Source organism: Leptidea sinapis, chromosome 9 (genome assembly GCF_905404315.1).
Source record: "Leptidea sinapis chromosome 9, ilLepSina1.1, whole genome shotgun sequence".
Classification (NCBI taxonomy): Eukaryota; Metazoa; Arthropoda; class Insecta; order Lepidoptera; family Pieridae; genus Leptidea; species Leptidea sinapis.
Window position 1 is genome coordinate 4,230,560 of NC_066273.1, and position 288,358 is coordinate 4,518,917.

Genomic DNA, 288,358 nt, shown 5'->3' on the forward strand with positions numbered 1-288,358 from the left:
AAAACGCTGCCTAATACCCTTGATATACTTATAATAAATGAATGTATGGTGGGATTGTTTGTCATTTATAGATCTACAGAAAGATCTTTTTTTTTATGGAATAGGAGGACAAACGAGCGTACGGGTCACCTGGTGTTAAGTGATCTCCGCCACCCACATTCTCTTTCAACACCAGAGGAATCACAAGAGCGTTGCCGGCCTTTAAGGAAGGTGTACGCGCTTTTTTTGAAGGTACCCATGTCGTATCGTCCCGGAAACACCGCACAAGGAAGCTCATTTCACAGCGTAGTAGTACGAGGAAGAAAGCTCCTTGAAAACCGCATTGTGGAGGACCGCCACACATCCAGATGGTGGGGATGATATCCTAACTTGTGGCGTGTCGTGCGAAGGTGGAATTCGGCGGCAGCAATCAGGTTAAGCAGCTCTTCGGAACACTCCCCGTGATAAATGCGGTAGAAGACACACAATGAAGCGACGTCTCTACGCAACGACAAGTGATCCAGCCATTCGCAGAGCACGCGGTCCCCGATGTTATCTATCTAATACGGAAATAAAAATAATTTAGGCGACGTGCACAGGACCGCTGTATGGACTTCAACTGAGCTATGTAAATTACATATGATGTGGACCAGATCGGTTAGGCATAAGTACTCTAGAGTGCTACGGACATAAACAAAATAATTTATTGAACAGTATCTCTTTTACCTATTCTGTCGTGTACACAACGTCAGCCCGCCATAAAAGGCATTTATATTCTCATTGTTCCTTTAGAATTCTTTTTGATGTCATTTCTAATATACTATATACTCTTACCGTTTCGGAAACAATGGGCCTGAGAGCCCCCATGCATGCATTTAGTTATTACGAAAATGTTAAGCATGTAAAATAATAATGAAAACTTTATTTTTGAAGGATCGTTGGCATAGAATTGGTCCAAATTCTTAGTGCACCAAGTCTGCGTGGTGCAGCGCTGACGTTTAAGCTATGTATACATTTTTTATGAAAATAAGGGACGAGACGAGCAGACGTTCAGTTGATGGTAATTGATACGTCCTACCCATTACAATTCAGTACCGTTCAATATTGAATGGAATGAAGTCGTATGTACAAATATCAAACAAGATTTGCATAAAAATGGAATAATTTTTGTTCAATGCTGTGAAGAATTGATTCTATTAGAAGCATAAGGGAAAATCAACGGAGATTTAGTCCGCGATTCATTCAAACGAATTTCTGTTGGAATTAGCATGTAGAACCTCGACCAATACCTTGATGGCCAACCTTAAAGGTAATACATTAAAACACAAGAATATGTCCGAAGATATTTATTATGCAATTTATGAACAATATAATGTCAAGCGATATTCTGATTAAATAATTATAGAACAACAATAACGTGTACAGGATTAATTTCATTGAATGAGACTCGACAACATACAACACGGAACAAATCGATTATTATTATTTATTGTACATTGAAAATATTCAACACTAGATACAAACACATACAAATATTACTATTCAAACTTATGTCGGCTTCATATTACGTACTCTAAGGTGAGAGGCAGAGTAGGTACGAAACACGCCGCGTGGTGGCGCTGCTGTCGCGTGGTGGCGCTACTGTCGCGTGGAACAAATACCAAGTGACAACTGACAACCATTTTGCATTTCAGTCTGACGTTAATATTAGTACATATTATGTGACCCATAATCTGCGTTATAGCCTTATTTCCTAGATAATTTATACATCTAGATAGAGCCTCTTGCTGCTAGATTACTGATGAAAACAGACCAGATTTATTACTTTAGTGTGCATGGCAAGGTACGTCGTTCTTCGGTATGTCACTATCCAGTGTTAGTGTGTGCGCATTGCTCAAAACAGAACTCAACTGTCAACCTCAATTTTTTTGACGTTTTCACAGCCGCCACAGTCTTTCTAGACGTATAAATGATCTCAGCCTTAGATAGTAATTATGAAACCGACACATTAAAATCATAAATCAAAATAAATAATTTCATTACACATTATGCCTAATAAACAATTAATTTAATATGTCGCAGAATAAAATTTTTATAATTTCCAAAACAATACATTTATAAAATCATAAATAAAAATTAGGTAAACTTTCATGGTAGGTCATCATATAATCGAATTTACGAACTGAATCCTGCCAACCCTCTGTTATATATATTTTCAGTACTAAACTAAAAAGAATATTCTACTAAAACTTTCAAAAGTTTATATTTAAATAAAAACAGTACGACTACAGTTTGGCTGAGAAATATTTAATAAAAAATAAGAATGTCTCAAAAATATATATGGAAATCTAGAAGCGATTAATATTATGTTCAGTAAACAATTTGTTTTTTTTTTAAGTGATAACCATCACTTCTGGGATTTATTACACAAATTAAATTCAAAAACAAACGGACCCGAACCCGCGATTGTTTGTTTAGATTTGAAAGAGCGACGTCGCAAGTCCATTTCCTAATATGCAAATATTGGGGTTGAACAGTAAAGTAGGTCCTGTAGATGAAGCCACAACCTGAAAGTTGAACAAGACATACCAAGATTTATGAACGTTACGTCACTCGAACGGTTGGCTGAGTGAAAGAGGTCACGGGTTCGAGTCCCACATCGTTCGTAAATCTTGTTTTTAAATTTAATTTGTATGATGTTCAGTAGAAAACAGAATGGCTTCAATATAATGATAATTAAGTCTCATCCAATAGAGTATTCAAATATTTGAGATGAATAAAGTGAATATTCTTCAACTGTACCAGTAGCTCGGTTTGGACTTGGTTCAGCGTTTTGTATAAGCCGTATATTCCGTACCAATGGGAGGCTCCTTTGCACAGGATGCCGGCTAGATTACGGGTACCACAATGGCGCCTATTTCTGCCGTGAAGCAGTATGTTTAAACATTATTGTTTCGGTATGAAGGGCACCGTAGCTAGTGAAATTACTGGGCAAATTAGAATCTTATGTCTTAAGGTGACGAGCGCAATTGTAGTGTCGTTAAAAATTTTTGATATTTATCAAGAATCCCAATATTTTTTTGACATTAGCAAAATCGAAGTCACCGAAAATAGCAAAATACAAAATAATACATCAAAATACTCATCTTGAGTCGAGTAGACGCACCTATTTACAATTTTTGAGCTAGTATTACTTAGTTTGACTTATTTAGATCATAATTTCTCAACCTTATTTTGTTCACCGCCCACTTTGAGAATATGGTTTTTTCTAGAGTATTTTTTTGCCTTTTTAGACTATATTTTTTAATCTACCCACGCCCCATCTGGGCCATCTCAATGCCCCCTAATTTTCTCTGGGTCTTCTACTGCCCCACCGAAAGTCTCAAACGCCCACAAGGGGGCGTTATCGCCCACGTTGAGAACCTATGATTTAGAGCATTGGTTACAAGACCATCAGCTTAAACCAAAACACAATAAAAAAAGAATCTTGAAATAATTTCTCAATAAACTCGATTAAGTACATGAAAAACCAACGACAGGTTTTGTGCGCAAATTCTTGATGTAAGTAAGACCATTTTACATTTGTTTGTTAAGTAATCATGTTATGTTACTTGCTGCTAACGGAACCCTTCAGGGGCGAGTCCGACTCTGCTTACACCGAACTACTGGCACAGGAGCACATAATATTATGTAATATACAATGTCATTAACCTCTACAACTATGAATACAACACATTATCCTATTATTGTTCTTAACTAATACTTGTTACATTGTACGGAAGATATTGTCACACAAACTCGCGGCGAAGCACATGCCAAGATGGCCGCAACCGAGTTTAAACAAAGCGCTTCTATTGTACCGGAGTGATAAAGAATTACTTGTAGTCATAGACCCACGACATACTAATGTCAAACGTTCTGTGCTCGCGGCACCAGAAATCTCCGATGCAAATGTGACAGGAGATCAGCGCGCTATGTTCTTTATTCTTTAATCAATTAATATAAGGTAATGAGCATACAACTCATAGTTTTATGAATTACTATAACTTACACAAAAGTCCACCGGATAACCAATGTAAAGAGGGAATTTTGCTAAGAGACCCAAAGAATAACTATTGGATTCGAAATAGACAAAATCAATAACTGTCATAGCGAAGGGGTCAAGGCACTGACATATAGGTACCACTGGACTGGCAGCTGTCAAAGTACTTTTGTGCCTGTTTGATATTCGCCATTTTGGCGCTGTTGGCCATATAGCGAGAGTGCGGTACTAAAACTAGTGATGACAACCTCAGCAAACATCGATAGGAAAACTATTTACAAAAAAAAATGTGTACTTTATTACGTTGATTCTTGAAGTATAAATAACACGGAAAACAATCGAAATTAATTCGAAATGCAAAATATTCCAGAGTGTTGTACGTTTCTTAGCAGCCGTTTGTATTATACGTCAAAATTAGTGCTCTGGACGCTCGCGGGTGGCGCTTCAAATAGGCACAAAAAATTTAATGACAAACATAAGGAACATCCTGACCAGTGGTATTTATACAGGTTGGTGGGTTAAGGCTTTCATTGGAGGAGTCGTTTCACCTCCAGCCACTAGAGGGTGCTAATGGAGAACACAGGTTTGTCATGGTGGAAGAGCAATAAAGATATTTAAACGGTATATATAAGCACACCTCTCACCGAAGTACACCGATGATCTATGGCGCCGCAGGCAGCGATAAATATAGCGTGATTGTAATAAGTATATAAGTTTCACTAAGCACTAACACTTATCATACATTTGATTATGTAATTTTGATTATGTTATTAAACGTGATACGTACAGAAACGCAACTCAAAATTACAGTTATATAAACATACTATGATGTAAAATTATCAAAGTCAAAGTTCTTTACTTGCCAGAAACATTCACAAGTATAGTTGTTAAAAATTTAAGAATAGGCACATGTTTAATCTTGACAGACATGCAAATATTTTTGCGGTTTCTATTCACAATATTATAAATCTAATACAATAATTAATTGAATATTAAGAGATAATGTAGTAAAACAGTTACCACTTCGTTTGATAATATTGGTGTATTGAGTAAAAACAATATTTGTTAATAGTGTTAATAATTTAAATTAAATTAATTATTTTTACTATTTATTAGATGGTTGAGACACACCTTTTCATACATATTCCAGACATATGATGTCCCATTCGACAAGTGATAGATATAGGTTTGTTACTAAGATATATAATTTAATATTGGTTGTGATGTAACTGCTATTTTTTAAATAGTTATTTAATACTGTTTTTTTTCTCAATCTATGTTAAACGTGATTCTATCTTTTTATGACAAATAGGACTTTATATTCGTAATATAAGTTTTCAAAAATAAAAAAGTAGTTAAGTAAATTAAGAGTCAGACAAAATCTAAAAACGCACACAAGATGTGTCAAAAGCAAAAGTGAAAATGGGCTGGATACATTCTTAGAGAAAAGAAAGAGAAATGGATAAAAACCGCTACAGAATGTTATCCAAAAGAGGGGAATCGAAGGAAAGGTAGACAGTAAGAAGGTGGGAGGATGATTTTAAAAGGATAGCAGGACCGGACTGGATGAGAGTAGCTAGACACCGAATAAGGTGGAAGTTCTTAGAGGAGGCCTTTGCCAAGAGACAAATTACTAGTTAAGTTAATGAAACTTTTTATTCATAAGAAAAATTACTAATAAAGGCTATTTTATTTTTATTCATTTATAATATATGTTTACTTAAGAAACAAAAATTTAAGTTGCGTTTCCGTACCACCAAATTACATTCTGAAAATAGTTTTAATCAGTATTATTTATTACAATATACACCGAAAGTTGGTACCAAATAAAGCATAAAACACCATTTTAATTACAATTCACATAGTTACACAAAAATCAAAATATCACTTTAAAATTCCTTAGCAGCATATATATATATCATAACAGCCAAATTATCAACAACATAATGTAAATGTACACCGCGCTAATCACAGCTTCGTACACACAAGCAAAATTATAACTATACATTTGACTAAAACGTTGGCAGTACAAAAATAACTATGCACCATGTAAAATTAAAAAAGAAAACTAAAAAAATCATTATTTGGGATGTCGTTCACTGAGATACCTTTGTTGAATCTAAAAGTGCCTCACAAATATATTCTCACTGTTGATTTAGAATCTAAACTACGCGTCATAACTAAAGCGCGTTATTAGCTGTAACATAGAGTTTAGAATTGAAGAGCCATCTAGTGGTCAGTAATGAAAAAGACAATGCACGGACTAGTTATGTAGCTCATTGTGTTCGAATTAATAATGAACAAAGAGGATATGTTCTTTGATACAAAATATATAGCAAAGAGTAGCGTAACTCCCAAAGACTTTTTGTACACCAAACATATTGTCATATTTACGTAAACCAGAGAATCATTGTAATTTTCACGAGGCACTATCTACGATCCTAAACTACACATAACATTAATATCACATGACCCCTGTCCGGTCTAATACAAATATTTAATAATTCATTTAAAAAAAACATACATTAATAACCATCATTGCGTCAACCCCACGGACCTAATTTCAAAACCAAATCGGCGAAACCATTAAAAAAAGCTTTAAAATATATAAAGCTAGAAAAGGATCGCGATATAATTTAACAAACATCTTATTCAACAAACTAATTTTGTAATTCTCTCTCCGAATACGAAAAAACGAAATTCGTAACGATAAAGAATAAAATGAATTTAACATTCAATACCGAATCTAATGTCCTAAAAAGCAGATTTTATCATAAACCCATAATTATTACAGTATATTTCTGGTAGTTATTAGTTTCCGCTAAAATATACAATTAGGACATTCCGAAACAGTGACATATTTTGCCTAAAAATGGGGTAGTAACATATTTTATGACGTACCAGCGTATTTCAAAGTTAAATTCATTAATATATATTCATATCACTCTCGCACACTAAAGTGCCATATTGAAGAAGAGATCAGAAGATTATAACAAAAATTGTTTAAGCACAAACCTGTTCTTTGGATTTAAATATACAATACACAACAATGATTATAAGTTACAATAATTCCGCCATAGATTAAAATTAATTATATAGATACGAAATAATATATTTTACCTATTATAGATAATGTTTGACCGCTGAATTCAACGAACACATTACAAAATAAAATTAAAAATAAATATCTTATTAATCATCATAAATCGAATAATATGAACAGGACAGTATAAAACATAACATAATATCCATATGCTGCCCTAATTCGACTGTAGAACCATATCACAATAAAGGTTTTACATCTATTATCTCATTTACTATTCGCACTTGTGTTTCGATACTTACTGAGATAAGGTTCCACAAAGTTCAAGCATTCTGACTATGTATAGAAAAAAATGATTAAACTTTATTCGTCGAGAGTTGATATAAAAAAAATCAAGTTCTGAAGACGTTACAAATTGGGCCCCACTAATTACTTATATCGATATCGATAAAGATTTCGACTGCACTTCACAACAGCTGCCCGCCCTACATGCAGACCACCACAATACTGGTTTACGATAATTACGCGACACTCACTATTCCAACACGCTTCATAATATTTATCAACTCTCGGCGAATAGACTGTAGCAACTGAAATTACGTCACTACTATCACTAATATACTGATAAGCATACAATTATTTACACTAAATTGTGCTTGAAAACCTTATAAATAGGACCTAAATTTGTCCTTATTCGGTTTAGATCATGCTTACTAAATACTACATTAAATTTTGAGTATTTCATTGCAACAAATATAAAATTAACAAGTATTTATATCTGGGTAGTATATTTATTATGTGTCCCTTTAAATTTTCAATCTAGTATAATTAATATGTCAGTATAGAGAAATCTAAATCTGCTGTCGCTGTAGTATTAACCAGATTCACAGCAGTCTGTGATTATAATATTTACATAATCACAATGCAAGCATTATATCTTTTAGTTTTAACACCACTGATAACCTACTACTACGTAAGGAGTATCTAAAGGCGTTAACACACAGAATGCATGACCGTCGCGACTTTAAGTGGCGTTCTTGTGAAAACACAAATTGTGTATGTTAAACTAATAATCCAAAAACAAATAAGAATAAGTAATAATGTAATGCCTTTATACAGAACTTAATGGTTGTAGATCGTAGATATTCCGCCAAAATCAAATTAGACTCTGCTACAACAGTACAATGAACAGTTCTTTGTTTATGAACTACTATGTATTATTGTAATGAAATAGGACATAAACATAGAAAAAAACAAAAAATCCTTCAGACCTCACAAGATTATCGGCTTTTAAGGTTTTATAAATTACGCTATTTTTGAAAGTACTAATTGGTTAATAAACAGAGCATCGGACGCCACGTATCTCACGCGTTCTGTGTGATACACCCTTAAAGTAGCATTATACGTGTTAAAGTCTACTGTCTCTTAAAGTAATATAATACATGTTAGGGTCTACCCAGACGGTCTACTGTTGCGCGGGCAGCATGTGCGCCCAGGCCGCTTCATACTTTGCGTGTGCGGTGCTGCACGCTGACTTGGATGCCTCTACTACGCTCAGGGGGAAAGGTTCGCTCTGTTAAAAGATAAAATTATAAAAATAATATTAGTTATAACCTATTACTGCCAGAATAAACATGAATATGTTAGGAATTTTGGGAAACTTGACCTGTGATTTCTCCGTGACATAAAAAGAATAGAGAACTCCCAGGCCAGGTGTCGTAAGAGGCGACTAAGGGCATTATTACCAGTGGCTTCTTTGCACAGGATGCCGGTTAGATTATGGGTACCACAACGGCTCCTTTTTTTGCCGTGAAGCAGAATGTGTAAGCATTTATTATGTTTCGGTCTGTAGGGCACTGTAGCTTGTGAAATTACTGGGCAAATGAGACTTAACATCTTATGTCAGAATGTTTGAGTTTTTCAAGAATCCTGAGCGGCAGTGCATTGTAATGGGCAGGGCTAAGCAATAACCATCAGCTGAACGTCCTGTTCGTCTCGTCCCTTATTGATACAAAAAAAAAGTTATATTGGTAGAAGTAATATTCGTGCGTTCGTCTGAAGCAGTGCTAACACCGTCAGTCTTCAGTCTTCTCCGCATACAAAGAACGTATTTTTTTATGTTTTATTCCCAACTGTTCCAACATATCAAAGCGGTGTCCTTCTTCTCAATGCAACAACATAAACCAAAAATATATTCTTGTCTCCGAGTGAAGGTCCGGTTTCAAATTAAACCATAAAAAACATAACTTAAAATACCAAGTCTTGCAACTTAGATCTTCTACCATACACAGTCGTGAGATCCATGTCGATACCGTAAAAAATTGTCCAAGTCGGTCAATTTCCTTAGTGGGACTTATGTGTTCTTCTATCCTAACTTATTACCTATTTTAGCTAACATAACAACATCTTACAGTGACCATGTAATATTAAAATCTTTTATGTTTTAAATAAGTAGATTAACTTGGCCATCGTACTTACTTTGAAGTATCTATGTCTGCTAGAAGTGTCTTAAATTTCTGATGATTGATTGGTCAGTCAGTGAGTCAGTGAGTTTAAAAATTAAGAAACTGACTAGTTATAATTCTGAAACTACTTATTCAAATTGAATGAAATTTGAAATATACCGCTTTTATACAATGTCTGCTTACTTATTGAAAATTACATATTGAAAAAAAAAAGGTTACTAATTTTATCCACCGCGAAGTAATAGGGGGTTGAAAATATCCAGAACTTCGAAAAGGCTGGTACGTTTGGCGGTGGGTATTGGTATTCTTGGCAATATATTCTTTATTTACACCCATGCTTTAAATCCTCTATTAAAGATTCTAAAACAGTTAGCTTATTGCCAACATTAAAACACCCAATGTTCTAATAACCAATACATCATCCAAATGAGTGTTGTAATGAAATTCAGTACAACATTACAACACTCGTTTTGATGATGCAATGGTTACTATGACTGGCTTTTTTAATGTTAGCAGTAAGCTAACTGTTTCAGAATCTTTTATAGAGGATTCATATTATGGGTATAGATAAAGTCTTGTATGCAACTGTTGATAATTAGGTATTAAAACACTCATGTGGTACAATTAAAAACCCACATTCGTGTTTTAATACCCCTTATTACACAACAGTTGCATAAATATTATATGTTCCTCATATGTATCAGTACATAATGTAGTCACCGTGAGCGCCCGGTAGGCTCCCTCCAGAGCCGCTATCAGTCTCTCAAGCTCCGCCCCACTGGGCAGCACCAGCGCTAGCCCCGCCCCTCGCTCGCGCGCCTCGCACACGCTCCACTCCTACAGACACACCACCATTTCAAATTATAATATTTTTATACAAAACAAGATTTAAAATCACATAATGAACGTTAAAAACAACCACCCATTCGAAAAGAGTGCCTCAGACCTGAGAAGAACGAGCGCGGATCTCTTTTTTTTTATAAATAAAATTTCGTTACACTTTAATATTGTACAATAACAGTTTATTATTAAATAGACTGAGGTCGCTCCAGTCTGTGGCATCATGAAGTCATTTATGTTATTTTATATTATCACACGTTTGTTTTGTACATTTTCTGGGGTTGTGTTGTAAAAGCCCTCATTTATTAAGGAATCACTAGTTTCTCACCTTCCCCCCCCAATTCAATCCCGCTCCCCCACTCAATTCCCGGCGCCGGTATATTCCTACATTTAATGTGTTATTCTGTTATTTTCTCCAACTTTAGACGAACTTTTTTTGGTAATTTAACTGTAAAATAAGCACAAGAGCTAATTTTCCCAATAAATTATGATCATAATATTTACACCAGAAAAAGCTTTTCGGAAAGAATTCAAAAAATATAATTTTATTTCTAAATTTAAAACATTTCCTAATTATCAGTTGTATAGTAGAGCATACTACTATACCATAAATGACTTGAAAAGGATTTCCTGCATCCGTTCTTCACAGATCTGAGGAAAGGCAGTTTCTAAAATTGGGATCCACAAACAAACACACAAACCAACAAAAATTCTACAATTTTTTTGCCTCGCTTACATAAGCACAGCGTATATAAACTAAATTATTAAAAATTTCGTGGGACCTTGTAACGTTATTTATTAGCATGGCTGACACACTGACTAGTTTCGGACCATTCGGAGGTCCTTCATCAGGGTGAGTGTGGTGGGTTCGCGATAACGTCCCATCAATTTATATATTTTTTTTAAAGTACAGTATTTTTTAAATGTAAGTATAAAAAACCAAACAAAAAAAGGGACACTAATAAAAGAATACACATTTATCTCTTGATTACCGGAAAGAGTCACTCACCAGGCAACACCAGTTCTCATCGGTGTCGGGGATCTTGAAGGCGGTCAGGTTCCTGATGGAGCCGCAGGCCAGAATCTCGATGTCAGCGCGCATCTCCTCGATATACTCTGGACACAAGACCGAAATGTATCACACTCATGTACCCCTGGTAGTCTGTTATCAAATATATCTTATACCTAACATAACTCTACCATAGGAACCTTTCGACATAGTTCCTTTTCACCAATTCTAGGAGCCAATAATTTGTCCCAACCAACTTCCATCGTAATTTTGTAAATTTTTACGCGGTAAAAATATTTCTTCTCAAGAGCAATATAAAATGCTTCCAAAAAGTTTGTAGAATCTTCAAAAGTTCTCAGAGTTCTACCCCAACTTCATAAAGGTCCGTCCCGTGAGATGGCAAAAACGAATAGATTAACGGCCATTTAGTCTATCTCCGGCTATGGCCTACTTGAGATAAAAAATCGTATCTATCGTTGACTTTTATGTCCCAATAAACTTATCGACGGTAACTCATTTTATCCGTACACGCTGCCTGTCAATGGGACGACGTATAGATTACCAGGGATAGAAGTTTGTATGGAAATTGCAACAGTGAACTGGCGATAAGAATGACTTATCGGGTATATTGGGACAGCTTCAGATTACTGAGAGCTAATTACTGACAGTAGAAGGTAGTAATTTATTTATTTGTAGATGAATGAACGAGGCGTTCCTCGTAAGGCGTTAATCAGGCCCAGGCTATATTTCACGGGGACTCTACAGCCGTAAGCTACCAAACTAGACACCAGAGTCATGACGTGTCCGAGCTGTTTGCGCCACCAATTTGGTTTTGCAGCCAAACGGACACCAGATGAGTCTAACTCCCTATAGAGCAGTGTATATTTTGTTAGTAGCGGCTACTGGTTGCGCCAACGTGGTGTCCCCGTGAAATATAGCCCTAAGAGGATAAATACTTTAACTAAATAAATAATATATTATTTTACCTTAATAATTTGTTATGTTTTTAAAGTGATAACCCTCACTTCTAGGATTAATACACAAATTAAATTCATAAAATTTTGTTTTCAAATTTAGTGTATTAATCCTAGAAGTGAGGGTATACTTTAAAAACATAACAAATTGTTTAGATTTGCAAGAGCGACATCTCAAGTCAATTTCCCTAATATGCAAATATTGGTCTTGGGCAGGTTATCAACTGTAAAGTAGATCCTGTAGATGAAGCCACAACCTGAGAGTTGAACAAGACATACAAGATTTTATGACGATACGTCACTCGAATGGTTAGCTCAGTTGGAAGAGAGAGGTCGTGGGTTCGAGTCCCGCATCGTTCATAAAATTTTGTTTTCATTATTTTACTTTACAAAAAAAATGTTTTACAAACGGCAATTTCCTACTTTGTTTTTCATATATTATGTAAAAGTATTTTATACCTTTAAGAAGTGCTTCGGAGCCCCTATCCTTCAGATAGGCGGCCGCGCCGACCACAAAGGCCAGGTCGAGGGTGTCTCGGAGGCTGATGACTTCGTACGGAGTGACCAGCACGGTGCAGGCGGGCGGAGGGCCAGCCTTCACGTTGGGCTTCTTAGCGCCGTCTTTCTCCTCCAGAGCCTGATTTGAATCCATAGTTTAGTCGAGTACATAATATTGTGTTATACATTTTTAATAATTTTGTTCTTTTACTTGATTGAGTTATCACTGCGAGTAGTGGGGAGATTGCTGAAGTCTGATAAGTGTGACTTCTTATCAAGCAATGGATTGTGGGTTCGGTACCTGCTCAGAACGCGCTATCGCACTGGAAATAATGCGACAATCCGTTTACAGTGATATGATTCGCAAAAAACTTCAAACCCTCTGTTCTATTATATTTACTACAGTTTTCCCCGTACTGAGACGACTTGGCAGGGGTATGTATTCCATATAGGCAATTAGGCAATGGCTACCTAAAAAAATTACCTAAATTAATACATTCCACAAATATTGAAGTTATTTTAGTTCCGTTATATGGGAGATGGTGCTGTTTGCGTCCGTAGGTCTTATCCTCGATACCGCACGACCTGCGTCTGCGAATTTCGAGTGATTTGGTTTCCACCATGGATAAGGATAAATTGATCAGTCTCGTGGACGAGAACAGGTGTTTGTGGGATATGAGAGACAAAAATCTCAGCAAAAGTGGGAGTTAGTTGCTACAGAACTCAACACTCTACATTTTGGACTATCCTTTGTCGTCTCTTATAGAAAATAACTCGTTGACATGCTCTGCCTTTCAACCATTTAACAATAATAATTTAAATAATGGACTTTCAAGAAAATCAAATTCATCAAATTCGTCCATCTTCGCTGGACGGCAGAAACGAACTGACTATCAGAATAACAGAAAACGCGCACAGTGTAAACGCCTTGTTCTGACGAGGATTTCGGACGTTCTCGTCAGAACAAATTTTCGTCAGAACTCGCATCCATAGTAACCCTAGCCTTACAAGTAGACAGCATAGTAATCTCAGTCCAGCTTATATTGGAGATATCTTGCCTATCCATATTGATGTGCACTTGTTATCGAATGAGTCACTTGTCAAAGTCAAAGTCAAATAAACTTTATTCAATTAGGCTTAAACTAAGCGCTTTTGAATCGTCACTACAAATATTTCTTTAAAATTACAATTTTTTTTTTAATGAAAATATGGGACAAGACGAGCAGGACGTTCAGCTGATGGTAATTGATACGCCCTGTCCATTACAATGCAGTGCCGCTCAGGATTCTTGAAACCCCCAAAAATTCTGAGCGGCACTACAACTGCGCTCGTCACCTTGAGACAAGATGTTAAGTCTCATTTGCCCAGTAATTTCACAAGCTACGGCGCCGTTCAGACCGAAACACAGTAATGCTTACACATTACTGCTTCACGGCAGAAATAGGCGCCGTTTTGGTACCCATAATCTAGCCGGCATCCTGTGCAAAGGAGAATCCCACTGGTAATGTGGTGGTTTACATATGTTCGTAAAAACTTGAGATCAACATATAAGAAACTCAACGGCCACTTTATTTAATCAAATAGAGTATTTCAAATTAGTTTGTAAGGTGCTACATCCAATATATGAGTTGTGTTTAAATAATATCAACTATTTCATAATAAGTAATAAAGAATTAACTATTTAAATATAAATTATCGTATATTCGATGCATCAACCTTAAGATCTTGAATTCATTGTAAGGATGCTTCGTGAAGATTATGGTCGAGATTACTGTCACAATTATGAATTTTTTATATGGAAAAGGAGGAAACGAGCGTACGGGTCAACTGGTGTTAAGTGATCATTGCCGCCCACATTCTCTTGCAACACCAGGGGAATCACAGGAGCGTTTCCGGTCTCTAAGGAAGGTGTCCGCGCTTTTTTTGAAAGTACCCATGTCGTATCGTCCCGGAAACACCACACAAGGAATCTCATTCCACAGTAATTGCATCCAACGTAGGAAAATTTAATTCCAAAAGTGTGTAGTATGAACACGTGGTTACGTCAATGGATTTATTATATGACTAGCTGACCCGAAGTACAATGATTTATTAACTATATCAGGTCGACCTGGCACCACAAGCAGCACCCGTTCAAGAATTGACGAATGGACCGGCCATCGCTCCCCTCGCATGTATTTGAGGCTCCTTCCCTCGTTGAAGTTGTTGGGACTCACCTGGGCGGCGTGCAGCAGCAGCGACTGCAGCCAGGAGGAGGCGGTTGGGTCATCAGGCGCTGCCAGAAGCAGGCGGGTTCCGTCGCTGAGCGCGATCTCGAAGCAGTGCGGGCGACGGGAGGAGTCCAGGTGTCTCCGAACTCCCACCACGTGCCGTAGCGCGATGTTGTGTGGCAGCGGGGAACCATCAGGTGAGTGCGGGCCCCAGTGAAGCACCCCACCGCTGTTCATCGTTACTTATTTAGCATTTACAATTGGACGTAATTCCAGAAAATCAAGTCGAAATTGAGTTAATAATACAAAACTGGTCACGTGATTCATATTAACGGACTGACAAAAAATACCGGCAGCCCTACTGTCACTCTTTAAATGATATCATGACTTAGTAGCCTGACCCACATTTATGGAATACAATAATATTAATTAAACTTTAAACATAAATTCCTTAAAATGTGATGTTTGTGGCTTGGAACGTTTTTCAGGAACTACGTCCAATTTATCCAAATTATTTTGTGTATTCTTGAGCGTTAATTCCGACGACAATACTGGCACGAATCTATTAGTCTTATCTCCTGAGGATGCCTCGTGTAGAGGCGAAACATCTGTCGAATTGTTTGAAGACGAGTGTTACAAATTAACACTCAAGAATACTCAAAAAAGTATCCGAAATCCATAATTATCCAAAAGATAATTATGGATTTCGGTTACTTCAATAAATTTTCACCAGCAATTTATTATTTTTTAAATTAATATAACTCACTTCTGGGATTAATTATACAAAAATTACATTAGTTACCAAAATTTATGAACGATGCGGGACTCGAACCTCGAGGTCGTGACCTCTCGGGGTCCGTCCGAGCGCGCTTACTAACTGAGCCAACCGTTCGAGCGACGCATGATTCGTTAATCTTGATATGTCTTATTTAATTCTCAGGTTGTGGCTTCATCTACAGGATCTACTTTACAGTTGATAACCTGCTCAACCCCAATATTTGCATATCAGGACTTTGGATATTGACTTGAGAGATGTCGCTCTTGCATCATTGCTTTGCTTACAAATTTAATTTGTATTATTCAACATTTTCTCAAATTAACACATTAAATATTATCTTTGTTATATATTATATTATATATTGGATGCGACATTACATTACATCAGTCAGCCATCGCATGAGCCAATGGCGCTAAGGTTCTTTTAAGGGAGTCCCTTTTAGAGAAGAGGAAGAAATATGAGGAGAAAAAGCAGTTTACAACGTTTTTAATACAAAAGCAGAGGACAAGTGAATTGTAATTTTTTTTTTACTCACCTAGAAAACATAAATTTGGTGTTTTTTTTGGCTAAAATGGCGTTTGTTCTAAGCAGGTTGCGAAAAATTTAAATTCCCAGTTTATTTCTATGTAATGTAAGATTTAATAATCTATATATATAAAAATGAATTGCTGTTCGTTAGTCTCGCTAAAGTCGAGAACGGCTGGACCGATTTGGCTAATTTTGGTCTTGAATTATTTGTGGAAGTGCAGGGAAGCTTTAAAAGGAATAAATAGGAAAATGCTCGGAATTAAATAAAAATAACAAATTTGTTTTTCTTTTGATGTGTCATTACATAATTTCTATGAGAGAATTTATTGACGCACGGTTTGAAAGTTCTGCTCTGAAACAATTTCATTACGACAGCAGGGTGCATATTTTACGAAGTAATTCTTAATTTTATGTTATATTATCGACAAATTCATAAAAAACATTATTTTATTTATTATATACAGAACAACGTCTGTCGGGTCAGCTAGTAATGAATAAAATTCTTACCCTGGTTACTTGACTGAATCAAATAACTTACCGAAGTAAAAAGTAGCAGGGTTCGAATCTCTTGCTCTTGTCAGTTCTACACATGAGGTATCCCTCGAGAGGCGGGGCGAAGGCCCCGGGCGCCTCTACGAGCCTGTCTTCGGCGTCGCCGGAACACGCCCGGCCGTAGAATAATATCGGCGGTACCTACAACATTAAGTTTATCACGACCTACCAATAAAAACCACACATATTAAAATTTCTAATAAAAAATTCTTAGCGACCTTGACCACTATATCTTTATATTATCAAAATGTTACAAGATGTTCATCTAATAGTCTGGTTTCATTGCTAAAGTAGTTAAAGACTAAAGGGAACATTAAAGCTCTGTTCAAACTGAGACGAATAACGCACGGGACGCGATAGAGTAATTCGCTCGCTCGCTTAGCCTCTCACACTGACGCGACTTCCCGCGTGTCATTTTTGGTTCTTCAGTGGAGAAACATCATACATTGTGAGATTAAACAATCCCGCCGGGCGTCCCACCCTTGTTTCGCTTCAACTTGAGCGACTACTCGCGTCAATTTGAACACGTCCATTCAAGTCAGCTGACACAATCGGACTTCCGTCACGCATCCCGCGCGATAGTAGCCTCAGTTTGAACAGAGATTAAAAGAATCTATATAACGCCCAACCTTGGTAAGGTTTAGATTAGAGCAATTCTATTTTTTTTACATGAATGATGTATTATTTATATAAAAAAAATTAGAAGCCGCTTAGTTAAGGAAAGAAAATCCTCCCTTAAAAGACGAAAATCTGCACCGCTCCACTAGCTGCCTGGGCGCCATTAAACATCAGTTCGCCGAGAAAAGAAGCATGTCTTGCACGCATAGTTAGGCGCACTATAGGCTATGCTTATTTAAGATATTGAATTAAGAAAATATATTAAATTAGGCGTTACAATGCGGAAATCCCATAATTATACAAATAATTTAAGTTTTCTTTAGTTAATATTTGTTTTTAAAACAATTCGACACGTGTTTCGCCTCTATACGAGGCATCCTCATGCCAGATTTTGGCGAGACAACACGTCCTGAGGATGCCTCGTGTAGAGGCGAAACACGTGTCGAATTGTTTTAAAAACAAATATTGGCGGAATTAACACTAAAGAAAACTTAAATCATTTGTATATTGAATTAATACTGAAAGTTCACATAAATCATTTTGATAATATTCTTACCCGTCGCTCTCGCCTCTGCTTGGTGACAGCGGACGCCAAATGACAATAGCTTAGAGGAATTATAGCTGGTGGCCGCGCAACTCGGAGCGGCGAAGTCCTGGCACTCCATTCCAAAGACGTGGCAAGTCGGGCGCCCAACGATGACTCCCCGGTGACGACGGAGCACGCTATGTTCCCGGATACATCGATGACTTGGATGTATTGTGCTTCGGGGCCCACCTGAAGAATAAAGTGGTTTCTTTATTGATTTGACGAACTTGATTATTAGATGTCCAGTACCACGCTGCTCGTCATAATTAGAGTATGTCTTCTCATTGTTATCTGCACCAACTCACATAGAAGAGAGTGAGTGAGAATGTCTGTAAATTATGTGGCTCTCCGGCAATGATATCTTTGTGATGAATACCAAATAAAAATAGTTGATCATAACGCTGCTAATAGACCTAATAGAGATATCAGCGAATTGTCAAGTAATCTACAAGGGTACAAATACTTACACGAATAGGACTTGCGAAGAAGAAATAAAGAGGTGTGCCACGACGAGATGCGCAGTGGACAAGCTCAGGAAGTTTTAGAATGTTCACCGAATAACCAAAAAAGTGGTACGTATAATAAGGCGTTTGACTTATACAATATTAATAAACCTACGACAGCGAAACATAGACCAGCGGCCAAAAAGACCGCTAGAAATTACATGCCCTTAACACGCGGTGCTGGAGTACAAACAATAAACTTTAAAACAGCTTTGCATCAAACATAAGACTATTTTCGACTGTGCAATTAAGAGTACTTGGACATCATTGACAAGGTTTGGATATCACTAAAAGTGCCGTCGTCTAGTTCTCTCGCAATGTAACTAACCGACAGAAATGGAAAGAAATCTCTATAAGAGCAGCTATCAGAAAGGACTACGACATGGCCACTATTTTCTGCCAAAAGTGAATGAAGGACGAGGATCTTTATGATAGTTATGATGAACGTTGCGGGACTCGAACCCACGACCTCTCGCGTTCTGTGCGAGTGCTCTTCCAACTGAGTTAACCGTTCGAGTGACGTATCGTCATAAAATCATGTGTTCAACTCTCAGATTGTGGTCGAGGTCGAGTCCCGCATCGTTAATAAAATTTGGTTTTCAAATTTTATGTGTGTATTAATCCTAGAAGTGCAGGTTATCACTTTAAAAACATAAGAAAGTGCTACATGAGTTAAATAATTAACAACCTCTCCATAAGCCGTCTTCAAAGTCAAAGTCAAATAAACTGAATTTAATAATAGGCTTTTGCCTAAAACTAATCGCTTTTGAATCGACACTATAAATTTTTCTTTTAAATAACTGATGTTACCATAATATGTTCGGAAAAAGTAGAGCTCGAGAGAAGAACATACAAGAAACTCAACGGCCTTTCAATCAAATAGAGTATTTTACAATGGCAATGTAACATAGATAAGAAATTAGTTTGTAAGGTTTATATATAAATCGTGTTTAAATAATATAAATTATTTCATAAAAAGCAATAAAGAATAAACTGTAAAAATATAAATTATCGTACATTGAATGTATCAACCTTTAGAGCTTGAATATGACCATTAAATTGTATTTTATTCACAACTTCATGAGTTTTATTAGTTTTGTTCGGAACATCTGCCAGCAAAGTCCCAATTGTAAATTACATAGAGAAACTTAAATTTTCTTTTTTTTAAATATTAATAAGGGACGTGACGAGCAAGACGTTCAGCTGATGGTAATTGATACGCCCTACCCATTACAGCTTTTACATGCAGTACCGCTCAGGATTCTTGAAAAACCCAAAAATTCTCAGCGGCTCTACAACTGCGCTCGTCACCTTGAGACATAAGATGTTAAGTCTCAATAATTTCACTAGTTACGGCGCCCTTCAGACCGAAACAGTAATGCTTACAAATTATTGCTTCACGGCAGAAATAGGCGCCGTTGTGGTACCCATAATCTAGCCGGCATCCTGTGCAAAGATGCCTCCGCCTGGTCCACCAAAAGTCCAGCAATGTTCTTGAAACTCCTATGTTGTTGTAACAGAGCATGGGTGGTGATGAAAACATAACATCAGACGACCCACAAGGCGTGATGATGAATAAAGTAACGTTATTTACTTAAATCAGCATTACTCGTGATTCATCGGTCATTGGGTCAGATAGTCACGTCACCGCGAACCCACTACACTCTTCCTGTTGAAAGTCTCCGAATGGTCTGAAACTAGTCGGTACCAACACCGATGCATCCTGACTTATAGCTGATTTAAATAAAGCTAATCATTTCTCAACGAAAGTTTTAATAATTTAATGTAATGCTATGAATATGTAAGCAATTAAGTCTCACTTTCACTCAACATTAATGCTGTATTTCTATTCTGCCTAGAAATGAACAAATTTGGAAGTCAGCCATGTATGTCGACAAATATTAAAGTTGAGAATTAAACAGTTTTTTTTTTATTTATAAATGAGTAGGTTACATAGTTATACACAGTTACATTAATTTTCATATTACAACATTATTAAAGATTGCCAATGTTGGTGCAAATGGTCTTGCGGAATTTAGCTAAGGAATCAGCAAATATGGCAATATCAGCTACTGGGGAATTGGTACCTAGGATCCTTCGATGAAGTGGAGTACAAAGTGGAGTAATAGGCTTACGTGGAATTCTTACTGATACTCTTAGACTAAATTTATTAAGCAGTTCGGGTCAGTTGATTAAGCCGTTCAACAGTTTATGAGTAAACAGAAGATCCCGAAGTTCTCTACGTTCATCCAATTCTTTGTAAGAAGAAATTTTCTTGGCTTTACCAGCACTAAAAGGACCTCAGAAAGGTAAAAACCTTCATCATTAATAATGTTTATCTACAACACATACCATCAATTAAGTGCTATTTATATTTTTCAATTAAAATGCATAAAGGCATAAAAGGCATTTATTTTCTCAAAATTGATTCCTTAAGAATTCTTTTTGATGTCATTTCTAATATACTAGATACTACTACCGCTTCGGAAACAAATGGCGCTCTAAGAGAGAAGAAGGGGCGCAAGAAACTCTCCCAGCATTCTTTTTTTGCGCTCTTTTCAATAAAATTATACAATATTGTACAGTCATTTCTATCGCTATAAAATAATCACAATCTAGTCCCAGGCTGTTCGATCATTTAGATATTTAGCTTTGGAGTAATAGGATTTACGACAGAGCCATTTTTTTATGAAACATTTAAATTTATTCATAATACCTTAACAGTGGCTGGGGCTTTATTATAGAAGTGTATACATTTAGCCTTACAGCTATTATGTATCTTATGAAGCTTGCTAGAATTAGATGCAAGCAATCCCTTATTTCTAGTGTTACAATAATGAAAATCACTATTAAGAGCAAAAAGGTGACGATTTTGTTTAAGGTGACACTAAATGCCAGCGACCTTGAGCGATATGAGTTCTCGGCTGCCGGCCCGCCATCTATGTAACAAAGCCAATATTTTCAAAATTCTTGGTAGGAAAACAGTTTTTATTCTTACAATCCTCGTTATTCACTACTAATCTGAATAAACGAACCTACACAAAAAAGTACAAGCTATAAGAATAACTTTTCTGAGAGAAGTACCAAAAAATGCGTCAAGCCATGCCAAAAAACTTGTTAACTTCAAAGAAAAGTCGTAGTTCAAAAAGGCTCGGCAGTGTTAACTATAACAAACAGCAAGCATTAGCAACCTACAAATAAGATAAAAGGATATGTGTAACAGGATTAATTAGTGTTCATAGCTCGAAATGCTATACTTTCACCACAAAACTTGTCTAAAAACACCATGTTTGCGTGTTTTCTGCTTACTCTTCGCCTTAATAACTTCAATTAACCATCTAAAGAAACACTGCATTATTTGCAATGACACCTTATCCATGCCCAAATTTGTTGAAACATAATCGCACGCATGAATCAACACCTGATTACCACATGAAGTAATGCATATCAGATTGCCAATGAAGCGTGCATATATGGGTTAGTAAGTTGATCATATTCTAATCACATTGAACTTATAGTTACTAACTTTTACCCACGACTTCGTCCGCGTAGATAAAGGGTTTTAAAGCAAGTTTGGAATTGAAGATTATCTCATGTCGTATTCTAGTTCGGGTTCCCGTTTTCGCTCTCGTTCCCAACATATTATATAAATCATATTTCAAGGAAGATTTCTATGGCAAACTAAACCTACTATTGGTATAGTTGTAGCTAATCGACGTAGATTTCAGTTTTTCATAAAACCCAGGGGAAGCATGGATTTTTCCGGGATAAAATGTAGCCTATATATCCTTAGCAAAACTCTAGTCTATCGCTGTACTAAATGTCATCAAAATCGGTTAAGTAACTGCGGCGTAAAAGCATAACAAACAAACTTACATTCACACTTATTATATTAGTATTGATTTACTTAATATGCAGTGTCGGTACTCATCTGTTTTGCGTCTTTGTTGTAAATGAAAACAAAAAAAAAGCGAAAATAAATTTATATTGTAAGAAAAACTTCACCACGTATCAAACAAAATAAGTAAATGAAAACAAATATAAGCTTTATCTACAATACAAAAGAAAAAGAAAAAAACAGTCAAAATGATCTGTGTGGCACTGGTCTTCCAAAACTGGAGTCTACTCAGTTTATCCATACTTAAACACAACCCTGTTTTTCGGTGAGCCCCAATGTGTGACGTTTGGAGATGAACTGACATTAATTATTTCTTCACATACATTTAATCTATATGTATAAAAATGAATTGCTGTCGTTAGTCTCGCTAAAACTCGAGAACGGCTTGACCGATTTGGCTAATTTTGGTCTTGAATTATTTGTGGAAGTCCAGAGAAGGTTTAAAAGGTGAATAAATAGGAAAATACTGCTAAATTAAACGAAAACAACAAATTTGTTTTTCCTTTGATGTGTCCATACATAATTTCTATGAGAGAATTTATTGACGCACGGTTTGACAGTTCTGCTGTGAAATAATTTCATTACGACAGCAGGGTGCATATTTTACGAAGTAATTTTTGATGTTATGATATATTATTGACAAATTCATATAAATAAATTATTTTATTTATTATATACAAAACAACGTCTGTCGGGTCAGCTAGTTTTAAAATAAAAAATTACTAATATTTTCTTGACAATGTTAATGTAGTAAGTACTAAGGAATTAGTAACTGTCTATTCGCACCCAAGAATATATTATCAAAATCTTTACTAACAGCCGCCTAATCAATATGATGTATGGCTTAAAAAAAAAGAATTAAAAAAAACACTTATTACTGTGACAGTTTAACTGAATAGCAGCTCCATGGAATCAAAGACTCTTAATTTTGAAGTTGGACGAAATAAAATTTATATTTTAAAAGATCAGTATTCGGAAGTTTGCTTTCTTTAAACTTTAAAGGGTAAACTTTCGGATTGAATATTTAAACTGTTTTCATGATTAGTTTCAGCTAAACTTGAACTTGCCAAGAAGTCAGACAATCTCGCGGTCAAAATTGCCCCGATAATACTCCCGTGGTATTGGATACTGGTATTTACCATCAGTCATTAAATGAATTCCGTGATGCAGCAACTTAATGTAGCGTGCTTTTCAGAGTGAATTAGTGAACATGGCCTAGAGTAACCACAGATAGAAAAAGGCATTTGGTAATTAAGGACAAACAGATGCAATTGCTAATTTAACATAAGATATTATTTATATAATATGCGTTTTTAATATAGGTAGGTATCCTTTGCCAAACTTCTAGTTCTTTTTTTATGGAATAGGTGGACAGACGAGCGTACAGGTCACCTGGTGTTAAGTGATCACCACCGCCCACAATCTCTTGCAACACCAGAGGAATCACAGGAGCGTTGCCAGCCTTTAAGGAAGGTGTACGTGCTTATTTTGTAGTAAGTGGAAGAAAGCTCCTTGAAAACCGCACTGTGGACGAGCGCCACACATCCAGATGGTGGGGATGATAACCTAACTTGTGGCGAGTCGTGCGAAGGTGGAATTCGGCGGCAATAACCAGGTTAAACAACTCTTCGGAACACTCCCCGTGATAAATGCGGTAGAAGACTTCTAGTTCATTATAAAGTTTCCCCGTGCACCTGTTTGCGCAGTTACATTATCCATTCGCCCCTCCGAGATCGTATTTTTACTACTGCGCAACTTTTCGCAGCAACGTCGGATCGATTTGAAGTTTGGTGAGGAGTATGGTATACCAACTGTATATACCATATGTTCTAAAGAAATTGAGTTCATACGTGGGTGACACTGAAAGTTTTTAGAACTGGCCAGTTAGAAACATTGCTAATAAAAACTTTTTTTGGATTTCAATTTTAGAACTCTTTGGTAATCTAATGCAGAATAATGCATTAATTTGTCATTTGTTTTTGTGAATTGGCGGCAAATCTAAAACTCTTGTTACACGTGAAAATGAACCTAACGCGAGAAAATTTTCGTGCCTTTCGTTGTGGGCTTACTCAACAACAAAGCTATGATAGGCTGCGATTAGCCTTTCCTAATGAAGCCCCATCTCGTGCCAATATTTACAATTGGTTTAACGAGTTTAAGCGTGGACGTAGCAATCTCAATGATGATCCGCGTGAGGGACGTTCTTCGGGACGTTCGGACTTAGCGACTACTGAAGATAACATCATTGCTGTGCGACGCATGATAGAAGAAGATAAGAGAGTGACCTATCAGCAGATACGGGCAAGCCTAGGCATTGGTATGAGTCAAGTTCAAAAAATATTACACGAACATCTAGGCGTCAGGAAACTTTGTACCAGATGGATTTCCCATACTTTAACCGACGACCAGAAACACCTTCGCATGGACTGGAGTCGCCAAATGTTAGATAAGTTCAACGGCGGTGACTCGAGTGCTGTATTTGACATCGTCACAGGTGATGAAAGCTGGATATATTGCTACGAACCCGAAATCAAAAGTCTCCTTTCGAGGATCGGCCAACGAAGGTAAAGTAAGGAAAAAGTCAAGGAAAAAAGATGTTTGCCTCATTCTTTGGTCAGAAAGGTCATTTCGCGACAGTTGTGCTAGAAGATGGAAGGACAGTCACTGCAGACTGGTATGTCAATCGCTGTTTGCCTGTTGTATTGGAAAAAATTCGACAGCAGCGCCCTCGAAACAGGATCCTCCATCACCACGACAATGCTTTAGCGCACTCCGCAAAACGGACTGTTGAATATTTGACTATGGCAGGTGTCGAGATAATGAGTCATCCGCCATACAGTCCCTGACCTAGCACACTGCGTGTTTTATTTATTCCCGAGAACTAAAGATAAAATTCGAGGTATTCGCTTTACGAGCCCTGAAGATGTGGTGAAAGCGTACGAAAATGCCATAGAAGAGAACCCTAAGGAATAATGGGCCCACTGCTTTTCTCAGTGGTTCCATCGAATGCGACGATGAGAGGAACGGAGATTACTTCGAAAAACAATAAAAGTATTGGCACCTTTCTACAGTGTTACCTAGGTATATGCTTATTATATTGTCCTCGAATTGCGACCACGTACCGGAAGACGCAGTCTTGGTAAGACCTCCACAAAATGGACCGACGATCTGGTCAAGATCGACGGAATACGTTGGATGAGGGCAGCGACCGATCGTCGTGGAGATCTTTAAGGGAGGCCCTTATCCAGCAGTGGACGTCTTGGAGCTGATGATGATGACGCTTATTATATTTTGTTATGTAATAAGCTGCTAAGCAATAACCAAGACCATAACAAAAGCTAAAGATAGTGTATTTTTATACATTAACTGCAATAAATAAAAGTGACCTTAATTATTAACACTATCAGTTCACCTTTTGCTCTTTGGATTTTTTTATAAACAATTATTGTTTATTATATTCTCTTTGTCATAAAATAGCAACTGAAACTTTATAGAAAAATAAAAAAAAATAAAAATATTAAGCTGGTACACCCTTCATGTCATACACAAGTTTGTCCTGGTTCTCATCAATGCTATCCTGAGAGATGCGGGCTAGTTGTGAAAGATAAGAGTTACGAGTGTTTAAGCAAATGGTGGTAACAACTTGGTCAAGATTGCCGGAATAGGTTGGATGAGGGCAGCACAGGGCCAATCATCATGACGATCTTTGGGGGAGGCCTTTGTCCAGCAATGGATGTCTTCCGGCTGAAATGATAATGAGGAAGCAATTGGTGAAGAGTTTCACACAATGGCTTTTTTCCTTTGTTTTGCTCAATGGTACACCAAAAACATGACTGTTTTTTTTTTTAAATTAAATAAGTACTCACTGCAATAGCATCTAGTTGATCATGTGGAAGTTTGCATATGATGTCATATTCAGTTCCACCTGGCTTCACACTGGCAACATACAGGGCATAGTCTGTTATGAAGACAAGGAGAGGGGTCCATGAACCATCTTCCATGGTGTACGGGGATTGAACTTTCATCATCTAAAAATTAAATGAAAATAATTAGTTTAAACTTCTACTGAACCACATCTGCATGAATGCATACATAAGGTCACATGGGAATAGATAATTTTGCATTACAAGCACCTGCCTGTGAATTTCCTTGCATAGATTTTGTTTAATAAATTTCATAATTAATCACAATTCATAGTTTTAAATTTTATGTGCCCTTAGTACTTTTGAAAATTTCTACACTCAAATAACAAATCTTATGTGTGTTAATATTATTTTAGATATAAAATAAATATCAACTGGGTGTTCAGACATTTCATTTGGACACAAGGCACTAGTGTGCTTTGAATAAAATTGAAATTGTAAAATTCTATTGATTCTCAGATAAGATCATTTCTAAGACAGCCATTTAAAACTGTAGAAACATATTGTTGTGAATTTCTATGCAATGAGTATAACACAAGCAGTGAGGCGGCACCATAAAATGACACCCCAGTATCAGGCACTCTTAAGTGCTGTTTGCTCTGGTACCAAATGAACCCTGTAACCTCACAAACAAACCATGAAATGATAAGATGACCTGTATTATACAGGTATTATACGGCTATAATAGCCGAGTGGTCAGAGATCCTACCTACTAAGCTAGAGGTCCCGGGTTCGAATCCCGGTAGCTGCAAGCATTTATATGATGAATATGGATGTTTGTTTCCGAGTCATGGATGTTTAAATGTATTTATGTATGTTTATATGTATGTATATATGAATTTATGTATGTTTAAGTAAGTATATTGTATTAAATATATCATTGTCTTGTAACCCATAACACAGGCTATATATGCTTAACTTGGGGCAAGATAATTTGTGTAAAAAGTGTGTCAATATTATTATTATTACGATTATGAGAAGTTTGTCTAAGATTAATACTTAAGATGAAATTTTGGCTAGAAATTATTTTCTTTACAATTTTTTTTATAAGTACCATATTTGTGTGATAGTGTGGCAAAACTTTAAAGACTTAAAGCGGAAAAATATACTAAGTTGTGATATTGATTGCATTAATGGTGGAACACATTGGAAGTACACAAAATATAAATATAACTACTTCCATAATATAATAAAATCTAGATGCAAGTAGAGAAAAGATGATACATGAAAAAAAAAAGGTTTGTGCTAATATCTAGTAAAATAAACAATTTGCATACCCTATTTAATGTTTCATTTGGATGTGAGAAAATTTGAAGCCTCAATTTCTCATTGCATTCAATCGCAACATTATCTTCAAAACTATCAAAGTATGAAGGTTCATCAGCAGTTAGAAGTCGCACGGAAAGCCTTTTGTTCTCATTTACCTCTTTGTTTATAAGACGAGACATTCTTTCCGCGGATACACGGAATGTCTCCGAGACATCTTTAAATGGGTATATGATGCTCGGAAAACGTTTTTCTAATCTCACTTTTGTTTGGTAAAATTTATTGTTTCTTATTTTCAACTCAAGGTCTTTTCGTTGGCAAACATTTTTTAGATATCTATTAAGTAGCGCGGATTTATTAGATTGTGTCTTTTGACTGGACGGGCTGTCGAAAAATTCGTCATTGAAATCATCCGCGCCCTTCAAGGTTGAATTGTCAGTGTTGGAGCAATTATCACTAATTGGTTGCTGTGTTTCATCATTTTTTTGCACAGTAGATGCAGATTTACGGCTATATCTATTAACATTTTGTTTTTTTGGTGATGACAAATGTTTCGGCACTCCGGATTTCATTTCTGCTTCATCTTGAATACTTTTATTAAATTGTCTCTTTGGTGTTGAACCTTTACTGGAATTATCATCTTGTTTGAGGTCCATTTTACTTGAACTAGTCATTAGTTCTTTAACAGGTGTTGTTTCTGGGATGGGAATAAATGTTTCTTTTGGGGCTTCAAAGGCAGTTTGGAATGTATCATGAACATAGCTGTATGAAACCCCTTTATGCTCATAGACAGTGCTTTCACAATTAACAACATATTTACTTAAAGGTGGCAAATTTTCTGAATTACTATGAGATTTCTTATCATTTTGTGTTTGCATATTCAGTGTCAATTTATGCCTTGGAGACCCCTCAGGGGTAGCGCCATTTTTTACTTGGTTTTTAGGGGGAATAACTGTTTGTTTTGGTTTGTTTAACTCAGACAATTGTGAGCTCAGATTAATCTCCACAAAGTCATCTTCATCATCATTTTGAAACCCAGAATCTAAGCTTTTAGATAGCTGCTTATTTTGATTAACATCACACGGCAATGCTTCGATTACATTATTTAGCTCAATATTTATTTCAGGCAAGCCTTTTTCTGTTGCAAAGTTAAAATTAAAATTATTGTAGAAATTTTTTAAGGAATCAATGATATTGTTAGCATCTAATATATTGAGAACTTTTTTATTTTGCATTCTTTCTTCTACAATGTTTGTTGTGATATATCTTTTCTTTTTTAAAACAGACTTAACAGTGACAGGACTTTGAGTGACCTCGAGAGGTTTCTTCATTCTTTCATGAGACTGATCAATATCAGCCTCTGAGAAATATGTTTTTCTCATATATGTAACATGTCCATTATCATCAAATTCGTCACATGAGTATGACTTTTGAGTTGTTTCACATTTCCTGTGTACTATTGCCTCTGTTTTGTTAGAATTTGATGATGATGATTCACTACTAGATGACTCGGAGTCACAACTGAAGTTAGAATCAGAACTGTTAGAGTCACATCCGTATAGCTTTCTGTTGGGTCTACTTTCATTATTATTGTCTTTATCACTTTTATTGTTTACTTTAAAATTCTTGCAGTACTCAAATATACCACTCTGATCCTCTTTGCCATCTCCATAAGCCAGGATATCAGACATTGTTTGCTGAGCCACATCTGCAGCATACTTAGGTGATCTATCACCTGATGCACACCATGAGAACCTCTCTGTAACATTATTTTTCTTTCTAAATCTATCACAGTATGACCCACCTTGATCATATGATACAAAACCATGTTCTATATGTATATTGTCTGTTCTAGTATTGTTGAGTATATCTTCATGAAACGATACACGCTTTTTTTGTGAGCTTGACCCACTTTGCGATTTTTTTCTACATCTTCTTCTGTACACAATATCTTCTGAATGGGATTTTTTCGGTTCACTTGTTCTTAACGCAGACTTTTTCACTTCTTCTATGGAGATTTTTTCACTTTCTAAAGCTTTCAGAACAACATCAGGTAAATTGTCATATGTTGATTTAGTGTGAGTTTCAACTAATAGCTCAGGTACTATGTCTTCAGAAGCACCAATGTTTTGATTGTCTATATCACTACGAGACATAATACTACTGTTAGTGCTCTTAATCATATCTTGTGAGCCTGATGGAGCGGCATCGTATAAGCTATCACTTATTAATTCCTCAGCACCAATTAGACTATGGGACATTAGAGCTTGGCTGGTACCTTCGGAAGCTTCACTGTCCAAACACAGTACACCAGAATCTCCAGGAGTATCCGCTAAGCTACTCGTCGTACTTGATATTAAGTGAGAGTTACCTTGAAGGTATAACTCCGTTGGCTTTCCTGCACTGTCGGGGTGATTTTCCATTTTAACAAATCGGACACCGTCTTCACTATTTAATACAGCAGTGTCGTCAATCCTAAGACGACGTTTCATTTTATCGATCTCTTTGCTTTTTGAATCGAATGGCTTTTCCGTCATTTTTAAATATTGCTAGATTTTTTATAGCACTTCAGGAGATATTACGTCGCTAGAAATACAAAATCTCTAGCAAACATTTTGTTTTACACCAGATTCGTATTACCTTTGCTGTAATAACAAACTAATCTATAGACACGGGCTACAGCCATTTTCATAATTTTCAATTTTGAAATTTGACATAACTTTGTGTTGACTTTGACTACTGACTTTTGTGTTTGACATAAAATATATAATTAGAGTTTTGTAAACTATTGCTAGCTTCTCAAACCGAAACATGCATCAAAAAATAATATTATTTAATTAACAGATACAAATTTTCAAATTGACATGTGATTACAGCATCCCCACAAAAAACTATTACTCTGCTTGTTTGCTTGAGGATTTTGATCAAAACAAATTTGACTATGACTCTTTACTTTTGAATGTTGATCAATATACAAATAGAATTCAAATTCAAATATTTTTATTCAAAATAGGAATCAAAATCACTTTTTGAACGTCAAAAATTACCACCCATTCAAAATAGACTGCCTTAGACCTGAGAAGAACGGGTGCAAGAAACTCAGCGGACTATTTTTTATATAAAAATATGGATTACAATGCAATATCGTACAATAAACAGTTATAATTTAAGAGCCGGAGGGTGTTCGCTTCATTCCCAGTCTGTGGTGTCATTAAGAAAATTATTTAACCTTTCCCACACAAACGTTTTTTAACAATTCCTTAAAATTTCGTAACACATTAATTGTTTTGTACATTTTCTGGGATAATATTGTAGAAGTATATACATCGCCCAATAAAAGACTTACTAACTCAACCGAGTAGTAGGCATAACATATTTATGTTTGTTCCTCGTGTTAACATTATGAATGTCATAGTTTCTATCAAATGCTTCAATGTGCCTATGAACACATAGAACATTATCAAGAATATATTGAGAAGCAACAGTCAAAATGTTCATTTCTTTAAATTTTTCTGATTCTTCAGGACCTTGGTTGATGGTATTAATATCGGCTCCAAAAATTACAATAATCGTAACAAGAATTAGATTAATTAATTAAAAACACTCAGGGCTATACGGAAGTAAAAAACTCCTATTACATATTGCTTTTTTAGCAAAGTTTACAGCTTACTTTTTATTTATATTATATTATTTTGGCTAAGCGATTCCAGTGACATCAAAAAGTGAAATGTGAAATGACACCAAAAATAATTCTAAAGGAATCAATTTTGAGAAAATAAATGCCTTTTATGCCTTTTCTATTCTATTCTATTCTTTCTAGTGGCTTCTGTGGAAGGGGCACTACAACTCGCCAATGTCACGTTTCAGTAGACCAACAAGCTTAGAGTGTGTCATTTGATCGGTGTAAACGAATTTATAAGTGATTATAGTAATGACCGGTGCCCAGAATCAATACAGATTTATTTTCTTATTATACCTGAAACAAATATACATGCTGTTAGATTATAATGGACAAACACTGATAATATTACTTATATAAAACATTTATTGTGTTAGTTAAAACTTAATATTATTCTGTTTAATATATTTACATAAAGTATTTACAAAAGAAGTGAAAACAAAGGTGAGGAGGCATTTCATGGAGGTGGGGCGGGGGATTTCAGGAGGTATAAAGTTGTACAAGGAAGACTTCATTAAAGGGCAATTAAAGAATAAATGGTCTACATTTCCCTCATCAAGTCCACATTCACATAGAGAATGGTCTCTAATTCTTAATTTGGCTAGGAATACTGGAGTGCAAGAGTGGTTTAAGCGTAACCGGCAAACTGTTGATATTATTGATTTATTGGGGAATCTAAATTTCGAGAACCACGGTTTTAAAGGGATTACAGGTTGTATATCACCATAAAAGACGCCTTTAGCAGTTTTGGTAACCTGCCAGATGTTTGACCACCTCTCAAACATATTTATTTTCAAAGTGGAGCACAAGTCATGAGAGAAGATTTGAGAATGTTGTTGGGAGCCTGTATGAGCAGCTGACCTGGCACAAGCATCAGCATTTTCATTGCCGATTATACCTGCATGGCCTGGTATCCATGCTAGAACTATGTTGATGTTGAGATCATAGCACTCTTTCAAGTTTTCTCTTATCTTAAGTATAATTGGAAACCTACTTTTTGAGCGAAATGGATTTGAGAGGATGGATTGAAGGCAGCTTTTGGAGTCTGATAATATAATAGAATTGTTTAGGCCATGGGACTTAATAAATAAAATAGCTTCAAGTATAGCAATTGCTTCCCCTGTGAATACCGAAGTGACAGTTGGGCAGCTATAACTTAATACAATTCTTGTGGAGGGGATCCATACTGCAACACCAACTGGGCTCATGTGTATTTTAGAAGCATCAGTGAAAATCTTATGCCAATTTTGGAAATCTGAATGCATAACATGAGAAAATGTTTTGTTAGCTTCTATGGTGAACTTATTAATGCCCAGATCTAAAATTATTAAGGGTTGGAAGGTGAGTGCATTGAAAGGCATTGAGAATAGCGGTAATTTCGAAAGTTGAAAAAAGGGGTTAGGGAGTTGAGAGTACAATAGGTAACTATGGGCAAGACATGATCTCTTATCTTGAGAAATTTGGTTATTGTTGTATAGGCCAACTAATTGATCTAATTTATGCAGCAAAGGGTGATCCCGGAATTCCGCAAATTTAAAAAACAGTTTATTAGCGAGGAACTGTCGACGAAGCGAGAGGGGAGGTTCTACACACTCGACCTGCATAGCATTAATAGGACTAGATTTCATAGCTCCTAATATAATGCGCAAACATTTTGTCTGTAATTTGTCTAACTTATCTAAACCTGCCTTATTGCCTGGAACCAAAAGTAACGTGCCATAATCCATGTGGCTACGAATTATGGCATTGTATAGCAATCTTTGGGTGAAGGGGTGAGCCCCCCACCAAACGCCAGATAATGAGCGAAGGATATTAATATTTTTTTCACACTTTTGGGAGATGTAGTTAAAGTGCTTTACACCTGTCAATTTTTGATCCAACCATACACCCAAGAACTTAACATTATCGACAAAAGGAACTTCAATATTGTAAATTTTGACTTTGATTACAGGGAGACGTCTTTTGTTGGTGAATAAAACTACCCTACTTTTGGAAGGTGATAGTGTTAGCCCATGTTGCAAGAGGTATGATGAGAGATATTCTAGAGCATGACACAAACGATTAGAAGAAGCCTGTATAGACTTATCAGAAGTATATAGAACAATATCATCTGCATATTGCAAGATTTGGCAAAAGGGGGAAACTGTGCTAGAAATATCAGAGGTATACAGGTTGTATAGTAAAGGACTGAGAACAGAACCTTGAGGTAAACCTTTCCAAACTGTTTTAGGAGGTAGGTATGAGGATGGGCCTTTAATGGTAATTGTTCGCTCCATTAGCATATTGCATATGAATCGAGTTAACTTCGCTGGAATACTCAGCTGAATGAGTTTGCTCCTGAGCAGAGGAAGAGACACGTTATCATATGCGGATTCTATATCTAGAAAAACTGCCAAAAGAGGTTCTTTTTGGAAAAGGGCTAATCTTATATCAGTGGTAAGGATACCCAAGCTATCTAATGAGCTCTTCCCCTTTCTGAATCCAAACTGGGAATCGGAAATGAGGTTATTGTATTCAACAAACCACTCAAGTCGATGTTTGATCATATGTTCACATATTTTTGCAAGAGCAGATGATAGGGCAATAGGTCTATAACTGGTGGCTTTAGATGGACTCTGACCTGGCTTGAGTATAGGAATGATCACTTGATTTTTCCAAGATGGAGGTATGGCACCGACATCAAATAGGTTATTGATAATTTTGAGATAATATTCTTGGGATCTGATTGAAGATTGTTTAAGGAAAGAATAGGGGATGCCATCGGCCCCGGGAGAAGTGTCAACTAAGCCATCCAATGCCAGAAGGAGTTCTGAAAAAGAGAAAGGGGAGTCTAAACTATGAGTTGATGAGAGAGGGGTTGGAGGTGAAGGGAGATAGTCTTCATTAGGAACTGAAGGGGGAGACAACCTATCTGCAAAGGATTCAAGCCATACAGATGGATCTACACTTGAGTCATGCTCCGAAGGATTGTAAGAACCCCTAAATTTTTTAACTTGTTTCCATACAATTGTAGATGGAGTACAGGGAGATAAGCTCTGGCAAAAATTGATCCAACCTTGTTTTTTCTTTTTGGCAAATAAATTAGTGGCCTTGGCAGCAGCTTTTTTATAATTAATGAAGTTGGTCAAAGTCATGCTCCTATTATATGTTTTTTCGGCTAATTTTCTATCCTTAGCAGCCTTGGTGCAATCTGAATCCCACCAAGGAGTTGAAATTTTACTATTGGATGGTTTTTTTATGGGAAAATTTTGGTCAGCACTATATATCATGGCCTCTGCTAATTTATTATAATTTTCAACAGCATTTGAATGGTTAGGATTGGGAAAGCTTAAAATTTTTTCATCAAGGCAAGTGGAAAATTGCTGCCAATTAGCATTTGTTAATCTGTATTTGAGAGAAGGGGAAAAATTTTGAGCAGGGATTACTTTATCAGGTAATGAAATGATAATAGGATAGTGATCACTGCCATTAGAATTTTGAAGGATGTTCCAAGAAATAAGAGAAGCAAGACAAGGAGAACATAGGGTCAGGTCAACTGCACTTTTTGGATTTTGAGAAGGAGCAACCCTGCGGGTTGGAGAGCCATCATTTATTATGCAAAGATTACATTCATCAAAAATATCAAGAAGGGAAAGAGAAAAATAATCAGTAGTGCTAGAGCCCCAAGACATGTGATGTGCATTAAAATCTCCCATTAGAATCATAGGAGAGGGAATAGACGAGATTAAATGGAGGATGTCTGCAATCATAGTTGAATGAGGTTGAGGGATGTATATAGAGACCATGGAGATGTTCAAAACTTTTGCAGCAACAATATTTATACCAGGATGTTGGTTTGGAAGGATTATTGGGGAAAAGGGAAGGGTGCGTCTTATAAATAAGGCACAGCCTGCACCAACACCATCTGCTCGATCATCCCTGAGGCATGCATAGCCCGGGACCCTGAAGTGTGATCCAGGGGCCAGCCATGTCTCAGATATGGCGATGGCAGAGGGAAGGTATTTATTTATAAGATGAATAAGGCTTGGTTTCCTAGGACGTAGGCTTCTGGTGTTCCATTGAAGGATGGTCACTGGGGCCATGATTGTTACAAAGGGATAAGATGTGAGATAGTTTATGGGCAACGTTGGACGGTATGTTAAGAGTGTTACTTGATATGAGACTTAGAATGAGTGAAAGGAGAACCTCCAGGAGGTTTTCATTCTGTACTGTAGAGGAGGGAATAGACTGATGCATTAATGCTGAGCCATTGGGGAACACTGAAGGTACCTCAGCAATAATGGCCTGATGAGCAGCTTTATCATAGGACTTGCTTAATGGGGCTCTAGAGTGTGGAAGAGAAGTAACAGTTTTCCTATATGAGGTAGTTGGAGCAGAAGGAATACTAGTCTGGCTCGTGTGGGTTGTAGGGGCATTATGGGATGAGGAAGGATTACTTAGAATTTCTGTGAATGGCCTTGTAGATTTTGGGCAACGCTTTGCTGCCTCTACATAAGAGATGTTCTCTTGTGACATTATTATTTTAATTGTTCTTTGCCTACCATGTTCAGGACAACCTTTATTGGTGGAAAAATGTTGTCCAGAACAATTAATACAATTTGCATCTTTTTCTAGTATATTACATGAGTCACCAGAGTGGGATTGGGCACATTTATAACACCTTGAGTTGGATCTGCATGTAGTTTTAATGTGTCCAAATCTGCTGCAGTTCTGACATTGAATGGTGGGGAAGAGGTAAGTTTCTACTGGAAGGGAGTTATGGAATAGGAATATTCTGGTAGGGAGTGATTGGCCTTGGAAAGTTATAACTATAGTTTGGGTTGGGATCCAAGAAACTTTATTATCCTCAATAACTTTTCTATTGAGTCTGCGAGCTTTTAAAATCTTTCCACAACCTGTGGGAAGATCAACTGACTCGACAAACTCATTCATGGATAAGTCCACCGGAACCTGGCGGACAATACCCATCTTTGTAATATTATAATTAGGTATATTTGCTTCATATTTGTTTGCAGTTAAAAGTGGGTTATCTAAAAATTTGTTGGCATCTGAAGCTGATTTGAAGGTTACTGCTATTTTATTCCTACCAACTTTTTGAATACCATCCGGGCATATATTGGCAACTTTATGTCTGTATAAAAGTTGACCAAATTTTATAGGTCTTATTGTTAAACCTGAAGAGGGATCTTCTTCAGTGCGGGAAACATGAATAATAAATGGACCTTTATCTAATGAGGTGTATTCTTTAATCCCCACAACTAAAGTTGGGTGATTATATATATTCTGTATGGATGCAGAAGCCATATCGGTATCAATAATTGTCTTTTTAGAGACTGCATTTGCGTTATGTGTTGCGCTGTCCTGTAAACGACGTTTCGATCCAGGTAATGGAACATCCGGAGGATCCGGAGGTTCTGGGGGGGTTATATCCATAATGGATAAGTTGGTAGTAAGTCTAAGTTAGTAAGCACGCAATTAGATATCTATGTTAAATTGTTAATAAATACTTACTAGTAAAAATACTCCACCACCAATAAGATAATAAAAACTGCTATACACAAGTTATTAATAGGCACTGTGAGAAAATGTAATTATAAACTGTAATAACACTCGACTCACGCGTGTTAGCTACCGAAAAAAAGCTTATGCGTTTTAGTAATAGCAATAAATGCAAAAAGAAAGAGTGTTATAAATATGACACTGACAGTAGCATGAGTATGACAATGTGTCAGTCATGGTTCAGATTTCAGACTTCAGTTGATTGATATTTATTATTTCATGATTTCGTTTTTGGACTTTCGGTCAATGGTAATGTTTGTTGACAGTAAGTTTTGAGGTTGTTTCGAAATATATTAAAGTTGCTATTATAAGTGTATTATAGTATAAATGTCTTAAAAATTTGAATTGGCTATGGCATCCACCGGGGGTTATTTCTTGTGTGTATTTCTTACATTTATATTTCTGTGCGATGGGGCTAAAATTAATACACCTCGAGTCTTACTACCGTGGTTTGAGAACCGAAATGTAAATTTTACGTTTGAAATTATAGAAGGAGGGTGCTATACATGGTGAGTAAACTGATATATCGCAAATATATTTATTAAAATGCTAAATATAATACTCAGCATGGATATAATCAAATTTCAATTTCAGGAGCTTGTCTCGCGATGACATCATTGATTTGGAGCCTATTTATGATGATACATGGGGTCACTGTTCCCGTAGTGCCCGAGTTTCTGTCTCCAAATCATGTGTACCTCCGGGTTCAGTCATAATTTTAGCTGAGGAACTAAATTCTAATGAGGTACACAAATTAAATTTTTTGGCGGGAATTTCAGTTCAATTCAGATAATTACGATATTTCATTCTAAAGTCCCTATCTATGTTGGCCTGTTGGTTCTTTGACTTATAATTGTTTATGTATGTATTTTCATATAAACAAACAACTATCCCTCAAATCTCATCTAAGGCTTTGACATTAATAATAATTATGCACAATTAATTTAAAATTCATTAGGTAGTGTAAGAACTGGTAGTTGGTATTGGACACATTAAGGAATAAAAAAAATATGTCAAAAAGGATCCCACAAAACTCCATACCTATATTTTTTTAAATTTTATTCATAAATTGGTAGTTCCTCACCCCTCTCCAATACTAGTAAAATTCTTACCAATGTAAGAATGTAATTATACACTTTAAAATAAAGGTATTATGTCCATCATTTTAGGCAGTGTTTTTGTAATGTTTAATATGTAATACTTCCATGATTTTCCAATAAATATGACTGCTTATTTACAATCTCTTAACTATTCTACATATCCTGATCTTTTTCGGTAATTATGTACTAGTTATGTATAATGTTGTATACTTCTTCTATGTATTAGATGAGATGCATGTTATGGTCAGTGTTTTTACTGACATACTAATCCAATAAAGGGTTAATATGATATTGGTGTCTGACAAAATAGAAACCATATAAATGTTTCCACCTACATTGACATGTACTTATTTAAGTTAGGTGAACACCTTTTTTATCCACAGATCATAAGAGGTGATGTTGATATCGATAAAATCAGCTTTCTGAAAATAATAAGTACAACTTGGAAGTTGTATTTGGAAGAAGCACCTGAAGCATTTGAAGTTATTGCTTATGATGAACAAGGTACTACTATGTTCACTTACTCCTATTAAAAAAAAAAAACTAAAAAACAAACAAAAAAAAAACAGCGTACTTATAAATTACAGAGACCAGAGATTACAACTACGGTCTTCTTGGGTATCACATTAGATAAAAAGCTTAAGTGGGGTCCACATACTGCCCAACTAGCAGATAGAATCAGCTCTGTGGCATATGCTGTTAGAAAGATAAGAGAGTACACAAATGTTGCGACCGCTAGATTAGTGTACTTCAGTTACTTTCATTTACAATCCAAGGCTAGAGAAATCATTATAGTTTTTAGAATTTTAGTTTTGTGTACCCACTTATTTGAGGGTACCCTTAGCAAAAAAAGGTATTGAACTATGCTTACTACCAGGGTGAGGCTTCTTTGCACAGGATGCCAGCTAGTTGGGAACCACAGTGGCACCTATCTCTGCAGGAATGTGCAAGCATTATTGTGTTTTGGTTTGAAGGGTGCCATAGCTAGTGAAATTAGTGGGCTAATAAGACTTAACATTTTTGTATCAATAATCACCATTGTCGAATCCTGAGCAGCACTGCACTGTAATGGTCATGGTGTATCATTTAACATCTTGACTTGACTGTCTTGGTTGCCTTATCCCTTTTTTTCATAAAAAAAACTTTCTGGTACTTGTTGCTAATTAAATTTATGAATTTTAAAATGATATGCTTTGCATTTTACATATAATAGGATCATTTGGCAAATCAAAATTCTATTGCCAGATAATATACAGCCTAGGTGTACCCAAAAAGTCTATACTTAATATTGGACAATACAATAATTGGTATATTTCTAGACTATAGTTCTAGTTTGGGGCTTAATAATTTGGTTGAATTTAGTCAATTATGTATAAACTGAAATACATTGACTAAATTATCATATTTTTTAATAGGTAACAAGTTTTCTACATTGGAAGGCATAGATTTCGATTGGAGGATTGAAAATACTGGGAGCACACTCAATGATGATCCTATAGTAGAGTAAGTTGTATTAAAAATATTTAAGTAATTAATAATAATAATAATAATTATTATTACAGAACAAGATTATATTTTAATTTTATTAAATTTCTATACTGTGTTAAGTGCTACTCATTTACACTTAGATTAAGTAATTAGTAAAACAACAAAAAACAATACCAACAAATATGTATTATGTCGCGCCAAACACCTTGTCCTACCTAGTATTAGAACCAACTATGGTAAAAATAATATAACATTTGCAGGAGCATAGCTATATAATAAGCTTCCGAAAACTGTTAGAGAAGCGACTTCGCTCATCATTTTCAAACAAAGGCTGCTATATCATTTACAAAGCAATGAATAAAAACATCTTATCATAATAACAATAAACTATATCTTGTAACTTGGACCACCCGCTTAAAAACCGGAAAGCAGCATGAGTAAATTTGCCTCTCACTCACTGATTTTATGTTCTCATGTAAGTGACGACAGTCTTAATGAGAAATTAAAGTTCTTTAAACCGAATTTTGAGAAAAAATAAGAAATTGCGATTAATATATTCATATTGGTGAATTGTATAAGTCTTTTTTGATGTATTTTCACATTAATTAACCCCATATGTAAAATAATTAATTTGGATTTTATTATTATAACAGTTTGGTTCCGTGGACCAAAACAGACTATGAAGCACCCAAAGGCATATCTGAGCTGGAAGCCAGAGGACTTCACGCCCATTCAGTGCTTTTGTATGGCAAGGCTATGGGAGATTCAAAGGTGACAGTGTGCCTACAGAGTATATGCACAGACTTCACCTTACAAGTGATTGCAAGTGTGGTTTTAAATCCAGCTACAGCCTATATTGCTCCAGGTGATGCTCTTCAATACAAGTAAGTAATTTATTTTTAATCTCACTTATAATAGGAATAACAGTTAATATATCATGTTATTTTATATTTTATGTTATTTATATTATTTATATGTAAAAAATACATATTTTTTTTATGAACAAATTTACATGATATACAATTTTTTTCTATCAGTACAAACTAAATTAATTTTCTTAGGCATTTAAGCAATTTGAATCACCTCACCAGCATTAACAGCTTTAGTATTTAAAGAACTATAAGTTGTGTGTATAGAATTTTAATTCTAAATAAAAATATTAATTCAACAGTAATTACAAATAACAAAAATATCATTATATATTTTTTGACAGTACAGTCACAATTCGGATTTCTTCGCCTACACTTATTGAAAAAGCTTTTCTCTGTAGAACAAAAACTATAACAAACAAATATTTTTTATTTAAATTTCGAAATAATTTGCCACTTATCAAATTGTATTCTGAACATGCAATACTTTTTGCACCTGATGAAAGAAAATTTACCAAAGCTCCTTTGCACAGGATGCCGGCTAGATTATGGGTACCACAACGGCAACTATTCCTGCCATGAAGCATTACTGTGTTTCGGTCTGAAGGGCGCCGTAGCTAGTGAAATAAGACTTAACATCTTCTGTCTCAAGGTAACGAGCGTAATTGTAGTGCCACTCAGAATTTTTGGGCTTTTCATTTACCCGTAGCGGCACTGAATTGTAATGGGCAGGGTGTATCAATTACCATCAGCTGAACATCCTGATTGTCTCGTCCCGTATTTTCATTAAAAAAAAAAAAGAAAATAAAGTAAAAAAGTCAGTCTTTAAGGTGTAGGTTTGCTCTATATCGAAATAGTTTCGAGCCACTATTCATTGTGGTTAAATGTAAGGAGCTGTTACTAGGGAGCCCCATACAGAAATCCATTTTTATTTTACAGTTAATAAATATTATGTTATTTGCAGGGTCATAAGAGCTAAAGCAGGCCGTTTGACAGTACAAAATGTTGCAGACACCATGTATAATATAAAAGTAGACAAATCACCAATTGCAATTCTTGAAGATGCTCTGAGTATTGTCAGAGGCAAAGAGCTTGGTACAACAGCTGTGCACTTAATGTCTGGATCTACAGAAGTGGCTACCGGGATTTTAAATGTTGTTCAACCGTACTCCATCAGAGTAAATATACGACCACCTGGCTTGCTTATAGAAGGAGAAGAATTTACAATATATTGTTTATTGTTAGATGGAGACGGGCATGCATTAACAGCAGGTCCAGATGTTTTAATTAGACTTTCAGTTGAAGGAGATGCAAATGTGGAATTGTTGAGATCCACAGAAAATGGAACGTTGACGAATGCAGTGGCACAAAATTCAGGAAAATTTACTGTTGTGGCTCGATTGTATTCTATAGCTGGAAGAACTATTACAGAGAAGGTAGTGATTATTATTCCAAAAATTTTTTTTTATGTGTCATATACATACAGGATGTTAAGAAAATCTTGTACTATATCTTAAGGCGTATATTGGTATCAAGTAGTGAGAACATATAAATATTGATTTTCTGAAAATAAGCACATTAAAAAAAAGTGAAAAAAAAAGGTAATAACGTACCTAATTATAAAAGTTTGGACACCTCATGTTCATTTTACCCCGCCCACACACCCATTTCATTCATGTAGCGGGGGGCGGGCGGGCGGCGACAAACACCGAAAATTTTGTAATTATAATATAATATAATATACTAATTAACTAACAGTATAAGACCAAAAATCACGCAATTGACGCGATAGCAAAATTTGCACATCCTATCTCGATGCGCGTTGACAGATGACTGAGTGAGTGTAATGACACACTTTTTACACAAATTATCTTGCCCCAAGTTAAGCATATATAGCCTGTGTTATGGGTTACAAGACAACGATATATTTAATACAATGTACTTACTTAAACATACATAAATTCATATAAACATACATAAATACATCTAAACATCCATGACTCGGAAACAAACATCCATATTCATCATATAAATGCTTGCACCTACCGGGATTCGAACCCGGGATACCCCCTAGTGGTATAACCCTAGCCCATTATGATGCTGTGCCACTCAGGATTATTCAGAACCCATAATCCAATGCTGCACTGTACTTGATCTCATCACCTTGAGATTTAAGTCTCAGTTGCTTAGTCACCCTACAGGCTAAAACACAAAATGTAGTGCTTGATAGCATATATCCACTATTATGCAAAGGAAACACCCCTGTTATATTACTCAAATACAACAAAGTAGGTGCTAGACCTAAAAAGAAAATAAATTCTATCTTTTAGTTGAATTTTATATAAAGCGTGCTTTTTAGTTTTTTTTAACTATTATTTTTTAATCTGTAGTTGGCTTTGTAAGCCTTTAGGTATATGATGTGTTGAAATTGGCATGTAGAATTCCATAGGGTGATATCTATTTATTTGTTTTTGTAAAAAGAAATATTTGTATATATTTAATAATTTATATTGTAGGTACAAGGTCAAACATCTGGATTTGCTATTAGCCCATTGCAAATTGTGCCTCCTGAGATGTATGTCGCATGGACAGATAGTAAACAGTAAGTATATAGATAGTAACTAATTAATCTACTAATTATTATATGTCTTGTAATACGATTAATTCGTCTAAATATTTTTCGTATCATCAACATACATCAACCTTAGAACCCTGTAGACTTATACCTACATATCTGCAATGTAAACAGTTTAGTCAACCAACTGAAGTGAGCGGGAGAACAACATATCGTAATTGGTCGGGTAGTAATAATATTTTAAGAGTCGTAAACAATTGCTACTGGCTAATGTGGATTTATGTAAGATCTGTATCCCCAGTGTCGTGTGTAAAGTACTCGTTATTTATAAGGCGTCTACGGAGTTATACTGACGAATTATAAATAACAATTGATATGTCCATACATTATAAAGAACTACGGCGATACAAAGCTATTACACGAAAGAGAAAGTGTATCTAGCTTTCACGCTTTTGTTCACAGTTCCTTTTATGTGACACGGCCTTAAAATAAACACAAGTATCAGACAAAAGTGGAGCAACATATAAAACGCGAAAATGGCTAAACCGATTTAATTTTTTTTTGTCATTCATTTACATCGATATTTTGTTCGATTCCGAAATACATATAAAAAAGCAAATAACTACCTGCTTCTTTAGAAAAAGCCGGAAAAAAAATCGTAATTGGTAATTTTGTTTAGAAGTTTTTTGAGATTGAGACGATTCGGCTACCACATGTCTTCATCACAACATCCTATAGATAAAAAAAATTGAGTAAAATAAATAATTTGGAATCTATATAATTTTTTCAGAGAGATTCAGCTGAAGCATAGTGGTGGAGGTGACCAACCCGTTTTGTGGTCCGAGGGAGATAATTACCACAGTGCACTGAAATTGTCACCGAGTGGGTTACTCACAGTACGAGGTGTGGGTCAACTTGATGTCAATGTCTATCTAGAAAATTATCATCATATTAATGCAGTTGGAAGGTAAGCAATTATATAATTAGTTTTAGTCATTGACGTGCAATAAACATCTAGACTCCTAATCGCCTATTAAAAAAATCATTCTATTTATATTATTATATTATTTATAAGTATACATTAACATAAACGGATAACAAAATTTTCATTCAAATTAAGGCCTTATTTCGTGGCAGTAATGTTCAAAGTCCGTTGTATACGCTCATTAGAAGTAGTAACCCTATGTCATACGAGGAGGAGGACAATTTGTTTTAGTAATCCAAATGTAATTATTTAGCAAAATTATTAAAAACGTCAAGTTCGTTACTCAATTTAGTCCTTTTTAAGTTTGGATATGCTGCTATTTGGACAGTTTTCACTGAACTGTGTCACTGCGTGGTGTTGCATTCAAAGCGCGGTCACAACTAAACTAAAACTCTGCCAAATAGACGCGTAGGCAGAGATTTGCTTCAGATCTTTGATTGTGAGTTTAGTTTTTATTGTATGTTTCTGTAGTATTTTTAATTGGTGTAATTATTTGCCGCAATTGTATTGTCGCTTAGAATGTTTGGGTTTTTTTAAAAACCCTGAGTGGCACTGTTTTGTAATGTACAGGGCGGATCAATTACGACCAGCTGAACATTCTACTAGTTGCGTCCGTTATTGTCATAAAAAAACTGAATCTTTTAATTCATGCACAAATTCGTACACTACGCCCCCGACCGCAAGCAGTGACTACGTACCTAAAACAGCGCTAATTTTTTGGATGAATATTTGATGGGTAATGCAGCTTAAGCAGTATGTCGGGACCGTGACAAAATGTCACTCCATTTAGTCTCTGTCTTCTTCCAAACACACGTGTGATTATGTGTATTTACCTATTCCAGGATACTTTCGGCAATCCCAGAGCTCGTGCAGGTATCCAGCTCGGGGCACGCGCGCGTCTCTCGTCCTCATCACCTGCACATCGCGCTTTCAGCTACTCACCCCGCTACTGGAGAGCTGTTCAACTTTCACAGGTACTATTTGTCACAGAATGTTTTTATAACACAGTCACAATCCGATAGTTGAACTACTTTAATACTAAGATTTAAGGATCACCCGGAAGCAGGGCTTAGTTGGAAAGAGTGCTGGGACTTAACACGAGAGGAGTGGGTTCTAACCCCGTATCGTCATAAATTTTGTCACAAATTAAATTAGTATTCTTTATCCCAGAGGTGAGGGTTGAATATAATAACATTATCAAATGACTCAAGTAACTATTGTTATAAGTACTTACAGAAAATTGACTGCATTTTTACATGTGGTTGTCAAATGTATGTCAGATGTAATATTTGTGACATTCAAAGCGTGGTCTTGGAGAATATTCTTCCACATACAACTCGAAATGAACATTGATACCAGCCTAACGAAACTTTCTAAAAATAAAGTGATTCACTCGATTGTATGAAACGTGCAGTCATTATTAGATTGACAGATGACGGCTATAATCTTGTAAAATAACGGAGATAGCCGAAATCCACTACCTTTTTCAGCAACTGATCGATTTCAAAGTTAGCCGGATTATACTTCGTCACCCAATTGAAATAAATATTTCAAACATATGTCAAAGCTCACTGCACGTTTCAACTAAACTAAATTAATTTTTTTACTTAGACAGTACCGCCTCTTATTACGTAGTATTTACATTCTCTTTGATGGATACCTTCAAAGAGTGCATGCACCTGAAAGGAAAGAGATACTTCGGTATGATCACTCATCAACAATTCAATCAAAGATCCGTTTCTTCTACAATTCCAATAGAAAATATTTTAATTATTTCCAGATGTGACTGCAATTCATTTGCTGTTTCATTACTTGATGGCCCGGAGCCCTTCAACGTCACTGCTGTGCCCTGGATAGAACCACTTGGTAAGTATTTACACTAGCAATTTTAATTTAATTGTTAAAACGGATTATTGTATTATGATATTATGTGATTGGTATTTTGGAAAAACTTACGAACAATTTGTTATGTTTTTAAAGTGATAACCTTCACTTCTGGGATTAATACACAAATAAAATTTAAAAATAAAATTTTATGAACGATGCAGTAAAGTAGATCGTGTAGATGGAGCCACAACCTGAAAGTTGAACAAAGCATACAACATTTTATCAACGATACGTCACTCGAACGGTACGCTCAGTTGGAAGAGCCCTCGCATGGTACGCGAGAGGTCGCGGGTTCTAGTCCCGCATCGTTCATAATTATTTTTTTCATTCTTTAACATTTTCACGAAGAAGTAACTCAGCAACATCATAAAAATAAGAACTACACTGCATGTTAAAATATTCATGATAACCTGGCAACGGTGTGGTACCAGAAATACGTGAATGTACGATAGATAATAGTAAAAATTGGCTTTATCCCTTTGACACCATTTTGGTATCATCTCGTATCATCGTCCATATTCTGACTCTGAGTTACGAATGACGCCAATAATGACATAAACAAAAGAGTGTGAGTGTGTTTGTATGGGTATCCAATGGCAAGTAAGAAACAATGGAGATTTCGTTGGCTTTACTTTGGTATTTGTACCAAACATTTATCGCAGTAAACCTTTAATAATTTTCTCTAGGCATATACATAGGACGTACCATGCTCAAGCTCCTATGTTGCCCATACTGGTAATTGGTGCACGCTTTGATTTATAAAAGTAAGGGCCGATACGAGCAGGACGTTCAGCTGATGGTAATTGATACACTCTGCCCGTTACAATGCAGTGCTGCTGATAAACAATCCTGTTCAGCCTCACTACAATTGCGCTCGTCACTTTGAGACAAAAGATGTTGAGTCTCATTTGCCCAGGAATTTTACTACCTTCAGACCGAAACACAATAATGTTTAGATATCAAAACAAAAAATCTAGGAAGTTCATGATATCAGTGTTAGGAATATACGTCCTAACGTTTGCTGAGAACTTTCCTTTTTGCGAATCGTGCTGCTGCCTCGTTTGTTATCATTCTAGTTATTAAATAATCCTTTCATGTTTTAAAGCATTAATATCTCTATATTTATTTTTTCTTTATTTATATAATGTTAATTGTTCATATCTATTGTACTTGTACAAAAATTTGGTGGCAGTTTTCGCAAATAAAGCTTATTATTATATTAATGCTTCATGGCAGAAAAAGGCGCTGTTATTGTTGGTATTCATAATCTAGCCGGCATCTTGTGCAAAGGCGCCTCCTAATGGTAAATTAATAATATTTTAAACAATATTTTATGTTTTTAACGTGATAACCCTCACTTCTAGAATTAATACACAAATAAAATTTGAAAAACAAAATTTTGTGAACGATGCGGGTCTCGAACCCACGACCACCGGCGTTCCGTGCAACTGCTCTAACCAACTGAGCCAACCGTTCGAGTAACGTATCGTTATAAAATCCCGTTTGCTTTGTTCAACTCTCAGGCTGTGGCTTCATCTACAGGATCTACTTTACAGTTGACAACCTGCTCAACCCCAATATTTGCATATTAGGAAATTGATTTGAGATGTCGCTCTTGTAAATCTAAACAATATTTTATGTTTTTAAAGTGATAACCCTCACTTCTAGCTAATACACAAATAAAATTTTGATGTAGATGGAGCCTGTTGCGTGATGGAGTGCTGGTGGGAGTCGCGTGGGGTTTCCACAGTGAGAGTGTCCCGGGGACGTGCGGGAGAGGTTGCTCGAATCACCGTCACGGCCGCCCCCGCGCTGGTGTGGCCTGCTGCCGCCGCACTTCTGACAGGAGCCACTGTCCCAGTACGTATTAACCAGACAATATAAGGCTGGGCGCAAACGTTCGGATACCGGACGACCTGTATAGCCGAGTGGTTAGCGATCCCACCTACTAAGCTAGAGGTCCCGGGTTCGAATCCCTCTAGGTGCAAGCATTTATATGATGAATATGGATGTTTGTTTCCGAGTCATGGATGTTTAAATGTATTTATGTATGTTTATATAAATTTATGTATGTTTAAGTAAGTATATTGTATTAAATATATCATTGTCTTGTAACCCATAACACAGTCTATATATGCTTAACTTGGGGCAAGATAATTTGTGTGAAAAGTGTGTCAATATTATTATTATTATTACCGGATTATGTTTCCTGATCAGGAATTCAGATTCGGAATTCCGTGAGACTAGCGCAAACGTCCGGTTTTTTTGTTCGGATTTTTTTACAACCAGTACGAATAGAGACACTTATTGTGAAAGCACACGTAAGTGTTAATAAAAATTTAAGAGTTATTAAAAACCATTTTGCATATGTTATGTTCCCAAGCCAAGTCCTTTACGTCTCCATTGTGGTAGTTCTTTAAGGAATAGGAGGACAAACGAGCGTACGGGTCACCTGGTGTTAAGTGATCACCGCCGCCTACACTCTCTTGCAACACCAGAGGAATCACAAGAGCGTTGCCGGCCTTTAAGGAAGGTGTACGCGCTTATTTGAAGGTACCCATATCGTATCGTCCCGGAAACACCGCACAAGGAAGCTCATTCCACAGCTTTGTAGTACGTGGAAGTCTGCATTATTGATCCCATATGCATGAATATTGTTCGACGGCAATTATTAAATTTTTAGCTTCACACAGTTACCTACAATGAATCTATAGACGTCCACTCGCTACAAAGCTCGCGCGGATCTGAATTGAAATTTCCGTGCGTGTGCGGCGGCTGAGCCGAAATGTACGCGAGAGCTGCGTTCGGGATGACGTCATTGAGTTTTTTCCGTTCTTACGAACCGAACGTTAGGTTTTTTCCCGTTCGGAAATAATAAGAATAATGTGCGCCTTGTTCAATATTTTTTATGTAATATGAGCATTCAGGTTTCCTAATCTGAATTCCTGATCAGGAAACTTACTCCGGTTTCCGAACGTTTGTGCCTAGCCTAAATGGCCTATATTGGTTTATATAGAATCCACTGTAATTGCATTGTATAGAATCATTTGTGGGCTTGCTTTGTGAGCATTAATTTTGTAATTTTTAGTTATCATGCGTTGGTATGCTATAACATGGTTCATCATGCTCACTCAATGGCATTGATTGCGGCGGCGTCGTGTGCCGGGTCGTCTCCTTCCCTCGAATATGTGCGAAGGGAACCATGGCTGGTCCATGCTTCAACTTTGACTTTATTATCTTTTAGTGTCGAGAATGCATATGGCCAAAGTAAAGTGTAAAGTGCATAGACGGTAGAATTATTTAAGGACACTTTGACTGGTTAACACTATCACTGCTAGCCACAGAAAGGTTATATATAGCTGTGAGGCCACACTAAAAGGGGTTTAGACACATTTTAACCACACATGGCTTGTTTAAACAGCACAGTGGTATTAAGTCTACAATATCTTGTGTTTTAACAGTAAAAGTACATCTACACCCATGCTTTAAATCCTCTATTAAAGATTCTGAAACAGTTAGCTTATTGCCAACATTAAAACACCCAATGTTCTAATAACCATTACATCATCCAAAAGAGTGTTGTAATGTTGTACTGAATTTCATAATAACACTCTTATGTTTTTTTTATCCCATCATGTTCAAAGAGTTTTAACAGACAGCCACATTCTTATTGCTCGATGCGTGGTATCTGTATGAATTTCAAAAAAAGAACATTTTCGTTTACGGGCGTTCCACACTACCAGAACGTCGCGCGCCGTAAAAAAAAGTAGGTTATTCGAATCCCCGCCATTTTTCTTCGATATTTTTATTGTTTTGTTTACAAAAAATGAGCGATTCATTTTAAACGCTGCAAAAGAACATTATATTCGAGTGAATTTTAATTATTGCACTATACAAAATGTAAATTACTACTAAAATAAATAACTGTTTCACTGTGTACTTACTTTATTTGTATATATATAGCAATTAATGATATTAGGTTACTACTAGGACTGGTGTTTTAATGTTAGCAGTAAGTTCTGTTCCAGAATCTTTTAGATGATTCATTTTCTGGGTGTAGATAAAGTCTTGTATGCAACTGTTGATGATTAGGCATTAAAACACTCATGTGATACTATTATCACACTCGGCTTTGCACAATCCACATTCATTTTTTAGTACCCCTTATTACACAACAGTTGCATAAATAACTATAATTGATCGCGCATATATTTTACCACTAAGTGCAGTCCGTCTAGGCTTTTGGTTATGTAAGAACAGGACAAACGAGCAACCACGGGTGACGTAATAGTATGTAATTACCGCAGCCATTACTCTTTTGTAACACCAGAGGAATCACAAGAGTGTTGCCGACCTTATGAAAGTGAATCTGAATTCGAAAACACATCCAGAGGGCGGGTGAGGATAGAACCGGAGGCTCTGAAGTGAGAGTCGATATTTCAACAATATTAAATCGCCCCCGACGCTTAAAAAAGTTGTAAATGCGTAGCTTTGCTTGTTAACTTATAAGTTAATAACAATTGTATCATTTTTACTTGTTACGTTCATACTCCCGATCTCGCCAGTGCAGGAATAAGTGCACGCGACGACAGCATTATTTCCTTAAAATACTTGGCGTGGATATATCGAGCAACGCTCAGTTCCGTGGTCACTTGGAAGAGCAGGCCTCTAAAAAGCTTGGTATACTCAGTAAGGCGATACAGTACTTCACTATAAGCCACCGCCTGCAACTATATAAGGCGCAAATTCGGCCTCACATGTAATACTGTTCTCACCTCTGGCGGGCACTTAACATTATCACCTTGTACCATTTAACCGCATACAACGAAGAGTTTCTCGAATCATCGATGTCATACCCGATCGGCGAAACTCTTTGGAGTTGCGTAGAGATGTGGGATCTCTGCATCTTCTACCGCATTTATCATGGGGAGTGCTCAGAAGAGCTGTTTGGTTTGATTCCAGCGGCCGAATTCCACCACCGGAAAGTCTACATGCAAAATACCACCCGTCAAGTTGACGTCTGGTATTCCACAACCGTGCGATTTCAACTAAAAAATTTCTTGCCTCGCACAGCCAGTTTGTGGAATCAAGTACCGGATGCTGTTTCCCGAACCGTTACGACTTAGGGACCTTAAAGAAAAGAGTATACTCCGACCTTAAAGGCCGGCAACGCATTTATTGACACCTGTGGTTGCGGATGTCCATGGGCGGTTGCCTCACCTCTCCCCATCCCGTGAGCCTCTTGCTCGTTTGCCCCCTTTTATATAAATAAATCTATCTATCATAAATTATTTTTATTGTTATTTTTTTACCAAAACTTGTAGACACAGCTCAAAAGGATTCAAACCCCGCTCTTCCGGGTAAAGTAAACATCTTTATGAGGCATAAAGATGTTAACTTATAAATGTTAGTATTTTTGTTCAAGTCTGCAGTTGTAATTTCATTGTACCAGATCTAGTTTAGAAAATTGAAGACATCTCTCTTTCAAGCCTAAATAATTTCATTGTGGTTTTCCCAGAATAGAGTTAAATCACATGAAGGTAGAAAAGTTTTATTTATTACTTTTTGTACGCAGGTACTGGCAGAAGGTGAAGCATTAAAGCCGCATTCTTTGGAACCCAGAGTGTCAAGTATAGAAGTAAGAGGTGGACCGGCTCCATACCGGTATCCTGACATGCAACTCTTTACCATGAAATGCAATCGGGTGAGTTTTTATACAGGAATAAATAAAAGAAAATTGTGGTTTGAATTCATACAATTCATGTAGAAAGATGATATTGTATGTGCTTTTAATAATTTAGCTAGAGTTAAGAGTTCCTTCATAGGTATTGAATTTAACAATAAAATACCAGACAGTGTACAATGACTCACTGAGGATAAAGTCAAGATATATATAGCTTATTTGACAAAGGAGGCTTACTATAGTATCGTAGATTTTATCGAGGATAATGATGCTTGGTTATTGTCTGGCTCTGCAAAGGCCACCTAAAAATGTATGATAAGCTGTAATATGATTTAAAAAATGGCCTGGGAGTTTCTTATCACACAAATAAAATTTGAAAAACAAAACTTTATGAACGATGCGGGATTCGAACCCATGACCTCCGGCGTTCCGTGGCGCTGCTCTACCCAACTGAGCTAACTGTACGAGTACCGCCACGTTATAAAATTCTGTTCAGGTTTTTGTCAATTTCCTAATATGCAAATATTGGGGTTGAGCAGGTTATCAACTGTAAAGTAGATCCTGTAGATGAAGCCACAACCTGAAAGTTGAACAGAGCAAACAGAATTTTATAACGAGGCGGTACTCGAACGGTTAGCTCAGTTGTTTAGAGCACCGGCACGGAACGCCGGAGGTCGTGGGTTCGAATCCCGAATCGTTCATAAAGTTTTGTTTTTCAAATTTTATTTGTGTATTAATCCTAGAAGTGAGGGGTTATCACTTTAAAAACATAACATATTGTTTAGTTTCTTATCAGTTCTTATCTGCCACGTGATAGCCCCTTTACGAACTGATGTAACTTCATGACGTTTACCAAGTGTTATTGCAATATATTAAGTTATTGTCACTCCCTATGGTAAATTAATATACTTCTAATTCTTTTACATTAGAGACTGATATATTTGATAAACTGTATGTCGGTTATTTACACCCACTAAAAAGCGAATAATACTTCATCACGGCTTATTCAATAATGCGAAATACATTTTATAATTATTACTTTTTTTTTGTGTGTAAATTATGGTGTATAATTATTGTGCTCTGACTGATCCCGCGGATTAGAAACTTACAATAGTCGACTCTAGCAGAATTTAACCAACTTTAGCAGAATGAAAACTGCATACTCGTGCGAGACAGCTCAGTGTCATGCAATACTTAGACATAGAAACTACTAGCCGTAGAATATACTAGCCGTAGATAGAAGATGGACACTTAATTCGCTGTCAGTGTATGTAAATGAGATAGCAATAGTCTGTGACTTGTGTCATGTTTTCGTTATGGAAGGTTCTGGATGATTTGTGCAATGCAATAGACAACAACGTCCCATATTTTAATAATAACTGAATTCACAAATTCACAACAAATTCTTCTATTACGTATTAACAATCAGAATTTATTTAGTAGTAAATTAAATGGTATTGCACTGAAATACGGTGGATGAGGGCAGCGCAGGACCGATAGGCGTGGAAATCTTTGGGTGAGGCCTTTGTCCAGCTGTGGACGTCTTCCGGCTGATGATGATGATGTAGATAATGAGTATTGCACCATGGCAGGCATTGTTTGTTGGGAGCCGATGAACGGGGTCCAAACAAAAAAATCGCATACGTGAAAGGGATAGCAGATACTGTAGTATATCGCTTACTCTCAATACCAAGCTATCTTATGTGACAGAGATCTATTGTTAATCTTCTATCTACGATACGAGCGTATAAACTACCTGATAGCCCGATGATGCGTGAACAATTTTGATTTGTCAATAATATATTATGCGCGTTAAGTAGTTGGAAAGTATTCAAAATATTAAGGAGCTAATTGCAAGTATGACTGACTGTTTACGACTTGTCAATTAAAATCAGTTGCAGTAACAAGAGATACGCTTCGTTTCCTATCTTGCTAGTATCTCCGTTAGAGATGTTTGTTTCTATATGCGCTAGTATGTTGTATGTCTTTGGTATATATAGTGCTCGGGCGCCATATGAAGAATTTAACGAAAGAAAGAGAAATTTAAGGAAACAAATATTATGAGTTGTCAGTACATTTTTGCTCTTAATAGTGATTTTCATTATTATTATAACACTAGAAATAAGGGATTGCTTGTATATCATTCTAGTAGGCTTCATAAGATACATAATAGCTTTAAGGGTAAATGTATACACTTCTAAATAAAAGCCCCATCCACTGTTCAGGCATTATCTATAAATAAATTTAAATGTTTTATTAAAAAGAGCGCAAAAGAAGATGCTGGAAGAGTTTCATGCGCCATTTTTTTCCGAAGCGGTAGTAGTATCTAGTATATTAGAAATGACATCAAAAAGAATTCTAAAGGAATCAATTTTGAGAAAATAAATGCCTTTTATGAAGTTCTTCAGCAATCTACAAAATAAGGAAAGTCTGTTTATGTGCACAGAAAGGCGACACACAGCTACAGTTGAGTTCTGAAATGGAAGGAGAGGTTGAGTCGGCCGAACTAGGCGTGTCGTGCGCGTCCTACGTCAGCAAGATTCGCTTGGAACCGAGCGAAACGCCCGGAAACTGTTCTATGGCCGCCAGGTATTACCTAATATGTTGCAGTAAAAGATTTATTGTTTTAGTACAAAAAAAATAAACATGTGTTGAATACGTATTTAAAAAAAGGTTCTATTAGAAATCTGTGTCTTTCTGTTGTTTAGCGTTCAACAATCTTTAGTTTAATAACGCAGTAAATGATTTATAAGCGATCATTCATATTAAGGTTCATAAATCACTACACAAACTGCTTTACGTTACTCTGCCTTTTTTATATATTTTTTTAAACTAGTGGTGTGTTTAGTAACACCTCACCTCCACCAAAGATAGTAGCAGAAAAAAAATCCGCTTTTTCATGTTATGTTTATATTTTTTAAATGTTTTACGGTTATACTTTTAGTACAAGTTCCAAAAATAAATTGTTTTTATAAATGTGTGAGTAATAAAAAATATATATACCCGCATTAAAAGTATGTATTGAAACGTCTTGTTAATCAAGAATATGAGTTTATCTACACCCATGCTTTAAATCCTCTATTAAAGATTCTGAAAGAGTTAGCTTATTGCCAACATTAAAACACCCAATGTTCTAATAACCATTACATCATCCAAACGAGTGTTGTAATGTTGTACTGAATTTCATAACAACACTCCTATTTTTTTCAATCCCTTCATGCTCAAAGAGTTTTAACAATGAGCCACATTCTTATTGCTCGATGCGTGGTATCTGTATGAATTTCAAAAAAAGAACATTTTCGTTTACGCGCGTTCCACGCTACCAGAACGCCGCGCGCCGTAAAGAAAAAAGTAGATTATTCGAATGCCCGCCATTTTTCTTCGATATTTTTATTGTTTTGTTTACAAAAAATGAGCGATTCATTTTAAACTGTGAATATTCGAGTGAATTTTAATTATTGCACTATACAAAATGTAAATTACTACTAAAATAAATAATTGTTTCATTAATACTTATTTTATTTGTATATAATCAGTAATGAATGATATTAGGTTACTACTAGGACTGGTGTTATAATGTTAGCAGTAAGCTAACTGTTTCAGAATCTTTTAGAAGATTCATATTCTGGGTGTAGATATAGTCTTGTATGCAACTGTTGATAATTAGGTATTAAAACACTCATGTGATACTATTATCACTTTCCAATCCACTTTCGTGTTTTAATACCCCTTATTACACAACAGTTGCATAAATAACTATTACAGTTCAGCCAGTTTTTCATTACCTACTTAGTTACAATTTAGTATAGACATATTCCAAGATAATCCTAAAACTTTTGAACGCGCAACCAGAACTTTTAACCGCGATTCTCCACATCTATACAGCATCCTAAATAAAAATATTATGAATTTTTTTAAGAGTAAATATTTATAATTTTATTAAACTTTACAGAATTTGGTTACGACCCGGACAAGATGTATCGCTCAAAGTAACGTTATTAGATTCCGCCAGTAGAGAACTGTTAGATGAACAAGGTCCGCAGATGTCATGGGAAGTTCAACCTAATCACATTGGAATAGAGTTTAAATCGGCCGATAGACTGTTTGTTGAAACGAACCCGGAATATGATCCTGTGCCGGTTCCAATGAGCTATTATCAGGTAAATGACTTGATTTATGAGCTTATTGATTATTTCGTACCTATCATTTTATGTTTATAAGAAATACATGGAGTATGAGAGTACAGGTGATGCTTACGAATTCAATAACGGTCCACAAATTATAATAACTTACATAAAAGATATCTTAATCTAAAGAATAAGTTTATTTTGTCAATGCCATCCGCTTATTAAATTTAACACTGCATAAAGAAGACATTTATAGACCCCACACCATCAACTTTCCTCTACTCGCCTCAACTTCACACCGCTACACTAGCGCCTCCTCTCCGACAACCGCTTCTCACTTCACTGAACTCGTTAATATATGTTCAAATTGTTTATCTACACCCATGCTTTCAATCCTCTATTAACGATTATAAAACAGTTAGCTTATTGCCAACATTAAAACACCTATTACATCATCCAACTAGTGTTGTAATTTTCATTACAACACTCGTTTGGATGATGTAATCAGTACAATGTAATTCAGTTTAACATTGTATCATCCGTTTTCATAGTAACACTCCTTTGGATGATAGTATGGTTACTAGGACTGGCTTTGTTAAAGTTAGCAGTCAGCTAACTGTTTTAAAATCTTTTAAAGAGGATTCATTGGTTGGGTGTACATATATAGGTACGACAATTAGGTATTAAAACACTCATGTGATACTATTATCACTAAAATTCATAATACATGATAAACCCACATTCGTGTTTTAATAGCCCTTATTACTAGAGACCGGATTATATGCTACAAAAATGCCCAAAATATGCATGCAAATATGCAAGTCAAATATACACGAAAATCCATAAAAAGAGCCAAAATATGCATACAATTAAACAGAAAAAAATAAAGTCATATTTTTAAATATTTTATTTTATAACGGCTTGTACTGACAATCGTATTTATGAAAAAAACTATTACAAGATATACCTACTTAGGTAACAAATAAATTTAAGATTTACCTTTAAAAATATGTACTACTAAGTACTGTTCTAAATGTTCTGCAGACAAATCGTGTCTACAATCGCTGAATAAATTTTTGTAAGCGGAATACGATCGTTCTACGTCTACTGAGATAACTGGGCAGAATTTAAATTTGGGTGCAATGTTTGGGCTTACTATGAAAAGCATCGAACGATTTGCGAGATCGAGCATAAATATGCATATTTTTTTTTTCTAAAATATGCAACTACCGCTGAAAAGGTACTAAATATGCAAAAGCATATTATTATTACTTTAAGCATTGAATGAATATGTGGTGCCAGTCATATACAACGAGATAGCGTGGCTGAGGAGTGTTCCCAAACTAAATAAAAATGCAGTTAATTTAAGATGAAAAATGCGGTGTTGAATAGCATTGAATAACTCTCACTGAATGTTGTTCAATGTTATTCAACAATGCTATATGCTAATTTAGAATATAGATTTAGTAAATGTTTTCTTTTCTCTAATATTAATAATTCTAATAATGTTTAGTTGTAAGTCCTAATAGTTTAGATTAAAGTAAGTAGTAGTTAAGTATGTACACATTATTAAATGTTTTTTAAGCGCAATAACTTGCCAACAAACTGTTAGAGTTTGGCAAGATATATTATTAAGTTAAAAGTCTACTTATTTAATTTAAAATTAAATAAAAAAAAAGTATGCGATATGCATTTGTATATAATCCGGTCTCTACCTATTACAAAACATTTGCAATAAATAACTATTCTTGTTATTTTTTGGTATTTCAAGGGAGTATGTGGGGTGATAATAATTTATCATTGAGTTCCTCAGGCACTTTATTTTGCTAATATTCTGTTAAGTTGAAGACTGTGTTATAATTATTTTCTTGTTTCTTTAAAGGTGTTGAGTGCAGGAGAGAATGCCATCGGTTGGTCAGGCATGTTGAAGGCGAGCATCCCAGATGCAACAGCCACCATCCAAGCTAAAGTTGTTGCGCCACTCAGCTGCCAACCCACAAAGGTAACTTTGTTATTTAAAAAGATTATATCAGGAATTATGTAATGGTGGCGAATGAGTGAAGAAAGAATGACTTATCTATACACATAAATAAAATTTGAGTCTCTGTTTGTAATATTGTAATAACCGTTTTTTACTACAAGTATATGAATACATACGGTACTTACAACAAAATAACATTTTTTACAATTTTTGTCTGTCTGTCTCTGAAATGGCTGGACCGATTTTGACGGGACTTTTATTGGCAGGAAGCTGATGTAATAAGGAGTAACTTGGGCTGCGTTAATTTTAGAATAATTCTTTTATTTTAGAAAAATTAAGTAATGTTGCAATGTCCAAGGATTAAGGAACGGTCTAACTCTAAAAATAATTTATATGGCAAAACAAAGTTTGCCAGGCTGACTAGCTGACTAGTCAAATATAAAAGGCAAGTGTGTGGGCAAGTCGGTCGCGGGAGACCTCGTGGGACATTTGTCGACCAAATTGGGGACGTATTGAAAAAAGGATAGAAGGAAGACGTTTGTAAGGATACAAGCAAGTCGCGTTCTGTTGTCTGTAAATATGTATAATTATTGTATATAAATATCTAGTAAATATGAAGGCTTTTCTTACTTAATATTTTATTTTCACTACTGTAGTTATTTATTTGACCGATGTTAATATCTTCTCAATTTTGGAGAATTATAAAAAAATGTTTAGATATTTAAATAAAACAAACGAAAATATTGCACCCCATTACTTTATTACGCAAAGTTGGTAAGTAGTTTTTTCTTCTGCCATTGTGGGATTACAATTAGAAAGAAAACCAAAGCAAAAGACGGAGCCTTATCTGTTCTACGTTTAAAATGGAAATTGGGTCATATACAAAGAACAAAAGACGAAAGATGGTCCAAAGTAGTAATGTACTGGGTATCCTATAAATAGGAAACTAAATCGAGGCAGGCCTAATATGGAGCGATGACATAGTAGAAAAACAACAGGAAAGTTGTGGACAAGAATTGCAAGAGATAGGAACTAGTGGAAATTAATGGAGGAAGCTTTAACCGCTACAGAAAACCGCTTCCTTATATAGAAAACTAGCTGACCCGGCAATTGTTGTTTCCATATAAATTATATTTATTGTTCGACCGTTTTTTATCAGACTTACTTTTTAAAGCCGACAACCACGACCACGAAATCTTTTCATATTTCGGGTTAATATTACATAGCAACAATATTTTTTATAAATTATAGCCTATGTGTTGTTCTGGTGTGTAAACTATATTAATGTAATGTTTCATCAAAATCTATTCAGTAGTTTTTCCGTTAAAGAAGTACAAATATACATCCAGACATACAAACTTTCACATTTATAATATTAGTAGGATAATGACTAACAATACAGACAAAATACTTTTATTTAAAACAAAGAAACATTAAAACATAGTACTAAATACAATTCATAAGTAAATACCTTAATGTATAGATATAAGGAAATAAAGCTATATATAAATGAAATAAATAATCGTGGGATTTGTAAGGTAGCGTTGACTTTGTCACATTGGTCCTCGGTCTTATTAGAGCCACAAGTAAACAACTAATTATAGGCCGACCGTTTATCTGAGTCCTCGCCTGCGGGGTACAGGGGCGCGGGGGCCCCTACGCCCATACCCCCGCGCCCCTGTACCCCGCAGGCGAGGACTCAGATAAACGGTCGTCCTATAGATTAAAAATGTCACCTTCTATCTTGTTCGCACGCTTCACCCCTGCGTAGATACCCGATATGTAAGTACGATTATATCGCAGTGTAGGTAAATTAATTTTTCCTATTTGTAGTGAGTCCACCGTAGATGCGAACTAAGCACAACTTAAAATGAGTCTTATTAGCGGGTAGCTAAAGCAGTTATTTCTGTATAATATGTTGACTCCGTGAAACTTCTGTAGTACTTCATTTCTTTATTGCTTTCACTTGTATTTATTTATTTATTCCGAAACCCAACATTTGTAACTAATACATAAACTATACTTACAATAAAAGGGAAAATTATATCTAAGTGTACAGATAACTCACAAGGTTACACATCATTGATTTGGGTTACAGTAAATGTTAGTAAAATATGAGTGTATATAAATATGTTAAATTTAAAATTATGCTTTACTATTTTAGTGCATCTTATATATAAAATTCTCGTGTCCCGGTGTTTTTTACCGAACTCCTCCGATACGGCTAAACCAATTTGTTCGAAAATTTATGTGTATATCTGGTAGATTTCAGGATCGAATAACATCTATTTTTCATACTCCTAAATGATAAGGGTCACCCAACCCAAAATATTTTTTTTCACGTTTTTTTTTATTTTTATTATGATTCAGCATTAAAAAATACATACAACTTTAATTTTCAACCGTCAACGATCAACACCTATTTTTGTATCGCGATTTTAATATTATTCTATTCCATCCACAGACACGCAATAGAGTTGCAAGATGGCAACCGAATATAATGATTATTGTAGTACGATAAATTTCTGTATGATATATTGGGTATGTCTGAGAATCGGTTGTCATCTATTTTTTATACCCCAAAAATTTTAATTATTGTATTTTATATATTACTTTATATGGCAATACAACGTTTGATGGGGCAGCTAGTTTATTTAAAAACTAGTTGACTCGACAGACGTTGTTCTGTATATTATAATAAATAAAATAATGTTTTTTATTAATTTGTGAATAATATATCATACCAACAAGAATTATTTCGTAAAATATGCTCCCTGTTGTTGTAATGTCAAACCGTGAGTCAATAAATTCTTTCATACAAAATATGTCCATACAAAACAAATATCGGACGACGGGGGACACATCAAACGAAAAACAAAATTGTTGTTTTTATTTAATTCCGAACACTTTCATATTTATTCAACTTTTAAACCTTCCTGGACTTCCACAAATAATTCAAGACCAAAATTAGCCAAATCGGTCCAGCCGTTCTCGAGTTTTAGCGAGACTAACGAACAGCAATTCATTTTTATATATATAGATGTTTTTAGCCCATCAGCACCAATGTCCAAGTCTGGTATTTTATTTAGATACTCATAAAATTCGTTTGCAATTCGCTCGATTAGAGAATTTTTACTTTTATTAGAACAAAAAATGGACATTGGCTTAGAGGGGCTAGTATTCGAAAAACCCTGTCCTGTTTTTGGACGCATAACAGTAAGCTTGATAAAACTCCACAGGTTAACATAGCATGGGAAAATGAATCTCCGCTAAACATCAGTGTCGTGATGGGAGGTAGCGGCCGATACGCGGTGGAGACTCCCAAGGGCGTGTCGGCGAGGATTGAGAACAACGCGCTCTCTGCTATACTACCAGCACCGGGCTGTTACGAACTGGTAGTGAGTGACATGTGCGTGCACGGAGAGAGAATTACTGTCGAGGTAATATTTTTTGTTTTATCTAGGTGGCAATAATAATCATAAAATTAAAAAGTTTGTGTACTTATGTAAAATCCTTTATCTACACCCATGCTTTAAATCCTCTATTAAAAATTCTGAAAGAGTTAGCTTATTGCCAACATTAAAACACCCAATGTTCTAATAACCATTACATCATCCAAACGAGTGTTGTAATGTTGTACTGAATTTCATAACAACACTCCTCTATGTTTTTTTTATCCCTTCATGCGCAAAGAGTTTCAACATACAGGCACATTCTTATTGCTCGTTGCGTGGTATCTGTATGAATTTCAAAAAAAGAACATTTTCGTTTACGCGTGCTCCACACTCCCAGAACGTTGCGCGCCGTAAAAAAAAAGTAGGTTATTCGAATCCTCGCCATTTTTCTTCGATATTTTTATTGTTTTGTTTAATAAATGAGCGTTCATTTTAAACGCTGCAAAAGAACATTATATTCGAGTCAATTTTAATTATTGCACTATACAAAATGTAAATTACTACTAAAATAAATAATCAGTAATGAATGATATTAGGTTACTGGACTGTTGTTTTGATGTTAGCAGTAAGCTAAATGTTCCAGAATTATTTTTATACTTTTTAGTGCACATTATATCTATTGTTTTGGAATAATGTTTTTGAAGTCGGTTATTTTTTTCTTAAAAATTTTTAACACTGTAGGGTACGGTAGCTAAATTACCAACTTTATAATTACTATATTTAATCATATCTGTCATAATTAAGACATAGATGTCATATTCGCTTAAAAATGTTATAATTTTTTATCACGGGTAACGACGAACGATTTCAACTTTTCAGTGCCAGAGAACGCTGTATCCAAATTACTCTAATTTAACATTTGTAATAGATACGTATACAACTTTTATCTATTTATGTTAATGGACTGATAGTAGAGGTTTTACGAGGATCAAATCTGTGGAGAAATTGTGATCAATATCTTTTTAGTATATAAATTTGTTTATTAAAATATATTTGTTGATGGCAAATAATTATTTAAAAAATTTATGGACGAAATATAAATATAAACAAACAATATATTCATATCAATTTATATTCGAAATTTAAGTGTTCGAGATAGATACATACAAATTACTATAAAATTAAAAAACTATACTATATATAAACCTTTCAAACAAAAAAAAAATATTTTCTTTTAGTTCTACTATAATTTTTAGTTCACATGAAATTCGTTTGTAAATTTAGTTTAATAGTAATTTGTATGTCTGTATTTTGAACAAAAGAAAAGGCGTCTGGTATTTCAAATGGGTCTCTGGTGCGCATAGGTTTATTTATTTCAAGTAATAGTTAGTTTTGTTATTATAATTCCACTCCAAGATTGTTTATTTGTATGTTTTAACTATCACTAAATTCGTCCTGTCTTGTTGCGTTTACTAATACTTTACATTCAAGTTAGAGTTAAAGAAACAAATATTATGACTGTTCATTGTCAGTACATTTATGAAAATTTAATATACGTTCACAAAAATTGTTACCTTTTTGCTCTTAACAGCGATTTTCATTATTATAACACTAGAAATAAGGGATTGCTTGTAACTAATTCTAGTAGGCTTCATAAAATATATATAGCTTTAAGGGTAAATGTATACACTTTTATTATTAAGTCCCAGTCATTGTTCAGGCATTTTCTATAAATAAATTTTTAAAGGTTTTATTAAAACATGACTCTTTCGTAAATCCTACTATTCCACAGCTGAATATCTAAGTAATCCGACAGCCTGGGACTAGATTATGATTATTTTATTATTTTATTGAAAAGAGCGCAAAAAACAATGCTAGGAGAGTTTTTTGAGCCTCTTCTGCTCTCTCAGAGAGCCATTTGTTTCCGAAGCGGTAGTCATATCTAGTATATTTGAAATGAGATCAAAAAGAATTCTAAAGGAGCGGCTTCCGGCTCATTTGATTCAGTCTCGTGCCAGATTTTGGCGAGACAACACGTCCTGAGGATGCCTCGTGTAGAGGCGAAACACGTGTCGAATTGTTTTAAAGACAAATATTAGCGGAATTAACACTAAAGAAAACTTAAATAATTTGTATAATTATGGATTTCCGCAAAGTAACGCCTAATTCAATAAATTTTGAGTATATATATAAATAATTTATGCCTTTTACAATATATTTGTATGAAATAAGTAATAATTAGATTGTTTTTGAATTATATCTATTGTTTGTAGGTGAACATAGAGGAAGTGATGAGCGTGGAAGTTACGAGCGCTCGAGCGGTGAGCGTGGGCGGCTGCGTGGCCGTGAGCGCGCTCGCTCGCTCGTCGGCGGGGCGCCCCCTGGCGGCGCGGCGCGGCGACTGGCGGGCCAGCCCCAACGTGGCCGTGAGGGGCGAAGCGCTGTGTGGCTTGAGCGAGGGCGCTGCCACCGTGAGGGCAGGCATCGCCGGCATGTGGAGTCCGGAACTTGAGGTAAGTATTTATTTTTTCAAATTCAAATATTTTAATTCCAAATTCTTCTTATTCCACTTATTGAAGTCCACCTACTACCACCAAAACAACCGACCATTCCAAAACGAATACCTCAGACCTGAGAAAAATGGGCACAACAAACACAGCGGGCTTTTTTTTTTTCATCAAAAAATATGTTTACAAAGTAGTATTGTAGAATGAAACTTATTATTTAATAGCATGAGGGTGGTCGCTCCATTCTAATCTGTGGTATCAATAAGAAAGTCATTTATTATATACGATTTCGCTATCTGTATTACGTTCCTTATTGCATCTGCATTTTACTTTGAGTCACTATTATATTATTAGCCAAGGATTTCTAAGGTCGTCCAATTTAATCACAGAAATCCAAATTATTTTATTCAAAATACGATTTAAAATCATTTATAAAACGTCAAAAACTACCACCAATTCGAAATAGTGTGCCGCAGACCTGAGAAGAACAGACGCAAGAAACTTAGCGGACTTTTTTGTTTTAAAAGTATGGATTACATTGTAATATCGTACATAAAAAATATATAATTGAATAGCCTGAGAGTATTTGCTCCATTCCCAGCCTATAGTATCATTAAGAAAATCATTTATGTTATAATAACCTTTACCGCACAAACGTTTCTCAACAATTCATTTAATTTACATTTGTGTTAAAAGGCAAAGGTTGTTTAGTTATAAAGTCAAAGTCAAAATATTTATTGACATAAAATCAAAAGACTGCTTGTCAACGTCAATCACAAAAAATACAATTCAGATACATACATATTAATTACAAAAAAGTTTAAACATATTTTCAAAACAATGGAAACCAGTGAAACAACACAAGGCTGAACCATATAATCTATAAAAAACCAACTATAATGCTATTTAATTCCATATTGTAATATCATTTACGTAATCTTCAATACTATAATAAGCCTTCGACATAAGTCTGCGTTTAATAAAAGATTTAAATTTATTTATTGATAATTCAGATACACTTTTTGGTAATTTATTGTTAAATTTAATACTATCGTATTCAAAAGAATAGTTTATTTTACAGAGCCTAGTAAGGGGCACTATAACCTTGTAGTTATTTCTAGTGTTCAAATTATGTTTGTCGCTTATTTTACTGTATAAATTATAATGTTTATGTACATTGCATGAATATTGATTGAAAGAGTAATGAATGTGACTAATGACAAGGTATGGGATGTGCAAGCGGGATTTCGGAAGGGAATGGGATGTACGGATCAAGTCTTTTCCTTACGCTGCATCACTGAAAAATGTCTGGAAAAAAACCAGAAAGTATATTGCGCGTTCATAGACTTGGAAAAGGCATATGATAGGGTGAATAGAAAGGAATTATGGAAGGTCTTATCTATGTATGGGGTGGACAATTTTCTGATAAGGGCTCTGAAATCTCTGTACAGGGATTCTCAAGCCTGTGTTCGTGTTAATGGTGCCTATACGGGCTGGTTTGATATCTCCAAAGGTGTCAGACAGGGTTGTGTAGCGTCGCCTTGGTTGTTCAACCTATTCATGGATAGATGCATGAATGATGTGAGAGAAATGCAATGTGGAATCAATATGGAAGGGTTGTGTGTTAAGTGCCTCTTGTACGCCGATGATCAAGTCATTTTTTCATCATCGGTAAATGAGTTGCAACAAATGATTGACTGTTTGAACGGGAGCTTTAAAGAGAGAGGTTTGAAAGTAAATGCAAGAAAGACGAAAGTGATGGTATTTGAGAAGGATGAAAGGTTGACTGAGTGTACTATCACGATTGAAGATGAAAGGGTAGAACAAGTTACAGAATTCGTATATTTGGGTAGCATGTTTACAAGAGACGGAAGATATGAAGGTGATATTGAAAGGAGAGTGACTGCGGGAAATTGTGTGAATGGAGCGCTGCATGCCTTTATAAACGGTAAGACTGCCAATAGAAGCGCGAATGGCTGTACATAATGGAGTGCTTGTCGCCACGTTAATGTATGGAAGTGAGAGTTGGGTATGGCAGAAGAAGCATAAAAGCAGAATTAACGCAGTTGAGATGCAATCACTGCGTAGTATGTGTGGGGTAAGACTGACTGATAGAATTCCGAATGCGGTAATACGAGCGCGCTGTGGTTTGAAAGAGGATGTTGTGACAAGGACTGAAAAAGGAATGCTTAAATGGTTTGGACACGTGGAGCGAATGAGTGAAGAAAGAATGACGCATCAAATATATAAGGCAAGTGTGTGTGGGCAAGCCGGTCGCGGGAGACCTCGTAGAACATTCGTCGATCAAATTGGGGACGTTTTGAGAAAAGGAGAGGTCCGAAGCACCCACAACCGGCGAGCATGTATGAAAAGAGTAATGAATGTAGAGGAAGCGCGTGAGGTTTGTAAGGATAGAAGCAAATGGCATTCTATTGTCTCTGCCTACCCCGACGGGAACAAGGCGTGAGTATGTGTGTGTGTGTGTGTGTGTTTATGTACGTGCAGGAGATTGCTATAAATACATATATTGGCCGTCATAATATGAATATCTTTGAACTTTTCCCTTAGAGATTCTAATGTTAAAATCTAATGTTATACCTAAAAATACTGCATTATCATTAATTTTCGATTCTGTGTCAATATTTACTTTTGTATGCACTTGCCTTACATTAGGCAACGTAAATTTCAAACATTTTGTTTTAATTTTATTCAATAATAAATTATTCATATTGAACCAGTTTGATACTCCTAACAAAGCATTATTTACTTTTTCACACTGATCTTGCTGACGTTTGATTTTAAATAACAAGGATGTATCATCGGCAACATAGACTACATGATACTTGTTATTTATAAAAAATGCCAGATCGTTAATATACACCAGAAACAGGAAAGGTCCCAGTATTGTGCCCTGAGGCACGCCCATTGAGACCAAGGAACCAAAGGATTGTTTTCCATTTACATTAACCAATTGGATTCTTCCTAGTAAATATGATTTTAATAGTTTCAGAAGACTCCTCGTACTCTGTTATAGTATAGTTAAATATTATAAATATCCGGACGACCCAGCCTTGCTCGGATTTTTTAGAATGTGCAAAACTTGAACAAAAAAAAACTTCTAGGACATCTGGATTCGAACCGGGGTCTTCTGCTTTCCGGATCACCCAATCTGAGCTATTATAGTCTTGTATATAGTGCCGAAATTTTACCGATGTATTCTAATTTTATTGTAGCTGTTGCTCATTAAAACACGAATAAAACTACATTTTTTTAAATTGAAACCTAGCTATATCGATTTATCGCCCCCGAAATCCACTGTACACTAAATTTTATGGAGCCGTTTCCGAGATTCAGATTATATAATATATATACAAGAATTGCTCTTTTAAAGATATGAGATATATTGATTACAGGTGACAGTTTTCCCAAGTCTGCGCGTAGTTCCAGAACGGTCGCGGCTGCCGCCCGGCGCCAAACTCCACTTGAGACATACAGGTGGTCCACCTCATCACCTAGCCACCTTCACCTATAAACTTGTGAAAGGAAACTCTTACGTTGAGGTAATTAACCCTTATGCAATGTTTTAAGTGATACAAGCATTTCGATGATTCTGTTTAAATTCAAATAATTTATTATGAAATATTGTGAGTGAAAACTTGAAAGCGTCAAATGTGTTCGCGGAAGCGCTATATAAATATTTTCAATTTGTGTAAATACATAGTAGTAAGTAGTAATAATAATAGTTTTTTGTACAACATAATTTAAGTTTTCTAGTATATATTTAAAACTTAGAACATTTCGTAATTTACTAGTGGTCAGATTTAATAAGTTAAGTTTTCATTTGTGTAGATCTTTTAGCTTGCTAGTCGATTAGAGATGGCGCTAATTGTATTTTAAATCTCACAAACAATATTTGCATTAATTTTGTATTCAAATTCAAATATTTTTATTCAAAATAGGATGTGACATCAATTATTGAAAGTCAAAAAACTACCACCCATTTCAAAATGAATGCCTCAGACCTGAGATGAATGGGCGCAACAAACTTGGCGGGCTTTCTTTTTTCATCGAATTAATATGTTTAAAAAGTAATATTGTACAATTAAAATAAAATAAATATATAAAATAAAATAAAAATTTTGAAAATGTTCTGGGATCTTGTTGTAAAAGCATATACATCGCCCCACAAAAGACTTACTAACTCGCCGAGAAGTAGGCATCATAAGTTTTTGTCTGTTGTTCTGTGGTGTTAACATTATGGTTATGACAGTTTCTGGCGAATTCACTTATGTGCCTATGAACATACATTACATTATCAAGAATATATTGAGAAGCAACAGTCAAGATATTAATTTCTTTGAATTTTGCTCTCAATGATTATTTAGGACCAAAGTTATAAATAGCGCGAATAGCCCTCTTCTGCAGCACAAATATTGTATTAATATAGACAGCGTTGCCCCATAGCAATATACCATAGGACATAATACTATGGAAATAACTCAAGTATACTAGTCGCGCCGTATCTATGTCAGTTAATTATCTAATTTTTTTAACCGCGTCTGCTGCAGAACTATGTCTGTTCGCCAATCTTTCAATATGGGGGCCCCATTGTAATTTGGAATCTAGAGTTATGCCAAGATATAAATATAGCAGATTCCACCGGTTCTATCACCTCTCCGTTTAACAAAACATTTGCATTTATTTATTTTATTTATTTTTAACATTTGGTACGGTAAATTTAATGTATTTAGTTTTCTTGCTATTTAACAATAGGTTAGTAGCGCTACTGGTTGTACACGGTGTCAGATAAAGTATCGTTCACTTCGTACATACATAGCTTGGTTTCTTTTCACTTTGAAAATCAGTGAAGTGTCGTCCGCAAACAATACTACCTTATGTTTTTTCTCTAAAAGATTAGGATTTTTTCTCATTTATATAGATAAGGAAGAGGAACGGTCCAAGAATAGACCCTTGTGGTACCCCCATACTGAGAGGAGTCCCAGGAGATCTCTTGCCATTCACGTCGACCCTCTGAATTCTATTGTTTAGATATGAAGTCAGAAGTGCAGATCGAGTGCAGTTCCTTTTGTGCAATAGTGGTATAGCTTCCTGACCATCGTTGAATGTTGAACTCAATCAAAAGCCTTACATAAATCACAGAGTGAATCGTCACTCTAACAAATGAAATGGTCTTGTAGCAATATCTTTCAAGGTGCCCTCACAGCAACTTTAGGGGTTCCGAAAAGGGATTTTGACGACATATCTTCCGGAGTCGTCTCTAGTTGTGGTAGTAGAGAAGATTTCTTCATAACGTTGCTCTTCTTCGGTAGGAAGTGATTTTGTACTACCAAGCGAGTGCTCTGATTCCAGCTCCCAAAACTGTTTTAACATCTCGTCATTTTGAGCAGTATGCAAATTAATAACACTAACTGTATGACAAGAATTATTTGAAATGTTATCAGAGGTAACGTAACCCGACAAAATCCAACCCAATTTGGAATTTTGCGCAACTGGACACCCAGGTGGACCTCTGTAAAAACCATCCAATAAAATCTGAGCATAGACTGTGGCACCTAATAGTAAGTCAACCTTATTAGGTTGATTGAATGCTGGGTCAGCTAATTTAAATTTAGGGAAATTGGCCAAAGACTTGAAATCAATTTTCTCACCAGGTAGAAACCTAGTAATTTTACTTAAAACATGAGCCCTAACATTTACACAAAAACTGGGATCTTGGAGCGATTGAATTCTCAAATTTACCACCCACCGTGAGGACATTGCAGTGCCTCCGTCGATTCCAAGTCCTGAGATAAGTCTCTTACTTGGTATTCTTTGCAGTGAGAGCAATTGAATCGCTAACTCCGTAATAAACGAAGCCTGTGATCCTTGATCCAGCAAAGATGTCACCTGTTTTGTGCGACTGCACCTTAACTAGAGCCGTAGCCAGCAACACTGTGCTATGGCTGGTCGCAAAACAGGAGGTACTACATTTATCGTCTCGTCCTGTGACGTTGTTGCAACATTAACAACGTTGTTATCAGTTGGTTGAGATAAAACCGGTGAAGAGCCAACCGATTGAGCTTTATTGGGATGTAGTAAGGAATGATTTTTTCTTTCCGCAAATACGACATTTTTATTTTGGCGACATGTGTCGACTGAATGATTTGTATCGAGGCAATTGTAACAAATACACTCGGTTTAATTTAGGTCCTTTACGTTAAGGTCTACTATGTTAAAAAAAAGTGTGTGTGTACTTATGTATGCACGCAAGAAGTTGTACTTCTTTGGTGTAACAAAGCAAAAATCTTTAAAATTATTTATTCCCCCTGCTATTCTATGTTTGTAGAAAGAACAATATTGTAAATATCTTACAAAGATGGCATTGACAATTAATTATTAAATAACGAATACGGCTGTATGGGCTTGAACCCTTTGCCTGTCCTAATAATGTCCGAAGGAACCAAAAAAAATAACGAATGTCGCAAACGTCAGAGAATTTTAGGAACCAACTGTAGCACAAAACTTACTTTTGTGCTACAGTGTTGCGCGCCCATCTTAAAATTTCACTCTCATCATTTTTCATAACGAAAGAAGTATAACTTCAAAAAGTGTTTTTTTAAAGAGTCTTAAGTTTAAGTTTAACCACAGTGAAGTGGTGATCAACTGTGTAACTTTTAAAACTTGACTAAATCTTTGATTGTTGTATTCTAGGTGTCGCCATCTGGTGTCGTCCACGGCGTGTCACTGGGTACCTCACGTATTAAATTGATAGCTTTGGACAACACCGACGTGGAGCTAGCGACTGCTGAAGCAGTGGTTGAGGTATTACTTGTACTAACTGACAGGCGTGTAAATAGCCTACACCTTTACAATTGTTCTTAAAAACAAATTAAGTACCAAAAAATTTATATGGCATAGAAATGGCGGCTCAAGTATTATATTATGTTCCTAATGATGAATCCTCGAAAACCACCAATATCATAGAATTATCCACAGCAATATAAGTTCAGGTATCTTGGCTGATGGTGCTGTAATCCCTCAGACAGGGAGATATCTCGCTTTCACGTGGTTCTTCTAGTGGCTGCCGGCCGGCGAACCTTAGATTCTATTAAATCCACCGGTGGTGTGATTGAATCACCAAACATTAACACTGCACTATAGGGTCCCACTGAAGCACAGATGCAGTTGTATTTATTTCACGGGATTCTTTAAGTTTTCATCAAATAGGAATAAATTTAAGGTATTCAATGTAATTAGGATGGCGGTCAGTGAGCAAGAAGAGTCTCAACTGCCATCTACTGTGTTTCGAGACAATCCTCATTAAGCCTCCATCCAGGCGCAAGAATTTTGATTTTTTTTATGGAATTGGAAGACAAACGAGCGTATGGTTCACCTGGTGTTAAGTGATCACCGCCGCCCACACTCTCTTGCAACACCAGAGGAATCACAAGAGCGTTGCCGGCCTTTAAGGAAGGTGTACGCGCTTTTCTTGAAGGTACCCATGTCGTATCGTGCCGGAAACACCGCACAAGGAAGCTCATTCCACAGCTTCGCACTGTGGAGGACCGCCACATATCCAGATGGTGAGGATCATATCGTAACTTGTGGCGTGTCATGCGAAGGTGAAATTCGGCGGCAGGAATCAGGTTGAACAGCTCTTCGGAACACTCCCCGTGATAAATGCGGTAGAAGACACACAATGAAGCAACGTCTCTATGCAACGTCAAGTGATCCAGCCGTTCACAGAGCGCTAGGTCCCCGACAATTCGAGCTGCTCTGCGTTGCACGCTGTCAAATGGATCGAGCTGATACTGGGGTGCGCCAGACCAGAGATGACACCAATACTCCATGTGAGGCCGGACCTGCGCTTTGTAGAGCGCTAGAATGTGGGCCGGCTTGAAGTATTGCCGTGCTCTATTTATGACGCCCAGTTTCTTTGAAGCCAATTTGGCTTTGCCCTCGAGATGGCCACGGAATTGGCAATCGCTCGAGATTTCGAGACCCAGTATTCCGATACTAGGCGAGGCTTTAAGGGAAGTGTTCTCGAAGAGCGGTGATATGGCAAATGGGGTTGTTTTTAGTGGTAAACGCGCAAACTTGAGTCTTCTGGGGGTTAAATTGGACAAGGTTCAACTTACCCCATTCCGCGACCTTCTCGAGGGAGGACTCGAGAGAAGACACAAGTTTCTCCCGGCACTGGTCGACGTTTTCTCGAGAGAGACTTGCATGGGCCGTGTATACGGCATCACCAGTGCTGTCGTCTGCATAGCAATGTACATTGGCGGTGTCCAACATATCATTGATATGCAAAAGAAACAGCGTGGGAGATAGCACACAGCCTTGGGGCACTCCAGCGTTCACGGGCTTAGGATTCGAGCAATAACCGTCGACAACGACCTGTATTCGCCCAGTGAGGAAGCTGGAGGTCCACTTGCATAAGCTCTCGGGAAGCCCAAATGATGGAAGTTTTGCGAGGAGCGCCTTGTGCCACACCCGATCAAAGGCCTTCGCTATATCCAGGCTAACTGCCAGGCCTTCCCCCTTGCTTTTAATAGCCGCCGCCTATCTATGTGTTAGGTATACCAGAAGATCGCCAGTCGACCGACCATGGCGAAAGCCGTACTGCCGGTCGTTGATCAAGTGGTGACCCTCAAGTTATACCAAGAGCTGGCGGCTTTATATTTTGCCGTATGGGCCAGGGTGTCATTCCTCATGTGCAACGGCGGCATGGACGGCTGGTTGAAGTAACCAAGAGCAGCTTTCGATAACGATCAGAACTTGCGTGTTCCGGTCGGGTAACTGGAAAGCTGCTCGCCAATTTTGACGACGTGCTTCGATTTCGCACCGGCGATTTGTCGCTTAAAAAATCTGGAGGCACGGTTATATTTCCTCTTCAGAACTTTGCAGTTCGGATCCTTTGAGCCCAGCGCCGCAACCCAAGTTCGATACGCCTGTTTTTTGCAGACAGATGCTGCTTTAACTGACGCATCGAACCAGGGCTGTGATCTGCCACCGATCGGTACTACAGAGCTTGGTATAAAAATATCCATGCCCTGCAGTATCACATCGGCTACTGCAACGGCGCAGGCACTAGGATCATCTGAAAGGAAACAAACCCTGCCCCAAGGGTAGGATGCAAAAAAGGAACGCATCCTATCCCAATCTGCTGACTTGTAGTGCCAAACGCGGCGGGTCGCTGGTGGTCTGCGACGTTGGCGTCGGATAGGCACTACACTCCTGACCAGGCAATGGTCGGACGTTCTGAGAGGGGCGTCGACAGAGACCTGGTAACCATCGGGATGTGTAGTCAGAAGAAGATCTAATAAGGACAGCATGTGGCTATCCACATCCGGAAGCAGCGTTGGCGACTCAACCAATGCAAAATTATGCACAGATCGCCCTGCGTAGTCTGTAGTACGTGATCCAAGCCATTCGGCATTGTGCCCGTTGAAATCACCCAAGACTACGATTTCAGCGGAGGGGATCTGAGCAAGCACGTCATCAAATGCCGCTTGAACGCAGCCCATGAGGTGACCCGTTTCTGCGTTACCACTATGGGACCTGTAGACACACGCATAGATGCGGACGCGGTCCTCTAAATCTACGCGGAGCCAGAGAGTGGACAGGTCCCTACCCTCAAAATTGCCGAGATGGCGACAGCAGATATCCTCCCTAACGTACACACATACCCCGGCATGAGGCAAAAAATTGTGTTCAATTTTGTATCCGGGGTACGTTAAATATGACGTATCGCTAGGTCGAGATATCTGCGTCTCCGTAAGGAAACACAAGGCCGGCTGCACCGTCTCAAGGTGGTGGTGGACGGCGTTTAAACGGGTGTAGTCGCCTCTTACGACATCTTGGACCTGGGACTACCCTATTCTTTTTACGCCCCGGGGCAGCACAGGGCATAATTAAAAATATAAATTAAATTATCTTAACAATTAAATTTTTACTTAATACAAATAAAGTAATATTTATGAAAATTATTATTTATCAATTCTAATTAAAAATATTAATACTGAAAAAGGCGTTGACGCTCCATCACTAACATTATAAAGTTTAATGTTTGTTTGTTTTAACTCAACTCCACTCGAACAACCGGATTATAACAATATTTTTATTTAAGACAGGGATACTAAAACCGGAACAAAAAATGGTGTTAGCTGTGTTTCACTGTTTAGTTTCTTAAATATAAATCATTACGTAGATATGCATAACGTCATTCGTTCTAACTATAAAATTGTTGACAATTATTAGACAATAGATAAAAAAAAACTCCGCGATGATTAGATAAGATCTTTTGTAAATAAACTACAGAAATTTTTAAGTAATAACCCTTGACAGCCCAAACAAAATACTATCACTTCTATGAGAGTAACTGAGAGTTGAACGAAGCATACAAGATTTTATCAACGATACGTCACTCGAACGGTTGGCTAAGTTGGAAAGAGCGCTCGCACGGAACACGAGAGGTCGCGGGTTCGAGTCCCGCATCGTTAATAATGATAAATAATGAAAACGAAATTTTGTTTTCATATTTTAATTATGTAATTTATCCCAGAAGTGAGTGCTATCACTTTAAAACATAATAAATTGCTTAATCCAGTCTGGTATTTGCTAAGTAGCCGGGAAGTGCGGGAAATGGGAATACGGATTGGATCGGGGAAGCAGTGCTTTTTATTGGTCAATTTTGATTTGTCAGCCTAGACTTGGACATAATATAGATAGCGGCTTACTCTCTGAACTTGTAGATTATATAGTCACACCACTTGCAAGATTATCCCCACGATACAGTCTCCGACTAGTCATGACATGACAATTACAATTTAGTCATATAGGTATATAAGCTTGTAAAATATTTCAACTTAATGTAATTTAATGACGACGAATTTGTAGAAAGATCGATTTAAATAAATTATTCTTATACAACGAATATTTGCCGACTGGATATTGAAAGTACTAGTTAACTAAGTCTGTGTATAAAAACAAAACAAAATTAATTAATCCAAACAATAAAAATAATCTTTTGGAATTTGGCGCCATATTTAAACATGAGGAATTAGCACCTTATTTGGTCACATGAGGTTTTTTTTTAAATAAATATAAAAAGCGCGTGCTAATTTAGAATAATTTGTAAATCATGTTTGTTTTTAATTATATTAATTGAATTAAGTCGAAATTCAAAATTCAAATCCGAAAGCTTTCTATGATATGATTTTAAAATCGATCCAGAAAGGGCTGTGAAACAATTGAACACAGAAATCAATTGGAGTCACCCAGCGGGAGCTCCGCTCAGCTTCACTCAATAGTATATTTGTATTATAATTCAAATTCAAATATTTTTATTCAAAATAGGATTTAAAATCACTTATTGAACGTCAAAAACTACCACCCATTCAAAAGAGACTGCCTCAGACTTGAGAAGAATGGGCGCAAGAAACTCGGCGGGCTTTTTTTTTATATAAAATATGAATAACAATGTGATATCGTACAATAAACATTTATAATTAAAGAGCCTGAGGTGGTGTCATTAAGAAAATCGTTTATGCTATAATAACCTTGCCCACGCAATCGTTTTTTAACAATTATTTTAAATTTCGTAACACATTTGTTTTGTACATTTTCTGGGATCATATTGTAGAAGCATATACATCGCCCAACAAAAGACTTACTAACTCGACCCAACCGAGTAGTAGATATAACAAGTTTATGTTTGTTCCTCGTGTTCACATTATGAATGTCACAGTTTCTAGAAGATTCCTCAATGTGCTTATACATAACATTAATGTACGTACAAGGTGGTGTCGATATCGGAGGTGCGTGTCCGCGCGGCGACGCAGACGTTGCTAGTGGGTCGGCCGGGCCGCGTGTGGGTAGAAGCGGGCGGACTGAGTACACGTGCACTCGCGGCGTTGGTGCCCGCACCGCGAGCCACGTGGTCGCTGCGGGAAGCCGCACTGGCAACGCTACACTCTACACACGCCGCACATGCGACAGGTGACAAATACTAATTATTTTTACACAAATAAAATTTGAAAATAAAATTTTATGAACGATGCGGGACTCGTACCCACGACCTCTTAAACCTATAAAGGTTACTATAATATAAATGACTTTCTTGATGATTCCACAGATTGGGAATGGTACGACCGCCTTTAGGCTATTAAATAATATATTGTACAATATAAGTATGTTAACATATTTTTGATGAAAGAAAAGCCCGCTGAGTTAGTTGCGATGTTTCTTCTCAAGTCTGAGGCATTCTTTTTGGAATAGGTGGTAGTTTTTGACTTTCAATAAGTGATGTCATATAATACTTTGAATAAAATTATTTGAACAATTTGTAATGTTTTTAAAGTGATAACCCTCACTTCGTGGATTAATACACCAATAAAATTTGAAACAAAATTTTATGAACGATGCGGGACTCGAGCCCACGACCTCTCTCTTCCAATTGAGATAACCTGTGAATTCATAGAAGAATTCCTAGGAGTGAGGGTTATCACTTTAAAAACATAACAAATTGTCTAGATTTACAAGAGCGACATCTCAAGTCAATTAGCTAATATGCAAATATTGGGGTTGAGCAGGTTGTCAACTGTAAAGTAGATCCTGTGGATGAAGCCACAACCTGAGAGTTGAATAAAGCAGGCAAGATTCTATGACGATACGTCACTCGAACGGTTAGCTCAGTTGGAAGAGAGAGGTCGTGGGTTCGAGCCCCGAATCGTTCATGTTCAAATATTTTTATTCAAAATAAGATATGACATCACTTATTGAAAGTTAAAAACTACCACCTTTTCCAAAAAGAATGCCTCAGACTTGAGAAGAAACAACGCAACAAACTCAGCGGGCTTTTTTTTCATCAAAAATATGTTAACAATGTAATATTGTATAATTAAACTTATATTTATTAGCCTAAAGGCGGTCGTTCCGTTCCCAATCTGTTGAATCATCAAGAAAGTCATTTATGTTATAGTAACCTTTACCACACAGACGTTTTTTTAACAATTCTTTTGAATATCGTAGTACTTTTGTTTTGCACATTTTCTGGGATCTTGTTGTAAAAATATCGCCCCACAAAAGACTTACTAACCCGACTTAGCCGAGTAGTAGGCAGAACAAGTTTATGTTTGTTCCTCGTATTAACATTATGATTGTCACTGTTTCTAGCAAATTCTTCAATATGCTTATGAACATATAGAACATTATCAAGAATATATTGAAAGGCAACAGTCAAAATTTTTATTTCTTTAAATTTTTCTCTTAATAATTCTTCTCGACCTAGGTTATAAATAGCGCAAATAGCGCTCTTTTGCAACAAAGATGGTATTAATATCGGCTGCACTGCCCCAATCCTTAATAATAATAATATCTTTTATTTGACACACACACGATACATTACATTGCTAGAAAAATAAGAAAAAAAAATTATAACTAAACTCTTGTAACACATATGCCTACTGAACCACAACCAATTGACGGAATTCAATATATTTCAATATGTATAAAAATAATTTAATGATATTTAAATAAACGTTGTTTGTAAAATTGGTCTTTCTACAAACTCTTCAAATATTTATATACACATACCATACCTATAAGATATATCTAATTTTATATAAAATATACATACGCACATAAATACATATTGTAGGTATCATTTATTACGTGTACTAGTTAGACCCAGTATGGATAGCAAAAGTTTATTGTGTGATTTTAATTTGAATTCTTTAAATTTTGTGACTATTTTACTACTATTTTAATAACAATCTTTATAATAATGACAATAGTGTCAATGGGTATTGCAAGGCCTTGTGCAAAGGCTTGATCGGAATGTGTGTATTCATTTAAAGATGTAAACAGTCAATGGTCCTATAAGAGAAGAATGTACCTATAAGGTATATTATATTGTAATTTCAGCCGAAAGTCGCCTATGGCAGAACAACGGCCTCTCCCAATTATATTATATATTTGACCAAAATTTTATTTTTGGTTACAGACATAATGGAGAGAAGCACAGCAGAAGGATTGTCGATACGCGTGGTTCCGTTGAAGCCAGGCTTAATTACAATAGACGTTAAAATTCGTAATTTGGGACAGGTAAGTTCTCCAGCAATATTTTTTATTATTAAATATTTTGAGTATTACATACTGTGATTGAAGAGTCCTCGGGAGCCATCATTTTTGGTAATTTTGACACACTTGTCACAGGTGGACACACTTGTGAAACCCCACCACTGCTGTGACATCAATTTTTTTTTCAATTCTGTTTTTATACGTAAAAAAATGTAAAGCTATTTTCAAAATTTTACTATTTAAACCTACATAGCCCTTATAAAATAAGATCGAGTTAGAAATTCTTTATATTTTTTTGGTATTTTAGAATTTAGTATTTGACGTCACAATGCTTTTGATGCCAATGTCCCTTGACCAGAAATGTCACATTTCATTGGAAATCTGCTCCCTTAACGTGTGACGTAATATAAGGAGGACCCCTTACTAAAAGGTGGCCAATACTCTCATCGGTCCTCATAAGAATCACAGTGTCGAAATAATAATGAAGCAATTATCTTTCAGATGTCAGAAAGTCGTTCATGGGACAGTACAATAGAAATATTCGGCATCGCAGACATTGTACCGTCTGTGGAGGGACTGAAGACCGGATTCGTTAGCGATCGCTTGTCAGTAGCGGTGGGGGCGACTGTGAAGTTGAACTCGGTGCCCCGGAGTACCTGGGTGGCGTATGAAGATGGAGCCTTCGATATGAGGCCCAACGGAGAGCTGATCGCGTTGAAACCGGGACGGGGCGTCGCTCTGGCCAGACATAGGGACGAGAGGAACAATATTGATCGAGAAACTGTAAGTCTTAAAGGAATTGTTACCCGTGTAATAGGAAATATGCATGTAATAATTTACTAGACTTTTCTTCCCATAAATATTTATTGTGACGTCATACAAGGACGGCAAAATATGGCGGAGTTGAAACAGGTCAGATTTAATCGATGTTTCAAATATTATTTTAAAATTAATGAAAATCAACATATTATATTGTATTATAAGGAGGTAATAAAATTAAAAAAAAAAAACATAATATTTCCTGTTACGATATCTTAAATGTAATTATTGCAGTAACCAAACATTATTTAGTCATCCTGACGTTCGCGTTTACGCCATAGATTCAAGCAGGCTATGTGAAACACAACTTTTTCACTCTGAAAGAGAACAAATATGAAACAGTACTTCATTACACCTTCTCCTGGACTAGCACCAACTCTTGCATACATGCTCTCTAAATATTATTTCTTTCAATTTGGCCCCTTTTAATACATCCCCGGCCTGGTAATGGAATGTCCGCCTATTCATCAATCCACTGTAAACTGTAATTATGCACGCATTTTGTCAATATTAAACTTTATATCATCAAAAAAGCACAGTTTACGATGACGCAAGGGCCAGCCATCGCTATATACAAAGCAAGTTAACGATCCGCCCCACCACGTCGCAACTAAATTTTGGGACATATTCCAAGTAGGGGTTAAATCACTAAAAAATTCAAATAGTTTTTTTCACATATTTAATATCAACATGGATTTTAGGTTGTTCACGTGGAGGTGGCAATACCTCAGTACTGCACCGCCGAGCCGAGCAATGACGAGGATTCGTCCATTCGGGTCGTACTCCGGGACCACATAGGCCGAGAGCTCGTCGCGCCGCAAGCTAATGTATCAGTTCTCCCGCCGTACTCGGCACACATACGTCGCTCCAACAGGTAAAACATTTTCAAATGATTCTTCATTTAAAATTATATTGTGTAGATCTCCTATGAAATTCAGAAAGTCATTTGCTTTGTATGATGAAATACAGTCCTGTTAATGGGCTCATTAGGGCTGGCTTACTCGCCTAGATAGAAGTGCCTAAATGAACTCAAAGGAATTTATAAGCCATGCTTTTAAAACAAAATCACTTAATTCGTGTAGGTCGAGGAAATGAGACTTATGAATGTCAAAAGTTTTCTTTCTTCTTTTTTATATTTATCGCCACTTCGGAAAGGGTTGAGCTTTAATAAGAAGAAGTGGCATTTGAGTTTAGACGCCTGTTAATGGGCTGAATTTAACTCTAATTTATAGAGCATGCTTTGAGTCTGCGAAGCGTATGGGAATAACATTAGTTTTCATAAGTACCGGCATAATTTACTTGGCAAGCGGTTAACGGTTTGTTACTGAATTTAACACTGTACGGTCGGTGGCTCTTTCAGGGTTTTCGTGGCCTGGATTCACAATGATATATGGACCCGTGTTTTTTATATGCAACGGCCGCGATTTTTGGTGACCCAGTCGGAGAGTGTAGCACTAATATTGATAGTTGCATGTTATATGTTGATCTACAATAGTTTGGTTTTTTTAATTTATTGCTTTTATTTATGAAAATAAGGGACGACACGAGCGAGACGTCCAGCTGATGGTAATTGAAAAACCCCAAAAATTCAGAGCGGCACTACAAGTGCGCTCGTCACCTTGAGACATAAGATGTTAAGTCTCATTTGCCCAGTAATTTCACTGGCTTCGGCGCCCTTCAGACCGAAACACAGTAATGCTAACACATGACTGCTTCACGGTAGAAATAGGCGCTGTTGTGGTACCCATAATCTAGCCGGCATCCTGTGCAAAGGAGCCTCCCACTGGTAAAAATTGCTACATGATTTTTAAATTTCAGTGCGTATGGAAGCGAATTATTGGTATCTGGCGTAGAAGGTGCCGGTGCGTTCATAGGCTTCCAGAGTTCCGTATTCGGACACACAGTCACTGATGAAGTGTGGGTCGAGATGTCTGAAGCAGACGGCAATTCTATTGTTGGTATGTTGCTTGTGTTATTTAAAAAATATAAAAATTGCGTGCGTACAAAGTACACATGTCAGAAGTGAAACTTCTTTGGCAAACAAATTTTTAAATCTCTTTTATATTTATACTGATCTAAAGCATTAGATTTCCGAGACTTTGAGGGAGGGAAAAAGGAAGATATGAATTAAGAAAAAAATGTAGATTAACAAAAAGATAAGAAATATATTACTCTGAACAACTGACTTATATACAAATTTTTCACAATTTTTTTATTTAATTGAAAAGTTAAATTATATTATTATATAATTTAATTTTTCTATATTTATTATTTTATTTTACGCTCTCTCCCCACTCTCGCTCCATAGCTATGTGCCTTATTCTTCATGCGTTCACCCTTTGTCACTCTCCCTCAATCGGTCTCAATCTCTCCCTCTCTCAGACAAAATCGTACCACATTTTCTTGTCACTAATATTATTATTATTGCGTTTCATCTGTAAAAAAATACCCTCGTGCGCGGAAAGAAGTTTCAGTTCAAAATAATATTAATTATAGACTCGTAAGTGGTCACCATGATCAGGTTTATGTGATATAGATGAGGACAAAGGGAATTCAAAATACGTCTATGTATAATTACTTATGCTTCAAAACTTGAAATGTTTTGATGCAATGATATCATTCGCCGCCAGGCTTGGGAGCGATTGCTCAACATAAATTGAAGTTTGTAACCAAAATTTATGAACAATGCGGGACTCGAACTCGCGACCTCTCGGGTTCCGTCCGAGCTTGTATGTCTTGTTCAACTCTCAGGGTGTGGCTCCGTCATATAACAGGTTACAAATTGAATTTAATTTATCCCAGAAGTGAGTCTTTATTTTATAAATGAAGTGTTGTTATTTTCATACGATAATAAAATTGAATAACATAAACACGAAAACACTCAATTACCCACACCCTCACTCGCCTACACTTACACATACACACAGACACACACACACCTCTTAAATACTATTATTATTAACGTATGTAATAATACTAACATAAAAAAAACATTGCGTGCGTACAAAGTACACCTGTCAGAAGTGAAACCTGCATGGTGCATGAACCTCTAAACTGCATATGAATTCCTGGTACGTGTTGCTAGGATGACACATGATTTCAACCGCTATGAAAGACATACCTACCACCACTAATAATAATATGTTCTACTGGTGTCTATGTAGTAATACGTCGTGCGCTTGGAGTCAGAATATATTAAGGGAAGGTATACTCGCGCCATACTTAAGACAATCTCTTCTTTAACTATGATCGCCTGGTACCAAAACATTGTATTATGTTTCCTATCTCATTATCTCCCATGTTTAATATTATGAATTGATGTGACTGCTTAAAATCTTCAAATCACAACGATGATAAAGAAGTTTTCACTTCAATAGTATGCATATTTCTGTCTCATTCTTTGCTTCATCCTAAACATTTTTGTATTTGTGTCTCTTACCTGTCGTTATTTCCGTTGCATCCGGTTTGAAATCACAACGATTCTAAAGAAGTTTCACTTCAAAAACAGATGTATTCCTATTAATGTTTTGTTATTATTATTCTTAATCCTAAATTGGCATATTGGTAAACTTATTTGTAATGTCTATTGTAATCTATCTATATATATAAAAATGAATTGCTGTTCGTTAGTCTCGCTAAAACTCGAGAACGGCTGGACGGATTTGGCTAATTTTGGTCTTGATTTATTTGTGGAAGTCCAAAGAAGGTTTAAAAGGTGAATAAATAGGAAAATGCTGCTAAATAAAAACAACAAATTTGTTTTTTCTTTGATGTGTCCATTCATAATTTCTATGAGAGAATTTACTGACGCACGGTTTGACAGTTCTGCTGTGAAACAATGTCATTACGACAGCAGGGTGCATATTTTACGAAGTAATTTTTGATGTTATGATATATTATTGATAAAATCATATAAAAATATTATTTTATCTGGGTGCATACCTTTTAATAAAGATATTATTATTATTATTATATTATTATTTATTATATACAGAAGAACCAACGTCTGTCGGGTCAGCTAGTGTTATATAAAGCTGTTGGATCATTAGTAAATAAATAAATTGTTTTATTGTATTTTTTTTTATTCGAATAGCTGTGAGTGAGTTTGAAACTTGCAGGTGTGGGTAGTTTCGCAATTTGCTTGGAAGGTGTGGGTTGGCGACCGTCGTCTGCGGGGGTGCAAGTATTGGCGGGAGCGGGCGTGTCGCTCGCGCTTCTCACTCGGGACACGTCCGGGCGCCACGTGCTCAAGCTGGACAGACCTCCAATACAATTCACTATACACCAAGTGCCTGTGCAAAAGGTATCAATATACTCTCATCAAGTGTTGCCGGCTAGATTAAGGGTACCACAACGGCGTCTATTTCTGCCGTGAAGTAGTACAACATTAGGTCAGAAGGGCGCCGTAGCTAGTGAAATTACTGGGCAAACGAGACTTCTTTGTCTCGAGGAGATGAGCGCAACTGTAGTGACGCTGAAAATTTTTGTTTTTCCAGAATCCTGAGTGGCACTGCTTTGTTATGGGCTGGGCGTATCAATTACCATCAGATGAACGTCCTGCTCGTCTAGTCCCTTATTGTCATGTAAATGTTAAGAAGTATGGTATAATATCTCCCATCGTGCTAATAACCGCGAGTGCCTCTCACTGCGGTGCTGACTCTTTTATTCTGGCACTCATACCCAAAAGGCTATTTTTAAAAAAATTGGTGACAGCTAAAATACATTATTAACCAAAAAGGACTGTTAACGGCCAACTATATAGCTAGTGCCATACCTAGATGAACTAATACCGACAGTATGGCATTCGCCATGGTCGAACGGCTAGCGATGTTCTGGTATAACTTTTTTATGGAAAAAAAGACGAACGAGCGTACGGGCTACCTGGTGTTAAGTGATCACCGCCGCCCACATTCTTTTGCAACACCAGAGAAATCACAGGAGCGTCGCCGGCCTTTGAGGAAGGTATACGCGCTTTTTAAGAAGGTACCCATGTCGTATCGTCCCGGAAACACCGCACTAGAAAGCTCATTCCACAGCTGTGTGTGGAAAAAAGCTTGAAAACCGCACTGTAAAACTAATGTAGATGGGCGACAGCTATCGAAAACAAGGGGAAAGACCTTGCAGTTAGTTATAGCGAAGGCATCCGATCGTCTATATGTAGGCAGTATACTATGTCGGATCGGATCAGTTTCATCATATCCGATATTATATTGGATGCCGCCATGTTTTGTAACGCAGATAGATGACAGTACTGGAGATGAAGTAATTGGGTTATCGTCGAAGAGTGCCAGAAGAGAAGCGTATCTTCTATAGACTCCTCTTTTGCATGGAGTGAAATAAACCGTTTCAGTCTTTCGTTACCACTTCCCTTAATGCCTCGCCTAGCATCGGAATACATTGTCTCGGAATGTTGAGAGATTGCCAACTCCACGGTCACCTGAAACCCAACGCCGAATTGGATTCCCAGAAACTGGAGGTCATCAATGGAGCAAGACAATACTTCACATTATAAAGTTTATTGTACGATATTACACTACAATTAATATTTAAAAAAATAGCCCGCTGAGTTTTTTACCCCGTTCTTTTCAGGTCTGAGGCACCATATTTCGAATGGGTGTTAGTTTTTGACGTTCAATAACTGATTTTAAATACTATTTTGAATAATATATTTGAATTTATGATCCGTTACTCCACAGTCATTCTTTCAAGGAACTTTCTATCACGTACAAACAAACTTCGGAAGACTGGCAACGCTCTTGTAATTCTTCTGGTGATGCATGAGAGTAGCGGTGATCACTTTACCTCATGTGGCTTGTTTGTCCATGACTACTTATATCGCTTTTTGGAAGTCGGTGCAAGTTCAATTATTTGATGTTTATTCACTAAAAGTTGTGCCTCAGATTAGAATAGCGGGAGGAAAAAACTCAGTTGGTCTCTTTTAATCAAATTGCATTACAAATTAATTTATTAATTAGTTAGCCTGAGAGCGGTCGCTCCATTCCTTATTTATTTAAATTAAACATAACATGAATCTGGCGTGATTAGATTTCGAGGGCGAAATTTTTCAAGAGAAATCTCAAGGCATCTCACCTATGTGAGGGAGGGTCGAAAAATGGTTAAAATTTCCTCACGTAATTTATGGATGGATTGTAAGAATGGAAGAAGTAATGATAATAGTATGAAATAATGTGTAATACATTTTGTAGATGGAGTTTCTGCCCGGCGATTGGCCGTCCTCTTTCGTGCCGATAGCGATCGGGTCCGAGTTAACATCAAACCCACTGCTGTGTAGCGAGGATCAGAAATACGCGCTCCTCGGCTTGGAGGTCGAGTTGCCTTACATCTGCCGCACTAAGCCGCCACATACGGCTATGTCCACACTTGATATACCCGCTGGTGAGTCTATAAATGAATATAACGAATTTTACTGTAAACGCTCTTGTCATTACTGTGGTAACGTTGAGAAACATGAGCGGTTATAAAGGCAAAATTCGGAACTAACACCCATCCCCGCCCATTGTCACAAAATGTCACACTTCGTCGATCCCCTCCCTCCCCCTTAACGTGTGACGTAATTTATGGACTGCCCTTACTCTTGTAAACTGCTAATAGTTTTTCTAAACTAAAAGTTATATGAACTGGTAATATTGGTGGTAATATTATCAGCAAGCCAGTGGAGAAAAGAATATAGGTTTTGAATGGGAGAAAGTGCACCAACATTGCTTCTATGTTGAATGCCATGTGAAATAATTGTTTGAAGAATACGCTCGGCTCTAATAGATGTCATACGGAACATTTCAAAGGCACTATTTTCAAAGGTGAAATTTATTCGCCTTCTGTAAATTTGTCCCTGACGCCTTGTTTGTAGGAGCAATTCTTCTTGATTGATGAATTCCATAAACTCTACATTTTTGATCAACGAACGAAGCTCCTTCTAATAATTTGTATTTTCAGCTTCATTTTGCAACAGAAACTAGTAAAATTCGCTTACATTACAAATATTTCTCATTATAACAACCAAAACCACTAATAGCTCATTCAATAGTGCACAATAATATTAGCTTATAATTTGTTATGCCATAGGCCACTGGTCATAAAATACCATTACTTAGTTGAGTCCTAAATCACATCATCAAATTTATTGCCAAAAGTATAACTCTGATGTTAAATTAACTCTTTTACAGGTCAACTGGGTTGCTCAATAATCCAATCATCAGAAATAACCCAGCCGCAAGAAATCGACCTGTGCGCTGAATGGGGTGTGTTTAAAACATGTACCAAAGTACAACTTCTACCCAGAATTCAAATCTTGGACACCAAAATTTCACTCCTAAACCCACCAGCTACGTTTACTATACTCGGGCACCCACGGACCTTGAAGCAGATCAGAATCACAACATCTCCGGGATTGAGGGTTGAGCAAACTGTAAAAGATAGTGAAATGATAGTTTTAGTGCAAAGTGATAGCGCTTCGTGCGGCCACGGGTGGGTGAATGTTGCGTCGAGGCTGACTTCGCAGGAGATCAAAGTGGAGGTGGAAAAGGAGTGTGACATTGCCTGTGGGACACTCCTGGGAGCTCTGTTCTCATTACTGAAGCCATACTTGACAACTATTGTGACACTCACTCTTATTGCGGGTGGATATGTTTTTGGTTAGTATTACCTTATTGTCTTAGGTGTTTAAAACTTTTATTAGAGGATAACTTCATAGTCAAACTGTCTTACCACGCAGACATATGAATAAATCAAATTAAAATCACTTTATTCATTGAGATGAAAATGACACTTATGAATGTCGGAAATGGTTAGTATGGTAGCCGAAATATGATACAAATGGTCTAGTTGACCTCCTAACGTTAGGGTTTTCGAATTTGCGTGGCGGTGTGCGCGCATCCTAATAATTACTAATGATAATTTTTCCCTAACACGCTAGAAGTGTAACATCAAAAACTAGTATATTTTTGAAGTACATTTTATTTTTAAAATACATGCAGCCTTGTGAAAATGGTTTGTGGCACAGCGAGACTGTCGCCGGGATTCTCTTATCTGTTGAGATAGCATCTAAGAGAGATAAAATTAAATAATAGTGGTAAAATGTTGTTATTTATTTTCATGCTATCTAATATTTTGCAGTTCAATCAAAACTCCAGAAAAAGGTGCAAATGCGGTTACCAACGGAGCCAGCACATACAGTGTTGCCAGATACACCGCAAAATCGTACGAGGAGTTGGTCAAGAAGTCCTTATGCCTCGAATGGTCAGGCAGCACCAATTTATGGCGACACTAGTATCCCACCCGACTCGAGCTTCTCACCAACATCAAGAATGCATAGAATGTTTTAGTAGCTGTCGGTGAAAAGTGAACTTTATATAATTGTGATAAGTGTTGTTTTTGAAGTGATCTAGAGACAATCAAGACATATTTTTCAAATGGATGTGGTGTGTTAATTTAATGTTCATAATTATTGTGTTGACTATACAAGACCCGAAGGTCTTGAGTATTATAACGTAGAGTATAATGACACTTGAGTTGTCCCAATGTCAATAAATTATTAAAATAATAATAATAAAAAAAATAGTTGCCATAGTGATAATTATTCAATTATCACTTTCCATCAAAAGTACTTTAGATATGTCATGTTCTTGAATTAATTTACTTCAATCAATAGCAGACTTCAAACATACCTCTTATAATAGTTGAGTAGGTTGTGACTTGAAACGAATATATGCCTTTCATTATTTTTTTTGACATTAAGGAACGAGACAAGCAGGACGTTCAGATAATGGTAATTGCAGTGCCGCTCCGGATTCTTGACAAACCCAAAAACTGTAAACGGCACTACAATTGCGCTCGTCACCTTGAGAAATAAGTGTTAAGTCTCATTTGTCCAGTAATTTCACTAGCTTAACACATTACTGCTTCATGGCAGAAATAGGTGCCGTTGTGGCTGCTAGCCGACATCCTGTGCAAAGGAGCCTCCCACTGGTAGATCATTAATGATTCATTATTTATTGCTCAAATTGAAACTCTTAAATATATTAAATTCATAAAGGACCAGAATAAGAAGTATTCAATATGTAAAGTAAAAGTTTCATCAAATTAAAACTGTTTTTGTACTTGTAAGTTTCTTGCAAGTTTCAACCCGACGACTTTTTGTTTAGCAATAAAAACCTTATAGTAATGTTAATAAAACCTATATTTGTTTAAATAAACATACTTGTTTACTATAAAATCTACTAAACAATATTTAATTGATATCTGAATTATTGACAATTAGTTATAAACAATATTCATGAGCGCAGTTGGAATATAGAATATAACAAAATAGAAATAAAATTTAAATGCCAAACACATCAGTAAAGTTAATTAATATTTGACAGTTAGTTATCACACAATAATAATGTGAACATCTTTATTTTATTATTAATTTTTAAGAAAACTTACAGCTAGGTTTCAATTGAAAAATATTACAGATTGACAATTAAAAGTTTTCTCCGGTAAAGAGCTATTTTATGAGTAAACAAGATATACTATACACTTAATATGTAATATTCTATAGTTGTAAGGTCTAACTGTAGAATATTGTCGGGAAGAAATGCCTTTGTGCCTTTAATATGAAACACAAACATTCATGTATCTATAGTATTAGTGGTCAATGTTAGACATTTTATCTTATGAATAACTAGTAAGTGCGTTATAATAGTGACATTGAATCAACACAGGTAGTGCTATCTAACCTTATTCGTAAAAAAATAATTCTAAAATTTAAAGTAAATAATTGAAATTTTCAAACAAACAAATTTCAAGCTGAGCTAGAGGTCCCGGGTTCGAATCCCGGTAGGCGCAATCATTTATATGATGAATATGAATGTTTGTTTCCAAGTCACGTATTTATGTATGTTTAAGTCACAGACTAGTAAAAAATAAGGACTCCCGTGTCACCTTACATAACAGTGTAGCACCAAAACAAGCCGATTAATGTGTAAATACATAGCCGCACAGTTACACTACTACAGGCCGATAGGCGGCCATTATGAGAATTGTCATCGTCTGTAACAGATCAGTTTGCGTCTCAATAAATTTTTTAAAAATGCCATCGTGCGTTATGAAAAAGTGTAAAAACGATACTATATAAGTATTTGTGGCCATATATGATTATTTAAGGGAGAAAAAATTGTGTTACTAGTATCCCCCGTAACCGCACACACACTAGCATAACGGTGCTTCACTTGCTAATATCACGGTGCGGAGTCCTTGTTTTTAAGTATATTGTATTAAATATATTGTTGTCTTGTACCCATAGTAGAGGCTATGCCTAGTTTGGGGCAAGATAATTTGTGTCAAAGTGTGCCAATATTATATTATTGTGTCCAATATTATTATTATACATAATATTTAGGAAAATTAAATTTTAATCATCCTTACGTGGTCATTCATAAGGCAGCACGCACTGTGGAGGACCGCCACACATCCAGATGGTGAGGATGATATCCTAACTTGTGTCGTGTCGTGCGAAGGTGGAATTAGCATCCTGGTGCCAGCACGAAATAGGTGTCAGTGCCTACGTTAGCGCGCGGCTACTAGATTTCTCACAGCATGTTCCGAAATTATATATTTTGAATAATTGATTAATTTAGGTGAATTATGTATTTTATTTTTGAATATTTTCTTAGGATTACGGTTCAGTAGTTATAGCCGTGTGTTTATTTAATGTGTCCATTGAAACAACACGTTGGATATTTAATTTTTATTAATTATAGTTTATTGATATTAGATTGCTGTATTCAAAACATAATGAACACAATTATCATAGTCTTATCATTGTATGTCTAGGGGCTTAGTACTTAGTATTATAAAGTAATTAAATTGTATTTAAAGGTTTAGTTAGTTAGTTAGTTTAGCTGGGCTGCTTACACACTTAGCCTCTTGATTGGGCCATTGTGCGTTTTTTAAAAATGTCTTACTCCAACCAGCCCAGATGTTGGTGATTGGAGTATTTGTGCCCGTTGTTCGGCCACACTGGTGCACTCCATAAGAATGTATTTATTTAAAGGTTGTTTAAATACATATGAAAACAGTCATAAAGATAAACGGTTGTTAGTTAAAAGTGAATCTTCAACAGGCGTCATTATATTCTTGTAACATTGTTCAACATGAAGTGCTTCTTATAAAATATCTATGTTTGTCATCTTAAAAGAAAGGCAATGTCTTAATTATTGTCCATTGCTCATATAAAATTCATTGTACCACTTAAACATATTGATATCGAACTTAAACATATGATGTCGAAGTTATTAATTGGATCATAAATCCTGTGAGTGATGGTCAATTAAGACATATCTATTGAAATGTTTAATTTTGTGTTACTACCAACTGACTATTTTATTGAAGTATTTGAATAATTGTTTTAAACTAAACTTCTAAAGAATCAAGTGTTGATATTCTCAAGTTATGTTAGGCTATTAAAGTATGAACAAAATTGTATATAAATATTTGTATATATAATCAGTGAGTTGTTATCTTAGGCCTTATCCACATTCAAAGAACAATGGCAGTAGAAAGACAGCTAAAGGCTTGCCTTATTTTTACTTGTTTTCAGTGGACTAACTACTGTCTCCATTTGTAAGCATTCTTTTGCCGTTATTCATTTTATGTGGATCGGGGATTTGACTTTATCACAGCTTAACAATACCATTAGAGTAATAAGAATAAGGGACGAGATGAGCAGGACGTGTAGCTGATGGTAATTAATACGCCTTGCCTACTTCAATGCAGTGCCGCTCCGGATTCTTGAAAAACACAAAAATTCTGAGGGGCAATACAATTGTGCTCGTAACCTTGAGACATGATATTACGTCTCATTTGCCCAGTAATTTCACTAGCTACGGCGCCCTTTAATGCTTCTTCTATCTTCGCCTATGGTAACCTCTTGGTAAAATTCCTATAAAATTAACCTAAACTATTATTTGTAGTGAGAGGGAGTGTAATAATAATGAGGAATGTTGTAAAATATGTGTGTTTTGAATTTTAAGTATAAAAGCTCAACTGTGACCTTTTGGTGATAGTGATCACCTGCGAACAGGTGATGATGTTGGTGGGAAAAAATTTGCCATTGTGCCTTTGTATGGTTAACATAAGCTTACATAATATTATTGTATGATTACAATAGAGATTCGATTAACCGGACTAATAATTGTTACTATGAGCCGTTCGGATAATCGAATATCCGGATAAATGAATATTTAATTTAAAGCTATTTGTGTGTATACAAAAAAAAAACAAATTAAATATATATATACCAAAATACAATATGATAAACTATTCTCCAACCATTCCTAAATATGCAGCAATGCACAACATTAATGTTCAAGTTTTCACTTCTGCCGGCCCTCACAGAGTGCAACCCGTTTTTTTTTCTCTACATAATTATAAATATTTCCTTTCATTAATTAAATTTTGTTATAAAATTAGTATACCTCGCTGCGCCCATGGTCTAGTTGGCAGTCTGTATAATCCCGAATCAGTATAACTGAGGTCCGGATAAAAGTCTCTACTGTATGTGTGTTTTCTAAATGTGTTGTGTTTTATTTTTGATTGAATAATGTTATATATATTTTTTAATAACTTAAATATTAATATTATTTCATTACTTAGTAAAGATTTTTCTAATCTTTGGAAGATTTTGTTTTTCTAAGACTATCCAATTTCAGTAGATTCAAATTCAAAATTTTTTATTAAAAATAGGATGTGACATCACTTATTGAAAGTCAAAAAAAACTACCACCCATTCCAAAATGAATGCCTCAGGCTTGAGAAGAATGGGCGCAACAATCTCAGCGGGCTTTTTTTTTCATCAAAAATATGTTTTACAATTAAAGTAACATTTACAAAGTTACATTGTACAATTAAACTTATTATTTAATAGCCTGAGGATGGTCGCTCCATTTCCAATCTGTGGTGTCATTAAGAAAGTCATTTATGTTATAGTAACATTTACCACACAAACATGTTTTAACAATTCTTTCAAGACTTCGTATAAGTAGCTCTATATATTTATTTTTATATAAAGCCTGTACTTTATACTATAATAACTTTATTATAATATACTTACTTCATGTTATTATCTTGCTTTTGATAAGTGGCAGTCGCAAAGTAATCTCATATTTATGTTTTTGTAAAAATAACTAATTTTTTTAAATTTAAAATACAATGTTAAATGTAACGCTTCTAGTCTGATAATTCTTAACTGTGAGCATAGCTTTTTTAACTATAAGAACTTTAATAATTTACCTGTTGAAAGTTTGAGTAGCTTAATTATTCATTTCTACGATCACATCAATATTATAACGGACCATGTTTTTCTCTTAATTTCGTTTTTAATTGTCAAAATTTGGTCAATTTAAAATAATAGTAAACCACAGTAATGCCCCTCAAAAACTATAACGCGATTTCAATCCCCAGTATAACACGGGAATTCCCGCATATATATTTCTATACCGTGAAATTTATAATGATTTGTACAGTTCATAATTAGCTTACGTGTGTAAATTATGTTGTGCGAATTGTGATTAATTATTATTATTAAGAAATACGACGCCGTAAGAACGCGTTATAAGCAATACGTCTATAACCATAATAAGTTACTCTAACCCCTTATTCATAATAGTCTGTTAACTTAAAGCATTGCTAATTCTCACTCTGTCTTCTATTGACCTAAGTCAGACTGAGAAAAAACACTCCTAAGCGGCTGTTTAAAGTTAGCGGACCATTATGAATAAGGGGATGTCTATAACGCGGAACCACTACCGCGTTATGGGGGCATTACCTATACCTTCATTTATTAGCCTATCTATCTACTTAGCTAACTTTTGACAAACTTATCAATGTTTTGTAATTTATTGTGTAAAAGGAATTTTTTTTACCAACATAATAATAGGGTTGGACTTGGTCATAACATATATTATTTGTATTCGGGATAATTTACTACTAGGGTTGGTTTAGGTTGTATATTCTGAAATCAAAAAATGGTTGAAATTTAGCTGCACATAATTCGCCTATTGTTTGTCATAATGTGGTAACACTATTCTTGACCTTTTCTTTATTGAAGTTTTTTGTTACTAGAACTATAAGCTATTTATGACATGATCTTATTATATATTTTAACTTTATACCTATCACATTTTGTAATATTTAAACAAAGTATAAATATCGTGTTCACTGAGCGAATACCCCTTTTAAGGGGTATTTGGGTTATTGGATTATTTCAAGTATTTGGACGAGACGACTATTAGTCGTGACGGCTCAGTCTCATTAATTATCACAAAATCAAAATCTTTCAATTCAAGAAAATATTGTTTGGTGATAAGTATACGTCATAGTTACAGTGAAATATGTACATTTGTGTATTGTTCATGACAATTAAAGTGAACGGAAGTCTATGTTTGTAAATAAAAAACTTTTTCCACGAACAACGATTTTTATTTAATGATTACAGCTTAGTAGTAATGAAGTATGTCATAGTTCATACTTGTTAGGTGTGAACGCGAAAAGTGTCTTATCTACGGAGCTACTGTGAGTATATCTTAGAGAGATGGTAGACGCCAGGAGAATCATCTGTGTATATGACAAGTGTCCGTCAAAATGCGTAATATTAGGGCAGTAGCATCAGGGTAAATGTTTAAAAGCAACAAATATAAAATAAGTAATTTTGTAAGGTTATATTTACTACATTATTTTGTTAAGCGACTTCAAAAAGGAGGTTCCCAATTCGATCGGTATTTTTTATGTATGTACACCGATTATGCAGAGATTTATGATCCGTGATTCTTCGTTCGAATCAGATAGATCCATTTGGTCCCATAAAAGTTTTACAACTAAGTATGTATGTATGGCCCAGTACTTTTCGTTTTATGAAAATTTTTGTTTACGTGGATGATGTAATTGTAGTTTGTGTACGGTTGTTTTTTGGAGTTTTCCGACTTAAACCTTCCAATAGGTAGCAGATATAAATAGTACTATTTTATTAATAATAAAGGGAAAGTTTTGCATAAGATGTGTATTAAATTAAATTTTTTAATAAGTTATTTAATAGATACATTTTTTTTGTTTTTGATGTAAGTAGGTTTTTTTAAACGTAGTTTTTTATTTTTCAACGAAAATTGTTGATATTTTCAATAATTAACTACTTTTTCAATGACTGTCGACAATAATATAAAAAATTTAACTCGGCATACTTCACTTCATCTACAATTGCTACATTCCTACAATACCCTGTGCCCTACATCAGCGCCATTGTGGAAGCTTTTTGAACTGTTATTTACAGCATAATTAAGCGGGACACTCTTAAATTTTCTCTCTTAAGATTCTCCTTGCCTCTACCCTCCATAGTATATCTGCTTTATCTTAGGTTAAGACAGATTATCACAATAACATAAATGAGTAATGGTCAAATAATCAAGTACAATGGCAAATACAATTCGTAGGCATTTTAATTAATTTCTTTTAATATATCACCATCTAGCATTTGAAGTAAATCTTCTTTAGTAGTCTTCGGTATGTTAGCAATAAAATTTAGATCACCTTTTTCTTTTCTGCTTATTTGTATGTCCTCTATGATCGCTCCAGTCGATTCCATTTTTCGTATTCCATTAAGCGTAATGTTCTCAATAAAATTTAAACTTTCCTTCGAAGAAGACTGTTTGATAAGTCCCAGAAGACAATTTATTTCAATGCCATCAGAAGATTGTACATCGTAGTCGTCAATAGACTTCATTTTAGTGTCGTATGTGTAAATGTTATCTCCCAAGTTTTTCAATAACTTAGGATGTATTGCGGATGGTGTTCTAAATAAACCGTCTTTCAACTGAAGTCCTAATCTTAGGAGAACTGATATTTTAGTACGATATTCAGAAAACCATAAAACTAAAGTACCAAATAGAGATTTATAGTCATCTTCTGAAATATTTTTAGCAAGTGTTTCGAATTTGATTATTGTAGATTCAATTGCTTGTTTCGAGCAAATGTCCGGAACCAGCATGGCTACACTTTTTAAATGTCTTCGGGTAATGTCAAAAGCGTTTTGTTTTCTTGCTATCGAAATTTGCCATTTAAAAATCATCGTTATTAAATCCCATAGTCTGTTCATGGAATAATCATCCAGTCTCATTATTGACGAGACTGCTATATCTAAAAGCAGCTGTTTTATAACATTGTGAGCAGGTACCGGTTGCGGTAAAAATATCTCTTCCATTAATTTTGGATGAAGCAAAACTGTAACTAGATCTGTCAGTACTGAAAATAAGATTTTTAAACAATTATAATGTTATTCATCTTATTTTACTTTAATATACGTCTTATTGGAACTAGGTAGGCACCTTACTTAATATCAATATAATGAGATCCGGCTGCGAGATTAGGTACTACGTTCATCGAGTGTATGAACAAAATCTGTTTTTAATGAAATTTTGAATGAATAAACACACTTGGCCAGGTTGCATATCGAAATTTTGCTGCAGTCATGTTTAACTAGACAACGTTGAACTGGTCTTAAGACCGCGAATGGCTGTTGAGATGTCCTCATACAATATGGCCTCCAACTCCTCGTCTAAAAGTCGTCTGTGCAAAAGTCGGAGCGTAAATGTGAATGACGTTCAATGAATACCGTTCAGTAATTCTGAGTATTAGGTACGCTACTCTAGCTGACATGCGACTTGTGAACGAGGAACCCGTCACCACCCTGGGACAGTTGGCCGCCCTCCCGAAAGTAGAGCAGGTGTCCGGTATTTAGGATTATCGGGTCCTCACCCTGTCTTCGGACCTCAGATAACCCCACGACATCCCATCGTAATCTTCTCAAAGAGTCCTCCAGTTCCTCCAACTAATCGTCGGCCTGCAGACGTGTCTTAGCCAGGGCCAATGATCTTTGTTGGTGGTAGCGTTGCCGAACCCGGGGATTTATAGCACCTCCAGCCCCGCCGCATATGTGGCTGCTACCGTGGCCACCACGAGCGGGGCTGCCGGGGATAGGGGGCCGCGGCCTTACAGTGTCTGTCATGTTTTTTTCTGGGGAGGTTTATCCATAATCGCCTCGCTTGGCAGGCGGGTTGGCGATCACAGTAGATGGTGTTGCTCTCTTGAAAGGACGGTGCTGCCCATCATTCGTTCTTTATATCCCTTAGTCGCTTCATGCGTCACCCACAGGAGGAGATAGAATGGTGCTATTCTGGTGCGACACTACACGCAATAACTACTTGTTACTGAAATAAATTGTATGAAATTTATAATGCTCAAAATTTCGCAGCTAGGTGTAAACATGAATATTTTTCTTATACTAATACGTTCACGATGTACATATTTTGACTATTCACTATATAGGAATATAATTTGACTATTCACTATTAGGCATATCAAATTAAAGCTAATTTATTTTAGCATGGTAGAGTTCCTCTGGCATTGTAGAAATATCCGCACATAACTATCTTTTATCTGTCTTTGCCTGACGAGTTCCGTAAAGCGCTAACTCTCTTTCACTCTAATCTATCTTTACCTAACAGCTAGAAACCCTTATTTGTGGACATTAGTACTATACATTCTATTATGAATCTATGCTCCAAATAAAATTAACTTCAATTTAATGACTGTCAATGTATAATAGTCGAATATTAAGTACGTCATGATGAACGTATTAGTATAACAAAAATATACCTGATAACAAGGTACACCGGGCTGCGGAGAGCAATCAAAATTTTTAAGCTCTGAATCGTTTACTACGAACTGAAATTTATTTCAGTAACTAAATTATGAAAGTAGATTATTTTAGTTAGACATACGTGCACTGTGCAGCCAAATTTTGATAGGCAACAACAAAATGTTGTGTTCAGTTATTGATAATTTCATGAAAAAAAAAAATTGTTTCTTCTTCATACTTCATAATAACAATATATTTTTCTTGCCCTTTGGTTTATACAGATTCAAGAATCAATGAATACATTATTTACTCTGTCTGCTTTCTGCAAGATACAGTATTATTAGTACGTTACACTCGATGAACGTATTACCGAACGGTGAATACCGATTAGGTACGTAGTGTTTACTATTTAGCAAATACTATCTTCCTTGGATTAACGTAGGACCACAGCCGGTCGCTTCGCTCAAAGATAGAATAGATAGAAAGAAAGAACACATATTTTACTCTACTACTACAGTCTACCACAGAGTACTTTTAATATCACGATTCACGATTGCTTATCTGAATTATTATAAACCGGAAAAAAATTGGACCGGATTTTATATTAACTAGTTAACTACAATAGTATTGAAATTAATATAAGTTCGTATTGTTTATGATTAATTTAGGTACTTACTCACTATAATTTCGCTTTGCACATAATTAAATTGAATTATTGAAGTACCTATCAAGAAGAATTCGTAAAGCTTTTACTAACCTTTAACTGATTTATCCACAGGAATGTTTTGTGTTTTAAGTCTCTGATCAATTACGTATAACATTTCACATCCCAGATTTACTACAATTAAAGGAGTTGCAAAGTGAGACATCCTTCCAAGATGATAATTGATGAATTGTATGAAAATGTTATACAAAAACTCACATCAGATGGTAAAATAAACCAAATTTCTGAAGTACTAGCAACATGTGTCAATAATGAAGAGAGAGTATTACTGCTGTTTGAAATTATCACTGATTTAGACTATTTTCCACAAATGAAAGTGTTCCCAAAAACTGATGAAATGTCTAAGCACTACCGTCTCCAAGGCAACCATTACTATACAAAACGAGACAACCACAAAGCTTTACAATATTATAATGTATCACTGCTTACTGCTCCATTGAATTCAGAAAGTTTTGCCACTGCACTATCAAATAGATCAGCTGTACTTTTTGCATTAAAAAAATATAAAGACTGCATACAGGATATAAACTTATTTTTTACATTAAAGCATCCAGTTAATTTGAAAGATAAGTTGATTAAAAGAAAGGAACTTTGTGAAGAAGGCTTAAAAAGAGTTGAAGAGGAAAAAGAAAACCCTGAAATTTCAGATATTTTGACATTCACAAGTGATAAAAACGACAGATATTTATGTGCAAGTTCAAAGCTTGAAGTGGTATACAATAAAGAAATGGGTAGACATGTTGTTGCAAAGGAAAATATTAAGGTTGGTGAAATGGTTGCAGAAGAAGAACCATACTTTCCTTTATTATTAAAGTCACAAATTTTATTTAGCTGTAGTAACTGTCTATCACGACAATGTCATCTAATACCATGCAATACTTGTTGTTTTGCACTCTATTGCAATGAAGAATGTAGAGAAAGAGCATGGAAAGAATATCACAAAGTGGAATGCTGTCTTATGGCGACATTCATTAGCATGGCTTTTACTAAAATTGAACTGTTAGCTCTTAGGACTGTAATCAAAGCCCGTACTGACCATTCTGATTGGAATGGCTTATATCTGACCATTGAAGAAGCAGAGGCAAACATCAATACTAAAAATCATGGATGTGTCAAGATAGGGGATAAATGGATTTATGACTCTAAATATTATGCTTCAATACATACATTAGAAACAAATGTTGATAAGAGATCTGCATCAGATATTTTTCAGAAAGCTGTGACATCTGCAATCTTTTTAAACTTTCTTAGTGAAAACACGGACTTTTTGAATGCTGATACTGTAGAGGAAGAGGCAAAGGCTACTAAGTGTGTTGCTGGATTACTGCTGCTTCATGCAATGACGACTCCCACTAATATGCATGGGATTAGTGCTAATAGTGACACATATAGAACTGGCACATACACAGATGTTGTTAGCCTTGCAAGTGCTGCATACGCTTTTCATAGCTTGTTGAATCACTCATGTGCACCAAACATTGTACGATTTACCAAATTAGGAACAGCAACAATCACATCATTTGCACTCCGACCCATTGCAAAGGGAACACAGATATTTGATAACTATGGGTTAGTAATTATTTACACATTTCTCCTGATATTTTTTTTGAAAATGTATTTATTTGACTAATGTTGTTACATTATTTATGTTAACATATAACAAAAACAAAATATTATTGGTATTCTTCCTACTATAATATGATATTGTAATTTTTAAAGTGTAAAACATCAAAATTTTTGTGTATTTTGGTGGTTAATCTCTTACAGAGAATATATACAATATGTAAAGACAACCAACTAAGTGTAAGTGAGGTAATACTTCAAATTTTATCAGATAATCCCAATTGAAGTCCATTTAACAACATACAACACAGAGCTGTTCAAAATGCACTGTGATATGAATATGGCATGTCATTTAAAGCTTTAAAGAGTTTGAGCTGCCTGCAATTCCTTTCTTTATGACAAAAAGGGATGAGACAAGCAAGTTCAGCTGATGGTAATTGATACACCCTGCCCACTCCAATGTAGATCCACTGCTCAGGATTCTTGAAAAACCCAAAAATTCTGATGGCACTGCAATTGTCCTTGTCGCCTTGAGACATACAATGTGAAGTCTCATTTTCCCAGTAATTTCAATAGCATCGTTGCCCTTCAGACATAAACACAATAATGCTTACACAGCAGAAATAGGTGCCATTGTAGTAAACAAAATATAGCGGCCATCCTTTGAAAGGAGTCTCCCACTGGTGCCCGCCACATATGACATACAAAGCAAAAACAAGAAAAGTAATTTCTAGTTTACCAAAATGCCAAAAAACAAATTACACTCACATTCCTTTGATGTTGTATGGGAAATCGGGGACATGTGTGAGTACTAGAAACAACTAACCATTAGCGAAAGCAGGTCTGTCCTTTTTGTATGCTATGTAGTAGTAACTAGTATATTAGAAATGACATCAAAAAGAATTCTAAAGGAATAAATTTTGAGCTCAAATTCAATTTTCTAATGTTTCAGTTCACATCATGCTATAGCAGACAAAGTTGAGAGACAGTCATGCCTACGATATCAATACAAATTTGCCTGCATGTGTGAAGCTTGTGTTTACGGATGGCCAACATATATAAGCATGAGACCTTCAAAAAGATTGCCCACCAAAGTAACTAGAAGTAAGAGCAAGTATTTAAGTCATAATATTATTGAAAAATTACAATGTGGTGACAAGGAAACAGCGATAAAAGTATTTCGCAGGCTCTGTAGTTTGTGCATGGAATTGGAAAGCTATGCGCCTTGTATGGAGCTTTGCGATTGCCAAGAGGGCTTGAAACAATGTCTGAGTATCTTTGAGGGTCTCATACCATACGGTTTCAGTACATCAATTGAATGGCACACTTATCAATTCTGACATTATCAGAGATACATTCAATTTGTTCTTATCATTTCACTCACATTTTTTATATTATCATTATGTGAGATAGATTTAAGCGATGTGATTAGCTCTATAATGCTAAAACTACAAGAGGCAGGAAATTATTACGCCGATATATGCCTATATATTTTTGAATTAATATTTGAATAACGTAATAACGGTATTGGTGTAAGCTCTCATGTGGTAAATCTCGCTATTTGTTAAAATAATAGTCCTATATACCTTTTATTAAATGTAAGCATTTTAGATTTGTGTGCCAATATTTTTTTTGTATTATTGTTGCTTTATTTGTGAGTTCTGGTGAGTGTTATTTTAAATAAAAAATTGTAGTGATAAGATTTAATGTAAAAATCATTATATTGAAAATATTTTGACAAGAATATATTTAAAGAGCTTAGATAATCTATATCTCTAGATAGAGCTTGCTGTTAAGATGACAGCTACGTTTTACACTCATGATATGTAAGTCACATTGTTTTAGTGTGTGTGCGTTGCTGAAAATAGAGGTTTGTAGTTCGTCGCTATTTTATCGACGTGTTCACATCAGTCACAGTCTATCTAATCGTCGTCACTTTTTGTTATTAAAGCATAGAACATAGAGACATTGCGAGAACCGCATGAACTATCGCATTGGTCTTATTTATATAAGTAATTACAGCCATCTTAAAATACTCGAGCCTTTACGTCTGAACTCAAATACAACTTAACACAATGAGTGCTGAAATACAAGAGCTGTGGTTCATCGACTAACGCGGGTGTGGTGCGTTCATTACACAAGTGCTGCGTTTGAAAAATCATCGAGGCACTTGTGCGGCTTTACACGTAGAGTGTGTTGTTTGATATAGCATGTCGCAAATTGTTCAACGCGGTATTTTGCAGTTTGGATAACATTAACCGGTGGAAAATTTAGTCTATGCAGTCTCCATAGCTTAACACCACGTGTTTCCTACGTCACAGTAATATTTTTTATGTGTAACCACCGTGACCATAGTATGTCGACTTCCATTTTTAAAGTGATGTTATCCGTGAGTGCCAATCTCTTTGGCCGGTGATAGAGCTATATATATAGCTGAAGCCTTGCTATATAGTAGATTACAAGCCAGTTAACCGCTGCGGTCTACGGCATACCACTATAACCGGCCTAACTCTGTCTGCAATTTTGTAGTTCCAAAGTGCACGTTTTGTATTTCCGCGGTTCCTGCGTGTGTGAACTTGTCCTTAGTGCTGTAAAGTGTGTTATTCGGTCTATGTTTTTTGAATCTCTTCATTTACAAGGTATAAATTAAGTCTTAGTAATAACCTTCATACCTACTACCCTAAAATTGGTTGTATCTGAATGTTCTAAATATAGTTATACTACTAGAGCTAGAAATGTTTAATAAAACTATGCGGCGTTAGTCAGGCTATAAACATACAGCCGCTTTAAAACACGCATAACGTGTTTAACAGCACAGTTGTATATAAAACACATCGTAAGTGTCTTAGCAGTTAATGTTCTGTATAGTTATTTAAATGTAATATGAAAGTTAAAACGATTTTGAACTAGTAGGTATTATTTCCAATCTGAATTAACCTTAAGTGTTAACATAACATTGTAAATGTAATAATTAAACATTTATTTTATTTTCTTTAAACTTTTTTTTTATTAATATAGAATACATTGCCAGTTCACAATCGTTATAGGTATTATACACATAGACAGTATATATACAGTATTTCATAGGTATGAAACGACAAAATGATTAAAGTCAAAATTTTACTTTATAATTATTATTTTATAAAAACGTTATTGAGTTACAAATTATTTTCAGTGTTTATTACGAATATACAAAGTGTATTTCTAAGTATATTATGTTGTGTTTGGAGAAAATAAGTGCAGATTTTTATGTAGCTGTTAAAATACTTATAGTCCTCGGCACCTATTAGTTCCTATATTAACATACATTGACATTAGACTGTGTGGTGAGTTGTGGTACGCTCTGCATATGCTTAGCTGGGTGCCTGTGACACCAAATTTTTATTATTTAAAATGTATCTTAGTAGATACACCAACACATATATTCAGAGGTGGATTATCCATTAGGAAACCTAGGCAGTGGTCTTCGTGCTTTCACATGAAAAAGGAAAAATGTAATTTTTATTGTGTAAATATTTTAAACCTTCTATAAAACTGTAAAGCATAAAACCACTGAGTTGATTGTATGATAGTGATATGGTAGTGGTATATTATATAGCTGGAGATACAGGTTTATTATGCAATATTAGTTTCTGTATATGACCGCCAAAGGAGACCTGATAAGATGCTTGGTGATGTGTCTAGGCCACCCTTGACAACTCGATACCTCAGTTACAGAGTAACAATTCAGAAAAAGGTTCCAAAAGAAATCAACTCGAGTTGTTACTGTATGAACGGAAAGTTTGGATATCATCCCCACCATCTGGATGTGTGGCGTTCCTCCACAGTGCGGTTTTTAAGAAACTTTCTTTCAAATAGCTGTGAAATGAGCTCATTCTTGGAAGAAAAGACGCTTCCTTGTGCGGTGTTTCCAGAACTATACGACATGGGTTCGTACTGTTATACGCCGGTCGTGTAGGTATTAATGCTGACCTAATTGCTATTCCATCACATAACCAGCATTAGTCAGGGCAGCCAGTTTGTGCTTGCCCTTCATAAGTTACGGTTCTGCCCAAGGGTCTCTAAAAACGTTATTGTATAATCAAGTCTTCATATTCATTATTAGTTATTTATGCAACTGTAGTGTAATAAGGGGTATTAAAACACGAATGTGGACTTATCACACGATCGCACTAGGGGATGCCGAGTGTGATAATAGTATGAGTGTTTTAATACCTAATTATCAACAGTTGCATACAAGACTTTATCTACACCCAGAATATGAATCCTCTAAAAGATTCTGGAACAGTTAGCTTACTGCTAACATTAAAACACCTGTTCTAGTAGTTACCTAATATAATTCATTACCGATTATATACAAATAAACTAAGTATTAATGAAACAATTATTTATTTTAGTAGTAATTTACATTTTGTATAGTGCAATAATTAAAATTCACTCGAATATAATGTTCTTTTGCGGCGTTTAAAATGAATCGCTCATTTTTTGTAAACAAAACAATAAAAAAATCGAAGAAAAATGGCGGGGATTTCTAATAACCTACTTTTTTTACGGCGCGCGACGTTCTGGTAGTGTGGAACGCCCGTAGATGAAAATGTTCTTTTTTTGAAATTCATACAGATACCACGCATCGAGCAATAAGAATGTGGCTGTCTGTTGAAACTGCCCATGAGGGATCGGCAAAAAAAACAGGAGTGTTGTTATGAAATTCAGTACAACATTGCAACACTCGTTTGGATGATGTAATGGTTATTAGAACATTGGGTGTTTTAATGTTGACAATAAGCTAACTGTTTCAGAATCTTTAATAGAGGATTTAAAGCATGGGTGTAGATAAAATATATTATAATTCTGTCATAATGTGTGTAATAAAAAGCGAACTCAAAAGAGACCCATAACAGTACATTCAAAAAAAGGGCATACACTGCCGGCAACGCTCTTGTGATCTCCCTGGTATTGTAGCAGAATGTGGGCGGCGGTGATCACTTAACATCAGATGACCCGTACGCTCGTTTGTCCTCTCTTCAATTAAAATATTCTAGACTTAAAGAATTATCTGAAGTAACAACTATTGTAGTTGTAGGTATTGCATTCACTTAACAACTTGTTTCTCTGTGATGATGGGTTATCGTTTATGGAACATTTTCTCATACTTTTTTTTAAACTTACTGAATTTCAGACTTGTTACTCTATGGAACTGAGGTATTGATCCGCCTCTGCAGATACTCAAACATTTAAAAATATCCATCAAAAACATAAAGTACTACAACTATCACTGCACATTTATTACGCACACTGCTGAAGGTCGATGTTGAGGACTATATTTCTATTATATAACATAAATGAAAAATATATAAATAATTTTTATTATTTCTGTTTGATGATTTTTTGATGTGTTTAATGTTTTAGAGTTATTAAAATAATATAAAATGTACGTAATTGTGTTTTATTGATTATTATCCTCGGGCTAGAAACCAAAAGCAACAGTTATTTTAACAATATACTTTAATAATAATAAAGCCTCTATTTTTATCTTAACTTACATATAAAAACATCAGCTAACATAATATGAAATCAAATTAAAATCTTAATTTACACATTACATTAAAATTGCATATATTTTTAGAAAGTTGAATAGAAGGGGCCTTACCCCTAGTGGGTATAGGCCTCCTCTAACAGCTTCCAGGTTTTGCTCGTTTTTTTTTCATTGTCCCAATCCTTTCTAGCATTTTTTTTAATTTCGTCAACCCAGCTTTCTTTAGGACGGTACTAGCTTTCTTGCCACTTGGACCTGCTCAGTTTTCAGCCAAAAGCGTTTTATAATTACAAATATTTAAACTCATATTAAATAATATGTTATGTTGTTCATAACCCTCACTTCTAGGATTAATACACAAATTAAATATGAAAAACAAAATTTTATGAACGATGCGGGATTCGAACCCAAGTTCCGTGCCGGTGCTCTAACAAACTGAGCTAACCGTTCGAGTACCGCCTCGTTATAAAATTCTGTTTGCTTTGTTCAACTCTCAGGTTGTGGCTTCATCTACAGGATCTACTTTACAGTTGTTGGGGTTGAGCAGGTTATCAAAAAAATTAACAAAAATTTTGATTTTCAAATTTTATTTGTGTCATATTAAATACCAATTTACCAGTGGAAGGCTCCTTTGCACAGGAAGCCGGCTTATGATAGAGATTATGGGTACCACAACGGCGCCTATTTCTGCTGTGAAGCAGTAATTTGTAAACATTACTGTGTTTCGGTCTGAAGGGCGCCGTAGCTAGTGAAATTACTGGGCAAATGATACTTAACATCTTATGTCCTATCTATACCTATGCGATGGACCGACCAACTTAAGTCGGCTGTGGGCGATTCATTCAACGAGTGTGTGAACTGTCCGCCAGCAGGGAAAAGTGGCGAATGCTCGTGAGGCGAATCACATCTGTCCCAAAAGATGCCACAAAACGTGATAACTACGACCGCTTTGCTAAGAGTGTAAAGAAGAAGAAGAAGATATAAAGAGGTGGCGAACTATTTTTCAGTACACCTGTTCGGAGAACAAATAAGTTAATAACAAATAGTTACTCTTGTGTCAATAACAGACTATAATATACTCTATGGCGCTTGCAAGTTTGGCGCCATTGTATCGGACGTGCGGGGAACTGTCTTTTTTAGCCACATGGTACCTTGTAGGACGGACGAATCTTTAATATACAGTTTATCAGTATACACTCTTTTTTTACATAGCCCTTTAAATTGTGACAAGTTGGTTACTAATTATTATATAGAAGGCATTGAACAGCCCAAATAACACCAGTATATAATATTATAAAATAAATAAATATATTACACATCATTAGAACTGATTCCGACATACTTCGAAATAAGACACAAAATATTGAGTACAAGAGTGTCATTACGGCAGCATTTCATCCGGGAGGCGCTGCGGCCGGTTCGATTTTAGGTACTAATGTGTTTTTCAAATTCATACGTTCGTTTATTCGACGCTCTTACAGTGAAGGAAAACATCGTGAAGAAACTTTACATACACTGCGAACATATTATTTCTGTGTAAAATCGACTTACTAGGCTTAACACGAAATGAACCCTGGATGTTTTCACGCAAATTAGGCGCACAGTAGACATGGATTTGCGAAAAATAGCTCAGAATACCATACCATACCAAGGTTCATTTTTAGACGAGAGCGAACAGAGAACAGTTCACAGCTACGGTGGACAATACGATCTACCCTCACTTACATATTGGGTACAGCAGGCGCTATTTTCCCGCTACTTTAAGGTACTTTTGGCTGTTAAGGACCACAGCCAAGTACTTGGGTATGACCCTCGACTCCCAAGCTCGGCCTAGAAACGCCCTCACTGATACCCCTAACAAACTCTCGTTTGACCTGGATCGCCTCTTGGCATTCGGGAATAACCAGATACACGTAGACTCATCTCCCGTTTGTGATCATCCTTTTGATATCACTAGTTCCATCTTCTGTGCGGGATACTCCCAAGGGAGTGCCGCTCCCGCCTCTTTGTCCCCAAGAGAAGGTCGCCTACGATAAAGGCTTAGCGGGCACTTCCCCAAAGCTAACCTCAGGTGGTGTTTTAAGTGGGTAGGCTCAAAAAACGCTGTCAGATCTAGGGCCAATGTGACTAAGGATAAAACTTGTAAGATGACAAAAAATATTACCTAAGTAGTAAAACCGTTGGCTTTCACAACGGTGTACCCGTTCCAACTACCCGCTCCGTAGGTACCAACGTGTTTTCGACGATCCGCCGCTTTATAAAGCCGGCTCTTGTGGTTCTTCTGGCAATGCAATAGAGTATGGGCCGGTGTGATAATATATCAAGTGACTCGTATGTAATATGTGTGCTCGTTTATCCCGAATATTAGTAAGGCAAGCTTTTACGCGTGAATCTCTCTGTAAGACAATTAAATCACGCAGCACTCATTTTTCAAGCTTTTCTTATGTTACCAATTTGCTTTAAATGGATCAATATTCTGTTTTATTTGCTCATGTGTTGTGGGTATCCTAACTGTAATGTCTCGCGTTTGGCCACAGGTGAAACAACTGTTGTTCAGTAACGAGCACGGTGACGTACGCTCCGAACGACGTCACACGGTTAATGTCACTGTCGATGTCATGGCAGTGATTGATTGTTAACATATATTTAATTCAGACAAGATGTCAAGACACTACACTAACATCAAACCAAGACGCTTTTTCTGCGTATTTTAATGCGAGTCAGCTTCTACCATTGCATTAAATTCATCATAATTTACCTTAGTGGCTTCCTGATGAGTGAGTGATGACCTAGGGATTGATTCTTTCATTTATTTTAATTCGCACGGTATGTTCATTAGCCGCATGCCCTCCAAACACAGCATTGATATTGCAAGCTTCTCCTGCGTAATTTCCACGCCGGAACTAGTCTTTAAAATTACTCTAATTTTCAAAATATCCTTACTTTATATAATAAACAATCGAGAGTGACGAGACAAAAGTTTCACTTCGAAATCTCACACTAATGCGATTTTATTGTAATCCATATTATTAGCAAATATCTACGCCAAAACGGTAATTTCATGCATAACCTTTACTATTAATGCTATAATATGCTGGGTATTATTATTCTAAGCTGTACACTTGTGTTATTTAATAGAATTAGGTTAAATCCATTGCTATTTAAGAAGTATTTTTTTAGATTATTATAATATGTATAATGTTATGATGATCTTTAGTTTTAATTTCGTTCTTTCTAATTTTTTTAGCCTCAAAAAACTTTTTTCTCTAGTCTTCATTAAATAAGGAAGGTAGAGAAAGAAAAGCGAATTTTCAATTTATTTGGCATTTATTGTTTACCTTTCATAATAAGTAGAAAATAATTAAATCCAAATACCTATAGGTATAGGTAAGTTTATTACATACATATTACATATAGGTAAGTTTATTACATACTACATTTTTGTATACTCGTAGGTACAGTATCAAATATTGGTATTTCAATACCAATTTAAGTTTTATATTAAGTTAGGTACTTATATTTCGCATGTAGAATCTGTAAAATCACTTTTGTAGATAAACTATTAAATGTCTGTAGAATGCAATTTACCTACTATCCCAGAACTTAATTAAGATCATAAGGCACATAGTTACATGATAACCTTTAAAATTTCATTAGCAGGGGCTTAAAGAAAAAAATGAGGTAAAAGTATTTGTTTACGTATTTATTACTACATATAACTAATCTCGGGTCGTTGTGTGGCCTGAGATATCTATCTACCAGTCTGCTACATCCAACCCAAATTATGCTAAACGTTTTGAAAATACTATATAAAATGAGAAAGACAAAAAAGTCAAACACAGGATATCCACATAACCCAATGCTTTTCGAGAGCCTTCCATAAAATATTATAAAGCGTAGAAACTTTATTTGAAACATTAATCTGAACTGCCACAATCGGCTAAAATATGAGATTCATAGCTACCCATAGCTTTCACGATTCTGCTTAATTCTGCATTTTTGGGATTCTGCAACATTATTCGCTACGCCCAAAAAATAGGATCAATAATTGTGCAAAAATAGCTGAATTCTACAATTCACTAACTAATTTCACAATTTCATAATCACGTTCACTATTATCAACTATGTTATACATTACCTACCACAAAAATTGGAATCATAATATTGCTCATTATATGAAATATACCTAATTTTAAGATAAGTATAAATATAACTTATATAACACGTGCTATATAATCCCTTAAAAATAGATAATCATAAAAAAACATATCACCCTTTAATTTTCAATAAGTACCTAAGTTTAAATTAGGAATGCTAATCACTAGCAAAAAGATTCCTTTACGTACAAACAGACACAGAGCACGTAGGTACGTAATAAAAATATGACAGACTATCATGGACGTACAACAAACAACTATAATCACATGCTAAAAATTGTCTGAAGGTCACGCGTCTATTAGGTAGAGTTTTCCTTCTGTTGTGTTTCGACTGCGCTTTGAATACAATGCCACACAATGACAAAGTGTTCAGTGAAAAACTGTCCAAATAACAACAAAATATCCAAACTTAAAAACAAAGGGATGTCTAATTTGAGGTAAGTGTCTCTTGAAATAAAAAAAGTCTAGTTGTTTATTATACGTCTATGCAAACTATAAAAAATTATTGCATTTTCATCGGTGGTAGATAAAAGTATGCAGTTTTATAGTTCAATCCGTTGTTATTGAGAGAAAATTACATTAACTGATTCCGTTACATAAAAAAAATTACGTACTTACGCTACGTTACAAAAAATACATACCTACCAAGCTCAAAAAAGAGTGTACAAAAGCAATAATTGTCAATGAGTTGTCTTGGACAATCTTATAACACCTTAATATATAAACCTTATAAATTACTTACGTATTTCTTGGTAAAAACGTTTTTTACTTACTAGTACTACTATTTAGAATTTAACGCCTAATACTGTTAGTCCACTTTCGTTATTTTATGCTGAAGCCACTGTTATGCTATGTGACATAAGCATGATATGGATACTACGATACTTAATATTATTACTTCTAAAGTTGATTGAGATTTATCCGTACTCGACGGTAAGAATCTATCAGGCATCCCAACATTAACTGGTTCAATTATATAAATGTCATTTACTTTATCTTCATTTAAAACTTTTATACGTCCGTCAATATCCGGATCTATAGGACTATATTTACTAAGATAATCTAAAATACAAGTGATCTCGCCATAGGTAAGAACTTCTTTTTCTAGATTCTCAAATATTGAATAACCATCGCCACCCTCAGACAAAAACGTCGACATTATAACTTTATATTGTAAATCATCTCGAACGTCACTCACTTTATCACAATCAACGTACATGCTTTTAGCGCTTACCACGCGATTTCCTGGCAAATTAGCTAAATCATAAACAACTTCTAATCCAGAGGCTTGCAGAAACTGTCCTGGTGTATCAACCCTTCTCCACGAATCAACTGAGTGCTCCAACGCTTTCAGTAGAACGCTTCCGTTCATGCTAACTATGCAGAGTGTATCTGTAAATGGCATAACATTTATCCAGTCGCCTCTGGTCAAGAGAAATGGTTTTTCAGATCGATTTATTGAAGACCGTATTCTACCACCTTGTATCACTGCAATATTAACATCTGCAAATCCAGCGTGTCTTTTTGTGTAGTCTAACATTGCATCAGTCATAACATTACCTAAATTACATTCAAACAATCGACAGCTTTCACCATTCAATAGCACAGATGATGTTCCAACAATTTTATTATTGATCCGATTAACTTCTCCACGATATTTATTAACAATTTCTAGAACTTCTGGTTCCTTCGGTACTAAATCGTTTAAAAGAATTGGTTCACCATTGAAATCTATAATATCTCCAGCATCATTGAATAAAAGATGTAGTTTTCCCATATACTTAGTGTAGGCGTAAGCTTGCACAACTAAAGTTTTTCTACCTGACTTCTGTATGACTGTTGTAGGATACGCCCCTTGTCGAAATTCTGGAATTTCTGAAGTATTTTTATTAGTCAAGAAAGTGTTAGAATGTCCTCCAATAACTAAATCAATACCATCTACTTCAGCAGCTATTTCCAAGTCTTTTATAAAACCAGAATGTCCTAGTGCGATAACAATGTTTACATCATGACTTTTTAACTTATTTACTTCTCGTCTAAGTGCCGGTATCTCGTCTTCATATTTCACTTTGTTTTTTGGAGCAAGAAACTTTGTATCTGGTGTAACATATCCAATCACACCAATTTGAACACCATTTTTCTGTAAAATAATAGATTTATATAAATTTGTTTCTGCTTCTAGGAGTGGAACTTCGTCTAGTATAAGATTAGCTGCCAAAACGGGTGAAGTTAGGTTTCTAATGAAAGGTAGCAATCCATCCACTTGTTCGTCGAATTCGTGATTTCCAAGACACTGAAAAAAAAATATTTGAATACAGATATATTATTTCAATTTACATCTATATAGCCTAATAACTCAACAAAAATACGACTTAATTTAAAATTAAACAACTTCGTTACCATAATTTTTATTAAAACTCAACTCAATAGTATACAATTATGTACAGCTTAACTAAATACAATAAAAACGCCAAATCTTAACAATACTTAAGTACCTATACTGAGAAATAAGTATAATACTTTTAGGAATCCAAATTAGGAACAATCGTTGCCTTATTATATTTAATTGCTTTTTATGTAGCTATAAGTTAATGTTAAAATAAAATTGAAATTCTACTAAAGATTTATTATATAATTACATGCTATTAATACTAATATTAACAGTGTCGATGACACTAAATTGTTAGAAAGACTACACAGTTTATTTTTTTGCAAAAATGTAATTCTACCCTCTATTTCTGGATGAACTGGACTATATTTTCTGAAATAAGTAATTGTACTCGATAGTTCATTATAATCTAAAACACGAGTCGGCAAGCCTTTAAGCATCCAATAACCGTCCCCGCCATTTGCCACAAAATATGGCATTATGACATTATATGATTCCCTTACATCAACATCTGTGTATTTCGGTACAGTACAGTTCCAACATCTTGCTACCGCTTTAACAACTTTATGATTGTCAGGCTTCTTGAGATCATAGACAATTTTTAAGCCAGAGACTTGGAGAAATTCTCCCGGGTAATATATATCATTAAGATTGGCAACAGAGTGCTCTAACATTTGCATTAAAATAGATCCGTTCATAGTAACCACAACCAAAACGCCTTCAAAAGGTAAAGCTGTTATTAAATCACCCTTCGTTACTATTGCGGATTTTTGTGCCATTGATATTGATGATCTAATCCCTCCGCCTTGGATTATGGCTATTGGGGCATCGGTCCATTCTTTACCAGTATATTCGGAAGAGTACTTATATACCATTGCATCAGCAATTAAGTTACCCAAATTGCATTCTTTGTGCTGACATGTAACAAGACCATCTAATACAACTGTAGTGTTTCCAATAATCTCTTCAGTAAAGTTTAAAACTTTTTCCCTATATTTATCTATTATGCTTAGCACTTCTGGGTCTTGGGGTATAGAATTATCTAATAAGACGGGGTTTCCATCTGCTTTGATCAAATCTCCGTTTGTGTTAAAAACCATATGTAATTTACCTAGATACTTTGTATAAGCATATGCCTGGACTACAGGCACCTGTTTACCAGATGGTTGGGTTACGTATGTAGGGTAAGGTCCTATAATTTTTTCTGAATCAGGGCTTGTACCGTTCCACAGAAATGTGTTCGTATGACCACCTATAACTAAATTCAGACCTTCAACCTCCTTCGCGATTTGTAAATCTTTTAAATATCCGGAGTGTCCTAAAGCAATTATTATGTTCACACCTTCTTTCTTTAAGCGTTTCACTTCTTTTTTTAAAGCAACAATTTCATCAATGTATTCTACGTCGTTTTGTACTGCTAGCGTTTTCGTTTCTGGCGTTAGATATCCTATAACGCCAATATGCGTTTCGGATATGTTGAAAACGATAGACTTTCGTAAGTTAGTTTGATCTTCTAATTCGGGAACTTTTGTTAGTACAAGATTAGCAGCCAATACGGGTGATGTTAGGTTTTCAATGAAAGGTGTTAATCCGCTTACACCATGATCGAATTCGTGATTTCCAAGAGACTGAAACAAAATATGCGATATGATATATCAAATCTAAAAAAACTGGTTTCTTTTACAAGATATGTAGATGATAAAATAATGGTGGCGTGACAATATTATGTAGGTATCAATAATAAAATATTAGAGCAAACTTTAAAAACTTATTTATTTCGTAAATAAGATGTGGCTGAAATTTTAATATACGTACCTACGTAATTTTACAATCATTATAGTTATGAGAATACACGGCTAAATACTTAATCGAACCGAAGGTATACTTTATAATTTTTATATTTATATTTAAAAATAATCTTTATACTAGGCAACATAATAGAAAACCTTTAATTTAAAATAACAAACAAGAAACAAATATCCCAAGACAGTAAGTAAATCCGAGTTTGAAACATTCATTACAGAAACTGGATAGTCAAAGTTAAAGTCAAAAAATCTTTATTCACTGTAAAACTTTAAAAGTTATTTTGTGCAAGTCAGGATGATGTACAAAAATGACGACAGCATTCAAATGAGTATAACAATATTCATTAACAAAATTTAGAACATTAATTCCAACTATCTTTCTCATTCAAATAATGATTCACATTATAATAGGCCTTAGATGTTAATTTATTTTTTACGATAATTTAAATTTTTTAATAGGTAATATTTTAATATCATTTGGGAGTTTATTATAAAATATAACACAATCCACTTTAAAAGATTTAGCAATTTTACGGAGCCTAGTAGTTGGATGGATATGTAGCTACTACCTACGTCTGTGAAGTATAAACAGCAAAATTTTTCAATTAATATTATGTTTGATCATCTTTGTGAGAACCCTAAACAAGCTGCCCAAATTAATCGCATCATAGCATTAATATAGCATAAATAAAAAACCTTTAATTTTGGCAATTAATTTAATATATTATGAACTGGGAATTGGAAACAGCCTCTATAAAACGCTATCTTCAAACTACCAAAACACTGGTTTTCCATTTAATATCACTGAATATGAGAAGAAATAAAATGCAAAACGGAAATATAATATGATAGACAATATTCGTTTAATTCACAATTTTATATATAAGTAGCTAATTCCTCGTCCCGCGCTTGATACATTATTAATAAGTATGTCCTTAATTTTCCTTGAAGTAGATATCAAACAGCGTTCAACTGAAATAGTGTAGTAATAATAATAATAATAGCATTATCGCCTCCTCGACACGTATCGAGGCAAGGCAGCCAGGCTTAGGCCCGGCATCCACTAAAGTGGAGAGGAGAGGAGACGAGATGATGTTATTTCCACCAGAGCGGAGAGGAGATATGAGCTGTTTTATAGCAACGCTTTTGGGGTGTGCGAGGTGCTCCGCCGCGTCGCTTGATCGCTCGACGCGGCATAATATCCTATAGAGCCATAGTTTCTCAACCTTAATTTGCTCACCGCCCACTATGAGAATGTGTTTTTTTCTAGAGTATTTTCGTGTATTTTTTGCCTTTTTAGCCTATATTTTTTAATCTACCCATGCCCCATCTGCGCCATCTCAATGCCCCCTAATTTTCTCTGGATCTTCTACTGCCCCCCCCGACAGTCTCAAACGCCCACAAGGGGGCGTTATCGCCCACGTTGAGAACCTAATAGACAAATGTGACACCTCCTCTCCCCCCCGCTTGATCCATTTCCACCAAAGCTAAGCGGAGACGAGATGTGGAAACAACGAAATCTGATTGGTTACTAAAATATATCTCCTCTCCAGGCCGCTTTGGTGGATACCGGGCCTTATAGTCCAGGATAAAGAGGCATAAGACCGCTCGGCATGCAGTGCCGCATTAAACAAGCGCAGGGCCCGTAGTTTTTTTTTTCTAGCACTTAATCTTATTGGAAATAGTGTGTTACCGAGTGTCTGACGTGGATTGTCTTAACAGAAATAGTTGTAATGGTTTTGTGACATCAATTAAATTAAAAATACCAAATCTTAAATTAAATTTGTAACGAAAATTTATGAACGAAGCGCGACTCGAACCCGCGACCTCTCGCGTTCCGAGTGTTCTACCATTGAGCCAATCGTTCGAGTGACGCATCGTTCATAAATCTAGGTATGTCTTGTTCAACTATCAGATTGTGGCTTCATCTACGGGATCAACTTACAGTCGATAACCTGCCCAACCCCAATAATTGCATTTTAGGAAATTGACATGAGAAGTCGCTGTTCCAAATCTTAACAATTTCTTATTTTTAATTAATTCCAGAAGTGAACTTCTGGAATTAATTAAATTAAATTTTACTATACGTCCTCGAACGGCTGACTCAGCGGAAGAGCCACAGAGCGCTTGGGTTCGAGTTCCGCATCGTTCATAAATTTTGGTTACAAATTTTATTTAATTAATTACAGAAGTAAGGGATATTACTTTAAAATAACAAATTGTTTTGATACCACATCATAATAAGTTTCATTAAAAAAATTACTCTCAAGCAGAGATGAGTGGGTTTAAATATGAGGGGCCCCCTGTCGAACGGGGCCCGTAGCAATTATTCAGCTTCATTATATTATTATCAGCCAGACGTCCACTGCTGGACAAAGGCCTCCCCCAAAGAATTACCTACCTCATGTCTTAACGACAGCTAGGTACTGAAACTGTAAGCTACATTTTCTTCCGCCGCTTGCTGTTGCTGCTACATCGCCTGTTTTTTTGGTTTTATGATAATCTCTATTCAATACTAACAGCTGTAGAAATAAGTGTGCCTGAAGTGTTAGTGTGAGGTAGTAACCCGCTACACCATTGATATCTTGAAATAGATGTGTGTAAGAGATATAACAACTGCCAAAGGATCAGCTTAGCTATATGTACCCATCGCGGTAATGCTGTCAGTATTCTTGGTAAACTTCCCCGTAAGGAAAGGTACACGCACTTATTCAGCTCCATTCGCGTTTCGCTGAACGATTTTGGTCACACTTATACAGCTCAGCTTCTATCAGCCGCGTACGGAACTTTAAATCACGTCTGCACTCTTTAATCTTTGCGTGCATAATGATTACGTCAAATCAATGCAGGAACAATACAGGTCGCAACTTGTCTACAAGGAGTCGCGAACCATCCCTGTAAAGAGCTGTTCCGCCGCATTCGACGGCGAACAGCGCTGTACGCGGCGGAACAGCGCCGAACGCTCTCTATAGCATTCGCATAATAAAAACACATTTAACCTCATTTTATGCTGGTTTGCCGCTAAAGCAGAATGGACGCGGAATGTCTTTTAATGCCTTTTAACAGAAAGGTCCGTGACGGTATTCCGCCTTTTACCTATTGGTAGTACCGTTGACACTCACCATGGAGCACCCGGTTCGACGCTCGCCCGCCACGTACCAATGTGTTTTTGTATTCTTAAGTACGTTTATTCAACGATTGCCAATTCCGTGGCCATCTGGAGGGCAAAGCCAAATTGGCTTCGAAGAACCGGGGCATCATAAATAGAGCACAGCAATACTTCAAGCCGGCCCACATTCTAGCGCTCTACAAAGCGCAGGTCCAGCCTCACATGGAGTATTGCTGTCATCTCTGGTCTGGCACACCCCAGTATCAGCTCGATTTATTAGACCGCGTGCAACGCAGAGCAGCTCGAATTGTCGGGGACCTAGCGCTCTGTGAACGGCTGGATCACTTGGCGTTGCGTAGAGACGTCGCTTCACTGTGTGTCTTCTACCGCATCTATCACGGGGAGTGTTCCGAAGAGCTGTTCCACCTGATTCCTGCCGCCGAATTTCACCTTCGCACGACACGCCACAACTTACGATATCATCCCCACCATCTGGATGTGTGGCGGTCCTCTACAGTGCGGTTTTCAAGGAGCTTTCTTCCTCATACTACGAAGCTGTGGAATGAGCTTCCTTGTGCGGTGTTTCTAGGACGATACGACATGGGTACCTTCAAGAAAAGCGCGTACACCTTCCTTAAAGGCCGGCAACGCTCTTGTAATTCCTCTGGTGTTGCAAGAGAGTGTGGGCGGCGGTGATCACTTAACACCAGGTGACCCGTACGCTCGTCTGTCCTACTATTCCATAAAAAAAAGGTCCTCTGGACCTCAGGAGAGAGATTCCTCTGTTGTTATAGAGAGTACTGGAGTGATCATTTACCATCAGGTGACTGTGGATATGTATGCTGGTGTGTCCTTCTATCACATAAAAAGTGTTGTGGTTTGTCAGTCGTCGTGCTGGTGCAATTAATTACTCTTGACTCCATCCAAAGGAGTCAAATCTCACCGAGGTGAGCGCAGTAAGGTTCGATAGGTGTCGTATCGCGTTAAGGCGAAGAGTAAGCAGAAAACACGCAAACATGGTGTTTTTAGACAAGTTTTGTGGTGAAAGTATAGCATTTCGAGCTATGAACACTACTTAATCCTGTTACACATATCCTTAAGTCTTATTTGTAGGTTGCTAATGCTTGCTGTTGGTTATAGTTAATACTGCCGAGCCTTTTTGAACTATCGCTTTTGTTTGAAGTTAAACAAGTTTTTTGGCATGACGTGACGCATTTTTTTGGTACTTCTCTCAGAAAAGTTATACTTCTAGCTTGTACTTTTTTGTGTAGGTCCATTTATTCAGATTAGTAGTGAATAACGAGGATTGTAAACATAAAAACTGTTTTCCACCCAAGAATATTGAAAATATTGGCTTTGTTACATAGATGGTGGGCCGGCAGCCGTGAACTCATATCGCTCAAGGTCGCTGGCATTTAGTGTCGCCTTAACTGGGTCGTCCCGTATGCGTTTTAATGTTATTGTTACTATTAGGGCTAAGCATTCCCCTTAAAATCAGATGGATCAACTGCTTGTTCTTTCATTTCGAAAAAAAAAACAGTGTGTGTTTAAGACTATAAGATAGAAGTGAAAATTTTACTAAATCCTTAGAATGATTTTCTATCGTGTGGCCTTCAAATGGTCGTGCACACAAACCGTTTTTTCGCACCAATCATTGACTAAAGTGTTTTAAAAAAGGAAAAGGGTATTACCACCTTATCTCAAATGTGACCGATAGAGGATATAATAATGTAACAAGTAATCAAATTATATAAATATTCGTACAATTATGAAACAGCTCAACATTGTTAACGAAAATGTTTTTGTATATGCGGAACTAATAGCCATTTCGTTATGAATAATTATACGCCCTTCTATTGCAGGAAATATAGGGCTTGTCTTATTAATATATTCGATGGTAGCGGAAAGGTCATTAAAGTTTAAGTAATCTTGGGGTTTATCAACGAAAACCGAGAAACCGTCTCCTCCCATTGACAAGAAACCATTAATGAGAATGTTATATACCGCACTGTCATTCAACATAGAATATTCTGGTAATATACAATCTCCACACAAAATTTGTGCTCTTAAAACCCTTTCCCCAGATTTTTTCTGAAAATCGTATTCAACCTTCATTCCTGAGAATTGCAGAAATTGTCCTGGTGCACGAATGACATTATATTCAGCAACTGAATGTTCTAACATTTTACGAATGTCAGAACCACTCATAGCCACCTTCACAGCTCTATCATCGAACGGCATCACCGTTAGTAAGTCGCCCTGTGTTATATCTGACTCATCATTCACGTGGTTAATAGTCGCTCGGATTCCACCACCTTGCATAACGGCTATAGGAGCATCCGTCCAACCTACTCCTTGGTAGTCTGAGGCATACTTATAGACTAATGCATCAGTTATTAAATTTCCCATGTTACATTCGCGCAAACGACACGAACTCCCATCTAAGAGTACTGCAGTGCTACCAACTGAAATCTCTGAAACTTTCATCACATTCTCGCGATATTTTTCAACGATTTTGACTACGTCAGGGTCTCGAGGAAATGAATTGTTCAGTAAAATAGGACTGCCATTGAAACCAATAATTTCTCCATTTGAATCAAACACTATCTTCAGCTGCCCTAAATATTTTGTATATGCGTATGCTTGTACCACGGGCACTTCTCTTCCTGACGATTGTTTCACTAATTTGGGATATGGTCCTTGTGGAGTTTCACTATCAGGTGCTTTACCGTTCCATAAAAACGTATTTGTATGTCCACCAATAACAAGGTCAATGCTATTAACTTCTTGAGCAATTTTTAAATCAGTAAGGAAACCAGAATGACCTAATGCGATTAAAATATTCACACCTTCACCATTCAATTTCTTTACTTCGTCCTTGATAGCCGTTACTTCGTCAATATATTTAACATTATTTTTTGAAGATAAAACTTTTGTATCTGGTGTTAGATATCCTATTACGCCGATTTTGACTCCATTAATGTCAAACACGACTGAATTTCTTAATTTTTCTTGTGCTTTTAATTCAGGCTCGTCATCGAGGATGAGGTTGGCAGCGAGTGTTGGGCATGATAAATTTGCTATATATGGTATTAATCCTGAAATACCATTGTCGAACTCATGATTTCCCAGTGACTGAAACAAAACATGATCATACTGTATCAATAGATTACAAGAGACTAATTTCTAACTAGATTACCCAAAAGAAGAGAGGTTCTACAGATGGAAAATAACATGCAAGTTATATTTTTGAATAAAAAAGAAAATTAAATAAAGATTCATGAACATGCATACAATAATTTTATTTTATGAAGGCTTTATACGGAATAGAAATAAAAAGCAAAATAACATGAGAGTACAAGCAAACGAGAGAGTTATATTTCTGGCACTTACGTATGTGTAAAAATATTTCTATACTATAAATATTACAAATATTTCTTCAATATGAAATACTTTCGAGTAGACTACGTAAGATGTGATAAATAAAACAATTTTACATTTTATTGTTATATTAACCTAAAATAATACAAAGCGTATGGCAATAAGAAATAAAAGTAGCATCGATAAATTAAAACTAGGGGCAGAATCTGGAACTTGATCCACATTATTCATTGTAATACGCTCAGCCACTTCTGGGTATACGGGGTTTCTTGTTCTTATATATTCTGAAGTACTAGATACCTCATCAAAATCAAGGTTTTGTTTTTCTAGATCAGCTAACATAGTGTATCCATATTCTCCTCTCGCTAAAGGCGCTGGCATAATAATTTTATAGTTTCGTTCCTCTTCAAGATCATAGAATTCAGGAATATTACATTCCCAGCATCGTATTACTGCGTTTACGACTCTAGAACCAGGTTCCTTACTGAAATCATATACAACTCGTACTCCTGAGTACTGTAGAAATTCATCTGACCCTGCTTTTGTATAGCTAGAAACCGATTGTTCGAGAATTGCCTTAACTATGGTTCCATTAACTATAACTGCTACTAAATTTTCTGTTGATGAAATCACGGATAGAAGGTCATTTGTTGTGATATCACCGGGTCTCGGCTCTGGTGCTATTTTACCTTTAAGTCCAGCTCCATGTATTATAGAGACAGAAGCGTCAGTCCAAGTTACACCAACGTACTGTATAGCATAATGAAGTATCATGGAATCAGTTACTAAGTTACCGAGGTTACATTCTTCTTTCTTACAGGAATCCCCATCGAGTACTACTGATGTTTTACCTAAGACCGTCGTTTTAGATGTTGTCATATCAGGTTTTAATTTTTCTAATAGTGTTAATGCTTCTTTGTCCTGAGGAATTGAACTATCGAGAAGTATATAATCTATTTCACTATTGATGATATCTCCTTTTTGATTAAATTTTAACAAAACTTTGCCCAGATACTTTGTATATGCATAGGATTTAATAAGTGGAACAATTTTGCCAGATTTTTGCTTCACCATTAAATGATTTTCGTTATCATCTAAACCACTTTTTGAAGTTGTACCATTTGTGAAGAAGACATTTTGTGTACCAGCTATAACTGCATCAATACCTTCAACTTCTCTTGCAATTTCTATATTTTTTGATGGTGAATGGCCTAGTACAAGTATGATATTGACATTTTCAGCCTTGAGATTGTTTGCTTCTTGTTGCAGTGCTAGTACTTCATCGACGTATTCGATTTTCCCTTCGCTGTCTAATACTGATGAGTCAGGAGACAAGTAACCTAGGAGCCCAATCTTGGTTCCATCAATATCAAAGATCAAATATTTATATATTTTAACAGCTTCATCGCTCTTCACAATCACATTAGATGCTATAATGGTGGGGTCGATGCTTTCCAAAAATGGGGAGAGCTTTGATTCCTTATTTAAATCGTTATTTCCCAGAGACTGTAATCAGAAAATATATAAGAATAAACATTTGTAAATGTCTATGACTGGTTTCGGAATTGTATGAATAATATTGTTCGTATCAGTAGCTAAGGTAATAAACAATGTAATAGCATATAGAAAGCAAAGAAAACAAAAGAACAGACATGATTAATACACAGATTTATGACACCAATTAAAAAACAAACATACACAGCCACCACATAAACTTGAAGGTAATTTTTAAGTGTGTACATACACAATTTTAATTAGTATTTTATGTTACTTGTTGGGTTAATGTGAGAAGGAATCTACATTATAATTTTCTATAACTACGTTACTTGGTTAGTACAGTCTATAATTCTTTCATGCATTTTTGGTCAATATTGATAGCCTATAAAAATGAACACTGGAACTTACTTTCAAATATATTCTTGAACGTAGTATCTTCTTCTTCAATAAATTCCAAATCAAATATGTCAATCAAAATCGATCTATACTTATAACGAATGAAACATAAATATCTGCGCTGCTTTAAATTTGATTTTCGTTGAAATATTAAAGACATTTAGACATATTATGCAAACGACTGCAGTAAAATACATTACATTAATATTTTGTTTTAATTTGATTAAAAAAAGATTTCAAAAGATAAAGGAAAATTAATACTTATTTAGCATTATACCTAAGATATGATCCTTACCTAAAATTAGATAGAAATTAGGGATAGCTATGCTTCAATTATAGTTTGCATCGTCTATCAAGAATTCAAAACCTGAGAAAAAAAAAGAGAGTCCTGATAGCATACACGACCGTGGATTAACTGTATGGGCGTGTTCCCACTTTGTCGTGACGATAGATAATCGTGTAGTTTAAAGTGTCTTATATATTTAAATGGATTTGTTTTTTACACGATTTACTGTCGTCTACATAATTTTTTGCAGTAACAATAGCAATCGTAGCCACTACAAAAATATCGTCTCGTCCTTTACACGTGCTGTTTACCCTTCCCCTCGCAAATTCTTCTTTTCAAAAAGTAATACTTTATTATAATTTCGTCTTCGTCCATTAAACTCAGGAGGCTAAACGCACTACTGATCTCCAAGAAAACCACACTAGATTTGTAGCTTGCTTGTCGAAGGACAAACAGAAAGAGGACACAGACTGTTTAAAAGTTACTGCAAATGATTAAGTTAATAATATAGTTATGTAAGATAAGTTAATTAATTAAAATGTTTTATAGTATATGTATTAGTTAGTAAGTAAATTTTTATGTTTTGTTAACTGTAATAAAGGCTTTATTATTATTTAATTATTAATGATGTGTAAACGACAAAGCGGTTGCCGTGAAACGATAAAATGTCGTCGTGATCCAATGGGAACAGCTAGATACGATAGTCGCTAAACGAAAAAAAATTTGACGACAAACAATCGTATTAATGGGAACAGCTAGAGACGACAGTCGTCGAACGATATATTAATCGTTACGAAATAGTGGGAACGCGCCCTATGTGTTTGTTTATGTTGACGTGTTTCACGTAATGTAACTGAGTATGCAAAAAGACCGGTATTGATTTTCAGTTGTACATACCTTGTATGTATGGTTCGAATGTATTACACGAGTAATACTTATATATATACCGTATATGTGGTTCGTCCGAGCGCCGCGGATAGAAAATATCATCGCTATGAAAATGTCATTTCATTTTGGTGATTGATTTCCACGGGCTTTGTCCGTGTCGCTTGTGATATTATTTAAATGGAAAATAGATAAAAGTTTGTCCCAATTGATAGTCCAACGACCGCCTCGATAATATGCAATATGTTAGAATTTATTGTTAAAAACATGGCGGAAACGTACACTACACCGATTTATAAATTATTGTTATTCATTCAGATAACGAAAAATACTCTACATCACGTCTTAGTAATTCTATGGTAACGTCCTTGGACATAAGTTCTGAATTGTAATGACTAGGTTTTATGAAACCTTACTGCTACAATATTATTTTTTCCGTTAATTTTTAATGTTACCTAGATAGATCCTTTTGTTGTTAGACACCCGGTAAAAACAGGCCATGTTTCTAATTTTAGTGTAAGTACATTATTTGTATGTCTCGATGTATGTTTGTACTTCTTTAACGCAAAAACTACTGAATGGATTTTGATGAAACTTTACAATATTATAGCTTACACACCAGAATAACACATAGGCTATTATTTATAAAACTATCGCGTGAATTATACTTTATATGGCAAAACAACGTTTGCCGGGTCAGCAAGTAGATGTTAATTGTCAGCAATTTTTTTTGACGTTTACACAGCTGTCACAGTCTATCTTGACGTACAAATGATCTAAGATGTTACCTTATGCCTGTCACTTTGTTTATTTTATCTGTTTATATCCAGCGTGGCACTACAATACCGACATTAAATAAATACACGTGAAGTACTTAACGGTTATCGTAAAACAAATATTCAAAGATAAAACACATAATTCACCTAAATAAATAGATTTTCTATAACATCATTTCGGAACACCCTGTAAGTAATCTAGTAGTGATGACTCATTGAGTCTCGTGCCAGATTTTGGCGAGACAACACGTCCTGAGGATGCCTCGTGTAGAGGCGAAACACGTGTCGAATTGTTTAAAAACAAATATTGGCGGAATTAACACTAAAGAAAACTTAAATCATTTGTATAATTATGGATTTCCGCAAAGTAACGCCTACTTCAATAAATTTTAGTTTCTGCCAATCGCGCTCAATCGGGAAGTCTAAAATCTATATCATTTCGGGATTCGGGATTTACAAGCAAACGAATTATATATAAAATATTGGCGGAATTAACACTAAAGAAAACTTAAATCATTTGTAGAAACTAAAATATATAAAATGAAAATTAAATTTATTTCCAGCGAAAACATGCAAAAATTACTGAACGTATCGTTATGGCACTTTGACTATTTGATCAATATTCTATAATTTTGATTTATTTTTGTAAACATATTTTTCCTTATATTATATTGTTTGGATATTTTTTTATAATTCGGTATTTAATAACTGTCAACTTATTGAGCGAAGCTGAGCGGAGCTCCCACTGGGTGACTCCAATTGGTTTCTGTGTTAAACTGTTTCTCGGCCATTTCTGAACCGATTTTCAAAATTTTTGAACTCATAGAAAGCTTTTGAAAATCTCTAGGTTATTGTGTAGACAGAATTATGAATTTCGACTTGATTCAATTATTATAATTAAAAACAAACATGATTTACAAATTATTCCAAATTAGAACGCGCTATTTATATTTATTTAAAAATTGAGCCCATTGATCAAATCACGTAAAGTTTTAATTGTAACACTGCTATCAATCGAGAGTGATTCGACTGCCAGGTTCTTAATTATTGAATTTGAAAATCAGCACAAGTTTCTCATGTGACGAACAAGGCGCTAATTCCTCATGTTTAAATATGGCGCCAAATTACAAAAGATTATTTTTACTGTTTTTGTTTGGATTAATTTTGTTTTGTTTTTGTACACAGACTTAGTTTACCTCGCTACGCTCATATACGCCGCAGCGAAGCGGTACGACGAGCGATTGCGGCATCCTAGTAATCTTAATATATATAAATTACGTGACACGTTGTTTGTCCGCGATGGACTCCTAAACTAATGAACGGATTTTAATGGGGATTACTTCATGGAGTGCAGTTTGGTCCAACTTGAGAGATAGGATAGTTTTTATTTCGATTTGGGACCTATAATTATTTTTATTTTCAATATTTGTTTTGTATGGACATATTTTCTATGAAAGAATTTATTGACGCACGGTTTGACAGTACCGCTGTGAAACAATTTCACTATAACAACAGGGAGCATTTTTTACGAAATAATTCTTGCTGTTTTGAAATATTATTGGCAAATTCCTATAAAACAGTAGTTTTTTATTATCTACAGAACAACATCTGTCGGGGCAGCTGGTATATAGTATAATATAAAGCTTAATATAAATTGTATCACATCAAACATAGTACTTATATATTTTTCACAGCTCGGAAGCAACAAATAAACAAAAACATGAAGCTGAACGTCCTGCTCGTCTCGTCCCTTATTGTCATAAAAAAAAGTTTTTAAAACCGTTTACATCAGTTTTATGTTAGTTGCCGCAATATTTTGTGGCAAATAGTACTTGTTGAGGACGCCAACTTCAAAATGGTATATAAGCATTTAAAACAGACCTGCTCACCAAGCAATATTAATACCCTAAACACATGGTCGGATTTGGTACTGCCGGTCCATCGGAAGTCCGCACCAATTGGTCCGGCGTCGTACTCGGTACGGCCCAGATAGTAAAAATAATAATTTTGTGCGATGGACGATCCGACTTTAAATCGAGTATGGTCCGCTACCAGACCGCGTTCGATGGTTCGGCCGTTGGTACGGCCATAATCGGATTTGGTAATCCGATCATGTGTTTAGGGTATAACGTAAAAACTTCACAAGTGCTAGCTGCAAAACGTCGTGCTGTTTGATGACTGTGATGAAAAATGTAACTTATTAAGAGATTCGCTGTTTTTTAAGGGCAGTAACGTAAGACTGGCGGTTAGAAGATTATATTTATTGATTCATATACAAAATACAAACACAAAATAATTTTTGTATAAGACCATTTAAATTATTATTTCTTTATCTTCGAGTATTGCCCATTTGAAACTAAATGATAATCAGCGTTCCTTATAATAAACTTTATGGTTGGGCACAGACCATCAAATCAAATAAAATCAAATTCACTGTATTGATTTAGTTCAAGGAAATGACACTAATGAATGTTTAAAGTTTTCATTTCTCTTTCAAGAAGAAGAAGTTGCAAGAAACTCATTGCTATCAACATTTACAGCTTCATCGTTATACTAGATCTTTACAAATATTCAACATGAAATGACTTATGTGTATTTTGTTGGTTGAAGGAAAAGTGTAAACAATTCGATAGATTTGGATTCAAACCTCAGTGTTCTTGCATTATTTATCTTACATGTATTTATTTTTATACTATTGTCATTACGTGCCATCATTAATAAATATCAGCCTCTCTAACCTAACTTTAAGCTTTAAGGGTTAATGTATACACTTTAATAATAAAGTCCCAGCCACTGTTCAGGCATTATCTATAAATAAATTTATAAGAAAATGGCTCTGTCGTAAATCGGTCGGACAGCCTGGGACTAGATTACGATTATTTTATAGCGATAGAAATGACTGTACAATATTGTATATTTTTATTGGAAAAAGCGCAAAAAATAATGTTGGGAGAGTTTCCTGCGCCGCTTCTTCTCTCTCAGAGCGCCATTTGTTTCCGAAGCGGTTGTAGTATCTAGTATATTACAAATGACATCAAAAAAAATTGTAAAGGAATCAATTTTGAGAAAATAAATGCCTTTTATGCCTTTTTAATTAACAACAACATTTAATTCACTATTTTACCGTGTTCTAATATTTTGTTTCTACGTGTGACACACGAATACGACACCGACGCGACACTCACAACAAAATAATGATAACGCCACCACCTTAATGCAAATACAGCTTAATTGTAGACCAGATGTAATATACACAATGTAAAAGGGCTTTTATATTGTAATATGTTTTTTTTTGACTTTTAACATTGAGCTATTTAAGTTATAGCTTAGAGTAAGGATTGGTGTCCGCTGCGCTCCGACTGGATACCGCAGGCGTAGCTGCAAACTGCGGAAACTAATACTACGCTCAAGTGGGCGTACTCGAGCTAGTCTCCAACAATGCGTGAACACGTCAACACGTGCCACATGTTCTGTTAAACTATGCAAATAATTGAAACTAAAATGCCAAGTTGTGTAGTAAAACTTTGAAAAAATAATACTACAAGAAATAAGAAAGACACTGGGATCACATAGCATCAGTAAGTATTTTGTATTTTATTAATTTCAATTTAAAATAACACGAAGCGTATATAAGTTACAAAATACTAGATTTAAAGATGCCATTGAGTGTCAAGATGCCACGCACACAAGCATCTAATAGTTGCCGTAATAAAAAAGCTATTGTTCTTAGGTAGTGCGGTATCTAGTTTGAGCGCAGCGGAGACCAATCCTTAATCTAAGATTGTTTGTAAGCAAATTTCCTGCCTTGTCACCAAACATGTATTAAGTTTAATTAAAATTAAAATAATTTCCCTGATCTTTAACGACGTAAGAAACCTGGTTTAATTTATTTTTTATCAACTCTCGTTGAACAGACTTTGTACTATACATATTCAAATTTCAAACAAACGACTTTTTCATTTTTTTTGAGAGCTTTTATTAGATTGGCATTTGATTTTTGGAGCAATTAAGCCGTATTTGCGATGAGCTAATAAAATCTGTGTTACTCACGACGGCATCTGGTTCTAGAGCATTGAGGAACTCAGCAGCAATCTTCCATTTGTATATTGTGAACCAGGCGGTTCCTGTGTAGGTGTCTCCAGCATTAAGATATAACACAGGTGGTCCTTGACCTGAGGCAGCTGCTTTCCGAGCTTCCTTAACTCTGAAATGTGTAATATGAGTATGAGTTATATTTACATCACCATCTTCCTTTGACGCAGATGACGATTAGTTGTAATGATGAATTAATTACATTCAGTTTATTCTTTAGACATTCAAATTCATATATTTTTTATTCATAAAAAAACTACGTTTAAAAAACCGAAGGCGGTCGCTCCATTCCCAATCTGCGGTATCATTAAGAAAGTCATTTATGTTATAGTAACCTTTACCACACAAACGTTTCTTAACAACTCTTTTGAATAACGTAATACTTTTGTTTTAAACATTTTCTGGAATCTTGCTGTAAAAACTCACTAACTTGACTTAGTAGTAGGCATTATAAGTTTACATCTGTTCCTGGTGTTAACATTATGGTTATGACAGTTTCTAGCAAATTCACTTATGTGCCTATGCGCAAACTTTACATTGTCAAGAATATATTGAGAAGCAACAGTCAAGATGTTAAAAATATATCTAATATCTTTAAATGAGCAATTCTTGTATATATATATATATATATATATATTCTGAATCTCGGAAACGGCTCCAACGATTTTAATAAAATTTAGTATACAGGTAGTTTCGGGGGCGAGAATTCGACCTAGCTAGGTTTCAATATTAAAAAATGTAATTTATCCGTGTTTTATATATATATATTATATACACAAGACTATAATAGCTCAGATGGGACATTGGGTGATCTGGAAAGCAGAAGACCCTGGTTCGAATCCAGATGTCCTATAGTATTTTTTTTTTCAAGTTTTGTACATTCTTAAAAATCCGAGCAAGGCTCGGTCGTCCAGATATTTAATTTAATATGAGTACCTAGCCCACACGATCTTTAGTCAAATTAAATTTGATATAATATAAAAACTGCTTATCAACATAATCTGTGTATTTGATGCTGATCTACGAAGTTTTTCTGCTTTTTTCTTACTTTTGGCTAGAAACCAAAAGCAACAGTTATTTTAACATTATTAATAATAAAGCCTCTATTTTTATCTTAACTTACATATAAAAACATCAGCTAACATAATATGAAATCAAATTAAAATCTTAATTTACACATTACATTAAAATTGCATATATTTTTAGAAAGTTGAATAGAAGGGGCCTTACCCCTAGTGGGTATAGGCCTCCTCTAACAGCTTCCAGGTTTTGCTCGTTTTTTTTTCATTGTCCCAATCCTTTCTAGCATTTTTTTTAATTTCGTCAACCCAGCTTTCTTTAGGACGGTACTAGCTTTCTTGCCACTTGGACCTGCTCAGTTTTCAGCCAAAAGCGTTTTATAATTACAAATATTTAAACTCATATTAAATAATATGTTATGTTGTTCATAACCCTCACTTCTAGGATTAATACACAAATTAAATATGAAAAACAAAATTTTATGAACGATGCGGGATTCGAACCCAAGTTCCGTGCCGGTGCTCTAACAAACTGAGCTAACCGTTCGAGTACCGCCTCGTTATAAAATTCTGTTTGCTTTGTTCAACTCTCAGGTTGTGGCTTCATCTACAGGATCTACTTTACAGTTGTTGGGGTTCAGCAGGTTATCAAAAAAATTAACAAAAATTTTGATTTTCAAATTTTATTTGTGTCATATTAAATACCAATTTACCAGTGGAAGGCTCCTTTGCACAGGAAGCCGGCTAATGATAGAGATTATGGGTACCACAACGGCGCCTATTTCTGCTGTGAAGCAGTAATTTGTAAACATTACTGTGTTTCGGTCTGAAGGGCGCCGTAGCTAGTGAAATTACTGGGCAAATGATACTTAACATCTTATGTCCTATCTATACCTATGCGATGGACCGACCAACTTAAGTCGGCTGTGGGCGATTCATTCAACGAGTGTGTGAACTGTCCGCCAGCAGGGAAAAGTGGCGAATGCTCGTGAGGCGAATCACATCTGTCCCAAAAGATGCCACAAAACGTGATAACTACGACCGCTTTGCTAAGAGTGTAAAGAAGAAGAAGAAGATATAAAGTGGTGGCGAACTATTTTTCAGTACACCTGTTCGGAGAACAAATAAGTTAATAACAAATAGTTACTCTTGTGTCAATAACAGACTATAATATACTCTATGGCGCTTGCAAGTTTGGCGCCATTGTATCGGACGTGCGGGGAACTGTCTTTTTTAGCCACATGGTACCTTGTAGGACGGACGAATCTTTAATATACAGTTTATCAGTATACACTCTTTTTTTACATAGCCCTTTAAATTGTGACAAGTTGGTTACTAATTATTATATAGAAGGCATTGAACAGCCCAAACAACACCAGTATATAATATTATAAAATAAATAAATATATTACACATCATTAGAACTGATTCCGACATACTTCGAAATAAGACACAAAATATTGAGTACAAGAGTGTCATTACGGCAGCATTTCATCCGGGAGGCGCTGCGGCCGGTTCGATTTTAGGTACTAATGTGTTTTTCAAATTCATACGTTCGTTTATTCGACGCTCTTACAGTGAAGGAAAACATCGTGAAGAAACTTTACATACACTGCGAACATATTATTTCTGTGTAAAATCGACTTACTAGGCTTAACACGAAATGAACCCTGGGTGTTTTCACGCAAATTAGGCGCACAGTAGACATGGATTTGCGAAAAATAGCTCAGAATACCATACCATACCAAGGTTCATTTTTAGACGAGAGCGAACAGAGAACAGTTCACAGCTACGGTGGACAATACGATCTACCCTCACTTACATATTGGGTACAGCAGGCGCTATTTTCCCGCTACTTTAAGGTACTTTTGGCTGTTAAGGACCACAGCCAAGTACTTGGGTATGACCCTCGACTCCCAAGCTCGGCCTAGAAACGCCCTCACTGATACCCCTAACAAACTCTCGTTTGACCTGGATCGCCTCTTGGCATTCGGGAATAACCAGATACACGTAGACTCATCTCCCGTTTGTGATCATCCTTTTGATATCACTAGTTCCATCTTCTGTGCGGGATACTCCCAAGGGAGTGCCGCTCCCGCCTCTTTGTCCCCAAGAGAAGGTCGCCTACGATAAAGGCTTAGCGGGCACTTCCCCAAAGCTAACCTCAGGTGGTGTTTTAAGTGGGTAGGCTCAAAAAACGCTGTCAGATCTAGAGCCAATGTGACTAAGGATAAAACTTGTAAGATGACAAAACATATTACCTAAGTAGTAAAACCGTTGGCTTTCACAACGGTGTACCCGTTCCAACTACCCGCTCCGTAGGTACCAACGTGTTTTCGACGATCCGCCGCTTTATAAAGCCGGCTCTTGTGGTTCTTCTGGCAATGCAATAGAGTATGGGCCGGTGTGATAATATATCAAGTGACTCGTATGTAATATGTGTGCTCGTTTATCCCGAATATTAGTAAGGCAAGCTTTTACGCGTGAATCTCTCTGTAAGACAATTAAATCACGCAGCACTCATTTTTCAAGCTTTTCTTATGTTACCAATTTGCTTTAAATGGATCAATATTCTGTTTTATTTGCTCATGTGTTGTGGGTATCCTAACTGTAATGTCTCGCGTTTGGCCACAGGTGAAACAACTGTTGTTCAGTAACGAGCACGGTGACGTACGCTCCGAACGACGTCACACGGTTAATGTCACTGTCGATGTCATGGCAGTGATTGATTGTTAACATATATTTAATTCAGACAAGATGTCAAGACACTACACTAACATCAAACCAAGACGCTTTTTCTGCGTATTTTAATGCGAATCAGCTTCTACCATTGCATTAAATTCATCATAATTTACCTTAGTGGCTTCCTGATGAGTGAGTGGTGACCTCGGGATTGATTCTTCCATTTATTTTAATTCGCACGGTTTTTTCATTAGCCGCATGCCCTCCAAACACAGCATTGATATTGCAAGCTTCTCCTGCGTAAGTTCCACGCCGGGACTAGTCTTTAAAATTACTGTAATTTTCAAAATATCCTTACTTTATATAATAAACAATCGAGAGTGACGTGACAAAAGTTTCACTTCGAAATCTCACACTAATGCGATTTTATTGTAATTCATATTATTAGCCAATATCTACGCCAAAACGGTAATTTCATGCATAACCTTTACTATTAATGCTATAATATGCTGGGTATTATTATTCTAAGCTGTACACTTGTGTTATTTAATAGAATTAGGTTAAATCCATTGCTATTTAAGAAGTATTTTTTTAGATTATTATAATATGTATAATGTTATGATGATCTTTAGTTTTAATTTCGTTCTTTCTAATTTTTTTAGCCTCAAAAAACTTTTTTCTCTAGTCTTCATTAAATAAGGAAGGTAGAGAAAGAAAAGCGAATTTTCAATTTATTTGGCATTTATTGTTTACCTTTCATAATAAGTAGAAAATAATTAAATCCAACTACCTATAGGTATAGGTAAGTTTATTACATACATATTACATATAGGTAAGTTTATTACATACTACATTTTTGTATACTCGTAGGTACAGTATCAAATATTGGTATTTCAATACCAATTTAAGTTTTATATTAAGTTAGGTACTTATATTTCGCATGTAGAATCTGTAAAATCACTTTTGTAGATAAACTATTAAATGTCTGTAGAATGCAATTTACCTACTATCCCAGAACTTAATTAAGATCATAAGGCACATAGTTACATGATAACCTTTAAAATTTCATTAGCAGGGGCTTAAAGAAAAAAATGAGGTAAAAGTATTTGTTTACGTATTTATTACTACATATAACTAATCTCGGGTCGTTGTGTGGCCTGAGATATCTATCTACCAGTCTGCTACATCCAACCCAAATTATGCTAAACGTTTTGAAAATACTATATAAAATGAGAAAGACAAAAAAGTCAAACACAGGATATCCACATAACCCAATGCTTTTCGAGAGCCTTCCATAAAATATTATAAAGCGTAGAAACTTTATTTGAAACATTAATCTGAACTGCCACAATCGGCTAAAATATGAGATTCATAGCTACCCATAGCTTTCACGATTCTGCTTAATTCTGCATTTTTGGAATTCTGCAACATTATTCGCTACGCCCAAAAAATAGGATCAATAATTGTGCAAAAATAGCTGAATTCTACAATTCACTAACTAATTTCACAATTTCATAATCACGTTCACTATTATCAACTATGTTATACATTACCTACCACAAAAATTGGAATCATAATATTGCTCATTATATGAAATATACCTAATTTTAAGATAAGTATAAATATAACTTATATAACACGTGCTATATAATCCCTTAAAAAATAGATAATCATAAAAAAAAACATATCACCCTTTAATTTTCAATAAGTACCTAAGTTTAAATTAGGAATGCTAATCACTAGCAAAAAGATTCCTTTACGTACAAACAGACACAGAGCACGTAGGTACGTAATAAAAATATGACAGACTATCATGGACGTACAACAAACAACTATAATCACATGCTAAAAATTGTCTGAAGGTCACGCGTATTAGGTAGAGTTTTCCTTCTTTTGTGTTTCGACTGCGCTTTGAATACAATGCCACACAATGACAAAGTGTTCAGTGAAAAACTGTCCAAATAACAACAAAATATCCAAACTTAAAAACAAAGGGATGTCTAATTTGAGGTAAGTGTCTCTTGAAATAAAAAAAGTCTAGTTGTTTATTATACGTCTATGCAAACTATAAAAAATTATTGCATTTTCATCGGTGGTAGATAAAAGTATGCAGTTTTATAGTTCAATCCGTTGTTATTGAGAGAAAATTACATTAACTGATTCCGTTACATAAAAAAAATTACGTACTTACGCTACGTTACAAAAAATACATACCTACCAAGCTCAAAAAAGAGTGTACAAAAGCAATAATTGTCAATGAGTTGTCTTGGACAATCTTATAACACCTTAATATATAAACCTTATAAATTACTTACGTATTTCTTGGTAAAAACGTTTTTTACTTACTAGTACTACTATTTAGAATTTAACGCCTAATACTGTTAGTCCACTTTCGTTATTTTATGCTGAAGCCACTGTTATGCTATGTGACATAAGCATGATATGGATACTACGATACTTAATATTATTACTTCTAAAGTTGATTGAGATTTATCCGTACTCGACGGTAAGAATCTATCAGGCATCCCAACATTAACTGGTTCAATTATATAAATGTCATTTACTTTATCTTCATTTAAAACTTTTATACGTCCGTCAATATCCGGATCTATAGGACTATATTTACTAAGATAATCTAAAATACAAGTGATCTCGCCATAGGTAAGAACTTCTTTTTCTAGATTCTCAAATATTGAATAACCATCGCCACCCTCAGACAAAAACGTCGACATTATAACTTTATATTGTAAATCATCTCGAACGTCACTCACTTTATCACAATCAACGCACATGCTTTTAGCGCTTACCACGCGATTTCCTAGCAAATTAGCTAAATCATAAACAACTTCTAATCCAGAGGCTTGCAGAAACTGTCCTGGTGTATCAACCCTTCTCCACGAATCAACTGAGTGCTCCAACGCTTTCAGTAGAACGCTTCCGTTCATGCTAACTATGCAGAGTGTATCTGTAAATGGCATAACATTTATCCAGTCGCCTCTGGTCAAGAGAAATGGTTTTTCAGATCGATTTATTGAAGACCGTATTCTACCACCTTGTATCACTGCAATATTAACATCTGCAAATCCAGCGTGTCTTTTTGTGTAGTCTAACATTGCATCAGTCATAACATTACCTAAATTACATTCAAACAATCGACAGCTTTCACCATTCAATAGCACAGATGATGTTCCAACAATTTTATTATTGATCCGATTAACTTCTCCACGATATTTATTAACAATTTCTAGAACTTCTGGGTCCTTCGGTACTAAATCGTTTAAAAGAATTGGTTCACCATTGAAATCTATAATATCTCCAGCATCATTGAATAAAAGATGTAGTTTTCCCATATACTTAGTGTAGGCGTAAGCTTGCACAACTAAAGTTTTTCTACCTGACTTCTGAATGACTGTTACAGGATACGCCCCTTGTCGAAATTCTGGAATTTCTGAAGTATTTTTATTAGTCAAGAAAGTGTTAGAATGTCCTCCAATAACTAAATCAATACCATCTACTTCAGCAGCTATTTCCAAGTCTTTTATAAAACCAGAATGTCCTAGTGCGATAACAATGTTTACATCATGACTTTTTAACTTATTTACTTCTCGTCTAAGTGCCGGTATCTCGTCTTCATATTTCACTTTATTTTTTGGAGCAAGAAACTTTGTATCTGGTGTAACATATCCAATCACACCAATTTGAACACCATTTTTCTGTAAAACAACTGATTTATATAAATTTGTTTCTGCTTCTAGGAGTGGAACCTCGTCTAGTATAAGATTAGCTGCCAAAACGGGTGAAGTTAGGTTTCTAATAAAAGGTAGCAATCCATCCACTTGTTCGTCGAATTCGTGATTTCCAAGACACTGAAAAAAAATATTTGAAGACAGATATATTATTTCAATTCACATCTATATAGCCTAATAACTCAACAAAAATACGACTTAATTTAAAATTAAACAACTTCGTTATCATAATTTTTATTAAAACTCAACTCAATAGTATACAATTATATACAGCTTAACTAAATACAATAAAAACGCCAAATCTTAACAATACTTAAGTACTTATACTGAGAAATAAGTATAATACTTTTAGGAATCCAAATTAGGAACAATCGTTGCCTTATTAGTTAAATTGCTTTTTATGTATGTATAAGTTAATGTTAAAATAAAATTGAAATTCTACTAAAGATTTATTATATAATTACATGCTATTAATACTGATATTAACAGCGTCGATGAAACTAAATTGTTAGAAAGACTACACAGTTTATTTTTTTGTAAAAATGTAATTCGACCCTCTATTTCTGGATGAACTGGACTATATTTTCTGAAATAAGTAATTGTACTCGATAGTTCATTATAATCTAAAACACGAGTCGGCAAGCCTTTAAGCATCCAATAACCGTCCCCGCCATTTGCCACAAAATATGGCATTATGACATTATATGATTCCCTTACATCAACATCTGTGTATTTCGGTACAGTACAGTTCCAACATCTTGCTACCGCTTTAACAACTTTATGATTGTCAGGCTTCTTGAGATCATAGACAATTTTTAAGCCAGAGACTTGGAGAAATTCTCCCGGGTAATATATATCATTAAGATTGGCAACAGAGTGCTCTAACATTTGCATTAAAATAGATCCGTTCATAGTAACCACAACCAAAACGCCTTCAAAAGGTAAAGCTGTTATTAAATCACCCTTCGTTACTATTGCGGATTTTTGTGCCATTGATATTGATGATCTAATCCCTCCGCCTTGGATTATGGCTATTGGGGCATCGGTCCATTCTTTACCAGTATATTCGGAAGAGTACTTATATACCATTGCATCAGCAATTAAGTTACCCAAATTGCATTCTTTGTGCTGACATGTAACAAGACCATCTAATACAACTGTAGTGTTTCCAATAATCTCTTCAGTAAAGTTTAAAACTTTTTCCCTATATTTATCTATTATGCTTAGCACTTCTGGGTCTTGGGGTATAGAATTATCTAATAAGACGGGGTTTCCATCTGCTTTGATCAAATCTCCGTTTGTGTTAAAAACCATATGTAATTTACCTAGATACTTTGTATAAGCATATGCCTGGACTACAGGCACCTGTTTACCAGATGGTTGGGTTACGTATGTAGGGTAAGGTCCTATAATTTTTTCTGAATCAGGGCTTGTACCGTTCCACAGAAATGTGTTCGTATGACCACCTATAACTAAATTCAGACCTTCAACCTCCTTCGCGATTTGTAAATCTTTTAAATATCCGGAGTGTCCTAAAGCAATTATTATGTTCACACCTTCTTTCTTTAAGCGTTTCACTTCTTTTTTTAAAGCAACAATTTCATCAATGTATTCTACGTCGTTTTGTACTGCTAGCGTTTTCGTTTCTGGCGTTAGATATCCTATAACGCCAATATGCGTTTCGGATATGTTGAAAACGATAGACTTTCGTAAGTTAGTTTGATCTTCTAATTCGGGAACTTTTGTTAGTACAAGATTAGCAGCCAATACGGGTGATGTTAGGTTTTCAATGAAAGGTGTTAATCCGCTTACACCATGATCGAATTCGTGATTTCCAAGAGACTGAAACAAAATATGCGATATGATATATCAAATCTAAAAAAACTGGTTTCTTTTACAAGATATGTAGATGATAAAATAATGGTGGCGTGACAATATTATGTAGGTATCAATAATAAAATATTAGAGCAAACTTTAAAAACTTATTTATTTCGTAAATAAGATGTGGCTGAAATTTTAATATACGTACCTACGTAATTTTACAATCATTATAGTTATGAGAATACACGGCTAAATACTTAATCGAACCGAAGGTATACTTTATAATTTTTATATTTATATTTAAAAATAATCTTTATACTAGGCAACATAATAGAAAACCTTTAATTTAAAATAACAAACAAGAAATAAATATCCCAAGACAGTAAGTAAATCCGAGTTTGAAACATTCATTACAGAAACTGGATAGTCAAAGTTAAAGTCAAAAAATCTTTATTCACTGTAAAACTTTAAAAGTTATTTTGTGCAAGTCAGGATGATGTACAAAAATGACGACAGCATTCAAATGAGTATAACAATATTCATTAACAAAATTTAGAACATTAATTCCAACTATCTTTCTCATTCAAATAATCATTCACGTTATAATAGGCCTTAGATGTTAATTTATTTTTTACGATAATTTAAATTTTTTAATAGGTAATATTTTAATATCATTTGGGAGTTTATTATAAAATATAACACAATCCACTTTAAAAGATTTAGCAATTTTACGGAGCCTAGTAGTTGGATGGATATGTAGCTACTACCTACGTCTGCGAAATATTATAATATACCAATAAAGTATAAACAGCAAAATTTTTAAATTAATATTATGTTTGATCATCTTTGTGAGAACCCTAAACAAGCTGCCCAAATTAATCGCATCATTGCATTAATATAGCATAAATAAAAAACCTTTAATTTTGGCAATTAAATAATATATTATGAACTGGGAATTGGAAACAGCCTCTATAAAACGCTATCTTCAAACTACCAAAACACTGGTTTTCCATTTAATATCACTGAATATGAGAAGAAATAAATGCAAAACGGAAATATAAAATGATAGACAATATTCGTTTAATACACAATTTTATTTATAATTCGCTAATTCCTCGTCCCGCGCTTCTCACTTTCCGGCACCGGTACGATTACTACATTGATACACTATTAATAAGTATGTCCTTAATTTTCCTTGAAGTAGATATCAAACAGCGTTCAACTGAAATAGTGTAGTAATAATAATAATAATAGCATAATCGCCTCCTCGACACGTATCGAGGCAAGGCAGCCAGGCTTAGGCCCGGCATCCACTAAAGTGGAGAGGAAAGGAGACGAGATGATGTTATTTCCACCAGAGCGGAGAGGAGATATGAGCTGTTTTATAGCAACGCTTTCGGGTGTGCGAGGTGCTCCGCCGCGCCGCTTGATCGCTCGACGCGGCATAATATCCTATAGAGCCATAGTTTCTCAACCTTATTTTGCTCACCGCCCACTATGAGAATGTGTTTTTTTCTAGAGTATTTTCGTGTATTTTTTGCCTTTTTAGCCTATATTTTTTAATCTACCCATGCCCCATCTTCGCCATCTCAATGCTCCATAATTTTCTCTGGGTCTTCTACTGCCCCCCCGACAGTCTCAAACGCCCCGCGTTATCGCCCACGTTGAGAACCTAATAGACAAATGTGACACCTCCTCTCCCCCCTGCTTGATCCATTTCCACCAAAGCTAAGCGGAGAGGAGATGTGGAAATAACGAAATCTGATTGGTTACTAAAATATATCTCCTCTCCAGGCCGCTTTGGTGGATACCGGGCCTTATAGTCCAGGATAAAGAGGCATAAGACCGCTCGGCATGCAGTGCCGCATTAAACAAGCGCGGGGCCCGTAGTTTTTTTTTTCTAGCACTTAATCTTATTGGAAATAGTGTGTTACCGAGTGTCTGACGTGGATTGTCTTAACAGAAATAGTTGTAATGGTTTTGTGACATCAATTAAATTAAATATACCAAATCTTAAATTAAATTTGTAACGAAAATTTATGAACGATGCGGGACTCGAACCCGCGACCTCTCGCGTTCCGAGTGTTCTACCATTGAGCCAATCGTTTGAGTGACGCATGGTTCATAAATCTTGGTATGTCTTGTTCAACTATCAGATTGTAGCTTCATCTACGGGATCACCTTACAGTCGATAACCTGCCCAACCCCAATAATTGCATTTTAGGAAATTGACATGAGAAGTCGCTGTTCCAAATCTTAACAATTTCTTATTTTTAAAGGGAAATCCTTCACTTCTGGAATTAATTAAATTAAATTTTACTATACGTCCTCGAACGGCTGACTCAGCGGAAGAGCCACAGAGCGCTTGGGTTCGAGTTCCGCATCGTTCATAAATTTTGGTTACAAATTTTATTTAATTAATTACAGAAGTAAAGGATATTACTTTAAAAATAACAAATTCCTTTGATACCACATCATAATAAGTTTCATTAAAAAAAATACTCTCAAGCAGAGATGAGTGGGTTTAAATATGAGGGGCCCCCTGTCGAACGGGGCCCGTAGCAATTATTCAGCTTCATTATATTATTATCAGCCAGACGTCTACTGCTGGACAAAGGCCTCCCCCAAAGATTTACCTACCTCATGTCTTAACGACAGCTAGGTACTGAAACTGTAAGCTACATTTTCTTCCGCCGCTTGCTGTTGCTGCTATATCGCCTGTTTTTTTTGGTTTTATGATAATCTCTATTCAATACTAACAGCTGTAGAAATAAGTGTGCCTGAAGTGTTAGTGTGGGGAAGTAACCCGCTACACCATTGATATCTTGAAATAGTTGTGTGTAAGAGATATAACAACTGCCAAAGGATCAGCTTAGCTATATGTACCCATCGCGGTAATGCTGTCAGTATTCTTGGTAAACTTCCCCGTAAGGGAAGGTACACGCACTTATTCAGCTCCATTCGCGTTTTGCTGAACGTTTTTGGTCACACTTATACAGCTCAGCTTCTATCAGCCGCGTACGGCGTCGTAAGAACGAGAATAATAACTTTAAATCACGTCTGCTCTCTTTAATCTTTGCGTGCATAATGATTACGTCAAATCAATGCAGGAACAATACAGGTCGCAACTTGTCTACAAGGAGTCGCGAACCATCCCTGTAAAGAGCTGTTCCGCCGCATTCGACGGCGAACAGCGCTGTACGCGGCGGAACAGCGCCGAACGCTCTCTATAGCATTCGCATAATAAAAACACATTTAACCTCATTTTATGCTGGTTTGCCGCTAAAGCAGAATGGACGCGGAATGTCTTTTAATGCCTTTTAACAGAAAGGTCCGTGACGGTATTCCGCCTTTTACCTATTGGTAGTACCGTTGACACTCACCATGGAGCACCCGGTTCGACGCTCGCCCGCCACGTACCAATGTGTTTTTGTATTCTTAAGTACGTTTATTCGACGATTGCCAATTCCGTGGCCATCTGGAGGGCAAAGCCAAATTGGCTTCGAAGAACCGGGGCATCATAAATAGAGCACAGCAATACTTCAAGCCGGCCCACATTCTAGCGCTCTACAAAGCGCAGGTCCAGCCTCACATGGAGTATTGCTGTCATCTCTGGTCTGGCACACCCCAGTATCAGCTCGATTTATTAGACCGCGTGCAACGCAGAGCAGCTCGAATTGTCGGGGACCTAGCGCTCTGTGAACGGCTGGATCACTTGGCGTTGCGTAGAGACGTCGCTTCACTGTGTGTCTTCTACCGCATCTATCACGGGGAGTGTTCCGAAGAGCTGTTCCACCTGATTCCTGCCGCCGAATTTCACCTTCGCACGACACGCCACAACTTACGATATCATCCCCACCATCTGGATGTGTGGCGGTCCTCTACAGTGCGGTTTTCAAGGAGCTTTCTTCCTCATACTACGAAGCTGTGGAATGAGCTTCCTTGTGCGGTGTTTCTAGGACGATACGACATGGGTACCTTCAAGAAAAGCGCGTACACCTTCCTTAAAGGCCGGCAACGCTCTTGTAATTCCTCTGGTGTTGCAAGAGAGTGTGGGCGGCGGTGATCACTTAACACCAGGTGACCCGTACGCTCGTCTGTCCTACTATTCCATAAAAAAAAGGTCCTCTGGACCTCAGGAGAGAGATTCCTCTGTTGTTATAGAGAGTACTGGAGTGATCATTTACCATCAGGTGACTGTGGATATGTATGCTGGTGTATCCTTCTATCACATAAAAAGTGTTGTGGTTTGTCAGTCGTCGTGCTGGTGCAATTAATTACTCTTGACTCCATCCAAAGGAGTCAAATCTCACCGAGGTGAGCGCAGTAAGGTTCGATAGGTGTCGTATCGCGTTAAGGCGAAGAGTAAGCAGAAAACACGCAAACATGGTGTTTTTAGACAAGTTTTGTGGTGAAAGTATAGCATTTCGAGCTATGAACACTACTTAATCCTGTTACACATATCCTTAAGTCTTATTTGTAGGTTGCTAATGCTTGCTGTTGGTTATAGTTAATACTGCCGAGCCTTTTTGAACTATCGCTTTTGTTTGAAGTTAAACAAGTTTTTTGGCATGACGTGACGCATTTTTTTGGTACTTCTCTCAGAAAAGTTATACTTCTAGCTTGTACTTTTTTGTGTAGGTCCATTTATTCAGATTAGTAGTGAATAACGAGGATTGTAAACATAAAAACTGTTTTCCACCCAAGAATATTGAAAATATTGGCTTTGTTACATAGATGGTGGGCCGGCAGCCGTGAACTCATATCGCTCAAGGTCGCTGGCATTTAGTGTCGCCTTAACTGGGTCGTCCCGTATGCGTTTTAATGTTATTGTTACTATTAGGGCTAAGCATTCCCCTTAAAATCAGATGGATCAACTGCTTGTTCTTTCATTTCGAAAAAAAAAACAGTGTGTGTTTAAGACTATAAGATAGAAGTGAAAATTTTACTAAATCCTTAGAATGATTTTCTATCGTGTGGCCTTCAAATGGTCGTGCACACAAACCGTTTTTTCGCACCAATCATTGACTAAAGTGTTTTAAAAAAGGAAAAGGGTATTACCACCTTATCTCAAATGTGACCGATAGAGGATATAATAATGTAACAAGTAATCAAATTATATAAATATTCGTACAATTATGAAACAGCTCAACATTGTTAACGAAAATGTTTTTGTATATGCGGAACTAATAGCCATTTCGTTATGAATAATTATACGCCCTTCTATTGCAGGAAATATAGGGCTTGTCTTATTAATATATTCGATGGTAGCGGAAAGGTCATTAAAGTTTAAGTAATCTTGGGGTTTATCAACGAAAACCGAGAAACCGTCTCCTCCCATTGACAAGAAACCATTAATGAGAATGTTATATACCGCACTGTCATTCAACATAGAATATTCTGGTAATATACAATCTCCACACAAAATTTGTGCTCTTAAAACCCTTTCCCCAGATTTTTTCTGAAAATCGTATTCAACCTTCATTCCTGAGAATTGCAGAAATTGTCCTGGTGCACGAATGACATTATATTCAGCAACTGAATGTTCTAACATTTTACGAATGTCAGAACCACTCATAGCCACCTTCACAGCTCTATCATCGAACGGCATCACCGTTAGTAAGTCGCCCTGTGTTATATCTGACTCATCATTCACGTGGTTAATAGTCGCTCGGATTCCACCACCTTGCATAACGGCTATAGGAGCATCCGTCCAACCTACTCCTTGGTAGTCTGAGGCAAACTTATAGACTAATGCATCAGTTATTAAATTTCCCATGTTACATTCGCGTAAACGACACGAACTCCCATCTAAGAGTACTGCAGTGTTACCAACTGAAATCTCTGAAACTTTCATCACATTCTCGCGATATTTTTCAACGATTGTGACTACGTCAGGGTCTCGAGGAATTGAATTGTTCAGTAAAATAGGATTGCCATTGAAACCAATAATTTCTCCATTTGAATCAAACACTATCTTCAGCTGCCCTAAATATTTTGTATATGCGTATGCTTGTACCACGGGCACTTCTCTTCCTGACGATTGTTTCACTAATTTGGGATATGGTCCTTGTGGAGTTTCACTATCAGGTGCTTTACCATTCCATAAAAATGTATTTGTATGTCCACCAATAACAAGGTCAATGCTATTAACTTCTTGAGCAATTTTTAAATCAGTAAGGAAACCAGAATGACCTAATGCGATTAAAATATTCACACCTTCCCCATTCAATTTCTTTACTTCATCCTTGATAGCCGTTACTTCGTCAATATATTTAACATTATTTTTTGAAGATAAAACTTTTGTATCTGGTGTTAGATATCCTATTACGCCGATTTTGACTCCATTAATGTCAAAGACGACTGAATTTCTTAATTTTTCTTGTGCTTTTAATTCAGGCTCGTCATCGAGGATGAGGTTGGCAGCGAGTGTTGGGCATGATAAATTTGCTATATATGGTATTAATCCTGAAATACCATTGTCGAACTCATGATTTCCCAGTGACTGAAACAAAACATGATCATACTGTATCAATAGATTACAAGAGACTAATTTCTAACTAGATTACCCAAAAGAAGAGAGGTTCTACAGATGGAAAATAACATGCAAGTTATATTTTTGAATAAAAAAGAAAATTAAATAAAGATTCATGAACATGCATACAATAATTTTATTTTATGAAGGCTTTATACGGAATAGAAATAAAAAGCAAAATAACATGAGAGTACAAGCAAACGAGAGAGTTATATTTCTGGCACTTACGTATGTGTAAAAATATTTCTATACTATAAATATTACAAATATTTCTTCAATATGAAATACTTTCGAGTAGACTACGTAAGATGTGATAAATAAAACAATTTTACATTTTATTGTTATATTAACCTAAAATAATACAAAGCGTATGGCAATAAGAAATAAAAGTAGCATCGATAAATTAAAACTAGGGGCAGAATCTGGAACTTGATCCACATTATTCATTGTAATACGCTCAGCCACTTCTGGGTATACGGGGTTTCTTGTTCTTATATATTCTGAAGTACTAGATACCTCATCAAAATCAAGGTTTTGTTTTTCTAGATCAGCTAACATAGTGTATCCATATTCTCCTCTCGCTAAAGGCGCTGGCATAATAATTTTATAGTTTCGTTCCTCTTCAAGATCATAGAATTCAGGAATATTACATTCCCAGCATCGTATTACTGCGTTTACGACTCTAGAACCAGGTTCCTTACTGAAATCATATACAACTCGTACTCCTGAGTACTGTAGAAATTCATCTGACCCTGCTTTTGTATAGCTAGAAACCGATTGTTCGAGAATTGCCTTAACTATGGTTCCATTAACTATAACTGCTACTAAATTTTCTGTTGATGAAATCACGGATAGAAGGTCATTTGTTGTGATATCACCGGGTCTCGGCTCTGGTGCTATTTTACCTTTAAGTCCAGCTCCATGTATTATAGAGACAGAAGCGTCAGTCCAAGTTACACCAACGTACTGTATAGCATAATGAAGTATCATGGAATCAGTTACTAAGTTACCGAGGTTACATTCTTCTTTCTTACAGGAATCCCCATCGAGTACTACTGATGTTTTACCTAAGACCGTCGTTTTAGATGTTGTCATATCAGGTTTTAATTTTTCTAATAGTGTTAATGCTTCTTTGTCCTGAGGAATTGAACTATCGAGAAGTATATAATCTATTTCACTATTGATGATATCTCCTTTTTGATTAAATTTTAACAAAACTTTGCCCAGATACTTTGTATATGCATAGGATTTAATAAGTGGAACAATTTTGCCAGATTTTTGCTTCACCATTAAATGATTTTCGTTATCATCTAAACCACTTTTTGAAGTTGTACCATTTGTGAAGAAGACATTTTGTGTACCAGCTATAACTGCATCAATACCTTCAACTTCTCTTGCAATTTCTATATTTTTTGATGGTGAATGGCCTAGTACAAGTATGATATTGACATTTTCAGCCTTGAGATTGTTTGCTTCTTGTTGCAGTGCTAGTACTTCATCGACGTATTCGATTTTCCCTTCGCTGTCTAATACTGATGAGTCAGGAGACAAGTAACCTAGGAGCCCAATCTTGGTTCCATCAATATCAAAGATCAAATATTTATATATTTTAACAGCTTCATCGCTCTTCACAATCACATTAGATGCTATAATGGTGGGGTCGATGCTTTCCAAAAATGGGGAGAGCTTTGATTCCTTATTTAAATCGTTATTTCCCAGAGACTGTAATCAGAAAATATATAAGAATAAACATTTGTAAATGTCTATGACTGGTTTCGGAATTGTATGAATAATATTGTTCGTATCAGTAGCTAAGGTAATAAACAATATAATAGCATATAGAAAGCAAAGAAAACAAAAGAACAGACATGATTAATACACAGATTTATGACACCAAATAAAAAACAAACATACACAGCCACCACATAAACTTGAAGGTAATTTTTAAGTGTGTACATACACAATTTTAATTAGTATTTTATGTTACTTGTTGGGTTAATGTGAGAAGGAATCTACATTATAATTTTCTATAACTACGTTACTTGGTTAGTACAGTCTATAATTCTTTCATGCATTTTTGGTCATTATTGATAGCCTATAAAAATGAACACTGGAACTTACTTTCAAATATATTCTTGAACGTAGTATCTTCTTCTTCAATAAATTCCAAATCAAATATGTCAATCAAAATCGATCTATACTTATAACGAATGAAACATAAATATCTGCGCTGCTTTAAATTTGATTTTCGTTGAAATATTAAAGACATTTAGACATATTATGCAAACGACTGCAGTAAAATACATTACATTAATATTTTGTTTTAATTTGATTAAAAAAAGATTTCAAAAGATAAAGGAAAATTAATACTTATTTAGCATTATACCTAAGATATGATCCTTACCTAAAATTAGATAGAAATTAGGGATAGCTATGCTTCAATTATAGTTTGCATCGTCTATCAAGAATTCAAAACCTGAGAAAAAAAAGAGAGTCCTGATAGCATACACGACCGTGGATTAACTGTATGGGCGTGTTCCCACTTTGTCGTGACGATAGATAATCGTGTAGTTTAAAGTGTCTTATATATTTAAATGGATTTGTTTTTTACACGATTTACTGTCGTCTACATAATTTTTTGCAGTAACAATAGCAATCGTAGCCACTACAAAAATATCGTCTCGTCCTTTACACGTGCTGTTTACCCTTCCCCTCGCAAATTCTTCTTTTCAAAAAGTAATACTTTATTATAATTTCGTCTTCGTCCATTAAACTCAGGAGGCTAAACGCACTACTGATCTCCAAGAAAACCACACTAGATTTGTAGCTTGCTTGTCGAAGGACAAACAGAAAGAGGACACAGACTGTTTAAAAGTTACTGCAAATGATTAAGTTAATAATATAGTTATGTAAGATAAGTTAATTAATTAAAATGTTTTATAGTATATGTATTAGTTAGTAAGTAAATTTTTATGTTTTGTTAACTGTAATAAAGGCTTTATTATTATTTAATTATTAATGATGTGTAAACGACAAAGCGGCTGCCGTGAAACGATAAAATGTCGTCGTGATCCAATGGGAACAGCTAGATACGATAGTCGCTAAACGAAAAAAAATTTGACGACAAACAATCGTATTAATGGGAACAGCTAGAGACGACAGTCGTCGAACGATATATTAATCGTTACGAAATAGTGGGAACGCGCCCTATGTGTTTGTTTATGTTGACGTGTTTCACATAATGTAACTGAGTATGCAAAAAGACCGGTATTGATTTTCAGTTGTACATACCTTGTATGTATGGTTCGAATGTATTACACGAGTAATACTTATATATATACCGTATATGTGGTTCGTCCGAGCGCCGCGGATAGAAAATATCATCGCTATGAAAATGTCATTTCATTTTGGTGATTGATTTCCACGGGCTTTGTCCGTGTCGCGTGTGATATTATTTAAATGGAAAATAGATAAAAGTTTGTCCCAATTGATGGTCCAACGAACGCCTCGATAATATGCAATATGTTAGAATTTATTGTTAAAAACATGGCGGAAACGTACACTACACCGATTTATAAATTATTGTTATTCATTCAGATAACGAAAAATACTCTACATCACGTCTTAGTAATTCTATGGTAGCGTTCTTGGACATAAGATCTGAATTGTAATGACTAGGTTTTATGAAACCTTACTGCTACAATATTATTTTTTCCGTTAATTTTTAATGTTACCTAGATAGATACTTTTGTTGTTAGACACCCGGTAAAAACAGGCCATGTTTCTAATTTTAGTGTAAGTACATTATTTGTATGTCTCGATGTATATTTGTACTTCTTTAACGCAAAAACTACTGAATGGATTTTGATGAAACTTTACAATATTATAGCTTACACACCAGAATAACACATAGGCTATTATTTATAAAACTATCGCGTGAATTATACTTTATATGGCAAAACAACGTTTGCCGGGTCAGCTAGTAGATGTTAATTGTCAGCAATTGTTTTTGACGTTTACACAGCTGTCACAGTCTATATTGACGTACAAATGATCTAAGATGTTACCTGATGCATGTCATTTTGTTTATTTTATCTGTTTATATCCAGCGTGGCACTACAATACCGACATTAAATAAATACACGTGAAGTACTTAACGGTTATCGTAAAAAAATATTCAAAGATAAAACACATAATTCACCTAAATAAATAGATTTTCTATAACATCATTTCGGAACACCCTGTAAGTAATCTAGTAGCCGCGCGCTAGCGTAGGCACCGACACCTACTGGGTGCCGTCTTAAGCGAACGCGTTTAGGGTGATTAAAATCTTGTTTCCTTTTTATATATAATTCGTTTGCTTGTAAATCCCGAATCCCGAAATGATATAGATTTTAGACTTCCCGATTGAGCGCGATTGGCAGAAACTAAAATTTATTGAAGTAGGCGTTACTTTGCGGAAATCCATAATTATACAAATGATTTAAGTTTTCTTTAGTGTTAATTCCGCCAATATTTGTTTTTAAACAATTCGTCACGTGTGTGACGACTCATTGAGTCTCGTGCCAGATTTTGGCGAGACAACACGTCCTGAGGATGCCTCGTGTAGAGGCGAAACAAGAAAACTTAAATCATTTGTAGAAACTAAAATATATAAAATGAAAATTAAATTCATTTCCAGCGAAAACATGCAAAAATTACTGAACGTATCGTTATGGTACTTTGACTATTTGATCAATATTCTATAATTTTGATTTATTTTTGTAAACATATTTTTCCTTATATTATATTGTTTGGATATTGTTTTATAATTCGGTATTTAATAATTATTGTCAACTTATTGAGCGAAGCTGAGCGGAGCTCCCACTGGGTGACTCCAATTGGTTTCTGTGTTAAACTGTTTCTCGGCTATTTCCGGACCGATTTTCAAAATTTTTGAACTCATAGAAAGCTTTTGAAAATCTCTAGGTTATTGTGTAGACAGAATATTGAATTTTGACTTGATTCAATTATTATAATTAAAAACAAACATGATTTACAAATTATTCCAAATTAGAACGCGCTATTTATATTTATTTAAAAATTGAGCCCATTGATCAAATCACGTAAAGTTTTAATTGTAACACTGCTATCAATCGAGAGTGATTCGACTGCCAGGTTCTTAATTATTGAATTTGAAAATCAGCACAAGTTTCTCATGTGACGAAGAAGGCGCTAATTCCTCATGTTTAAATATGGCGCCAAATTACAAAAGATTATTTATACTGTTTTTGTTTGGATCAATTTTGTTTTGTTTTTGTACACAGACTTAGTTTACCTCGCTGCGCTCATATACGCCGCAGCGAAGCGGTACGACGAGCGATTGCGGCATCCTAGTAATCTTAATATATATAAATTACGTGACACGTTGTTTGTCCGCGATGGACTCCTAAACTAATGAACGGATTTTAATGGGGATTACTTCATGGAGTGCAGTTAAGTCCAACTTGAGAGATATGATAGTTTTTATTTCGATTTGGGACCCATAATTATTTTTATTTTCAATATTTGTTTTGTATGGACATATTTTCTATGAAAGAATTTATTGACAGTTCCGCTGTGAAACAATTTCACTATAACAACAGGGAGCATTTTTTACGAAATAATTCTTGCCGTTTTGAAATATTATTGGCAAATTCCTATAAAACAGTAGTTTTTTATTATCTACAGAACAACATCTGTCGGGGCAGCTGGTATATAGTATAATATAAAGCTTAATATAAATTGTATCACATCAAACATAGTACTTATATATTTTTCACAGCTCGGAAGCAACAAATAAACAAAAACAAGAAGCTGAAAGTCCTGCTCGTCTCGTCCCTTATTGTCATAAAAAAAAGTTCTTAAAACCGTGTACATCAGTTTAATGTTAGTTACCGCAATATTTTGTGGCAAATAGTACATGATGAGGACGCCACCTTCAAAATGGTATGATATATAAGCGTTCAAAACAGACCTGCTCACCAAGCAATATTAATACCCTAAACACATGGTCGGATTTGGTACTGCCGGTCCATCGGAAGTCCGCACCAATTGGTCCGGCGTCGTACTCGGTACGGCCCAGATAGTAAAAATAATAATTTTGTGCGATGGACGATCCGACTTTAAATCGAGTATGGTCCGCTACCAGACCGCGTTCGATGGTTCGGCCGTTGGTACGGCCATAATCGGATTTGGTAATCCGATCATGTGTTTAGGGTATAACGTAAAAACTTCACAAGTGCTAGCTGCAAAACGTCGTGCTGTTTGATGACTGTGATGAAAAATGTAACTTATTAAGAGATTCGCTGTTTTTTAAGGGCAGTAACGTAAGACTGGCGGTTAGAAGATTATATTTATTGATTCATATACAAAATACAAACACAAAATAATTTTTGTATAAGACCATTTAAATTATTATTTCTTTATCTTCGAGTATTGCCCATTTGAAACTAAATGATAATCAGCGTTCCTTATAATAAACTTTATGGTTGGGCACAGACCATCAAATCAAATAAAATCAAATTCACTGTATTGATTTAGTTCAAGGAAATGACACTAATGAATGTTTAAAGTTTTCATTTCTCTTTCAAGAAGAAGAAGTTGCAAGAAACTCATTGCTATCAACATTTACAGCTTCATCGTTATACTAGATCTTTACAAATATTCAACATGAAATGACTTATGTGTATTTTGTTGGTTGAAGGAAAAGTGTAAACAATTCGATAGATTTGGATTGAAACCTCAGTGTTCTTGCATTATTTATCTTACATGTATTTATTTTTATACTATTGTCATTACGTGCCATCATTAATAAATATCAGCCTCTCTAACCTAACTTTAAGCTTTAAGGGTTAATGTATACACTTTAATAATAAAGTCCCAGCCACTGTTCAGGCATTATCTATAGATAAATTTATAAGAAAATGGCTCTGTCGTAAATCGGTCGGACAGCCTGGGACTAGATTACGATTATTTTATAGCGATAGAAATTACTGTACAATATTGTATATTTTTATTGGAAAAAGCGCAAAAAATAATGTTAGGAGAGTTTCTTGCGCCGCTTCTTCTCTCTCAGAGCGCCATTTGTTTCCGAAGCGGTTGTAGTATCTAGTATATTACAAATGACATCAAAAAAAATTGTAAAGGAATCAATTTTGAGAAAATAAATGCCTTTTATGCCTTTTTAATTAACAACAACATTTAATTCACTATTTTACCGTGTTCTAATATTTTGTTTCTACGTGTGACACACGAATACGACACCGACGCGACACTCACAACAAAATAATGATAACGCCACCACCTTAATGCAAATACAGCTTAATTGTAGACCAGATGTAATATACACAATGTAAAAGGGCTTTTATATTGTAATATGTTTTTTTTTGACTTTTAACATTGAGCTATTTAAGTTATAGCTTAGAGTAAGGATTGGTGTCCGCTGCGCTCCGACTGGATACCGCAGGCGTAGCTGCAAACTGCGGAAACTAATACTACGCTCAAGTGGGCGTACTCGAGCTAGTCTCCAACAATGCGTGAACACGTCAACACGTGCCACATGTTCTGTTAAACTATGCAAATAATTGAAACTAAAATGCCAAGTTGTGTAGTAAAACTTTGAAAAAATAATACTACAAGAAATAAGAAAGACACTGGGATCACATAGCATCAGTAAGTATTTTGTATTTTATTAATTTCAATTTAATATAACACGAAGCGTATATAAGTTACAAAATACTAAATTTAAAGATGCCATTGAGTGTCAAGATGCCACGCACACAAGCTTCTAATAGTTGCCGTAATAAAAAAGCTATTGTTCTTAGGTAGTGCGGTATCTAGTTAGTGCGCAGCGGAGACCAATCCTTAGTCTAAGATTGTTTGTCAAATTTGCTGCTTTGTTACCAAACATGTATTAAGTTTAATTAAAATTAAAATAATTTCCCTAATCTTTAATGACGTTAGAAACCATGTTTTATTAATTTTTTATCAACTCTCGTTGAACAGACTTTGCATTCTACATATTCAAATTTCAAACGAACGACTTTTTAATTTTTTTTGGAAGCTTTTATTAGATTGGCATTTGATTTTTGGAGCAATTAAGCCGTATTTGCGATGAGCTAATAAAATCTGTGTTACTCACGACGGCATCTGGTTCTAGAGCATTGAGGAACTCAGCAGCAATCTTCCATTTGTATATTGTGAACCAGGCGGTTCCTGTGTAGGTGTCTCCAGCATTAAGATATAACACAGGTGGTCCTTGACCTGAGGCAGCTGCTTTCCGAGCTTCCTTAACTCTGAAATGTGTAATATGAGTATGAGTTATATTTACATCACCATCTTCCTTTGACGCAGAGGACGATTAGTTGTAATGATGAATTAATTACATTCAGTTTATTCTTTAGACATTCAAATTCATATATTTTTTATTCATAAAAAAACTACGTTTAAAAAACCGAAGGCGGTCGCTCCATTCCCAATCTGCGGTATCATTAAGAAAGTCATTTATGTTATAGTAACCTTTACCACACAAACGTTTCTTAACAACTCTTTTGAATAACGTAATACTTTTGTTTTAAACATTTTCTGGAATCTTGCTGTAAAAGCTCACTAACTTGACTTAGTAGTAGGCATTATAAGTTTACATCTGTTCCTGGTGTTAACATTATGGTTATGACAGTTTCTAGCAAATTCACTTATGTACCTATGCGCAAACTTTACATTGTCAAGAATATATTGAGAAGCAACAGTCAAGATGTTAAAAATATATCTAATATCTTTAAATGAGATTATACACTAGACTATAATAGCTCAGATGGGACATTGGGTGATCTGGAAAGCAGAAGACCCTGGTTCGAATCCAGATGTCCTATAGTATTTTTTTTTTCAAGTTTTGTACATTCTTAAAAATCCGAGCAAGGCTCGGTCGTCCAGATATTTAATTTAATATGAGTACCTAGCCCACACGATCTTTAGTCAAATTAAATTTGATATAATATAAAAACTGCTTATCAACATAATCTGTGTATTTGATGCTGATCTACGAAGTTTTTCTGCTTTTTTCTTACTTTTTTATTCAAACGGGATATAACACAACCCATTGCTACCGTGAATTGATATTATTTTGAATGGAATTAGCTAACAATCTAAATCTGTAGTATTTATATATTTTTTATAGTGAGATTTGATTAAATAAATCTAGGATAATGCATATAGTTCTTATCATATCAAATCTTCGCCTAGCAATTCTCAAGTTTTGTGTTAAGAGCTATTCTATATCAATAACACGACACAACATGTTGGTGCTACCTCACACCATTGTCGTTCCTCTTGTGCGTGTTATTGTTGTTTCATTCATAGTATGGGCGTTTTATTTGTTTTTTTTATGTAAAAGGAGAATCGAGTGTACAAATCACCTGGTGTTAAGTGATCACCGCAAACCCACATTTTCTTGCAACACCAGAAGAATCTCAGGAGCGTTACGCACTTTTTTTGAAGGTACCCATGTCGTATCGTCCCGGAAACACCGCATAAGGAAGTTCATTCAATAGCTTTGTAGTACATGGAAGAAAGCTCCTTGAAAACCGCACTGTGGAGGACCGCCACACATCCAGATTGTGGGGATGATATCCGAATTTGTGGCGTGTCGTGCGAAGGTGGAATTCTCTAATGTGATTGCTCATTTCGGGAACAAATGGCTTAATCATAGGGTTCTTGTGTTCAGTAAAAAAAGAGATGCTCTCTGATAAGCCTCTCACTGGTCACTTACGCTATTATCACTGTCCTAAGATTACGTATTAGAATTTAGATTGAGTCATCCTTCACACGATCCTTAATATATATTATAATCCAAATGTATATTGTAAAGAAAACGTTTAAGTGTCATATTCATAAAAAAACAATCAAAAAACAGAAATACGTCATCTCATAGATGCACTGATCTCAGATATGCCAAAAGTACAAAATGGATGACCTACTTCCAACGTAGACCGCCAAGTTACCAGGCTCCTTTATACCGGATACCGGCTAGATTATGGATATGTCGTGAAGCAGTAATGTGTTAGCATTATTGTGTTTCGGTCTGAAGGGCGCCGTAGCTAGTGAAATTACTGGGCAAATGAGACTTAACATCTTATGACTCAAGATGATGAGCGGAATTATAGTGCTACTTAGAATTTTTGGGTTTTTCGAGAATCCTGAGCGGCACTGCACTGTAATTGACAGGGTGTATCAATTACCATCAGCTCAATGCCCTGCTCGTCTCGTCCCTTATTGTCATAAAAAAGTAGCCCATAATCTTCGAAAAAATATACACATATTTCATACTTACACAGTAGCTACTCTCGGAAATCCACCGTAACATTTGCCGGCGTCTCTGTCAGCCGTGGTGCAGGCCCCGCTCAGCTGTGAGGTCTGTTCAAACCGGGCATGCATGTCATTATTATGAATTATTAACAGCTCGAAGGTCCCATCACTTCCCGGTGATGATACAATGCTGCACGAAGATAAGGACAGTGCCACCGCTATCACCGTTGTTAGTTGAGGTAATCGTGCCTGAAACAAAAAACAAAGTAATTAGATTTACACATCACTCAATTGCTAATGATTATGAGATCAATAAATTTAATAGAAGTGAAGACTTCTTTAGCATCGTTGTGATTTGAAAGTCGATGAAACGAAAAAGCGAGACAGATAAAGAGACAGACACATAAATTCATAAGATTTAACGTGGGAGAAAATGAGATAGAATGCTTCCTAACACTGTATTATGCTTTACACAGTGTTTTGGTACCAGGCGATCATCGTTGAAGAAGAGTTTGTCTTATGTATGACGCGAGTATATATTCTGACTTCATGCGCACGACCTAGTACTACATAGACACCAGGAGAACATAAATATGGTAGCGGTGATGTCTTTCATAGCGGTTGAAATGATTTGTTATTAAGCAACATGTACCAGGACTTCATAGGCAGTTTAGAGGTTCATGCACAGAGCAGATTTCAGTTCATTTCGTTCTTAAACAATCTTATAAATTTATATTTTGTTTTACTTCAGCTGTGTGGTCTAAAACAAACTGTTTTTTTAACATAAAAGAAATATCAAAGTATGTACCTACTATTTTAATTTATTAGATAAGAGTAAGAGTTTCGTAAAGTTTACTAAAATAAATCTAAGTTTGAGTAATTTTGAAACTGTAAATATAGATGGAAAAGAGTAGCAATGAGTTTCATGCCCTTTCTCATTAAAGCTCAAATTTTCGAAGTGGTAGTAAATCTTTGACATTTATAAGTGCCATTTTGACCTCATCGAAGAAATGATTTTTATTTATTTCTTTCAATAACAGGTAAAAAGGATAGTAACTGCGCAAAAGCGTCAGGAAGTAATTTAAGTAGCGCGTACACCTTCTTTAAAGGCCGGCAACGCTCCTGTGATATTTCTTGTGTTGCAAGATAATGTGGGCGGTGGTGATCACTTAGCACCAGGTGATCTGTACGCGCGTTTGTCATCCTTTTCCATAAGGGACGAGACGGAAGCTATTAGCGCAGAGAAGGACCAACAGGTGGTTATCTCTTGGCCAGAGTTATCAGGATGCTATCTGGGCACTGTCGACTAAACAGGCACATCAGTGTGGTCGGAATTAAAAGCGATAAAACTTGTAGATTTTGCTTCGAGGTTGATGAAACGGCACTTCATCTCCTCTGCGATTGCGACCCACTAATGCCCCTGCTCCCTGTGCTGTTTGTAATACTCGCGTCAAGAAGATACTGGGGTTCCTAAAGCCAGCAGGGCTTGACGACGAGCTATAAGTATGAGTGGGGTATAACGAACGGGCTGCGATCATTTACGAGTAGACGAGTAGATAAATGAAATGAAATGAAATTTTATTTGCAGGAAACATTGTAACTAAGATGTTAACATAATATTATTGATAATCCAATATGTTTCGTCAATTGACATGCAAAATATGTTACAAAATTGTCCAAACACCACTGTTATACCGAAACATGTCGGATTTCACAATGCCATCATTAATATTTATAAAATTAAAATTTTAAGATATTATAATATGAGGCGTAAATAACTTAATAATTCATTTAGTACTTATGTATAATATTAACAAATTCAATGCCATAAAATTATATTAATTTACATATATTATTATCAAATAGACTAATTCATTTTGTGTTGAAAAATTCATTTAAACTATAGAAGCACTTATTTGTTAACCACTGATGCAGTCTTCTTTTAAAAACTTTGAACGGTAAATCTTTCAATTCATTGGGCAATTCATTTCACAGACATGCTGTAACAATTTCTACTAAAAGATGCAGTTCTACAGAAGGGCATTATGAGTTTATTTGGATACCTTGTGTTTAAAACCTTCTGGCTTTTTTTGTATAGAAATCACACATTTGTTTTTGAACAAATAGTATTATCTCATAAATGTATAGGCATGGCAGCGATAGAATTTTCAATTATTTAAATAACGGTCGACAAGAATCTAGGGGGCCGGCTCCACAAACCGCCTATGACAGCTGTGAAAACGTGGAAAAAATTGACTTTAGAACTAACCTCTATTTTGAGCAATTCACGCACACTAACATAAAGTGTCATACAAATCGCAAGTGTCAGTCGTAGCTTGTCACGCATACTGAACTAATATTCCCGGCCTGTTTTTATCGGTTGTCTAACAGCAAGAGACTCTATTTAGACGTATAAACTAACGGGCTGTAGCACTTTTAAATGATTCGTCAACTTCAATCAAAAATTTTAATCAGGTAACTAAAGATAAAAAAATCTATTGAAAATCTCAACAATTGAAGGCAAGTAGTTTAACACAGCGCGAGATATTGCCATTACAATGTACACAAAGGAAATTTACAGACAGACAATTCAAACAAGCACAAATATTAACTTCACTAACAATACATTCGAAAAATCGAGTCTCTTTTTTGTGTAAAGTGTTCTGGAATACAAATAAAGATTTGAATAGCAACCTAGGTGATCACTTATTAAGCTTACTGCTTAATAATAATAACTTTATTTCCCAAACATTACAATAAATAAAAGTAATTTCAGTAAGCTCAATTTCACGGATATACCTAGACTTAAATATTTAAGTCTCGAAAGACTGAAATACAGTTGTATTCGTAACAAATAAAATAGTGTTTCCCAAACTTGGTTTCCGAGGAGATCTGTCTGTGGCAGCTTTCTCCCTCAAACGAATTAAACATTTTTTTAATTTTATATATCTTGTAAGTCGAATTTGTCATGAGTTCTTAAAGCCAATGGTTGGCAAAACTCTGCGCAGCCGTTAAATGTAAGGAGCTTGTCTAATCGATATGAATTGAGTATCCCGCTATCTCAATGTTTTACAAAATATGATTACATTTACCTTGGGACAGTTTTTAATTTAAGTTCTAGAAAAAATACTACCTACACAAATTACATTTCATGGTTTGAGTCAAAGAGGATGTAAATACTACGTAATGAGAGACGGGACTGCCTAATTAAAAATTGAAATTCAGTTTTGTATGAAACGAGCAATGATTTGACATAAGTTTGATATAGTAGTAATTACAGCATGGCGATTGGCGACGAAGTATAATCCGGATAAGTTTGAGAGTAAACATTTGCTAAAAGCGTAATGGATTTCGGCTATCTCCGTTTTTTATTAGATTACAGCCGTCATCTGTCAATCTATCAATGACTGCACGTTTAACAGAATCGAGTGAATTGCTTTTTCTTAGAGAGTTTCGGTAGGCTGTTTAATACGCGACTTGGGGTTGGGTTAATTAAGATTTTTTTCTGACCGAGGCAACGCTGAGTTCTTACTTCCGTTAGAAAAAAGTCAGTTAATTTTTTTTACCGTTAAAAATCAACGGTTTAAAAAAAGGTTTTAAAATGCTCAGAAATATTTTAGAAAATCTCCAAGTATATTTGTTTATTTATTAGTAATTTTGTAATAAATAATAAATAAAAGTTTTCAGAAATTTTCTGACGTTTGTGACATTCGTTATTTTTTTTGACAAAGGACAGGCAAAGGGTTCGAGCCGATACAGCCATATTCGTAAAATATATTCAAAAACAACTTTGAACTGACATGTACTAATAATGTAACCTTCAATTTCTTAATCTCAATGATTTTGTTTAATGAGTGTAAACTTTAAAATGTGTATAGTGTATTATTGAATTTTATATATTTATAATATAAAATGAAAATAATAATCAGTTAAATGAAATGGGGGAGACCTAGAAACATTTTATTTTTTCATAAATAAATAAGAATTAAGGAGAAAATCAAGAACCTGTCACGCACACACTAATTATAATCAAATAGGCTATGTATGTCATAGTTATATATTTTACCTTAAACTTTAGATCATTTATAAGTCTAGATAGACTATGACAGCTGTGAAAACGTCGAAAAAAAATAGACTTTAGAACTAAGCTCTATTTCGAGCAATTCACACACACTAACACAAAGTGTCATACAAATTGCGAGTGTAAGACGTAGCTTGTCACGCATACTTAACTAATATTCCTGGCCATTTTTTTATCGGTTGTCTAACAGCAATAGAATATCTAGACGTATAAATTATCTAGGCATTATAGCTTCTCCCACCACTGCGAAAACGGCCAGCTTAACTAATACAAGCGGAAAGTACCACAGAACAGTTTAAAGAGATTTTACCTATTCTGTGGAAAGTACCGCATTACTAATTATTTTATTATTCAGTTCATATTAAAAAATATTTTGGAAGCATCGATTAAGTTTTATGTGGTACCGTTGGCTCTCATTTTTTTTTATTCAATGAACAAAATTATTTTAATATATATAATAATAAAGACATACTCGCAAAACCTCTAAGGTTTATGTGCGAGCGGTAAGTTCGCATTACAATAATTGTTTTAATTACTTAAGACTTAATATAACATATAGTAGTATTATTAAAAAATATACATCATAGGTATTCCTGGTTATTAGCTTCTAGATAGTATTTTTTTAGCTTTACTTTGAAATTAAAATTACAGTGTTGATTCACGCCCGCCACGTTGCAACGTGTTTACGGTTATCGGGTCATCGAATTAATGTTAATTTAACGTTATTTTTTTTGATTGACAAATATCTAAATTTTCGCAATAAAAATAATTCAGTCTTAGATTTAGAACTGGTCCCTACTGCGCTCCAACTAGATACCGTACTTATAGCCTTTTTATTATGGCAACTATTAGACGCTTGTGTGCGTGGCATCTTGACACTCAATGGCTTTTCCAATTTTTAACATACGCTTCGTGTTACATTACATTGAAATAAATAAAATACAAAATACTTATGGTATGTGATCCCTGTGTCTTTCTTATTTCTTGTAGGCTTGCGGCTACGCCTGCGGTATCTAGTTGGAGCGCAGTAGGGACAAATCCTTAATCTAAGAATTCAGTCAGTGGCAATTTATTACATTTGACAATTCATACAACGAGCGGGCGCGGAGTACTTATTTCATATGGCAAAACAACGTTTGCCGGGTTAGCACTTGTAAGAAACCCCGCAAACTGCAGGCTTTTGATCGGCCGATAGTTTGGTTGGTTTCTTAATCAGTATAAAGATGTATGAGAGTGCGCACATTATAACGATTCGGTATTGGCCGACAAAAAAGTTTGATGGGCTACACGATTGCCTTCAAATTGAACCGTCAGCAAACTATCGGCTGACTGTTAAATCAGTACAGCGCTCTTCTAGGCGCGCACACCACCGATTGTTTAGTCGGCCAGACTTATCAATAGCCGATTTAAAACTAATAGCGAATCGTCCCTAAAACTGTCGGCCGATAGTTGTCTAGTGTGCGCACTCATCACAGACCCAACTGTTTAGTCGGGCCAGTGTGCGCACTTAATAGCCGAACTCAACCAAACTATCGGCCGATCGAAAGTCTGCAGTTTGCGGGGTCTCTTAGGAATATTTGCAAAGTTCGTCGACTTAAATTAGTAGCTAACATGAGTATGTACAATATTTACTTTTTAATAAGACGCGAACTAATTATTTGATGAATATTTCTTTTATCACACGTGTTTTAATAACATAAACTCAGATAGCAGATTAATTAGGTTATCTATATAACTTAAGATAATATGAGTTTTTTAAATGTAATAAACCAAGGTTAGTACAACTCAATCATTTTACTTACTGTCGTAAAATAGTCAAAATGCGAAACTTGGAAAAATCGTTATTTTACTGTTATTAACTGTTTACCCGTTACAATTTCTCCTAATTATTTTTTAATGAAAATAAGGGACGAGACGATCAAGACGTTCAGCTGATGGTAACTGATACGCCTTGCCATTACAATGCAGTACCGCTCAGGATTCTTGAAAAACCCAAAAATTCTGAGGGGCACTACAATTGGACGTAATTCTAGAAAAACGTTCCAAACCACAATCATCTCGAAATTGAGTTAAGAACACAAAACTGGTCACATGATTCACATTCACGGACTGACAAAAATGGCAGCCCCACTGTCACTCTTTAAATGACATCGTGAATAAGTAGCCCAACCCACAAGTACGGAATATACTAATATTTAGTAAACTTTAAACACGAATTCCTTAAAATGTGATGTTTGTGGCTTGGAACGTTTTTCAGGAACTACGTCCAATTGCGCTCGTCACCTTGAGACATACGATGTTAAGTCTCATTTGCCCAGTAATTACACTAGCTTCGGCGCTCTTCAGACCGAAACTCAGTAATGTTTACACATTACTGCTTAACGGCAGAAATAGGCACCGTTATGGTCGTGAACGGGCACTGCTTGTGGTGGCAGGATGATCCTGTTGCTGGAGACTCGGTTTCAGATTCTTCTTTCTCTTACATATATATAATCGCTTATAAAATACTCACAGAATACCTTTATTTATTTACGGTGTGTGTGGATGATGCAGCTACTGTACTCAATAACTTTTGATTTGTATTAATTTACATTTACTTTTTTGACTTTCTCGTGTAAGGCATTGACTATTTGACGTTTGAGTATGTTTGTTGCATCAGTTTACATATTATATTATTGTAATTGAAATGATTGTAAATCGATGGAAATGTAAATATTGATATAAAAGAGTGGCAATGAGTTTCTTGTTACTTCTTCTCGGTAGATTCAATAAGAAAAATATTTTTTTGACATTCATAAGTCTCATTTCCGTGACCTACATGAATAAAGTGATTTTGTCTTTGTCTCTTTCTCATATTCTGCTAAGTCTTACATGCTGTTGTATTCTCAATATTGCTTTTATAATAGGGATTTGTGATCGAATCAAATTTAAGCCTCTTTGCTTCCGCTTGCAGTGTATCGAAGGAAATGGGCCATAAAACGGATGTAAGCTGTTATATCGGTGCACCATCAGCACTGATTTAACAACTTAACTAGGGTTGACACACTTTTTAACGATAATAATATTAGATATATCAAGCTTAGATTGTTAAATTAAACGAGGGAGGCTTCTTTGCACAGGAAGCCGGCAATCATTACTGTGTTTCGGTCGCCGCAGCTAGTGAAATTACTGGCCAAATGAGCGTTTACATCTTATGTCTCAAGGTGACGAGCGCAATTATTGTAGTGCCGCTCAGAGTTTTAAGGTTTTCAAGAATACTGAGCGGCACTGAATTGTAATGGGTAGGGTGTATCAATTACCATCAGCTGAACGTCCTGCTCATCTAGTCCCTTATTCTCATAAAAACATTATACGTAAATATACCGTGATAGCTGTGAACATGTCAAAAAAAAATAGCCTGTTATCCTATTTTCAGCAAAGTGCAAATATATTGCGAGTGTTAGACGTAGCTGTCACGCAAACTAAAGTAATAATTCTGGCCTGTTGACATGCGTTGCCTAACACTAAGGGGCTATACTAGACATATAAATTATCTAAGATAAGTTATGGCTGTTTTTCCTACTCTGTTTAATAATATCGTAGATATTTACGACCCATGCGTACTCGAACGGTTGGCGCAGTTGGAAAGAGCGCTCGGAAGGAGACCAGAGAGGTCGCGGATTCGAGTTTCGCATATTTCATAAATTTTAGTTACAAATTTAATTTTAAAAATAACATATTATTGTTTAAAAAAATGTTAAACAATTCCGAACGAGAACGTTCAGACGGATAGATTAAAATCGTTCTAGAAGACTTAAGTTTGCGCCTTTACTATGAAAAGACCGTCGTATTTGCGACAACACTCCCCTTTATTATGGGGAGCTATCCAGAGCGTTTCGACGTGCTATGCGTAATTTTGAATCTTATTTTGAATAAAAATATTTGAATCTTAATATGCTGTGTTTTTACAGTGTTCTTATTAGTTCACCTGTATGTATGTTTGTTTCTAACCGATTCATTTGGGCGCGATTTTTAGCCCACTTTAAACGGCCAGATTTGGTTCAAACTTCGTAGATTTATCGAGGACCGATGACAATAATTTCATAAAATTATTCCATTGTTCAATTTGCAAAATAAGATTTTTGTTAATTTACAATTTTTTTCATTTATCGTCGATAAGGCAATAATTGATGTTCACTTTAAATTTCAACCATTATCTTTTCAATAACGTTTATTGGATGGTTTAATTAACCTACCTTAACTAACTAGTATTAACATCAGTGATGCTTTCTGTTTCAGTGGTAGCCCTTCTGAAACGTGTTTGCACTTAGCTTAAGCATGAATAAAATATAGTTGAAGGGATTAAATCCACGAAACGACAGAGGTCTGCGAAAATCACAGTGTGATGTTCAGTTTCTGTTGCCTACTTTTTAATCTTTCTGGAAGATATTGACATCATAGTATAGTCTAAGGGACTACGCGCACTTATTCAGCTCCATTCGCGTTTCGCTGAACGATTTTGGTCACACTTATACAGCTCTGCTTCTATCAGCCGCGTACGGCGTCGTTAGAATGAGAATAATAACTTTAAATCACGTCTGCACTCTTTAATCTTTGCGTGCATAATGATTACGTCAAATCAATGCAGGAACAATACAGGTCGCAACTTGTCTACAAGGAGTCGCGAACCATCCCTGTATAGAGCTGTTCCGCCGCATTCGACGGCGAACAGCGCTGTACGCGGCGGAACAGCGCCGAACGCTCTCTATAGCATTCACATAATAAAAACACATTTATCCTCATTTTATGCTGGTTTGACGCGGAAAGCCGAATCGACGCGTACACGTCTCCATACAAAATTGTTGTTTTCTATGGACAAAAGCTGAAAAGAGCTGAATAAGTGCGTGTAGTCCCTAATACATTGCTGTGATGGTATTAGCAATTTGCAGTGCAGCTTATTTACTGTTCCCGAAAGTGCAAGCTATAGATATACAGGGTGTCCCAAAACTCAACGATAACCTGGTACCGGGCGAGAGGCCAAGGTATACCAGTTATGAAAAAAATAAGAAAAAAATCTATGTCACTTAGTCAAGCGATAATAGACATTTTTCGAAAATGTAAAAAATTTGACACCCTTTGTCGCATTTTTAGGTACTGTGATCGCAATTTTACAGTGATTTTTTTAATAATGTTATCTCAAATAACAGTGCTATTAATGGTAACCACAAATGAAAGTAATAATCATTGTTAACTAAGTAAAATAAATAAAATTTTGGTTGCCCAGCACATTATGCCCGGCCTGTAAGAGAATATTTAAACGAATTATATCCTGGTAAATGGATCGGACGCCTTGGACCAATTTCATGGCCCCCTCGGTCCCCAGACCTGAATCCAGTAGATTTTTTTTACTGGGGATGCATAAAAAAAAGGTCTACTCAAAACCAATTCAAAATGTAACAGAATTGCGCTTAAAAATTGATGCAGCATCAGAAGAAATCAATGCGAGGAGATTTGCAAGACTGGTGAACAGGTCATTTCTGAGGCGATGCAGAGCTTGTATTCGTGCTGGAGGGAAACAATTTGAGCATCTGCTTTAATTTTAGGAGGATAATAAAGTGTTACGATAATTTACCATTTTATTTTGATTAAATTTTCCATGAGTTCCTTTCGCAAAAAATACGAAATAGCAGTTTTATTGGCAAGAAAAGTGGCAAGTGTTGTACTATTTTGAAACCTAGACTAAATGGACCATCTTTTAAAAAAACTTGCCATAGGTAGTGTAGTACATTTTTTTTCCAACGTAGAGTGTCAAAGTTGACTGACATAAATTTTATAAACCATAACTCGTCAAAATTTAATTTATTTTACTTCGTTAACAATGATTATTACTTTCATTTGTGGTTACCATTAATAGCACTGTTATTTGAGATAACATTATTAAAAAAATCACTCTAAAATTGTGAAAATTGCGATCACAGTACCTAAAAATGCGACAAAGGGTGTCAAATTTTTAACATTTTCGAAAAATGTCTATCATCGCTTGACTAAGTGACATAGATTTTTTTTCTTATTTTTTCATAACTGGTATACCTTGGCCTCTCGCCCAGTACCAGGTTATCGTTGAGTTTTGGGACACCCTGTATAGCAACAAATAAAATTTGCAAAAACTAAATTTTATTAATGATGCGGGACTCGAACCTACGACCTCCGGCGTTCCGTGCCGGTGCTCGAACCAACTGAGCTAACCGTTCGAGTGACGTATCTTTATAAAATCTTGTATGCTTTGTTCAACTCTCAGATTGTGGCTTTTTTACAGTTGATAACCTGCTCAACCCCAATATTTGCGTATTGGGAAATTGACTTGAGATGTCGCTCTTGTAGATCTAAACAATTTGTTATATTTTTAAAGTGATAACCCTCACTATGATTAATAAGAAGCCACAACCTGAATGTTGAACAAAGCATACAAGATTTTGTCGTCACTTACATTAAAATATTAACAATTTTATCGTTAATACCACATAATATGAGATTATTATAGATAAGGGTCATAATATATGATAAAAGTATTTGAGGCTTTTTGATAGAAGATAAGATAGCTACGTAAACCACTAACTGTTTCAGAATATTTTAGTGGATTCAAATTCTGGGTGTAGATAAAGTCTTGTATGCAACTGTTGATAATAAGTTATTAGAACACTCATGTGATACTATTATCATAAACCCACATTCGTGTTTTAATACCCAAAAATACAAAAGTTGCATAAATAACTATTAGAATAGTGCGAGAAACATAAGAAAGTTGAAAAATAATTACACAAAATAAAACCAAAGAAATGAAGAATAAAACAAAAACGACAAAATTGACTCTTCACGATATCTCTGGAACCATAAGGCTTGAAACTTGGTAGGAATACTCCTTTCAATTACGAATGGATTTTACAATATTTCATCTGCAAGAGCAAGCAATTTTTTTTTATAACAGAACAACATCTGTCGTGTCAGCTGGTTACTTATAAAGTTGTACAGTGAATAAGGTATTTAAATTCTGAATTTTTTGATGAAGTTTTAATTTATTTCTTATTCGTATTAGTTAATAGTGATTTTCATAACTGTAACACTGGAAATAAGAGATTGCTTGTAACTTATTCTAGTAGTCTTCATAAGATACATAATACCTTTAGGGGTAGATGTATACACTTTTATAATAAAGTCCCAGTCACTGTTCAGACATTGTCTTTAAATAAATTTAAATGTTTTATTAAAAAATGGTTCGAGGAACTGCCATTCGACTTATGGTTTGTAAAATACTTCACATCTCTCTCTTGCTACCAACTGGCACCAATTCTCTTTCACTATCTCACATAAAATACATTTTTAAGGAATAAAAAGCATTTATTTATTTATTTATTATAACAAAGAGATACAAAATATAAATATAGATGCGTCCTAACACATGTTTCACAAATACATTTAATTGTAATTGTTTTTACATTACATTTTTCGTAAGAGGTTTTCATTAATATTTTAGTTAAACCAACGTTTCAAGACCTTTACGGATCTTGTTTTCAGGTGGACTGCAGTTGAAATGAGTCAAGATATTACTATGTATAAATTTCATTATTAACCGCTTTGTTTTGGAAACTTGTTCGAGTTGCGTCGTTCGCTTTTGTAGCTGGCTAACAATTAATTCTTTTCAAACAACTGATTTGTATAGCAATACAATTTAAATATGAAGTGACGAGATGACAATGAGGTTCACCTATGATTTATAATTATTTATTCACCTGCCCGTTACAATGAATAGCTAAAGAGGATTTATTTTATGGAAAAAGAGGATAAACCAGCAAACCGGTTACCTGAAGGGAAGTGAATATCGCCCACATTCTCTTGAAATACCAGAGGAAATACAGGAACGTTACCAGATATATAGTTTGGTGTTATTTATGAAGGTCGTATCATCTTGGAAATACCGCGCTTGTTTATTTATATTTCTCAGTATTGCAATTATATGATTACATGACCCTTAGATCATTGAAAATATGGAGGTCGACAGTTAACCTCTATTTTGAGCAATGCACGCACACTAACACAAAGAGACAAACAAATTGCGAGTGTGAGACGTAGCTTGTCACGCACACTAATGTAATAAACCTGGCCGTTTCTCATCGGTTGTCTATCAGCAAAAGGCTCTATCTATATGTATCAATTATCTAAGACAGGACCCTTCAAATAGAATCAAAAATATCGCTTGAATACTGCTGCCTTAAAGGTATGGCTGTTATGTTATGTCATCAATCTAGCCGTTGATATGTCTACCAGTGGGAGGCTCCTTTGCACAGGATGCCGGCTAGATTATGGGTACCAAAGGCGCCTATTTCTGCCGTGAAGCAGTAATGTGTAAACATTACTGTGTTTCGGTCTGAAGGGCGCCATAGCTAGTGAAATGACTGGGCAAATGAGACTTAACATCTTATGTCTCAAGGTGACGAGTGCAGATGCATTGCCGCCCCGAATTATTGGGTCTTTCAAGAATCCTGAGCGGCGCTGCTTTGTAATGGTCAGGGCGTATCAATTACCATCAGCTATACCTTGGATGTAGCGTAGGTAAGCTCTACACTAACGTAAATGAAAAAATGTAAAATGTAGGATGGAAAAATATCGATAGCGTCCATCGATATCTCGATATCAATAGGATTATTTCAAGGACATGAGCGGTTGCAATACCACTATCAAGTGGAGCAGTAACTCTCGCTATGAATACTAATGATTCTGATTTGAAGATAGCCACATAAAGCGAGGATAAAGGACCAAAATTGTGGATGAAGATAACATATCTATAGATAATATTTATTTATACAGAGTGGATGTCGTAAAAAAGCATGCTTAAGGCTATGTGTTTTAGTATTTTTTTTTATGGAAAAGGAGGACGAACGAGCGAACGGGTCACCTGGTGTTAAGTGATCACCGCCGTCCACATTCTCTTGCAACACCAGAGGAATCACAGAAGCGTTGCCGGCCTTTAAGTAAGGTGTACGCGCTTTTTTTGAAGGTACCCATGTCGTATCGTCCCGGAAACACCGTACAAGGAAGTTCAAGGTGTGAAAGTGGAAGAAAGCTCCTTGAAAACCGCCCTGTGGAGGATCGCCACACATCCAGATGGTGGGGATGATATCCTAACTTGTGGAATTCGGCGGCAGGAATCAGGAGAAACAGCTCTACGGAACACTTCCCGTGATAAATGCGGTAGAAGACACATAATGAAGCGATCTTTCTACGCAATGCCGGGTTGCGTAGTGAATCTTTGTAAAAATAATACTACTAAAAATAAGATAGACACTGGGAGCACATATCACAAGTATTTTGTATTTTATTAATTTCAATGTAAAATAACTCAGAATTTTTGGGCTTTTCAAGAATCCTGAGCAGCACTGCATTGTCATTGTCAACATTCATAAAAAAAGCACTAAACTAATATTCCTGGCCTGTTTTTATCGGTTGTCTAACAGGAAGCGACTCTATCTAGACGTATTAATTATCTAAGTTAAAGATAATCAGTACAAGACTGTGTGAGGAGGAATAAGTGAACGTCGGCAAAGTTAATTTCCAGGAAATATGTCTGAAACTAGGTCACCCTGTAGTCTGAGTAAGACGCATCGATCTCATCTTGCCGACGCGGCGCGCTCCAGGAAATCTTGCTATTGAATACACCCACTGGAGAACTTGATGCATGATCCTTCAATATTTAAGTTATATTTATTGAGATGTTGGGCTTACGTAAGGAGTTAAGAGTTTTACATTTTCAGATAACAGTTACAATAATGTACTGATATTAGGATAATTTTTGTAACTAATTATTTTGAAACGTAAAAATCACTTTATTCGTTTAGATTACGGAAATGACACGTATGAATCTTAAAAGTTTTTCACTTTTACAAAATTATCTTGCTCCAAACTCGGCATAAATAGCACTGTGTTATTGGTTGTAAGATAACGATATAGTTTATACGATATACTTAAACATACATATAAATAAATATCCAAGACCCGGAAACAAACATCCAGATTCATCACGTAATTCATTTGCACCTACCGGAATTCGATCGCGGGACGTCAGTAGGCAGGTTCACTAGCCACTGAGCTATTTGGGTCAGGCTTATTTACACGAGTTAGTCAAAAAATAAATGTAAATTAATAAATGAAAAAACAAGAGCTAGGCAGTATAGCTGATGCATTAATCTTCACACACCGTAATAAAAAAAAAATCTATTCTTCTACTTTTTTCTGTCATTTATACCACCACGATCAGTAATATATGTTCATTTTTTATTGTGTCTTTGAAAAAGTCTATAACTCTGTGTCATAAAAAAACATTGACTACCGTACTTTAATGTCGCCAAAAAAGCACAGTTTTTTCGTGCCACAGACAACTAAATTTACCAAAGGGATAGTTGATTCATGCATGGAATGTGCGAGCCAAAATCTCCAAAAAGGAGTGAAATGAAAAAAAAAATACTAGCTGACCCGACAGACGTTGTTCTTTACATAATAAATAAAATACTTAGAGATTAATAGATTAATTTAATTAATTAATTAATTAATTTAAACAAACAAATTAATTTTGTTAAAAAATAAACTTTAGGGTCAAAACACATGTGCCTGTATTTTGCATTAGAACGAAGTTACGCGTTTGAATCCTTTAAATATTGTTTTATTAACAATTTTAAAACTTTTCCATAACTCTTACACAGTGTGGCGTGGCGTGGAACCATAGCCATGTCAATGTGCTAACATTTTGTGGCTGGTGAAACAGCTGGCCTATGAGACATGAAATATTATTAATCTCAGAATTGCTGGATCAATCAAGAATCCTGAGAGACTCTAACTTGTTATGGGCAAGGCGTAGCTAACTAACTACTGGCTCATCTCGTGACTTTAAAAAAAAGTGTGTGCGTAATCTTTACGCGCGATTGAAGTAAAACTTAATAATAATTAACTTTAAGAATAATTGACAGACGCATTCATATATTACATTAAATAAAGCCGTGTTAGCAACTAAGCACTCACGTATTACTGAAGACCTAGGAGGTTAGATTTATTGCTATTTTTTTTTCACGAAAAAGTTGATGTTATAACTTCATGTTTTGAGCAAAGTTGGAATATACTTAATATTATTTAATCAAGTGAGATTTTATATATTTTACAAAGAATGATATAATGTTATATTTTGATATTATTATTCATCAGAATATAAACACTTCTTTTTCAGGTCTGGTCATTATCAGGTTCTTGATTTTCTCTTTTATACTTATTTATTGATGAAAGAGTAAATTGTTCCTGGGATGCCGCCATTTTATTTGACTGATTATTATTTTCATTATATATTCTATTTATAATTCAGTTCATTGTCCATTCACACATTTCAAAATTTTCACTCATTAATAAAATAATTGATAATAAGAAATTGAATGTTATATTAATATTAGCACATATAAATATGACGTTTATATGGGCTCGAACCCTTTGCCTATCTTAATAATGGAAACGAAAAACAAAAACCAAGAACAAATTAACGAATGTCAGAAAATTTCTGAAAACTAATATATTATTTATTGCAATAGTAGTAATAAATAAACAATAAAAATACTTGGACATTTAAAAAAAATATTACAGAGCAATTTGAAATATTTCTGAAAACCGTAGTATTAAATTATAACGGCTCAAAAATTATTTCAATTCACTTTTTTACTGAGCGTTACTTCCGTCAGAATAAAAATTCTGATTTACCCCCAAGTCGCGCCTAAACATGTTTTACTTCAAAAATCCGACTACAATATTTAAGTACAACTATTCAACAGCACAAAAGGCAAACGACGACACTAAAATAACTACCACTAGACTTATTAGAGTTCAACCAAATAACTGCGCACGCGCAATGTCTTTAGCGATTTCCAATTATTTAAGGCCTTGGTGTGCTATAGGTTATCACGTTTTTACATACCTACTACATTTAGAGGAAACTACACGAATAATTACTAAGATTACTCATCGTACCTGTTTCATTATAAGTAGGTAGTGGGTAGTCTACTCAACATCTATTTTAATTTGACGATATAAATACAAAAACGTGGATGTTATCTATAGTAACACATTTAAATAGTAGATAAAATGTTCAACAATAATTTTATGACTATGTTTTTTTTAATGAAAATAAGGGACGAGACGAGCAGGACGTTCAGCTGATGGTAATCGATACGCCTTACCCATTACAATCTAAGCTACTCAGGATTCTTGAAAAACCCAAAAATTCTAAGCGGCACTACAACTGCGCTCGTCACCTTGAGACATAAGATGTTAAGTCTCATTTGCCCAGTAATTTCACTAGCTACGGCGCCCTTCAGACCGAAACACAGTAATGCTTACACATTACAGCTATATATACCATAAGAATTTTATTAAAATAAATACTTATTGTGTCATTGCCAGTGATGACTTGCGGTGCATAGACATGGTCGCTAAATATGGGCCTGTTGAGAAAGCTCATGGTCACTCAGAGGGCAATGATGAGGGCTATGCTCGGGGATTCCGTGGGAGATCGAATCAGAAATGAGGAGATCCGTAGGAGAACTTAAGTCACCGATATAGCCCAAATAATTGCGTAACTGAAGTGGCAGTGAGCAGGGCACATAGCTCGACGGACAGATGGCCGGTGGGGCAGAAATGTCCTCGAATGGCGACCACGTACCGGAAGTACGGAAGACCAACGATCTAGTCAAGATCGCCGGAGTACGTTGGATGAGGGCAGCGCAGGACCGATCATCGTGGAAATCTAAGGGGGAGGCCTTTGTCCAGCAGCGGACGTCTTCCGGCTGATGATGATGAAATACTTCAATAGGCAAGCAATATCGGAAAGGGAGAAATTCAGTGCCGCGTTACTGACGCCTTTACGCATACGAGTTGTATATCTATATTATAATTTATCACGAGTAGTGTTCCGATGTTTGAACTGATTCCTGCGCCGAATTCCATATTCGCACGAGACGCCACATATTAGGATATCATCCCGACCATCTGGATGTGTGGCGGTCCTCCACAGTGCGGTGTTCAAGGAGTTTTCTTCCATGTACTACAAAGCTGTAGAATGAGCTTCCTTATGCGATGTTTCCGGGAAGATACGACATGGGTACCATAAAAAAAGCACGGTACACCTTCCCTAAATGCCAGCAACGCTCCTGTGCTTCCTCTGTTATTGCAAGAGGATGTGAGCGGCCGTGATCACTTAAAGTTATGTGACCCGTACGCTGGTTTGTCCTCTTCTGCCATAAAAAAGCGAGAATTGTTTTGAAAAGCTATATAAAAATAAAATTAACATGTATAAATCTTTAAGAGATTATTTTTATACTTATCGGAGGTTTTGAACTTGAACTAAAATCAAGTAAGTGTGACCACGCCTGACCAGTGAGCCGAATCGATCTGTTTCGTGAATTTAATGCTTCATAATAAAAACTAATTTTTAGATTCCGAAAACATCCTTCCTTTTTCAAAGTTTTAAGTTTTCTCTTTGGCGACACTCTGTACTAAGTACCCATTGTTGTACCAAACTATGACGACCCATATAGCCGAATGGTTAGTGCCCCTGACTACTAAGCTAGCGGTCCCGGTTTCGAATCCCGGTAGGTGCCATCATTTATATGATGAATATGAATGTTTGCTTCCAAGTCATGGATGTTTATTTGTATTTATGTATGTTTAAGTAAGTATGTTGTAATAAATATATCGTTGCCTTGTGCTCATAGTACAGGCTACGCCTAGTTTGGGCCAAGATAATTTGTTTAAATATGTGCCAATATTATAATTATGTGTGTCAAAAATATTATTGGTTTCAGAACTTCTTCAAGCATTTTGGGCTAACCTCTCACGTTTGGATGTGTAACGCTCGTTCTTGTGTTATATATAAATTACCAGTTATTTATAGAATACATTTTAAATATTATTATTATATTTTCAATTCCGTCGTGTTTAGCTTACTTGATTAAATTTTAATAAAATTTTTGCAATGACAATTCTATGAAGGCAAAAAACTCTATTTTCTTCTTCATGCAAACCTTTAAAAAGAAGAAGTTATTGGACGCAAACAAACGACATTCTGTGATGAGTGATCTTCCGGAAGTACTTGTCAATTTTTTTTTCATGAAAATAAGGGACGAGACGAGCAGGACGTTCAGCTGATGGTAATTGATACACCCTGCCATTACAATGCAGTGCCGGTCGGGATTCTTGAAAAACCCAAAAATTCTGAGTGGCACTACAACTGCGCTCGCCACCTTGAGACACAAGATGTTAAGTCTCATTTGCCCAGTAATTTCACTAGCCACGGCTTCCTTCAGCCCGAAACACAATAATGCTTACACATTATTGCTTCACGGCACAAATAGGCGCCGTTGTGGTACCCATAATCTATCCGGCGTCACAGGAGCCTCCCACTGGTCAATAATTTGATAAGCGTGAGGCTCTAAGCATGATAAATATTCTAAACTTCAACTGTAAAGTAGATCCTGTACTTGAAGCCACAACCCGAGAGTTGAACAAAGCATACAAGATTTTATGAAGATACGTCACGCAAACGGTTGGTTCAGTTGGAAAGAGCGCTCGCACGGATCGCGACAGGTCGGTTGTTCGAGTCCCGCATTCATAAAAAAAGAAATCAGTTTTATTTGTGTATATTGTACTTGTTTCTTATTATGTATCTCAAGTTATATTGAAAAATTTAACTATTCTGTTCTTTTTAAATGCATTCCAATAATTCTGATAAAATCTTGAAGCACAAGTATTCTTCCGACTTACCTGAATTCGGTCGAGACATGGCCAACGGATCTCAATTTTATCAATAAAAACGCGATACATTTAGTCACGACCAAACCGGTAGGTACGGTCAATTTTAAGGGCTGTCAATCACAGAGATAAATTGCTTTGTAAGTTTTTTTTAGTAAATAACACTTAAGAATTAAATTGATACTTCTGTTTGATACAACTCTAAGTCAAGACAAATAAAATTTACACAGTAGTAACTCTATTTTTTTTTAATCAAATACAAATATTATATTTCAAAACTAGCTGACCCGGCAAACGTTGTTTTGCCATATAAATTGTATTGATCTTTTGCTTGCTAGTTGATAAGAGATGGCGCTAGTTGTATTCATTAGTAACAATCACACTTACTTTATATTTTGTATAATTCACACTATAGTTTTATAAATTATAGCCTATATGTTAATCTGGTGTGTAAGCTATATTATTGTAAAGTTTCATCAAAATCTATTCAGTAGATTTTGCGTTTAAGAAGTTCAAACATACATCCAGACATACAAACTTTCACATTTATAATATTAGTAGGATAAGATATACAATCTTATTATTAAAATCAAAAACTACCGCCCATTCCAGACACATGCCGCAGACTTGAGAACAGGCGCAACAAACTCAGCGGCCTTTTTTTTTATATAAAAATATGGTTTCAATGTAAAATCGTACAATAAAATTTATTATTTAATAGCCTGTGGTTGCTCAATTCACAATAGTGGTATCATTAAGAAAGTCATTTATGATATAGTAAAATTTTAGACACAAACGTTCTTTAACAATTCTTTGAATTTCGAAATACATTTGTTTTGAACATTATCTGAGAGCTTGTTGTAAAAGTTACTACGCTCCACAAAAGACTTACTTACTCGACTTTGCCTAGAAAGTTTAAAGTTTTAAGGCATTATAGGTTTAAGTTTGATCCTGGTGTTAATATTATGGTTATGACAGTTTCTAGCAAATTCACTTATGTGCTTATGTACCTACATAACATTATCAAGAATATACTGAGAGACAACAGTCAAGATGTTTATTTTTTTTAAATTAGCTCTCAATGATTTTTTAGGACCTAGGTTATAAATAGCGCGAATAGCTCTCTTCTCTTATCTGTTTGCTCGTTACGACTTATCAGTAATCTCAGAAACGGGTGGGCTGATTTTTATGATATTAGGTAAATAATCATTAACAATCTATAGTTTTTCAATTGTGCAACTAAGAATACTGAAGTTCTTTGGTCACGTCTCTAGAAATGAGAACTCGATGGAGAGACTGCTAGTCCAGGGCCAGGTGGAAGGCAAGAGAGCAAGCGGTCGATCGCCAACCCGCTGGATAGACGCCATCACAAAGGCTACTGAGTCCACCATAGTCCAGTGTACTCGCAACGCCTCTAACCATCAGAAATGGAAGCACATCGCCAGGACATCTACCCTCAGAAAGGATATTGACCCACCGAACACCCCACCATGTACCTCGTCAGCGCAACCACGACCACTCTGACAAGAGTGTCCGACTAAGAAGAATCTATAGTAATAAATGTTCTGTTTAATCATTTATAATTCGATCAAACGTCAAAAACCCTATTTGAACAATGAATATTTCAGTTTCCATATCACTTTACTCGCTGACCTAATTTTTTAAATTAGCTCGCACCGCTAATGCCCGAAGGATTATCGGAAAAGTCAGAACTTTCAATAATGCTAGAGAATTGCAAAAAAAGATAATTGAAATTTGAAGAGATTAAAGTGATCGAGTGAGCTACTTTCAGGATCAAGTTTTTAGTATTGATGAGGTTTTTTCTACATCTATTTAAATAAGAAAAGGGTTTATTATTAAACAGCGAAATTAAAAAGCCCTTTTCGAACCAAATTTCTAGTCGACCATATTGGTCTAGTGTCAGACGGTTAACTTCAGACACAACTTTTGAATTTCTTTGCATTGCCTCAAGATGTTATCATTTACTGTATAAGAGTCTTATAACCGTATATTTAGAAGAAAAGTATTACTATATTTTGTAATATTCCTATACTTTTTATATTTACGAATTAATATACGTACTTTTAATTCCTTATTAAAATACATTAAATAAATATTGAATATCTAGCTTAATTTAAAACGGTAGTATATCATTGTAGGTACATCTGTTAAATATATACAATAATACTTAACTATTATTACTTCACTTTGTACGGAATACTTAGATCGAATAAGGAAGTTTGGAAAGGGTGGATGCATTAAGTAATCCAATTTATTTTGTCTTCCATTCCAAAAACTTCACACGACACGCCACAAGTTATGATATCATCCCCACCATCTGGATGTGTGGCGGTCCTCCACAATGCGGTTTTCAAGGAGCTTTCTTCCACGTACTACAAAGCTGTGGGATGAACTTCCTTATGCGGTGTTTCCGGGACGATACGACATGGGTACCTTCAAAAAAAGCGTGTACACCTTCCTTAAAGGCCGGCAACACTCCTGCTTCCTCTGGTGTTGCAAGAGACCGTGGGCGGTGGTGAGTACTTAACACTAGGTAACCCGTACGCTCGTTTGTCCTCCTTTTCCATAAAAAAAAAGAAAAATACACTTTCCATAAATCGCCAATCAAAACACTTTATACAAATACTTAATTTAGTCCGAGACGTATATATATATATATATATATATATATATATATATATAAATAAGTTGGTAACTATAACACGCTGAAAGTTGCAAGTGGCAGCCCTAACTACATTATTATTTGATGGGATGAGAGACGATGATGCAACAACTTGCTATGTCATTTGAAAACGACAGTTAGCAAAAGTCATGCTGTAGGAAACCGAACACAAAGATGTTTTAAAAAAAATATTTTGAAGGAAACACAATACAAATTATACTATTATTTTTTACGAAATCAGAATCACTTTAATCATGCCACGGAAGTGACACTTATGAGTGTCAAAAAACCTTTTTTTTTCTTATTGAATTTACCGCCACTTCGTAAAGGGCTTGAGCTAATGAGAAGAAGTGGAAAGAAACTCATTGCCACTCTTTTAAATTAACAGTTACATTTTCATCGTTTTACAATTCATTGACATTATATGTAATGTTTTTTATGGAAAAGGACGACAAACGAGCGAGCTATTAAATGATCATCGCTCACCCACCATCAAATTCTCTTGCAAAACCAGAGAAATCAAATCGTATCGTCCCGGAAACACCGCACAAAGAAGCTCATTCCATAGCTTTGTGGTATATGGGGTTCAAGCTGATACTGGGGTGCGCCAGACCAGAGATGACAGCAATAGGAGTCCGGCCACATATGGAGTATGTGGCCGGAAGAGCGCTAGAATGTGGGCCGGCTTGAAGTATTGACGCGTTCCATATCTATTTTTCGATCGTTTATAACTAATCTCTTTAAACAGCATTGATATAACTATTGTTTGTTTCCGCAGGACAGCTTATGTTTGATAAAGTATCTACTTATAGTAAAGAGGCTTTCAATAAAGAGCTAATTTGCATGGAAAATCCGCACAAAGCAACATTCAGACAGCTTATTGTATCATGCTCCATTTTATAATTCAGTGGCATTGCATTAAAAAGAGAAAATTCACCGGCTGCTTTGTTAAGCTGTAGTGCAGGGATTCGTAATAAAGATAATAATATGTATTGTATGAACTAATATACAGCGAGAGTTGAGTTGAGTACACTACGTGTACGTTCCCTATTTTGTGCTAACAAAGAGGAACAATTGCGGAGTTCATTTGTGTATAAAAATAAATACAATTTCAATTTGATATCATTGTGGGTTCTGATATTGAAATAAAAAGGTATTAGAACGTCTGTAACTTCGTTTCTTAGATAATTTATACGTGTAACGGCCGTTTTCAATAACCTATCTATCTTTAGTTTAACTTACTAGAGGTAGACAAATCTATCATTTTACGCTTAAACCGCCGACATAAAGCATAGGACTATAACTATATTGGACGTAACTATGGATAGAAAATATCTTGTCACATTAAACGGTGACAGCAATATATCCGTAGCTAGAGATACGTTATTGAAAACGGCCGTATGTAGAATGCCTTGCTGTTAGACAAGGGATAAAAACAGGCCAGGAATATTAGTTTAGTGTGCGTGAATTGCTCAAAATAGAGGTTAGTTCTAAATTCTTTTTTTTCGACGTGTTCACAGATGTCATAGTCTATCCAGACGTATAAATGATTTAATTTTCGTTTAATATATCCCCTCGTATGGGACTTTTATTTGATGTAGCGTTAACATGGTGTGTTTCAGTATAATATCTATAAAAAAAGTCTCGCAACTAAGCTCTTCCTGCTTGTTGGGAGTTGTGAGATCCATATAATTCCAAGTAGGTCAATTTATTTAGTCTTTAATGGGAGTTCGAAAACAAAACTCTCCAAAACCTGAGCAATGACAAGAACGCTGTTAGGTAAATTGTAAACTAAACATATGCATTATATGATACTAGAAAAAATATTATTATAAGACAATACGCAACATGCTAGCTCTGTCAAGAAGCGGAGGAAATAGCAATGCAAATCAATTGTTCCTGCCGACCGGTAATGCACTAATAAAGTATCCACTTCAGGCAGTTCCGACTAGGCTAGTATTTTAGTCGAGTAGCGAACAATTTAAGAGCTAAACTACCAGCTACTGCCCAAAAATTGTTTTAATTACGGTCGAGTACAGTATACAAGTACATTTAAGAAACTTTTTAAAGCTTTCAAAGTTGTTTCTTCGCTCCAGCGAAATTACAGTTTTGCGGCAAATAAATTATATTAACGTATAACCCTCCGCATGACATCGATCAGTAAAGTAAAGCCGTAATATAAAAGACTAGTAGTCGCCCGTTGCATTTGCAAGTGAAGGTTTTATCTCAATTAAATGTTTAATATAAGAATATTCATGAGAGTTGTCAGACTGAAACATGCAGGGCAAGCCTGTCATCTGTCACGCCAAGAAAGGGAAGATATTATTAGGAAGGCCCGAATATTTATGCAATGTTAATAAATAAAATGGTGGCAGTTAAATTAGGACATCACAATATGATCTCAACTAATGTTCGAAGTAAATCCATCGAACAGCATTATATTACAAATATTGCTTAGTAGATAATATTCATTATAATTTATAACCATGTATTGCCTTTAGTAAGGCAGCACGCGAATAACCATTGATCAGTCCGGTTCGAGTTACCATTAACCATTTGTCTATAACCGTTACAGGACTGCTCCGAGTAACCATTTTAACCAATTAAGTAATGAATAAAGGTGCACTTAGGGTAGATATATATATATATATATATTGGTTTTATGGTAAATGTATTTATTAACTTAAGGTACTAAAATAATCTATGACACTTGTTAAATAACTATAATTAATTGGTTAAAATGGTTACTCGGACCAGTCCTGTAATGGTTATAGACAAATGGTTAATGGTAACTAGGACCGGACCGATCAATGGTTACTCGCGTACTGCCTTACTAAAGGCAACACATGGTTATAAGTAATTAATATTATCTACTAAGCAATATCTATATATATAAAAATGAATTGCTGTTCGTTAGTCTCGCTAAAACTCGAGAACGGCTGGACCGACTTGGAAAATTTAGGTCTTGAATTATTTGTGGAAGTCCAGAGAAGGTTTAAAAGGTGAATAAATAGGAAAATGCTCAGAATTAAATAAAAACAACAAATTTGTATTTTCTTTGATGTATTTGATACATAACTTCTATATGAGAATTTATTGGCGGACGGTTTGACAGTTCTGCTGTGAAACAATTTCATTACGACAGCAGGGTGCATATTTTACGAAGTAATTCTTGATGTTATGATATATTATTGAGAAATTCATAAAAAAACATTATTTTATTTATTATGTACAGAACAACGTCTGTCGGGTCAACTAGTTTTTTAATATAATGCTGTTGAATGGATTTACTTCGAACAACTAATAACGACAGGTTTAAACTTGTAGAGTCGATGAACCAGTGAACAGTGAGCATTGACGCATGGTGGGGTTGCTAGTCACCCGAAAAACACAAAAGGCAAAAGATAAAAAAGCAAAAGGCATTTATTTTCTCAAAATTGAGTCCTTTAGAATTATTTTTGATGTCATTTCAAATAGCGCTCTGAGAAAAAAGCAGAAGTACAAAAAGATTTATTACTCGACATTTTTTTTGTGGTGAACACCTGTTTAGTTAATAATTCAATCGCTTCTCTATGAACTTCATCGGTGGGAGGCTTCATAGCATAAATGGATACTACAGCGATGCTTTTTCTGCTGCCAGTATTGATCAAGCACAATTTTGGTTTGAATGGCGCCGTATCTAGACTGGGCTGAATTACTCCTGAGACTTATACGTCTTGGGACTTTTGGGCTCAGAATTTTGGTTTTCTTAAGAATCCTGAACGACACTGCACTGTAATGGTAGGGCACTTAGCATCTGGTAAATATCTTGCTGGCTTTGTTGTTGACTATTGTATAAAAAATTACAAGTCTGCCCTAAAGACTGACAGAAAATTTTGCTCTTAATAGTGATTTTCATTATTATAACACCAGAAATAAGGGATTGCTTGTAACTAATTCTAGTAGGCTTCATAAGATACATAATAGCTTTAGGGGTAAATGTATACACTTCTATAATAAAGTCCCAGCCACTGTTCAGGCATTATAATTAGTAATTATTTTATAGCGATAGAAATGACTGTACAATATTGTATATTTTTATTGAAAAGAGCGCAAAAAAAAATGCTGGGAGAGTTTCTTGCGCCGCTTCTTCTCTCTCAGAGCGCTATTTGTTTCCGAAGCGGTAGTAGTATCTAGTAGTTATTAGAAATGACATCAAAAAGAATTCTAAAGAATCAATTTTGAGAAAGTAAATGCCTTTTCTTTTTAAAAACACACAACTCACTGCGGCCCAAATAACCTGGAATACCTCAAAGCAACTCAAATACAAAGAGCTGCCACAATAGACAAATCTCTAGACGAAGTGGCACATAATATGCTCAAATAAACCAATAGTAGTAATAAATTGCCATCTATTTTCGCATACGAACGCACTTTTTCACAAGGTGTCGATGGAAGAAGATAGCGATTACTACAATGGGATCCATATCTACACATTGATTAAGAAGATTCTAGTATTTTTTTTATTTTTGTTCAAATATGACGTAAAGCTGGAATTGGAAATGAAAACTGGAATTTTCTTACAAAAGCAGAACATAAAGCCAGATTATTCAATCTAGCTAATTATCTTGTACATATTTTAAAATTGTACCCGTGTGTTCGGAAAAGATAATATAAACAAAATCAAGGAAAAGAGATGATTACTCTTTGTGACCTTAAAACTAATACATGACCAGAGAAGGCATAGTGGCAATGATGTGAAACGCATCGCAACTCAAATCAAATCAAATCAAAATCACTTTATTCATGTAGGTCACGGTAATGACACTTATGGATGTCAAAAAAATATTTTTCTTATTGAATCTACCGCCACTTTCTAAAGGGTTGAGCTAATGAGAAGAAGTAGCAAGAAACTCATTGCCACTCTTTTATATCAAGATTTACAAATCTGATGCAAAAATGATGCAACAAACATACTCGCAAGTCTAAACTAGCAACGATCTGGTTCTGTCGAGAGAACTGATAAAAAAGAAAAGAAAAAAGCAAAAGAGGATGTAAATAGTAAATACTGGAAGTGGGGGGATTGCCTAAGTAAAAAAAAAAAAAAATAGTTTAGAATGAAGCGTGCAGTGATTTGTCATAAGTTCGAAATAGTAGGAATTACAGTATGGTGATTGGCGACGAAGTATAATACGGCTAAGTTTGAAAGGGAACAGTTGCTTAAAACGTAGTGGATTTCAGCAATCTCCGTTTTTTACAAGATTATAGCCGTCATCTGACAATCTATCAACGACTGCACGGTTCATACAATCGAGTGAATCGCTTTTTTGTTACAGATTATCGCTAGGCTTGATTTGCAAATACGTTGGACAGATAGAAAACGGGTAAAAAAAATTTTTTAACAAAAAAACAACCGCCTTCAAAATCACTATTCCAAAACAATAGATATAATGTGCACTAAAAAGTATAAAAATAATTGCGTATTTTTATACAATCTACTTAATTAATCTTATTCTAGTTATTATTATTTTTGGAATCGGTGTCCTTCCGCTGCAACCCGCTCTCGCGTCTCGCCTCCTCACGACCCTAGCACATCTCACCTATCACTCCAAAACTTTGCTATACGTATGTATAGCAAAATTTTAAGACTTTATGGTTTTCTCATGGATTCCACTGTCAGATCTGGACCAAAATACAACGGGACCACTCAAGAAGCACCAGCTTTCAAATAAAAAAAAGAATTATCAAAATCGGTTCGGTGGAAAGTTTTGCAGGTAACAAACATAAACAAAAATACCGACGAATTGAGAACCTACTCCTTTTTTGAAGTCGGTTAAAAAAGGTGAACTGGATGCATGCACTCCAAATATGGTGTCAGCTAAAGGAAAGGCTTACACCATGATGGCAGGAAAAGGCTGGAAAGCGGAAGTAGTACTTATATATATTCATTGCGAATTCTAACGACAGCGAGGTTATACAGGGAATAAATTTTGTTTCGAATACAATTTCGTGATATGATAACTAATAATGTCATAACATTAATGACACTTATATAAGCTGATTATTTAAATGTAATGTGACGTTTGAGATTTAACGACCAGGAAACGATAAGAGACGTCGATTTCACAGAAATTGAGCGTAAAATTTCAATACAATGCAGTTATAATTGTGAACAAAATATGGAGGTATTTGTTCCACCTATTGTAGTTATATTTTATATGGCCATTGTTTGGTATAACTTTCTTCTGTTAATTATTTATTATTTAATTACAAATGAGACTGTGTATGTTTAAATGATTTGAAGATGAAGAGAAGATAGAAGAAAAAGAAATATAGTCTTTTCTTTATCTTATATCTTCTCTTCATAAAGTGAATGACGGGGATGGTTGAGATATGCGTACATTCATAACGGGAATGTAATCAAAAAGTTATACAATTGAGTTACGCAGGCCCAACACGGCTAAACCTGCATACGTTGCCACCCCGTCCCTCGACGTAGTGCTGATCGAGCACCCATTGTCTTATAGATTTCTTTAGTTAATTATAATATTGTTTAATCAGTCTTGTTCCAATTTTTCTGTGAGTAACATTAAATATTGTTAAATAAAGTGCTTTTTAAAAACTTAATTCCCGACGCCCGATACATAACTGGCGCAGTCGAGTAGTCTCGCGGTAGCTTCTTTTCGTCGGAATAAAATCGTCCGAGTGTAAAGTAGCTGTGGTTTTCGAGCCGCTAAGCCGCAAGAATTAAAGAACCTCGTCGGTCGTTGGGACATTATCATCAACGCGCACGAAAACCCGGAACATTGGGAATTCACGCGCTGGGCAAGACTCGACAGTAGATGCAGATGCTGATTTGGTGAGTACTCTCGCTATTCAAGTATCCTGCTTTATCTTCTGTCCTAGTATTATATATATTTTATTATAAAAGTTAAAGAACGTTGCGTACAGCTAATATCGCTAAATAAAGGGTTACACTTAACTTAGTGGTTTAAGGTTAGGTGATAATTACCGAGTATTAGAACAGTAGTGTAATCCGAAACGCAATGTCTTTCAATGAATGTGATAAGGATTTTAAATTCCTTGCCGATTTATTACCACGGTATGATGGGAACCCAAAATTATTAAACTTTTATATTAGAGAAGTAGAGAATATTATACAACTTTTAAGTGAACCCTCCCGGGTTCACCCGGCATTTATATGTTTATTAAAAAGTAAGTTAGGAGGTGTCACTATTGATGCGATAGCCTACGAAGAGTCGTTAATAACGTGGGACTCCATTAAAAACGCTCTAATCATACGTTTAGGAGAACCGCGCAACGAAATCCAGGTGATGCATGAGCTCACGCGGACCCGTAGGAATAAATACGAAGATGCGGAGACATTTGGCAAACGACTCCGTGAGTGGTTAGATACTCTGTACTCGGTCGGTAATCACGGTGACCGTTCGTACTATGAGGAAATGGTTATAGAGCAATATACTAATCAATTAGATATCAATGTTTCGTTAGGAGTTAGAATAAGTAAACCGTTAACATTAGAGTCAGCAATTATGGCAGCAAGGCAGGAAGAGGCTAGGCTCGTCCACAGTAAACCTTTTTATAACGGGTCACCTACTTCCCATTTTAAGCAAAAGGATGCCCCTAGAGTTTCGCAACAGCGGAATATTCCATCAAGGAATTTTATAGGGACGCAACCTCAGCACCACCAGCCTTCTAATATCGTAAATCGTCAAAATATGTCTATACCCCCTACACCTAATTTCAAGAGAAACTCAGGTAATTTTAGGAATAGTAACAGCGCGAATTTTAGGCAATTTAATGTACCGCAAAAACAGGTAACACCTAAAATAAGTTCCGATATTACTATGCGGTCCGTGAATAATCCGGATACGCCCCAGTATGCTGCTCAGAACGTTTTCTATACTCAAGGTCAACCAGTATTATATGGCAATGAATGCCATAGCAACTACAACGAAGGTGAGTACCCATATCATGTAGTACAGGAACCTGAAGAGGAGTACCAGCATTTCCCTCAAACCCAGAAGATGCCAGACCAGACCTAGTGAAAATAAACTTGTTGGTCAGGGATGACCTCCCTTACGTAGAAATAGATTTTAGCTTACAAATTAGTTTAGATAGATTAGAAATTTTAGAAGACGCAATGACGTTTGCGCAATTGGGAGTAATGCACCCTAGTATTATAAGTCCATATAACCTTTTAAACGTATTTTCAATAATTCATAAAAAATATAAGTTTTTGCCAGTAGCAGATATAAGTTTAAATAAGAGTAATGAGTTGGAAAAGTCTATAAAAGTAAGATCATATAGTACGGAACATTCTTTGACTTTTATCTTAGAAATCCCCTCCATTGATTCTAATATATATGACCTCATCCACATGTACTCCATCCCTAAATCGTCAAACCTTACTATTATTCCAAAATCCAAATACCTAGCACTTGGTAGCGATGAGTACGAATACCTAATGGAAGGCAAATGCAGAACAATCAACGGAAACACGCAGCTCTGCGAGATGTCCAACACAGCATCCACGAGGGCATCGGAAGATTGTATTATATCGCGAGTTCAACACCGCACGTCAAACTGTACATACGCGAAAATGCAGATTAATAAAAGTATAGTGCAGAGGATCAAGGACAATACTTAGATAATTGTCCTGAGAGAAGAAACAGTCATCCACATCAAGTGTTTAGCAAAATCTACATACAAAAAGGCTTCAGGTACATTCCTACTTACCCTTACAGAGGGATGCCATGCTGAGATATTGAATAAAACATTGAACTCAAACCGCAAAGAAATTACATTTAATGAAGTTGTTCCACTGCCTAAAAATATTGAAAAGAGTGTACCAGTACAGTATCATATAAAATTGGAAAATATAGAACTGGACAACCTGCAGCACCTTCTGGAGACAGCCCAAGACATATCTGTCACAGAGGAACCACACTGGACTACCATGATGGCAACACCAAGTTGGACTACCCTTATCCTATATGGCTTGCTGATTGCTGTTGGAGTCACAAGGATCATTAGCTGGAGGAAGTCGCATGCAGCCAAGGACACCGCTGTACAACACAGTGAGGACACTGTGGGAAGCTGCCGGGTCAGCTTCCAGCTTAAGGAGGGAGGAGTTACGCAGGCCCAACACGGCTAAACCTGCATACGTTGCCACCCCGTCCCTCGACGTAGTGCTGATCGAGCACCCATTGTCTTATAGATTTCTTTAGTTTAATTATAATATTGTTTAATCAGTCTTGTTCCAATTTTTCTGTGAGTAACATTAAATATTGTTAAATAAAGTGCTTTTTAAAAACTTAATTCCCGACGCCCGATACATAACTATTGATTTGAGTTTTCTTTAGTGTTGATTCCGCCAATATTAATTGTCTTTAAGCAATTCGACACGTGTTTCGCCTCTACATGAGGCATCCTCAGGACGTGTTGTCTCGCCTTGTCTTGTTTAAAGATAAATATTGGCGGAATTAATACTAAAGAAAACTCAAATCATTTGTATAATTATGGATTTCCGCAAAGTAGCGCCTACTTCAATATTTTTTTTTATCAAAAAGTTAATAAGTTAAATCAATTTATGGTAAGAGAAGTAAATTTATGTTATTTTTTATTTGAATAACAATATTTTATATGACATTCAAGTTCATTATTATTATTTCTTCTATTTTTTTATGGAAGAGAGGACAGACGAACGTACGGGTCATCTGATGACCGCCGCACACCGGTTCCTAGGGTGAGGTCAATTTGAAGATCAAGGAGTCGAAGAGATTTTTTTTTTGGTAGACTGCTGAAACAAACACCTTTTACAGATGCAGTTTTTTTATGCATTAATTTGAGAGAAAAAAAAACATTTAATTATTTTTTGTATGGCGCAAATTATGTGTTTTGTCAATTACTCGCGTGCTTCATCTTATATATAAAATTCTCGTGTCACAATGTTCGTTCCCGTACTCCTCCGAAACGGCTTGACCGATTCTCATGAAATTTTGTGAGCATATTGAGTAGGTCTGAGAATCGGCCAACATCTATTTTTCATACCCCTGAATGTTAAGGGTGGTCCACACGAATTTTTTTTTTTAATTTTTTTTACATTTTTTTTTAAATTTGTTTTTTTATGAGTCAGCATTAAGAAATACATACAACTTCAAATTTTCACCCATCTACGCTCAACAGTTACTTTTGTATCGCGATTTTAATATCGGCAATACAACGTTTGCTGGGTCAGCTAGTATTTCTTTAAAATGAAACTTACTACAGGTCATTCAGGAAGTCACGGCCAACATTTTATTTCCTTCTCCCAGACGATATAGCCTGCAATATCACGGCAAATCGCTTTATTAAGCCACTGTCTACTCCTGTAATTTCTGCAGATGTCTGATAATTTTGAAAATTGACCTCAACCCTAATTCAACGATTTCGTTATATAGGACCAGTGTGCGCCGCCCATTTTCTCCTGCACTACCAGAGGAATCACAAGAGCGTTGCTGGCCCTTTAAAAAAAGTTTTCGCACTTATTTTGAAGGTACCCATATCGTATCGTCTTGGAAACACCGTACAAGGAAGCTCATTCCACAGCTTGGTTGTAGGTACGTGAAAGAAAGTTCCTTCAAAACTGCAATATATGTACTTATTTTTATTTTTTGTGTACTTATCGTGTTTTTGTACTTCATCTTTCATTTGAATGCAGTAAGAATACTTTTTACTGAGATGACTATTTTTATTTACTTCCTGATCAAAAATTTTATTGGTATATTTTTTATGAAAATAATGGACAAGACGAGCGGGACGTTCAGCTGATGGTAATTGGTACGCCCTGCCCATTACAATGCAGTGCCGCTCAGGATTAATGAAAATCCCCAAAAATTCTGAATGGCACTACAACTGCGCTCGTCACCTTGAGACATAAGATGTTAAGTCTCATTAGCCCAGTAATTTCACTAGCTACGGCGCCCTTCAGACCGAAACATAGTAATGCTTACACATTACTGCTTCACGACAGAAATATACGGCGTTGTGGTATCCATAATATAGCCGGCATCCTGTGCAAAGGAGCCTCCCACTGATAATTTTTAAGGTATAATATATTCCTTAAAAATTATCTTTAAAGTTTTACTTTCAAAATTATAATGAACCCGTAATTTATATAAATAACTACAATTTATTATTAGATGGGCTATTTATATATTTTATAATTACACGTTCTGCTTTTAAAATCGAAGCTGTATAAATAGTACAGAAGTAAATTTATATAACAAATTGTACAATAAACACACCAAATGCGTAATCAAAGTTCAAGGCAAAAGATAAACGTATTTTATGATCTTAAAGTTTTGACAACTGACCGAGGTTAAATGTGGATTATCTTAATTTATAAATCTAAATGTAGCCTTTGTCTGTAATTATGTGTTATTTGAAAAAATATACGTTTTACAACTCACTGATAGCTATCTCTCTGTCTGCATGTATGTCATTTTATTACTCAAGAATGACTTGCACCACTTTGAGGAAAATTTGTGTTTTATAAGAGGGGTCAATCGGGTAAGAGGCTGATGGAGATCCGAAACAACAGGTGTCAAGAGATGCGTTGCCGGCCTTTAAGGTGGGAGTATGCTCTTTTCTTGAAGGTCCCTAAGTCGTATCGGTTCAGGAAAACAGCAGCCGGTAATTGATTCCCCAAAGTGGCTGTGCGAGGCAAGAAAATTCTTGCAAAACGCGCGGTTGTGGAATGCCAGACGTCAACGTGATGCGAGTGGTACTTTCCACGTTATGTCCGGTGGTGGACTTCGGCCGCTGGAATCGACCCGAACAGCTTCCCTGAGCACTCCCCGTGATAAATGCGGTAGAAGATGCAGAGAGAACTATATCTCTACGCCACGCCAAAGATTCATTCTTCAGATTCATTCAGCCGATCGGAGATGACTTGTGAGTGGAGAGATGCGAGTGGTATTTTCCACGTAATGTTCGGTGGTGGAATTCGGCCGCTGGAATCGACCCGAACAGCTCCTCTGAGCACTCCCCGTGATAAATGTGGTAGAAGATGAAGAGAGAACCCACGCATCTACGCAACGCCAAAGAATGAAGCCGATTGGAGATCACTTGATCGTCGAGTGTTAAATTTTGTTTGGTTAAATCACAAAATTGGCTAATGGATATATATAACATATTCATAAGCTACTATAACAGATTCATAAGCTAATACTGCGCTGTAGGCAGTACTTGTTTACAGCACAAGCTGAGGATCGGATTTTTCTTTTACCACACAGCATATTTAGTTGAAGTTAGGATAAGAAATATGTCAATTATTTACGGCCGTTTTCAATAACGTATCTCTAGTTACGGATATATTGCTCTCACCGTTTAATGACAAGATCTTATCTTTCCAAAGTTATGTCCAATATAGTTATATTATTAGTTATAGTCCAATGCTATCTATCGATAGGATATTGAAATGTAAGTAAGCGTAAAAGGATAGAATTGTCTATTTCTAGTAAGTTAAACTAAGGATAGTTATGTTATTGAAAACGGCCGTTAGATGTCATGTTGTGTGCGGCATGGAATAAATTATTCTTAAAATTATGCCTGATACTTAATTATATTTGTTTCTCTACCAACTAAAGTTGAAAAACTGGGTTTTGGTTTATGTTTTCATATATATTTGGGTATACTATCATTTCTAAAAAAAATAATTTTTATTTTATTTGGGACATAAAACAATGACACCCTAAATGATTACATTAAAAAAAAATAACATATGTAGTACTAAGTGCAGTACCTACGACAATTTCCACGAAAAGAAAGAAAAAGAAGAAAGAAAATAAGACTCTAATTACGTAGTAATCAAGAGATTATTACAAACATGCTAACAATGTTATTATGAGATTAGAAAATATATGTGTCTCCATTGAGAATACTTAATTTAATAACAATAAGATTAATCTTAATATTCCACCGGTGCGGTTTTCAAGGAGCTTTCTTCCTCGTACTACTAAGCTGGAATGAGCTTCTTGTGCGGTGTTTCTGGGACGATACGACATGGGTACCTTCAAAAAAAGCGCGTACACCTTCCTTAAAGGCCGGCAACGCTCTTGTGATTCCTCTGGTGTTGCAAGAGAATGTGGGCGGCAGTGATCACTTAATACCACCACGTACCACCCGTACGCTCGTTTGTCCTCCTATTCCATAAAAAAAAATTGATGCTGTTTCAATATTTCAAAATTTCTCTAGAAAAAGTTTTCAAATCAGTGAATTAGTATATTGTCTACCACTCAAGAGTTAAAAAAACGATAAGGTATATAGGTGCATGAAAGTATGCAATATTGGTAAAATCTACTCCCAATTAGGGCTGTATGCCTCCAAGTTACAAACGGCTTAGAAACATTCTAACAGAGTTCTACAGAATTTCAAAAAAACAAAAGAATTAAAAGGAATGATTTTTGAATTAGTTTTTTCTTTTTTTTTTAAGTATAAGTAGGAAAGATTATCTGTGCCCAAACACGGACTAGTAAAAAATGTAGGACTCCGCGCCGTGATATTAGCAAGTGAAGCACCTTTATGCTAGTGTGTGTGCGGTTACGGGGTATACCAGATACACAATTTTTTCTCCTTTAAATAACCATACATCCACAAATATTTTTATAGTATTGTTTTTATACGTTTTCAAAACGCACGACGGCATTTTTAAAATATTTTATTGCGACACAAACTGATCTGTCACAGACGATGGCAAATCTCATAATGGCAGCCGATCGACTTGTATTAGTGTAAGTGTATGCGTGGGGCTATGTATTTACACGTCTGCCGGCCTGTTTTGGTGCCTCACTGTTATTTAAGGTGACATGGAGTCCTTATTTGTTTTCTCGTCCGTGTGCCCAAAGCGTCTTTTCGAAACATGAAATTTTTTAACTAAATTTGGCAATAATAATTTTGAAAAAATTTTTAATCATTTAATGACTATCAGTATAATATTCAAACTATAAATATATATTTAAATACATTCCTACAACAAAGATAGACACATAAAGTGACATCTGTGAGAGACACAATATTGTCTTATCTAGATCATTTTAATTACCTTGATGTCTTTTTCAATACAAAGTCATTTACTAGTAAACATGGACGTCCTAGATTCCATTCGAATTTCAAATCTAAGCATTATTTAGTTCATTTTAATGCCAATGAAAAAATTTTAATGTTAAATTATAATTGTCAAATCAATTGCAAAATAGTTAATTTGCATTGTTGGCTAAAAATTTGTAAATTTGCCAAAAGATTTATATATGAACTAAAATTTATCGTTTCTTTATAGTTTGTGATATGAGCTGGTCTGGATATAATATATACTGTATGGATATAATATATACTAGCTGATACCCGCGACTTCGACAACGTTGATAAAGGGTTTTTAAAAATAATGTGCAAGTTTTGAATTGAAGATTATCTCATGTCCTATTCCAGTTCCGGTTCCCGTTTTCGCTCCCATTCCCAAAATATTATATGAATCTTATTTCGAGTTCAGTTTTTCACAAATCTCGCGGAATCCATGGATTTTTCCGGGATAAAATGTAGCCTTTCCCAAGCTCTAGAGTCTAGTCTATCGCTGTACCATATTTAATCAAAATCGGTTCATTAGCTCTGGCGTAAAAGCTTAACAAACAAACTAACATAAGTAACAGTGACATTTCAATAATATTTTTAAAATGAAAAAACACCTACAAGAGTTATTTTATTTTATAAATGTAATGTTAAATATGTGTAATAACATATGCAGTAAAAAAACTTTTTATTATAATATAAAAATAATCATGTGTTTCATTCATTATTTTCAATCATTATTTTATTATATCACCATATTTTTCGCAGCGCACGCGATATAAAGAATATTTTAGGTGATTTTTTCACACCTTGGGTTACATTATTGGAGTTTTAAGTAAGGGTTCCTTATTTTTTTAAGTATAATATAGCCTATGTCACACGGAGATAGTGAAGCTTTCCAATAGTAGAAGAATTTTTCAAATCGGTTCAGTAGTTTCGTTGCGTATTCAATGCAAACAAACAAACAATCAAATCTTTTTGAAGTTATACTTCTTTAGGCGCGTTATGAAAAAATGATGAGAGTGAAATTTTAAAAGTAACAGGTTTAAGTTGGTCTAAAATTTTCTGACGTTCGCGTCATTCGTTATTTCTTTTTGGTTTCTTCGTCCATTATTAGGACAGGCAAAGGGTTCAAGCCCATACAGCCGTATTCATTATGTAATAATTAATTGTCAAAGCCAACTTTGCAATTTTTTTACAAAATGGTTTTTTCTAAAAACATAGAATAGCACGAGGAATAAATCAAGGCCAAAGAAGTATAACTTCTTGTGTGCATGCATAAGTACACACACACTTTTTTTTACTATTGATTTCTAAATAGCTACTAAAACTATAGTTTCACAAATAATTCGACCATTATTTGAATGAACCAGGATTCCAGGTTCCATCATTAGATCGTAAGTAAATTTGTATTGCGCTATTAAACATTACCACGGAAGATATTTTTAGAGCCTCTTGCTGGTAGGCAACGCATGACAACAGGCCAGGTTTATACTTAAGTGTTCTTCAATATGTTTTAGTGTGTTTTTTTATGAAAATAAGGGACGAGACGAGCAGGACGTTCAGCTGATCATAATTGATACGCCATGCCAATTACAATGCAGTGCCGCTCAAGATTATTGAAAAACCCCAAAAATTCTGAGCGGCACTCCAACTGCGCTCGTCACCTTGAGACATAAGATGTCAAGTCTCATTTGCCCAGTAATTTCAACCTTCAGACCAAAACACAGTGACGCTAACACATCACTGCTTCGCGGCAGAAATAGGCGTCGTTGTGGTACCCATAGTCTAGCCGACATCCGGTGCAAAGGATCCTCCCACTGGTAAATATTTTCCACTCGCAATAGAGCGATCAAGTGAAAGGCCCACTCTCTACTAAGTTCTGCTCGGATGTTAGAGATGCAATGGATAGACACCGATGGAGGAAGATGCACCATAGCACGAGCATCCTCAGACGACGATGACCTCGATCCTCACTCATGAGTGAACGCCCGCAGCGAGAGAGATAAACAAAAACAAATGATAAAGCCAAAAAACTCAATATATTAAGATAGGTCCCATAAAAGAAGGTTATTTCAAAATTAGATTATGATTATTTTATAACAATAGAATTGAGAGTACAATATTGTATATTTGATTGAAAAGAGCGCAAAAAAAAAGAATGCTGGGAGAGTTTCTTGAGCCGCTTCTTCTCTCGCCCTTTGTTTCCAAAGCGGTAGTAGTATCTAGTATATTAGAAATGACATCAAAAAGACTTCTAAATGATTCAATTTTGAGAAAATAAATGCCTTTTTATGTGTGTAGACTAGTTTTACACAACCTTTGTTAACTTGTGCATGCATAATAGGAAGTATTTAAAAGGTACGGGCATTGCAAAACAAAGAAAATAAATATTTAGTGCCAATTTTTCGTTTAAATTCAATGACTAATTGTTATCGAGTATGTATCGTGTAATATATGTATTTTTAATCTATTTCCTGTGCAAAACCCAAGTTTAATTAAAAATGATATTCATGAAAAACATAATACAAGTTAATGACGTAAGAAATGTACTGTCAACGAACTACAGTCTGCAAATGAAAGCGCAGTTTAAGACGAATATTTTGCAATTAATTTAAATGTCTCCGTAAATTTAGAGATATTAAAATATAGCCGGAATTGTTTAAGGCTACGGTAACCAGATCTGGTTACTGGATCTTCCAAATTCGTGATATTCTCTATGAGCTAAGCAATCGCAACAACTCGTAAAATTCGAGAGTTAAACAAAATACAGATATATATCGATAATAATGCGTTATTCCCAGCGACAGCTTTCTGTCGCCGAATTCGCCCTTCGCACGACAAGCCACATATTAGGATATCATCCCCATCATCTAGATGTGTGGCGGTCCTCCACAGTGCTGTTTTTAAGAAACTTTCTGTCACGTACAAACAAGATGTTGAAAGAGCTTCCTAGTCTGGTGTTTTCAGGACAATGCGACTTGGGTGCCTTCAAAACATCTTCCTTATAGGCCGGTAACCATAATTCCTTGAGAAGTGTGAATATATATATACATATATATCTCGGAGATTTATTTGGATTTAAAATCGGGCGTCACGGTGTTGGTATCCTCCATGTTGATTTAAGTCGATCAGTGCGCACAACCGGCGCGGGCGCTAGCTTGATGACGAATGCGACTTCTCAATGAGCGCTCTACTGATGGACAATAATAACTAACTTCAATCGTGTCACAGACATTGACGTACACAATGACAACTTCAAATACACTTTGACAGATGACGTTCGGCATCAGTACAGGCACAATACACAGAGTAGAATATAATCATACAGGCCATATTACTTTTATATTCTAATTCTCCGACATATATATATATTTCCACCTATTGACTCATCCGTAAGACGTAGAGTTGAAATTTAGTAGGAATATTCCTTTCGCTGAGTAAAGGTCAGCTAGAAGGATTTTAGAAATTCGCACCGGTAAGTAAAAAATCTTTGTTTTTTATTTAAAAATAGGTCCCTCAGAGAGTATCCAGTGATCCAGTTTTAAATCATGACTATAATTTGTAATAGCATTTGTATATCATTCACCAACTAAATAAACAAGCGAAATATATTTAATTATAAAACATACACGGAATTTAACAATAGACCGAACTTTATTAAGCAGTTTAACAGATGAATGAATGGATGTAAATTCTTAAAATAAATAATGACTACTTTACATAAAATGTATGGTGCATTAAGCACATTTAGACGACCTTACCACCGATTCGTAATGCCATTGTTAAGAAAAATGGGCAAGAAATAATATACTAATGGCTGTTATACTATTATCAAATAAATAATAACAATAACATTGGCCTTAAGGAAAGGTCAAAACAATTACAAACTAAACATTTAACAATCCAAATAACTTAATTTATTTTTGCGATCTTTAAGATACTATTTGTAATTAATTAATTTTAATAGTTTATTTAAGTTTTCATTTATTATTTTGTGTAATTAATCTGAATACAGAAATCTATTGTAAAGTACATAATAAAAAAAGATGTGTGTGTACTTATGTATGTACGCAAAAAGTTATTTACTTTTAAGTATTTTACTTCTTTGGCCTAACAAATCAAAAATCCTTTGTAGAAAGAACAATATTGTAAAAATCTTGCAACGATGGCTTTGACAATTAATTATTAAATAACGAATACGGCTGTACGGGCTTGAACCCTTTGCCCATGCTAATAATGGACGAAGAAACCAGAAAAAAAAATAACAAATGTCGAAAACGTCAGAAAAATTTAAGAACCAATTTCACCCTGTTACTTTTGTGGTACAGTGATGCGCGCGCATCTTAAAATTTCACTCTAATCATTTTTCACAACGTCCCTAAAGAAGTATAACTTCAAAAAAACATATAAAAAGCTATATATGAAACAATAAAGTAATGATGGCATGAGAAAGAGTTATTAACGGTATCATTATTTCAAACAATTTTATCACTTATGTACTCACTTATAGATGCTACTTTTGGGTAAAATGCTATTGTGATAATACTATTGTAAATTGTCAGTATATTAGGCTTAAGTACCGATGTTATATATATATATATAAGAGATTTCCACGTATATAGTCACTCATCACGATATCTCTGGAACCATTAGGCGTAGAGACTTGAAATTTGGTAGGAATATTCCTTTCGCCGAGTAGACGTCAGCTAAGAACGGATTTTACGAAATTTCACTCGCAAGAGTTTTTTTTAAATATGAACAGAACAACGTCTGTCGGGTCAGCTAGTATATAATATAATTATGGCCATTATCGTCAATCGATGATTTAGATAATTATTAATACGAATCAAGTACATATGTATGTATACCTATGGAATTGATAAGAAAGGTCATGGTCGCTCAGAGGGCAATGGAGAGGAGTTTTCCTTCGAAATCGAATCAGAAATGAGGAGATCTGTAGGAAAACCAAAGTCACCGACATAGCCCAAATGATTGCGATACTGAAGTGGTAGTGGCAGGGCATATAGTTCGACGGACAGATGGCCGGTGGGGCAGAAAAGTCCTCGAATGGCGACCACGTAGGTACACACACAGAGTTGGTAGGCCCCCCACAAGATGGACAGACGATCATAACTTAGTATGTTTTTTTTTTTTATGAAATAGGAGGACAAACGAGCGTACGGGTCACCTGTTGTTAAGTGATCACCGCCGCCCACAATCTCTTGCAACACCAGAGGAATCACAAGAGCGTTGCCGGCCTTTAAGGAAGGTGTACGCGCTTTTTTGAAGGTACCCAAGTCGTATCGTCCCGGAAACACCGCACAAGGAAGCTCATTCCACAGCTTTGTAGTACGAGGGAGAAAGCTTCTTGAAAACCGCACTGTGGAGGACCGCCACACATCCAGATGGTGAGGATGATATCCTAACTTGTGGCGTGCGAAAGTGGAATTCGGCGGCAGGAATCTGGATAAACAGCTCTTCGGAACACTCCCCGTGATAAATGCGGTAGAAGACACACAATGAAGCGATGTCTCTACGCAACGCCAAGTGATCCAGCCGTTCACAGAGCACTGGGTCCCCGACAATTCAAACTGCTCCGCGTTGCACGCGGTCAAATGGATCGAGCTGATACTGGGGTGCGCCATGTTTTACTAGTTTTAGCTTCTTTTATTTAGCATTACATCTTCAAGCGTCAAAGTTAAAGTTAAAATCAAATAAACTTTATTGAAATAGGCTTAAACTAAGCGCATTTGAATCGGCGCTACAAATATTTCATTTAAATTACTGCATTTACCATATGGTCGTAAAAAGTTGAGCTCGTGAGAAGAACATAATATATAAGAAACCCAACGGCCACTCTTCAATCAAATAGGGTATTTTACAATGGCTCTAATATACATAATAGATTAGTTTGTATGGTGCTGTATCCAATATATGAGTAGAGTTTAAATAATATAAATTATTTCATTAAAAGTTATAAATAATTGAAATTATAAAAGGTCCATTTTGTGACAATCGTAATGTTAACAGGAGGAATAAACGTAAACTTGTTATGCCTACTACTCGGTTACGTCGAGTTAGTAAGTCTTTTATTGAAAAATGTATATTCTACAATATGATCCCTGAAAATGTACAAAACAAATGTGTTACGAAATTTAAAAGAATCGTTAAGAAACGTTTGTGTGGGAAAGGTTACTTATATTAGGAAAATTTATTGAATAAGGCGTTTATCCGCGTTACTTTGCGGAAATCCATAATTATACAAATGATTTAAGTTTTTTTTTTTATGGAATAGGAGGACAAACGAGCGTTCGGGTCACCTGGTGTTAAGTGATCACCGCCGCCCACATTCTCTTGCAACACCAGAGGAATCACAAGAGCGTTGCCGGCCTTTAAGGAAGGTGTACGCGCTTTTTTTTAAGGTACCCAAGTCGTATCGTCCCGGAAACACCGCACAAGGAAGCTCATTCCACAGCTCTGTAGTACGTGGAAGAAAGCTTCTAGAAAACCGCACTGTGGAGGACCGCCACACATCCAGATGGAGGGGATGATATCCTAACTTGTGGCGTGTCGTGCGAAGGTGAAATTCGGTGGCAGGAATCAGGTTAAACAGCTCTTCGGAACCCTCCCCGTGATAAATGCGGTAGAAGACACACAATGAAGCGACATCTCTACGCAACGCCAAGTGATCCAGCCGTTCACAGAGCGCTGAGTACCCGACAATTCGAGCTGCTCTGCGTTGCACGCGGTCAAATGGATCGAGCAGATACTGGGGTGCACCAGACCAGAGATGACAGCAATACTCCATGTGTGGCCGGACCTGCGCTTTGTAGAGCGCTAGAATGTGGGCCGGCTTGAAGTATTGCCGTGCTCTATTGATGACGCCCAGCTTCTTCGAAGCCAATTTGGCTTTGCCCTCCAGATGGCCACGGAATTGGCAATCGCTCGAGATTTCCAAACCCAGTATTCCGATATTAGGCGCGGCTTTAAGAGAAGTGTTCTCGAAGAGCAGTGATACGACAAATGGGGTTTTTTTAGTGGTAAACGCGCAAACTTGAGTCTTCTGGGGGTTAAATTGGACAAGGTTCAATTTACCCCATTCCGCGACCTTCTCGAGAGAGGACTCGATAGAAGACACAAGTTTCTCCCGGCACTGGTCGACGATTTCCCGAGAGAGACCTGCATGGCCCGTGTATCGCGCATCGCATCACCAGTGCTGTCATCAGTGCTGGCACAGCAATGCATGTTGGAAGTAAGTTTTCTTTATTGTTAATTCCGCCAATATTTGTTTTTAAAAAACAATATCTCGTAGCAGATTTTGGCGAGACAACACGTCCTGAGGATGCCTCGTGTAGAGGCGAAACACGTGTCGAATTGTTTTTTAAAAACAAATATTGGCGGAATTAACACTAAGAAAACTTAAATCATTTGTATAAGGTTACTACAGCATAAACGATTTTATTAATGATATCACAGACTAGGAATGAAGCGGACAGCCCTCAGGCTCTTTCATTATAAATGTTTATTGTACAATATCACATTGTAATCCATATTTTTATAAAAAAAAGTACTCTGAGTTTTCTTGCGTCTGTTGTTCTCAGGTCTGAGGCAGCCTATTTTGAATGGGTGGCAGTTTTTAACGTTCAATGAGTGATTTTAAATCCTATTTTGAATAAAAATATTTGAATTTGAATTGATTATCGTTATAAGTTGATACCTCCGCGTTGCTTTTAACTAATCTCTTGGTTTTATTTCTACGAAATAATTACTATTATTGAATTTCAATATAATAATATAAGAATAACAGAAATTTTAATTATAATCCAATGATCGTAACTTAAAATCTCGGATATATTGATGAAGTAAGATTCTATTTACGGTTATCAATGAAGATGAATTATCTCCTTTATGGGTGTGAAGCTAAAGACGATATCAAGGTCGTGACCAAAGTTATTTTCGAATAACTAATATGAAATGAAATAATCGTCGGATGAGAAACATACAGACAGATAATTCGTATATTTATTGTTATCTGCACAATCACGTTTTGCCCTTTTAGTAACTTCCAAGTAACTAATAAAAATGTATTGTTTATTGAGGTTATTATGTTGTTTTTGAAAGAGTTGATAGCCGTACGGCTATTGTTGGCAAAGGGAATAATCTGGGATCACTCAAGTAATTTGGAACACCTCATGGTTTCTTATTTGTCCGCGTAAACATATTTTTTTTTATTCTTAAATTAATTTTATAATTTATAAAAGGCATTTATTTTCTTAAAATTGGTTCTTTTTTGAAAAGTTTTTGATGTCATTTGTAATATACTAGGCACTACAACCGCTTCGGAAACAAATATTGCTCTGAGAGAAAAGAAGCGGCGCAAGAAACTCTATATAATTAATATACATAATAATAATATAATATAATATAATATAATATAATAATATTGACACACTTTTTACACAAATTATCTTGCCCCAAGTTAAGCATATATAGCCTGTGTTATAGGTACAAGATAATGATATATTTAATACAATATACTTACTTAAACATACACAAAGTCCTATAAACATACATGATTAAATTTAAACATCCATGAATCGGAAACAAACATCAATATTCATCATATAAATGCTTGCACCTACCGGGATTCGAACCCGGGACCTCTAGCTTAGTAGGTAGGATCGCTAACCACTCGGCTATACAGGTCGTCAAATATAAATATAAACTTTATAATATATAAGTTAACTGTTTTTTTTAAAAGACCAATATGACATTTTTTATATTTAAGTATCGTGTCTTTATTTTTCATCTTGCAACTTTAAAAAAAAAACGGTTTAGTGTGAGTCGGAACAAATTTTGTGAATTTTGTTTTCGTTATATTTTTTTATTATTTGTTCTTATAGCGGCAATGGTTAAACCACTGGGTAGAGATATATATTCACGTTTCTGAACCCAAAGGACTCCTTTGGGTTCAGAAATATCCTTCCAATATTGAGTAATCCTTATAAATCAGATTTTTATAAGTGTTGCCAAGAATAAAATTTTAGGGGTCATAAAGTTCCTAATGTTTAAATAAAATCAAAGTTTGTGATTTGTATGTTTTTTTCTATGTGTTCCGAAAGCATTGATAGAGTGTTCTGGGGACACCCGCGACGGTTCCTGGCCTTTTTAGAAATGTATTTTTTTGTTCACGGCATTGTAATGCATAGTGGGTGCAGCAAGTACTTATAAAGTAATTAATAAAACAACAACATACATACATAAAATCACGCCTCTTTCCCGTAGGGGTAGGCAGAGACCACTTCTTTCCACTTGCTACGATCCTTACATACTTGTTTCGCTTCGTCCACTTTCATTATTCCTTTCATACATGCTCTTCGGTTTAGGGTAGTTTTTTTTTATGGAATAGGAGGACAAACGAGCGTACGGGTCACCTGATATTAAGTAATCACCGCCGCCCACATTCTCTTGCAACACCAGAGGAATCACAAGAGCGTTGCCGGCCTTTAAGGAAGGTGTACGCGCTTTTTTTTAAAGGTACCCAAGTCGTATCGTCCCGGAAACACCGCACAAGGAAGCTCATTCCACAGCGTTGTAGTACGCGGAAGAAAGCTCCCTGAAAACCGCACTGTGAAGGACCGTCACAAATCCAGATGGTGGGGATGATATCTTAACTTGTGGCGAGTCGTGCGAAGGTGGAATTCGGCGGCAGGAATCAGGTTAACAGCTCTTCGGAACACTCCCCGTGATAAATGCGGTAGAAGACACACAATGAAGCGACGTCTCTACGCAACGCCAAGTGATCCAGCCGTTCGCAGAGCACTGGGTCCCCGAGAATTCAAGCTGCTCTGCGTTGCACGCGGTCAAATGGATCGAGCTGATACTGGGGTGCGCCAGACCAGAGATGACATCAATACTCCATGTGTGGCCGGACGTGCGCTTTGTAGAGCGCTAGAATGTGGGCCGGCTTGAAGTATTGCCGAGCTCTATTGATGACGCCCAGCTTCTTCGAAGCCAATTTGGCTTTGCCCTCCAGATGGCCACGAAATTGGCAATCGCTCGAGATTTCGAGACCCAGTATTCCGATACTAGGCAAGGCTTTAGGGTAGTACTCTAAACAAGAGTACTTGACCTGGCCTTTTTTCAAGACGTCCCTGATTTGATCTCGAAACGTCGGCCTAGGTCTACTCCTTCCAACACTTTTATTCACACTGGCCTTATACACTTTCTTCGTCAATCGTTCTTCATTCATTCAAAGCCATCTCCGCATACCTACAACATACATATACATACAACATACAAATACTAGTTTAATTGGCAATTCTAATTATAATTACTATCAGCTCTATATCTGCTCCGATATACTCTGTTGCGATGTAATTACAGTCACATGAAACAATCCATCGTTAAGTCTGGGGCCATTAAATTGGCGAGGGCTGGGTGATAGCGAACGAGCTGTGGCGATGAACCAGGCGCTTGGGCGGTGGCGGAGTGATCGTTGTATCCAAGTGACAGAAACAAATTAGTTTGATATCGACGCTTTATGTTGAATTTTTTTATTACTGACAGATTACTGTTTCGTGCCCACGCGAGACAACCAGGTTTGACCGGTTGCCACTGCCAATTTCGTGCGTGTCAGTATCAAGCTTTTACAAGACACCGCAACGGTGCTTTTGAAACCACATTACCTAACGTCCAGTAACTTTTTTTATGATAATAAGGGACGAGACGAGCAGGACGTTCAGCTGATGGTAATTGATACGCCATACTTATTACAGTGCAGTGCCGATCAGGATTCCTTGAGACATAAGATGTTGAGTCTCATTTGCCTAGTAATTTCACTAGCTACGGCGCCCTTCAAACCGAAACACATCTTTACACATTACTGCTTCACGGCAGAAATAGGGGCCGTTGTGGTACCCATAATCTAGCCGGCAGACTGTGCAAAGGAGCCTCCCACTAGTAGTGTGAAAATACGATCATAGTTGGGTAAAGTTAAGCCCACGATAGTAAAAGGACATGTGCATATATATAAATATAACATGGAAACGGTATTGAAACGTTTATGACCCCGAATATATAGTTGGAAATGTCCTGATGAGAAAAGCTTAAAATCATTGAGTATGGGGTTCTAGGTGGTTGGAATCAAAAGCTATTCAGGACCAAATATTTCCCATACAGTTACTCAGAAAATGAGGTTTGTACACCAGGCCTGCATAAACGAGCAGGAGACACGCGAGAGACGAGCGGGTTGTTACTAGTAAGTCATAATATTGTTGTACAATGACGTTAACAATGTAAAAAAAGCAGTTATGTGGTTTTATCACGTAGCAGCGTTTGTATGAGATATATCTCTGTTAAAAAAATATCTCTCTTTTATGGGTAGACTAGCCGTTCCCGCCCGCTTCGCTGGGCAAATTTAAAAAGGAATAAAATTAATTTTTAATCATATTCTTACAAATGCAATAAAAAAATAAGTAGCCATAAAACATCTAGGATAAAGTATGCATTGAATGGTGGTAGTTTCATGTCGATACGATCAGTGGTTTAGGCGTGATTGAGCCTCAAACAAAGACCATTTTCATTATCTTAATATATATATAAATTACGTGACACGTTGTTTGTCTGCGATGGACTGCTAAACTAGTGAACGGAATTTTAATGGGGATTACTTCATGGAGTGCAGTTAAGTCCAACTCGAGAGATAGGATAGTTTTTATTTCCAATATTTGTTTTGTATGGACATATTTTCTATGAGAGAATTTAGTGACGCACGGTTTGACAGTTCCTCTGTGAAACAATTTCATTATAACAACAGGGAGCATTTCTTACGAAATAATTGTGAAAAAATGTAAATGTTTAGAAATATTCCATAAAACAGTATTTTTTTTTATTATCTACAGAACAACGTCTGTCGGGGCAGCCAGTATGTATATAAGATGTTCTGTTTCGTCTCGGAATAATCTAAGAAATCTATATATGATAATATTTGATAAACAAGTATTGAAACATTCAGTTTAATTACTATTATCGCATGATCTACATCCATTTTGTTTGACAATTAATTACAGTGTGAGCTTATTGTAAGACTTTATCAAATATCACTCTATTGTTTGATGTAAAATACAACATATCGCGTGAAATTGTCGACTCTAGATAAAATACACGTGTTTTATTAAAACAAGAAAATACTTCTTAGTATAATTATATTATACCAAGATTTACCTGGTCACGATCTTTGTGGGTCAATATTACAGTATTTTTAACGAATTACCAATTGATATTAAACGTATTTTTGAAGTGAAAACTTATTTGCCGCGTTGGGCACTATTTGGTAGAGGAAAATCTTAGTTACGTGTCACCGACATGCTGAGGACCGGCGCACGCGATATATAAATAATTAAAAAAATAAATCACACCTTTCGTGTATTATTTACTTTGTGTTAGTGTGCGTGCATTGCTCAAAATGGCGGTTGACTGTCAAACTTAATTTTTTTCGACGTTTTGACAGCTGTCACAGTCTATCTAGACGTACGAATGATCTAAGGTACGCCGGATGATGAGTATGTTGTAAAAATAAAATGTGAAAACAAAATCTTATGAACGATGCGGGAGTCGAACCCGCAACCTCTCTCGAGAGTTTGTTATCAAATTTTATTTGTGTAATTAATCCCAGAGTTATCACTTTAAAACATAACAAATATGTAGTTTGAGTATATTGTATTTTTATAGAAATAGGAAAGTTATGAGTTGAGCAGAATGTAGACAATCTGATTTTAAATTTCTCATCTGCCAGTAACAGTAGTAATACGATATCAGTGATAGTGCTTGTAAGAGGATACGTTGAAGTATCTTATGTGTCTTTAGTTACACTGGCGTCTAGGGTTGTCAACTTGATCTCGATTATGCAGAGTATGTTTGGTTTCAGAGATTTTTAATAGAAGGTACTGTATAAAGTATTAACAAAAAGAGTTTCATTAATCTATGTATATGTAATGAAAATGGTCTTTGCTTGAGGTTGATAGCAAATAGACAGGTTTTCCCAGTTTCCTGGATTTTCCCCCCAAAAACCTTATGTATTAGTTTTTAAGCATAATAAAGTATTATCCCCCAACACGTAGATAGGGTTGTAGAAAAATGTTTTCTGAAACCTACATATATAAGGCTTTATTGTAAATTGCTTTAATAAGTAGATTATAAGTAATTTTGTATATATATTTTACAATCAAATATAGAAATTTGGAATTTTAATTTTTTATCTTTGTTTGAGGCTCTTTCACGCCTAAACCACTACTACCTCCATTCGATGCAAAATTTATCCTAGATTTATGGCTAATTATTTTATTATAGTTTAATTTATTTCTTCTTTTTAAATTCGCCCAGCGATGCGGGCGGGAACGGCTAGTCCATCTCTCTATATATATATATATACTAGTGGACCTAATAGACGTTGTTCTGTCGGAAATTTCGGACACACGTCTTTAATTTGAAAAATCGGTCCAGCTGTTAGAAGGAGTCCTCTAAAATACACTATATGGACGGAATTGAGAATCTAAACCAATCTCAAATTCACTGGAACACACAAACAAATCACCAAAATCGGTTCAGCCGTTTAGGAGGTAGTTCAATTGTGAATCTTAACCATTCTCAAATCCACCTGAAGACACACAGAAAGTTTCATTAGAATCGGTCCAGCCGTCTAGGAGGAGTTCAGTGACATACACACGCACACAAGAATTATATATATAAAGAAGATAATGAAAATGGTCTTTGTTTGTGGCTCTTCCACTCCTAAATCACTGATCATATCGACATGAAACTACCACTGATCGATGCGAAATTTATCCTAGATAGTTTATGGCATTCCAAAGTTATTTCCTTTTAAAATTCGGTCCGGAACGGCTAGTTTCTTATATTTTGAAGGAGCTTTTTTCCTCCAACAATTTGTCACATTAACTTGATATATTTATGGCATTGTATATTATAGTAACAAGTTTTTTTTTTAATTGTGTAAATTGAAAGACTTCTTATCTTCTGTAAATGTCTATTTTGCGCCAAAAAGTCAGCTTTTGTAAAATAATAATTTTGTCGTACTCTATTTTAGAGTGCGGTTAACAGCCCTACCCGCATTTATGCCCATCAAATCGTACCAAATACTATTCTGTGGCAGAAATAGTTGCACAAGTAGTGAAATTGTTATTGTAATAATAATATTTCAGGTGGTAAATTAAACCATTCTTCAAAAATCAAAGTTATCCATAATTTGCTCAATATTAGAGTTAAGCTATTCGAAGGGATACTGTACTCTACCAGAAGTTATAAAATTTTCCTCTTAGTAGTACTAGTTACTATCATAAACTGTACTCAAACTGTACTGTAGGCAAAAAAAATTTGAAAACTCGTAAGAGGTGGAGCTAAATCAGTCATACCAACATGCAAGGAGCTAAAATTTTATTTGTTTTAATTTTAATACCTGGTATTTGTTATTTTTTAAAGGATGATATGGTGAGATGAGACAAACATGCATACATAGGGGTCACCTGATGGTATGTGATCACCGTAGCCCATACTCTCTTTTAACACCAGAGGGAGGCTCCTTTGAACAGGATGCCGGCTAGACTATGGATACCACAAGGGCACCTATTTTGTGCCGTGAAGGAGTAATGTGTTAACATTATTGTGTTTCAGTCTGAAGGGTGCCGTAGCTAGTGACATTACTGGGCATATGAGACTTAACATCTTATGTCTCAAGGTGACAAGCGCAATTGTAGTGCCGCTTAGAACTTTCGTGTTTTCCAACAATCCTCAGCGGCACTGCATTGTAATGGGCAGGGCGTATTAATTACAAGCTGATGATATGAACGTCGTACTTGTCTCGCCCCTTACTGTCATAAAAAAAGTACATGTGAATTCGAAAACCGAAAACAAATTAGTAGGTCCGCGCCGCGGGTATCGAACCGGGGCACTGTGGTTAAGAGTCAAAGGTTTCTGCCTAATGTGCTACCGACGCACATAAAATAGTGGATTTATAAAAAAAAATATATCGTGATTTAAAAAAAATAAATGTAAGACTATTACCAATCTCAAATCTTAATATTATATATAATTTACGTGACACGTTGTTTGTCCGCGATGGACTCCTTAACTTATGAACTTATTCAAATGGGGATTACTTCATGGAGTGCAGTTTAGTCCAACTTGACAGATAGGATAGTTTTTATTTCGATTTGGGACCCATAATTATTTTTATTTCCATTATTTGTGTTGTATAGACATATTTTCTGTGAGAGAATTTATTGACGCACGGTTTGACAGTTCTGCTGTGAAAGAATTTCATTATAACAACAAGGAGCATAATAATTATGTTACGAAATAATTCTTGATGTTTTGAAATATTATTGGCAAATTTCTATAAAACAGTATTTTTTTAAATATCTACAGAACAACGTCGTCGGGTCAGCTAGTCATTATATAAAAGTTAAAGTTTTAATGTTAAAAACGTAATTTCTATTTCAACTTGTAAAACAAAAGCAAGGTTCTTAATTATAAATACTAACTACCAAACAATTTAAAAGGCAATCAATTATTAATTGTCTTATCGCAACAATGCTAAACGAATGGTAATTTCCATGAATTGTAGTTTAATATTGCTGAAGACGATTTTTACCTTAACGCCTCGAAGGTGTCAGGTAAAGAGGACCTTGCCAATAACCAAATATATTCTACGTGATTATATTTTTTGTCAGTAAAAATACTTCGCCAACTGAAGCGATGGCAATTCGATATGCTTACTTACTGCACTGTAATTTACACCACAATTAAATCAATTTGCATAAACACTTTTTTAAACGAACTATACTGTGATATATTTTAAGGGATAACTCACCATCTTTATTATAATCACTGTTCACGTGGTTCGAACACGAGGTAAAATCTGAAGAAACAGAACACACGTCCGACGTGCGCGTAAGCCGGCACGCTACTGCCTGTTTCAGGAATCAGGTATTCGTGTTGGTTGGTTCAATGTATGCGCGTGCGCATCTCTGATAAAGTTTGATAACGGCATGCTGCGAGAATATGAATTATGGCGGGGTTGTAGCTATGGAAACGTGGTCCACGCTGGGAGAAATTTTAAACGTAGGCATTAGTAATAAGACAACATTATGCAAATAAATTAAAGAAGGCGTTCTCTACTTATTATAGAGTTTAAATTTTTAACTGATTTCATAAATAGTTATAATAATAATATTGACACTAATACACAAATTATCTAGCCCCAAACTAGGCACAGTATATACTATGGGTACAGGACAACGATAAATTAAATACACTATAATTACCACACATAAATACATATAAACATCCATGACTCGAAAACAAACTATTTTCATATAAATGCCCAGTAGGCAGGGTCACTGCTATATGCACTGGGCTATATGGGCCGTCAGTTGACATTGTTTTTTTTAATGTTTGTTAAGTTTTTAGCACATTAGTAATAGGCTTAGGTCTGCAGCATATGCGGTTAAGAAAATTAGACGGTTAACTGACATAGATACGGCGAGATTAGTATACTTTAGTTATTTTCATAGTATTATGTCCTATGGTATATTGTTATGGGGCAGTGCGGCCGATATTAATACTATCTTTGTGCTGCAGAAGAGGGCTATTCGCGCGATTTATAACCTAGGTCCAAAAGAATCATTAAGAGAAAAATTTAAAGAAATAAACATTTTGACTGTTGCTTCTCAGTACATTTTCGATAATGTTTTGTATGTTCATAAGCACATTGAGGAATTTTCTAGAAACTGTGACATTCATAATGTTAACACGAGGAACAAACATAAACTTGTTATGCCTACTACTCGGTTGGGTCGAGTTAGTAAGTCTTGTTGGGCGATGTATATGCTTCTACAATATGATCCCAGAAAATATACAAAACAAATGTGTTACGAAATTTAAAACAATTGTTAAAAAACGTTTGTGTGGGAAAGGTTATTATAGCATAAACGATTTTCTTAATGACACCATGGACTGGGTATAAAGCGAACACCCTCAGGCTCTTTAATTATAAATGTTTATTGTACGATATTACATTGTAATCCATACTTTATATTTAAAAAAAAAGCCCGCTGAGTTTCTTGCGCCAATTCTTCTCAGGTCTGAGGCAGTCTCTTTTGAATGGGTGGTAGATTTTGACGTTCAATAAGTGATTTTAAATCATATGTTGAATAAAAATATTTGAATTTGAATTAATTTACATTCATAACTGAGTAGGTGACGCTATAGGTAGCCCTTTGGAGTCTCACAACGGCCGCGGCGCTTTCGGGTTTGATCTTCGCCCGCCACGTGGAAATATGTTGTCGTTTTTCAAATGCATATCTTAATATATATAAATCCAATGTCCTACTGTTTGTTTCAAGTGAACTCCTTAACTAATGAAAGGATTTTAATGGGCATTACTTCATGGACTGTAGTTTGGAGGTTTGCCAGTGCGATTTGGGACTCATAATATTTTTTATTTCCAACAATTGTTTTGTATGGACATATTTTCTATGAGGTAATTTATTGACGCACGATTTGATAGTTCTGCTGTGAAACAATTTCATTATAACAACAGGGAGCATATTTTACGAAATAATTCTTGATGTTATGAAATATTATTGACAAACTCATAAAAACAGTATTTTATTTAGATACTATCTACTTTACGATTGTTCTGGTGTTATAGCAGAGTATGGATTGAGGTGATCACTTACCATCAGGTGACCACTATGTATGCACGTCTGTCCTCCTCTTTCAAAAATAATAATTTTGTAATATCCTATTTTTGCTTGCCATAGAATAATGTGGACAGGTACTTTCGGCATTAAAAGAAGTATTGAGGGAACTTCTGTTTTATATAGCCTAGGCAAAACTAGTTTGTCCAAAAATTGGGTTTGGCCTGTAACTTACATTTATAGCAATTTTGTTAAGTAATTCACTTAAAGTAAAATATCATACGGAAATAAATGACTAGTGAAGAAAAAGTTCACTAGACATTTCTTAATACACAAGGATTAAAGAAAGTACTATTGACACACTTTCACACAAATTATCTTGCCCCAAGTTAAGCATATATAGCCTGTGTTATGGTTTACAAGACAATGATATATTTAATACAATATACTTACTTAAACATACATATAAACACACATTAATACATTTAAACATCCATGACTCGGAAACAAACATCCATATTCATCATATAAATGCTTGCACCTACCGGGATTCGAACCCGGGACCTCTAGCTTAGTAGGTGGGATCGCTAACCACTCGGCTATACAGGTCGTCGTATAGGTATATCCCATATATCTAAAATGGCCACGTACCGGAAGACGCAGTGTTGGTAGGATGGACCGACGTCTGGTCAAGATCGCTGGAATACGTTGGACGAGGGCAGCGCAGGGCCAATAGTCGTGGATATCCTTGGTGGAGGCCTTTGTCCAGCAGTGGACGTCTTCTGGCTGATGATGATGATGAAGAAATTGCTCGTGAATTGCTGCTTGTGGTCACGAATCAATTCTTGCAACTCGAAATAATTTTTCCTTTTAGTAACTGTTAGTTTAAATTTTACTTAAATCCACTTTTGGTCAATAAATTGCATGCATTAATTGTATATTTTCATTCCATCCATAACAAGGTTACGATAGATAAATACCTTTTCTAAAAGCATTACCGTTAAAAAGTAATGTTTATAGAGTCCAGAATTAGTAAAAGCTTACGGGCATTTTGTCATGAACTAAAGGAAAGGTTTACTAAAAGGTTAATTAGTAGCGAAACTGGCTGGAAGGTCCATCCACTGGCATAATTGCCAATTAATTAGGCAAGACGTCAATATCTGTGATGTTGTGATTGGTTTCGTTGCAGTAAAAGAGTAAATATCCATTTTTGTGCATTAAATCTTTAATGATACGAGTAAAGAAGTAATTATAGTCAGAAACTTTTAGGTTTCTTTTCAATTTACTTCTAATCGGCTTAGTGATGATCAGGTACTAAGATCTATTACGGTTTCGAGGCGTGTTTCATCAAATAGCATATTTTTTTTTTAATGCAGGTGAGCAAGAGTGAGTTCATTCCACAGCTTTGTAGTACGAGGAAGAAAGCTTCTTGAAAACCGCACTGTGGAGGACCGCCACACATCCAGATGGTGCGGATGATATACTAATTTGTGGCGTGTCGTGCGATGGTGGAATTTGGCGGCAGGAATCAGGTGAAACAGCTCTTCGGAACACTCCCCGTGATAAATGAGGTGGAAGACACACAATGGTTGTTGATACGTGATTAATTACAAATTTAATCGGACGTCTTGAAGTATGTGAAAAAATCCCGTTACGTACTACAGAAGCGAAATATATTTATTTGTATTTAAATTAAATAAAAAAAGGATCTGTACTTACTTACGCAATTCATTATTTATATTCTTTGGCGTAAAAAATCATAAATCATTAAAAGAAATATTCCTCGAGCTATGTCACGTTTGCTAAAAACTAATATTGTAATTAACAAGGTATCAAATACAACCAATTAAAATATTATTATACGGGATAATTAAGTTAAATAACTTGTATATAAATATCATTTTATTTTTTTATACAATTAAAGAGATTTTTACATAATATATTAAAATTACTTAATTCTCGTTCATTGGTTGTGGTTTAGTAGACATATGAGTTACAGCTTGGTAGCTGAAGTACGATACAAATGATTTGAGTTTTCTTTAGTGTTAATTCCGCCAATATTTGTCTTTAAACAATTCGACACGTGTTTCGCCTCTACACGAGGCATCCTCAGGACGTGTTGTCTGGCCAAAATAAGCACGAGACTGAATTAAGTGAGCCGAAATCCGCTCTTTTATACCCTCGTCCCATGAAATGACGCGCTGTGATTGGTCGACTGTTGTGACGTATTTCCCCCGGAAGAGATACGTAACAAAGATGATGGGACTAAATTTGTTTGGTCATTCAACAATGTAAACATTGTAATATGTATAATTATGGATTTCCGCAAAGTAACGCCTACATCAATAAATTTACAAAATGGTCTATTTGACCACGTCAGGGTGTCGAGTTGGCTTGACGGCGCCAAAAGAAGTAAAACTTCAAAAACACTAAATCTTAATTCACATTACACAATTGAGGTCCTTAAGCAATGTCAATGAAATTTACAATAAGCTAACAGAATACTTAAAAGTCGAAACAAATATTAAAACATTCATAAGCTCTTTAAAAAAGCTACTATTAAAAAGAAATTACTATTCTATTAATTAATTCTTACAGGAAAAAACTGACAGTATCACACCTAAAACAATAAATAACAAATAACTCTACCTAAAAGCCTTGAATCCACGTAAACTATACGACGTCATTTAAAAAACAATGTCTTAGAAATTTCATGATTGTCGTACAAACTATTCCTTTATGAACTTAAATTGCTGCATCAGGTCCCTGATAGCTTTCCGAACACAAAACGGCCGAGCCATCACTTTTTATCTAGATGTTAACTTTGTAGAGTCTTTCTAGCGTTATCTGGAACGAAGCAATGACAGTTCGAAAATGTGACGAAATACTAGAAAAAGGGAGCGTTGCCTGAAGGTAATTTAAAATTTTTGGGTAATGCGAAAAAATTGAATAAAAACATTTTATATTTTTAGTAAATTTTTTTTTCAGATTGTACAATATATTCTGCACGAAAGGTGACAATTGCAGATTTATCTTGTAAATCAAATCAAATCAAATCAAAAATATTTTATTTCGTTGGTAAATTGCATTACACTTGAAATATGTAATTTTTTTATACATCTCGTTCGGAAGGCAGATTTTCTTAAAGAAGAACGAGCAAGAAGCTCTAAGGTTGCTCTTTTCAAAACAGAATAGTATTTACAAATCATTTCAATTACAATATATCCAGAGTGAAGCAACGAAATACTCAAACGTCAATTACTAAATGCCTTACACGAGTAAGTCATAAAAATGTAAATTAATAAGTATAAACATAGTTTAGTTTTGATACCTTAAAACAATTAAATATATATTATATTGAATTGAGTTCAGAACCCTCTTTATCACCATTAACAGCGTTTGCTATTAATAGCTTCTTTCAAACAGAACGTTCGGTTCAAATCGGCGACAAAGATACGAAACATGCATCCCTATGTTGAACAACCAGAGATAACGATTTTTTGTGATTTCACATCTTGCTCTGAATTTATTAGCTGACAAATAAACAACGTACTTAAGGCTTCATGCCCACTAGCACCAAAACGCGGTAGCGGCTAAAAAAAATCAAAATATTAGTCTATGGTTACGATGTTGTTACGATAAACGTTATGGAATACGAACATATGTTAGGGTAGGATAGGTGCGATATATTCATTTTCGATCGATTTTGCGAGTAGACCTCCTTGTGTGTTTGCACTAGACAGGTCAAGGTTGGTTTAGTTTGGCTTGTCGCCTATGAATTTGAACTTTCGCGTTCGTGAGTTTGGAAGCTATTAATACTGACGCGATGACATACTTACCGGTAGTCCGAATGCTTGACATCATCATCAGTCATATTTTATTCACGTCAGGCGGCTAACCGCTCAAGCAAACGGCCTAGACGGCTAGTCGCTAGTGCGCGTGCACCCTTAGAATGTTGAAAGGAAATACCAGACAAATTATTTGAACTTTACGCTACTGGATTGAATTTTTATTATTTTTATTCTCGCGTAATTTGAAGTGCTTTAATGCATATTGCTTGGCTTGTATTCTTATAGAGATGCTCGAATGTATTTTTGGCAGGGAAGGGAACACTATCGTAAGCAATGGAGGATGGTATAGAATGGTAAAAGGCTGTTTCCGCTATTAGACTACTTAGTTGGGTCCATTTTGCGTGCAGTCATTCCTACCAGCTCAGTTCCTTTCAGAAGTTCAGAACACTCCTGGGGTGTTCGTAGACTTCTCAGAGTGACCTTGTATTAGTTAAGGTTTTTGCCCGTTGGTTGGCCATCCCCGTACATTCCAGGATTACGTGAGTGACCATTTCGTCCTCGGCTAGACAGCCGCTGCACTTAAGGCTATCTGTTACCCTGATTGTGAAATGGTGCTTGTTTTGTGATGTGTGACCCGTGAGGGTGGCCACCATGATTCGGATAAGGTGCTACGGAGAATATATATAAGAGCAAGGGCAGCAGGTGCTCTCCTCATCTTTTCATCTTCATTTTCATTCTCTCTCCTTCCCGTAAGCACACAGCCAGTCTGAGGTTCGAGTCTCCTTAGGAGACGCCCCGCGACTGTTATTGCGTAGTCTTTGCGGCCTCCACGGCCCACGTCCTATGTCGCTGTAAAAGCCTTCAGGGCCAACAGCAAAGAGGAGGTTTTTAGTCGGTATGGGGTGTCCGCTTGCGCGGACTCTCGAGTCTGGCATATTACGTATTTAATACGTGACTGTATTTTCCTCCTCTCGAAAAAAAAGGCAAGGGCAGGGGCGGTCACATGGTCAGGATGTTAGTGGTTGACCATTTTTGTGGGCGTTTAACAAGATAGCAAGTAAAACACAGTCATATGATGTATTAGTTATTACAAGATCTTAAAAGTAGTACTTCACTAATAGTAATAAGAACGTGATGTTCCCGGCATCCGCATGCGACACAACCGCTTCGCTCAATAACTCTTCCTTGACTGCCTGGTCGATGCTCGCCCAGCGCTCGCTTTCGTCCGCACTTGCAACGCACGCCGATTACACCCGAGCTAAAACGAATACCGAATCATCTTCGTACTCGCTTTTTATGCTCGACATTCTTGTCTACGACATATACGCCTAACTATATTAATAACGATTATATATAAATTCATTTTCTAAAAAAATTATTTCTTCAGGTACATGGTTTACTCCCGATGAAAAAACCAAACCAGATGAAACCAAAACGAAAATTTGTAGAAAGTAAAATCATTTTTGTTGTCGCAAGTCATATTCAATGAAAAGGTAGGTCAATCAAAGGGTTGAAGGGATAGTAATAGAATATAAAATAAGAGAAAAAATATACAAATAAATTAATACTTATTGTCTTTTTGCGTATTCTTTTTTATTTACGTGTATTTATTTTATATTTTTCATTGTTGCGGTTTATTTAAGGAACCTACATTGGTTTCTTATTACCTGTTAAGTCACTATTATTACTTAAGGTAACTATTTAATTTTCTTAAAATTCTCTTTATTTTCAGAAAATTTCGAATATCATAATTTGGAATTTGAAAGTTATACGTATAGTTATGAGGCTCGATAAAACTGGTTGACAATATTGAGGTATTTTGAATTATTAACATTTATTTATTCACCATGTTATCTGTGAAAACATAACATAAAAACTCGTTTATAACTCTTAGTAATTGCTAATTAGAATTTCCGTATCAACGTTACTCGGAAGTATTGGTTGCAAGAAGTTAGATGTGTTAAGAAAGTACCTATATCTAGGTCGATCGACCGGAGTTGACCGGCTTATAGTTCAGAATGCTCCACATACCAGTGACGAGACCAGAGACGTCGTAGATATATGTATATTGGCTTAACATTTGAATATCACGTGGCGAGGATTGTTGTACAAATTGAGTTTGGGTATTGGATTATTCTAAATATTTGGCTTGGGCACGGGGAAGGGCGCTGGTGTGGGACGCGACTTGCGTCGACACTCTGGCTCCTTCTCATGTCCACGTTACGTCAATTGGTGCTGGGGCTTCTGCGAAGACAGCAAGCGTCGCATATATGTCGGTCTCAGTGAATCTTACATCTTCGTACCGTTTGGTGTCGAGAAACTTGGCCCGTGGGGCCCAGAGGCGCGGAGAATGTACAAAGTACTACTAAGTGAAACCACCTTGTGAAATTCAAAAATAACATTACTTCGTTTTTTTACTCCTTCTTGTATATGTTTTAAGTCATTAGTATTGACATGAGAGTAGGTCAGGGATTGGAAATAATACTGCGCTTATAGGCACGAGTCTTTATTTGCGTTCACTTTCTATACTACTACCGCTTCGGAAACAAATGGTGCTCTGAGAGAGAAGAAGCGGCGCAGGAAACTCTCCCAGCACTCTTTTTTTCTGCGCTCTTTTTAATAAAAAATTATAATTTATTATAAATAATTCTAAATGAATCAAATTTGAGAAAATAAATGCCTTTTATAACATATCTAGGTAAAGATATCCATTTATACTTGTATTCACTTAAACATGGACACTGATGACCATGTTGACGATACAGCCTCATGTAAATTTCTTGTTATAAAGAGTTTTTAGGCAATTATAAGGCAGGGTTGGATGGGTAAACTAATTAAAGTACATATCCGGTCCGCTTAAGGAGTGAGCTATGAGTCTTGTTAGTTCCCTTTGACAGCAAAATAATTACATTATTACGTAGAGAGTATTTACGGAGAGTTTGTTCATATCTTTATGCATCAGAGAAAGAATAATAATAATAATATTGACACACTTTTTACACAAATTATCTTGCCCCAAGTTAAGCATATTATATAGCCTGTGTTATGGGTTACAAGACAATGATATATTTAATACAATATACTTACTTAAACATACATAAATTCATATAAACATACACATAAACATACATGAATACATTTAAATATCCATGACTCGGAAACAAGCATCCATATTCATCATATAAATGCTTGCACCTACCGGGATTCGAACCCGGGACCTCTAGCTTAGTAGGTAGGATCGCTAACCACTCGGCTATACAGGTCGTCAGAATAGAAGAGGCGTTGATCGAAAAGTATAGAAGAATAATATAGAAGTGGGAGAGTCAAGCAGCCGTCTTTTGACGTCAGCACAATCGGGCAAGACTCGTCCGGGTTAATTACCACACTCGCACAGAATACCGGCGTGAAGTAGCGGCCTAGTGCCGCTATGTTTCGCATAGGTTAGTGTCGAGGACCGGAGGCCATTCCCCCCCCCATCCCCAACAAAAATTATGAAAGCGGTCCCTAAAGAGATAGTACCCCAGGAGGGTACCGGCTCTATCAGGGTCGGAGAATCCCTCCCCGAGCACTCTAGCTCGGGCTGCCCTTCGTATTCTGGGGAGGGCACAGTACCGCGCATGACCAAGGACAAACGAGGCAGTAACACCACGGCACCCCGCTCCACACTCAACGTGGACTTTTGCAATATCAGGGGAATTCACTCCAACTTAAACGCCGTCCACCACCACCTTAAGACGGCGAAGCCGGCCTTGTGTTTCCTTACGGAGACGCAGATATATCGACCTAGCGATACCTCATATTTAACGTACCCCGGGTACAAAATTGAGCACAATTTTTTGCCTCATGCCGGGGTATGTGTGTACGTTAGGGAGGATATCTGCTGTCGCCGTCTCGGCAATTTTGAGGGTAGGGACCTGTCCACTCTCTGGCTCCGCGTAGATTTAGAGGACTGCGTCCGCATCTATGCGTGTGTCTACAGGTCCCATAGTGGTAACGCAGAAACCGATCATCTCATGGGCTGCGTTCAAGCGGCAATTGACGACGTGCTTGCACAGATCCCCTCCGCTGAAATCGTAGTCTTGGGTGATTTCAACGGGCACAATGCCGAATGGCTTGGATCACGTACCACAGACTACGCAGGGCGATCTGTGCATAATTTTGCATTGGCGTGCGATCTGTCCCAATTGGTTGAGTCGCCAACGCGGCTCCCGGATGTGGATAGCCACATGCCGTCCTTATTAGATCTTCTGCTGACTACACATCCCGATGGTTACCAGGTCATTGTCGACGCCCCTCTCGGAACGTCCGACAATTGCCTGGTCAGGAGTGTAGTGCCTATACGACGCCCACGTCGCAGACCACCAGCGACCCGCCGCGTTTGGCACTACAAGTCAGCAGATTGGGATAGGATGCGTTCCTTTTTTGCATCCTACCCTTGGAGCAGGGTTTGTTTCCCTTCGGATGATCCTAGTGCCTGCGCCGTTGCAGTAGCCGATGTGATACTACAGGGCATGGATATTTTTATACCAAGCTCTGTAGTACCGATCGGTGGCAGATCACTGCCCTGGTTCGATGCGTCAGTTAAAGCAGCATCTGACTGCAAAAAACAGGCGTATCGAACTTGGGTTGTGGCGCTGGGCACAAAGGATCCGAAATTCATAGTTCTAAAGAGGAAATACAACCGTGCTTCCAGATTTTTTAAGCGGCAAATCGCCCGTGCAAAGTCAAAATACGTCGTCAAAATACGTCGTCAAAATCGGCGAGCAGCTTTCCAGTTACCCGGCCGGAACACGCAAGTTCTGGTCGTTGTCGAAAGCTGCTCTTGGTAACTTCAGCCAGCCGTCCATGCCGCCGTTGCACATGAGGAATGACACCCTGGCCCATACGGCAAAAGAGAAAGCCGATCTCCTGTGCGCTCTTTTCGCCTCCAACTCGACTCTTGACGACAACGGAAAAGCACCGCCGACCATCCCGCGGTGTCAGAGCTCTATGCCTGAAGTACAGTTCAGACAGAAAACTGTTGCTCGAACCCGAAGCCCGTGAATGCTGGAGTGCCCCAAGGCTGTGTGCTATCTCCTACGCTGTTTCTTCTGCATATCAATGATATGTTGGACACCTCCAACATTCATTGCTATGCAGATGACAGCACTGGTGATGCCGTATACACGGGCCATGCACGTCTCTCTCGGGAAATCGTCGACCAGTGCCGGGAGAAACTTGTGTCTTCTATCGAGTCCTCTCTTGAGAAGGTCGCGGAATGGGGTAAATTGAACCTTGTCCAATTTAACCCCCAGAAGACTCAAGTTTGCGCGTTTACCACTAAAAAAACCCAATTTGTCGCATCACCGCTCTTCGACAACACTTCCCTAAAAGCCTCGCCTAGTATCGGAATACTGGGTCTCGAAATCTCGAGCGATTGCCAATTCCGTGGCCATCTGGAGGGCAAAGCCAAATTGGCTCCAAAGAAACTGGGCGTCATTAATAGAGCACGGCAATACTTCAAGCCGGCCCACATTCTAGCGCTGTACAAAGCGCATGTCCGGCCACACATGGAGTATTGCTGTCATCTCTGGTCTGGCGCACCCCAGTATCAGCTCGATCCATTTGACCGCGTGCAACGCAGAGCAGCGCGAATTGTCGGGGACCCAGTACTCTGTGAACGGCTGGATCACTTGGCGTTGCGTAGAGACGTCGCTTCATTGTGTGTCTTCTACCGCATTTATCACGGGGAGTGTTCCGAAGAGCTGTTTCACCTAATTCCTGCCGCCGAATTCCACCTTCGCACGACACGCCACAAGTTAGGATATCATCCTCACCATCTGGATGTGTGGCGGTCCTCCACAGTACGGTTTACAAGGAGCTTTCTTCCACGTACTACAAAGCTGTGGAATGAACTTCCTTGTGCGGTGTTTCCGGGACGATACGACATGGGTACCTTCAAAAAAAGCGCGTACACCTTCCTTAAAGGCCGGCAACGCTCCTGTGATTCGCGGTGATCACTTAACAACAGGTGACCCGCACGCTCGTTTGTCCTCCTATTCCATAAAAAAAAAAAGTATAATTGCTGCACTCTACTATTTCCGAACATTAAAATAATGTTTCCAAAAGATTTTCATGAATTTGGAGTTTTTGAAGTAATAATTCTTTAGGTGCGTTACGAAATAATTCTGACAGTGAAATCTTAAGATGCGCGCGCATCACTGTAACACAAAAGTAACAGGTTGAAGATGGTTCCTAGTTGGTTGCGTCAGTCGTTATTTTTTTTACTTCTTCGTCCATTATTAGGACAGGCAAAGGGTTCAATCCCATACAGCCGTATTCATTATTTAATAATTAATAGTCAAAGCCATCTTTGCAAGATTTTTAGAATATTGTTCTTTCAAGAAACTTCCTATTCTAGGACGAGAAATAAATCATTTTAATGATTTTTGCTTTGTTAGGCCAAAGAAGTATAACTTCTTGCGTGCATACATAAGTACACACACACGTTTTTTATTTATTTTTATTTTATTTTTTTTTTATTTTTTTTATTAGGAAAAGCAAACAACTACAACTTACAAAGTAGATACTTAAAGAAATAACAATTAAGTCTAATAAAATTGTAGTCAGATACGCTATCCACATCTTACTATGAAAAACTTAGAGGTATTCAATGTTAGGTACAAAAATAAATGTTTATACAATACTAATTGAAACTAAAGAGAAATAAACAATGTTCTTAATATTATGGCTAGTTGGAGTAAATTAAATTTATAAAAATCAAACAATTAATAAACACAAAAAGGAAAACAAAAGAAATAATTATCTACACAAATCTACACTAAATTATGACTATATATACAATGATATTAACCTAAAGTACTTATGATGATCAGTAGGTATTTAAAAGAATGTATGTAAATAAATCAAATATTATCCAGTATTTTTTTTTTAATTTGGCACTTGAACTGGCTCTCGGATAAATGGAAAATGTCAACACTAATGAATTCTTTGTTGTAATTGTCAACTAATTGATGCAGAGGTGATCTTATTCCTGCATTAGTACGAAATTTACCTGTTGCAAAAAGTTTACGATTACACAGTCCCCGGATATGGGCTGTTCTAGGAATAACATAATTTAATTTGTTGGTCAATTCTGTACAATCAAATTTGCTATGTATAATGCCGTGCAGAAACATACATTGAAGAAGTTTGCGCCTTGATTGAAGGGATAGTAGTTTATACTTATCTATCAAATCTGCGTACGACATATTGTAATTGTCATAGCATCTGTAACTCATGGATCTTAAGAATTTACGTTGGACATTTTCTATCATTTCGTAATACTTTTTATAAAAAGGGTGCCAAATAGGAACGGCATATTCCAATTGGGAACGTACAAGGGATTTATATAAATGTAAAAAAGTTTTAAGTAAAGATCGGACATATTTTAAGATTCATATAAAATTATTTAAAAGTGAATTATCTATCGAATTAATATACCTAATATATTTACAGTTTGCTCAAAACTTACCATTTTATGAGGAGTAATCACAAAGTGCGCTTCCCAATGGTAATGGCACATTTTTCTGTGCAATCCTAATCCCTAATCCTAAAATGGCGATCGGATATTATCATTAATATAATCCATTTCCTGATTTACGATTTTCAATAACTATTCTGTGGATTCTTATGGTGATTTTTCAACCATGCAATTTATAATAACACTACTTCGTACACAAATAGAGCACTGATGAATAAGAAACGACGCAACTAAACTCATGCATAATTTTTTGGTAGAGTTTACTTCGCCCGCTATAAAATAACAGTTTATAAATTAACGGACCAAATTACTCATATTTTAATAGTTTATCGACACTTCTAGTATACCTAATATATAAAATTCTCGTGTGATGGTGTTAAACATTGAACTCCTCCGAAACGGCTTGACCGATTCTCATGAAATTTTGAGTGCATGTTGGGTAGGTCTGAGAATCGGACAACATCTATTTTTCATCCCCCTAAATTTTAAGGGTGGTCCAAACGAATTTGTTTTTTTAATTTGTTCGATTATGAGTCAGCATATAAAAATACATATAACTTCAAATTTTCACCCATCTACGATTAACAGTTACTTTTGTATCGCGACTTTAATATCGGCAATACAACGTTTGCTGGGTGAGCTAGTTATGTATAGATTAGACGACGACGACCTGTATAGCCGAGTGGTTAGCGATCCTACCTACTAAGCTAGAGTTCCCGGGTTCGAATCCCGGTAGGTGCAAGCATTTATATGATGAATATGGATGTTTGTTTCCGAGTCATTGATGTTTAAATGTATTTATGTATGTTTATATGAATTTATGTATGATTAAGTAAGTATATTGTATTAAATATATCATTGTCTTGTAACCCATAACACAGGCTATATATGCTTAACTTGGGGCAAGATAATTTTTGTAAAAAGTGTGTCAATATTATATTATTATATATTATATTATTATAGTCGACATAGAATACTATAGAAGTACATTGTAGCTTAAACACACGGGGAGTTATCCAAAATGCTATTTGACCTAATTCCTTGCAATCCATAGCGACACAAAATCACAAATTACTCTCAACAACTTTACAAGGAACTTTCGTATTACGAAACTGTGGAATGAGTTCCCAGTGCTTCCAGGATGAAACGACGTGGGTTTCATCAAAAAACGCACGTATAATTTTTTAAAAGGACCGCAACCCTTCTGTGACTCCTCTGGTGTTGTAAGAGAGTGAGGGTGGCGGTGATCACTTACCGGCAGGTGACCACTATGCTCTTTGCCTTCCGCAACAGAAACTTTATTTTAAGATTCATTGAAATTATCTCCAATTTTTTAATGAAAATATGGGAAGAGACGAGCAGGACGTTCAGCTGATGGTAATTAATAGCATAAAATTGAATCTCCCTCCACATTACAATGTAGTGCCGCTCAGGGTTATTAAAAAACCCAAAAATTCTGAGCGGCACTACAACTGCGCACGTCACCTTAAGACGTAAGATGTCAAGTCTTATTTGCCAAGTAATTTCACTAGCTACGGCGCCCTTCAGACCGAAACACAGTAATTCTTACACATTACTGCTTCACGCAGAAATACCCTCCCATAACCTAGACGGCATCCGGTGCAAAGCAGCCCCCACTGGTAAAAATCTGTGTGATCGAATAAGATTTTAGGGTCGGAAATTGATAAACATGTGAATGCACAAAAATGACTGGGACGCGAAACAAAAAAGGTTCGACAAGTGTACAAAATCAATAGTGACTTCGATGATTTTGTGTTAACATGTCAATGCCCCGCGATACAAAGCCTTAATTGACTCGAAATATCGTGTGCCATGGAATAAATTTAAATTTTTGTCGGGACCAATGCATCAGTACGGTTTCGTTTATTGGATAGAGGATATTTGCAACAATTGTGTTATTTCTAAAATTGTTGGTAGGTATATAAACCGCCTAATAGGTACTCATGATCAACGATTATCAGCTCAAAGGCTCTATCACTTAGGGCAGATTCACTAAATAAGATGAAAAACTGTAATAACTATGGTTTTAACTCCGTTTGGGCATCAGTATAATCCTTATGTTCTGTATTATAATACAGATCTGTCTAATAATGGTCAAGATTTCGCAACATCTCAAACCGACTTACGGCCGTTCCCAATATTCAGTCTATCTCTTACTTGAGATAAAAATCTAAGCTATCGTTGACTTTTCTGTCCCAATATTGGTATACGACGGTAACTCACCTTATCCGTGCACTCTGTCTGTCAATAAGACGACGCCTTACCAGCGATATAAAGTTTGTATGGAAATTGCAATTCACGCGTCCCAATATAAGGCGACGAGTCCCAAGAATTACTTATCGGCTATATTGGGACAGCTTCAGATTATTGACAGCTAATTACTGACAGTAGAAGGTAGTAATTTATCTCTATCTGTAGATAGTATATTGGGAACGGCCGTTAAAGAGCACATTGCAGATATCAAACACAGACGTCACTCTAAGTCAGCTGTATGTGAAAACATAACAGACCGTCCAAACCACTACATCCGGTTCGACCAACCAAAAGTTTTGGTAAAAGAGAATAGATATCTTCCAAGACAGGTACGTCAAGCCATTGAAATTTAAACCACCCAAATTTCAATAGAAAAGACGGTCTAAAATTATCCAACACCTGGGATCCAATAATCTCTAAATTAAAACCCAAAACTTACACATAACAAAAAAGAAGAGGACACTGTCAGTAAATTTTGCCAAAAACCATCTGTCTATTGCAAATACCACCTCCGAGGCAATTAATGGCGCTCAACTTCATACTGCAAATACTATTTTAACTCATTTTACCTGCAGTCCCCCTGAAAACGAGATCTGGAAAAGTCTTGAAACGTCGGGTTAACTAAAATAATAATAAAAATGTAACTCTTACGAAAAAATCTAATGTAAAAACATGGGCTTCCAATCTCGCGGCCTATATTCAATCTCGGCAATTGCGGGACTACGAATTTTCAATCCCGCGGGATCTCGGTATTTGCGGCATATTAAAAATATTTTAAAGTAATGAATTTATCTTTTCAACTCTACAGTTATTTACGTACATATTACTATTAAAATGAGATCTATCAAATTATACTGTTCTTTTCCCAAAAAAGCAATAATAAATTCTGAATAAAAGCAAATCAAAACAAAACAAATCATTTTCAAAAAATACACAACGCGAAATTAAAAAATCCACCAACGAAAAAACACATTTTAAACTGATACATTATTACTTAATTATTAAATTTTTCAGCTTTTAATATTAACTGAAAATGTTTGCGAAGTAAATACAACATGCACAAACTGTGAATCTTTCATTCACGTACACCCAAACATCATGAAAATATGAAACAGTTAATAACTTGAGTTATTATGAATAATATTTCACGCAGATCATCCTATTTTGCATCGCATGCACGCTTTTTTTCAGTCCCGCAATTCCCACGAATCCCGCAATACCGAGATCTCGGTATCGAGATCCTTAGTAGCCCCACGAAGCCCTAGTAAAAACACAGTTACAATTACACGCGTTTTAATCCTTTAAAAGTGTTTTAATTAAATAAGTTGGATACACAATAAAATTGCAATGCAAATAAATATGATGAATTAAAAAATAAAATAAATACACCGGCTTTAAACATGCATTTTATGTTTTGTTTTTGCACGAAACGTCATTTTGTTCAGCCCCGCGATATCGATGCGTTGGTTGTCCGTGGTTTGATACAAAAACAACTGAATTATCTGGACTTACCCTGTATCTGTACTTACCCTGATGCGGGGAGATTTAAACTTTCGTTTGATATTAAATAAAGCTTAAGTTGTAGGTATTGTAAAGAGTAAATTATTCATTACAAACAATAACACAATGAATAGTATTTAAAAGAAACTAAAAAACACGCTTTTTATAGAAAAACGAACTAAAAATTTCCTACTTTTTAGTTTATTTATAAAAGCGTGTTTTTTAGATTTCTTATACTATTATTGGCATTGTTGAATTAAATTTCTCTTTGGTATTCGAAAATTTCCTAAAATTTGATAAATCGGTTAAAGATAATTGGTGAAATTTAAAATTAACGACCAAAGATGAAAATTATATAAATTATAAAATAAAAATTTTATTTTGCAAATTGAAAAATGAAATAATTTTATCAAATTAATGTATTGTCATCGGTCTTCGATAAATCTACAAAGTTTGAACGAAATCTGGCCGTTTAAAGTGGGTCAAAATCGCGCCCAAATGAGTCGGTTACAAACAAACATACATACAGGTGAAGCTAATAAAAAACGCGTGTGAAAAAACGTGTGTGATTCCTCTCAAGCCTCGCGTAGGAGTAGGATTAGGCCGTGAAGCAGTTATGTGTAAATATTACTGTGTTTCGGTCTGAAGGACGCCGTAGATAGTCAAATTACTGTACAAATGAGACAGAATGCGTATTAGTATTGCCACTACAGTCGCCACGCCAATTTAAAATGTACAAACCCTATTAAAAATTAGGTAGAATTATATCTTCTACCATGGTAGTTAAGGTGCTTTTCCTTGTGTATATTGTATATTACAATTTAACGGCCTGGTTTTAGTGACATTGTAATCTCACGGATAGTGTACCCGTGACATTACAATGTCACTATAATGATTTAATTTTTTTATTTTATTTTATTTCTGCAGCAAAAAGTCATGTTCAAAAAATCTTAGTAAGTAAGGACCTTGAGTGCTCACAAATTATATTTAGTGATATTATAAGGCAATATTTTGTCAATTTTACTGGTCGTTAGTTTATGAGACCACCTTTGATCGGTCTGTTTCTTGTATTTGATGATGCATGAGTGCAATCAAGTAATTGTCATCTAAGTAAATCGGCCTTTGTTGACTAGAAGGTCCCAAAACGCATGAGCCGAGCGTTGCGTGCCGCGGCAGCAGCCGGCGTGAGCCAGAACCGAATCGGCTCTTGTTCAATATTATTTAATAAAAATTTCAGATGGAAAATTTAATACACGCTCCAACGTTAAGTATTATTGTTTTGCAAATTGTGTATGGAAAAAAATTACCAATCAGAACGCTCGACGTCTCACATTATATACTTCAACACTCAAAGACAATAGTGTACACGTTATAATACAATGTCACTAAAAACAGGCCGATAAATTGTACGAAATTAAGTCGATGTCGATGAAATTGTAATATCACGGCCTTGACAATATACCTACGATATATACACAGTGCTTTTCGGAAATGTAAGGCTGGGATAGCAAAACACTCAAAAATAGATAAATTACAGCTTCATTGCGTTTGACGTCATTTTGTGCGTGTTAATGATATCTGCTCTTGAACAGAGATAGCTAATTAGCAGTCGGTTTTTGCGTTGTTCGATCATTAACCCGGAACATGGCGAGATTGACAACACAGAAATAGACAAACGGTGACGAGCGGTGACACATCTAGTCTAGGAGCCAACTAATGTATTTAGAAACTTATCGTTTATAAAATACCTACTATATTCGGCCCGAAAGTAATTTGTCTCTCCTCTTCCACTCGTCTTACTATACATACTTTTCCTCGTACGTTCCATATATTTCTTTCATTGTATGTTGACCCGACTTGAAAGGAAAGCTTAAAAATCTCAAGATAAAATATATACTATATTCTCTTAATTACCCTTCCTTGACACCGTGTGTTCAAATTTTTTGATTGAATATTCCTTTTCTGTGCTATAATAATACAAATATACTATTATTAGTAGCAGAATGCGTGGTTCGCCGACATATGAATTGAGATTTGGGTAATGGGTACCAAGTTCTGTAGGCAACCTTGAAATTTAATTGAGGATTTTAAAACAACAAAAAAAATATGTTTTTTTCTATTACAAAATTGTTTTAAATTTAAAATGTGAACAATCGAATAATTTACTCATAGCAGATAATTTAGGATAAATTAATGCTCAAAAATAATTTGATGTCTTTCTCCTTGACTACAGTAATAGTTTTACAACTACAAATAAGTCAATGCAGACGGGTGGAGACATCGCGTCGTCGAGGTTCAAAAGTAATCCTAGAAATACATTTACTTTGGCTGCAGTCTATGTACATATTTATTTGATCTAGGGTTTGTTTCTTGCAATCTTCATTTAATAACTATGGCTTTGTACATATGGGTGCAAATTGCCACCTACCGGCAATACTTGGCAACTATTGATATTTATGTTTTAGTTTATCATTAAAATGAATATAATTGTTGTAGATATTTTATTTTATTTTATTTTACATTTTTTGGAAAACTTACAGCTAGGTTAAAAAATATAAGTTACATACATAATTACAGAAGGACAATTAAAAGTTTTCACAGATAGGAATCGATATATGATGTAAGAGTTAAGTGGACAACAAATACGTAAATTATATAAAATGATAAAGAGACAGAAAAAAAATAAAAAAATAACTCAAATTTACAATTACACCTGATTGAAAAAGTTCTCGGTAAGGAGCTGTTTTACCTGCCTAATTGGAGTGGTGAACAAATCCAGTTCTAATAGCTTTGACAAGTCGTTGAAATACCGACCAGCCCGCAGTAGATAACTATTTTGTGTATAATTAGTTCTAGCTCCGGGAACATGCAGGCAGCATGGTCTCCGGAGTGAAGCAAACGGAACCTGAAGACAGATGCGCGCGAGCAGTTCAGGACAGTCGACCGAACCCCTCGCTATATTCATTAAGTAAATGAGATCGGCGATACGTCTCCTCTCTTCCAATGGCAGAATATGGAATTTTTGACAGCACTTGTTATAGTTCGGAAGATATGCTTTTATTTTAAATTGCAGATGACGCAGAAACCGTTTTTGTAACGCTTCAATACGTCTAATGTATATATTGTAGACGGTGTTCCACACTTGTGAGGCGTATTCTAAGTGACTTCTAACATTTGCACAGTATAATATTATTATGGCTTTAATGGAATTAAATTCTGAAGACATACTTAAGATAAAACCTAAGTTATGATCGAATTAATGTGATCGTCAAATATTAATTTATTATCAAATATATCTGAAATATATAGGATTTAATTACAAATAGCTATTTGTAAACATAAAGCCGTTATTTATTAAGGTCTGATAATTAATAGACACTGTTTTGACTGTTTGAATGTTTTGAACATGTTTGATGTTTCATTTATTGTTAAAAATAATTCATTTACTGTGTATTCGAATCTTGCTTACAGCGCCATCTTCTTACTTACTAATGTTTATTCAAATTTGATGAACAAACCATATTATATATCATTTGAAGTTATATAAATTCACTAAAACATTTATTGGAAATATTAAACTTTATTTGGGAATTATTGTACAGTACTTAATTTTAATTGATTGTTTTAAAAGAAGTTGTATCTACTTTTATCTATTGTAAGGTAGCTATAAAAGCGATTGTTTTATGGAAAGACTGTTCAGTTCAATTTCAGTTCGATACTAGCAAATGTGAGTGAATAAACTGAGAAATTCTTGGTGTGATATTTCACCGTGCTGGAAGGGGATCGTGAAAACCCTGGCATAACGCCGATATACACTTACTGAAACAATATAAAATTGAGTGCCAGCTCTTGTTGAAATATGCTATGTAGGTTTCATATATAGGTTTAGGTATTCACCTTTCCAATTCTAGAAACGCACTATACGCAAGCACTACTTTTGCATAACAACAGTTTGGCTGTCAATCAGCGTACTTATATACTTTTGAGAAGGGCGGTGATGGCCAAGTCGGAAATTGCGAGACTTCGAGACTGCGAGAAAAGTTGTGAAAGGAGTCATGCCCTCAATTTATAAGAAATCAATAACTGCATATTTACTTTTTAAAAATTTCTTCAACTTTTGTCGGAAAACGACACGAATGATTTTTCAATAAAAATACATCCTGTATTATTGGAACAATGGACTCTGTTACTGACTCGATTACTTTGTGATTGATGTGTGTTTTTCAGTTCGACTATCTTCCGGAGAGGCAAACAATGTTATATATTTTAATTTATGTATGTTTTAATATGATGTAGGTGAATATTGTATAAGCATTGTTATAAAATCAGTCCCAACTATACATTCCTACACACGCCTCTTCTTTAACTCTATTGATATACATATTCGTGACTTAAGGAATAGGGTATCTACCCTCCATGGAATTTTCACACAGACTCTCTCATATAATCTGCTAAATGAAGTTTTATTTCATTTTTTTATGTAACGCATAGTAACGAGTTAAAAAAGTCTCTTTCAATCTTCTAACCTAATCCACACTATATTGATAAATTCTGACTGGTTTGGGATGTGAGGCAGCAGAAGAAACTCTATCGTTCCAATATTCCAAATGAAAACTACGTTGAAGCACTTCATAAAAAAGTCAAACTCATTCTAATAAAAATCGGAAATAGTCTTCGGAATCGCTACCAGTCAGAAACAAATAAAACAGAGTAAGTACATTATACACAATTATATTGAAAATGTTATTGCTATATGAATAAACAACTAATAATACTATGACTAGTTGTATTTTGTATTAAAACCTCGCCTGATGATGCTTCCACTTCTGTCGAGTGGTTTTTAGCAATCACAAATTTTTACTTTTTTAATGAAGGTACTAGTGCTACTCAAAAAATTGTTAATATATTAATGTGCTTATTAGATCTGTCCGAAGTTCCTAATATGTATATTATTCAAATTCACTCAAAAAAAATTTGCTCAAATATTATTTCAGGCGTTAAATTATAAGTTTACATTAAAATTAAAAGGAATGATACAGTAAGACAGAGTTTGCAGAGATTAATACGAGTGTTACATAATTAAATTAAATACTTTTTAAAGGATTAAAACGCGTGTAATTGTAACTGTTTTTTTTTACATTTGAATTTGCGTAAAGGTTACATTTTTATTATTACTTTAGATAAACCGAGTGTTTTATCAAAATAATGTACATTATATGAAGTAGTAAGTATAAAATTAAAGCTAAACACGGGAATTAACATGTGATTTAAACAAAAAAGTTCGTCACATCCACATCCTGAATTAGCGCAATCTGTGGCGCGCTATTTGTTTATGGTTTAGTTTAAACATTGGACGTGTATGTTACTATTACCAAGTATTTAGTGCTTATTACTTATTCACTATTTGAAATTCATATCTGAAAATCAGTCTCTGAGCGATTATTGTATATAGACATTACGCTTTCCATCTAATTGTTGCATAAATCTAATGGTTGAAGTATAAAATTGACATTTTATCGAGTGGCTACTTTGTATTAAAATAAAAACAAGCCATCGTTTGAGGCCAAGATTTCAGAGTGATACTTCTTTCACATGACAGCTAGAACATTACAGATTTAAAAAAGTACAATATTAGATTGTTTAGCTTTCGATTATCTTTTCATTTGGCTTTAAATGTAAACATTGTTAAAGTTGGATAGATACGATAAATGGCCGCAGTTATTAAATTTGTTCGCTTCCGAGAGGAAACTTCGACTTATAGTTTGGACCCCGAAGCAGATAAGCCACTAAGGTAAATAAATATAATGTTATTGTAGAAGCCAATATGTAAATTATTATGAACCAAATGAAAAAGATTTAAATGTATACGTACCGCATGATTGAACAGATGACTAGAAATGACTTGTGCTGTTTACTTGGACGCTCAGCTGGTGGTTATTGATACGCCCTGCCCATTACAATACAGTGTCACTCAGGATTCACAGATAAAAAGCAGCCTAAGAGTTTCTTGCCCATTCTTCTCTGAGGAAACCTACCTGCCAAATGAGCTGTGTGAAAAAATTACATATTCACATAAGTGTAATATGAAATAGAGATATTTTGGATTTGATATAGGTACTATATGACCTATAAGTATCAGTCGAAAGAATATGCAATTCCACTACTCGAGTACATTGGCGGTTGATTGAAAGATTGAACATTCGTAGGAACAGCAAACTTGGTGAACAATGTACTTACTAATCATATAGTAAATATGTAAGAATATTATGTTATAATATTAATTAAATCAAATCAAAACTCATTTGTGCGTTAATCGTTAATAGCTGTTTCACTATTTTGGTTAGTTTGGTGTGATAATGTTCACTAAATAATTTCAGTTCATATTCATGAGTCGATAAAATAAACACAATTTGAATTATAGCTCTAACTATATGACACCTGAAATACAGTTCATACTAAATGTAAATAATATAATTTAAAAACATATTTTCTAATACTTCACTTCTAATATTTGAGAAATTAAGTTATTATTATTATTATAACTAACACTCATAAAATATTGTTAAAAACTTCACATTACATATTTATAATATCTCGATTATTGAGTACCTTTTTACCAGTATTAGTGTATTTAGCAGTGGGAGGCTCCTTTGTACTGGAAGCCGGCTAGATTATGAGTACAACAACGGCGCCTATTTCTGCCGTGAAGCAGTAATGTGGAAACATTACTGTGTCGGTCTGAAGGGCGCCGCAGCTAGTGAAATTACTGGGCAAATGAGATTTAACAGCTTATGTCTCAAGGTGACGAGCGCAATTGTAGTGCCGCTCATAATTTTTGGGTTTTTCAAGAATCCTGAGCAGCACTGCATTTTACGGGGTGGGGCGTATCAATTACCATCAGCTGAGCGTCCTGCTCGTGTCGTCCCTTAGTTCCATAAAATAAAAATAAACCTTTTTTTATATATGAGAACGAAAAACGAGAGTACGAGTCACCATATGCTAAGTGATCACCACAGCCTACATTCTCTTGCAATACCAGAGGAATCTCAGGAGCGTTGCCAGTCTTTTAGAAAAGTATATCTGCTTTTTTCTCAACTCGTAAGTCGTACGTACCTAAGATCTTATTGAAGACTGAATGAATCTGAAGTAAAATTTTAAATATTGTTGTTTAAAACAATATTTTTTTACGAAAATAAGGGACGAGACGAGCAGGACGTTCAGCTGATGGTAATTGATACGCCCTACCCATTACATTGCAGTGCCGCTCAGGATTCTTGTAAAACCCAAAAATTCTGAGCGGCACTCAATTGCGCTCTTCACCTTGAGAAATAAGATGTTAAGTCTCATTTGCCCAGTAATTTCACTAGCTACGGCGCCCTTCCGACCGAAACACAGTAATGCTTACACATTACTGTTTCACGGCAGAAATAGGTGCCGTTGTGGTACCCATAATCTAGCCGGCATCCTGTGCAAAGGAGCCTCCTACTGGTACCACAACGGTGAGAAATATGGTTATATGTTTAAAAACAACAACCTCACAATATATTTCCATTAACAGAACAAAGTCCATTTAAATTCCAACAATGGAATGGAACAACACAGCTTAAATAGTGCACGTATTGTGATACGCTGTCCATTATTTTATATTCATATTTCATGAACTACGCAGAACGCGTCGCATTGTCATAAACCAATCAGATAGGGCATGTTGCTGTGTTTGCCTACGACATATACCAACTTGTTATTAGATCTACAACACTTGTGGCCGATCAATTATGTAATAAACAGTGATAGTGGGAGACGGCTATTGTAGGCGAGAATAGATTATGTGTTAGTTACACGGACGGGTAAAAAAAGAAGGACTCCGTGTCACCTTACATAGCATTGAGGCACCAAAACAAGCCGGTAAACGTGTAAGTACATAGCCCCACGCACACACACTAATACAAGCCGATCGGACGCCATTATGAGATTTGCCATCGTCTGTGACAGATCAGTTTGCGTCTCAATAAAATATTTTAAAATGCCGCGTGCGTTCTGAAAAAGTGTAAAAACGATACTATATATTTGTGGCCACATATGATTATTTAAGGAAAAAATTGTGTAACTTGTATCCCCCGTAACCGCACACACACAATTACCACCAGCTGCTCGTTTCATTTATATATAAATTAATTTATAAGTTATTTTATATATGAAACAAATATCATTATGTACTTCTTCTCTGTACAAACTTTAACTGTGTTCAATTTCACGTCCATCTGGTGGCGAAATTTGATTAAAAACGGGTACAAAGTTTTCGCTTTACGTATTAATAAATAGACTATTTTTTTTTAAATTTACTAAACGGTTCTATTGGGCCTCAAACGAATCTATATTATTATGACAAGGGATTATTGTTCATTAGACTAAAAAGAGATTAAGCCGTAAATGCAACACGAGTGACTGAAAATGACATATCAATCACGTGACCAGCATTGTCTTCTTAACTCAATTTCGACATGATTGTGGCTTGTAACGTTTTTCTGGAATTGCGTCCAATTATGCATGTAAGTTTATAAGTTTTTAAATATTATTTTCTCGTTACGATAATTTACTAGCTAAAATAACTTTTGTTTAATATTTAAAATTATATTTAGCGTGACGTCACCGCATGGCCCAACGGAAGACCGGCGTTGGTTTTCACACCAGCAAACATGCTGAGTTGGGACCAGTTATGTAACTTATAGGTAGTAGTATTCTTTCAGGTTTGTTTGTTTATTGTTTGTCCTTTGTAAGTTTTGTTTTAAGTTATTTGTATATTTATATTGTTCGAATCCCGGTAGGTGCAAGCATTTATATGATGAATATGGATGTTTGTTTCCGAGTCATGGATGTTTAAATGTATTTATGTATGTTATTTGTATTTATGTATGTTTATGTATGTTTAAGTAAGTATATTGTATTAAATATATCGTTGTCTTGCAAACCATAGCACAGGCTATATATGCTTAATTTGGGGCAAGATAATTTGTGTAAAAAGTGTGTCAATATTATATTATATTATATACATATAAAAACAAATAGGTATACACCTACTATACGTTTCAAAATAAACATTTTTCATTTTTCATTCATCATTTTCAAATAAAGTAAAATGCTAAATATTGTTCATCATATCAAAGAACGACATCGAACACTTCATTCATTGTACACTTTGCTTTTTTTCAAATAAAACGAATAGGAACTTATGAATGCATTCATTATTGAACAAATCCATTGACATCTTTCATTCGTGCTTCGAATAAACAAGAAATAACATAATTATGTATGGATAATAAAGTTTAAGAAGATATTGAATTTTATTTAATTGAAGATTGTTGTATTAAATTTAATTTAAAACCAACATTTATGAACGATTTGGGACTCGAACCCATGACCTCTCGCGTTCCTTGCGAGCGCACTTCCAACTGTGCCAACCGTTCGGGTGACGTATCGGTGATAAAATATTCTACGCTTTGTTCAACGCTCAGGTTGTGGCTTCATCTAAAGGATCTACTTTACAGTTGATAATCCGCTCAATCCCAATATTTGCATATTAGGTAATTGACTTGAGATGTCGCTCTTGTAAATCTAAACAATTTGTTATGTTTTTAAAGCGATCACCCTCACTTCTGGAATTAATTAAACAAATAAAATTTGAAAACAAAACTTTATTTAAACTTAATTAAGGAAGTGGTGGTTATCACTTTAAATACATAACAAACTAACCAATATTGTTGGGTGCCTAATCTAGTGAAATTCATGGGCAAATGAGAGTTAACATCTGTTAATTAACATTTGTCAAAATGACAAATGAGTCTATATTTTATGTAATCGATTGTGTATTCCTAGAAAATTATTCTGAATGCATTCGGTGTGGTACTACCCTAAGCGTTTAGATGACGTGACGTCATAAGTTAGTTATGACGGCACACAGTTAGCAGTCATGCAACTATCAGCTCAACAACATGTGATGTGAGCGCGTCAATAGAGATGTGATCTAGATCATCGTTATGAGTTTAAAGTGCTTATCCAATGCAACACGTTGTTCCTACATTAATCGAGCTATTAGTTGATAAGATTTGTACATATTGTATGCAAATAATAGCAGTATATCATTTCCTTGTTTAGTCATGTTTCTGCAATTCTATCGACTGTAGTATATCTTCTTCTTAATATATATAAATTGCGTGACACGTTGTTTGTCCGCAATGGACTCCTAAACTAATGAATGGATTTAAATGGGGATTACTTCATGGTGTGCAGTTAAGTCCAACTTCAGAGATAGGATGGTTTTTATTTCGATACGGGCGCCATAATTATTTTTATTTTCAGTATTTGTTTTGTATAGACATATTTTCTATGAGATAATTTATTGACGCACGGTTTGTAAAACATTATAACAACTTTATTGCACTATAACAACTGGGAGCATATTTTACTGAATAATTCTTGGTGTTATTTTATTTATTATATACGGAACAAAGTCTGTCGGGTCAGCTAGTAAATTTATATTATAGTACCTGTACGACCGAGCCTTGCTCAGATTTTTAAGAACGTACAAAACTTGAACATAAAAATAACTAAGTAATAGGACATCTGGATTCGAACCGGGGTCTTATGCTTTCCAGATCACCCAATGTCCCATCTGAGCTAAAAGACTATAATTGTATATAGTGGCAAAATTTACGTTTGTGTTCTAATATTATAGTAGCTGTTTCTCATTAAAATACGGATAAAACAACATTTTTTAAAATTGAAACCTAGCTAGATCGATTTATCACCCCCGAAATTACTTAACAAAAAAAAGTACATTGGTTTAAAGATATTCTTGATAATGTTGTGTATGTAAATAGGCACATAAGTGAATTTGCTAGAAACTGTCATAACCATAATGTTAACACCAGGAACAGATGTAAACTTTATGTCTCGGCTAAGTCGATGCTTTTATCCAAGATCCCAGATAATGTTCGTGAGCGTGATGCTGCAGTCTCATTTAATACTCACAAAATAAATAGCTCAGCGCGGCAATTTTTTTGGTTTTTATTATATGAAGATGCTTTTGTTACTGTTCCATTTATATTTGAAATCAAAATAACACTCCACGACCACTCCTATAAATTTCCCAAAGTGAAAAGTTTTTGGTGTGCCTTTCATACCTCAACCCATACTCGACGGTTTATTCGATATATACGAGAGGCTGGCTGAAATTTACTGGAACTGGCCAATCAAAATAGAAAAAAAAAATAGAAAACCAATCGCGAAATTTGAAAATGGAACTCTCCGGGAACATGACGTCACTTTTTACCTTGTGCCATTCCGATTTGTTTGTTTATTCACTGTAGCGTCGTTTTAAAAACCGTGTGCTAAAATCATATTGAATTTATTTTAAGGAAATTCTTACGTTACAATTTTTCATAACTTTCGGTACTACTGTATAGAACGTTTCGTTGTCCATCCTGGAGTGGAAGTCAAAGTATTTTTTGCAAGACACAGTGCATCAAATATAATTGGTTTCAAATCTAACGAAAATAAAAAAGTGATAAAAAAGTTATTACACACATTATCAGCACAAAACCATTGCTGGAACCAGCAATACCTCTAAGACTAAAATTAAAGTTTATTAAATCACTTTAATAAGTAGAAAATGTTTTCAATTATAGAATGTTTGTTCTGTAACGATAAACAGTTAGCTGAGATTTTTTTTAACTTTTTAGAACTAACCATTGTACATATTTTTCTTTATTATTCTGTATGTTCATAAGCACATTGAAGAATTTTCTAGAAACTGTGACATTCATAATGTTAACACGAGGAACAAACATAAGCTTGTTATGTCTACTACTCGGTTGGGTCGAGTCTTTTGTTGGGCGATGTATATGCTTCTACAATATGATCCCAGAAAATGTACAAAACAAATGTGATATAAAACATAACAGAATTGTTAAAAAACGTTTGTGTGGGAAAGGTTACTATAGCATAAACGATTTTCTTAATGACACCATGGACTGGGAATAAAGCGAACACCCTCAGGCTCTTTAATGATAAGTGTTTATTGTATCACATTGTAATCCATATTTTTATATAAAAAAAGCCCGCTGAGTTTCTTGCGCCCATTTTCTCAGGTCTGAGGCAGTCTCTTTTGAATGGGTAGTTTTTGACGTTCAATAAGTGATTTTGAATCCTATTTTGAATAAAAATATTTGAATTTGAATCAATATAAAAAAACCAGCATTATATTATAATTACTTCTTATATTGTATGGTTATGTTTGGTAAAGCGGCTTTTCTAAAGATTAAGGTAGCACCACATTCAGAGAGGATGTGTAAACAGGATTATATCTGCACTATTACATAATGTACACGTTCTACAATTTCTAAGGCCTAGGATTGTTAAGATGCTTAAGTTTACCCAGCTTAGCCCTACTGCGCAGCCGTTTTGATAAAGGCTTTTGTGATGGGCTAAGCCCAGAGTGTTACTCCAAAGTTTTCTACAGTATTGTGAACATGAGGTTTTAAGGGTTGATATGACAGGACTCCTTGAGACAAACAGAACCCACAGAAGGGTTGAATTCTTGCAAGTTAATTCGTTAGTGCATTTATTGAAGTAGGCGTTACTTTGCGGAAATACATAATTATCCAAATGATTTGAGTTTTCTTTAGTGTTAATTCCGCCAATATTTGTCTTTAAACAATTCGACACGTGTTTCGTCTCTACACGAGGCAACCTCAGGACGTGCTACCTCGCCAAAATCGGTATTATTGCGGCCTTACAAATAAAATTGCCATAAAGTTATAACTAAGCATAAACCAAGAGTTTGTAAAATGTTTACAAATAGACATTTTGCTTACGAATGGTTTGTTCGGACGTATAACGTTTCCCGCGTTTATTTGCAGGGCAGCTTGTCATTCGGAAAACTTCAGAATAATCATTGTACTGACAGTGTTGTCAACGATATTGTAAACATTTTGCATTTTCTTTGTTTATCATCAGTTATAACTTTATACCAAGTTTATTTGTAAGGCCGTTAGATTATAACTATATTTGACATAACTATGAATAGATAAGATCTTGTCATTAAACGGTGACAGCAATGTAACTAGAGATACGTTATTGAAAACTACCGCTAATTAGTATAGACACGTATCCATCCCTACTCTGTGGTATAGATATCGACTATTGAAACCGACAAAAAGCATTCATTCGCGGAAATAATCTGTACACTCGACTAACAAAGGTTTATTGAGAATTCATTAATTAATTTCCGGGAAACAGATTTAACAGAACAGAGTAGAGATCGATACTTACCTATTAAAGAAGAATACTGATTTAATTCAAAATTTCCAACTATCATCTTTGGCATCGCTGAAGATGATGATCATGAAGTCCCAATCGACCAACAAATAAAACGCCGCAAATGGAGCTGAATTGGCCACACACTCCGGAGGGACCCCAACTATATACCGAGGCAAGCCCTAGATTGGAACCCTCAAGGAAAACGCAAACGTGGCCGTCCAAAGCAAACCTGGCGGCGTGCTGTCATTGACGAAGCGAAGGACATCGGAAAGAACTGGAGTGAAATTAAGAGAGGTGCTCAGGACCGTTTGAGATGGAAATGCACTGTGGATGTCCTCTTCCCCAGCCAGGGGATACAGGAATTTAATGAATGAATTACAGATTTAATTGTCATAACGACAAGCGGAATAGTATCGTACTTTTCCAATTTTACTATTTTTAACCGACTTCAAAAAGGAGGACGTTCTCATTTCGATCGGTATTTTTTTATGTATGTACACCGATTACTCCGAGATTTATGATCCGATTTACGTTATTCTTCTTTAGTTCGAAGCGGAATAGAAGCTATTTGGCCCCAAAAAAATTTACATAGTTTGGCAGTAATTTTCATTTTATAAACATTTTTTATGACATTTTTTGTCTATGTCGATGATATAATTGTCTTTTATTTATATTATTATTAACTGATACTAAAATTTAAAACATAAAATAAAAACGTTTAAAAAAACCATCTTCAAAAACTGAAAAGTATCAAATAACTAAAAATGTAATATAATACAACTCTTATGCAAAACTTTACCTTTAATATTAATAAATTAGTATTAGTTGTATGTGCTACCTATTGATAGTTTTGAAGTCGGTGCCAAGCCAAAGTAGTAGTAGTATAGTAGGTACGCGTGACTTTGAGCGGGATAGCTTCGTCTAGAACAAAACAACCCACGCGGACAGACACACGTGGCCAGACTACTTTAATAACTACAGTAAGTAAGCTGTTTTAATATTACGTTTTATTTTGGCTTGGCACCGACTTAAAAACTATCAATATGTAGCATATACAAATAATAGTATTTTATTAATATTAAAAGTAAAGGTTTGCAAGGTGTATTAATTTAAATTTTTAGTTATTTAATACTTTTCAGTTTTTGAAGTTGGTTTTTTCAAACGTAGTTTTTTTTTTTTATATTTTACATTTTAGTATCAGTTTATAATTATAATATATTAACCTGAATGAAAACTCTTAAAAAAGCCGTACACAAAAGACTATTATATCATCCATAAAGACAAAAAATTTCATAAAAAAATGTTTATAAAATGAAAATTACTGGGCCAAACTATGTAAAATTTTCATTATAATTTTCAAAGGTTTACATAAGAGGTGTATTAAATTATATTTTTAGTTATTTGATACTTTTCAGTTTTTTAAGTAGATTTTTTTAATGTTATATGTTGAAACAAATTACAAAAGTTATCTTATGTTTTAACAGTTGTGTAAACATTACATTTTATCAGCCTACAATAAACTGGGTAAAATTAGTAGATTTGGTAGAATAAATACCTTTTTGCTCTTTATAGTGATTTTCATTATTATAACACTAGAAATAAAGGATTGCTTGTAACTAATTCTAGTAGGTAATACTAATTCTGGTAGGTTATTAAAAATGGCTCTGTCGTAAATCTTACTACTCGACAGCTGAATGTCTAAGTGATCGGACAGCCTGGGACTAGATAGGACTGGAGAACAATGACAGGACAATCTTGTATATTTGATTAAAAAGAGCGCAAAAAAAGAATGCTGGGAGAATTTCTTGCGCCGCTTCTTCTCAGTGGTAGCGTTAGAAATGACATCATAAGCGTTAGAATACTAAAGGAGTTAATTTTGAGATAATAAATGCCTTTTAAAGCTTTTAATCCAAGATTATGCGAATTGTTTACAAATAGACATTTTGCTTATGATTGGTTTATTCGGACGTGTAACGTTTCCCGCGTTTATTTGCAAGGCTGCCCGACATTCGGAGAACTTTATAATTATCATTGTATTGACAGTGTTGTCAACGATATAGTTCAACATTTTGCATAAATTATTGGTTTTTTCACACGTATAAACATATAATAGGTTTATTTGTAAGGCCGTATTGCATCACTTTACATGTGATGTAATTGAAATGATTTGTAAAAAAAAAATATTTTATTAAACCTCAACCTTCTCCGAAGTGGTTGCTTTAAAATGAAAAGAAAACATTTGACATTCATAAGTTCCATTACAAAGAATCATTGAGAGCAAAATTCATTAAAATTAACATCTTGACTGTTGCTTCTCAATATATTCTTGATAATGTAATGTAGGTTCATAGGCACATAAGTGAATTTGCTAGAAACTGTCATAACCAGGAACAGACATAAACTTATAATGCCTACTACTCGGCTAAGTCGAGTTAGTAAGTCTTTTGTGGGGCGATGTATATGATTTTACTACAAGATCCCAGAAAATGTTCAAAACAAAAGTATTACGTTATTCAAAAGTAAAGTGTGTGGTAAAGTTTACTATAACATAAATGACTTTCTTAATGATACCACAGATTGGTAATGGAGTGACAGCCCTCAGGCTATTAACTATTAAATAAGTTTTATTGTACAATATTACTTAGTAAACATATTTTTTCGATGAAAAAAAAAAGCCCGCTGAGTTTGTTGCGCCCGTTCTTCTCAGGTCTGAGGCATTCATTTTGGAATGGTTGGTAGTTTTTGAATTTCAATAAGTGATGTCACATCCTATTTGGAATAAAAATATCTGAATTTGAATTTACTTGACCTTGACCTTGACCTAACCTTCTCCAGATGTCCTATTAGTTTTTTTTGTTCAAGTTTTGTACCTTCTTAAAAATCCGAGCAAGCCTCGGTCATCAAGGTACTTATATAAATGACATATGCCTGAGATACATTCCTTTTTAACCGACTTCAAAAAAGGAGGAGGTTCTCAATTCGTCGGTATGTTCTTTTTTTATCTTTGTTACCTCAAAACTTTCGACTGGGTGAACCGATTTTGACAATTCTTATTTTATTTGAAAGCTGGTGCTTCCCGACTGATCCTAGGATTACTACATACATAGTTATAGGTGAGATGTACTTGTGTCGTGAGGAGGCGAGAGGCGAGAGCGGATCGCGGTGGAAGGACACCCATTCCAAAAATAACAATAATCGTGACTAGAATTAGATTAATAAGATTGTTTAAAAATACGCATTTATTTTTATACTTTTTAGTGCTCATTATATCTATTGTTTTTGAATAGTGTTTTTGAAGTCGGTTGGTTTTTTGTTATAAAAATGTTTCAGTAACATTAAGCTAGTAGTTATGAAGTAACAATAGTTTTAGTTTTCGATTTTCTCGCGAAATGCCAACATGACGTCATAACGCGCGGCGCTAAGCCGCTTAGAAACCATCAGAGGGCCGCTCTCATCATAATGAGGGAGTGCATTGACTGAGAATATACTAACGTACACATGACCTAACAGCCCGATAATGTGCGACAGTGTGCGTTAGCTAGTGGCTTAATACTGCTTGTGGCAGCGACGTGGGGCGGTTAGTTCCTTTCCCTAAAATATGGTCGACGGAAGCGATGGCTGGTTGACTGGTCCATGCGTCACGCTCGTGAAAGGGTGGCTGGATGATCGTGTTACCAGAAACTCTGCTCGATGATTTTAAAAATTAACCATATTATATTTTTTTAAATCGCTTATAAAATGCTCGCAAAATAACTCAATAACTCTTGTAAGGCGTCTATTATGTGACGTTTTAGTATTTTTGTTGATATAAAGTTGCGATGAAGCTATAAATTTTGAAATAAAAGAGTGGCAGTGAGATTCTTGCCACTTCTTCTCATGGAAGCTGAACCATATCGCGTAAATGATAAATGTAAAATGAAAAGAAAACTTTTAACATTCGTAAGTGTCATTTGTCGTTGAATGTATATAAAATGTCGAATGAATATAATGATTTTGATTTGATTTTTGATTCAATTATATCTCATTTTATCCTACAAATTAAGGTTAAGTAAAATGAAACGCAATTCTATTGTAAATCCTCAAATAAACACGACATTTTATCATGAGACTTATAATTGGAATTGTTTTATGAGTCTTTCGTCATTGTTTTCAAATGTACGGTTATATAATACTGTTATCGTTGTTTTACAGTCAAGGTCTATGGAAATTGTCAATTATTATGCAGTTCTGTACTACTTTTCACAGAGAATATATTTTGCGTAACAATTATTATAGAATTCATTAGTTATTACCAGTGGAAGGCTCCTTTGCACCGGATGGCGGCTAGATTATGGGTACCACAACGGCACCTATTTCTGCCGTGAAGCAGTAATGTGTAAGCATTGCTATGTTTCAGTCTGAAGGGCACCGTAGCTAGTGAAATTACTGGGCAAATGAGACTTAACATTTTGTCTCAAGGTGACGAGCGCATTTGTACTGCCGCTCAAAATTTTTGGGCGTATTAATTACCATCAGCTGAACGTCGCTCGAATCGTCCCTTATTTTCATAAAAAAGAAAATCTAGACGAATAAATTATCTAAGAGCTATGGCACCTTTCAAACCAAAACACAATAATGCTTGCACATAACTGCTTCAAGGCAGAAAAACGCACCACTATGATATCCTATAGCAGCATAGACAAAAACATAAACTGGTAAATATTATTTCAGGTATATTTTATCGAACGTTAAGCCAAGCTCTCCACAAAGGCTCGAAATAGTTCATTTTAATTATATTAAGCCTTAAAATATAGCAGCCTGAAAATAATATTTGCAGCGGAAAATATTCAACAATTTTCACATACATTCGTTAAACCAGAGCTCGCGGTGCATCGACGGCTCTTTGGTATTATAAAATATATTGGAATTAAAGCAAGCCTTAATTAAAACTTCACTTTTGTATTTCATATTCTTTATAAATTATTTATCCATTTCAACCAGGCTAGGCATGAACTATGCCACCTTTTACGAGTGGGAGGCTCCTTTGCACAGGATGCCGGCTAGATTATGGGTCCCACAACGGCGCCTCTTTCCGCCATGAAGCAGTAATGTGTAAACATTACTGTGTCCCGGTCTGAAGAGGAACGTATCTAGTGAAATTACTGAGCAAATGAGACTTGACATCTTATGTCTCAAGGTGATGAGCGCAATAATTGCAGGGCCGCTCAGAAGAATTTTTGGATTTTTCAAGAATCCTGAGCGGCACTACATTGTCTCAATTACCAATCTCAATAAATAAATAGCTGAACGCCCTGCTCGTCTCGTTCCTTATTATCATAAAAATAACCTTTATTGTATTTTTTTTTAAATTAGATGATCGTATAGCATTATCAATACCATAATATATATTACTAGCTGATCCGACAGAGTTTTCTTATGATATTAAGGGACGAGATGAGCAGGTCGTTCAGTTGATGGTAATTGATAGGCCCTGCCCATTACAATGCAGTGCAGTTGAGACATTAGATGTTAAGTAATATAATAATATTGACACACTTTTACACAAATTGAGGGGCAAGATGCCCCAAATTAGGCATAGCCTGTACTATGGGTACAAGACAATGATATATTTAATACAATATACTTAAACATACATAAATACATATACACCTACCGGGGATTCGAACCCGGGAAATCAGTAGTCAGGGTCACTAACCATTCGGCTATATGGGTCGTAAGTCTCTTTTGTCCAGTAATTTCACTAGCTACGGCGCCCTTCAGACCGAAACACAATAATGCTTACACATTACTGCTTCACGGCAGAAAGAGGCACCATTGTGGTACCCATAATCTATCCGACATCTTGTTGTTCTGTTCATAATAAAAAATACTCTTGCGAATGGAATTTCGTAAAATCCGTTTTTAGCTGACCTCTCTCTACTCAGAAAAAGGTATATTCCTACCAAATTTCAAGTCTCTATCGCTTTATGGTTCCAAAGAAATCGTAATGAGTCAATATATACACTGGCCTCCAAAAGTAAGTATCACACTTTTCAAATTTAATTTTTTTCTTAACTATAGTTACCTTCTATAGAAGGTAGAGATTTAAAATTAAAAACGATTTTTTGCAAATTTTATAGGTTTTAATTCTTAGAAACTAAAATTATACATTAGTAACATTTTTAACTTAAAAAAGATAAAACCATGAAATTAGACATTTTTAGTTTAGTGTAAAAAAATTCAACTAAAATGTATTACATGTTATTTAATTTTTAATAACTGGTATTGCCTCCTCGAGCTCTGATTACAGCTTCGAGCCGGTTTGGCATACTGAACACTAGGTTTCGGAGCTGGGTGGATGTTGGAGAATATTCTCCCATTCTTCTACCAGGGCCTGCTTTAGTGCCCTGAGGGTAGTAGGTGGTGGTCTGCGATTTCTGACTAGCCTACCAAAGCTCATCCCAGGCGTGTTCAATCGGGTTGAGATCAGGACTTCTTGATGGCCAAGCCATCACGCTGATACCGACCTCCTGAATATACTCTTGTACGATATGAGCCGTGTGTGGCCGGGCATTATCATGCATGAGCATCGATCCATCACCCATATTTGCTAAATACGGCCCTGCATACTCATTGAGAATCTCTTGAGCATACCTTTGCCCAGTGAGGGTGCCATTTTCTATGGCTACTAGCTCTGTGCGACCTCCTGAAGATATGCCAGCCCATACATGTACATTGCCTCCACCGTATTGGACTCTTTCTGAGATGCAGGCTTGAAGGTATCGCTCACCAGGTCGCCTGTAAACACTTCGCCTTCCATCACTTCTGATGGAAAGCGACTTTACACTTCTGTAAAGGGAGAATCGAGACTCATCTGCAAACAAAATTCTTGACCATTCTTCTTCATCCCACTGCATGTGTTCACGGGCGTATCGCAGTCTCGCTACTCGATGCTGTCTTTCGAGTTTTGGGCCACTCGCTGGTCTTCGGGGTTTCAAATTTGCTTCAGCAAGTCTTCTTCTGACTGTACTGTCACTAATGTAGTCCCTCCGGGTCTGAAGTAGCTGTTGCTGGACTTCAACTGCATTTTGTTGGCGATTTCTTAGCACAGTGGAAATAATATAACGATCTTCTCGGGCACTGGTACACCTGGGTCTGCCATTACAAGGTCTCCTCAGATGGTGTCCAGTCTCTTCGTACCTTCGCTTTCCTTCTGGACCGTTCGTACCATCACACCCACCATTCTTGCAGTGCGATGGATACTGATGCCTAGTTCCATAAAAGCCTTGATCCTAGCACATTCTTCAACTAAAAGAGGCATGATAAAAAAATGTTATGTGCCTTTTAGCATAAATTTTTTAAACAAGACCCATCGATTTTGAAAAAAATTTAAAAGAGAAAGATAAATGTGAATGGTAAAATTGTAATTCGGAAACGTCCACTTTGAAAAAGGAATGGTTTTGTTTTTGAAGTTTTATTCAGCCAATTCTTAAAAGAAGGTTACCGACTATAAAGTTTTTATGTACAAAATTAAAGTCTCTTTGGAGTCCTTTTTATTTCGAAAGTATATCTTGTGAACTTAAAACGTTATCCCAATTTTAAAAGTGATACTTACTTTTGAAGGCCAGTGTAGATGGAAATCTCTTATATATTACAAGCTGACCCGACAGACGCTGTTCTGTCTATAGAAAAACAAAATATGTAAGTATTCGGGAATAATGTAGTCTAAAGCGGAAATCAAAGTAAATGAGCTAAAAATGAAACAACGTTTTTCTGAATTGTTTGAAAAAATGATTAATATCGTATTTGTGTAAACAGCTTTAACATTACCGCTTTATAATTGCCATATTTTCAAAGTATTACAATGGATATAGTATGCTATCCGTAACAGATAGACTTAAGGCATTGCAGACTTTTATGTACACCTGTATAAGATACACAATTCCCTCATACATTACTTTGTTACAGCTCAGAGGGCCTAGAGAGCGTTTTCATTGAAAGCTCCCAAAAGCCTTATTTTTTCCGACACTTCTCAACTAATATCGTTAATGTATACAAAACCTTAATTAATTATACATGTATATTAAAACCTTCCTCAAGAACCGTGCAATCCATTGGTGAAAATAGCATGAAAATCGGTCAAGTAGTTTTTGAGTTTATCGCGAATAGACAAATAGACAGACGCGGCAAAGGACTTTGTTTCATAATATAGTGCACAATTCTTCACAGTGGAAATATAATAGCGCATAGACGAGCTGACAGCCAGATGATTCAAATTTGATTTGACCAAGTTTGATTCAAATCAAATCAAAATCACTTAATTCATGTAGGTCACGGAAATGACACTTATGAATGTCAAAAAAATATTTTTCTTATTGAATCTACCGCTACTTCGTAAAGGGTTGAGCTAATGAGAAGAAGTAGCAAGAAACTCATTGCCACTCTTATATATCAAGATTTACATTTCCATCGATTTACAAATCATTTCAATTACAATATAATATGTAAAATGATGCAACAAATTGTCAATGTGTGTCTTTATTGTGGTAGGCATTACTTTACGGAAATCCATAATTATTCAAATGTTTTAAGTTTTCTTAGTGTTAATTCCGCCAATATTTGTCTATAAACAATTTGACACGTGTTTCGCCTCTACACGCGGCATCCTCAGGAGATGTTGACTCGCCAAACTCTGCCACGAGACTGAATTTTTTCTTTTTGAGAGGAGGAAATACTGTTACGTATTTACGCCCCAGAATGGGGCGTAATATGTGGGACTCGAGTGTCCGCGTAAGCGGACACCCCATACCGACTAAAACCTCCTCTGTGCTGTTAGCAGCCCTGGCTTTCACAGCGAAGTAGGACGTGGGCCGTGGAGGCCGCAAAGACTACGCAACAACAGTCGCGGGGTGTCTCCTAAGGAGACTCGAACCTCAGACCGGCTGTGTGCTTGTGGGAAGGAGAGAGAATGAAAATGAAGATGAAAGATGAAAAGGTGATAAGAACACACTCGCCGGCGAGTGTGGTGATGTTTTGTGTAATGTATGTAAGTGTGTATGTATGTGTTTATGATTTTATGTATGTGTGTTTGTATGTATGTACGTAGTGTAAATGTTTGTGTGCATGTATGTTTGTGTTTGTGTCTGTTTGTGGAGTGTGTTTGTGATTGTGTAAATGGTGTATGTCAGTCCGTCAGTCAGTCCGTGAGTGAGTGAGTGTAGTGAAGCGATTACAGGACGAGGACTAACGTCTCGTCGGGTATCAAAACAATGTGTATCTAGGGTGCGGGCCGCTGGCCATCGTCAGAGTGACGAGTGCCAGTGGTTTGCGGTGGTTGACCGCGCCTACGCCTGCGAAGGCGGTGTGTGCGTGTCTGTGTCGGTGTTTGTGTGGGTGTCGCGTTCACGATGGTGATGTCGTCATCCGGGTCTACCGTTACGTGTCTGGGACGTCTTATTGGGTTGAGACTATGGTGAAGGGGGGTGTACCCGCATGCCTTCCTAACCAAGATGTTGGGATAAGTATTTGTAATCCTTCACCCACGGTGTTTCATACAATTTAATGACGTCGGTCGGTCGTTTTTTAGCGCGGATGCTATTCGCGTTACCGAAGAGTACCGCTGCACTCTTGGTGGGGTTCAATCCAATCCGCCATTTTCTGGACCAGTTGCCTAGTTCACCGACGGCGGCTTGAAGCGCTTTAATGTTCTTGCTCAAGGTTGAGCGGTTGGAGCCAAAGTAGAGTGCCGTGTCGTCAGCGTACTGAGCGAGCTGGACACTCGGAAACTTGGGAATGTCGCTCGTGAAGAGCGAGAAAAGAGTGGGAGAGAGGACCGAACCCTGTGGCACGCCAGACCTGATGGGTCTGGGTGAGGATAGGGTGCCCTCTACTCGATATCGGAAGGAGCGATCAGTAAGGTAGGCTCGAATGATGCGCACGAGCCTGTCTGGCACTCCCAGTTGATACAGCTTGAATACTAAGCCGTTGTGCCATACCTTGTCGAAGGCCTTCGCGACATCGAAAAACACGGCTGCCGTGGTAGCGTGAAATTGACGCCGTATGAATGTACTCGGTGAGTCGGTGAGCCTGCTGGGGACACGAGTGAGCGGTTCTGAATCCGAACTGTATGTCGGGTATCAGGTTAAGCTCCGAGATGTAATGATTAAGACGCACGAGAATTAATCTTTCGTAAAGTTTCCCGATCGAGTTAATTAAGCTAATAGGCCTATAGCTACTCGGATTAGCTTTAGGTTTATTGGGTTTTGGGATACCGATAACAATGGAATCCTTCCATTGTTCGGGGAACGCGCTATTAGACAATAGAATATTAAAAATGGTAACCAATAAAGTAATAAGAGTCGAGGGTAGGATTTTAAGAACCCTATTGTTTATAGTGTCGGGCCCCGGGGCCTTGTTAGAGTGAAGCTCCTTAATGATTAGCTTCACCTCTTCGTAAGAGGTGGGTTTTATTACATCGCCTGAAGGGCTCAGAGTGGAGCGACGTTCAACTTCACGATCAACTTCGTCAATGTGTGTCGGGTCGGCTGGTGCATTTGGAGTGCACTGACTCTCGAGACTATCGGCGAGGCATTCAGCCTTCTCATCGTCATCGAGCGCCGGCTGCAGTCCCGGTCTGTCCAAAGGAGGCATGACAGTGGGCGGCTCCTGTTTGAACGCTCGAGGCAGCTTCCAGAAAGCCACATGTGATGGCTTAAGGTTGCCGAGCAAGCGGTCCCAACGTTCACGCGGAGTTCCGCGATACGTTCCCGTACTATCCGCTGTAGGTAGCGGAGGTGGCGCCTATTCTCGACCGACGGATACCTATCGTAAAGTCTAGTGGCTCTGTGCTTCTGTGTGAGTAAGTTCCTGACCTCTGGAGGCAGGTTTAGGCGATGCGGTTGTATCGTCGGAACCTGCCTGGAGCAGGCCTTGATCCTATTCTGTATATGTGACGTCACATGAGAGATAGCACTGTGAGCCGTGTCGACCGAGTCGATGACGTCAGGTATAAGGTCAAGGTCGTCGGACTTGATAGACTCGAGATCCCTTTCCAGCCGTTGCCAGTCGATCACTGTTTTCGTCGGTGGTTGAAAGTTAACCGGTGGGCCTAGATTTAGGACGACGGGCCGGTGGTCTCACTCTAATTCGTGAAAAACCTCGATTGAATTTACATTGAGCGTTACGTTTTTAAGTAACGCAACGTCTAGAATGTCGGGTCGGTGCGCGACGTTATCCGGATACCGTGTTGGTTCATCGGGTGCTATTACTGAAAAGTTCAGCGTGTCTGTCAGCGAATCTAATAAGATTCCGTTTCTATTTGTGGCTCTACTGTTCCAGCTGGAGTGTTTGGCGTTAAGATCGCCGCCCAATATGACTGCGGCCCCGTGGCCGAGTAATGCTTCTATATCTGTGTCTAATACTTGTTTGTTGGGCGGAAGATAAGCTGAAATAACAGTGATCGGCTGGTGATTCGCCATACTGACTCGGATGGCAGAGGCCTCGATGTTAGTGAGGACCGGAGGATCTATAGGTATACAGTGTAGAGACCTTTTAAAATAAATGAGTGTACCGCCCATACAGGTGGTGCGATCATTTCTGACTAAGTTGTAATTAGCGATACCCGGATCGCGTATACGTGGTTTTAGAAATGTCTCTTGCACTAAGAATAGGTCTAATTGATGTTCGTGAGCGAACTCCTTCACCAAGTCTAGTCGTGGCTTAAGGCCTTGGGCGTTAAAATACGCTATACGGAGCGTATGTGGCTTAACCCGTCCACTTACGTAATTAGGCATCGCGAATGTTTTTATACTTTCGCCCTATATCGGTGAGGGCTCGGAATATTTTGGCGTTGTCTGCCATAACTTGCAGGAGCGACGGCGGGTCGTCCCGGACAGCCTCGAGCCTGTTGGGTCGAACAGCTCTGACAGCTCGAACATGAAGGCAAAGGCGCTGCCGCCTTGGTTGCCTGTTGCCGCGGACGCGGGCGCCGGTGGCCTCGGTCGCGGGACCGACGCCGCCGGGCGGGACGCTAGCGGTGGCCGGAGGGGCGCGGGGGCCGCGAGAGTGGCCTCTGCGGCAGCCTTGGCAGCCGGAGGAGACCTCGCCCAAGCGTTTACCTTAGGAGGCGGCGCAGGTTTGAAGGTAGGAGTGAACTCCACCTTCTCTGCTCTGCCTTGCGGCTGGCGGCGCCCTGGGTGACGCTTGTGTTTGGGTGCCTTGGGACACCCGCGATAGCTCGCGGGGTGCCCCTTCTCCCCGCACAAGATGCAGGCCGGGGGCTCCGCGCATTGCGCTGGTCGAGGGCACTCCGTGTGCCGAGGCACTTCACACACCTCGGGGTGTGTTCACAGTTGCGTGCCGAGTGCCCGTATAACTGGCATCTATGACACTGACCGGGCCCCCCGCGGTTGCAAGGAGCTTCGGCCCGGATGCCCTGAAGGGAGCAAACCGATTTAATATTGAAAATTTCCTTTCCCTCTTACGTGAGGTCGAGGACGATGAGAACGATGTTAAATGGTTGTTTGTTGTTGGTGCCGCGCATACGGTGTACCTCGTGTGGAGGGTAACCTTGCTCTTTGAGGTCCGACAGAATGTCGGCCTCGTCTATCTCTCTCGGGACGTTCCTAATAACGACCCTCAGACGCTTCTCCTCAGGCAGGGCGTACGTGTGGAAACCCACACTCAGCTCTCTAAGAAGAGATGTCAAGGCGCGGTGGTCCGCTACCTCTTTGGTCTCTAATTTGATAAGATATTGGTACGCCCTCGCCTGGAAGGAGAGCGTCTTTGGGATCCCATTTTTGATCACCAACCAGCGGCCTCGGTCTCCTATAAAAATAGGGGGCGGTCTCTTGGTCGGAGGCGGTACGCGGGCTTTAGCGGGCGCGGGCGTGGGAGTGGAGATAGTCGTGGCCGCGGCTTTCTTGGCGGGCGTGCCATCGACAGAAGGCGATTCGCGACCGCGCTTCTTTTTACGGCTCACGGTGGTGAAGCCGTCCGTGTCCGACGCGACACTCTCCGCTCTCGACGGTAGAGCGGTTTCCGGCTGGGCCGTTGAAGCACTGGAAGCCTGAGGGGCTTCCGTGCGGTCAGGAGTGACCGCGGGGACCTAGGGGTCGCCTGCGCGTCAAAGTAAGCCTGACGGACAGGCGGGCGGGCTGATCGGGTGATCACTTTTCTCGGTTTGACCGAGTCCACGGAACTAACATCGGAGATGTTGCCTAATTCCATTTCGGATTCCCCGTCGGAACCCGAAACGTCAGACGACGAGTTATAGTTTTTGGATTTCGCTTTGATAGCGGCATCCACTGTCTCGTTGATTGTTACTTTCATTAGTGGAGCGATCTGCTCCGTGAATAACCTATCTAGTAGGGCGATTAGAAGGCCCTCGTCGGCAACCATTGGTGAAGCCATGGTTGTAATATTTAGCTAAGTTGAGCGGGTGACAACCCCCGCTGCCCGAGTCAGGCAGAGGGGGAATATAATAATTAAGTGGACAACTATAGTTAAGTTGTACACTTGCATATTAATAATTAATATTAATTATAATAAAATATGCAAAATTAAAAGAAATTAATAATAATAATTAAGCCTTAGACTTAGCTTTGCTGAATGTAGACTGGCTGGGCCGGAACCCCGATGCACGCTGTGCAGGCCCCCGCGGAGAAGACACACACGGCACGAACTGCAACTCACAAACACACACGATTAGCGTGCAGAATCGCGAAACACAGCACAGGTGCTAACTAACACGATCGTAAAACCGGGTAATTAACACTGATAATAACTAAGCTACGTTCCGCGAAGGAACGTAACAGGTGCGAGACTCAAAGAGTCCCGAACAATAGCGCGCGATAACAATAGCTAGCCCAGGTGGCCTGAGCAGATAGTGCGATAACGCAGGTAATAAAAATATTCGAAGGAGGACAGATAACGCGGCACGTGTGCTCGCGTTGCCTGCCTGAATCGAACTGTCTCACTGAATTAAATGAGCCGGACACCGCTATTTATACCCTCGTTCCATGAAATGACGCGCACTGATTGGTAGGCTGTTGTGACGTAAACCCCAGAAGATACGTAACAATAGTGAAGAGACCAAATTTGTTTGTTCATTCAACAATGTAAACATGTTATTTTTGTGTTTTATTATTTCTAATTGCTCTTACACATTCAAATAAAATTCTTTTTCACATGTATGTAAAACATTTATATTATTATTGTTTCAGAGTGAGTGACTGGTGTCAATTAAATATTTCGCGGTGTGGTTTTTTGTGGCGGAATTAACACTAAAGAAAACTCAAAACATTTGAATAATGTGTGCGTTAGCTAGTTTGGTATTAAAATTAAGGAGCAAACTTGTCAAACCAAAATCGATTACAACCACAATAGATTCGCTTAACTTTTTTATCTTGCTGTATCTCGCACGTATTGTTTGTCCAAACGCTATTATAAGTGGTGTAAATTATTATTTTTTTAAACTTATAAGAGATAATCGGGCGTGTCGCGCCGTTTCTTCACTCTCAGAGCGTCATATGCTTACAAAACAGTGGTTTTGCTATAATTGACATTAAAAAGTATTGCGAATGAATATGTTTTCTGATAATGAATGCCCCTTAATATACCGTCTATAATCATTGTTACCCTCAGTCAAAAATTTATATTCGAAATAAATACAGAAAAAATATGATTCATTTGGAAATATTTGTTGCCTATCCCTACTAATATTATAAATGTGAATGTAAGTTGGTTTGTAACGCTTTCACGCCTAAACTACTGAACGGATTTTGATGAAATTTATTACAAAGATAGACTAGAACTTGGGAAAGGACATAGGGTACGTTTTATCCCGAATAAAAGGCTTGGCGAGGCTGAGATAGGGGGTGAAAGTTCGTCATTATCGAAGAAGAAAATTTAAATATTTGTTGTAGCGTTTTTTAAATTTATACCTGCATTGGGTGAAAAGTAGGTAGGTTATAAAATGTATTAACCACAGCAGTTTGTTGTGTATTATTGGCAAAGAGAGTAGGTTAAAAAATAAAAAAAAATCTGCCCAAAGTAACTATTACACGCGCACGGAGTCGCGGTAAAAGCTAGTATAGGATAATCTTTGTATGTTTTTATAATAAACTTCCTAAATCGGATCACGCCTCATTGTGTACATTTTGGTATGAGATAAGTCAAATGTAAACAAAACCTTTATGGATCAACAGCGAGCAACATATTTTGTAATTATAAAGAGGGTAAATAAAATTCAAATTGGTTTTAAGGCATCTGTTATGAAATATGCGGAAAATGCGTTTCGATACGGCAATTCGCGCTATTTATAAACTAGGTTCTAGAATCATTGAGAGAAAAATTTAATAGTTATTTATGCAACTGTTGGGTAATAAGGGGTATTAAAACACGAATGTGGATTTATCTCACGAGGCGAAGCCGAGTGTGATAATAGTATCACATGAGTGTTTTAATACCCAATTATCAACAATTGCATACAAGACTTTATCTACACCCAAAATATGAATCCTCTAAAAGATTCTGAAACATTTAGCTTACTGCTAACATTAAAACAGCCAGTCCTAGTAGTAATCTAATATCATCCATTACTGATTATATACAAATAAACTAAGTATTAATGAAAGAATTATTTATTTTAGTAGTAATTTACATTTTGTATAGTGCAATAATTAAAATTCACTTGAATATTATGTTCTATTGGAAATCAATCGCTCATTTTTTGTAAACAAAACAATAAAAATATCGAAGAAAAATGGCGGGGATTCGAATAACCTACTTTTTTTAACGGCGCGCGACGTTCTGGTCGTGTGGAATGCGCGTAAACCAAAATGTTCTTTTTTTGAAATTCATACAGATGAATCACATACTTTGAGCATGAAGGGAATGAAAAAAAAAATAGGAGTGTTGTTATGAAATTCAGTACAACATTACAACACTCTTTTGGATGACGTAATGGTTATTAGAAGATTGGGTGTTTTAATGTTGGCAATAAGCTAACTGATTCTTTAACAGAGGATTTAAAGCATGGGTGTAGATAAAGAAATAAACATTTTAAATGTTGCTAATGTATGAACATAGCACATAAGTGAATTTTCTAGAAAATGTCATAGCCATAATAGCTAAGTTGAGTTAGTTATAAGTCTTTTGTAGGGCAATGTATATTCTTTTATATGATATAGATGCTTTTACAACAAAATCCCAGAATATGTTCAAAACAAATGTATAACGAAACTTAAAAGACTTTGATGTGGTAAAGGTTACTATAAAAATGACTTTCATAATAATACCACGGATTGGCACAAATCTTATGAATTTATGTGTCTGTCTCTTTAACTGTCTCGCTTTTTCATTTCATCCACTTTCAAGAAAGAAGTTTTCACTTCAAAAAAACTTTTTTTTTATGGAATAGGAGGACAAACGAGCATACGGGTCACCTGGTGTTAAGTTGGTTGATCACCGCCGCCCACATTCTCTTGCAACACCAGAGGAATCACAAGAGCGTTGCCGGCCTTTAAGGAAGGTGTGTGCGCTTTTTTTGAAGGTACCCATGTCGTATCGTCCCGGAAACACCGCACAAGGAAGTTCATTCCACAGCTTTGTAGTACGTGGAAGAAAGCTCCTTGAATACCGCACTGTGGAGGACCGCCACACATTCGAGCTGATACTGGGGTGCGCCAGACCAGAGATGACAGCAATACTCCATGTGTGGCCGGACCTGGGCTTTGTAGAGTGCTTGAATGTGGGCCGGCTTGAAGTATTGCCGTGCTCTATTAATGACCCCCAGCTTCTTCGAAGCCAATTTGGCTTTGCCCTCCAGATTGCCATGGCATTGGCAATCGCTCGAGATTTCGAGACCCAGTATTCCGATACTAGGCGAGGCTTTAAGGGAAGTGTTGTCGAAGAGCGGTGATACGGCAAATGGGGTTTTTTTAGTGTTAAACGCACAAACTTGAGACTTCTGGGGGTTAAATTGGACAAGGTTCAATTTACCCCATTCCGCGACCTTCTCGAGAGAGGACTCGATAGAAGAAACAAGTTTCTCCCGACACTGGTCGACGATTTCCCGAGAGAGACCTGCATGGCCCGTGTATACGGCATCACCAGTGCTGTCGTCTGCATAGCAATGCATGTTAGAGGTGCCCAACATATCATTGAATGCAGAAGAAACAGCGTGGGAGATAGCAAACAGCCTTGGGGCACTCCAGCGTTCACGGGCTTTGGAATCGAGCAATAACCGTGGACAACGACCTGTATGATGCGCCCAGTGAGGAAGCTGGAGGTCCACTTGAATAAGCTCTCGGGAAGCCCAAACGATGGAAAAAACTGAGTTTCTTGCGCCCGTTTTTCTCAGGTCTGAGGCATTCATTTCCGAAATGACTATCAATAAGTGATTTTATATCCTATTTTATAATATTTGAATTTGAATTTGAATTAGAATCCCTCTAAATTGTCGTGTTAGGTAACTTAAAAATATAAATAATAAAGAACAAATCATAGTATTCTAAATATAGTTATAAGATTTGTTTCGTTTGAATTAATTCAAGTAGTATAGTCCTCGAATAGCCACCACGTACCGGAAGACGCAGTGTTGGTAGGTCCCACAAGTTGGACCGACGATCTGTTCAAGCTCGCCGGAATACGTTGCACGAGGGTAGCGGGCCTTTGTCCAGCGTGGGACGATTTCCGGCTGATGATTATGATTTATTTATTTATTAAATTCCGCCAACAAGGTATGCACTAATATAAACACAGTATAATACAAAAACAATAACATTCACATGGTAAGTGATGCCTCAATTATAGGCGAAAATGACATGCTATTCAATTAAATTAAGCCACAAAATACAATAAGAACTATAAATTATTATATATCTATGAATACAATATTAATATAAATTTACACAAAAAAGAAAAATAACGATTGAGGTCATCCCTCCCTTGAAAGAACCGTTTTAATATATTGTTTAAATTTATGTAAGTTATGATCAAATATGTCGACTTCATCGTGATGACTATTATATTCCCTGGTAATTCTGTTCAAGGGAGAGAAATAGCCTAAATTAGATCCTGCATAATTACAGAGAAATGGATTATATTTCTTACACGCTCTCGGTTGAGTTTTTGGAACAGCGAGGTTTAGTTTCGATATAAGATGAGGAGAATCAATAATATTATGTAGTAATTTAAAGAGGAACATACTGTCGAGCAAAGTTCTACGGAACTTAAGTGAGTTAAGGTGGAAATACTGCAGTCTACCTGTATAAGAAGGAATTTTTTTCGCTAGATTACAGCTATAAGATAAATGCCAGAGAAACCTCTTCTGAACTGATTCTAAGCGTTTGCTATATACATCGTAATGCGGGTTCCAAACGACCGTACAATATTTTAAAGTGCTCCGCACTAGAGCATTATAAATGGTGATTTTTGTTGTGGGCCTTTTAAAGGGCTTGGAGTTGCGTAACACAAAGCCTAAAATTTGAAAGCTTTTTTTAGTAATTGCATCGATATGGGAATTAAACCTTAACCTGTTGTCGATGATGACCCCTAGATCCCTAACGAGGTTCACTTCAGCCAAAGCAATAGCATTAACATAATATGTTCTAGTGGTAAATTATTTTTTTGTCTACTAAAGCGGATTACGTTACATTTATCAGTGTTTAATCTCATTCCATTTTCCTGACACCAGATTACTAGATTATCTAAGTCATTTTGAAGAAGAAGAGCTTCATCGGCTGAATTAACTTCTCTGAAAAATTTAAGATCGTCAGCGAATAAATAAAACCTAGAATTTTCGAAGCAATTGTATATGTCATTAATAAATAAGTTAAAAAATAATGGTCCCAAATGGGAGCCTTGTGGGACACCTGACAGAGTATTAAAAGGCTTAGAAGAATAGCCTCCAATGACAACAGAAGATTTAAGGTTAGTTAAGTAAGACTTGCACCATTTTAAGAACATACCATCGATTCCAGAAGAATTAAGCTTGTAAATAAGTAGTTCATGGTTAACTTTGTCAAAAGCCTTGCTGAAATCGGTATAAATAGTGTCAATTGAATGACCATGATCCATTTCCTCAGACAGATTACCGACAAAGGACATAAGGTTATTAGCTGTAGATCTCTTTTTCATAAACCCATGTTGTTGAGTTATAATAATTTGTCTTAAATGGAATGACAGAATTGGATACACCAGAACCTCAAAAACTTTAGCAAATACGGGAATAATTGTTATAGGCCTATAATTTATGACGTGCTTAGGGTTGCCGCTCTTAAATAATGGCAAAACAAGAGACTCTTTCCAAGCAGATGGAAATACACCAGTACCGAGAGATTTATTTATGATAATAGTTAGAGGCAGTGCTAAAGCACTAGCACATTTGACTGCAAAGACTGACGGAATTCCATCTGCACCGGCTCCCTTTGTAGTGTCAAGTCTTTTTAACACTCTAAATACTTGAGATGTTGTGACGGAAAGGGCCATTAAGGTACTGGTTGTAGTCGGCTCATGAGACCCAGTTGGAACAGAGATGGTATCCATGTTATAAATAGAAGAAAACTGTGAGGCAAATAATGATGATGATATATATGATTATGATGGTATATGACTTAATAATACCTAACAGTATATCTTGTAAATAAGTTCGAATAATTTAAATTTCGTATTAAACATTTAAGGTGTAAATTAAAACGTTTTACAATTAAATATCGACTTCAAACATGAATACATAAAAATAAGGTAACTAATATTTAAAAAAAATATGCACAACATTCTGAAGTTGTTGCCAAGTTAAATTACGAGATGGTATGTTAGTTAGTATTATTTGTTTGCTATCAATATTATTAAGTCGATAAAGTTCTTGGTTTCACAAAATAGTAATAATAAATCTTTTATCCACATTAATCCACACAAAATGTTTCTAAAGTCTGCCTTGATAAGAGTTGCAATCTATTTTGATATGGGAGACTGTTGCCTGTGATAGGTGAGAAAACTGTTATTTAAGTTACCACGGTCCCACTGCTCTATTGTCCGGCACCCTGTCAAAAGGAGCCACCCACTGGTAAAGGATACCTGTAATTTAGGCTCGTTTGTTCTCCTATTCCAGAAAAAAAAGCGTGGTAATATTATAATTTAATAGTAAGTATGTAATAATATTCTTGTCGATTTTACAAGACTTAATAACCTCATATTTGATGTGTCTAATCTTATATCTTTAAACGAGCAATTCTTGTATATAAATATAAAAAATGACTCCAACAATTTTAATGAAATTTAGTATACAGCTAGTTTCGGAGGCAAGAAATCAATCTAGCTAGCTTTCAATTTTAAATAGTGTGATTTGTATCCGTGTTTAAATGAGAAACTGCTACAATAACATTAGAATTCAACGGTAAATTTCGCCACTATATACAAGACTAATATATATAATAGCTCAGATGGGACATTGGGTGATCCGGAGAGCAGAAGAACCCGGTTCGAATCCAGATGTCCTATTAGTTTTTTTTGTTCAAGTTTTGTACCTTTTTAAAAATCCGAGCAAGGCTGGGTCGTACAGTACTGTTCATTTAAATTTAAACATCAGGATTTGACCGTAGTGTTAGTATTTATATATAAGTTCCATTGATCAAACTCAATGCGTGTTTGCGACAGCAAAATTGCAGTGACGACCTTCTTGCCAAGTTCATTAACCTCACACACTCAATCATGTTTAACATCTTGAGTTATTATTATTAGTCATCGTTTAGATCTGATGTATAAATATACGAGTGCTAACCCGGCAACATTGTTTTGCCATATAAATTGAGTACCCCGCGCCCGCTCGTTGTATGAATTGTCGTATGTAATGAAATGTCTGAACTATTATTTGTATTGCAAATATGTAAGTATCTCTAAGTAAAAAATAGGTTCCAGATAAGTAATTACTATAAATAGAGTGGATCGGATCAGATCGGAGTAATACTTAAGTATACATCTTATGGTATAAGATTACTCCGATCGGTTCAGTTTTCGCAGTATACCGAAGGAAAAAACTGGCTCACCATTTATTAGTGTAATTTTTTTTTATGAAAATAAGGGACGAGACGAGCAGGACGAGATGCTGGGCCGCTCAAGATTATTGAAAAGCCCCAAAAATTCTGAGGGGCACTACAACTGCGCTCGGCACGTTCAGACATAAGATGGTAAGTCTCATTTGCCCAGTAATTTCACTAGCTACGGCGCCCGTCAGATAGAAACACATTAATGCTTACACATTACTGCTTCACGGTAGAAATAGGCGCCGTTGTGGTCACAATCCGCCATAATCTAGCCGGCATCCGGTGCAAAGGAGCCTCCCACTGGTAAAACGGTGGTTTCAATGTGCTTTCTTCCACGTACTGCAGAGCTGTGGAAAGAGCTTCATTGTGCAGTGTTTTCGGGACGATATGACTAGGATACCTTCAAAAAAAGGGGCAACGCTCCTGTGATTCTTTGGTGTTGCAAGAGAATGTGGGCGGCGGTGATCACTTAACACCGGATGACTCGTACGCTCGCTTGTCTTCATTTCCATAAAAAAATCCCAAAAACTGAGCGGTAATTACCTCGACAGTTGGCAAAACTGTTATGTATTTAGTAGTAGTAGGTATCAAAACAGTTTCTGATTTGTGAATCAAATCAAATCAAAATCACTTTATTCATGTAGGTCAAGGAAATGACACTTATGAAATGTCAAAAAAATTTTTTCTTATTGAATCTACCGCTACTTCGTAAAGGGTTGAGCTAATGAGAAGAAGTAGCAAGAAACTCATTGCCACTCTTTTAAATCCAGATTTACAATTTCATTGTTTTACAAATCATTTCAATTACAATATAATATGTAAACTGATGCAACAAACATACTCAAACGTCAAATAGTCAATGCCTTACACGAGTAAGTCAAAAAAGTGAATGTAAATTAATGCAAAACAAAATTTATTGAGTTCAGTAGCTTCATCGACCACACACACCGTAATAAATAAAGGTATTCTGTGAGCATTTTATAAGGAATTATGTATATAAAAAATATATATTATATAATAACTTTTAATAATCAGAAGTATAGCCCTTTGCGACAGGATCATCCTGCCACCACAAGCAGCCCCCGTTCACGAGCATGACGCATGAGCCATCCATCGCCTCCCTCATCCATATTTTAGGGAAGGGGACGACCCGTCCCATGTCGCCGCCACAAGCAGTGACATTAAAGCTAGCATGACGAAGCCTGTTACGAGAACTCAAGCAAACAACAAAAAAAGATTCGTAATCTAAATCGAATGCTATTAACCTGTGCTTCATATGCATATGAATACCTAACCTAAGGATTATTTGCGTATTTCCGTGGCCGACGTCATCAGCGAAATCATAATTCATAGAGAAATTGGCGAAGTGTTATTACAAGCTAACCCGAAGACAAATACAATCTCCGAATGATAAGGCAGTAGTGTGTTTTGTAATTTTTAACTTTATCATTGCAGTAGGGCTTAGAAGAAACATCAAATAAAGATATAATACGATAAGATTGTCAACAAATATCATGTTTACACACCTCTTAGTACACAATAGAACATTCTTGTATATCATGTAAATAAAATTTTATTGACTGTCGTTGAAAACAGTGACGAAAATTTAAATTAACCGCAGATTGTTATAAAGTTTATTCAGTTTGAGTACACGAAATTTATGTCAATATCTTTTCATTTTTCTGATTTATATAGTATTACTTACCAATATTTTTGTGCAAAGTCCGAACAATAAAAAATGTTTCTTTACAAGTAATTCTTTAAAATTTAAATGAAGGTTAACGTTATCTCAAGAATACTTTAAATAAATATTATAATTGTTATAAGTTTTTATATTTTTGTGTAGGTACTTTATAAAGTAATTAATTTAGTAAGTAAACAAGGAAATTGTCTTATTTTAATAATGTTATTAAGTACTTGTAATTTAATTAATTAATTGCATGTCTAGTTAGCCCGTAAATGGGGTATACGATGTTATCTTAATATATATAAATTACGTGACACGTTGTTTGTCCGCGATGGACTCTTAAACTAATGAACGGATTTTAATGGGGATTACTTCATCGAATGCAGTTTAGTCCAACTTGAGAGATCGGATAGTTTTTATTTCGATTTGGGACCCATAATTATTTTTAATTCCATTATTTGTTTTGTATGGACATATTTTCTATGAGAGAATTTATTGACGCGCGGTTTGACAGTTCTGCTGTGAAACAATTTCATTATAACAACAGGGAGCAATGGTGTCCTATACGTCATTGACAAGGATCATAATTTACAAATGATTCTTGGTGTTATGAAATATTATTGACAAATACAGTTTTTATTATGCACAGAACAACGTCTGTCGGGTCAACTAGTATAATATAAGTTTTTAATGTGTAAATTTACCTTAAGGCAACACATTGGATACAACGTGGGCTTCCTACTAAATAAATATTACTATAAATTACCATGAAATATGTCTGTATTTAGTGATAAAAACATAATCAATCAAACAAAAATCAAAGACGATAATCCGTCTGCAATCCGTATTCAAGAAGAAGTCTCAGTGTACCCACGATTAAATCAGTCTTCGTTCAGCCCCCCCCCCCCCCCTTCACTATGTCAAGCCACGCACTACGAGCGCAAATAAGTAGTGCGAGACGGGACGTACAGACGGACCACAGATTTTTATTTATGATAATAAGGGACGAGTCGAGGAGAACGTTCAGCTAATGGTAATTGATACGTCCTTCCAATACAATGCAGTGCTGCTCCGAATTCTTGAAAAACCCAAAAATTCTGAGCGGCACTACAACTGCGCCAGTTACCTTAAGACATAAGTTGTCAAATCTCATTTGCCTAGTATTTTCAGTAGCTACTAGTAGTGGTACCCATAATCTAGCCGGCATCCTGTGCAAAGGAGCCTCCCACTGGTAAATGAAATGGTGTATTGTAAGAATAATGTATAACAAAAATTCTTTATGGGTTTTAACAAATTCTCCATAATAAATAGTGGCAAGAACCTCCTTTTAAGCATATAAAGAATGCTTGTGCCAGGAGGCTCCGCTCTTTCTTAGCCTTAAAATAACATACTTAGAGAACATAATAATATTTAGATGTGCGTGTGTGTATGTGTGTTTTAGCGTATGTGTCGCAAGAGCAACTCAGTATCATCATAATTAAGTGGTAGTATCCAGGCGATCAATGCAATTTTACATTCATGAGCGTTTCTATTATATATTATATGTAACTGTTTGTTTATTTTTGTAAGAACTCACAAATCGAATAATACATAATTTGTAGTTGTGTAACTGGTATGTACTTACATATCAATAATATTACGTAGGTATCTATGGTCTCCTGTTGTGTACTGATATTTCTTTTTAGCTAAAGTAAACGTAAAGCTTTGTCCCTAATTTATATATTATACATATAACCTTTTTTTAGCGAGACGTAGCCTATCCTAATAATTTAATCCTTATAGTGTGGGGGACCCAGTGCTCTGTGAACGGTTGGATCACTTGGCGTTGCGTAGAGAAGTCGCTTCATTGTGTGTCTTCTACCGCATTTATCACGGGGAGTGTTCCGAAGAGCTGTTTAACCTGATTCCTGCCGCCAAATTCCACCTTTGCACGACACGCCACAAGTTAGGATATCATCCTCACCATCTGGATGTGTGGCGGTCCTCCACAGAGCGGTTTTCAAGAAGATTTCTTCCACGTACTACAAAGCTGTGGAATGAGCTTCCTGGTACGGTGTTTCCGGGACGATACGACATGGGTACCTTAAAAAAAAGCGCATACTCCTTCCTTAAAGGCCGGCAATGCTCCTGTGATTCTTCTGGTGTTGCAAGAGATAGTGGGCGGCGGTGATCACTTAACACCAGGTGACCCGTGCGCTCGTTTGTCCTCCTATTCCATAAAAAAAAGTCTATAACAAGAATAAGAAAAAAATTCAATTATTTACCCACTTAGCACGTCACCATTGTATTGAAAATAATATTATAGTCACGCCACGAGCTAGATACATATATCTTAGGTCATAAAGTTAATTGCTCCTCTATGTATAGGAAATAATAACGATAAAATTCTACGCTTCTGAACATTTCCTTTAATACAAATACATTTATCATATTCGACGACGACAGTCAATAGAATAGAGATAATAAGAATGAAATGAGAAGAATTCCATAGGCAACAACAGGCGCAAGGGAATCTTTATAAGGTCGGGTTCGACATGACATGACATAGTATTTTCATTGATTAACGCGAGTGTTACACATTTAAATAAAAAACTCTTAAAGGAAGGAGGAGGAAAAACACCCAAATTTCAATAGAGAAGATGGTCTAAAATTATCTAACACCATTCCAATAATCTCTAAATTAAAACCCATAACTATACATACCAAAAAAGAAGAGGACACTGTCAGTTAATTTTGCCAAAAACCATCTGTGTACAGCACCATACCACCACCGAGGAAATAAATGGCGCTAAACTTCATAATGACAACTATGACAAATACTATCTTTGACTCACTTCATCTGTAGTCCCCCTGAAAACGAGATCTGGAAAGGTCTTGAAACGTCGGGTTAATTAAAATAAAAATGTAACTTTTACGCAAACATCTAATGTAAAACCGTTACAATTACACGCGTTTTAATCCTTTAATAGTGTTTTATTTAAATGACATGACATGACATTACTACTATACAACGTATTTACAATTTATTCTTTTTGTTTGTTGTTTATGACACTATTCGATATCTTTCGAGAATAATACTTAGAGGTTATATTAATGTATATATAAGAGGCGCACTCAATTCTATCAATACTCATTGGTAACTGAGCGATGAAAAAGATCATTTAGTCCGAAATACGTAGGTCACACTAAAAGTTAACGTAACTTAAAAAAAGCAACATATTATAACCAAAATATTATATTTATTGCTCTCCTCCTCCGCTCCTTTAGATTTTAAGCATTTTTTCATGCGATCGAACCATTTTTTAAAACAGGAGGACCACTGATCTGAATGCATGTTTTCTACGTGCTGATTGAACGCTATCTCTGCCTCTTCGGAATTGGTAAAAGTGAAACCTCTCATCAAATCTTTGATTTTGGAGAAAATACGAAATAACAGGTTGCTAGGTCAGGGGGCTATATGCAGGATGGGTTGTTGGCCGTGTGTGAAGACGCGTAGTTATTATGTAGGAGAACGCGGCTTTTTGGTCGTCTTTCGCGAACTTTTTTTAACATCCTGGGTAAAGAAATGGTAGAGTTGATCTTCAAGTGGAATTGTGCAGATGGAACCCGTAGCTGAAAAAATATGCGATCATTTTTTACCTACATATCTCGCCTGGCTCACTTTTGTTGACCTGTTCTCATTTTCAAACACACATTCACAAGATTGCTGTTTTTTTCGGATTCAAAACAATAAATCCACGTTTCGTATCGTGTGACAATGTCATAAACAACATTAGAATGTCCGTGCTCATACTTCATTAGCCTCTGTGAGCACCATTCCGCGAGAGCCCGCTTCTGCTCCGCTGTCAGTTCATGAAGAGCCAACGGCACAAAGTTTCCCAACTTTTAATTCTTCGTGTAAAATTTTCTGAATTTGGCTCATACCAATCCCCATTAGTCCTCAAATTGTCTCATAGGTAATTCGCGGGTTTTCTTTAATTAGCCGCTTAACAGTAGCCACATTATTTTCCTTGACGGCAGTTGAAAGTTAAAGGGCGGCCATTGTGCTAAAAGCCAATTGACAAATGATTTCCCGCAAATTTTTTTTTTATTACTGAGAAGGATGCAACGTTTCAAAAAATATAACATTCGAAATTCACACTGTTCCGATTAGCTAGAAGTGCAAGATTTTTAGTATGCCCCATGTAGTAAGCGATACAACTGCTAGTGTATAATTAGTGTGTAACGACTTACGGCCTTTCCCAATATACTATCTACAGATAGAGATAAATTACTTCCTCCTACTGTCAGTAATTAACAGTCAATAACCTGAAGCTAAAACAAAATAAAATAAAACTAAAACAAAAATAATGACTAACAGCCTCAAAATACCTATCAAGATAAATAACAACTTTATGGAATATGTAACTAACTATATCTATCTAGGAAAACAAATATCGTTTTTAAAAACAAACAACGAAGAAGAGGTAGAAAGAAGAATAAATATTACATGGAAAAAGTTTTGGTCATTTAAAGAAATTCTAAAAGGAAAATTTAGAATGAATATAAAGAGAACTGTAATGGATACCTGCCTCCTGCCGAGTTTACTATATGGGTGTCAAACATGGACATACACAAATAAAGTGAAACAGAAGTTACTTTCTACGCAGAGAGCAAATTCGCTTGTGTAAAAAGAGTTTTGGATTAAATGAGGCTTTATTATTATTAATCTGAAGCTGTCCCAATATACCCGATAAGTCATTCTTATCACCTTATATTGGGACGCGTGAATTGCAATTTCCATACAAACTTTATATCGCTGGTAAGCTATACGTCGTCCCATTGACAGACAGCGTGCACGGATAAGGTGAGTTACCGTCGATAAATTAATTGGGACAAAAAGTCAACGATATTAACGATTTTTATCTCAAGTAAGAGATAGACTGAATATAGGGAACGGCCGTTACTCGTCCATTGAAAGAAGTATTTTACTGACATCCGGCACGTATAATAAATTATGAGCGGATAATTTAATAATACATACATTTTTAACAAAAATAAATTATCTTTGAAGTGAGTATTTATTTTCTAAAAATATTTTTTGCCTTTGCTTCTAAAACTGGTCTCGAGAATCGGTCAATGGTTTCATTACATCTTATTTTTATTTAAAGAAGTTTTTACTGATAAATGATAATAATAAACGAATTTCTGACACAAAACATAATTCTAATAATTAGTGATACTGCAAATAATGTAAAATAGTTCCATTTATCAGAGTACGAGCGAGATTAATATCCTCGCTATAATTATTAATTAAGCCCTGATTAAAATTTTGTGGAAAGCACATGCCGAGCTTTGTGCTATGTACTATATGTGATTCTGTGTTTATCAATGGAAAATAAATAAATTTACACAATTTATCTAACTGGCACTAATGTTCTGTAGTTAATGTACCTAGATTTAACTCTTTATTAGCATATATTACAAACCCGTGTGGTTTTCTGATGCTAGCTTTAAGTATTTTCTTTTGTAAACTTTAATGTAAATAAATGAATAAATAAAAATTTATTAAGAGTAACTAAATGTAATATGTTAGTTATCGATGCGATTCTAGATGGTACCCAATCACAATAAATTTTTATTCTTGGAAGACAAACGAACTTGTATGATCTATTTTGAAGGAACTAGGCAAATTAGATGTGATTACTTCATCTGCGTAAAAAGCGTATATGTTATTGTTTGTGATACATGTGGAACACTTCAATAAATATCAAAATTTGTAATCAATATCAACTAAAAATAAATAAATATTTCTTAAAACTTTAATTTTTTTTTATGGAATAGGAGGACAAACCATCGTACGGGTCACCTGGTGTTAAGTGATCACCGCCGCCCACAATCTCTTGCAACACCAGAGGAATCACAGGAGCGTTGCCGGCCTTTAAGAAGGAGTATGCGCTTTTTTTGAAGGTACATGTCGTATCGTCGCGGAAACATCGCATAAGGAAGCTCATTCCACAGCTTTGTAGTATGTGGAAGAAAGCTCCTTGAAAACCGCACTGTGGAGGACCGCCACACATCCAGATGGTGGGGATGATATGATATTAAATGAAGATATCTCAATATACAGATAAAGATAAGGGCCCAGTGTCTAAGGAATAAAACTTAGAAGACTTAATTGAAATCTATACAGTATCTTCTCCGTGACGCGAGCAAAAGAGAAAACCTCAATAATTTTAGTTAAATAGATTTCATTGGACTAAACTATTTAATTTTACTATGACATTCATTAACGGCTGTTTTTAATAACCCATCTATCCTTATTTTTATTTTATTTTGTTTTATTTTATTCGGTAAACAAACAGTACAACTTAATACACTTAAAAAATAAAACTTAAAATATAAATCACTGACCAATAAAAGTTTCCACAATTAAATAGTACATAGAAAAATGCGAGCAAATTAATTACAATTTAAAAGTACCTATTTGTAATGAAAATAATAAATATTAATTAAATATATTGAATTGAAAATAACAAAATATTTATAGAAAATTTTATATATAGTTTAACTTACGGATACATTGCTGTCACCGTTTATTGAGAAGATCTTATCTATCCATAGTTTTGTCCAATATAGTTATACGGCCGTTTTCAATAACCTATCTGTCCTTAGTTTAAGTTACTAGAGGGAGACAAATCTATCCTTTTACGCTTTCTTACATTTCAATAACCTACCGACATAGAGCATTGGGCTGTAACTGTATTAGACATAACTATGGATAGATAAGATCTTGACATTAAACGGTGATAGGTTATTGAAAACGGCAACTAGTCTAATGTTATCTGTCAATAGGTTATTAAAATGTAAGTAAGCGTAAAAGGATAGATTTGTCTACGTCTAGTAAGTTAAACTAAGGATAGATAGGTTATTGAAAACGGCCGTAAATTGTTGACGCATAAATTGACTGATTGTCTAAGCTCAGAGTAGGGATGAATACTTACTTATTAAGTTTAAGCGATAGTTCACCGATGTTGATACTCAATTAAGTGTGTTATCATAACTAGGTTAACTAAGTTAGGATCGTTACTTAGTGCCGTTAAGTGAGACACGTAAGGTAAAGATGATTCTTGTTTATGAGAAATGTATGAAGGAGTTTGTTCAGACTTCAGTTTACCAGAGGGAGGCTCCTTTGCACAGGATACCTACTACTACTAAGTACATAACAGTTTTGCCAACTGTCGAGGTAATTACCGCTCAGTTTTTGAGCTTTTTTTATGGAAATGGAGACAAACGAGCGTACGAGTCACCTGCTGTTAAGTGATCACCGCCGCCCACATTCTCTTGCAACATCAGAGAATCACAGGAGCGTTGCCGGTTTTTTTTGAAGGTACCTAAGTCATATCGTCCCGGAAACACCGCACAAGGAAGCTTTTTAAACAGCTTTGTAGTACGTAGAAAAATCACCTTGAAACCATCTTTTTATTAGTGGGAGGCTCCTTTGCACCGGATGCCGGCTAGATTATGGGTACCACAACGGCTCCTATTTCTGCCATGAAGCAGTAATGTGTAAACATTAATGTGTTTCGGTCTGAAGGGCGCTGTAGCTTGTGAAATTACTGGGCAAATGAGACTTAACAACTTATGTCTCAAGGTGACGAGCGCCTGAGTAGTGCCACTGAGATTTTTTGGGATTTTTCGAGAATCAAGAGCATGCAATGCGCAAGGCGTATCAGTTACCATCAACTGAACGTTCTGCTCGTCTCGTCCCATATTGACATAAAAAAACTCATAAATGATAGTATGTCTGAGGCCTTGTCTTCTCTTCCACCAAGGTAACCTAAAAAAAATTCAAAATGGTTACCGTTTGAGTATTATATTTTCAATTTACAATCACAGCCTATCGTTGCCTTTAATTAAATATCCGCCATCCGGAAAATACTTAAAACAAACTCCGCCAATTTAAGTACGTCCCTCATTAAAATAGGGGGGTGAAAAGCAATAAACTTTAATGATATCCAATTAATTTACGATACCTGTTTTTAACAGACGTCTGTCACATTAAGTTACAGATAATCAGAATCTTTACAGATTATATTCGTTACAAAAACGTCATACAATAGATTGCCGTTGTTCGTCAAGACTCGGCTATTCTTCATTTGTCTTGGAATCAATAAGCAGCTCCGATAAGTGATGATCCAAATGGTTTCTCAGTGGCTCATCATCATCACCATCACCAGCCGGAAGATGACCACTGCTGGACAAAGGCCTCCCTCAAAGCAAAATATTACTAACATTTATAGTAAATTTAACTAAATAACAAATACCGCCTCGATCGTGTTGTCCTACAACTCAAAACTCCTAGGCTCGTGTTTATAACAATGTGGCATTAAATAAATTTTGTTGGAACAATAGGGCTCGGAGTATCCCTGCGAGATCGGATCAAAATTGAGGAGATCCGTGGGAGAACCAACGTTACCAACATAATGATTGCGAAACTGAAGTGGCAGTGGGCATGGCACATAGTTCGACGGACAGATGACCGTTGGCACAGAAAAGTCCTCGAATAGTGACCACGTACCGGTAGACGCAGAGTTGGTAGGCCCCCCATAAGATGGTCGATCTGGTCAAGATCGCAGGAATACGTTGGATGAGGGCAGCGCAGGACCTATGTTCGTGGAGATCTTTGGGGTAGGCCTTTGACCTGCAGTGGACGTCTTCCGGCTGATGATGATGATGAAATAAATTTTGTTAGAAGTAGTTATCATATACTTGCTAAATGTATTTTCCACAACTTTAAATATTTACCTAAAAATTGTATTCAAAACATAAGGAAATCATGTCATTCATAAAAATACTTTATTAAACGTTAGATTATATCTATAAATATAGTTGTTACAGAAAATACAATGTTATAACAAACTACACCAAACACAATATGTATTTATAATGCCAATTATTATGTCCTTACGTAAGGTACATCGTTATCTATACAACTGTTTTTCTTTTACCACAAGGCATTTGTAAAGATAAAATATATGTATATAAAACGCCTTAGATTGAGGATTGGTCTCCACTGCGCTCCAACTAGATACTGCAGGCACTCGCAGAGCGCGGCAACTAATACTACGCTCAAGTGGGCGAAATCGAGCCTGTTTTGAACAATGTGTGACGTTGACGTGCCACATGTCCTTTTAAACTTTGCTAATAATTGAAACTAAAATACCGGGTGGCGTGGTAAAACTTTGTAAAAATAATACTACAAGAAATAAGAAAGACACTGAGATCACATATCATCAGTAAGTATTATGTCTTTATTAAATTCTATGTAAAATAACACGAAGCATATGTTTGCTTTTACCTTCCTGCTCTACAAAATCTTGGAGAGCATAATCAACCGCCGGCTCTTGGTATACCTAGAAGGTCACCAGTTGATCAACGACCGACAAACGGCTATCGCCATGGTCGGTCGGCAAGTGATCTTCTGGTATACCTAACACATAGATGGGCAGCGGCTATCGAAAGCAAGGGGGAAGGCCTGGCAGTTAGCCTGGATATAGCGAAGGCCTTTGATCGTGTATGGCACAAGGAGCTTCTCTTAAAACTTCCATCATTTGGGCTTCCCGAGAGCTTATGCAAGTGGACCTCCAGCTTCTTCACTGGGCGCAGCATAGTCGTTGTCGATGGGTATTGTTCATACCCGACGCCCGTGAACGCTGGAGTGCCTCAAGACTGTGTGCTATCTCCAACACTGTTTTTTCTGCATATCAATGATATGTTGGACACATATCATTGATATGCATTGGTCATGCCGTATACACGGGCCTTGCAGGTCTCTTTCGGGAAATCGTAGACCAGTGCCGGTAGAAACTTGTGTCTTCTATCGAGCCCTCTCTCGAGAAGGATAAGATGAGGTTGTTGGTAGATCTGATAGATTTAGTAAAGGTAAAACGTTCTTTTAGATATGATGGAGAGAAAGGATGGAATATAATATGGAACAGCATATGAAGGATGTGCGAATTCCGGCGAAGGTGGATTGGCAGCCACTTGAGCTTCAGACGATAATCGGAAATGTGGTCATATTTACGTAGACCAAAAACAAACCTAATGGCAAAATTTTGGAGGCGTTCAAGTTTGTTAAGTTGGCCTTGCTTGAGATTAGTATAAGTAAGGTTGTAATTTATTTCTATCTGTAGATAGTATTAATAAATTATATGGATAGATTCAAACATAAACAATGCTAGTTAGTTATAGAGCATTTTTTTGTGCGTTACATTCATATCACTTTTTAATTTTATCTAAAGTTACATCCGGTCACTACGACGCCGTTTTTAAGATAGAAAATCACAATGAAATAATATCAATAATGACATATCTGTTAAACAAGAGTAAAGTTGTCTATCATAGTTCACCCTTAGGTTAAGGTTTGGTCTCCGCTGCGCTCCAACTAGATAACGCAGGCGTAGTCGCAAAGTGCGGCAACTTATACTAAGTCACATGTTCTGTAAAACTTTGCTAATAATTGAAACTAAAATGTATAACTAAAATGCCGGATTGAGTTTTAAAACATTCTAAAAATAATACTACAAGAAATAAGAAAGACACTGGGATCACATAATATCATCAGTAAGTATTTTGTATTTTATTAATTTCAGTTTAAAATAACACGAAGGATATGTATTTAAATTTGAAACATGTCATTGAGTGTCAAGATACCATGCACACAAGCATCTAATATTTGCCGTAATTAAGAAGCTATCTAGTTGGAGCGCAGCGGAGACCAATCCTTAAGGCGAAGAGTAAGCAGAAAACACGCAAACATGGTGTTTTTAGACAAGTTTTGTGGTGAAAATATAGTATTTAGAGCTATGAACACTACTTAATTCTGTAACATATCCTTAAGTCTTATTTGTAGGTTGCTTATGCTTGCTGTTGGTTATAGTTTACACTGCCGAGCCTTTTTGAACTACCACTTTTCTTTGAAGTTAAACAAGTTTTTTGGCATGTCGTGACGCATGTTTTTGGTTCTTCTCTCAGAAAAGTTATTCTCATAGCTTGTACTTTTTTGTGTAGGTCCATTTATTCAGATTAGTAGTGAATAACGAGGATTGTAAGCATATAATCTTTTTTCCACCCAAGAATATTGAAAATATTGGCTTTGTTACATAGATGGCGGGCCGGCAGCCGTGAACTCATATCGCTCAAGGTCGCTGGCATTTAGTGTCGCCTTAATCAAAGAGCTCTCCAATCAAGTCACACTTTTCAACAACATAAATTCTCTATAGGCATCATAAGAGTAGAAAGACTTAACTAACCAATTGGGAAATATGACCCCTTATAAATAGTAAGTATTAATTTAATATGATTTCATGGTTTTTTGTATTGTCTATTGTTAACCGGCTTAAAAAAAGGAGGAGGTTCTCAATTTGTCGGTATGTTTTTTTTTTTCAATTGGTAACAGTGTATTTCAAGATATGATAATATAATCTTGTTTTACTGTTTTTTAAATGAAAATAAGGGACAAGACGAGCAGGACGTACGGCTGATGGTAATGCATACGCCCTGCCCATTACAATGCAGTGCCGCTCAGGATTCTTGAAAAACCCCAAAAATTCTGAGCGGCACTACAACTGCGCTCGTCACCTTGAGACTTAAGATGTTAGGTCTCATTTGCCCAGTAATTTCACTAGCTACGGCGCCCTTCAGACCGAAGCACAGTAATGCTAACACATTACTGCTTCACGGCAGAAATGCGCCGTTGTGGTATACATAATCTAGCCGGCATCCTGTGCAAAGGAGCCTCCCACTGGTTAGCCTCCTACTGAAACACATCTTGTGACAATAAAACATTTTATTTTTTCATTTACCGTTTATTATACCCTCGTTACGAATATAACAATAATCATAATTTCTAAAGATAATTAAATACATACGCAAATACTCCTACATAATTTCTATACATTAATATCAAATATTAATTATTTACATATTTATTTAAATAAATACTCCAAATTTTGTAACGATAAATAATTATTTCAAATTGTACTTAACTCTAAGGCCGAGATCTATAGAGCTTACTTAGACTTTGCTCAGACTTTACTTAAGTAAAACTTAGCTGATTGTAAGCTTAGCATAATTTTTGATTTCGTTTTTATAGTCATTTGACAACTGAAATTATACGTTCAGCCACTGTTCAGGCATTATTTATAAATAAATTTAAATGTTTCATAAAAAGGGCTCTGTCGTAAATCCTATTACTCCACTGCTGAATATCTAAATGAGCGGACAGCCTGGGACTAGATTGTGATAATTTAATAGCGATAGAAATTACTGTACAATATTGTATATTTTTATTGAAAAGAGCGCAAAAAAGGAATGCTGGGAGAGTTTCTTGCGCCGCTTCTTCTCTCTCAGAGCGCCATTTATTTCCGAAGCGGTAGTAGTATCTAGTAGTTATTAGAAATGACACCAAAAAGAATTCTAAAGGCTCAATTCAATTTTGAGAAAATTATTGCCTTTTTATGCCTTTTATACTGAGCTTAAGCTAAAACGGCCGAATGCAAAAGTAAAGTTCGCGTTTTATCACACTCAGCTGAGATTTACTCACTGACCACTACAATATACCACTGGACTGCATGCTGGCAAAGTGCTTTTGTGCCTGTTTGATATTCGCCATTTTGGTATGGCGCCTTTGGCCATGTAGTGAGATTCTGCGGTACTAAAACTAGTGATGACAACCTCAGCAAACATCGACTGATGTTGGGAAACTATTTCCAAAAAAAATATTGTGTACTTTATTACGTTTATTCTTGAAGTATAAATAACACGGAAAACGAACGAAATTAATTCGAAATGTAAAAATACTTCAGAGTATTGTACGTTCCTTCGCAGCCATTTGACATATAATATATGTCAAAATTAGTTCTCTGGACGCTCGCGAGTGGCGCTTCAAATAGGCACAAAAAATGGCTGTCAAACATACTACATAATTATACTGTTTTGTACCTACTTTAAGTAGGTATGTACTCAATAACGATAACTTTTTTTTTTTTTAATGGAATAGGAGGACAAACGAGCGTACGGGTCACCTGTTGTTAAGTGATCACCGCCGCCCACAATCTCTTGCAACATCAGAGGAATCACAGGAGCGTTGCCGGCCTTTAAGGAAGGTGTACGCGCTTTTTTTGAAGGTACCCATGTCGTATCGTCCCGGAAACACCGCACAAGGAAGCTCATTCCACAGCTTTGTAGTACGTGGAAGAAAGCTCCTTGAAAACCGCACTGTGGAGGACCGCCACACATCCAGATGGTGAGGATGATATCCTAACTTGTGGCGTGTCGTGCGAAGGTGGAATTCGGCGGCAGGAATCAGGTTAAACAGCTCTTCGGAACACTCCCCGTGATAAATGCGGTAGAAGACACACAATGAAGCGACGTCTCTACGCAACGCCAAGTGATCCAGCCGTTCACAGAGCACTGTGTCCCCGACAATTCGAGCTGCTCTGCGTTGCAAGCGGTCAAATGGATCGAGCTGATACTGGGGTGCGCCAGACCAGAGATGACAGCAATACTCCATGTGTGGCCGGACCTGCGCTTTGTAGAGCGCTAGTATGTGGGTCGGCTTGAAGTATTGCCGTGCTCTATTAATGACGCCCAGTTTCTTTGAAGCCAATTTGGCTTTGCCTTCCAGATGACCACGAAATTGGCAATCGCTCGAGATTTCGAGACCCAGTATTCCGATACTAGGCGAGGCTTTGAGGGAAGTGTTGTCGAAGAGCGGTGATACGACAAATGGGGTTTTTTTTAGTGGTAAACGCGCAAACTTGAGTCTTCTGGGGGTTAAATTGGACAAGGTTCAATTTTCCCCATTCCGCGACCTTCTCAAGAGAGGACTCGATAGAAGACACAAGTTTCTCCCGGCACTGGTCGACGATATCCCGAGAGAGACCTGCATGGCCAGTGTATACGGCATCACCAGTGTCGTCTGCATAGCAATGGATGTTGGAGGTGTCCAACATATCATTGATATGCAGAAGAAACAGCGTGGGAGACAGCACACAGCCTTGGGGCACTCCAGCATTCACGGGCTTCGGGTTCGAGCAATATCCGTCGACAACGACCTGTATGCTGCGCCCAGTGAGGAAGCTGGAGGTCCACTTGCACAAGCTCTCGGGAAGCCCAAATGATGGAAGTTTGGAGAGGAGCACCTTGTGCCATACACGATCAAAGGCCTTCGCAATATCCAGGCTAACTGCCAGGCCTTCCCCCTTGCTTTCAATAGCCGCTGCCCATCTATGTGTTAGGTATACCAGAAGATCACCTGCCGACCGACCATGGCAAAACCCGTATTGTCGATCGTTGATCAACTGGTGACCCAGGGAGGTAATAGCAATAGACCTGTAGTTTGCCGGATCCGAACTGTCTCCTTTTTTTTTGGATCGGATGGACAAGGGCTGACTTCCATGAGTCAGGGACTACGCCTTTAGAATAAGAGTGCCGGAATAAACGCGTTAGCACCGGCGTCAACTCAGGGGCACACGTTCTAAGCACGATTGGAGAAATGCCATCCGGCCCGCTCGACTTCCTGACGTCCAACGAAAACAGAGCTCGCCTAACAGTTTTCTGTCTGAACTGTACTTCAGGCATAGAGCTTTGACACCGCGGGATGGTCGGCGGTGTTTTACCGTTGTCGTCAAGAGTCGAGTTGGAGGCGAAAAGAGTGCACAAGAGATCGGCTTTCTCTTTTGCCGTACGGGCCAGGGTGTCATTCCTCATGTGCAACGGCGGCATGGACAGCTGGCTGAAGTTACCAAGAGCAGCTTTCGACAACGACCAGAACTTGCGTGTTCCGGTCGGGTAACTGGAAAGCTGCTCGCCGATTTTGTAATGGCCACCGGTCCTCGACACTAACCTATGCGAAACATAGCGGCACTAGGCCGCTACTTCACGCCGGTATTCTGTGCGAGTGTGGTAATTAACCCGGACGAGCCTGGCCCGATTATGCTGACGTCAAAAGACGGCAGCGTGACTCTTCCACTTCTAAAAAGCCCTTAGTCGCCTCTTACGACACCCATGGGCCTGGGACTCCCCTATTCTTTTTACGCCCCGGGAAAAGTACAGGGTAAACTATTGTTTTTACTTATTAATTAACATTTTTTTGACTTAAGGCATCGTGTAAGGCATTTAGTAATTGACGTTTGTGTATTTTGTTGCATCACTTTGCATATATTGTAATTGAAATGATTTGTAAAATCAAATTGAAAATAAGAACATGTAATACCATTTTGTTTTGAAAAGAGCAACCTTAGAGTTTCATGTTCTCTAAGGAAATCTGCCTTCCAAACGAGCTGTATGTAAAAATGACATATTTCAAATGTAATGCAATTTACCTACGCAATTTTTGTTTGTTTGTTTATTTAGTCAGTGGATTTACATAAGTAAAGTCTGAGCAAAATCTAAGTATGCTCTACAGATCTCAGACTAAGTTACAGACGTAATACGATTCGTTATCAGGATTGGTAATCTAGGCTAGTTTTCTGTCCACACAGAGTTCCATTCAGAGACTAAAACTAGTAACAATTGTCAACTTTCTATCAATGTCTCTACAACTTTCCGCGTGTTAGCCACCGTGCTGTACAAATGAAAGAATAGATATAACAGCAATGCCACACACACTATGAAGAACAATATACAGAAACACACAACACACTCCGATATGTAGATCCTTACTCGCTCAGAGCGAGTTACGCGCTGCCCGGGAATGTCCACACTTGAGTATGCCCACATTTGTGCTAGCTCCCAAACTGGTTCGCTCTATAATGTATTACATCTTTGGTTTTTCGTATTTCCGCAGGTAAACGTTATCCTAGAAATAAATGGAAAGTATTAATATTTTTTCATTCTCAGGAGGTAAAAAATAAACTTAATTTTAGCTTAGTTAGCTTAAATAGTTGGTAGATTAACTACAGTTGTTCACTATCTATCAGATTATGTTGATGTAGATTGATATATTAAGTTTTGTCTCAAATTAAATTTCTGAACGCAAACAATACTATTTGATGTACATACAAATGTTTAGGTCTTCTATCTATCGATTGAGGCAGTACGAAGTCTGCCACGTCAGCTAGTATATATATAAAGATATGGATTTAGAAATATATACTGACATATTGTTATGGAGATTCAGGATTGTATGACAGATGACATATATTATATGTTCATGTGGCATCTATCATATTAAGTGAAGATTTAGAAAACGGTGGTATATGTAAAAAAAGACATTTAACATGATGACTCTTGAACAAAGAAGAGAATTATTGGACATAAAGTTTATATATGAACTAGTGGACCCAACAGACGTTGTCCTGTACACATGTTTTAAATTTGAAAAATCGGTCCAGCCGTTAGGAGCAGTTCACTAACATACACATGAGCAGGAGAATTATATTATATGGGCGGAATTGAGAATCTAAACCAATCTCAAATTCACTGAAACAAACAAAAAAGTCATCAAAATCAGTCCAGCCGTTTACGAGGTAGTTTAATTGTGAATCTAAACCATTTTCGAATCCACCTGAAGACACACATCAATCTCAAATTCACTGGAACACACAAAAATATCATCAAAATCGGTCCAGCCGTTTAGGAGGTAGTTCAATTGTGAATCTAAACCATTCTCGAATCCACCTGAATACACACAGAAAGTTTCATTAGAATCGGTCCAGCCGTCTAGGAGGAGTTCAGTGACATACACACGCACACAAGAATTATATATATATATAAAGATTTAAGTTTAGTTTACTATGCTTAGATTTTGATTTTTTGTTTTAATAAAAAATTTTAACTTAAAATAAATTGAAACTTAAAACAATTCTCAATTGGTAAGTCAATTGATAAGGTATTCCAGACTTAAAAATTCTATTTTTGTATCATTTTTTCTCTGATTTTAGTTTTTATCTCACTTTTACATTTATAAAGTTATGATAAGCGAAATTAGCATGCAGATAATTTAAAGTTAATAAATTCAGAAATCGATATCCTCTCCAATTTAAAACCATATAAATTATATCCTTACTTTATATAAATTTAGTATTTAAGACGTTTTTGACTGTATAAATCACATTGTTACCATTGAATGATGTGTTCATCTTTAATTGTTACATATATCAGAACTGTACCTAGCATAACTTTATATAAATTTGTAATATGTAATATATGTAATGTTGATGATCCAAATAAAGAAATAAATAAAAAGTGTAAATAGTTGAAAAATATTTTTATGGAAAATGCAGGTAGACCAATAAAAAAAAATCTTACGTTAGAGTATTTCATCTGCCGTTAATAAATAAATTAATTAATGGTTTGCTTAAAATAAAAGTTATTAATAATTAGAATAATAAACGTTACGTTTTCATATTACTGAATGATGACGTCATTAAACTGAATGAATAGAACTGGTATGTAATGCCAAATGCGGCTAGGGGTTTCCCTGCATCATGGTTGATTTCCAAGTATTGGCTTGATGAAAAGTTTTTCGAAATAATAAAAACATTTTATTTCAACAATAAATAATATGTATCGCAAAATAATGTATTTTTTTTAATTTACTTTTTTTATGACATTAAGGGATGAGACGAGCAGGACGTTCAGCTGATGGTTGCTGCCCTGTTTGTCCTGTGACATACGCGGTACTGTGCCCTCCCCAGAATACGAGGGGCAGCCCGAGCGTGAATGCCGGGGAGGGATTCTCCGGCTCTACAAGAGTCGGTACCCTCCTGGGGTAATTTCTCTTCAAATACCTCTCTCATATTTTGTTGGGGGGGGGAAGGATGGGGGGGAATGGCCTCCGGTCCTCGACACTAACCTATGCGAAACATAGCGGCACTAGGCCCTTCTGTGCGAGTGTGGTAAGTAACCCGGACGAGTCTGGCCCGATTGTGCTGACGTCATAAGACAGCAGCGTGACTCTCCCACTTTCAAAAAGCCCGTAGTCGCCTCTTACGACATCTTGGACCTGGGACTATCCTATTCGTTTTACGCCCCGGGGCAGCACAGGGCATAAAAGTAATTTTAATTACGCGCGAACACGTCATGTGTCATATTGGCGAATTATGACATTGTGATGATAATTGAGGAGTGACGTCATTCATAGATCAGTTAACATGGCCGCTGAATGTGTTATTAATCTCAATATTTAAATAAAAACTGAGTCGTTTTTTAGAATTTTTTTATCATAAATAGTTTCATACTACAATTTATTGTTTGACTGTCGTTTTACTTTACTATTATTTAAATAAACACTTTTTAAAGGGGGAAAGTCACCCTGAAAACGTGATCTGGAAAGGTTACGAAACGTCGAGTGGGAGGCTCCTTTGCACAGGATTCCGGCTAGATTATGGGTACCACAACGGCGCCTATTTCTGCCGTGAAGCAGTAATGTGTAAGCATTGCTGTGTTTCGGTCTGAAGGGTGCCGTAGCTAGTATAATTACTGGGCAAATGAGTCTTAACATCTTATGTCTCAAGGTGACGAGCGCAGTTGTAGTGCCATTCAGAATATTTGGGGTTTTTCAAGAATCCTGAGCGGCACTGCATTGTAACGGGCAGGGCGTATCAATTACCATCAGTCTTGACCCTTATTTACATTAAAAAAAACGTGGAGTTAACTCAAATAATAATAAATAGGTATGAAACTTTTATGCAAGATGTAATGTAAAAACAAAGATACAATCCTTTAAAAAGTGTTTTTTTTTTTAAATGTGTAACTCTCGCGTTTATCAAAGACAGTACTTTAGTATTATTGTTTACAGATATATTTTTTTTATGAATATAAGGGACGAGATGAGTAGGACGTTCTGCTGATGGTAATTGGTACGCCCTACGAATTACACTGCAGTGCCGCTCAGGATTCTTGAAAAACCCAAAAATTCTGTGCGGCACTACAATTGCGCCCGTCACTTTGAGACAACTTAACACCTTAGTTAAGTATCATTTGCCCAGAAGTTTCACTAGCTACGGCGCCCTTCAGACCGAAACACAGTAATGTGTACACATTACTGCTTCACGGCAGAAATAGGCGCCGTTGTGGTACCCATAATCTAGCCGGCATCCTGTGCAAAGGAGTCTCCCGCTCGACGTTTCGTAACCTTTTCAGATCACGTTTTCAGGGTGACATTCCCCCTTTAAAAAGTGTTTATTTAAATAATAATAAAGTAAACCAATAATTTCAAACAATAAATGGTAGTATGAAACTATTTATGATAAAAAATTTCTAAAAAACGACTCAGTTTTTATTTGAAGCAGTTAGCTTCACGGCAGATATAGGCGCCGTTTTTGGTACCCATAATCTAGACGGCTTCCTGTGCAAAGGAGCCTCCCACTGGTAAAATTGCGTCAATTATTTGGCGTGTTAAGTTATTTTATTTGGAACATAAACCAATTGCACTGTTAATAACTACATTAGAAAAAGAAATCACTACATAATATAAAACAAAGTCGCCGCATCTGTCTGTCTGACTGATCGCGACAAACTCAAAAACTACTGCACCGATTTTCATGCTGATATCACCAATGGATAGCGCGGGTCCCAAGGAAGGTTTTAGTATATAATTTGTTAAGTTTTTGTATATGTTTTTGTTTCATTTTTAACTCATTAACTTTGATTTCATATTTCCGATGGGTTTAGACTACATCATTTCCAAATACTAGAATAATATCATATTTTTTTTAGACTAGAATAAGAATAATTTATTGGGGTACCATATTAGCTACATAGTTGTGACAAAATATCTGTTACAAAGTATACATTGGTACAAAGTAAGTAACTTTAATTTTACAAGTATTCTGGCCTCACACTAGGATTCCCTGTGTGGTAAGGTCCAGTCTCTTCCCCTATATAATAATAATAATAGTGACACACTTTTCACACAAATTATCTTGCCCCAAGTTAAGCATATGTAGCCTGTGTTATGGGTTGCAAGACAACGATATATTTAATACAATATACTTACTTAAACATACATAAATTCATATAAAAATACATGACTCTGAAACAAACATCCATATTCATCAGATAAATGCTTTCACCTACAGGGATTCGAACCCGGGACCTCTAGCTTAGTACGTAGGATCGCTAACCACTCGGCTATACAGGTCGTCAGGCTATATAATATAAGTACAATATAAAAATATAAGAAAGTCGCGCGTGTGTGTGTATGGAAGTATGGATTTGTGTGTATGTGTTTGTGTGTGTGCTAAGTAAGAAAAGAAAATTGCTAGCGTTGGTATAATAATTTAAATTATTGTTTTTTATTTTAGTACATGTTTATTAAGTTTTTCTGTATCATCGTAGTTTAAAACTTTTAACCATTTAAATATTACTTTTTTACAACTGCGTTTAGTCTTATCTATAGGACTCCTATTTAGTTTGTATAATTCACTGTACAGGTAAGGCCCCAGGAAATAATATGTTCTTAGTTCAGATTTATTTATTTGATTAGTTTTATTTTCTATTGACAGAACAGCTGGTAATATATACAAGAATCAAGCAGTATTAAGTGGATTATTCAAAATTCATATATTTTTATATAAAAAAGCAATTCTCTTATTGAACGTAAAAAGATACGATAATTTCGTGTTGATAAATAAGTGTTAAAAACAAAATAAAGAAAACTCTAATAATTATTATACATTAATCAACAGACTATTACATACATACATTGCTAACAATGTTATGATGCTCATATAAATATATCAGATATTTAACATAGTATATGCGGAAAACTATCCTAGTTACATTTCTAAAAAGACACAAACCTACACACTTTATTGGAATGTATATGTACTTAATAATATTAATTGTTGATCACAAAATTCACTTGTTTCCTCTGTGTTTAAATGGTTAATCATTGCATTGAAATAATAAAAAAATCTAAATATAAATAAACACTACAATAATAAAACACATAAAACTCACCTTAGTAATTTATTATATTATTCTCAGTATGTTATATAAGATCACAATAAGTTATGTGACAGAAATCATAGAAAACTCATGCACAATCACTACTCCGAGGTAATTTTCATTAGTTTCCAACTCACGATTTTCCGGTCGCGCTAACTGACACAGAACGCGGGCGTGCTTGCTGCATACTGCGCGCGCGCATGTCACCCGGCGAGTGATAAATGTATGAATAAACGAACCGATTGATAAGAACAATTATTATGACAATAATTAACTTATTTATAACCGAGATCGTTCCACTTTGTCTTCGTGTTTGGGAGACGCAATCTCACTCGGTCAAAGAACTTCAAAGATTCTTATTTAGAACAATGGTTTGGTGACACCGATCGACAGATACTTCCGTTTTTTTTTCTTAAAGACATAAAAGGCATTTATTTTCTCAAAATTGATTCCTTTACAATTATTTTTGATGTCATTTCTAATATACTAGACACTACTACCGCTTCGGTAACAAATGGCGCTCTGAGATAGAAGAAGCCGAGCAAGAAACTCTCCCAGCATTCTATTTTTTGCGCTCTTTTTAATTAAATATACAATATTGTACTGTCATTGCTATTGCTACGAAATAATCATAATCTAGTTCCAGGCTGTCGATTCATTTAGATATTCAGCTGTTGAGTATTTACGACAGAGCCATTTTATAATAAAACATTTAAATTTATTTATAGATAATGTCTGAACAGTGTCTTTGTGGGACTTTATTATAAAAGTATATACATTTATTTACCTTAAAGCTATTATGTATCTTATGAAGCCTACTAGAATTAGTTAGAAGCAATCTCTTATTTCTTATTTTCTAGTGTTATAATAATGAAAATCACTATTAAGAATAAAAAGGTGACGAATTTTGTGAAGGTATATACAATTTTCATAAATTTACTGACAATGAACAGTCATAATATTTATTTCCTTAAATTTTTCTTCGAGAGACTGTCTTATTAGGTCACACCTGGCCATAATAGTAAGTAATAAGGCTCATAAAAGTAAGTAAAGTAAATTAAATCGAAAAACGGAAACCAAAAAATTAGTTTTACAATAAATTATTTGCCTATTACCATCTACGTAATATTTCACATAAAACTGTCAAAAACCTTTCTTTAGTGTTAATTCCACGAATACTTATTTATAATATTTTTACGCGGTATGAACATTTAAGATAACTCATAATAGTACAAGAAAAAAAGCACGGCCAAAATGAAGTTAAACAACATTTAAGTGAAATAAATAATTAGTAGGTAGTGCCGCAGCTGCTAAAATAATGAAAGGACAATATCAAATTATATTTTCACAATGTAGCGGATAATGAATGGTATTCAAAATACGAAATTCAAATATTAAATATCATTTCGGTAGTTCAATTTCAATGGAGAGTTTATGAAATTGACATTTATCGATTTCATCCGCGTCCTTGGCGTAACGAGTATTTCTGTACTGTGGCACAGAATAACAAGGTGGTCACAGTAACAGAACAGAAGCCTCACTTAGTTGGACCTTTTAAGAATAAAGTTACTGTATATGGTCGTTACTAAGATTTCTTTTATATCGTACTAAGTTCGTCGCTGCGTTGGGTTCATAACACATTCATAATATATCAGTTAACTCACACTACAATCTACTTGTACTTACATATTCTCTACCTATTCAGGGCTGATACGCACGTAATAAGCACGCAAATAAGACAGAAGGCGTCTCTTTCACGTTACTTAGCTATTTACTTGTGGTTTTAGGTCGAGGTTTAATCTGACAAAGCCAAAGCTAGAATAACAGAAAAATAATATTTTTTCTTAAATCTAGGTAATAATATTCAAGAGAGTTTTTTATGCTTTTACCTGAGGACTATTACTCCAATGGAATAAATAGGGAAAGGATAATAGCATATACTTATGATTGGAATAAAAGCGGCACGCGCTTCGCGGTAAGCAATTGACAACCGACCATTTGACTACCTCGAGGGTTCCGCGCGCCCGTAGGTATATTTAGTATCCAAAGCGCAGAGTGGTCTAACGCCTGTGAGATATTTCAAATTCAAATATTTTTATTCCAAATAGAATTCAAAATCACTTATTGAACGTCAGAAACTACTTCAAATAGACTGCCTCAGACCTAAGAAGATCGGGCGCAAGAAACTCAACGGGCTTTTTTTTATAAAAAAAAATATGGATTACAATATAATATCGTATAATAAACATTAATAAAGTAACAGTAGTATAGGCGATAGTAACCTTTCCCACATAAACGTTTTTAAACAATTCTTTTAAATTTCGTAACACATTTGTTTTGTACTCAACCGAGTAGTAGACATAACAAGTTTATGTTTGTTCCTCGTGTTAACATTATATTTGTCACAGTTTCTAGCAATTTCCTCGATGTACTTATGAACATATAGAACATTATCAAAAATATATTGAGAAGCAACAGTCAAAATATTTATTTCTTAAAATTTTTCTCTCCAAATCCAAAACAAAGTATAACCAATTTTCAGAGATTATCCGTTTATAATTAATATTCAACGGTTTTAAAAACAATAATTAATCTTTCTTATCTTCGGTCGCTACATTACATAAAAGTACCTGTTGAATGAACCACATCAATGTAGATGTGGCGTTCAGGTAGATGCTCTTGGGCGCCACGGGTTATCCTGCCTAAAATCGGCAGTCGACACGCCAGCATTAATGAAGTCATCCGCAGGGCATTTGCCACTCTTAATATACCAGCTGTTTTAGAGCCAAATGGTATTATCCTGTCCTGATGGAATGACGCTGGTGGCTTGGGCATGAGGAAGGACGCTGGTGTGGGACGCTACTTGCGTCGACACTCTGGCTCCTTCTCATGTTCAAGTTACGTCAGTTGGTGCTGGGGCTGCTGCTTCGACTGCCGAAGACGGCAAGCGTCGCAAATATATATTGGTCTCATTAAGTCATAAATATTTGTGCCCTTTGGTGTAGAGATACTTGGCCGGAGAATGTTCAAAATACTATCTTCGCGCTTCAATAAGGCCACTGGAAACCCAAGCGCTTGCAGATCTCGGTCAACGGATCAGCCTACCTATCCAACGCGGAAATGCTGCCAGTATTTTAGGTACGCTTCCACGTAATGATAGTTTTAATTTTATGTAGTCACAGTATTGTAAATATAATTATAAGATTTGTTTTGTTTGAATAAATTATAAAAGTACGTATTTATTATTACAGTCATGAATATTCTTTACAATTCTGCACCTAATTAATGTACCCAAACCTACACTCCAGACAAAAATTTAACTTCAACATAATATTTAAATTCTTCTAAAGAGCTCAATTCAAATAAATCTGAAAAACATATGAAACACGCAACCGTAAGCATTTCATTAACATAATATTATGAATTGCGGAATTTACCTAAATGCTATTTATTTAAGTACGTTCGCTTTAAGTGCGTTCTTTAAGACTCGTTGGATTGTAATAAAACATATTTAGTTCAACTACTCTTTAGTATTTCTTTCAAAAAGTTCTTTTTATAACATTTTGAATGGTTAAAATGACGTGATTTAAAATGTTTTCATAAATATTCTGAGTGGTGTAATACAGTGGGTAGAAAATTTGTTGGAGGGAGTGAAAAGGTTGGTCTATTTAGCGTATTATGAAATAGAATTCCTCTCTGAATAAATAAATGAAGCCTTTATGCAAGAAAACTAAAAAGGGAATTTTTTTACTTATGCTACAACTTAATATACTAAATGTTTATAATTATACTAGTAGACCCGACAGACGTTGTCGATAAGTTTATTGGGACAGAAAAGTCAACGATAGTCACGATTTTTACCTCAAGTGAGAGATAGACTGAATATTGAAACGGCCGTAAGACTTCAACACACTAACCTAAACTATAAAAGAAATACTTTTACTTGGCGAGCAAGCAATAGCTTCAACAATCTATCAAGTAGTGATACTAATCTAGATCTTTTCTGTTCAAGCGAAGACTCTGTAAGACGTGCCTTATTCAACAAATTCTGTAATAAGAACCCTACATATTCTTAAGTTGTTTCGTTAACTTTAATAATATGTTACGTTTTTTAAAGTGACATAACATTTAGATTTACAAGAGCGACATCTCAAGTCAGTTTCCTAATATGGAAATATTGGGGTTGAGCAGGGTATAACTGTAAAGTAGATCCTGTAGATGAATGAAAATAAGAGTTGAACAAAGCAAACAGAATTTTATAACGGGTTTGAATCCCGCATCGTTCATAAAATTTTGTTTTTCAAATTTTATTTGTGTATTTAACTTTAAGGATCATGTAAATTGTAATTTTCGGATTGTATATGCTCACGTTGTCAGTTAAATTTTTCTACTCTAGCACTAATTGTGGAGACCTATAATTGGCTCTCTGTAACTATTTTAAATATCATTAAAGTTGTTAAAGCTGTTGGTTTTCCTAATAAATAAAATAAAAATCATTTCTTCAAAAATATTAGAGCGCCTCTTTGTCTCAAAGAACTTTATCTTGGAATTAATTTTTGTTAAGTGTGTGTGGGCAAGTCGGTCGCGGGAACTTTCGTCGACCAAATTGGGGACGTTTTGAGAAAAGGAGAGGTCCGAAGAACCCGCATCTGAATGTAGAGGAAGCGCGTGAGGTTTGTAAGGATAGAAGCAAATGGCATTCTATTGTCTCTGCCTACTCCGACGGGAACAAGGCGTGAGTGTGTGTGTATATATGTATGTAATTTTTTTTAAGTTGCGGTTAGATTTGTGTATAAACTACTAATTACTGAAGAGCCAAAAATTGATCGTGATTCAGCTTTTATATAATATGTATTCTGCGTTTTCTTTTCGCAGTCTTATGGAAATCTCATCTTATTCTCAAGATTTTTTTGCAATCTCAATTAATATAACGTATTCAATTATCTACGATGACTCATATAGCTCAGGAGTTAGTGACCCTGACTACTGAGCTAGGGGTCCCGTGTTTGAATCCCGGTAGGTACAAACGTTTGTATGATTAATGTTTATGGCTTTTTCCAAGTCATGGATGGTTTTTATGTATGTTTAAGTATGTTTATTATATTAATATATGAAAATATGAATTTGTATGTATTTTTTAATGCTGAATCATAATAAAATAAAAATAAAAAAATTGTCGAAAAATAAAAGAAAATATTTAGTGGTCATGCCAATTCTCAGGCCTACCCGATATATCACACAAATTTTCAAATTAGGTAAGCCGTTTCGAAGAAATTTGGCAACAAACACCGGGACTCGAGAATTTTATATACATATTAGATTAACTACATCGATATTATAAAGCAAAACTTTTACCCCCTTTTTCATAATGATCCGCTAACTTTAAACAGCCGCTAAGGAGTGTTTTTTCTCATTCTGACTTAGGTCAATAGAAGAAGACAGAGTGCGAATTAGCAATGCTTTAAGTTAGCAGACTATTATGAATAATTTATTTTTTATGAAAATAAAGGACGAGACGAGCAGGACGTTCAGTTGATTGTAATTGATACGCCCTACCCATTACAATACATTGCCGCTCAGGATTCTTGAAAAACCCCAAAAATTCTGAGCGGCACTACAACTGCGCTCGTCACCTTGAGACATAAGATGTTAAGTCTCATTTACCCAGTAATTTCACTAGTTACGGCACCCTTCAGACCGACAGACAGTTATGCTTATACATTACTGTTTCACAGCAGAAATAGGCGCAATTGTGGTACCCATAATCTAGCCGGCATCCTGTGCAAAGATGCCTCCCACTGGGAAATTATTTGTAAATAAGATCAAAATCACAGCATTATTCTCACAAGTGAAATAGTTATTTTGGCAGGAATAATTTAATTGAAACGTTAAAACCTGTCTGGCTCCAGTTAGCAAAATAAGATCGGCTGCACTTAGAGCAAAAATGTTCCGTTGTCACTTAAGTTCGTTCAGACCAAATAAAGTTGTCTGGAAGTATTTCTGTATGCGACACTGTATATATATATAAGACCTTTACTATATGAGCCAGAGGTCCCGGGTTCGAATCCCGGTAGGTGCAATCATTTATATGATGAATATGAATGTTTGTTTCCGAGTCATGGATGTTAATATGTATTTATGTATGTTTAAGTAAATATATTATATTAAACTAGCTGACCCAGCAAACGTTGTATTGCCGATATTAAAATCGCGATACAAAAGTAACTGTTGATCGTAGATGGGTGAAAATTTGAAATTGTATGTATTTTTTAATGCTGACTCGTAATCAAACTAAAAATTAAAGAAAAAATAATGTCAAAAAAAAAAAAAAAAAAATTTGGCGTGGACCACTCTAAACATTTAGGGGGATGAAAAGTAGATGTTGTCCGATTCTCAGACCTACCCAATATGCACTCAAAATTTCATGAGAATCGGTCAAGCCGTTTCGAAGGAGTTTAACTACAAACACCGCGACATGAGAATTTTATATATTAGATATATCGTTGTCTTGCACCCATATTACAGGCTATGCCTAGTTTGGGGTAAGAAAATTTGTGTAAGAGTGTTCCAGTGTTATTATTATTATTACTAGAGAAGTTCTGCTTTTATCACAATTAATGTTTAATTAACATAATAAGACCAGTGCAGAACCCTTTGAAAATGATAAAACGTGAAAAAAAAATAGAAAGATGAAACTTATTGGAAAAGGAAGAGAATATAAGAAAAATGAACGGAAAAATAAATTACGGGCGATCTGAGGTCAGTAAGTGGAAAAGGGGGGTGTTTTATGGTAAGAAACGGTTTATCTCGATTTCCGGCAAAACTGCAAGTCCTATAGGCAGTAAGATAAATGGCAAAGTTGTAGGTAATAAAAAGATCTACAACTTTTATTTTCACACTTTTTTCAAATAACATCAAAGTTTATGTGAAATATTCATAAAACCAAGTTTTTGGTTTTATATTTATCTTTTACAAAAAAAAAAAAAACACGAAATATTGTAAAAAATCCCTTTTTATGTTCCAAATACACTGTAATTTATTTGAATTGAAATATTTATTTTTTCACCTTAACACATCATTTTTCACCTTACTCAAATATCGGAAAAGAATCCTCATTTCAATTGAAAATTCACCCGTCAAAATATCAGCTTCTTTAGAAAAGTTTGTGTGCTTTCTATTCGTTGAAATCTTTACTTTCCGATGTTGTAAAAAAAAAAAATTACAATTGTAAATGATCGGAAAATTTATGCCCATGAAAAGATATTTTGCTAATTTTGCAAAATGCCCTTTTCCACTTCCCGATCTCAGATCGCCCTACATTTATTTTTCCTTTCATTTTTGTTATATTCTCTTCCTTTTCCAATAAGTTTCATCCTACTATTATTATTTTTGGTTTAAAAAATTATCGACCCTGGTCTAAATGCCGTTGATATAGCAATATTTTCCCATGCGAGTCCTTTTATTGAAGTAGGCGTTGCGGAAATCCATAATTACCCAAATGATTTGAATATTCGTCTTTAAACGATTGGACACGTGTTTCGCCTATACACGAAACATCCTCAGGAGGTGTTGACTCGCCAAACTCTGGCACGAGACTCGTGCGGGCAGCATTAACACTAAGGAAAACTCGAAACATTTGGACATGTAAGTCCTGTCACGTGCGACTACTTAAGGGGGACATTGATATATAAAATACAAATATATTCTCTTATTAACGCGAGAGTTACACATTTAAATTAAACACTTTTTAATGGTTTAAGACGTGGGTGATAGTATCTGTGTTTTTACTTTAGATATTCTGGAAAATTTCCTTTTTTATTATTATTTTATATAAGCCGATGTTTCGTGACCTTTTCAGAGCACATTTTCAGGGGGGTTAGGTCAGTCTCTAATAATAATAAAAATTTACAGTTGCAACTACTAGCTATTACCCACGACTATGTCTGCATTTAACAGTATAAAAATAATAGTAAGTGTTCCAACACACACACACATCCATACCTAGGTATATATGGTGTAAGTATATGTACATAACAATCATATATCAAATACTTTAGAAAGGCTTTCATACATGAAATAAAACCATAACAAATTTAAATGTAGTATAGTATATTTTTTTATAAAATAATAGTTTCTAAGAAATTTGTTATGTTTTAAAGTTATAACATTCACTTCAGGGATTAATTATGCATCGTTAATAAAAAATTGTTTTTAGTTTCATAATAGTTTCTGTATTTTCTCCAAACTACACGAATCTAAAAAAGTACTATAAAGAATTTTACTCTGTCAATTTCATTTTTCAACGCTTGTCCTTTTAAAAAATTTTTAATAAAAAAAAAGCCACTTCAAAAACACTATTCCAAAACAATAGATATAAGTAATATGCACTAAAATGTATTAAAATAATTTCGTATTTTTATACAGTCTAATTAATAAATCTAGTTTTAGTTACGATTATTGTTATTTTTGGAATCGGTGTCCTTCCGCCGCGACCCGCTCTCGCCTCTCGCCTCCTCACGACTCAAGCACAGCTCACCTATAACTAAGTATGTAGTAGCAAACCTATCTTGGATGACTTCAAAAATTACAATAATCGTAACTAGAATTAGATTAATTAATTAGATTGTATAAAAATACACAATTATTTTTATACTTTTTCGTGAACATTATTATCTGTTGTTTTGGAATAGTGTTTTTGAAGTCAGTTGTTTTTTTGTTAAAAGTTTTTTTTGTAGACCATTTTAAGATGTACCTACTTACAATATTGTAGTGAATTATTTTGATTTATCTTGTAGGGTTGAGCCAGCGTTTGCAATGTAAGCACAAAAAATGTTTTTAATTACGACGTCACATTAAAAACCCTCTAAAATTATCAGAATATCTTTACTAGCATATACATATAAACCTTCCTTTTGAATCACTCTATCTCTTAAAAAAACCCCATCAAAATCCATTCCGTGGAGATAGCGAGTAGTTTTAAAGATCTAACATACATAGGGACAGACAGCGGAAAGCCACTTTGTTTTTTTTTTTATAACAGTAAGGGATGAGACGAGCAGGACGTCCAGCTGATGGTTATTGATACGCACTGCCCATAACACTGCAGTGGTGCTCAGAATTCTTAACAAACCAAAAAATTCTTAACGACACTACAATTGCGCTTGTCACCTTGAGACTTATAATATTAAGTCTCATTTGCCCAGTAATTTCACTAGCTACGGTGCCCTTCAGACCGAAACACAGTAATGATTATACATTACTGCTTCACGGCAGAAATAGGCACCGTTGTGGTACCCATAATCTAGCTGGCATCCTGTGCAAAGGAGCCTCCCACTCGACGTTTCGTAACCTTTCCAGATCACATTTTCAGGGTGACATTCCCCCTTTAAAAAGTGTTTATTTAAATAATAATAAAGTAAAACAATAATTTCAAACAAAAGATGCAAAGCTATGAAATTATTTATGATTATTTTCGAAATTTCTAAAAAACGACTCAGTTTTTATTTAAATATTGAGATTAATAACACATTCAGCGGCCATGTTAACTGATCTATGAATGACGTCACTCCTCAATTATCATCACAATGTCATAATCCGCCAATACAAAACATAATAATGTTTACACATTACTGCATCACGGCAGAAATAGGCGCCGTTGTGGTACCATAATCTAGCCGGCATCATGTGCAAAGGAGCCTTCCACTTATAAACTATGTAGTGAAATTACTGAGTAACTAGTTATTTTTCTTTAAACATCAAAAATACGAAGACAAATCAATGAAATTGCTAACACAATTCGTTTCAATTGCAGTCGTCCAAACAATAAAAATTCGTAATCAAATGTTGACAATACTGAGCAAGAAATTCGTATTTCACGGATTTATCAGAGCTGACGTTCCAATTTTACGAATGCCGTACGCTACTACGTGAACAGCGGCAAACTTTGATTTGTAACTCACTAAAAAATGCAGCAATCAATATTATTACCCGTAAAACTGGCGTGTTTCCTCAAATATTGAACTTGCAAAAGGATTTTGAAGCCAACGT

The 288,358-nt window shown here is 36.0% G+C and overlaps 5 protein-coding genes and 1 long non-coding RNA gene across 20 annotated transcripts; 2 read left to right on the top strand and 4 right to left on the bottom strand.

Annotated features, from left to right (window-relative positions):
- Positions 1–1,310: 1,310 nt before the first annotated feature.
- LOC126965958 (protein 5NUC-like) lies at positions 1,311–204,567 on the bottom strand. Of its 15 annotated transcripts, XR_007729638.1 has the most exons (6): positions 204,427–204,567; positions 152,882–153,105; positions 150,695–150,848; positions 138,180–142,503; positions 113,740–114,248; positions 1,311–3,402 (listed from the first exon to the last, which is right to left on the bottom strand). XR_007729638.1 is itself a non-coding variant. In XM_050809791.1 (5 exons), exons 1-5 carry the CDS (start codon positions 204,427–204,429, stop codon positions 117,164–117,166), a joined length of 1,770 nt encoding a protein of 589 aa, XP_050665748.1. In that variant the 5' UTR covers positions 204,430–204,567; the 3' UTR covers positions 116,671–117,163. The 15 variants fall into 15 exon arrangements, 12 of the variants coding, with proteins under 12 accessions (XP_050665741.1, XP_050665740.1, XP_050665746.1 ...); XR_007729636.1 differs by lacking the exon at positions 113,740–114,248 and having other exon boundaries at positions 137,671–142,503; XM_050809791.1 differs by lacking the exons at positions 1,311–3,402; positions 113,740–114,248 and adding an exon at positions 116,671–118,186 and having other exon boundaries at positions 142,138–142,503.
- On the bottom strand, positions 7,569–30,389 carry LOC126965931 (uncharacterized). Its single transcript, XM_050809725.1, has 9 exons — positions 27,724–30,389; positions 26,390–26,551; positions 18,093–18,311; positions 16,905–17,059; positions 15,067–15,289; positions 12,812–12,989; positions 11,379–11,485; positions 10,250–10,366; positions 7,569–8,637 (listed from the first exon to the last, which is right to left on the bottom strand). Exons 1-9 carry the CDS (start codon positions 30,247–30,249, stop codon positions 8,530–8,532), a joined length of 3,795 nt encoding a protein of 1,264 aa, XP_050665682.1. The 5' UTR covers positions 30,250–30,389; the 3' UTR covers positions 7,569–8,529.
- On the top strand, positions 37,193–87,034 carry LOC126965930 (nuclear pore membrane glycoprotein 210). Its single transcript, XM_050809724.1, has 28 exons — positions 37,193–37,459; positions 37,545–37,695; positions 38,434–38,554; positions 39,466–39,553; positions 40,192–40,422; positions 41,372–41,843; positions 42,924–43,009; positions 43,773–43,949; positions 44,810–44,941; positions 45,748–45,833; positions 47,551–47,714; positions 51,430–51,558; positions 53,984–54,126; positions 55,490–55,697; positions 57,547–57,666; positions 60,885–61,085; positions 63,314–63,553; positions 66,961–67,107; positions 70,259–70,369; positions 75,349–75,547; positions 77,553–77,653; positions 78,131–78,412; positions 79,150–79,322; positions 80,267–80,406; positions 82,567–82,751; positions 84,655–84,844; positions 85,633–86,100; positions 86,582–87,034. Exons 1-28 carry the CDS (start codon positions 37,302–37,304, stop codon positions 86,788–86,790), a joined length of 5,112 nt encoding a protein of 1,703 aa, XP_050665681.1. The 5' UTR covers positions 37,193–37,301; the 3' UTR covers positions 86,791–87,034.
- On the bottom strand, positions 92,905–97,027 carry LOC126965999 (protein OSCP1). The gene is made up of 2 exons (XM_050809862.1): positions 96,892–97,027; positions 92,905–94,738 (listed from the first exon to the last, which is right to left on the bottom strand). Exons 1-2 carry the CDS (start codon positions 97,001–97,003, stop codon positions 93,936–93,938), a joined length of 915 nt encoding a protein of 304 aa, XP_050665819.1. The 5' UTR covers positions 97,004–97,027; the 3' UTR covers positions 92,905–93,935.
- Positions 97,013–103,855, top strand: LOC126965962 (SET and MYND domain-containing protein 4). The gene is made up of 2 exons (XM_050809797.1): positions 97,013–98,427; positions 99,374–103,855. Exons 1-2 carry the CDS (start codon positions 97,013–97,015, stop codon positions 99,759–99,761), a joined length of 1,803 nt encoding a protein of 600 aa, XP_050665754.1. The 3' UTR covers positions 99,762–103,855.
- A 64,632-nt stretch (positions 204,568–269,199) lies between the features above and the next one.
- LOC126966040 (uncharacterized) lies at positions 269,200–278,514 on the bottom strand. The gene is made up of 2 exons (XR_007729646.1): positions 278,324–278,514; positions 269,200–273,215 (listed from the first exon to the last, which is right to left on the bottom strand). It is a non-coding gene; the product is annotated as an uncharacterized LOC126966040 (long non-coding RNA).
- Positions 278,515–288,358: the final 9,844 nt, after the last annotated feature.

Bases quoted from the DNA above. Each gene is read 5' to 3' on its own strand.
- LOC126965931 (XM_050809725.1), bottom strand. From the start codon at position 30,249: ATGACGGAAAAGCCATTCGATTCAAAAAGCAAAGAGATCGATAAAATG. The intron at 11,486-12,811 runs GTATAAAATACT...TCTTGTGTCCAG, and splicing joins CTCCGAAGCACTTCTTAAAG to AGTATATCGAGGAGATGCGC. The intron at 10,367-11,378 runs GTGAGTGACTCT...GTGTGTCTGTAG, and splicing joins ATGAGAACTGGTGTTGCCTG to GAGTGGAGCGTGTGCGAGGC.
- LOC126965930 (XM_050809724.1), top strand. From the start codon at position 37,302: ATGGCATCCACCGGGGGTTATTTCTTGTGTGTATTTCTTACATTTATA. The intron at 44,942-45,747 runs GTACTATTTGTC...AATTATTTCCAG, and splicing joins GAGCTGTTCAACTTTCACAG to ATGTGACTGCAATTCATTTG. The intron at 80,407-82,566 runs GTATGTTGCTTG...TGAAACTTGCAG, and splicing joins AGACGGCAATTCTATTGTTG to GTGTGGGTAGTTTCGCAATT.
- LOC126965999 (XM_050809862.1), bottom strand. From the start codon at position 97,003: ATGTCTCACTTTGCAACTCCTTTAATTGTAGTAAATCTGGGATGTGAA. The intron at 94,739-96,891 runs GTTAGTAAAAGC...TCTTATTTTCAG, and splicing joins TGTGGATAAATCAGTTAAAG to TACTGACAGATCTAGTTACA.
- LOC126965962 (XM_050809797.1), top strand. From the start codon at position 97,013: ATGATAATTGATGAATTGTATGAAAATGTTATACAAAAACTCACATCA. The intron at 98,428-99,373 runs GTTAGTAATTAT...CTAATGTTTCAG, and splicing joins CAGATATTTGATAACTATGG to TTCACATCATGCTATAGCAG.
- LOC126965958 (XM_050809784.1), bottom strand. The intron at 126,843-152,881 runs GTAAGTATGAAA...TACACATTTCAG, and splicing joins TTTCCGAGAGTAGCTACTGT to AGTTAAGGAAGCTCGGAAAG. The intron at 110,408-126,688 runs GTGAGTAACACA...TTTTTTTTTCAG, and splicing joins CTCTAGAACCAGATGCCGTC to TGTCTTGGAAATCACGAATT.